Source organism: Rana temporaria, chromosome 8 (assembly GCF_905171775.1).
Source record: "Rana temporaria chromosome 8, aRanTem1.1, whole genome shotgun sequence".
Lineage (NCBI taxonomy): Eukaryota > Metazoa > Chordata > Amphibia > Anura > Ranidae > Rana > Rana temporaria.
This window is the reverse complement of record NC_053496.1, coordinates 14,815,303-15,103,660: the sequence shown is the minus strand read 5'-3', so window position 1 is coordinate 15,103,660 and position 288,358 is coordinate 14,815,303. Positions and strand designations below refer to the sequence as shown.

The following is a 288,358-nucleotide window of genomic DNA, read 5'->3' as shown; positions in this document are numbered from 1 at the left end:
GTAGGCCAGCTAATAACATACTTTAGTTTATGCTAAGACTGCTGGAAAGTAGAAGTTTCTGTATAGAAAACAGGCATAAGGTAACTTTTATAACCACTTTAGGACCTTGCCTGTTTTTCAGACTCGGTATTTACAGGATTAAAACAGTTTTTTTCCTAGAAAATTACTTAGAACCCCCAAACATTATATATATTTTTTTGCTAACACCCTAGAGCAGGGGTCCTCAAACTACGGCCCGCGGGCCACATGCGGCCCGCGGAGGACTTGTAATCGGCCCACCCAACCCTGACAGGCAATGCCGGTTACACTGCAGGTTGTAAAACAGTGATCCCGCTGTGTCACGGAGATGACAGTGTTAACAGTTTGGGCGTGCTGTGATAAATGTCCCGTGCTCCTCCTCCTAGACTAGCTCGTGTGATAGAGCCAGTGTTCTGTCTATCACATGAGCTGGTCTAGGAGGAGGAGGGCGGGACATTTATCGCAGTGCGCCAGAACTGTTACCAACACTGTGAGCACAGCGTGACACAGCGGGACCGTCACAGCAGTTGAGTGAGCAGTGGCACAGTAAGGAGAAAGTGCTGTGAGGGGCTTACGATGGTGAGGGAGGGAGGGGGGGCTTGCGTAGGTGAGGGGGGCTGATATTGATGTTATGATGATGGGGGGGGCTAATGATGATGTAATAATGATGATGATGATGATGATGATGGTGGGGGGGGCTGATGATGATGAAATGATGATGATGATGATGGTGGGGGGGGGGCTGGTGATGATAAAATTATTATGTAATGATGATGGTGGGGGGGGGGGCTTGCAATGAGGGGCTGATGATGTAATGATGAAGGTGGGGGGGCTTGCAATGAGGGGCTTGCAAAGGTGAGGGGGGGTTGCAATGAGGGGCTGATGATGATGATGTAATGATGATTGGGGGGCCTTTGCAATGATCTTGATCAGCTTGCAATTAATGATTTTTAGGGGGGGGCTTGTAATGAGGGGCTTACAATGATGACGGCGAGGGGGGGCTTGCAATGAGAAGATGATGATGTAATGATGGTGAGGTGGGGGGGGGCTTGCAATGATCATGATCGGTTTGCAATTAATGATTGTGAGGGGGGGCTTGCAATGAGGGGCTTATAATGATGAAGGGGGAGGGTTGCAATGATCGTAAGGGGCTTGCAATGGTTTAAAAAATCTATCATCTTTTGAGTTACAGAGGAGATCTAGGGCTATAATTATTGCTCTCACTCTAACGATCGCAGAGATACCTCACTTGTGCGGTTTGAACATCGTTTTCATATGCAGGCGCTACTCATGTGCTCATCATGACGAGTCGCTTTAACAAAAAAATGTTTTGTTTTCTTATTCATTTTTATTTATTTTATTAATTTTTACATTGTTTTAAAAAAAAAAGGGTCACTTTTATTCCTATTACAAGGAATGTAAACATCCCTTGTAATAGAAAAAAGCATGACAGGTCCTCTTTAATATGAGATCTGGGTTCAAAAAGACCTCACATCTCATATTTAGACTAAAATGCAATAAAAAAAAAAAAAAAATGTCATTTGAAAAAATTACAACAGGAAGATGTGCCTTTGAGAAGCATGGGTGGGAGTGATGTTTTGACGTCGCTTCCGCCCTGCTATGCTATGGAGATGGGTGGGGGCCATCTTGCCCTCACTCGTATCCCAGCCGTGCAGGGGACAGAACCCGATCACCTCCGCCCCTGCCGACGGCTCCGGTAAGCAGCGGAGGGTGCGAGAGACCACGCGGAGACCACCGTTATCGTTTACAGGACTGCTCCACTACAGGTTCCACTGTATCTCCCAATGATGCCAACAATGGGGAACTATTCCTCCCAATAATACCAAATGTGGTGATGTTTACTCCTACTGAAGTCAGGAAAATTCCCACTTCTGTTGGCCCCAGTGAAGCCCCCCTAAAGTCTAAGGCTGGGTTCACACCTAATACCGATGTGGCTCCCAGCAGGGGTCCTGTGCGTCTCCGTTCGCCGTTTCAGCCCAAATTTTTGGCTGAATTTGAACTTGAGACGGACCAAAAGACGCACAGGGCTCTTATGCAAATTCTCACCGGAGCCGCCCTTTGTTTAGAAAGTTTGGAGATTCCTACCATAGAGTATTACTAGACTAGATGCTATTTTAATTTGTAATATTCACCTTGACCAAGCGTTGGGGTTTTGAGATGAAAAATCTTGAAAATTACGTTTTAGTACAGATTTATCCAATTTGACCATATCAACTTTATGGTATGATTGATTACCTGCCAACATTGCAAATGTTCACAATGTTGGATATTTTAAACTCATATTGGAAAAAAAATAGGACTTTATTTTAGTTATCGCACTACAAATAATGCACACTATAAAAATGACTTGGGCTCATTCAATTTATGAAGCCAGTGTTCCCATCTTCCACCATGCCAAGGTTTAGAAACAACCATTTACAAATAAAGTCTCACCGCTCTCCAGGAACTTAATGGCTTTGCTTTTAATCGCATCGGTCAGCTGATGAGTCTTTTCCAGATACTGCAGAATAAAGATGTTGGGGGCAAAAAGGACCATGTTCTGCTCTCCACACCCGTATGGCATGGCCAGGAGACGGTCCAGGTTCTGCAATGCCGTGCCCATTATATCTCCTGTAAGGGTAAAGTATAGGCAAGAAGTACAATAAAAGTTAGTATAAAAACATAAATTCCTGCACCATTTTGATGTCTAGGCTTAAAGTGGATGTAAACCCACTCTCATCCTTTCTAAACTACTGCCATAGGCCCAGATTCACAGAGAGCAAGGCGCACATTACGCCGCTGTAGAGCAAACACTGTACACTACGCCAATGTAGCGTGGAGAGGCAAGCATTGCATTCAGCAAGCCAGTGCTCCCAACGCTGCGTCAGCGTGGCGTGGGTTTCGAAGACGCACGCCGGCGTAGGTGGAAGTAGGCGTGAACCCATGCAAATGAGGCGTGACCCCATGCAAAGGATGGGCCGAGCGCCAGACAGGTACGTAACACGAACTGCGCATGCCCCGTGACGTGGACGCATGCACAGCACCCCCCTTGCGCCTGCTCACAACTACGCTGGCACAACTGCCTAAGCTACGCCGGATCACTGCGTACGCCGTGAACATAACGTACGCTCAGCCAGACACACGTCCAACGCACAATACGCCGGTTTGTGTTCCCTGGTGCAGACCTGCGCATGTCTGTTGCCGGGTTGCACCTAATTTACGGGGAATAACTTTACACCGGACATACAAAATTACGCGCATCTCGCGTAGCATGCGCCGGGGACACGCACGTTCGTGAATCAGCGCTCAGCCCTCATTTGCATGTTTGAATGGCTTATCAATGGGAGCAGCACCATGCGCCCAGCCTATATGTGCGCCCACCCTACGCCGGCGTGTGCAAGCTACGTCGGTGGGGTGTAGCCTGTTTTTAGGCGCATGTTGGTTTGTGGGCCTGCCGCACACATACGCCGGCGCACATTTGCACTTACGTTGGCGTAATGTGTTATACGTCGGCGTAAGTGCTTTGTGAATCTGGGCCATAGTGCTGATCTATAAGGATATAGATGTCTCCTGCATGTATCCTTACCTGTCAAATGTCTCCCCTCTGTCTTTTATAAGAACTGAAAAACTGCAGATTCTGTGGGTGGGTCTGTTGTCTGGAGCTCGGTGGGTGGAGTCATGATGCCAGTAGACTCCCCGCCCGCCTCACCCCCCTTTGTCAACATGCATTTTCTCCTGTGTATTCCTTACACTGAATTCTGCTATGATCACTAACATCCAGTCATAATCCCAAAAAGTAACCACATGACTTCAGAAAAGGAGTGGGGGTGGGAATTAAAAAATGAATGCCTGTCTCAGGCTAGTGCATGAGATATGTAAATAACCCGTCATTCACAGCAAGGGGGAGGATTTGACAAAGTTTTTCTCTGTTTGTCAAGATCTCACTGAACAATAAAAGAGGATTGCTCAGAGCTGGATTAACTCTGTGTGGCAAGACTGGGCACAGATGATAGGAAATCGTATTCTCTACATTGTGACATAAAAAAATGGGTTTACATCCACTTTAATGTAAAAAAAAAAGATGATATATGGCAGTGATGGCAAACCTTGGCACCCCAGATGTTTTGGAACTGCATTTCCCATGATGCTCTACTACACTGCAGTGTGCATGAGCATCATGGGAAATGTAGTTCCAAAACATCTGGGGTGCCAAAGTTCACCATCACTGATATATGGAATGTAAATGTTTTCTAAATGATAAATTCTAGACAAGACCAGGGATTTACATATTAAGCTTTGATCAGGATCACTAACATCTGTGACTATCAGTTAAAAAAGTACACTACTGAGATAGATTTAGCCTGTCAGGCCGCGTACACACGGTCAGTCCAAACCGATGAAAACGGCCTGAAGTTCAGTTTCATCGGTCCAAACCGACCGTGTGTACGGCCCATCTGTCTGTTGTCCTTTCGGACAAAAATTTGAGAACTTGCTTTAAAATCGAACCGATGGACAGCTGTTAGTACACAAAAGCATCGGTTCAAAACCTGCGCATGCTCAGAATCAAGTCGACGCATGCTTGGAAGCATTGAACTTTTTTTCAGCACATCGTGTGTTTTACGTCACCGCGTTCTGACACGATCGGTTTTTGAACTGATGGTGTGTATGCACATCAGACCATAAGGCCACTTCAGAGGTGAACCGATGAAAACGGTCCATCGGACCATTCTCATCGGTTTGGATCGACCGTGTGTACGAGGCCTAAGTAGACTGCACTCTTGCCTCTAGGTTTAACCCAGCCTAAAACCCTATCTGCATGGAGTTTGTGTGTTCTACCCATGTCTGAAAAAGGGGATTTTTAATACAGCTTACCTGTAAAATCCTTTTCTTGGAGTACATCACGGGACACAGAGCGGCATATTCATTACTATGTGGGTTATATGGAGTACCTTCAGGTGATGGACACTGGCAATCTCAAACAGGAAGTCCCCTCCCTATATAACCCCCTCCCATAGGAGGAGTCCCTCAGTTTTGTAGCAAGCAGTATGCCACCCAAAATGTTCCCCATAAGAGGGGTGGGAGCTCTGTGTCCCGTGATGTACTCCAAGAAAAGGATTTTACAGGTAAGCTGTATTAAAAATCCCCTTTTCTTTTCCGTACATCACGGGACACAGAGCGGCATATTCATTACTATGTGGGATGTCCGAAAGCAATGCTTCCAATGAGGGGAGGGAGACATCTCAGCCAGGAGATTTAATTCAGAAAGTATTCTTTAAATCATAATAAATCCAAATTAAATCCAACAAAAAATAATTATTCTGATTAATTTAATTAATTCATTAATCAATCAAGGGTGCCCCGAGTCTAGAGGATCTCAAATCGCAGCCTGCAGCACTGCCTGTCCAAAGGCTGCATCGGCCCTTCGTCTCACGTCCAATTGGTAAAATTTTGTGAACGTGTGGACCGACGACCAGGTTGCCGCCTTGCAAACCTGAGCCATAGAGATCTGGTGGTGTGCTGCCCAGGAGGCGCTCATGGCCCTAGTAGAATGGGCCTTAACTGATAAAGGAGGGGGCAACCCCTTCAAGCCATAGGCCTGACCGATTACTTGCTTAATCCATCTAGAGATGGTAGCTTTAGCTGCTGCCTGACCTCTCTTAGGCCCTTCCGGCAGAATGAACAATGTATCTGTTTCTCGAACCTCTTCTGTAGCTTTGAGATAGGCCTTCATGGCTCTGACAACATCCAAGGTGTGCAGTAACCCTTCCTTTCTAGAAGAGGGTTTTGGAAAAAAGGATGGTAGGACCAAATCCTGGTTCAAGTGAAAACTGGACACCACCTTGGGTAGAAAAGACGGATGTGGACGGAGAACCACCCTATCTTTATGTAGAATGAGGTAAGGTTCTCTACAAGACAAGGCTGCCAGCTCTGAAACTCTTCTAGCGGAAGCCATAGCGACCAAAAATACCAACTTCCGAGTCAGTAAAACTAACGGAACCTCTGCCAGAGGCTCAAATGGCTGTTTTTGCAGTGCTGACAACACAAGGTTCAAATCCCACGGACAAACCGGAGACTTGATGGGGGGATTAATGCGTAAGACCCCCTGTAAAAAGGTTTTAACCAAAGAGTGCGTGGCTAACGGCCTCTGAAACCATACAGATAAGGCAGAAATCTGTCCTTTAATAGTACTTAAGGCCAAACCTTTATCTACTCCTATCTGGAGGAAACACAATACCCTGTCAATGGTGTATTTGCGTGGAAGCCATCTCTGTGACTCACACCAGCTTACGTAGGCCCTCCAGACCCTGTAATAAATTACTCTGGAGACTGGTTTTCTAGCCTTAATCAGAGTAGAAATAACTTGGCTAGATAGGCCCCTACCCCTGAGGATCAGGGATTCAGCCGCCAGGACGTCAAATTTAGATGCCGTAAGGCAGGGTGGAGTATCGGGCCTTGAGAGAGTAGGTCTGGCCGAAGTGGAAGGGTCCATGGTTCGCCCACTGACATTCTCACGATCAGTGAGTACCACGACCTCCGGGGCCATGCGGGGGCTATCAGAATGACTGGTTTGTACTCCACCCTGATCCTGCGCAGCAGGCGGGGCAGCATCTGTAACGGGGGGAAGGCATACAGCAGATTGAACGGATGCCAAGGGCAAACCAACGCATCGGTTCCACAGGCCAGAGGGTCCCTTGATCGGGACATGAACTTGCTCAGTTTCCTGTTGAACCTTGATGCCATGATGTCCACATCCGGAGATCCCCACTTCTGGCAGATCTCCTGAAAGACTTGGGGATGGAGGGACCACTCCCCTGAAACTAGCTGCTGGCGACTTAAGAAGTCCGCCTGTAAATTGTCCACCCCTGGGATAAAGATTGCCGAGATGCATGGTACACGCGACTCTGCCCACAGGAAAATTAAGCTCACTTCCCTTTGGGCGGCTCGACTCTTCGTGCCCCTTGGTGATTTATATATGCCACTGCTGTGGCATTGTCGGACTGCACTCTCACTGGAAACCCTAGAAGTTTGGACGTCCAGGCCTTTAAGGCTAAACGGGCCGCCCTGATCTCCAGGACATTGATTGGCAGCCCTCTTTCCGACTCTGTCCAAACTCCCTGCTGGACTTGCCCATCCAGGACTGCTCCCCAGCCCTTCAGGCTGGCATCTGTGGTTACCAGTTTCCAGATGATGGGACTGAATGACTTCCCCTTTAGGAGGTTCTGAGGCTTTAGCCACCAGTAGAGGCTTTGCCGGACCCTTAATGGAAGGATCAATGGAAGATCCAGGCGTTGCGGATCTTTGTTCCATGCAGACAGGATGGTTGCCTGCAGGATTCGAGTGTGTGCCTGAGCGTATGGTACTGCCTCGAAGGTGGCCACCATTTTTCCCAGTAATTTCATGCACAATCGTATAGTTAGCTGCCTTTTGCTTAACACCAACTGGATCAATTCTTTGATCCCTTTGAACTTCTCTAAAGGAAGAAACACTCTTTGCTGCTCCGTGTCTAGCAGCATGCCGAGGTATTCCAATCGTTTTGTGGGTTGTAAAGCCGACTTTTCTTGGTTTAAAACCCAACCGAATACCTCGAGGTACTGAACTGAAAGGCCTACCGCTCGACACAGGCCCGGAGCAGAGTGATCTATGATCAGGAGGTCGTCCAAATAGGCCAGGATCAAGATTCCCTGGGTCCTTAGATTGGCCAAGATGGGGGCCAGGACCTTCGTAAACACACGGGGGGCAGTAGCCAACCCGAAAGGAAGAGCCACAAATTGATAGTGGCGCCCTGCGATAGCAAAGTGTAGGAATTTTTGATGACCCTGAAAAATTGGAACATGAAGATACGCGTATCTTATGTCTATTGAGGCCAAGAAATCGTTTCGCTGCAAGGCTGCGGCGGCAGACCGTATGGATTCCATCCGAAAGGACCGAATCCTCAGGTAAGAGTTTAGAATCTTTAGATCCAGGATGGGCCTTACATCGCCGCTGGGCTTTGGCACGATGAACAGATTGGAGTAAAAGCCTAGCTTGTGCTCCTGAACTGGTACCTCTACGATTACCCCTTGGTTTAGAAGACGATCCAAGGCTGTTAGCAAGGCAGCCCTCTTTTCCGGATCGCTTGGAATTCTTGATTCCTGAAAATGCGGAGGGGGAAACTCCCGAAATTCTATTTTGTAACCAGTCGCCACCAGGGAAAGAACCCATTTGTCGGGGATCTTGGCTTCCCAAACTTTTGCAAAGAATCGAAGCCTGCCCCCCACCCGATTGAGTGGGGGCGCCCCTTCATAACGCTGACTTTGGAGCAGGTTTAACTGGCTTGCGGACCCATGGTCGCTTGCCACCCGCGGCCTGCCCTTGCGACTTATTACCAAAGTTTGACCGTGCGGGAGGCCGTCGATACTGCCTGGGGGCCGAGGGCCCTGGGGCTGGGGATTGCTGCCGCTTAAATGCTGGACCCCTAAATCTCCTTTTGACTGGTAAAAGAGTACTCTTGCCACTAGATATCGTCTGTATGTACTTATCCAGATCTTCCCCAAAGAGCCTCCCTCCGTGGAAGGGAAAACCCGCCAACAGCTTTTTACACGGAGTCTCTGCCGACCAATTCTTTAGCCACAGGAGCCTTCGCATATGTACCAAGAATAGCGACAGACGGGAAGCTTGTTGGATGGAGTCCTTTATGGCATCCACCGCGAAACATAGAGCCCTGGGAAGGTCGGCCAGATCCTGTGCCTGCTGAGCCGGGAGCTCTTTTAGCATCTGCTTAGTCTGGTCTTTTAACGGCTGACAAACGCCAATTGCAGCCACGGCCGGTTGCACCACTGCCCCTGCAGTAGAAAAGGATGCCTTCAAAAGGGTTTCCAACCGCTTATCAACCGGATCCTTGAACATCTGTATGTTTTCTACTGGGCAAGTTAAAGATTTGTTTACGCAGGAAACCGCTGCATCCACAGCGGGAAGCACCCATTTCTTTGAAAATTTTTCCTCCATAGGGTACAAAACAGAAAACCTTTTAGGAGGAACAAAAAATTTTATCGGGCCGGGCCCAATCTTGAAAGATCAGGTCTTCCAACAATGGGTGAACCGGAAATACTGCGTTGCTTAATGGTGCCTTTAAGGAGCCCAAAGAAGACACGGCAGGAATCTGAGGCCCTGGCGAGGGCAGCTTAAAAGCCGAGCGGACCATGTCTGTTAAAGACTGTACCCACAGATTCTCAGCTTGAGAGACCGAAAAGGGTTCCTCAATAGTGGACTCCTCAATGTCTGAACCTTCTAGGCCCTGCTCCGTTTGGTCCTCCTGCAATTCTAAATCCTCTGGGGAGAGAATCTCAGCATCAGAGGACACCAACTTAGGGGACGGAGATCTAGTCCGCTTTTTGGCTGCCAGAGAATTAGTAAGAAAAGTAGTCAGCCTCTGTTCTAACCCCTGCAGGGAGACAGATAACATATCCTGCGTGACAAACACTGGGTCGGGCAGAATGGGGCCAGCCACAGCACCCCCCACACCTAATGGCTCCTCAAAGGCGGCATCTTCTAGCTTTTTAGGAGAGGACAGAACTTGATTAAGATCCTCCGAGCTAGAGGGGGAACCCTTCTGTTTCTTTGCATTTTTAGCACCTTTAGTCCCCGAACCTTTAGGGCCCATGATACAATACCGAGGGACTCCGCTACTAACAACTGACTGTTGTAGCAAGGAGAACAAAACAAATATAGGTAGCTTAAGGTAGGAAACCTTATAAGCCAATGGGAAGGTAGTGCAGACCTTTCCCTGAAAGAAAAACTTTTTTTTTTTTTTTCGTTTTGTCTTTGTTTTTGTTTTTTTGTTTTTTTGTGTGTTTTCTTTCTTTTTTTTTTTTTTTGCACTTTAAAGGGACTGTGTGAATGCCAGACTGCTGTTAAAAAAACTTTGGCTTAATAGAGAAAATCAGGGGAACATCTCCTATCTTCTCCCTTTAGTCAGTGAGGAGCTTAGCTCCAGACCTAAACAGGTCTCTTTTACCGCCACTAGGTGTCACCCTGCTCCGCTCTGTGTCCCGCTCTGAGTTCCTCCAGTCAGCAGACGAATCCTACACTGACCGGAGGACAGAGCTGCTCAAGATAACAGCGAGGGGGGAACGCCCCTCTCTCCCTGCCGACGTCACGACGCTCCCCGCCCCCTCCGCGCGCATCTACATCATGCACGCGCACGCGCGCGTCCCAGAGGGAAGCATGAAGGAGAGGAGCAGCACGCCGGCGGCGTCCGGGGACCAGAGCTGTAGGGGAAAACGCACCTAAATACAGGTAAGTCCCTGGCCTTAAGCCGAGAGATAACGGGGGGTGGGCTTGCCCTACTTGTCCTAGAACCAGGCAAAAGCCTCTACCCCCCAACAACCATGCGGGACAGCCACCAGCAACACAGTCCGTGGGGGTGGGGGAGTATGCTAGTAATGGGAGGTGACCATCCTGTCTAGCAGACATAGTGGTAAAGTTTGCCAATGCAGAGCATCCCAGGCTAACCCAACTAGACTTCCCCCTGAGAGACCTGCCGACGAACCAAGTTCCGCAGGCCCCCCTCTTACCTGCTCCACGCTGCAGGGTATTGCAAAAAGCAAGAGGCCCAATCTTCCCCCATCTCCGTGGGTTCTGTACTAGACCTTCAGGGACCCGGGTCCTGCTGGAACACCACTGCCCTGGACCTATACAGCATCCTGGCAACAGTACCTTTTGGACTTTAGAAAGCTCAAAGTTCTGGGCCCAGGATCCAGCCCCTTAAAAAGAGGCATTATAGGCGAAACCCCACGACTTGGGGCCCGGGTACTGTCCACTTTGGCTCTGAGGCACTTTGGACAGATCCGGTATAGTCTGCCTAGTCTCAAGGACCTGGAGGCAAACTTCTTGTGACCAACACCTAAGACACTGGCGAAAAAACTGAGGGACTCCTCCTATGGGAGGGGGTTATATAGGGAGGGGACTTCCTGTTTGAGATTGCCAGTGTCCATCACCTGAAGGTACTCCATATAACCCACATAGTAATGAATATGCCGCTCTGTGTCCCGTGATGTACGGAAAAGAAATATGTTGGTAGTTGATATGTTGATATTTTGATGGCCATCGGTCTGCTTTAGCGGTGAACCGATGAAAACGGTCCGTTGGACCATTCTCATTGGATGGATCGACCGTGTGTACGTGGCCTCAGAGGTCTCAGCCTAATGCCGCGTACACACGCCCGTTTTACACGATGAGAAAATTAAAAAATTAAAAACAGTCGTGTGTGGGCTCCAGAGCATTTTTCTCGACGAGAAAAATGGGCATTAAAAATTTAGAACATGCTCTATTTTTTCTTGTCGTTTTTCACGTCGTTGTTTTTCTCGTCGTGAAAAACGGTTGTGTGTACGCTTTAACGACAGGGAAAAAAACACGCATGCTCAGAAACAAGTTATGAGATGGGAAATCTGCATAATCAGCCCAAAGCGTGGCGCCATTCGAATGGAACTTCCCCTTTATAGTGCCATCATACATGTTGTACGTCACCGTGCTTTGCTCGAGCATTTTTTATCTCGATCGTGTGTATGCAAGGCAGGCTTGAGAGGAATCACGTCGAGAAAAACTTTTTTTCCATGACATGAAAAATGGTTGTGTGTACGCGGCATAAAGCCTAGTACACACAATTATCAGACAAATGATCATCCTTTTTTTTTTTTGCATGCTAGCCTCTATATCAAAAACAAAGAGGTTACTGAATTATGAAAATTGGCACACAAAAAAAAAAAAAAATTGGAAGTGATGTAATGTATTTGTATTGTATTTTTGGACGAAAACTGTGCCAATTTAATTAAAATTGTACGATCTGAAAATGTGTAGATTTGTAAATTCAAAAATCCCCAAATTCTATTTCTAAAGAACACAAATCCGAAAATTCTAAAACCCAAAAATCAGAAATAATAACTACAGTAGGTGACCGCGATATTGTGTCAATCTTGCTCCCTTTCTCGGCTAGATTGACCACCTACGAGCCCCATCGCAGGAGCCAGTGCCGAGCCGGCTCGCTGCGATGGGGAAATAGCTGTCATAGAAGCGACGGGGATCCGACTTGGATTCCCGCCAATTCTAGCCACGGCGTTTGGTATGAATCATGGGTGGGAACTCCACACCAAATTTTAAATAAAAAAACGGCATGGGTCCCCCCCCCCAGGGGCATACCAGGCCCTTAGGTCTGGTATGGGTTGTAAGGAGAACCCCCCTACGCCGAAAAGCCGGTGTGGGGGTCCCCCTACAATTCATACCAGACCCGTATCCAAAGCACGCTGCCCGGCCGGTCATGCAAGGAGTGGGGACGAGTGAGCGCCCCTCCCCCTCCTGAGCCGTACCAGGCCGCATGCCCTCAACATGGGGGGTTTTGTCCCTTCGGAAAATTTCAGAAGAAGGCTGTGTACTAATGATCAGATTATCATACGATCCCTTCGGAAAGTGATATTTTTTGTACAATATTCTGATTGTGTGTACTAGGCTTAAGGTGCAATACTTCTAAAATGCTCTGTTTGTTGCCGATAAGTAAAGCTCCGTATCTCACCCAGGACAGTCACATAAGCTCTTTCAGAGTCCTTCAGAATGTTCTTAGGAATCTTCAGAGAGACTTCCTCTGTCTTAGTTCCCTCTGCAATATTGACATAAGAGATAAGGACCAAAAAAAAATCACATGCACAATATACATAATGAAAATGTAAAAATTAACACATCAGACCATGTACATGATTACAACAAATTCCTGCCAGTACATTCCAGTACTGTCCATTAACCACTTAAGCCCCGGACCAATATGCAGGTTAAGGACCTTGCCTCTTTTTGCGATTCGGCACTGCGTCGCTTTAACTGGCAATTGCGCGGTCCTGCGACGTGGCTTCCAAACAAAATTGGCGTCCTTTTTCCCCCACAAATAGATATTTGATCACCTCTGCGTTTTTTATTTTTTGCGCTATAAACGAAAATAGAGCGTGAATTTTGAAAAAAAAAGCAATATTTTTTACTTTTTGCCATAATAAATATCCCCCCCAAAAATATATAAATTATTTTTTTCTTCAGTTTAGGCCGATACGTATTCTTCTACTTATTTTTGGTTAAAAAAATCGCAATAAGCGTTTATCGATTGGTTTGCGCAAAATTTATAGCATTTACAAAATAGGGGATAGTTTTATGGCATTTTTATTAATATTTTTTTTTTACTACTAATGGCGGCGATCAGCGTTTTTTTTCGTGACTGCGACATTATGGCAGACACATCGGACACTTTTGACACAATTTTGGGACCATTGTCATTTTCACAGCGAAAAGTGCTATAAAAATGCACTGATTACTGTGAAAATGACAATGGCAGTGAAGGGGTTAACCACTAGGGGGCGCTGTAGGGGTTAAGTGTGACCGATGTATATTCTCGTGCGGCGGTCCTTAAGTGCTGCCACCCTCCTATCCATGTGTTTGCCCCCCTTGTAGGACGCCGGGCGCATGAATTGCAGAGTTTTTTTTTAAACACCTGAATAGAGCCGGAGCCTCTAACAGGCTTCAAATAGAGTGGGCTCCAGGCACAGACCATTGCGTCCAGAGCCTACCCAGGTGTGTTGCAATAGCGAATGAATATTCACTGTTGTAATACTGATCCTTCTCTCAGTCAATCAGGAAGCAGGTCCTATTGGACGCCTAGGAGGAGGGGAGGAGACGCACAGCGGAAGCGAGGAGGAGAAGGAGAAGACACAGGAGCCTGATGCCCGCGGCTTCCTGTTTCCCTGCTGCTTCCTGATGTCCGCCAATGCCTGATGCCTGTTGATGCCTGCCGCTAACCGATGCCCGCCACCTAGATGGGGTAAGTGCCCAAGCACTAGCTGCCACTGCCCAACAGGCTATGTTTTGGAAGTTTCCCTTAGATAAAATAGCTCTTATCAATACCATGTCATTGATATTGTTTTAAAGCAGCTGTGCAAAGTAAAGGAAAACTCAGTCGGGGGTACTTGAGCACTGATTTGGAGAACCACTGTTGTAAGCAACTTACAACAGTGCCCCTGGAAGATGTCATCTCATTGACGAAACGGCGTAGGGAGGAACGGCGTGCTGACGTCATCACTGTTTGCCCGCGACTATCCGGAAGGAACGAGCGGACTATTCAAGCCGGCCGGCTTTACATATAAAACACACGCCTTTGTACTACTTTGGACATGTGAGTGCAATATTTTTTGTTCTACCAATAAATCGTTTTGTTAGCAGTACTACTCTATGTTTGCCCTTCTTGTTCTTACTCCTGGGTTCAACGCATGAGTGCGTTCTGGCTAAGGACTATCCATCAATTCCATCTGGTGTGGAGGAACCTAGCTGGAGAACGGAGGTTATCTATCAGTACTACATGTGATTTATTATTTGGTGTTCGGTAAGCAGATTATTTACTTGAGGTGGAGGTTCTTCAATCAGCTATCTTACACTTGCTGTGAATTTTTTCCAACACAACTCGGGTGTTTACATGAAGATTACACGTTCAATCATTTTTAGCTGATCTCAGCTATAAGGACTATATATTTCAGTGCACTATTTTTTCTTTTGATATTTTTTGCACATTTAAGCACTTTGTGTATTGTGGTGTGTTTAATTTTACCTTATTATGTTGGTATTGAATCACTTATACACACCATACTAGCAGCGCAGCATTCATTCCCTTTACAATTGATATTATTTGTTTATCTAACATTTTTTTTGCTGCAGCAGCCACACTCATTAATTTATTTTGATTTTACGTCATTATAAATCACATTCACAGACCTGCGCTGTATTTCCTATATATTTTGTAAGCAACTTAAGCCTTGCCCCTTTCCACAAAGACTCTCCTTCTACCAGGCATCTCGCAACAGGTGAGAAAGTCTGATTAGCCCTGATATACAGTGAAACCTCAGATTGCGAGTAACGTGGTTAACAAACGTTTCGCAATATGAGCGTTTTTTTTTAAAATCCTGACTCGGTTTGCGAGCGTTGTCTTGCAAAACTAGCAGGATTCAAGCCACAGCAGTGTGAAGTACTGCATTTGGCCAGAGGTGCAGGGGCTCCGGAGCCGATCGGAAGCCGTTCGAGTTCAGCCGAGCTATCCCCGAAGATTTCCGAGGCTATCCGGCGCCCCCCACCTCTGGCTAAATGCGGTATTGCATGCCGTAGAAGTCAATGCGGAACAAATAATTTTCGTTTCCATTGACTTCTATTGAGAAACTCGCTTTGATATGCAAGTGCTTTGGAGTACAAGCATTCTCCAGGAATGGATTATGCTCGTAATCTGAGGTTCCACTGTACAGTATAAGAGGATCAAGTGTGTCAAATACATACTGTATGTATGCTTCATTGTAAAAAACTATCAAGGATATTCTTTGGTAAGAATTTACAGTTGACCTTTATTCTCCATAATGGTTTCCTCACCTTCTTCCTCCTGGATGCAGAGCAGAGAGCTGTGTGCTTTCTCCACCAGGACTCCTCCGGGCTGTCAGAAGAATTAAGTCAGACAAATATGTCACCATGTTAGAACACACGCCTAATAGAAGACATTCCGCTGCTGAACCGATACAGACTACGGCCCGGATTCACGTAGCACTTACGACAACGTATCTCGAGATACGCCACGTAAGTGTCAATGTGCGCCATCGTATCTATGTGCCGTGCCCATAGAACTAGATACGCCTGAAAATAGGCTTCCTCCGACCGACTTAACTTTCCAACGCCAGCGTATCTTGGGCGCATATTTACGCTGGCCGCCTCATTGCAAATATGCAAATGAGGGAGATACGGCGACTCACGAACGTAGTTGCGCCTGGCGCATCATATACGTGGTTTGCGTAACGCGTTAAGTTAAGCCTCATAAAGCAAGTGTAAGTCATGTTAAGGTATGGACCAGGGAGCAGCCGTCGTATTTTACGTCGTTTACGTAGTAGTAGTGAATAGCAAGGCTCAAGTCCTGCGGAAACGAGTGGGAACGGAGTTCCTGCACTATTTTTACAGCAGGAACGCAGTTCCCTTTGCAGGACTAGAGCAGCCGAGAGCAGCCAAGCCACCAGAGCCAATCCTTCACTAAGCGGCGATGCCCAGCTCGAGTCACTGTCAGGGGCAGGCGAACCTTAGTAATACTTTATGTTACTGGCCGCTTCCTGTATATGGATTCATCAGGTAGTGTGCTGGTATTCCGTCACTTCCTCGATGCCGCAATGTCTCCTGGGAGCTTTTGTCATTGTTCCCAGAAGACATTGCGGAGGTCTGACGGGAGTTATCACGGGATTTAGAAAGAAGCAACATTGCGGTCAGTAAAATAAAGGATTACTAAGGTACAGTGGATCGAAAAAAAAAAAAACATGCGGTTTAGTAATTATGCATATGAGCGTATCATATTTTTTTTTTTGGTGGGGGAGTGGATCTTGGGTGGGAGTTCCCACACTTTTTTCCCCAGGACTTGACCCCTGGTGAATAGGGCTGGGCGTAGGTTACGTTCACATCATAGGCAGTGATTCGACGTATCTTAAGGAGTATTTCCGACGTGATTCTGAGCATGCTCACTGGGATGCTTCCACGGGACGGCGCATGCGCCGTTCGTTCGGCTCATCATTTGCATGGGGTCACGGTTCATTTAAATGGATCACGCCCACCTACTTTGAATTAGGCCGGCTTACGCCGAAGAATTTACGTTACGCTGGTGCAACGTGGGGAGCAAGCGCTTTGTGAATACTCTGCTCGCCTCTCTGCGTTACGTCGGCGTAGCGCATATGAGATGCGCTACGCCGGCAGAAATATACGCCGATGTCTGTGAATCCGGGCCTACAGGTCCAAACTCGTAAATTTGAAAATTCGTAGATTTGTCAATTCGAAAATAAAAAAAATTGAAAATCCGAAAATAAGAACAAAAATCAGAAAATTCAAAAGAACAAAAATCCAAAAATTCTAAAACCCAAAAATCCGAAATAATAACTAACTAATAATAACTTAACTATTACTAACTATTAAATTATAGTTATTGGAATTTCCTTTCAAATTTGGCTGTTAGTGACGAAATTAATACAAAGTTATGAATTATCCAAAATAAAGAATGCCGCATCTAAATGAATGGAATGTAATGAATTAATAAAAATAAAAACTCCTTAATATTTTTTTTTATTACTAATTCATTACATTACATTAATTTAGATGCAGCATTTGTTATTTCCGATATATTCAGATAAAATTCGTTACGTTCATAAACGGACAAATTTGAAAGGAAATTCCAATACCTATAATTTAATAGTTAGTTATTATTAGTTAGTTATCATTTTGGATTTTTTAACTTTCAGATTTTCACATTTCCGAATTTCTGAATTTTTGCATTTACGAATTTACAAATTTATGGCCCAGATTCACAAAGACTTACGACGGCGTATCTCCAGATACGCCGTCGTAAGTCCGAATGGCCGCCGTCGTATCTATGCGCCTGATTCATAGAATCAGTTACGCATAGATTTGGCCAAGATACGAGCGGCGTAAGTCTCCTACGCCGTCGTATCTTGGGGTGAATATTTACACTGGCCGCTGGGTGGCGCTTCCGATGATTTCCGCATCGAATATGTAAATGAGCAAGATACGCCGATTCACGAACGTACGTACGCCCGTCGCAATTAGTTACGCCGTTTACGTAAGACATACGCCGGCGTAAAGATAAAGCTGGTCTCTAGGTGGCGCAGCCCATGCAAGGTATGGACGTCGGAACAGGCGTATCTTTTTACGTCGTTTACGTAAGTCGTACGCGAATAGGGCTGTGCGTAAGTTACGTTCACGTCGTAGGCAGTGTTCGACGTATCTTAGGCATTCTATCCGACACATGCGCACTGGGATACGTCCACGGACGGCGCATGCGCCGTTCGTTCAAAACGTCAATCACGTCGGGTCACGATTCATTAGCATAAAACACGCCCACCTCTTCACAATTTGAATTAGGCGCGCTTACGCCGGCCCATTTACGCTACACCGCCGTAACTTAGGACGCAAGTGCTTTGTGAAAACAGCACTTGCCTCTCTAACTTACGGCGGCGTATCGTATATGAGATACGCTACGCCTGCCTAACGTTAGGCAGGTCTACCTGAATCCAGCTATATGTATTTAGGAATTTTCAAATTTACGAATACTGCATCTGAATGAATCAAACATAACACATTCAAATTTTTCCAAAGTTACACATTTATTCTAAATGACCCCATAAAAAAAAAACAACAAAAAAAAAAAAAACGTCATCCATCTCTGTCTAGTCTCCTCTCTATGAATAATCAATTATTTTAGATAAGCCTAAACTAAACCACGCTATGTATTTCTAGCTAGCTCCATTTCTAGTCACTTACCTGTACAAGTAAGGGTTTCACAATGGTATCGATCGCTCCTTGTTTGGGAACAATCGGTATCTCATTCTGACACAACTCTTCAGAATTCACAGCCTCAGTTCTCACTGTAATGTTTACTTCTCCTGGGAGAAGAGGAAATCATTGTCACATATAAGGATATAGCTAGCAAAGGTTCACTTTAACCACTTGCCTACAGGGCACTTTCACCCCCTTCCTGCCCAGGCTGTTTTTCAGCTTTCAGCGCTGTCACACTTTGAATGACAATTACGCGGGCATGCAACACTGTGCCCAAATGAAATTTTTATAATTTTCCCCCCACAAATAGAGCTTTCTTTTGGTGGTATTAAATCACCTCTGCAGTTTTTATTTCTTGCACTATAAACAAAAGAAGAGGGACAAGTTTGAAAAAAAAAACACAATATTTTTTACTTTTTGCTATAATAAATATTTTTATTTTTAAACATTTTCTTTTTCTCAGTTTAGGCCGATACGTATTCTTCTACATATTTTTGGTAAAAAAAAAAAAAAAAAAAATCGCAATAAGCGTATATTGATCGGTTTGCGCAAAAGTTATAGGGGCAGATCCACATAGATCTGCACACGCGCAGCGTATATGAGATACGCTACGCCGCCGAAACTTACTTGACTTTGTTGCAAATCCACAACGAATTCACGCCGTAAGTTACGGCGGCGTAGCGTATCTCTCGCGGCGTAAGGCTGCGGAATTCAAATGCGGTGGGTAGGGGGCGTGTTTCGTTTAAATGAAGCGCGTCCCCGCGCCGAATGAACTGCACATGCGCCGTCCCTAAAAAATTTCCCGACGTGCATTGCGCTAAATGACATCGCAAGGACGTCATTGGTTTTAACGTGAAAGTAAATGGCGTCCAGCCCCCTTCACGGACGACTTACGCAAACAACGTAAAATTTTCAAAATTATACGCGGGAAAGACGGCCATACTTAACATTGAGTACGCCACCAGATAGCAGCTTTAACTATACGCCAGAAAAAGCCGTATGGAAACGACGTAAAAGAATGCGACGGCCTCTCGTACGTTCGTGGATCGTCGGAAATAGCTAATTTGCATACTCGACGCGGATTACGACGTGAACGCCACCCAGCGGCCGCCGAAGTATTGCATCTTAGATCCGAAGGCGTACGTAGACGTACGCATGTCGGAACTAACCCAGATGCCGTCGTATCTTGGTTTGAGGATTCAAAACAAAGATACGACGCAGGAAATTTGAAAGTACGCCGGCGTACTCTCTTTGTGGATCTGCCCCATAGGGTCTAAAAAATAGGGGATAGATTTATAGCATTTTTATTATTATATATTTTTACTAGTAATGGCGGCGATTTTTATCGTGACTGTGATATTGCGGCGGACACTTTTGACACATTTTTGGGATCATTCACATTTATACAGCGATCCCTGCTATAAAAATGCATTGATTACTGTATAAATGTGACTGCCAGGGAAGGGGTTAACACTAGGGGGCGATCAAGGGGTTAATGTATTCCCTAGGGAGTGATTCTTACTATGGGGGAGGACTGACTGGGGGAGGTGACCGATGGTTGTCCCTATGTACAAGGAACACACCATCGGTCTCCTCTCCCTGAGAGAGATCCACGGTCCAGTTACTGGGCAATCACGGGTGCCCGGCGGCCATCACACGTCATGTCACTTTGTTTAGGTGATCAAATGCCACCAAGAGAAAGCTCTATTTGTGGGAAACAAAGGATTGTCAGTTAAAGCAACGCAGTGCCGAATTTAAAAAAAGTGCTCTGGTCATTTGGCAGCCAAATCCTCTGGGACTGAAGTGGTTAACAATTTTTTCAGAATATTCCTAAATTCGAATATTCAAAAATTCGTAAATGCGTAAATTAGAAAAATCGGAAATTCATAAACTGGAAAATTCGTAAATTCGTGAATTCGTAAACTTGAAAATTCAGAATTCACAAGTCCGAAAACACGAAAATTTGAAAACTGAAATAACCAACTATTTAATTATAGGTATAGGAATTTCCTTTCAAATTTGGATGTTAGTAAACATAACGAATACAAATTCATCTGAAGTATTGAATTATCCAAAATAATGAATGCCGTTTCTGAAAGAATGGAGCGTAACAAATTGATAATAATAAATAACAGTAATGAAAATGTTTTATTATTATTATTATCTATTATTAATTTGTTCCGTTCCATTAGTTTAGATGCGACATTTGTTATTTCTGATAATTAGTAACTTTGGATAAATTTGGATTCGATACGTTCACCAACAGACAAATTTGAAAGGAAATTCCAATACCTATAATTAAATAGTTAGTTATTGTTAGTTAGTTATTCTTTTGAATTTTCGGATTTTCTTTCTTATTTCCAGATTGTCGAATTTACGAATTTACCGCATCTATACAAATGGAGCGTACTGAATTCAAATTTTTCAACGAATACTGGATCTATATTAACCACTTAAGGACCGCCTCCTGCACATATACGTTGGCAGAATGGCACGGGCGCGCGACCCGGTCCGAAGCTCCGTGACCGCGGCCGTGGGACCCGCGGACCCCAATATAGGGAAACACAATCAATGATGTCACACCTACAGCCACACCCCCGTACAGTGAGAAACACAGATGAGGTCACACTTAACCACAAGGGGGCGCTGAAGGGGTTAACCTCCCAAACTGCAATTGTCATTTTCACAGTTAACAATGCATTTTTTGCTGTGAAAATGACAATGGTCCCAGAAATGTGTCAAAATTGTCCGATGTGTCCGCCATAATGTCGCAGTCATGAAAAAAACACTGATCGCCGCCATTAGTAGTAAAAAAAAAAAAATTAATACAAATGCAATAAAACTATCCCCTATTTTGTAAACGCTATACATTTTGCGAAAAACAAACTATAAACGCTTATTGCGATTTTTTTTTACCAAAAATAGGTAGAAGAATACATATCGGCCTAAACTGAGGAAAAACATATTTTTTATATGTTTTTGGGGGATATTTATTATAGCAAAAAGTAAAAAATATTGAATTTTTTCAAAATTGTCGCTCTATTTTTGTTTATAGCGCAAAAAATAAAAACCGCAGAGGTGATCAAATACCACCAAAAGAAAGCTCTATTTGTGGGGAAAAAAGGACACCAATTTTGTTTGGGAGCCACGTCGCACGACCGCGCAATTGTCAGTTAAAGCGACGCAGTGCCGAATCGCAAAAAGTGCTCTGGTCTTTGACCAGCAATATGGTCCGGGGGTTAAGTGGTTAGGGGAACCACCGAATTTATAAATTACTGAAATAACAAATACTGCATCTATAGGAATGGAATGTACCAAATTCAAACTTTTCAGAATTTTACAAATTTATTTGAAAATAACGAATTTTGGTCATAACAAATGACCCAAAAAATCAATAAAAAAAAAAAAATTACATTTTCAGCAGTGCACATGTCTAATTAGTATTGAACACACTTTTATTAAATTGCAGGAACCCACTAAAACCAACATTTTTACAAAGTCCTATTCTAAAAAAAATGTACTGCCTCCCCATGAATATGTCCCACAATTTCCTGTTTATGGGTAGAATGAATGCCTCAGTAGATTAATGTGACTGAAAAATAGTAACAATGGGGGTTATCCACAAAGCCGCGGCGCAACGTAACTTTTCGGATTTAAGTTACTCCGCCGCAAAATTCCCAAGTTAGGTGCCGATCCACAAAGCACTTACCTGGAATTTTGCGGCGCTGTAACTTAAATCCGTCCGGCGCAAGGCGTTCCTATTCAAATGGGCGAGTCCCATTTAAATTAGGCGCGCTCCCGCGCCGGACGTACTGCGCATGCTCCGTCGGGTAAATTACCCGACGTGCATTGCGCTAACTGACGTCGCTCCGACGTCATTTGCTTAGACGTTAACGTAAATGGCGTCCAGCGCCATTCACGGACGTCTTACGCAAACGACGTAGAATTTAAAATTCGACGCGGGAACGACGGCCATACTTAACATGGCTTAAGACAACTAGGGCTTAGCCCTAGTTTTACGCGGCGGAACTCAACGTAAACGACGTAGATTTAGAGCGACGGGCCCGTCGGAGCGTTCGTGGATCGCCGTAACTGGTCATTTGCATATTCTACGCCGGCCGCAATGGCCTCGCCACCTAGCGGCCGGCCTAGAATTGCATCCTTAAGATCCGACAGTGTAATTCAATTACACATGTCGGATCTTCGTCCTAACTATGGGAAACTGAGTCTGTGGATCAGTTCCATAGTTAGGACCAGGGATACGACGGAGTAACAGCAGTTACTCCGCCGTATCTCTTTTGAGGATCTGGCCCTTTATGTTTACTCATGGATCACTAGAGAATTTGTTGTCCATTCCTTATCAACAATACTGGTAAAACAAACAATATCTAATCTTGGATCGGAAAATCCCTTCTCACCCAGTTTGGTGGCTTTCAGGTTCCAGTAGAAGGTTTTGCTCTCGTCGGCACACAGGCAGCTGCTGTAGGTACAGTCTGTACAAGGTGTCGGCTCTAACTCCTTTGTGGGTCCCAGCGTGACTTTAATCTGTCAACAAAAAAAAATATGTTAAAAATACGATCATAAAATAAAGTCTACACTAAATAAAGCAAAATACAAAAAAGTAGACCAGGCCATTTTTTGTGATTCGGCACTGCGTCGCTTTAACTGACAATTACGCGGTCGTGCAAAATCTACATCCTTTTTTTCACACAGATAGAGCTTTCTTTTGGTGGTAGTTGATCACCCCCCTGCATTTTATTTGCACTATAAACAAAAAAATACTGACAATTTTGAAAATAACATATATATTTTTTACTTTTTGCTATAATAAATATCCCCCCCAAAAAAATGTCTTCATCAGTTTAGGCCAATATGTATTCTTCTACATATTTTTGGTTACATTTTTTTTTAAATAAGCGTATATTGATTTTTTTGTGCAAAAGTTTTCGTGTCAAAATAGGGGCTATATTTAAGGCATTTTTAATATTATTTTCTTTTTTTTAGTAATGGCGGTCATCAGCGATTTTTAGCAGGACTGCAACATTACGGCGGAAAGATTGGACACTTTTGACACTTTTATTGGGACCAGTGACATTTATACTGCGATCAGTGCTAAAAATAGCCACCGATTAAAGATTAACCACTTAAGACCCGGACCAAAATGCAGGTAAAAGACCAGGCCCCTTTTTGCGATTCTGCACTGCGTCGCTTTAACTGACAATTGCGCGGTCGTGCGACGTGGCTCCCAAACAAAATTGGCGTCCTTTTTTTTCCCACAAATAGAGCTTTCTTTTGGTGGTATTTGATCACCTCTGCAGTTTTTATTTTTTGCGCTATAAACAAAAATAGAGCGACAACTTTGAAAAAATATTTTTTACTTTTTGCTATAATAAATATCCCCCAAAAATATATAAAAAAATGTTTTCCTCAGTTTAGGCCGATACGTATTCTTCTACATATTTTTGGTAAAAAAAAATCGCAATAAACGTTTATCGATTGGTTTGCGCAAAATTTATAGCGTTTACAAAATAGGGGATAGTTTTATTGCATTTTTATAAATTTTTTTTTTTTACTACTAATGGCGGTGATCAGCGATTTTTTTTCATGACTGCGACATTATGGCGGACACTTCGGACAATTTTGACTCATTTTTGGGACCATTGTAATTTTCACAGCAAAAAAATGCATTTGAAATGCATTGTTTATTGTGAAAATGACAGTTGCAGTTTGGGAGTTAACCACAGGGGGCGCTGATGGGGTTATGTGTGACCTGAAGTGTGTTTACAACTGTAGGGGGGTGTGGCTGTAGGTGTGACGCCATTGATTGTGTCCCCCTATCTTAAGGGAACACATGATCGATGCTGCTGCCACAGTGAAGAACGGGGAAGCTGTGTTTACACGCGGCTCTCCCCATTCTTCAGCTCCGGGGACCGATTGCGGGAATCCAGGGGCGATCGGGTCCGCGAGTCCCATGGTCCCGGACCTTCGGACCGGGTCGCGGGAGCGCGCCCGCGACCCACAGCTGGGTACTAGTACAGGACGTACCTGTACATGCATGTGCCCAGCCGTGCCATTCTGCCGACGTATATGTGCAGGAGACGGTCCTTAAGTGGTTAAGTAAACCCACAAAAAGAATACAAAATAACACCCTGCAAGACAAAGGTATAATGAGCTAGTATGCAGAGCAAACTAGTTCATTATGAATTACTTACCTGAGATCGAAGCCCCCACAGCGGTCCTTGTTCCTCTCCTCCATCGCCGCCATCTTTCCCGGAGTGACTTCCTTCTACCGCGGCTCCGGAGCTGTGACTGGCTGGAGCCGCGATGACGTCACTCCCACGCATGCATGTGGGAGCCATCAGGGACCGTACGATCCCATTCAGAAACGGCACGCTCAGTGCGCCTGCGCCATTGTCTACGGCACAAATGCGCCGTAGACATCGGTGACGTCTTTCTTGCAAATATCTCCTTAACTGTGTAGCTTAAGGAGATATTTCTTGCACCTACAGGTAAGCCTTAATCTAGGCTTACCTGTAGGTCTAAGGCCGCGTACACACGGACGGACAATCCGATGAAAACGGTCCGCCGGACCATTTTCATCGGACATGTCCGCTGCCGGATTTTGGTCTGATGTGTGTACAACCATGAGACAGAAATCTCCGGGCGGACATGTCCGCTGAAAACGGTCCGGCGGACCGTTTTCAGTGAACAGTCTGTCCGTGTGTACGAGGCCTAAGGGTTTACAACCACTTTAATCTATAAATGACACTGGCAAGGAAGGGGTTAACACTAAGGGGGTGATCAAGGGGTTAAGTGTTCCCTAGGGGCGTGTTTCTGACTGTGAGGGGATGGGACTGACTGGAGGTGGAGAGAGATCGCTTTTCCTGATCACTAGGAACAGACGATCTCTCTCTACTCTACTGCCAGAATAGGGATCAGTTTGTTTACATTGGCAGATCCCCATTCTGGCTCTCTGTTGAGCAATTGCAGCTGGCCGGCAAACATCGCGGCCGCCAGCCATGCCCATAGGCTCCGGCGTCTTGACGAGAGCACTCACGCACGACTGCTATTGCTCTTAAAATGGCCGACATACACCTACGCAGATTTGCGCAGCAGAGCCAACCTGCCTCAGTATAATGACAGCGGCTGGTTGGCAAGCGGTTAAATAGATTAAATAACATTCACATAGTTTTGATTTGACTAACCTTGATGCACTGTTTGAGATAATTAAATACAGAGGCTTTAAGAGTAAACGTTTCTCCTCTCACTACGGAGTACGGGAGGGTGAGATCCACAAAGAACGGCTGGAAGACCCGAAGAGAGACAGAAGGAGACAGGCCAAATCCACTCCGACCCAAACATACGGCCCCGGCATTCCAGTCTGTGATGGTGTCTGGAGCCTTACGATGGAAGTCAGCACTGCCAGAGTCTCTGGACAACACAGAAAACAAACAAAAATATAAAGTTACACTACTAAAGTAGTCAAAAGAATAAATAAATAGTTACTTATAGTAGCCAGATTCCTTCTTCCAATGACTTGGATTTTTTAATTTTTTTGCTACAGGCCCCTTAGCTGCATCTTAAATAAAATGATATACTGCATGTATAGGAACTTTCTCCACATCCTATTAAAGTGGAGGTTCACCCGGAAATGTACATTTTTAACATTAGATTGAGGCTCATTTTGTCTAGGGGAATCGGTTAGTTTTTTTTAAAACAAAGCTGTACTTACCGTTTTAGAGAGCGATCTTCTCCGCCGCTTCCGGGTATGGGCTGCGGGACTGGGCGTTCCTATTTGATTGACAGGCTTCCGACAGGCTTCCGACGGTCACATCTATCGCGTCACGATTTTCCGAAAGTAGCCGAACGTCGGTGCGCAGGCGCCGTATAGAGCCGCACCGCCATTCGGCTTCTTTCGGCTACTCGTGACGCGATGTATGCGACAGTCGGAAGCCTTTCAGAAGACTGTCAAACAAATAGGAACGCCCAGTCCCGAAGACCATACCCAGAAGCGGCGGAGAAGATCGCTCTCTAAAACGGTAAGTACAGCTTCGTTTTTAAAAAAAATAGCCGATTCCCCTAGACAAAATGAGCCTCAATCTAATGTTAAAAAAAAAAAAATCGGGTGAACTCCCGCTTTAACCACTTCAGCCCCCGGCCATTTTGCGGGCCATAGACCAGGCCACTTTTTGCGATTCTGCATTGCATCGCTTTAACTGAAAATTGCGCGGTCGTGCGACGTGGCTCCCGAACAAAATTGGCGTCCTTTTTTCCCCACAAATAGAGCTTTCTTTTGGTGGTATTTGATCACCTCTGCAGGTTTTTATTTTTTGCGCCATAAACAAAAATAGAGCGACATAAATGCAATATTTTTTAGTTTTTGCTATAATAAATATCCCCCCAAAAAAATATGAAAAAAAAATATATTTTTTTTCCTCAGTTTAGGCCGATATTTATTCTTCTACATATTTTTGGTGAAAAAAAATCGCAATAAGCGTTTATTGATTGGTTTGCGCAAAAGTTATATGCCGCGTACACACGACCATTTTTCGGGTCCTAAAAAATGAAGTTTTTTAATGGTCTAGAAAAAACAATTTTTTTTTCAACCCGATCGTTAAAACGGCCTTACCTACACACGGCCTTTCAACCTGATCGTGAAAAAAAAATGCTCTAGCAAAGCGCGGTGATGTACAACACATACGGCGGCACTATAAAGGGGAAGTTCCATGCGGATGGGGCCACCCTTGGGGCTGCTTTAGCTGATTTTGTGTTAGTCAAAGACTTGCACTTTTCTGTCTGTTACAGCGTGATGAATGTGCTTACTCCATTACGAACGGTAGTTTTACCAGAACGAGCGCTCCCGTCTCATAACTTGCTTCTGAGCATGCGTGTTTTTTTCACGTCATTAAAGCCCACACACGACTGTTTTTTACAACCTTAAAAACTGTCAACGTTAAAAACATTGTGAAAAAATAGAGCATGTTCTAAATATTTAATGGTCATTTTTTAGATCGTGAAAAATGCTCTGGAGCCCACACACGATCGTTTTTAATGACATAAAAAAAACGTAATTTTTTAGAACCCGAAAAACTGTCGAGTGTACGCGGCATTAGCGCCTACAAAATAGGGGGTAGTTTTATGGCATTTTTATTAATATTTTTTTTTCTAGTAATGGCGGCGATCAGTGATTTTTTATTGTGACTGCGACATTATGGCGGACACATCAGACACTTTTGACACATTTTTGGGATCATTTTTACAGCGATCAGTGCTATAAAAATGAACCGATTACTGTAAAAATGACACTGTCAGCGAAGTGGTTAACCACTAGGTGGCGCTAAAGGGGTTAAGTGTGTCCTAGGGAGTGATTCTTACTGTTAGGGGGAGTGGCTACCAGTGACACATCACTGATCCTCATTCACGATCACGAAAACGGTGAGATCAGTGACATGTCACTAGGCAGAACAGGGGAATGCGTTGTTTACAAAGGCACCCCCCTGTTCTGCCTTTGCCAACCGCAATCACGGGCCGCCCGGGAACATCAAGTTCCCGGGACCCACGAGCACACTCGCGAGGCACGTGGCAAATTTAAAGGGATGTACAGGTGCACCCATTTGCCTGCCCGTGCCATGTTCTACAGCAGGGTACAGGCTTTCATACTCGGGCTGTGGCTAGAAAAATTGTAAGGGCTCTTTCACACCATCTGAAGAGGCCTGCGGTTTTCTGTAGCAAAAAGTGCTATAAAAATGCACTGATTACTTCGAAAATGACAATGGCAGTGATGGGGTAACCACTAGGGGGCACTGAAGGGGTTAAGTGTGTCCTATTCTGTGTTTCTTACTGTAGGGGGGCGTGGCTGGACGTGTGACGTCACTGATTGTCGTTCCCTATGACAGGAAACAGACAATCAGTGACAAGCCACAGAGAAGAAGGGGGAAGGTTTGTTTACACTCACCTCTCCCTGTTCTTCAGCTTCTGTGACCCAATCGCGGGACACGGTCATGGAGCTCAGGATTAGGTTTACGAGCGTGCCGGCGGCTGGGCGTGCGCGGCCCATGGTTGGGCTCTTAAAGGCTACATACCTGTGCCCAGCCGTGCCCTTCTGTCGACGTATATCGTCGTGAAGGGATCCTCAAGTGGTTAAAGTCCATTATTGGATGTTCTAGTTATTTTTTTGTCAATATCGGACGTGGCACATGGTTAAAGGGGTTGTAAAGGTTCATGTTTTTTCACCTTAATGCATTCTATGCATTAAGGTGAAAAAACATCCGAGGAATAGCCCCCCCCGAGCGCTTCCGTAGATTTCCGCGTCTAATATGCTAATGAGCTAGATACGCCGATTCACGAACGTACATGCGCCCGGCGTAGCAAGATACGTTGTTTACGTAAGACATACGCCGGCGTAAAGTTACGCCTCATAAATCAGGGGTAAGTCATGTTAGGTATGGACGTCGGAAAAGTATGAACAGCGTCGTGTTTTACGTCGTTTGCGTAAGTCGTCCGTGAATGGGGCTGGACGTAATTTCCGTTCTTGTCGATAGCATTGACTATTTGCGGCGTACTTTTGAGCATGCGCACTGGGATACGTTTACGGACGGCGCATGCGCCGTTCGTTAAAAACGTCAATCACGTCGGGTCACGATACATTAACATAAAACACGCCCACACTAGCCTACTTTGAATTACGCTGGCTTACGAAAGGCACAGTTACACTACGTCGCTGTAACTTTGGCCGCAAGTTCTTTGAGAATACGGGACCTGCCTCACTAAGTTACGGCGGCATAGTGTATCTGAGATACGCTACGCCCGCCTATAGATAGGCGCTTTTTTGAGAATCTGGCCCTGAGTATTTACAAATGGCTCCTATCGGCTATGCTTGGCTCTGGCGCCCCCAAACCTCAGGCCAAATGCGGTACTACAAACTCCATTAGCTTGAATTCTGCTAGTTTTGCTCGTTTTGCTCGATACAACAGTCATAAACAGAGTCACAAACAGTCACAAAATGCTCGTTAACCGCGTTACTCTTAAACCAAGGTTCCACTGTACTTGTGTAATGGGTAACTTTATGTAGCACTACCCCCGGAGAAACTACTAATTTGTTTTGGGTGGCACGTTTACTTCGTGGCTCTTCCGAATTCCTAGGGGTGAATGGTGCATATAGCAATAGTAAAGGAATGTCCGCAACAAGTGTCTTTTCTGTGCTCTTTATTACCCAGCCAGGTAAAAACAAATAAACTTGTGATGAGGAAAGTAGAGTAAAGAAAGAAAGGAGAATAGCAAATTCAGGCGTAATGATAGGGAAACAGTCCTACTCCCAAGTGTAACACTTCTCTGCGCCACTCCTGCCTGAGTGGGTTTAGTGTACCCGGACAGGCCTCTCTCACTGACCTGGCAGCCGGAGTATCACTCGAACCTTTGAGGAAAAGTCTCTGCCACAGACCCTCCTTGAAATGAACATCAGGGAGACACCTCTGCCACAGGCCCTCTCGGATCCTCCTTAGGTGAATTACGTCTGGATCTCCTTCTTAACGTCGCCCAGGTACCGACTGACAGGTGATCAATCCTTCAGTGTCCGGCTACCTTGATCCCTGGTGGTTTGTCGAAATCCTTTTGGACCAACAGCCTCTCATTGGCGCTCCTCAGACGGACTCCCCACCGAACAGCAATACCGCTTGGGATCCTCAGAGGTGGGGACACAGTCGATCACTGGGTCCCCGTCGCTGCTCAAATGTTCCGGACCAACATGGTCCCGAAACCAGGAACACCGTGTGGCAAGCACGCCCCAGCCAGGTAGGCCATAACGCTGGGGCGCCCACAAGGTGGCTGCCACACTGGACCAAGAAGACCCAGAACCAATGGCATCTGCCCCATAAATACCCTCCCCCAGCATGCACAGCGAAGCTCAACCCTCACAACACAGGCAAGCTGAGACAGAGACCCAATTTAAACATCATAGTTTAATCACTTAAGACCCGGATCTTTAGGCAGCTAAAGGACCCGGACAGTTTTTGCGATTCGGCACTGCGTCGCTTTAACTGACAATTGCGTGGTCCTGCGACGTGGCTCACAAACAAAATTGGCGTCCTTTTTTTCCCACAAATAGAGATTTCTTTTGGTGGTATTTGATCACCTCTGCGGTTTTTATTTTTTGCGCTATAAACAAAAATAGTGCGACAATTTTGAAAAAAATGCAATATTTTTTACTTTTTGCTATTATAAATATCCCCCAAAAATATATATATATAAAAAAAAAATTCCCTCAGTTTAGTCCGATACGTATTCTTTTGCCTATTTTTGGTAAAAAAAAATCGCAATAAGCGTTTATTGATTGGTTTGTGCAAAATTTATAGCGTTTACAAAATAGGGGATAGTTTTATTGCATTTTTATAATTTTTTTTTTACTACTAATGGCGACTATCAGCGATTTTTTTTTCGTGACTGCGACATTATGGCGGACACTTCGGACAATTTTTACAGATTTTTGGGACCATTGTCATTTTCACAGCAAAAAAATGCATTTAAAATGCATTGTTTACTGTGAAAATGACAATTGCAGTTTGGGAGTTAACCACTAGGGGGAGCTGAAGGGGTTATGTATGACCTCATCTGTGTTTCTAACTGTAGGGCGGTGTGGCTGTAGGTGTGACGTCATCGATTGTGATTCCCTATATAAGGGAACACGCGATCGATGACGGCGCCACAGTGAAGAACGGGGAAGCTGTGTTTACACACAGCTCTCCCCGTTCTTTAGCTCCGGGGACCGATCGCGGGACTCCAGCGGCGATCGGGTCCGCGCGTCCCACGGTCACGGAGCTTTGGACCGGGCGTGCGCCCGCGACCCACGGCTGGGCACTTAAAGAGGACGTACCTGTACATGCTTGTGCCCAGCTGTGCCATTCTTGTGACGTATATGTGCAGGAGGTGGTCGGGTCCGCGCGTCCCACGGTCACGGAGCTTTGGACCGGGTCGTGGGAGCGCGCCGCGGGCGTGTGCCCTCGACCCACGGCTGGGCACTTAAAGAGGACGTACCTGTGACGTGCTTGTGCCCAGCCGTGCCATTCTGCCGACGTATATGTGCAGGAGGCGGCCCTTAAGTGGTTAACTACACTCTGATTCCCCTCTAAATTTAAATAGCACCGGTACATTAAAGTAACCAGGCGCTACATTTATTTTTAGAACCGTTCACCAAAGTAAGGAGAGAAGCTGATCTTTACTTTAAATGACCAGATGGCAGTGGGCTAGATTCAGATAGATCAGCGGATCTTTAGATCCGCGTAATCTATCTTATTTACGATCCGCCAGCGCAATTTTTGGAGGCAAGTGCTGTATTCAGAAAGCACTTACCTCGAAACTTGCGCCGGCGGATCGTAACTCCCCCGGCGGAATTCAAATTCCACGGCTAGGGGGAGTGTATTATTTAAATCAGGCGCGTCCCCGCGCCGATCGTACTGTGCCTGCGCCGGCCGCGATTTTTCCCAGTGCGCTTGCTCCAAATGATGTCGCTAGGACGTCATTGGTTTCAGCGTGAATGTAAATTACGTCCATCTGTATTCGCGACCGACTTACATAAACTACGTAAAAATTCAAAACTTGGCGCGGGAACGACGGCCATACTTAACATTGGATACGCCGCATATAGCAGGGGTAAGTATACACCGGAAAAAGCCGAACGCAGACGTAAAAAAAAAGCGATGGGCGGGCGTTCGTTTCTGAATCGGCGGAAATCGGAATTTGCATATTCGTTGCGTAAAAAACCGAAGCGTCACCTAGCGGCCGGCGGGAGATTGCAGCCTAAGATCCGACGGTGTAAGTCACTTACACCTGTCGGATCTTAGGGAGATCTATTCGTAACTGATTCTATGAATCAGCCGCATAGATCCGACCGTCGGATCTCAGAGATACGCCGTCGTATCTCTATCTGAATCTCCCCCAGTGTGTGCACACTACAGAAGACGTGTCTGATTCTTCTAGGCTGGAAACAATGCCCAGAACTCTGCAGGGTGGAGAAGTACAAAGACTTATGCCCCGTACACACCATCACTTTATGTGATGAAAAAAAATGACGTTTTTAAAAACGTCACTTTAATTGACCGTGTGTGGGGGAAAACGTCGTTTTATGTCTTCTAAAAAACGACCAAAAAAAATTGAAGCATGCTTCAATTTTATGTGTCGTTTTTCAAAACGTCAACTTTTACTTCACAGAAATTGACCGTGTGTAGCAAAAACGTCGTTTAAAACGACGTTTTTTCACCCGCGCATGCCCAGAAGCTACTTATGAAGCAAGCTTCAATGGAAAAACGTGGTGAACGTAACCTCGCTTTGCTAGAACATTGTGAGAAAAACGATGGTGTGTAGGCAACTTCGTCTTTGAAAATTGAAGTTTCAAAAACGTCATTTTTTACTTCACAGAAAATGTCGTTTTTTTTCATCACATAAAGTGATGGTGTGTATGCGGCATTAGATCCACAGCTGAGCAAATTCATACTCACCCTACTGCCACAAGTTCCCATATCCAGGTTTCAGGGAAATACGTTCGAATGGACTCTTTTTCTTTCCCGTGTTCTTCCTGCTGTATGTCTTCTTTGATCTTGGTTACTGCAGGTATCAGTAGTCCAGACATATCATCATCTACAGATAAAACTGATGAAGTAAAACAGTTTTAGAAGTACTTCAGTGTTGCAGGTGTACAAATATTTTGAGGGTTCTGAGTATAGGGTGTGACCAGACATTTCAGGAATTTTCCCTCCCACAGCCTATTGTTCTATGTGATGATCTATGTTTTGGGCCTTTGCTGCAGCAGCTACTGTAAGCAGAAAAGAGGGTCAACAATTCCTATTTGCACGCCTCGCTGTGCCCATTTGCAATCTCACTGTGCCCATTGCAACTTCACTGTGCCCATTGCAGTCTCACTGTGCCATACCTCACAGTGCCATACCTCACAGTGCCATACCTCACTCATACTTGCCAACTGTCCAGTTTTTGCCGGGACATTCACGGGATTAAGACCTTTGTCCCGGTCTTATCGATTCCCGTGGAATGTCCCGGGAAATCGTTTTTGTCCTGATTTTTATTCTTACAGATTTGTATTATTTTTTTCTCCCGCCGCTAGAGGTCCGCGGCACTGGTCAATTCTGTCTCCGTCGCCATTTTACAGAAGACCAGCTAATAGGGGAAGAAACAAGAGGCGGAGCCCGGGTGGCTCGATTGTAATAGAAATGGAGCTCCATTTCTATTGGCCGCTTTCTTGCCACCCGGGCTCCGCCTCTTGTTTCTGTAAACACAGTGACCATGCTGAGCGGTGCTGAGGCCCGATGGAGAGTCCTGGGTCCCAGCGCTGCGCTATCCCTGTCTGAGAGTGAGACTCTGCTGTCTCACTCTCACTGGCTGCCTCTTATCATATTGTGCCTCCCGGAGAGTAAGTGACAGTCTGAGCAAGCAACTCTCCGGGTGGCTGCACGCCCACATGCATGTATGGGGGGGGGGGTCTGTACTCCTGGGGGGTGAATTGTCCTGGGGGGGTCTGTACAGTTGGAGGGGGGATGAATTTTCCTGGGGGGGGTCTGTACAGATGGACGGGGGTGAATTGTCCTGGGGGGGTCTGTACAGATGGGGGGTTATCTTGGGGGGGGGGTCTGTACTCCTGGGGCTGGTTTGTGCAGGGGGGTCTGTACTGATGGAGGAGGGGTTGGTTTATCCTGACGAGGGTCTATACTGATGGAGGGGGGTCTGTAATGAGGGAGGACTATGGGGGGAGGGGGGTAACGCCATGTTTGTCCGGCACCGGGTGATACCAACCCTAGTGACACCACTGGTAACTGGGGACAGCTGATGTAAGGAGGGACTCTACTGGGGACACCTGATGTAAGGAGGGACTCCGCTGGGAATGTCTGATGTAAGCATGGACTCCGCTGGGGGCACCTGATGTAAGGATGCATTCTGCTGGGGGCACCTGATGTAAGGACAGACACTGCTGGGGGCACCTGATGTAAGGACGGACACTGCTGGGGGCACCTGATGTAAGGACGGACACTGCTGGGGGCACCTGATGTAAGGACAGACTCCGCTGGGGGCACCTGATGTAAGGACGGACACTGCTGGGGGCACCTGATGTAAGGACAGACTCCGCTGGGGGCACCTGATGTAAGGACGGACACTGCTGGGGGCACCTGATGTATTTATTTATTTATTTATTTATTAAAATTCTTAAAAGTACAAAAAAGTACAAAACGCAGTCAGTTACCCATAGGCCTCGATGCGCCGAGAACAACAATACAGCAACAACAAAAAAAGCACACACAGGCAGCGGAACAGATCAAATTTAAAATAGTAGCAGATCAAAGAACTATAAAAACCTATGTAATTCCATAGGCTAGACTGAAAAGCTCAGTTTTTAAAAGCTTCCTGAACTTAAAAAGATCATTCTCAAGCCTTAATTTTAGAGGCAGGGAGTTCCAAAACTGTGCTCCCTGGACCGCACTCGTCCTCCCTCCGCATTTTTTCTTACGAAATTTAGGAATCACCAAAGTTTCCAAATTAGCCGACCTTAAGGTACGGTTGGGCACATACTTGGTGAATTTTTCCTGCAGGTACACTGGCCCCTTGCCATGGGTAGCCCTGTGCACCATGCATCCAGTCTTAAACAGAACCCGTTCCTTCACGGGTAGCCAATGCAGGGCTCTCAGCGATGGCGTGATGTGGTCACGACGACCAACACCCGTGAGTAGCCTCGCAGCGGCATTCTGAATAAGCTGTAATTTGTGCATGATGTTATTAGGTAAACCCAGGTACAAAGCATTACAATAATCTAATCGACTTCCAATAATGGCATTGACCATGGAGATCTTATGCGATTCTTCAATGAAGCGAAAAGTCGACCTCAGGAGTTTCAAGTGGAAGTGACAAGAACTCACCACCTGGTTTACCTGTGGTCGTAGCGTCAATCTCTCGTCCAAGATGATTCCCAAATCCCTGACCTGGGTGACTGGCACTGGGACCGATGAAAACGAGTCCGGCCAGGTAGGGAAACCGCCCGACCATGGCTGATTGCATAAAACCATGCACTCAGTCTTGGAGCCATTGAGCATAAGATAATTGGCCCCCATCCAGGCTTGAATTTCCTCCAGGCAGGTGGCCAGAGTTATCTGTGCCCCCCCATCCCTGGGCAGAGGAATGTAGAACTGGGTGTCGTCAGCGTAGACATGAAAAGATAGGTTGTGGCGGCGGATGATATATAGCAGAGGCCTCAGATAGATGTTGAACAGGAGCGGCGATAACGCCGACCCTTGAGGGACTCCACAGAACAGGGGACTATCAGAAGAGCAGTGCAGTCCCAGCCTTACTCTCTGAACCCTGTCCAGCAGAAATGAGGTCATCCATGCCAATGCTATACCATCAATGCCTGCCACAGTCCCTAATCTATCAAGCAGTCTAGAATGATCGATGGTATTGAATGCTGCCGACAGATCCAGCAATACCAAGGCCGAAGCCTCATTTCTGTCCAGGGCCCAGAGTAGATCATCCTGGACTTTGGTCAAGGCGGTTTCAGGACCTCTTCCTGGTCGGAATCCAGATTGAAAATCATCGAGAATGGAATTGGACTCGAGATGGGGCTGAATTTGCCACACTGCGGCTCGTTCCATGATTTTTGCCAGAAATGGTAGAGTTGAAATGGGACGATTATTGCTCAACACGGAGCGTGCCAGGTTAGCTTTCTTCAGCAGGGGAATAATCACCGCCCGCTTCAGAATACCCGGCACTGTTCCAGTGGAGAAGGAAGTATTTACAATGTCGGCAATAAAGGGGGCCAATGTCTCTGCGGCGTCCTTCACTAGTTGCGCAATGCAAGGATCAAATGATGAGGACGAGGCTCTAAGAGACTTGAGGATATTCAGAATATCTAAAGTAGAGACGTCCACAAAACTAGAGAATCTTGTACCTTCATAGATGGGACAATATTCCTCAATATCTACTACTTTGATATTGTTCCTAATAATTTCTATCTTTTCATTAAAATAATTTGATAAAATATTACAAAACTCTGGTGAAGCTTCTTCTTCCGGCTGTCTACATGCTGGATTAGCAAGATTTTTCGCAACTCTAAAGAGTTCAGCTGCTGCATTTTTAGCATTAGCAATTTTTTCAGAGAAAAACTGCTTTTTGGCAGTTTGTATCCCTAGTTTATAGTTCCTCAGGGCTGCGGTATATACCTCCTTGGAGGCGGGCACCGGATTTTTTCTCCACGCTTTCTCCGCTGCTCTGCACTTCCATTTTAAACTTCTGGTCACCTGGGTAAACCAGAGGGGATTATTATTTGCTTGCCTAATGCAATGATTTCTCTTTAGGGGGGCTAAGTAGTCGAGCGCTTTTGTAATAGCCGTATTGAAAAAATTAATTTTCTCAGCTGCGACTTTAGTGGACTCAAACGATGCCTTATCAATATTCAACAGGAAGTGGTTACTAAAAGCCTTAACAGATATTTTAGTGAGATTTCTCGAAAATTTTGGAATACTGTTCCTATTAGGAACATGAGGTAACTTTTTGCGAAATTTATGGCTGTGATCAAATAATATTAATTTGTGATCACTCCATATAATCTCTTTCGGGGGATGTACTTTCTCTATACATCCTGACTGGAAAAGCCAGTCCAGGGTGTGGCCCGCTTTATGAGTAGCCCCTATGACATCTTGGCTATAGCCAATGGAGTTTGCAAATGCAATCAACTGCTGGGCTTCCGAATTATTTACATCGTCAGCCCAGCAATTGAAATCTCCCAAGACTATAGATTGGGCATATCGCAGGGATTGGGTCGTTAGGAGTTCGCACATCTCCTCGCCAAACCTAGCTTTAGCGTTAGGAGGATGATAAATCACTGCCATTCCTATGGTTACTTCAGGGCTCAAGTTGCACTGCAGGAAAAGTGTCTCCATAGACGCATAAGAATCCTGAGTGCAAGTTTTTATGATTTTCAACTTAGCCTTGTATATGCAGGCAGTTCCTCCACCTCTCCCCGAGCTACGGTCACAAGATAGTAGCTTATACCCAGGCGGGACCAATTCGTCCAGTCTGGGCGGGGAAGCAGGAGAGAACCAGGTTTCCGTGGACGGACTCTGCTGGGGGCACCTGATGTAAGGACGGACACTGCTGGGGGCACCTGATGTAAGGAGGGACTCTGCTGGGGGCACCTGATGTAAGGACGGACACTGCTGGGGGCACCTGATGTAAGGACGGACTCTGCTGGGGGCACCTGATGTAAGGACGCATTCTGCTGGGGGCACCTGATGTAAGGACGGTCTCTTCTGGGGGCACCTGATGGCATCTGGTGGCAGGTGACATGGCAGATGACACGCTCAGGGCTTCCAATGATTCAGCATTATGGTGAGTTGAATAATTTCATTCTTTATTACAAAGTAAAAATAGAAATAATGCGCTTCAATCACTCTGACACCATAACAACCATGGTGCCGGGATGATTGAAGCGCTAACACCAGGTATTTGGATTATCTATATCTGCTAATTTGTTAAACTTTCTGGAATGCACATATTTATATTGTGGTGTAGGATCTGGGCCTGCTGTTCTTTCTTTTATTTTCTTTTCTTTTCTTTTCTTTTCTTTTCTTTTCTTTCTCCCTCCATCATCTCAGACTCTAACCACACCCCCTTCCAAGCCATGCCCATTCAAGCCACGCCCACTATCCCATGTAAACCATGCTTATTTTTCGCTTTGCGCACCACATTTTTCTATTACGCGATGCCACGCCCACAAATGAATGCCCCGCCCCTAATTATAACAAGGCTCCACCTACATGCAAAAAAGTGTCCCGGGTTTTTTTTTTGCAATGTTGGCAACTATGCTCACTGTGCCATACCTTACTGTGCCATAACTCACTGTGCCATACCTCACTGCGCCCATTGCAGTCTCACTGTGCCATACCTCACTGTGCCATAACTCACTGTGCCATACCTCACTGCACCCATTGCAGTCTCAATGATCCATACCTCACTGTGCCATAACTCACTGTGCCCATTGCAGTCTCAATGATCCATACCTCACTGTGCCATAACTCACTGTGCCCATTGCAGTCTCAATGATCCATACCTCACTGTGCCATAACTCACTGTGCCCATTGCAGTCTCAATGATCCATACCTCACTGTGCCATAACTCACTGTGCCCATTGCAGTCTCAACATGCCTGAATTCTTGACAGACGTCAATTTTTTAAAAGTTGCAGCTTCCTCCTGGCGTTCCGTTCCATGATAGGCATTTGAAACTGTGTTCCGCCTATCACGGAGGTCTTCTCATCCTCGGACTCAGTTTCCCAGCAGACACTGTGTTCAGTGTTCTGCCAATCACGGACATTCTTTCATCCTCGGACAAGAGGACGTCCGTGATTGGCAGAACATTGAACACAGAGTCTGCTGTGAAACTGAGTCTGAGAGGACCTCCGTGATAGGCAGAACGCAGTGTCAAATGCCTATCACGGAACGGAACGCCAGGAGGAAGCCGCGACTTTAAAAAAATGGAGGTCTGTCAAGAATTCAGGTACTCTGGCATATTGAGACTGTACTTTACAGTATGGCACATACTCGGCTTATACTCGAGTATATATGGTATTTTTATTTTCTACTAGCTGAATACCCGGCGTTGCCCGGTCTTCCTATCTTAACCTTTTGGGGAGGAAAATCATAGTAATATAAATATACCCATCTTTTATATAAGGGTGTAGGTAAGGGTTAATTTAACTGTCATATATTTTTATTTGGCATATAAGTAATATGTGTACCAGGTATTATTGAAATATCTCCAGGCGTACAGAAGTTATGTGGGAACATACATTTCCCATTGATTTGCATGGGACTTTAAACAAAAACCCCGACCCTCACAAATGGGGGTAGTTAAGGGATAAATTAACTATCCTATAGTTTAAGTGGACATATAAGTAACATGTGACCAAGTGTTATCGAAATATGTACAGCCGTTTGGAAGTTATGCAGTAACATGTATTTCCCATAGAGTTGAATGGGACTTTAAAGAAAAACCCCGACCATGGCAAATGGGGGTGGGTAAGGGTTAAACCACCTATCCTATGTTTGTTGCTGACATATAAGTAACATGTGTGCCAAGTTTCATGTTAATATCTTTAGCCGTTTGGACGTGATGCTGGAACATACATACATACATACATACATACACACACACACGTTGAGTTTTATATATATAGACTAGATAGGGATTACGATTGGCCATGACCTCATATAAAGTCCTAAATTGTTGTTCTGCTTTTTCATTCATGGCTGTGTGTTGAATTATTTTGAGGGGACAGCAAATTTACACTGTTATACAAGCTGGACACTCACTACTTTATTTTGTAGCAAAGTGTCATTTCTTCAGTGTTATCACATGAAAAGATACAAGAAAATATTTACAAAAATGTGAAGGGTGTGCTTACTTTTGTGAGATACTGTATGTATATATATATATATATTTGCTTTCAGAGTGGGAGATACTGTATATATAAGACCATATGTTGTAAAGGCTTTAACGAAAATAAATAACACTGAATAGACTTAAAGCGGATCTCCACTCTAAAGTGGAGTGCCGCTGATCGGCACCCTCCCCCCCTCCGGTGTCACATTTGACACCTTTCAGGGGGGAGGGGGGTGCAGATACCTGTCTACAGACAGGTATCTGCACCCACTTCCGGCCCTACGATACGGGCAAAAGACGGGTTTTTTCCTCGTTTCCCGTCCGTCCCCCGTTGTATGCTGGGAACACTCGGCTCCCAGCACACAGCGGGAGCCAATCGGCGGGCGCAGCGCGACTCGCGCATGCGCCGTAGGGAACCGGGCAGTGAAGCCGGAGCGCTTCACTTCCTGGTTCCCTCACCGTGGATGGAGGGGGGAGCAGCAGGGTGACGAGCGATCGGCTCGTCATCTGCTGCGATCACCGCTGGACTCCAGGACAGGTAAGTGTCCTTATATTAAAAGTCAGCAGCTGCAGTATTTGTAGCTGCTGGCTTTTAATATGTTTTTTTAGTGGCACATCCGCTTTAAGGTAAAAAAAAAAAAATCCCCTAAATAGCTTCCTTTACCTTAGTGCAGTCCTCCTTCACTTACCTCATCCTTCCATTTTGCTTTTAAATGTCCTTATTTCTTCTGAGAAATCCTCACTTCCTGTTCTTCTGTCTGCAACTCCACACAGTAATGCAAGGCTTTCTCCCATGTGTGGAGTGTCGTACTCGCCTCCTCCCTTGAAGGGGGAGGGGGCAAGCAGGAGAGTCAGGATGCCCACTAACACACATCTCCTTTCTCTATCTGCAACGTAGAGAGCGTCCTGACTCTCCTGCTCCCCCTCAAGGGGGGAGGGGGAGCACGACACTCCACACCAGGGAGAAAGCTTTGCATTACTGGAGTTACAGACAGAAGAACAGGAAGTGAGGATTTCTCAGAAGAAATAAGGACATTTAAAAGCAAAATGGAAGGATGAGGTAAGTGAAGGAGGACTGCACTAAGGTAAAGGAAGCCATTTAGGGGATTTTTTTTTTTACTTTACAACCCCTTTAATCTGGCCGGGACCTAAACAGAACCTGTGAGGGTAAAAACTTTGCTGAATTGTGCTTAAAGCAGAGTTCCACCCAAAAGTGCTTTAAGTATTTCTTACCCCCTAACATATGCCAAATGGCATGTCATGTCATTTTTTGGGGGGGGGGGTGGGTACTGAGTTTTGACAGTTACCCACCTCCAACTTCCGCTCCGGATGCCTAGGCAACTGCTGCTCTCCCCCTAGGGCGGCCCCTCCCTCCCTGCAATCTTCTGGGACACATCACAGGTCCCAGAAGATTGCACGGCCATTCAGGACATGCATGAGCAGTGCGCACCCGGCTGTGAAGCAGGAAGCTGTCACACTAGGGTGCCCACAGTAGTAATGCGCTGTGGACAGGCTGGGGAGAGAAGCGAAGGCTTCGGGGGCCCCGTATCGCTTGACCGTGGGACAGGTGACTGTGTGTTTATTAAAAGGCAGCAGCTGAAATTTTGGGGCTGCTGACTTTTAACCACTTCAGCCCCGGAAAGATTTACCCCCTTCCTGACCAGAGCCCTTTTTTTGCGATTCGGCACCACGTTGCATTAACTGACAATTGCGCGGTCGTGCGATTTCGGAAATTCTGAATTTTGAAAATTCGGAAATTTCGGCAATTCAGAAATTTGAAAATTGGAAATTTCGGCAATTCAAAATTTCAGCAATTCGAAAATTTCGAAAAATTGGAAATTTTTAAAATTCGGAAATTTGAAAATTTGAAAATCGGAAATTTGAAAATTTGAAAATAGGAAATTTGAAAATCGGAAATTTGAAAATCGGAAATTCGAAAATTCGAAAATTTCCGAAATTCAAAAATCTGGCGAGGGGAGATAAAAGTCCTGTACTGGGATCTTCTTAACTTATGTCACCAAAGCATCAGCATAGGCAGCTATAGCCCTAGTAATACACCCGGCTTGGGTGTGAAGAAAATATTTGTCTGACAAACAGCTTCATTCTAAAATCTCACCCGACCTTTGTTAACTCTGTTTCTAAGTAGTATCTTCCTTTGATAACTTGGAAAGCAATCCCCGTGCTTCTTAATTCCTGCACTTGTTATTATTTTTAGGTTTATTCCCTGTAGTTTTAAAATAAAAAAGCAATGAGATTTCATTAGGAAAACATATTATGTGCCAAGCATATTCAATTATGAACAATACCCAAAAACTATTTAATGGAAATCTTTCTCTGCGATATGTGATATTAAATGATATGGTATGGGGGGGGGGGGGTATTTTTCTTTTTTTTTCTCTCTCTTTTGGAGAAAGAATCAACGTCATTGAATGAAAGGGGAGATCTATCACATACACTTACTATTATACCCTAACCCTACCCCTAACACTACCCCCCAACCCCAACCCTAACCCCTAATCATAACCCTAACCCCAACCCCAACTACACACCCCCTCTTATCCACCTGGCTCCATCCCTTCACCTGACTACATCTCCTCCTATCCACCTGGCTCCATCCCTCCACTTGGCTACACCCCCCTCCTATCTGCCTGGCTCCATCCATCCACCTGGCTACACCCCCTCCTATCCACCTGGCTACACCCCCTCTTATTCACCTGGCTCCATCCCTCCACCTGGCTACACCCCCTCCTATCCACCTGGCTACACCCTCTCCTATGCACCTGGCTCCACCTCTCCACTTGGCTACATCCCCTTTTATCCACCTGGCTCCATCCCTCCACCTGGCTACACCCCCCTCCTATCCACCTGGCTCTATCCATTCACCTGGCTACAACCCCCCCTCCTGTCCACCTGGCTCCATCCTCCCCTCACCTGGCTGCACCCCACTCCTGTCCACCTGGGTCCATCCCTCCACCTGGCTACACCCCCCTCCTGTCCACCTGGCTCCATCCCTCCACCTGGATCCATCCTCCCTCCACCTGGTTGCCCCTTCTCCTGTCCACCTGGCTATAGCCTCCCTCCACCTGGCTGCACCTCCTCTCCTGTCCACCTGGCTCCATCCCTCCACCTGGCTGCACCACCCCTCTCTTGTCCACCTGGCTCCATTCCTCCACCTGTCTGCATCCCCTCTCCTGTCCACCTGGCTGCACCCCCTTCTGTCTACCTGACTGCACCCTCCTCCTGTCCACCTGACTGCACCCCCCTCCTGTCCACCTGGCTCCATCCTCCCCCCCCACCTGGCTGCATCCCCTCCTGTCCACCTGGCTGCACCCCCCTCTCCCGTCCACCTGGCTCTATCCCCTTACTTGACTAACCCACCTCTCCTGTCCGCCTGGCTCCATCCCTCCATCCCTCCACCAGAAGTTCTGGTGCTAAAATTATTGAATTAATTTTGATTATTCTTTTTTAAGAGCGGGGGCGCAAGTAGCTGGTCTCGCCTAGGGTGCAAAATAGTCTTGCACCAGCCTTATCTGGCACATAGGTCTACTGGAAATTCTTCAGAACTCTTTGATAAATCTCCCATTTTTTTTTTCAGTTTTGGAGCTGGATGAAAACTCTCATCAAAGTCTTCATTATTTGCAAAGTGCAAATATTTAATTATGAGATAGAATTTGTATTCCGACATGACTGTGCCAAAAAAAAGGAGTGGCCAGTAATTTGTTGGTTCTAACACACAGCTCCTTTCTCTATCTGCAACGTAGAGAGTGTCCTGACTCTCCTGTAGTTCAAGGGAGGCGGTGAGTACGACACTCCACACCAGGGAGAAAGCCTTGCATTACTGTGTGGAGTTACAGACAGAAGAAAAGGAAGTGAGGATTTCTCAGAAGAAATAAGGACATTTAAAAGCAGAATGGAAGGATGAGGTAAGTGAAGGAGGACTGCACTAAGGTAAAGGAAGCTATTTAGGATTTTATTTTTTACCTTAACAACCCCTTTAAGCTGGAGAAATCTCATATGTGTTAAACAAAAATAGTGCGCTACCACATAAATGAGGTGAAAATGTGTTAATGAGTGAAAAACCTTAAATGAGAGAATATCTAGAAAAATAGATACAATGTCCTAAACAAGCAATTAGGGATCCATAAAAATTATCGGAGTAGCTTCAGTTCCGGTTATCCACAATTACAACAGAATGACAACTTGTCTGCAGGTAAGATTTTCTGTTCATCAAAGAAAATAAGGCAATCACTGCTGCTTACCAAATCTGTTGGATCTCCTTTCCCTGAAGAATCCTTATGTGGGGAAATGCATTGGGTGGAGTCACTATCCTAGATGCTATCGTACTTGAGCCAGTCAGGCTATGTGCTGTGGTTGTGCTTTTTTGATTTTTTTTTGTGTGGAACTTTGTTTTTAGCTTGATGTTATGTTCTGAGTTGGAGTAATAAATCTTTTAAACGAACTGCACCATGAAGCCTTTCTCTTTCTGCCCCTATTAACAATACCGGTATGGTGAGCAAGTTTGGATATCCATTTGATGTGTAAAATCCATTGAAAAAGGAGTTTTGCATAGCTCAAATGGGATATCTGCACCTTCATTGGAAACTTCAGATGCTGATCCCTATCTGGCTGATGGTGTTCTGACATGCCTATTTGATCTCTATTACCTGAGATCCAACAGATTTGGTAAGCGGCAGTGATTGCCTTATTTTATTTGATGAACAGAAAATCTTACCTGCAGACAAGTTGTCATTCTGTTGTAATTGTGGATACCAGGAATTGTGAAGCTACTCCGATCATTTTTTGGATCCCTAATTGCTTGTTTGGGACATTGTATCTATTTTTCTAGATATTCTCTCATTTAAGGTTTTTCACATTTTCACCTCATTTATGTGGTAGCGCACTATTTTTATTTTACACTTTTATGGACTGAATATTTAAGTTTTTTTTAGTTGCTGCACCACTTCACTTATGTTTTTTTTTTATACCATCTTGATCATCATTAATTTGCAACACATTTGTTCACTTGTTCATTTATTTATTTTGTTTTATAGGGTTTAGCACAGATTTTTTTCCTTTTACCAGTAGTGTGCATAGCCTTTCTCCCTCAACCCTCTGAATTAAAGTAACTCCCCCTCCCTAGATTTATACATTCTACATCCCAAATCCACCATCCGGCCCAATCTTCACATTCCATGGCCAACATCTTTGATCTGGACGTGCCACTCTCCATAAAAAGCCATAAGCATGGACTATGCAGGTGCTGCAAGTGGGAAAGAGATGTCAACCAAGGCATGTGAACATTGGGACAGATGGCAGCCATGGGATGCAAGTGAGTATACAACGGGGGGGGGGGGGGGTGGTGCTTTAGGTTGTGAGAGAAGGGCGTAGAAAGGTTAATGTACTGTTCAACTTTACTTATCCTTTAACGGTATATACTGTATTTTAGATATTATTTTACTTACCTCAAATAAGCTGTGCACATCCACATCCACGTCACCATAAAAAAGATAAAAAGGATCAGGTGCATAGACCAGTATTCTCCCTTTCTCATCCTTAAAAGGCTTGCACTGATTATCAGGGTCCTCCTGGATATGAAAGTTATACCTTCTACTTTTCCGGTATGGAAAGAGATCAAAAACCTTAAAAGGAACAGCAATGCATAAAAATCTAGCAACAAAAAATAAAAAATATTTTTTAAAAATGTAATTTGAAAATAAGGATCCACCCTGTGTTACATTTGAATTCCCTTTATCACTTTCTAGAAAAGAGAGGAGTGGACTTATATAACAATCTGAAGGTTAAAAGGAACGAATAATAATATTGTTCTTATTGTTATTGCATAATAACAAAAATAATTAATATTATTATTTTATTTTTGTATTGTTTTATTTTTATTATTATAATTTTTTTTAAACAATGCACTATAGCTATCTTATCTCAACACCTAAGCCCCCCATTCACACCTGGGAATTTTTTAGCTTGAAGCACAAAGCTCTGTTCACAGTTGAGCAGTCAGGCCCATGTAGCTCAAGGCCTGTAGCTCCAAAAGGTACATGATCTACTTTTTAAGCATAAGGGCACTTTCACACTGTCAGCGCTCCGGGCGTCGGCGGTAAAGCGTTGCTATTTTTAGCATCGCTTTACCATCATTTTTGCGACGCTTTTCGCCTGCTAAGGGCTGGAAAGGGAGTAAAATCACCCGCTTCAGCAGCGCTGCCCATTGATTTCAATGGGCAGGGGCACTGTAGGAGTGGTTTATATACCGCTCCTACAGCACCTCCTCTAAGATGCTACTTGCAGGACTTTTTGAGCTCCCTGCAGCACACTGTCACAGTGTAAAAGTACTAGGGGCTTTCACATTAGAGTGAAAGGAGAGGCGCTTTGCAGGCGCTATTTTAAGCGATATAGCGCCTTTAAAGTGCCTGACTGTGAAAGGGCATTTTTGGCCCCATTGACTTGGGGTAATGCACAAAAAAAGCACAGTTTTTCAGATGCACCTATATTAAATGTCTACAGGGCTTAAAACTCCTCTATGTCACTTCACTCCTAAAAACACAAAAAGAAAAACTACATGAAAATGCCTCAATAGAGATGAGCAGAACACCCCGGGTTCGGTTTGCAGCAGAACACGCAAACAGGCAAAAATGTGTTCGAACACACAAACGCTGTTAAAGTCTATAGGACACGAACATGAAAAATCAAAAGTGCTAATTTTAAAGGTTAATATGCAAGTTATTGTCATAAAAAGTGTTTGGGAACCCGGGTCCTGCCTCAGGGTACATGTATAAATGCAAAAAAAGTTCTAAAAACTGCAAAACTGTTTTTTCGGGAGCAGTGATTTTAATAATGCTTAAAGTGAAACAATAAAAGTCAAATTTCGTACCTGGGGGGTGTCTATAGTATGCCTGTAATGTAGCGCATTTTTTCCGTGTTTAGAACAGTCCCTGCACAAAATGACATTTCTAAAGGAAAAAAGTCATTTAAAACTACTCGCGGCTATAATGAATTGTCGGGTCCCGGCAACACAGATAAAAGTAATTGAAAAAAATGGCATGGGTCCCCTCCCAGTCCATTACCAGGCCCTTTGGGTCTGGTATGAATATTAAGGGGAACCCCAAACCAAAATAAAAAAAATGTGTGGGGGGTCCCCCCAAATTCCATACCAGGCCCTTCAGGTCTGGTATGGATATTAAGGGGAACCCTGTGCCAAAATTTAAAAACAAATGGCATAGGGGTCCCCCAAAATCCATACCAGACCCTTATTGGAGCACACAACCTGGCAGGCCACAGGAAAAGAAGGGGGGATGAGATAGCAGCCCCCCCCTGAACCGTACCAGGCCACATGCCCTCAACATTGGAAGGATGTTTTGGGGTCCCTCTAAAACATCTTGCCCCATGTTGATGGGGACAAGGGCCTCATCCCCACAACCCTTGCTCTGTGGTTGTGGAGATCTGCGAGTGGGGGCTTATTGGAATCTGGAAGCCCCCTTTAACAAAGGGGACCCCCAGATCCCAATAAGCCCCCCCATGTGAATTGGTAACGAGGTACATTGTACCCCTATCATTTCACAAAAAAATTGTCAAAAATTTTAAAAACCACAGTAGACTGCTTGGGACAAGTCCTTTAAAAAAAATTCAAAATTCCAGCGATGTAATCCATTCTCAAGATATACGAAGGAAAAAAAACGCAGACTCGATCTTGCCTCCATGGAAGGCACCCGCGGAATGACGCTCTCAAGCCGTGGCAGCTCTTATATAGCTGAGGGCTGGGCCACCCATCACGTGCGCGGGTGACCCTGCCCCCCTCTGATGCAACGGGGAAATGCAGGGGTTACCCAGTGATATGTACAGGTGACCCTGCCCCCTCTGACGCAACGCGGGTTTCCGCGGCTTTCGAACTTGCAGTGAACTCCCCCAAATTGTTTGCTAATTGGTGAACACCCGATGTTTCGACTCGAACATCAGGCTCATCCCTATGCCTCAATAATGCTTAAGTATGAATGGGGGCTCAATTGATGATCCTTGTGTGCTGGCAAATATCTACATACTACATTGGTTCCAGTATCCAGCTGTCTGTCGCTACTGCATCCGATACCTTCAGAGCTTATTCCAGGAACGTGTGCGATGAGAACATGGACAGCAAACAAACCTGCCCCCCTCACACGCACATAACACTACCACCAAACCCCCCCACCCCTTGCACAGGCCAACACAGGCCAGCCTCGGTGGTGGGAGAGCTGCTTCTCCTGACGGAGAGCTGCGGCCAATACATGCTCCTGGCCTGGGCTTCAGCTATGGGCTCTGCTAGGATGACGTGACTGGCTCTATGGAGCCAGGAAGGTGGCGATCAGTGCAGAGGGGCCGTTGCTTCTCCTCACACCCGAAAAGAAAGTGTGTCCTGAGACCCAATTGGGGTCCTAAGACTCCCTGGACAATTGGGTCTCTGGACCCACTTCCTAATTAGCCAGGAGGAGAAGCAGGAAGACATGAGTGAATATTCATTCCCTAATGTGACTCAACTGGGTGGGCTCAGGGCACAGTGCTCTGCGCCCCGTCCTCAGGCTCTAATCACGTGCTTTAAAAATCTCAATGAAATCCATGAATCTGGTTTCCTGCATGTAGAGCCGGGTGCATGGATTAGGAGGGCGGCACCCTTGCATTCCTAATGGAGCGGCCACCACTGCCTAATGCTAGTTAAAACAAATAAGTAATCAGTGTATACAGTATACAGAGATTCACAGTACAATAATAAACTTCTGCTGAATGATTGTTAAACTCACCTTGTCAGCGGTCAGCTCCTTTCCTGGTTCCATTAACACAACACTCTGATCCACCACCCTGAGTCCACAGAGGGAGCCAGGAGAAGCCTGAACCTGGAGAGACACATCCGATCCCGGGAGGACCTCATCTGGTGAGAAGCCAACTGATACCTGGTAAGGTGATAAATGACAAAAATTATAATCTAAAATAAGAGTGTTGATTTCAAGTTTTTGGCCCTACTGGAGAAATTCACTCACATTTGTCAAGTAGGTTTATATTTAAGTTGGCCATACACTGATCAAAATGGGTCTAGCAGGAACTGCCCAAATTTTGATCAGTGTGTGGGCTCCCATGCTTGAAAGAAGTTGAATGTTTCATTGACTTATGTAAAAAAGACAGCAGTAGGGTGTTATACCATGTTAGCCATCAACAAAAGTGAAAGTTTGGCTATAGGGTGATACTAACTATTGGCCAACTTAATTGATTGTAGTGCAAGCTTTCAAGGCACGCTGGCCTCTTCTTCAAACAATATGAACTGATAGTAAAAACACGCAACTTATACCTGATACAACAAAAAGATAAATATAAGGATTAATAGATATGAGTCAGTGTCTCTGTGAGACAGAAATGCCTCTGTTTCACTGGGATAGTGATCCATATACAGTGGAACCCCGGATTGCGAATAACGTGGTTAACAAGCGTTTTCGCAATATGAAAAAATCCTGTTGTCTCGCAAAACTAGCAGGATTCAGGCCAAAGCGGTGTGCAGTACCGCGTTTGGCCTGAGGTGGGGGGCGCCTGACCTGAGCAGAGCCAAATGGCGCAGATCACAGCTGATCAGCGCTGTTCGAAAATGCTCGGAGGTCAGCTGAGGTGTCCTCAGGCCTTTCCGGCCGTTTCCGAGGCTCTCCGGCGCCCCCACCTCTGGCCGCATGTGGTAATGCATGCCATTGAAGTCAATGCGGAACAAATTATTTCAGTTTCCATTGACTTCAATGGGGAAACTCGCTTTGATATGCGAGTAATTTGGATTACAAGCATTCTCCTGGAACGGTTTATGCTCGTAATCCGAGATTCCACTGTATATCTTAGGAGACATATTAGTTGAACTGGATGGACTTTTGTCTTTTTTAAACTATTATTATCGTTTATAATCGATTATGTTGATTCTTTGTTTCAGCCCTACTAATGACTCTTCTTATCAAGTTGCCCCATGCCCATAGAGCAGGTATTTTAAGTTAACTGCTTATATGTGTGTAGCGCCCCTTTTGTGGCAGGCTGTTAATCCAGTTCCAGCCTTATAGCCTAACTAAACATTCTTAGTGATGAAAGGTCCAAGACCCTGTAATAAAACCACCCCTTCTGCTCACTACTCCACAGACCTTAGGTCATGTTGGGAAAAATCTGCACATATGCAAATGAGGGGTCTCACTGCTTCTGGTGGTTCCAGGCATGGTCTACAGGAGAGTCTTCCTAAACACCTGGGCTCTAATGATGTAGGAGTCCCAGATTACTAGTGAGTATTCCACATAGGGTTACCCTTCGTCCCACCACCAGCTTGACTCCTAAACTAGGTCACCGCCCATTTCTTGACAGGAACACATCTCTAAGTTTTTGCTTCTCAGGTATATTTTCAGCCAAGCATCCAAAGGAATGAAAGAAGACTCTGATTCCTGCTTGTAACATTCTTTATCTTTACTTTAACCAAACATTTTAGAGTTAACTGTTTTTTAGCTTAAGTTGGTACATGAAGGTACCCTTGGGTCACATTATAAAGTAAGGTGATCCCACAGGTTCACTTTAAGGTCTGAAATTAAAACAAAGTATAGGTCATGGTCAGGCCACTCACCTTATTCTTGAAGCATCTTTGAACTTTATAGTTTGCAGAGTCAGCTAAAATGTCTCCTTCTGGTAACATAATGTACACAATTGTCAATAGAGTAGAAGATTTTCCTGCACTCAATGGGAGCTTCAATGTAGCCTTGCCATGGTGATCTGCAAAAGATGAAAAACAAATACTGGAGGTTAGCATGTTCCATTGAAGAAAAAGCTAACAAATACAAGTTTTTTTGGGCTTTGTGTGTTTGGGTTTACCGTATTTTGCGGCGTATAAGACGACCTTTTGTATGTAAAAAAATGCCTCAAAACTCGGTGGTTGTCGGTACCTGTCTGTCAGACTGCGGGCATCCATTATTCAAAAGCCGCGCCTCCTCCTCAGGCTGTTTTGTGATAGGCGGAACACTCATTTTACCAGCAGAGCCTCTGTTCAGTGTTCCGCCTATCACAGATGCCTTCTCATCCTCGGCCTCGGACGAGAGGACATCCGTGATAGGCGGAACACTGAACAGAGGCTCTGCTGGGAAAATTTGTGTTCCTGCCTATCACAGAACAGCCTGAGGAGGAGGCGCGGCTTTTGAATAATAGACGCCCGCAGCCTGACAAACTCTGCAAACAGGAGAAGGTAGGGAGATCGTCGAGGCAGGGAATGGCACAGTGAGGTCGGCAATGGCACAGTGAGGTCGGCAATGGCACAGTGAGGCAGGCAATGACACAGCGGGGCAGGCAATGGCACAGTGAGGCAGGCAATGTCACAGTGAGGCAGGCAATGTCACAGTGAGGCATGTACAGGGCTCAAGTCCTGCGGGAACGCATGGGAACTGAGTTCCTGCACTTTTTTCACAGCAGGAACTCAGTTCCCTTTGCAGGACTAGAGCAGCTGAGAGCAGTCGAGCCGCCTGAGCCAATCCTTCACGAAGCGGCAATGCCCAGCTCGAGTCACTGTCAGAACTTGCTTCTTTCTAAATCCCGCGATAACTCGCAGCAGACCTCCGCAATGTCTCCTGGGAACAATGACAAAAGCTCCCAGGAGACATTGCGACATCGAGGAAGTGACGGAATACCCGCACACACAAATAGCGGTGTTTTACCGCAAATTTACCACGATTTTAACGCTCCACTATAGGCATATCCAGTGTGAAAGGGGTCTAATGAAGAAACATCAGTGGCTGTCCTAGCTTCATTCAGCAAGAGCCCACAGCGTAGCACTCGCCGCATGTCACTGGAGAGCACATTGAACACATTTTATAAGTGGTCGGAAACTTGTAAATAACTCATGAAAGAATAAAGTTACGTTAAAACCAAGCACACCATTGTTTTTCTTGTGAAATTCCCCATAAGTTTGACGTGTCACATGACCCTCTTCCTATTGAAAAAACAAAAGTTGGATTAAAAATTGCCAACTTTAAAATGGCCGCCATGGTCACCACCCATCTTGAAAAGTTTCCCCCCTCACATATACTAATGTGCCACAAACAGGAAGTTAATATCACCAACCACTCCCATTTTATTAAGGTGTATCCATATAAATGGCCCACCCTGTATATTACTTACTGTATATTTCTATTACTTATGAACTTAAAACACACTTCCGTATTACAGAAATATTACATCCATCAGTGTTGCAGTTGTATACTCTGCTTGCTCCCTCATAGCCCATACTTGGATGGACAATACAGGACTTCTATGAACACACATCATCTCCCATGCCATGTCCGCCCTCCGATTGTTCCCTGGTTGGGGTTGTGGTTGGTTCCATCCCCTCAGCTCCCCTGCCTTGTATGTCCCGCTACCGCCTTTGGTAACTTCAGCTCCAGGAATTCTGGCCTTTCCGATTGGTGGGTATGGGGGCTTCTTCTTTAAGGCCCCTCCCACCATTTGTTTCAACTTTTTACATGTGTTCCATTACTTTTAATGGTTTAATGGAGCTATGTCTCGCGAAACGCGTTTGATATTCTAGATGTCATGCCTATCCATGTTATTGTGACTCAGCAATTGTTTATGCTATGCATGGTCAAAGGAAGAGCTGCGCTATCGTAATGCTGAAATGTGACACTAGTGACAGTGAAGTGCTAGCTTTTTTTATGCAGTGCATCCTGAATTGCTACGTTATTTGAGACATCTTCAATGCAATATTGAACCACACTGAGGGATTTATTCTATCAATAGAGACACCAGGCTGGGATATCAACCATATGCGCATATTGATCTCCTATAATTAGAGATCACATCCATCTGGTAAGCGGCAGTGTTATTGTTTGGTGGAGGCACTATCCTTGCAGCACTCTTTCCTGGACTATTGGATTCGTTAAACAATGGGGATATTTAAGTTTATATGGACACTCTGCATTAGTATTTTTTTTATTATATTCACTTTTTTTTCTTTTTGACGCTTTGTTAATGGTATTCCTAAGGATTTTTTGGTTTGTTCACACGGACTGGTATTTATTCACTTGATAATTTTCAGGTTTCTACCTAATTTAGGAATTAACCCCTTATTGTTATCTTATTGAGGTCTCACAGACCTATTTACAGATACAAAATTTCACTCAGTCGGTGATTCAGAATTGTAATTGTTATTTATCTAGCACTTCACTGCCACTAGTGTCACATTTCAGCTTACGATAGCGCAGCTCTTCCTTTGACCATTCTTATTAGTGTTGTATAACATTTTTAGTTGCCGCTTTACCATTTATCGAATCAGAGCAGTACACCCCTCTTTTTCATATTGCTATGCATGTAGGTATGTATTACCATTTCATAATAAATGTCCTCATTGCTTTTATCCTTGTCAGTCTCATTGGCCAGCTGTGCACACTTCATATAAAGTCCCAAGCGCTATATCTTTTTTAATTGTTCTATAATTAGGGATGGAGAAGTGTCACTGGTGACCCCAGTCCTTTCTTTTAACTGCTTGCTCCCTCTCCATCTTATACCCAAAAAATATTCTTACCTTTATTTCTACCTATAAGGCTAATTTCTAACGACCCAAAGTTTTGTATAGATCCTTCAGAAGTCACCTAAAAGGAAAAAAAAATGTTTTGATATAATTGAAGATTTTTATTATATTATTCTGGTTCTTTATTAGCTGTAACAGAGAATTTGGGCAAATACACACGTATGGAAGTACAGAGTTTACACCTATTTGTTTTTCCACTTCAAGGAAATCAGGTAAAGGTGTGAATTGGTTATTTTTTTCGAAAAAATAAACAGTTATTAACTTAAAGTGGTTGTAAAGGTTCAGTTCTTCATACTTACCTCCACTGCGCAGTTTGTTTTGCACAGAGTGGCCCCGATCCTCCTCTTCTGGGGTCCCGCGCAGCTCTCGCGGCTCCTCCCCGCAATGGCTATCCCCTCTGGGAATCTCTCTCCCGAGGATGTTACCTTACGGGCGCGCTCCCGTGTCATACACTCGGCGTCCATAGCCGCCGAGTGTGTGACTCGAGCCCACCCCCCAGCGGCCGCATCATTTGATTTGATTGACAGCAGCGGGAGTCAATGGCTGCGCTGCTATCACTCTATCCAATCAACGCCAAGACTCCGTGGAGAAGAGGACGCCGGGGACGCGCAGAGCAGGTGAACGGGCTCAGGTAAGTAAAACGGGGGGGCCACGTGTATTTTCACCTTAATGCATAGGGTGAAAAAACACGAACCTTTATAACCCCTTTAAGAAACAAAAATGATAAGGGGTATAAGAACCTCAGTTATAAGAAAAACAAAACTAAAAGGAGGAATTGAGTTGATTTAATAACTTTAAATAGACTGCTTACCTTGGAAGAGAAGTTGCTTTGCAAGGGAATTATCCCCAAAGCTTAGTGAATGAGGTGAAGGTCTGCTGACTTCTATTATCCAGTCATGTGCAAGCAAAATAATAAATAAAAAATGTCCTTGCACATGATTGGGTGTTCTTTACAAAGTAAAATTCCACCACATTTACTAAGTTTTGTGAAAAATTCCTTTGCAAAATAAACAGCCAATTTCGCCTGTTGTAAATGAACCTCAATGTGTTCAGCCTTAAAAAAAAAAAGGCAATAGCTGAATGTATGCCTTTATATACAGTAAATGATCTTTATGAAAAATGAAAAGGAAATCTGTTTCCTTTAAGGTCACCACAGAAGATATATAATCACCATTTTAAATATATGTAATACCAGTGGCGGTGCATCCATAAAGGGAGCAGAAGCGACGCCCCCTCTCTCCTGCACCGCTATACCGTCATAGATAGATTCATGCAATGCATGAACCTATCTATGGTCGCTGCTGACACCCCCTATTCAGGTGTCCGGCTCCTTTTCTGGCACCTGAATTACAGACCTAGCAACCTGATTGGCTAAGAGGCAGTTTAGTGTTAGCAAAGTGATATAGGCTCTAATAGGTGCCCAAAAAGGTGAATAGTGGGTGCCATGCTGTGCATTTGCTGTTCACTCAGCTGTGTGTTAGCAAAGTGAATTCCTTTTCTTTGCTAACACTGAACCGCCTCTCAGCCAATCAGGTTGCCGGGTCTGTTACCGGTCACCTGATTGGCTTAAACGGCAGGCGCTGTGATTGGACGCCTGAGAGAGGACGGAAGAAGACATGGAGGACATGCAGGAGACCGCCGCTGACCCGATGCGAGACAGTGGCGGTGCGTCCATAAAGGGAGCAGGTGCGCCGCCCCCACTCTCCTGCACCGCTCCACCATCATAGATATGTTCACGCATTGCATGAAATTATCTATGGTCGCCGCTGACACCCCCTATTCACCCCCTATTTTCGGGCATAGAGCACCTGAATTACAGTGAAGGGGAGTTTTTTGGAAGCACCTGATTAGAGCCTTATGCTCTAATAGGCACCCCAAAAAAGGTGAATAGCGGGTGCCATGCTGGGCATTCACTGTTCACTCAGCTGTGTGTTAGCAAAGCAAACAAATTCACTTTGCTAACACTAAACTGCGTCTCAGCCAATCAGGTTGCCACGTCCCGCTGCGAGACAGGTAAGTGACGGGCAGCATCTGATGGGGCACAGTAGCAGCAATTGATGGGCACACTGGCAGCATCTGATGGGCCACAGTAGTGGCAATTGATGGGCACACTGGCAACATTTGATGGGGCACAGTAGCGGCAATTGATGGGAACACTGGCAGCATCTGTTGGGTCACAGTAGTTGCAATTGATGGGCACACTGGGAGCATTTGATGGGGCACAGTAGCGGCAATTGATGGGCATAGTGGCAGCAATTGATAAATACAGTGGCTGCGTTTGATGGCACAGTGGTGGAAATTTATGGGTACAGTGGCTGCGTTTGGCAAAGTAGCTGTGTTTGATGGGCACAGTGGCTGCAATTGACGTTTTTTTTTTTTCAGTTTGTTTGTGCCCCCCAAAAAGTTTGAGCACCGGCCTCCACTGTGTAGTACTAATCCCTGAAGAAGCCACTGGAAATATAGCAGGCCTCCCTTGACTGCTCAGAGGCTCCAGAAGCACATCCACAAAATTCAGGCTCAGTTTAGGGGTGTCCTTTTGAAGATTTATTGTATTATTTGAACACAGGTGGGTAGAGGGATGAGAGTGCAGAATACTCCAAAACAAATGTAGGCACTAAAGGACAGATTCTCAACCAAAGTCCTTCAGTAGCGGCCCAAAGTATTGCTTGCAGTAGAGTGGACAACCAGCTAGTCTGAGACTCTGTGAGAACAGTCATAGGTGTAGTAATCTCTGGCATCTGGCCCTCAAATCAGAGGCACACATGAAGCTCTAGGCAAAAGGTCTTACTCACTTGACCACCGGGCCTATTTTGGCACTTCTCTCCTTCATGTAAAAATCAAAATTTTTTTGCTAGAAAATTAATCATTAGCAGACATCCTAGGGAATAAAATGGCGTTCATTGCAACGTTTCATGAATTAAAAAAATAACAAAACAATAAAGTTAGCCCATTTTTTTTGTATAATGAAAAAGATGATGTTATGCCGAGTAAAAAGATACCTAACATGTCACGCTTTAAAATTGCACACACTCATGGAATGGCGCCAAACTTCGGTACTTCAAAATCTCCATAGGCGACACTTTTTTTACAGGTTACTATTTTCGAGTTACAGAGAAAGTCTAGTGCTAGCACACGCACGTGACGATACCTCATATGTGGGGTTTGAACGACGTTTACATATGTGGGCGGGACTTGCAGGCGTGTTCGTTTCTGCGCGCGAGCTACCGGGGATAGGGGCTTTTAAAAAAAAAAATCATTTTATTTTTATTTTACTTAATTTTTTTTTTTTACACTTTTATTTTATTTTTTTTATCACTTTTATTCCTATTACAAGGAATGTAAACATCCCTTGTAATATGAATCAGTTAGACAGGTCCTCTTTATGGAGAGATGGTCAATAAGACCCCACATCTCTCCTCCAGGCTTACAAGCATGAAATCAGTGAAAAAACATTCACCGATCTCACACCGACAGCCGCGATTGCGGCTTGGTTTACTTCCGGGTACCGGGCGTGACATCATAACGTCGCGCCCGGGCCTCCGATGGTCATAGAGATGACTGTGACCGTCTGGTCACAGTCATCTCTATGGCTCTGCAGTGAGTGCCGGCCGATTCGCTCTCCGGGCCCCCGATGGCACGGGAGAGCCCGGAGAAGCACCGGATGGCGGCAGGAGGGGGGGGGGACGTCCCCTCCCGCTGCCTATAAGAACGATCAAGCGGCGGAACTGCCGCTTTGATCGTTCTTATTGTGCACAGAGTCGCCGGCTGAAGACGGTGATATCTGAATGATGCCTGTAGCTGCACCCATTATTCAGATATCACCGTACAAAGCCTAGGACGTATATTCTCGTACTGCGGTGGGCAAGTGGTTACATACGATGTACAGAGACAGCTCTCCAGCCAGCTTTCCGCGACACTCTCCGTTGAATGGGATCCTTCTACAGCCCAGCTTCCTAAAATAGTATTCTCCAGCAGATTTTTATTTTTTAATTCCAGATTTCTCCAGGCTCTCATTTATGCCAATGCTGAGACCTCTCAGCAACAAGCTCCTCAGTAACACAGGCTACCTCCCAAGGGCAGGAGAAAAAGATCAGGATAGGCCCTCTCAAACATTTACCTTCTCCCAGGCACACCTTCTGGGCCTACCTCCCAGGGATTGGCTGAGGTGAGATAAATATTTATAATCTAGCAAACTGTCCTCCTACACTATTTCTGGAAGCTTCTGGAGGCAGGAATAATCAACCCCCAGGTTTATGGTTAGACCTGACCAGACCTGAAAAATAAATTGATGCTCAGCTGGGTACAGCCAGGGCCGCCATCAGGGGGGTACAGGCATTACACCTGTAAGGGGCCTGGAGGTCCCCAGGGCCCAAGATGGCAACCCCCCTTTTTTTTTTTTTTTTTTTAATAAAAAAATATATTTTTTTCAATATATTTTTATTTTATTTTTAATTAAAGGGCCAATTTATTTTTTATTTATTTTTTAGAGGTCCCCAGGGGCCCGGTGGCCCCCATGGCCATATTTTTTAATATATTTTTATTTTATTTTTTATTAAAGGGCCAATTTTTTTTTTTTTTAGGGGTTCGGAGGTCCCCAGGGGCCCGGATGACAACCCCCCTTTTTTTATAAACAAATTGAATTTTTGTTATATTATTTTATTTATTTATTTTTTATTAAAGGGCTGGCTCAGAGGTCCTAATGGCCCCATGTGGCAAACCCCCTTTTTTTTATTTTTTTTATAAATGTTTTTTTTTTTATTTATTTTTTTGTTTATATATTTTTTTTTTTATTAAAGGGCCCAGAGGTTTATTTTTTTTATTTTTATTAAAGGGCCCAGAGGTCCCGGATGGCAACCCCCTTTTTTTGTAATTTATTTTTATATATATACCTACATTTATATATTTTTTTTATTTTATTAAAGGGCCCAGAGGTCCCCAGGGCCACGGATGGCTACCCCCCTTTTTCCTTTTTTTTATATATATTTTACTTTATTTCTTCTTTTTTTTTAAAAGCCCCCCCTTCTCAATTCGTGGCAGCCCCTCCCCCCCCCCGCTTCTCAATTTCACTGCCCCCCTCTGCTCTCCAGGGGGCCCATGCCTGAAGCTGTGTAAGGGGCCCCATAATTCCTGATGGCTGCCCTGGGTACAGCAGAGCCATAAACTAAATGTATCCAGTCTGGATTGTCACCTTCCAAATGTTATGCATATAAGGAGGAGTCGGCAGATCACAAGACTGTACGCATTCACAAATCTTTTAGTACATTAAACAGGTCTTACCCATTTACTTCAGCTATGCATTTAGAGGCTTGGTTGGAAATATCCTTCCTTTCATTTACAATAATATAACAATATGCTTACCATATAATGGAGATCTAAGTGATCAGTTTCATTCTTCAGCTCTGTGTGTTTAATAATATATTCCACCTGCACCTCCTGCTGCCCTTCACACGGGAGGACTTTGTCAACGGAGTGGAGCTTCAGGAAGCTCTTAGAACGGGAGTAGAAGGGTTTAAGATTCAGATTTGCATCGCCATATGTAAGGGATCTGACGTTTGAAAAACTGGTCGAACTCTGCAGGTTTGTTCTTGCCTTTAAAAATAGGAAAACAGATACATTTATGAAGGGTTTTTAATACTGGTTAGATTAAAGCTGAACTCCAGGCAGATATAAAAGACACCTGGTAATGCAGCTCTGTTTTAACTATTACATCAATTGCATGTATTTTTTTTAAATAAATATGAATTATCTCTGGAAATTTCAGTTGCCATTTTCGGATGCAGAAGTGCTATATATATATATAGGGCAACATGCATGACGGTGAAAGCCCTGGATTGGGGGAAGTGTAAGTAGGGACGTGAACCCATGTGTTAGGGATAGTTAGGCTTTACACAAGGTTTCATGCCTTTAGTCTGGAGTTGGAGACTTGGGCCTGTATTTACATACATCGGCGCATATATATGCCGCCGTAGCGTATCTCTTTTACGCTACGCCGACGCAACGCAGAGAGGCAAATGCTCCCAACGTTGCGCCGGCGTAACGTAAATTCGTAGGCGTAAGCCAGCCTAATTCAAAGTAGGTGGAAGTGGGAGTGATCCATTTAAATGAAGCGTGACCCCATGCAAATGATGGGTGGAACGAACGGCGCATGCACCGTCCCGTGGACGCATCTCAGTGCGCATGCTCAGAATCACGTCGAAAATACTCCCTAAGATACGTTGAATCACTGCCTACGACGTGAACGTAACCTACGCCCAGCCCTATTCACGTACTACGTAAACAACGTAAATAACTACGGCTGTGTTCCCTGGTGCAGCCATTTGCATTGATGCTGCTGACTTACACCTGCTTTATGAGTCGTAACTTTACGCTGGACGTACGACTTACGTAAACCGCGTATATTAATGCGTAGGAAACTTACGTAGGTCGGATGAAGCCTATTTACAGTCGTATCTTGCTTTCAAAGTCAGGCGCATAGATACGACGGCGCATATGTGCACTTACGCGGCGTATCTCGAGATACGTCGGCGTAAGTGCTACGTGAATCCGGGCCTTGGTGTCTCAGGAGAGCATAGGTGCTGATAAGGTGGCACTGATGAGGGGGCACTGATAGATGGCACTGAAGGGTACTAATAGTTGGCACTGAAAAAAGGTGGAACTGGTGGGCATTGATAGGCACTGGTAAGTGACACTGATAGGCAGCACTGATTGGCACTGATAGGTGGCAGTGGTGGGCATTGATAGGTGGCACTGGTGGGCATTGATAGGTGGCACTTGTGGGCACTGACAGGTGGCACTGGTGGGCACAGATGAGGCAGCGGTGGCTCTTTATTTGAGACCGATGTCCCTCTGACGGAAGCCGGTGATCTTTTTTTATTTATTTCTCCTCAGGCTACCAAAAAATTGCCGAATGGCCAATGATGCGCATTAGAAATAACCCCTTCCCGTCTACGCTATAGCCGAAAGACAGCTGGTCTTCATTGCCAGGAAGGCGTCCATTTAAGTCCTCCCATGCATGAGCTACCTGCATGCCCCCACACGAGCCGACCGGCTCTCGTGGTGCAGAGCACTGAGCCCACCCAGTTGTGTGGATAGCGAATATATATTCACTATTGTAACACTGATTCTCCTCCCCACCAATCAGAAAGTGGGTTGTAAGACCCGTCACTCGATTGGCCAAAAAGAGACCCAATCGGATTGTCCGCCAGGAGGAGGATGAGGGAGGAGACGTAGGGGAAGCGAGGAAGCAGCCAGTAGGCATGTACACTGCTAAAAAATGTGCTAGTAAATTCGACACTTTATCAATTCGTAAATTCGAAAATTCAAAAATAAGAAAAAGAAAATGAAAATAAAGAATAGCTAAATAACTAACTAATAACTAACTAACTATTAAATTATAGGTATTGGAATTTTCTTTCAAACTTGGCTGTTAGTGAACGTAACTAATACAAATGATCCAAAATAAAGAATGCTGCATCTAAACAAATGGAATGAACAAATAAATCATAATAATTATTATCAGTTATGTTCCATTCATTATTTTGGATAATTAGTAACTTTGGATGAATTAGTATTCGTAACGTTCACTAACAGCCAAATTTAAAAGGAATTTCCAATACCTATAATTTAATAGTTAGTAATAGTTATGTTATTATTAGTTAGTTATTATTTCAGATTTTCGAATTTTGGGGTTTTCGGATTTTTGAATTTCTGAGCTTACTAGTTTCCGAATGTTCCCGAATTTCTGAGCTTTACGAGTTTCCAAGTTTACGAATATACGAACTTTAACATTTTCAAATTTACGAATTTACAAATATCAGGAAAAATTTGTTAAACGGGTTTCGGTTAATTCGAATATTTCCGAATTAATGAATTTGTTGCAAAAAAACCTCATCTGAAACTAAACGAATTACACATGTCTAGCAGCTGGAGAGAACGAGCCAGGAGAGAAGCCAACATCGCCCAGAGTGCTGCTCACGAAATCGTTTGCCGCCCCCTCAAAGAAAGGGTGGGCGTATGATCAAATAGACCTTTTTGCCCCCTGGGTATAGTAGCCCAGCTAAAGGGATGCCAGGACTGAGTGCAGTAATATTGTGCAAATAAATACAGTAATTGTTATAAAAACAAAGGCCCGGATTCACAAAGCACTTACGCCGACGTATCTCAAGATACGCCGTGTAAGTGTAAATATGCGCCATCGTATCTGTGCGCCGTGCCCACAAAACTAGATACGCCTAAAAAATAGGCTTCCTACGACCGACGTAATTTGCCTACGTCGTCGTATCGTGGGCGCATATTTACGCCGGGTGCATTTGCCGCTCCCATAGATTTTCTATGCACATATGCAAATGAGGGACATACACCGATTCACAAACGTAGTTGCGCCCGTCGCATCATATACGCGGTTTGCGTAAGTCGTACGTCCGGCGTAAAGTTATTCCCCATATAGGAGGCGCAACTCATGCAAAGGTATGAACCAGGGAACACAAGCCGTCATAACTTTTGTCGTTTACGTTGTATGTGAATATGACTAGGTGTAGGTTACGTTCACGTTGTAGGCAGTGATTCGACGTATCTTAGGCAGTTGTCTCGACGTGATTCTGAGCATGTGCACTGGGATGCGGCCACGGGACGGCGCATGCGCCGTTCATTTTTAGTACTTCTATGGCGCTTGGCCCATCATTTGCATGGGGTCACGCCTCATTAGCATGGCTCACGCCCACTTCCACCTACACTGGCTTACGCCGAGGAAACCCAGCGTATCTTTAACCGGCGTAGCGTAAAAGAGATACGATACAGCGGCATAAATATGCGCCGATGTCTGTAAAATCTGGGCCAAAACCTTTATTAACTACCCCCCATTGCATATAAGCTAAAGGACACACACATAATATATCTGGACAAACATTCTAGTACCTTTAGGGATTTTTGTCCCTCCCAGCCATTTGTATCCAGCGTGAAAGAAACTCGTCCATTGTCATCTGTCACCAAGGTGTTATTGATTGAAGGATTATCACATGTTAGGTAAACATTAATACCTGGTATAGGGTTATCACTGGCGTCCATCACTTCAATCTGGAAAAATATATATTTTTTTAATTTAATTTAAAGTCTTTTTTTGTTTATATAATAAAAAGATATAAAAAAAAACACACAGTGGTGATCAAATACCACCAAAGGAAAGCTATATTTGCGTGAAAAAATTAAATAAAAACATTTTGTTTGGGCACAGCGTTGCATGACCGTGCAATTACCAGTAAAAATAGCACAGTGCTAAATAGCAAACACTGGCCTGGTTTACGAAGGGTGTAACACCCCGTACACATGGTCGGAATTTCCGACAAGAAAGAAAGGTTCGATGTGAGCTTTCGTTCAGAAATTCTGACCATGTGTAGTCTCCAACTGACTTTTTCTGTCGGAATTTCCGACAGCAAAAATTTGAGAGCTGGTTCTCAAATTTTCCGATGGGAAAAGTTCTTGTCGGAAACTCAGATCGTCTGTATGCAATTCCGACGTGCAAAAAGCCACGCATGCTCGGAATCAAGTCGACGTATGCTCGGAATCATCTGACTTAATTTTTCTCTTCTCGTTGTAGTGTTGTACGTCACAGCGTCCTTTAAGGTCGGAATGTTGTGTGACCGTGTGTATGCAACACAAGTTTGAGGCAAAATTCTGTCGGAAAAAAATCTACCATTTTCTTGTCGGAGTTTCCGGAGCTGAGGTAATTAAGCTACACTCGGTACCCCATAACGACAAACTGAAAACTGAATTTTAGAACTGTCTGTGAATTCATTAAAAAGAAAAAAACTGAAATATCCCATGAGTATTTAAGTATTCAGACCCCTTTTGAGACAAACTTTGGACACCTGGATTGGGGAATTTTCTGCCATTCTTTGAAATTAAAAATATTCTCAAACTCAGTCAGGTTAAATGGGGGCCGTCTGAGGACAGACATTTTCAGGTCTCTCCAGAGATGTTTAACCACTTGCTTACTGGGCACATAAACCCCCTTCGTTCCCAGGTGAAATCTCAGCGTCCGGCACTGCGTCGCTTTAACTGACAATTGCGCGGTCGTGCGACGTGGCTCCCAAACAAAATTGGCGTCCTTTTTTCCCCACAAATAGAGCTTTCTTTTGGTGGTATTTGATCACCTCTGCGGTTTTTATTTTTTGCGCTATAAACAAAAAAAGAGCAACAATTAAAAAAAAATATATTTTTTTTTTACTTGTTGCTATAATAAATATCCCAATTTTTTTTTTAAAAAACTATTTTTTTTCTCAGTTAAGGCCGATACGTATTTTTCGACGTATTTTTGTAAAAAAAAAAAAAAAAAATCGCAATAAGCGACTGGTTTGCGCAAAAGTTATAGCGCCTACAAAATGGGGAACAGAATTATGATTTTTTTTATTATTTTTTTTTTTACTAGTAATGGCGGCGATCTGCGATTTTTATTGGGACTGGGATATTGCGGCGGACGTATCGGACACTTTTGACACAAATTTGGCGCCATTCACATTTATACAGCGATCAGTGCTATAAAAATGCACGAATTACTGTATAAATGTGACTGGCAGTGAAGGGGTTAACACTAGGGGGTGAGGAAGGGGTTAACTGTGTAGCCTGGGTGTGTTATAACTGTGTGGGGGGAGGGGGGTGACTGGGGGAGGGGACCGATGCTGTGTCTCTATGTACAAGAGACACAGATCGGTCTCCTCTCTCCCTGACAGGACGTGGAGCTCTGTGTTTATACCTCATCATTACACACAGAGCTCCACGTCCCTGCTGTCACCGCCGTGTCACCGAAGATCGCGTGTACCCGGCGGACATCGCGGCCGCCCGGTACACGCATCGGGTCTTCGGCGATGCGTCGGCACATAAAAGGCCGTGTTTAAACGGCCACTTGGCACTTGAGAGCCGCGCTGCGGACGTATTTCGTCTATAGCGCGGATCTCAAGTGGTTAATATGGCTCTGGCTGGGCCACTCACAGAGTTGTCCCTAAGCCACTCCAGTATGGTTTTGGCTGTGTGCTTAGCATCGTTGTCATGTTGGACGGTGAACAGATGTTCATTAACCACTTAAGACCCGGACCAAAATGCAGCTAAAGGACCCGGCCAGGTTTTGCGATTCGGCACTGCGTCGCTTTAACAAACAATTGTGCGACGTGGCTCCCAGACAAAATTGGCGTCCTTTTTTCCCCAGAAATAGAGCTTTCTTTTGGTGGTATTTGATCACCTCTGCGGTTCTTATTTTTTGCGATATAAACAAAAATAGAGCGACAATTTTGAAAAAAATGCAATATTTTTTACTTTTTGCTATAATAAATATCCCCCAAAAATATATAAATAAAATAATTTTTTTCCTCAGTTTAGGCCGTTACGTATTCTTCTACCTATTTTTGGTAAAAAAATATCGCAATAAGCGTTTACCGATTGGTTTGCGCAAAATTTATAGCGTTTATAAAATAGGGGATAGTTTTATTGCATTTTTATCATTTTTATTTTTTTTACTACTTATGGCGGTGATCAGCGATTTTTTTCATGACTGCGACATTTCGTAACTCCCGCCGCCCTTTGCGCGAAGTGACGTCATTTTATCGAACGGCGACGCGCGTAGCGTAATTCCGTATTCCCGGACGGCTTACACAAACGACGTGAATTTATTAATTTCGACGCGGGAACGACGGCCATACTTTATACAGCAATACGATTGCTGTGTAAAGTTAAGGCACCAAAAACTACAACTAACTTTGCGACGGGAAACTAGACTAGCGGCGACGTAGCGAACGCGAAAATCCGTTGTGGATCGCTGTAACTCCTAATTTGCATACCCGACGCTGGTTTACGACGCAAACTCCCCCCAGCGGCGGCCGCGGTACTGCACCCTAAGATCCGACAGTGTAAAACAATTACACCTGTCGGATCTTAGGGATATCTATGCGTAACTGATTCTATGAAACAGTCGCATAGATACTCTGAGAGATACGACGGAGTATCAGGAGAAACGCCGTCGTATCTCCGCTGTGAATCTGGCCCTTGGTGAATTAAGGCTGTTTGTAACTCACCACTCCATTGTAGGGGATCCCAGCTTTGTAGTTACCATCAGCATCAACAAACGACACCTTATTGATTACATCAGATATACTAGATTGGCTGGTTGTAGATAACACAATTCCTGCCGAAGGTAACATTGAAAACAAACAAGAGATCACATATTTCTTCATCAAATCAGGGGATAAGAAATAGTGTGAGATATATGATCATTTCTAAAAATGTGGTCTTTTCTTACTTAGACGGTACCAATGCTTTTTAGAATTTGGGTTTTCAAAGCTGACAATGGCTAAATTTTATTTTATATTGCTAATTTATGTGTGGCATTATATAATATTCATGTGTTGATTTTAGGTCTGCTTTTTATGTGTTGCAGGGCCCTCCCTACGCGTTTTAACCACTTAAGGACTGAGACCATTTTTGACACTTGTTGTTTACAAATTAAAATCAGTGGGTCAGATCCACAGACAGAGTACGCCGGCGTATCTACTGATACGCCGGCGTACTTTCAAATTACCCGCGTCGTATCTTTGGTTTGAATCCTCAAACCAAGATACGACGGCATCTGGGTTAGATCCGACAGGTATACGTCTTCGTACGCCTTTCGGATCTAAGATGCAATACTTCGGCGTCCGCTGGGTGGCGTTCACGTCGTTTTCCGCGTCGGGTATGCAAATTAGCTATTTCCGACGATCCGCGAACGTACGAGCGGCCGGCGCATTGCTTTACGTCGTCTCTAGTCTGCTTTTTCCGGCGTATAGTTAAAGCTGGTATTTTGCAGCGTATAGTTAGACTTGCCAAGTATGGCCGTCGTTCCCGCGTCGAAATTTTAATTTTTTTTGCGTAAGTCGTCCGTGAATCGGAATGTACGTAAGTCCCGTCTAAGTTAAAAAAATGACGTCCTAGCGACGTCATTTAGCGCAATGCACAGCGGGAAATTTCGGGACAGCGATTGCGCAGTTCATTCGGCGCGGGGACGCGCTTCATTTAAATGAATCACGCCCCCTACCCGCCCAATTTGAAATCCGCCGCCAGAAATACACTACGCCGCCGTAACTTACGGCGCAAAATCTTTGAGGATTCAAAAGAATGCCGGGTAAGGTACGGCGGCGTAGCGTATCTCTGATACGCTGCGCGGGTGCAGATCTATGTGGATCTGCCCCAGTATTTTTTGCTGGGAAATTACTTAGAACCCCCAAACATATTATTTATATATATATATATATATATATATATATATATATATATATATATATATATATATATATATATACACAGTGTATATATATATATATATATATATATATATATATATATATATATATATATATATATATATATATATCATTTTTTATTTATTTTTAGCAAAGGCTCTGGAAAATAAAATGGTGGTCATTGCAATATTTCATGTCACACAGTATTTGTGCAGCGGTCTTTTAAACGCAATTGTTTGGGGAATACACTTTTTTGAATAAAAATAAAATAAAAATAAGAACTTAGCAACATTTTTTGTATATTGTGAAATAGTTATGTTGAGTAAATAGATACCTAAAATGTTAACGGTTACCAGGTTAGAGTTACAGAGGAGGTCTTGTGCTAGAAATATTGCTCATACTCTGATGATCGTGGCGATAACTCACATGTGTTATTTAAACACTGTTTACATTTGCGGGTGCGATCACGCGGGGACGGGGGTGCTCTAAAAATTATTACTTTTTTTTTTTCTAATTTATTTTATTTTATTTTTTTTAACACTGTCCCTTTTATTGCTGTCACAAGGAATGTAAACCTCCATTGTGACAGTAATAAGTGGTGACAAGTACTCTTTATGGAGGGATCAGGGCCTTAAAAGACCCCAAATCCCTCATTTGCACTTTAAAGTATTCAGGTCACCAAAATCGGCGATTCTGAAAAGGAGCCATCTGTAGCTGAGTAAACCGGAAGTGACGTGACATCACTTCTGGAAATTTACTATCAAAGCCGAATCCGTCTTTGTTCGGGTCACAGCCTAGCCGGACCGTGGAGGCCCAGGGAGAGTGGCGGACGGCGGCAGGAGGGGGGAGGGGGCATGCCCCCCCGCTGACTAGGATAATGGCCGAGCCGCTGCAGGCTATACCCCGATAAATCCACTTCCTCCTACTGACGTACCGGCGATTTGCGTGAAGTAGTTAAAATAAATGTGTGGTGGTTTTGTATATATTTATTTTTTATGGTGAGGACTAATAGTTTTGTTAATTTAAAAAAATGTTTTGGTCAGATGAATATCACAGATTGTGCGGTGTTCTCTCTTTGGGTAGAACATAGTGCTCTGGAAATCCTGTACCACTGGATATTTCAAGCATTTCTTTCTTTTAATTTTGATGATTATGGCTTACAGCTAGTGAAAACCCCAAATTCAGTATCTCCAAAAATGTGATTATTACATAAGATAAATAAAAAATTGAATACAGAAATTTTGGCTTACTGAAAAGTCTGTCCATGTACAGTATAGTATGCACTCAATACTTGGACGGGCCCCTTTTGCATGATTTACTGCATCAATGCGGCGTGGCATAGAGGCAATCAGCCTGTGGCACTGCTGAGGTGTTATGGAAGCCCAGGTTGCTTTAGTCAAAGTGGCCAGTTTGTTTTTAATCTACAGACTCCCCCTTATCTGCACAGGCAGTTTTTTTTGGTAAAACTAAACTATGACTTTAAGTCACATTACTAGCTTATTTAAAAATAGCTTATTTTGTATTTAAAAAGCTTATTTTTAAAAGAGGTTATTTTTTCCTCTGAAATGTAAAATGTAATATTAGCTCTGTTTGAGCATCCTATGCAGGGACGCCATCAGGGGGGTACAGACAGTACACCTGTAAGGGGCCCGGAGGTCCCCAGGGGCCCAGATGGCAACCCCCCTTTTTTTTTTTTCTTTTTTATAATTTTTATTTATTTTTTTTAATATTTTTTTTGTTTGTTTTGATTAAAAGGCCCAGAGGTTCCCAGAGGCCCGGAAATCCTCAGGTCCCCAGATGGCAACCCCCCCTTTTATATATATATATATATATATATATATATTTTTTTTATTAAAGGGCCCAGAGGTCCCCAGGGCCCCCGGATGGCAACCCCCCCCCCTTTTAATTTTTTAAACCTCTTTTTTTTTATATATATATATATATATATATATATATATATATATATATATATATACCGTATTTATCGCGGTATAACGCGCTCTGGCGTATACCGCGCACCCCCAAAGTGGCCCCCAATCCTGTGGGAAAAAAAGATTTTTTGTTTTTTTGTACTTACAGTTTGATGTCTTGCGCGGCGTCCATCTGCGGCCTCGTCGGGTCCGGCGTCCTTCTGCGGCTTCGGGTGTCCTCTTCGGCGGGTCCGGCGTCCGTCTTCGGCGGGTCGGGCGTCCATCTTCGGCGGGTCGGGCGTCCATCTTCGGCGGGTCCGGTGTCCATCTTCGGCGGGTCCGGTGTCCATCTTCGGCGGGTCCGGTGTCCATCTTCGGCGGGTCCGGCGTCCTTCGGCGTCGTCCTCTCGCTCGTTTCCCGCCATGACTTTGAATACTGCGCCCGCATATAGCGATCGCAGTACACTCGTGAATCTTCGGGCAGGCTCGGGCGCCTCTCGCACTGACGTCCTGTACGCTCAGGACGTCAGGACGTCAGTACGAGAGACTGGCCGAAGATTCACGAGTATACTGCGCTCGCTATATGCGGGCGCAGTATTCAAACTCGGGTATCGGCGTATATCGCGCACCCACGATTTTGCCCTGAAATAGTGCGCGGTATACGCCGATAAATACGGTATATATATATATATATATATATATATATATATATATATTTTTTTTTTTTAACTAAAGGGCCCAGAGGTCCCAAGCGCAACCCCCCACAATTCGTGCCCCCCGGTTCTCAATTCACCCCCCCCCCCCCCCCCCGCTTCTCAATTTTCTCAGGGGGCCCATGCCTGAAGCTGTGTAAGGGGCCCCATAATTCCTGATCCTATGTCCATTATATATTCCATTTCTAAGTGTGACAATAGAAGTTACCTGTCCCAGTCTCAGTGATGGAGGCTTCTCCTCTCAGTACATCTTCCATGTCATTGCTTCTCAGGTTAAGGACCTCAGAATTAACTTCTATGATATTACATCCTGATCTATCCAGCTAAGAGAGAGAGAAAGAGCCACACACATAGAATTAGTAATCAGGCAGTGTACTTTACGGCTGGAAATACATTTAAATTTAGGGGTCAAACCTTTTAAATGTTTTAATGTCTACTTATTTTATTTCTTGGAGACCCTAGAGATGACCTTGTCCTCAAGTCTATATCATAGATCTTTGCCGGCAAAGGCACCGTCCTAAACCTGCACAGATGTCCCTGTAATCGCGGCCAAAATGGGGACTGACAGGCGGGAGTGAAATTGCGCGAGTTCAGCTGAACTCGCACGGCTTCACTCCAGCAGCCCAATGTGAACCTATTCTAAAGCCCTGTACACACGGCCCAGGTTCTCGTCAGGAAGAAAACGTAAAAAGTGTCAGAAGTGTCCGCCATAATGTCGCAGTATCAAAAAAAATCGCTGATCGCCGCCATTTTGCACAAACCAATGAATAAACGTTTATTGCGATTTTTTTTTACGAAAAATATGTAGAAGAATACGTATCGGCCTAAACTGAGGAAAAATTTTTTTTTTTTATCTATTTTTGGGGGATATTTATTATACAAAAAGTAAAAAATATTTTTTTTTTTCAAAATTGTCGCTCTATTTTTGTTTATAGCGCAAAAACTAAAAACCGCAGAGGTGATCAAATACCACCAAAAGAAAGCTCTATTTGTGGGAAAAAAAGGACGCCAATTTTGTTTGGGAGCCACGTCGCACGTCCGCGCAATTGTCAGTTAAAGCGACGCAGTGCCGAATCGCAAACAGTGCTCTGGTCTTTGACCAGCAATATGGTCCGGGGATTAAGTGGTTAAGAAATTAAAAAAAACATGTTGATCATGTGGCAAAGGCGGGAACCATAGAAAGCGGATTAAACTGTGGCTTTAATATCAGTAGAAGCATCCCAAGTTGGACTCATGTGAGCACTGAAAGGATGTTTTGACAGCCAACCAAAAGTTTTTATTGAGACCAGCTGTGAAATGTTGTACTGCACCAAACAACAATGTACACATGCCCAATTTCACCAGCTCCAGTGTAGCTCCATGCTGTACCAGTCTAATTATTGCATGCAACTTTTGGGCAGAGAAATGTTAAGTTCGCTGCCCTGGAACAATTATATGACTTCGGCATCAGAGAATGACAGCTTCCATCTGCGGCTTCTTAACCACTTAAAGCGGGAGTTCACCCATTTGTAAAAAATTTCTCCCCTTAGCTTCCTGCTCGTTCGGTCTAGGGGAATCGGCTATTTGTATTAAAATATGAGCCGTACTTACCCGTTTTCGAGCTGCATCTTCTTCCGTCGCTTCCGGGTATGGGTCTTCGGGAGCGGGCGTTCCTTCTTGATTGACAGCCTTCCGAGAGGCTTCCGACGGTCGCATCCATCGCGTCACTCGTAGCCGAAAGAAGCCGAACGTCGGTGCGGCTCTATACTGCGCCTGCGCACCGACGTTCGGCTTCTTTCGGAAAATCATGACGCGATGGATGCGACCGTCGGAAGCCTTTCGGAAGCCTGTCAATCAAGAAGGAACGCCCATTCCCGAAGCCCATACCCGGAAGCGACGGAGAGGATGCATCTCGTAAATGGGTAAGTACTGCACATATTTTAAAATAAATAGCCGATTCCCCTAGTAAAAACGAGCAGGAATCTAAGGGGGAAAAGTGCCCTCTAAGGGTGAACCCCCGCTTTAAGACCCGGAACCTTTAGCAGCTAAGGACCCGGCCAGGTTTTGCGATTCGGCACTGCGTCGCTTTAACAGACAATTACGTGGTCGTGCGACGTGGCTCCCAAATAGAATTGGCGTCCTTTTTTTCCCACAAATAGAGATTTCTTTTGGTGGTATTTGATCACCTCTGCGGTTTTTATTTATTGCGCTATAAACAAAAATATAGCGACAATTTTGAAAAAAATTCAGTATTTTTTTACTTTTTGCTATAATAAATATCCCCCAAAAATATATCAAAAATTTTTTTTTGCTCAGTTTAGGCCGATACGTATTCTTTTACCTATTTTTGGTAAAAAAAAACGCAATAAGCGTTTATCGGTTGGTTTGCGCAAAATTTATAGCATTTACAAAATAGGGAATAGTTTTATTGCATTTTTATTAATATTATTTTTTTACTACTAATGGCGGCGATCAGCGATTTTTTTTTTTCGTGGCTGCGACATTATGGCGGACGCTTCGGACAATTTTGACACATTTTTGGGACCATTGTCATTTTCGCAGCAAAAAAAAGCATTTAAAATGCATTGTTTACTGTGAAAATGACAATAGCAGTTTTGGGAGTTAACCACAAGGGGGCGCTGAAAGGGTTATGTATGACCTAATATGTGTTTCTAACTTTAGGGGGGTGTGGCTGTAGGTGTGACGTCATCGATTGTGTATCCCTATAAAAGGGATCACACGATCGATGACGCCGCCACAGTGAAGAACGGGAAGCTGTGTTTACACACAGCTCTCCCCGTTCTTCAGCTCCGGGGACCGATCGTAGGACTCCAGCGGCGATCGGGTCCAGCGGTCCCGGAGCTTCGGACCGGGTCGCGGGCGTGCGCCGCGGGCGCGTGCCCAGCTGGGCACTAGCAGAGGGCGTACCTGTACGTGCATGTGCCCAGCCGTGCCATTCTGCCGACGTAAATGTGCAGGAGGCGGTCCTTAAGTGGTTAAACAGATATTCTGACTTACTGGCTCCCTTTAAAATTATGGGGGTGCATATATTTGACTGGTTGGCTTCTCATGTTGGTATTCATTATCTTCTCATTATTTAATTGTCATTTCGTTGCATTTACCGTTCCAATGAAATGAGCACAGATATCGTCTTGACTATTAACGTATCTTCTCCACCAAAATCTAGAATGCTTGTGACACACAGTGGCTGTATAGTTTCCTTGAACTGGCTTCCCATAGGTGTATCTAAAAGACATAACACATTTCTAACATATGTAACATATAGAACGTGTTATTATTCATTAATGATTATTTGGAATGTGTGCAACACGTGACTTTTCCTTTCTTCCAGTCACTATACAGGATTGTATAGATTGATATTCAGACTCACCTTCCACATACGTGAAGTGGGAATTGGTTACTGTTGACCAAAACAACCTTGGGGAACTGAAGGGAAACTTCAAACTTTGGAAGAACTGTAGAGATATATGAATAGAAATCAAGGATGGTGTAGGACAGAGTCTTAAACTTTTTAATACAAGGAACACATTGTATATTTTACAAATATTCACAAGCTCTGGGGGTTCCCTTGTTAAAGGGGGCTTCCAGATTCCAATAAGCACCCAGCCTGCAGACCCCCGCAACCACCGGGCAAGGGTTGTGGGGACGAGGCCCTTGTCCCCATCAACACGGGGACAAGATGTTTTGGGGGGACCCCAAACGTCCTCCCCATGTTGAGGGCATGTGGCCTGGTATGGTTCAGGAGGGGGGATGCTCTCTCGTCCCCCCCCTTTTCCTGCGGCCTGCCAGGTTGTGTACTTGGATAATGATCTGGTATGGATTTTCAGGGGGGCCTTTCGCCATTTTTTTTAAATTGTGGCGCAGGGTTCCCCTTAAAATCCATACCAGACCTAAAGGGCCTGGTATGGATTTTGAGGGGACCCCCGCGCATTTTTTTTTGTGCAGAGTTCTCCTTAATATTCATACCAGATCCAAAGGGCCTGGTAATGGACTCATGTTCTTTCAATGAATTTTTTCTATATTGCCGGCATCCGACAATACATTACAGCCACAATCAGTTTAAAATTACTTTTTTTTCATTTTAGCTGTGGTATTGTTCTAAACACAGGGAAAATGCGCTACTTTACATGCATACTAAGGGGGTCCCCCAGGCACGATATTTAAAGGAATATTTTTTTTTTTTTTTTTTTTTTACCATAAAGATTTTTATTGAAAATATTTGCATATAACATAAAATGGAACGGCTCCATGAGCCCAAACAAAAAGTCGTATAGGCAGATTTCGGCAAAACATAGATACAATGGGCTAGATTCAGAGAGAAATGCCTATCTTTAGGCGGGCATAGCATATCTCATATACGCTACGCCTCCGTAACTTTGACAGGCAAGTCCCGTATTCTGAAAGAATTTGCGCCCGAAGTTACGGCGGCGTATCTAGCTCATTTGCATATTCTACGCGGAAATCAACGGAAGCGCCACCTAGCGGCCAGCGTAAATATGCACCCTAAGATACGACAGCGTAGGAGACTTACGCCGCTCGTATCTAGGCAACAGTGAGGCGTATCTGATTCTATGAATCAGGCGCCGAGATGCGACGGCCCTCATTCGGAGTTACGACGGCGTATCTGGAGATATGCCGACGTAACTCCTTTCTGAATCTGGCCCAATATGTCTGAAAAAGTCAACACAATAAATAAAAGAAAACCCTAATTTTGTGTGCATCAAACGTAAGGTAATAATACGGATGCACCGGTATTAGGTGTGCCACCACCCCGATAATGTAGAATTGAACTAAGGACTAGTGAATTGGGCTTTGAAGGCACATGATACAAAAATTGTAGAAAACTAGAAAAAAATGTATTATAGGTACAGAAATATCATAGAAACCGTTATAAATAAAAGATCACAAAGTGAAATTCAATTAACAACTGGTTTACCACACAAGGTTCACATTCATTGTATAGTTCTAACATAAAAAGCTTAAGATAAAAAGCATAATTATAAAAACGTTATATCACAAGTGACCAGATGGTTGTCCAGAGGACTAGGAGGATTTGCTTGACATGTTGCGCGCTCATGGAATTAGCGCTTCCTCAGGAGCATAGATATTTCATTAAGGGGTATCCCGCGTTGATGGTAATCAACGAGCGGTCTCTTATTGGCCTATCACTGGTTGTAATTCACAGAGAAATTTATTTCAACCAGATAGGGGAGTGTAATCATAAAAATGCAAGACTAAATTGCATGCGATGGTATGGCAGTACTGGCGCTACTCTGATACCAGGGACACACTCAGCCATACACTCTATTGCAGTATTAAGGACTCTAACGCCTTCACCCATTATCCTTTCCATATCCATGGACTAAGGTCAGTTAGGTGGGCGATTTTCTAGACAGATTTTTCCCATCTGTTCCTTCATGTCCGGTTCAATACACTGTATGTATTAGCTGAGTGTGTTAATATATCCCTGGATTAGGTTCATTGTTCATTGCTTACCAGCAATCAACTGCCATACCATCGCATGCAATTTAGTCTTGCATTTTTATGATTACACTCCCCTATCTGGTTGAAATAAATTAAAAAATTTTAGATATTTTTTTCGCCGCTAGGTGTCGCCTCCGTAGTTTTCCCCGTCGAGTATGCAAATTAGCAAAATACGTGAATTCCCGAACGTACGCGCGGTCGACGCAGTGAAGTTACGACGTTTACGTTAGATTTGCGACACGTAAAGTTGCCCCTGCTATATGAGGGGCAACCAATGTTAAGTATGGCCGTCGTTCCCGCGTCGAAATTTATAAAATTTACGTTGTTTGCGTAAGGCCCCATACACACGATAGAATCCATCCGCTGAAAAATCCCAGCGAATGGGTTTCAGCGGATAGATCCTATGGTGTGTACACTCCAGCGGATCTGTTTCCGCGGATATTTATCCCCTGGGATGGATTCCAGCGGATAAATATTTGCTGACATGCTAAACAAATCTATCCGCTGGAATCCATCCCAACGGATGGATCCGCTGGTCTGTATAGACTCACCTGATCCATCCGTCCGAAGGGATCCCCCGCATGCGTCGTAATGATTCGACGCATGCGTGGAATTCCTTATATGACAGCGTCGCGCACGTCGCCGCGTCATAATCGCGGCGACGGCGCGACACGTCATCGCCAGAGGATTTCGGCGCGGATTTCAATGCGATGGTGAGTACACTCCATCGCATTGGAAATCCGCACAAATCCTCGAGAGGATTTATCCGCGGAAACGGTCCGCTGGACCGTATTCGCGGATAAATCCTCTCGTGTGAATGGGGCCTAAGTCGTCCGTGAATGGGGCTGGACGCCATTTACGTTCACGTTGAAACCAATGACGTCCTTGCGACGTCATTTAGCGCAATGCACTTTGGGAAATTTAAATTTAATTTAAATGCTCCAGGCCCCCTACCCGGCTCATTTGAATTAGGCGGGCTTGCGCCGGGGGATTTACGCTACGCCGCCGCAACTTTACAGGCAAGTTCTTTGTGAATAAAGCACTTGCCTGTAAAACTTGCGGCGGGGTAACGTAAATGACATACGTTACGCCGCCGCAGTATTACGCCCATCTACGAGAATCTGGGCCCTTGAGTATTAAATATTTTTTAAGGGCAATTTCTTACCATATTCTTCCACTGTAAAGGTGTGGACTGTGTCCTTCACCCGAATGGAGTATTCTCCCAGTGGAGGCTCAGAGGAGAGGGGAAGGGAAAGTTCAGCCAATCCCTGACTGAGGCTCACATTTAGCCACTGACCAATCCGGTTCTTTCCTGGATCCTTAAAAGAAGACATAGGCTAGATTAACAGGACTTTCTAACTATGGATAAAAATAATACTAAATATGAATTAGGTTGATTATATAACATGGCTGGTTATTTTAGGTTGGTTACATAACATTGACAATACTAAATGAAATCTGTAGACAGGTGCTGGATTCATACGTATTTTTAGCACACATGCGTTTACATTGAAATGAGCAGAAAGAGATGTCAATATGTGTTAATATAAGCCAACGCTTGTAAATGAACATCAAAAAGAGCAAACGTGTGTTAACGTGTTTTCATGTGTTTACATGCAATGGCCACCAACATGTCAACTACCAACATATTTTCAGACATGGGGAGAACACAGAAACTCCATGCAGATAGAGTTTTAGGCTGGGTTAAACCTAGAGGCAAGAGTGTAATCTACTTAGCCTCCATGCTGCCTATAGTGAAAAATAATAAAATGTATACCGTATTTATCGGCGTATATCGCGCACTATTTTCCCCTTAAAATAAGGGGAAAATCGTGGGTGCGCGATATACGCCGATAGCCGCTTCCCGCGCTCAGTTTGAAATCCTGCGCCGACATATACCGAGTGCAGTACACTCGGGTACATTCGGCTAGTCTCGGCTTCGCTCGTGCTCACGCATAAACGTCACAGAGCGTGAGCGCGAGCGAAGCCGAGCCTTGCCGAATGTACCCGAGTGTACTGCACTCGGTATATGTCGGCGGAGGCGTTCGAACTGAGTGTGGGAAGCGGGGACTCGACTTGAGGCGCGCGCTGGAGAAGCCGGGAGGACACCAATCGGGGCCGCAGACGGACGCCGGCCCGGACGATGGACGCTGGGAAGACACCAAAACTGTAAGTAATAAAATCATATAACATTTTTTTTTACAGGAATTTCGGGGGAAACTTTAGGGGTGCGCGGTATATGCGGGAGCGCGTTATACCGCGATAAATACAGTATATACTATTATATTTTAACATACATACAACATATATGTTTAATAATTAAAGGGTTACTAAAGGAAAAAAAAAACATGTGATACTTACCTCCACTGTGCAGTTTGTTTTGCACAGAGTGGCCCCGATCCATGTCTTCTGGGGTCCCTCGGCGGCTGTCTCTGGTCCTCCCCGCAATTACTCACCACAGTCATGCGAGAGCTCGCATGGTGGTCAGTAATTGTGGGTGCGCTCCCATGATACAGCGAGCGGCCATAGCTGCTCGCTGTATCAGGCCTAGTACACACGAGAGGATTTATCCGCGGATACGGTCCAACGGACCGTTTCCGCGGATAAATCCTCTTGAGGATTTCCGCGGATTTGGATCCGATGGAGTGTACTCACCATAGGATCGAAATCCGCGCCAAAATCCCATCGCGATGACGTGTCGCGCCGTCGCCGCGATGATGACGCGGCGACGTGCGCGACGCTGTCATATAATGAATTCCACGCATGCGTCGAATCATTACGACGCATGCGGGGGATCCATTCGGACGGATTGATCCGGTGAGTCTGTACAGACCAGCGGATCAATCCGTTGAGATGGATTCAAGCGGATAGATTTTAAAGCATGTCTTCAAATTTTTATCCGCTTGAAATCCATCCCAGGGGATAAAAATCCGCGGAAACAGATCCACTGGATTGTACACACCAGGGGATCTATCCGCTGGAGCCGGTCCGCGGATCAATTCCAGCGGATGGATCCTCTCGTGTGTACGGGGCCTCACTCGGCCCCGCCCCTCGGCGCGCCGCGTCACTGGATGTGATTGACAGCAGCGCCAGCCAATGGCTGCGCTGCTCTCAATCAATCTGCTCTAGCCAGGCAGCCAGGCTGAGCGGCGAAGAGGATCCCGGGACCGCACGCGGGACTTTCGAGGTGTCAGGTAAGTATAACGGGGGGCTCAGGGGGGGGCAGCATCAGATGTTTTTTCAACCTTAATGCATAGATTGCATTAAGGTGAAAAAACATTTTCCTTTACATTTTTATTATTATTACATTTATATGATTATATCAACTTATGTTGAATTTTTACACCACGAATGCTTTATTATTATATGGTCTAATCATGTTTTCTAATTGTACTATCATGTACTGTTCCTAGGGATCTTTGGCAATCAGTTGCCTTTCATGTGACATATCCACATCATTACACACACCCACAGGTCTCATTTAACCACTTAAAGACCTCAGGTGTTTTTCAGATTTGGTGTTTGCAAGACTAAAACATTTTTTTCTGCTAGAAAATTACTTAAAACCCCCAAACATTATATATTTTTTTTTTCTAACACCCTAGAGAATAAAATGGCGGTCATTGCAATACTTTTTGTCACACCGTATTTGCGCAGCAGTCTTACAAGCGCACTTTTTTTGGAAAAAATTCACTTTTTTGAATTAAAAAATAAGACAACAATAAATTTGGCCCAATTTTTGTATATATTGTGAAAGATAATGTTACGCCGAGTAAAATGATACCCAACATGTCACGCTTTAAAATTGCTCGTGGCATGGCGTCAAACTTTTACCCTTAAAAATCTAGATAGGCGACGTTTAAAAAATTCTATAAGTTGCATTTTTTGAGCTACAGAGTAGCTCTAGGGCTATAATTATTGCTCTCGCTCTAACGATCGCGGCGATACCTCACTTGTGTGATTTGAACACCGTTTTCATATGCGGGCGCTACTCGCGTATGCGTTCGCTTCTGCGCGCGAGCTCGTCAGGACGGGGCGCTTTAAAAAAATTTTTTTTTTGTTTTCTTATTTAATTTTATTGATTTTATTATTTTTTACACTAAAATATAAAAAAAAAAAAAAATGATCACTTTTATTCCTATTACAAGGAATGTAAACATCCCTTGTAATAGAAAAAAGCATGACAGGTCCTCTTAAATATGAGATCTGGGGTCAAAAAGACCTCAGATCTCATATTTAGGCTTAAATGAAAATTTGTCATTTAAAAAAATGACAGAAAAAAAATTGTCTCTTTAAGAGGCTGGGCGGGACTGACGTTTTGACGTCACTTCCGCCCAGCAGAGCTATGAGGACGGGTGGGGGCCATCTTGCCCTCACTCAAGTCCTCACTCTCCAGGCGGCAGCATCGGATCTCCTCCGCCGCTACCGACGGCTCCGGTAAGCGGCGGAGGGCGCGGAAAAGCGGCGGGAGGGGGGGGCCCCTCTCCCGCCACCGATAACGGCGATCTCGCGGCGAATCCGCCGCGGAGACCGCCGTTATCGTTTACACGGCCGCCAGCTGAAAACATGGATATCTCAGTTGTGGCAGCAGCTGCTGCCGTTACTGAGATATCCATGTTTAAAAAGAGGACGTTTATATACAGTGGGGGGTCCGTAAGTGTCCCAATCCTTCCCCTTCTGGTCTTTACACATATATATGTTTAATAGTTTATTTGCATACGGGTTAAATATTTTACCTGTAGTTGTACAACTGGAAACTGAAAGAGAAAGAAAACAGACAGGTTACTAAAACACACCTTTAGTTATATTTATTTACACCTATTTGATAGAAAGTCTGGCTACCCAAGCCATTGTTTATAAAAGAATGAAAGCCTGAATGAAAAATGTAATTTTCTTGGCTTTATATATGTTATTATTGCTGCAGCAGGCTCTATACATGGTACAGATGTGTCACATTACAGACAGACTAAGGGTACCCCCCTAGGCACTACAGTATAGTTAAAGGAATTTTTCATTTTTCTTGTTATTTCAAATTTTTATGGTTTAAAACCATTATGCAGGTAAAGGACCTGGCTCCTTTTTGCGATTCGGCACTGTGTCGCTTTAACCACTTCCCGACCGCCGCATGTAGATATACGTCGGCAGAATGGCACGTACAGGCACATTGGCGTACCTGTACGTCCCTGCCTAGATGTGGGTCGGGGGTCCGATCGGGACCCCCCCCCCCGCTACATGCATCGGTCGGATTCCCTCGGGGAGCGATCCGGGACGACGGTGTGGCTATTCGTTTATAGCCGCTCCGTCGCGATCGCTCCCCGGAGCTGAAGAACGGGAAGAGCCGTATGTAAACACGGCTTCCCCGTGCTTCACTATGGCGCTGCATCGATCGAGTGATCCCTTTTATAGGGAGACTCGATCGATGATGTCAGTCCTACAGCCACACCCCCCTACAGTTGTAAACACACACTAGGTGAACCCTAACTCCTACAGCGCCCCCTGTGGTTAACTCCCAAACTGCAATTGTCATTTTCACAGTAAACAATGCATTTTTATAGCACTTTTTGCTGTGAAAATGACAATGGTCCCAAAAATGTGTCAAAATTGTCCGAAGTGTCCGCCATAATGTCGCAGTCTTGAAAAAAATCGCTGATCGCCGCCATTAGTAGTAAAAAAAAAAAAGAATAATAAAAATGCAATAAAACTATCCCCTATTTTGTAAACGCTATAAATTTTGCGCAAACCAATCGATAAACGCTTATTGCGATTTTTTTTTAACAAAAATATGTAGAAGAATACGTATCAGCCTAAACTGAGGAAAAAAAAAGTTTTTTTTTAAAAAAAATTGGGGGATATTTATTGGAGCAAAAAGTAAAAAATATTGCATTTTTTTTTCAAAATTGTCGCTCTATTTTTGTTTATAGCGCAAAAAATAAAAACCGCAGAGGTGATCAAATACCACCAAAAGAAAGCTCTATTTGTGGGAAAAAAAGGACGCCAATTTTGTTTGGGAGCCACGTCGCACGACCGCGCAATTGTCAGTTAAAGCGACGCAGTGCCGAATCGCAAAAAAGGGCCTGGTCCTTTACCTGCATATTGGTCCGGGTCTTAAGTGGTTAAACACCAGGATCAGACAGAGATCTGTAATCCACACCGGCTACACCGCACTGCAGACAGGGCAGGTGCTTCCGCTAGGCTTGTTTAAGATTTCCTGAAATGTCATTTGTCCCATGTTATGATGTTATTTTAGATAAAAATAACGGTTAGTGAAGTCCCTTATCAATAAAGATGCTAATATATCACCCCCCCCCCCCCCACCCATATTTCTCCCAGGAGACATTTACTTACCACAGTATTTTTGGGTTGAAGATCTTCATCAATGAATAGAATTCTGAAGTTTACTGTAAAAGTCAAATATAAAATGTTATAATTTGATTGGATCTATCCTAATTATTTAAAAAGTATTTCCAGGGTTTTAGTTCAGGGTTTTCATCAGCGGGCTTGCGTCCATAAAGGGCGCAGGGGCACCGCCCCCTCCCCCTCTCCTGCACCGCTCTAATCCCCATAGATAGATTCATGCATTGCTTTGATAAGTTGGCTTTGATAAAACGCAGGCGCATGAAACATGTAAGCTAGGGTCGCCACTATAACAGCTAGCGACCCGCCCAGCACTTGTGCACTCCTCGTCCCGGCGTTGATTCCTGATTTTGGTTGTCGCCGTATACTAGACATGTGCATTTTGTTTCGTTTCGAATTCGGACGATTTTTTTCATTATTCGGAAATTCGTATGCATCCGAATTTCTGAATTACAAAATTAACCACTTAAGCCCTGGACCAATATGCTGCCAAATGCCCAAAGGTGTTTTTACAATTCGGCACTGCGTCGCTTTAACACTGCGTGACTGTAGGACTGACGTCATCGATCGAGTCTCCCTATAAAAGGGATCACACGATCGATGCAGCCGCCACAGTGAAGCACGGGGAAGCCGTGTTTACACACAGCTCTCCCCGTTCTTCAGCTCCGGGGAGAGATCGCGACAGAGTGGCTATAAACGAATAGCCGCGCCGTCGTCCCGGATCGCTCCCCGCGGGAATCCGACCGCCGCATGTAGCGGGGGGGTCTTGATCGGACCCCCGACCTGCGGAAAGGCGGGGACGTACATGTACGCCCATTTGCCTGTACGTGCCATTCTGTGGACGTACATATACATGCGGCGGTCGGGAAGTGGTTAACGAATTTAAACAAATTTGAAAAAACGAAATTCGAATTGGAATCGAATTTGAAAAAATAGAAATCGATTTTCTAAAAACTACAATAAAATAGAATATAAAACAATAAAGCAATAGAATCAAAATGAATAGAATAGAAGTTAATAGATTGTAATAAAATAGAACATGACAGTCTTCCGAAATTCGAATAGTATAACTTTGAATTCTAGAATAGATTGGAAAATAATTTAAATTTATGGAAACTAAAATATAAAAGAATAGAAAAACAAATAGAACAGAATAGAATCAATTATAATATATGTTATTCTATTCTCTTGTTTTTCTTTTCTATTCCATTCTAATCTTTTCTATTCGAATTTGAATTCATTTTATACGAAATTAGAATTTCTTATTGAATAAAATTGAATTTGAATAGAAAAGATTATAAAAGATCAGTTTCATATTAGAATTTGAATTTTTTTTGACCGAATTCCTAAAAAGTCTACTGCATTCGAAAAATTTTATTTGATTAGAAAAAATCTACTGCATTTGAAAAAAATCTACCGAATTGGAAAAAACTACCACATTCGATTTTTTCTTTTTACATATAACCATTTTCCAAAATTCGAATTTCATATAGAATGAAATCGAATTGGAATAGAAAAGATTAGAATATAATAGAAAATAATAGAAAAGTTAGTAAACTAGAAAAACAATAGAACAGAATAGAATCAATTAATATATATTATATTTTATTCTATTCTCTTGTTCTTCTTTTCGATTCTGTTTTAATCTTTTCTATTCAAATTCTATTTCATTCTATACGAATTTCAAATTTCAGGAAATGGTTATATATAGTTTTGTTTAAATGTGGTAGAATTATTTCGAATTTGATATTTTTTTTCGAATTCAGTAGATTTGTTTTCGAATGCGTTAGAATTATTTCGAATTCGGTAGAGTTTTTTCGAATGCGGTAGAATTTTTTTCAAATATGAAATGAATCCCGAAAACGAATGTAATGAATGCAACGAACTTAACTAAACAAATGTAATTAAATAACGAATCGAAATGAAACAAATTTTTTCATCCTGCACATGTCTAGCGGATACAGTGCCCGTCATTCAGAGCGCCTCCCGTGAAATACAGCGTTCGGCTTGCCTGATCAGCCTGTTTGATCGTGGATACCCGTCAGGTGCGGCCTACAATACACTCCCTGGAGCTGAGCGAGCCTGATACCCACAACCCAGCTATTAGTTGTACTACAGAGGAGCGGTGTCTTCCCATTTCCAATCCTGGCTGCATACCATACCATTGGATCAGCCTTCTAAGACCAGGAGTCGGAGCACACTTGCTGACATTAACCCTTTGGTTCTTGGAGTTATGGAAAAGGGAGTAGCCGCTCCAGGTGGGAACCCAGATAAATATCCTCCGCTGCAGACAACTCAGGTGCAGGCAATGCACTTAGCAAAGCAGGAACAAAAATTGTCTCTGGACAGCCGCACTCTGAACAATTTGTAGCCTTTATTAACCACTTAAGCCCCGGACCATATTGCTGCCTAAAGACCCAAGGGGTTTTTACAGTTCGGGACTGCGTCGCTTTAACAGACAATTGCGCGGTCGTGCGACGTGGCTCCCAAACAAAATTGGCGTCCTTTTTTCCCCACAAATAGAGCTTTCTTTTGGTGGTATTTGATCACCTCTGCGGTTTTTATTTTTTGCGCTATAAACAAAAATAGAGCGACAATTTTGAAAAAAATGCAATATTTTTTACTTTTTGCTGTAATAAATACCCCCCAAAAACATATATAAATTTTTTTTTTCCTCACTTTAGGCCGATACGTATTCTTCTACCTATTGTTGGTAAAAAAAATCGCAATAATCGTTTATCGGTTGGTTTGCCCAAAATTTATAGCGTTTACAAAATAGGGGATAGTTTTTTTGCATTTTTATTTTTTTTATTTTTTTTACTACTAATGGCGGCGATCAGCGATTTTTTTCGTGACTGCGACATTATGGCGGACACTTCGGACAATTTTGACACATTTTTGGGACAATTGTCATTTTCACAGCAAAAAATGCATTTAAATTGCATTCTTTATTGTGAAAATGACAGTTGCAGTTTGGGAGTTAACCACAGGGGGCGCTGTAGGAGTTAGGGTTTACTTTGTGTGTGTTTACTAGTGTAGGGGGGTGTGGCTGTAGGAATGACGTCATCGATCGTGTCTTCCCTATAAAGGGAATGACGCGATCGATGCGCCGACACAGTGAAGCACGGGGAAGCCGTGTTTACACACGGCTCTCCCCGTTCTTCAGCTCCGGGGAGCGATCGCGACGGAGCGGCTATAAACAAATAGCCGCGCCGTCGTCCCGGATCGCTCCCCGAGCGGACCCGACCTCCGCATGTACCGGGGGGGTCCCGATCGGACCCCCCACCCACGTCTAGGCAGGTACGTGATTGTGCCTGTCCGTGCCATTCTGCCGACGTAAATGTACATGAGGAGGTCGGGAAGTGGTTAAAAGAAGGACAGCACTACAAGTCACAGCAAAATAAAATAAAACCCGACTATTGACGCGTTTCGTGCTGAAACTAGTGCTTAGTCATAGCTATGACTAAGCACTATTTTCAGTGCGAAACGGTATCGTATACACAAAGGGCCAGATCCACATAGAAATGGACAGGCGCAGCGTATCAGAGATACGCTACGCCGCCGTATCTTACCTGGCTTTAAGTCGAATCCAGGAAGAATTTGCGCCAGAAGTTACGGCGGCGTAGTGTATTTCTTGCGGCGAAAATTCAAATCGGCGGGTAGGGGGCGTGATTTATTTAAATGAAGCGCGTCCCCGCGCCGATTGAACTGCGCATGCTCCGTTTCGAAATTTCCCGCCGTGCTTTGCGCGAAATGACGTCGCAACAACGTCATTTTTTGAACTTAGACGTGACTTACGTCCATCCCTATTCACGGACGACTTACGCAAAAAAAAAATCTAATTTCGACGCGGGAACGACATACTTTAACATGGCAAGTCTATCTATACGCCGCAAAATAACAGCTTTAACTATACGCCGGAAAAAGCCGACTAGAGACGACGTAAGAGAATGCGACGGCCGCGCGTACGTTCGTGGATTGTCAAAAAAAGCTCATTTGTATACCCGACGCGGAAAACGACGTGAACTCCACCCAGCGGACGCCAAAGTATTGCATCTGCGATCCTAAGGCGTACGAAGCCGTACGCCTGTCGGATCGAACCCAGATGCCGTCGTATCTTGGTTTCAGGATTCAAACTAAAGATACGACGCAGGAAAATTTGAAGGAAAACCGGCGTATCAGTAGATATGCCGGCGTACTCTCTCTCTGGATCTGGCCCAAAGTTTTGAACTACTTCAACTATGATTATGAGTTTTCTTCCTTTTTTTAAATGATTCATTTTATTATCTCATTCTCATTGACAGTTGTGATTTTATATCAATTTTAGCGCGCATCCAATAAATGAACTTGAATGAATACAGCAATTGCAATAGTTCTCCTTTCACTGGTCCCATTGAGCGCTGTGTTTTTGTTTATTTTTGTCGTCCACCTTCTCCAAAAGTTGCCAGCTGCACTGGGGTCCAGTTTTTTTTTATATGACACAATTGTTTTCAATGATTGCCAGTTTTTAGTGCCTAAAGACTTTTTTGTTCTCTTCGTGCATTGCATGAATCTATCTATGGTCGCTGCTGACACACCCTATTCAGGTGTCCGTCCCCTTTTTGGGCATCGGGCACCTGAATAACAGCGGTGGGGGTGTTTTTTGGAAGCACCTGATTAAAGCCATTGGCTCTAATAGGCGTCCAAAAATGTGAGAGAAGGGGCGCAACGCTGTGCGTTCGCTTGTCACTCAGCTGTATGTTAGCATAACAAAGGAATTCTCTTTACTAACCCTTTCAGCCAATCAGGTGTGCCGGGTCTGTGTTACCTGTCACCTGATTGGCTAAAAATGACAGGCGCTGTGATTGGATGCCTATCAGGCATCCAATCATAGCAGAGGACGAGAGGAGGAACAGGCGGGAGAAGACAATTGCTGGTGTTCTCATATTAATACCACAGGCAGTGATCAGCAAGTATTGTCAGTATTTGTGCAACTACATATCCCTGCAGGCCATTAGTATGTCTGGAAGGACAACAAGGAGAGGCAGGGAGTCACGAGCCGATAAAAGAGGGAAAACAAGCTCTGTGTCTAAAAGCAACAGTGCTGGTCGTGGACACGGTGCATCCTCGTCAGCACGTGGCCGTGGGACATGCTCGTCCTTTTCTTTTCGGCAGCTGGCCGTGTTCAGCCGCAACATGCCGAAGACTTGGTAGAGTGGATGACCAAGCCGTCCTCATCCTCCTCATTCTCTCTCACCCAGGCTCAGGGTACTTTGTCTGGCAAAGCAGCTGCCAACACGGCCTCTTCCCTCTGCTCAATTGCATCAGTCACTCCTTCCCTAGCCCCACCATGTCCTCCTGAGGAGTCCCCGGAACTGTTTGACCACAGTGTTGGGTACATGCTGCAGGAGGATACACAGCGTTTTGAAGGCTCCAATGATGGTACCCAGCTAGAGGAAGGCAGTAACGTGAGCCCAGAGAGAGGGGGTGCCCAAGAAGGACAGCAATCTGGCAGTCATGTTCCCCCCAGCTGCAGCATACTGCCAGGTTTCCTACAGTGATGAGGAGGGAGGGGATGATGAGGTCACTGACTCCACCCATGCTATTTTTCTCAATGATTTTCATCCATATTGCAGGGACCAGACATTACATTAAAGCTGTAAGCAGTTTTAAATGACTTTTTTTCCTATAGAAAGGGAATTTTGTGCAGGGACAGTTCTAAACACGGGAAACACGTGCCACTTCACAGGCATAATAAAGACACCCCCCCAGGTACGATATTTAAAGGAACATTTCAATTTTTTTTCACTTTAAGCATCATTAAAATCACTGCTCCCAAATAAAAGGCTGTTTTAAAACTTTTTTTTGCATTGATACATGTTCCCTGGGGCAAGACACGAGTCCCCAAATCAGTTTTAGGACAATAACTTGCATATTAGCCTTTAAAATTAGCACTTTTGATTTCAAAGTTCGAGTCCCATAGACTTTAATGAAGTTCTAAAGTTTGCGCAAACGTTCGGTCCGTTCGAAGGTTCTGATGCGAACCAAACTGAGGGGTGTCGGCTCATCCCTAGTCATCCCTAGTCAACAGCATAAACAGCCCCAGCAGGAGGCTCACGCTTCTGGTGCCACTTAAAACCATACAACATATAGGCAGTGGTCAAAAAACTCAGGGATACCGACAGTCTGCCACGAGGAGCAAAGTGCAGCCTGGCCGAACTGACCCAAATGGGAAGCTTCCTGAAGAGGTAAACGTGGCCCTTCTCTCTCCCACTCTACCGGAGCTGCTGCAGACGAGCACCACCTACAGTGCCAAATTTAGACTGCACCTGCCTACAAGCTAAGCATGGTTCTGTACTACCTTATGATTTATGTCCACAGCAGCAAAAAATAATAAATATTGTCTTGTTTTTAATACTCTTTGGTTAAAAAAAATATAGGGATTGTTATGCCATTTTCATGGCCTTGCTCTGTGTATTACATGTGCCCTGGACTTTCGGGTCTAGCAATGCCCCTGGTGTAGACTTTCTTGCGTATGGCACATGCATCTAACTGTTTTGCTTATTTCCTGGAATAGAACATGCCTACAAATATTTATAGAACAGTTACCAGTTTGTCCTGGTTTGTACACAGCTTTGTCTGTCTGAACTAGAAGGCTGGATCTTGTCTTCTTCACCAGAACTTTACTGCTCTTCACTATAGTTTCCCCTGCATTCTCTATGGAGATGTTCAATGTGGCGACCACCTCCGGCTCTACAGACTTGAAGACCTTGGCAAGAAAACAAAAAATAGGTTAGAGTTGTTTTGTAGGACATGTTACTTAAAAGTAAAAACCTGATTAGCCTCAATCATCCTCATTAGTCTTCCCCTCAATTGAGGGGGGTTTGGTGCAGCCGCAGCCAGGGCTGAACTGGGACAAAAATTTGGCCCTGGACTTCATCCAGACTGGCCCACTTTGACAGGTCTCTCCTATGGCGGCCGGACAACTCCTGCCCCCCCCCCCGGCCACCCAAGCCCCCTCTCCCCCTTCACCAGCCATTCTACTTTATTAGAGTAGAACGGCTGGTACTGGTATTCTTATAGGCAGTACCAGTGGGGAAGCTAGACATTATTTCACCCGGGGCAAAGAATCAGTTCGGTGCCCCCCCATGGGACAAGATTAGGCAGAAGTGAGAAACTTCCACGCCATAGCTGTTGAGTTAGCTGTCTGTCCCCTCCCCCATGCTCCTTATGGCCCCCCCCCCCCATGCTCCTCTGGTCCTTCCCATGCTTCTCTGCCCCCCCCAGGTGAGCACTGTGGGGAGGGAGAGGAGGTCAACGCTGCAGGGAGGGAGAGACAGAGGAGCGGAGGCGGGCGGCAGTCCGCTGTCACTGAAGCCAGCCCACTAAGCCATCGGCCCACCGGGAAACTTCCGGAAGTCCCAATGGCCACTGGCCAGTCCATCCCTGGCCGCAGCGCTGTTTGAGTATGGGCAACCATTGACACTTTCTGTAGCACCATTTATTCGTGAGTTCACATGTACTATTATACAGTATATTGATGTTTATATCTATGTATTATGTACACGCTGTGTGTTTTTTATATTGTATGTTTTATACTATATTCTAATTGAAGTTTATTCTTCTAAAAATTAGAAGCTCCTGAACAAGCGATATCTTTTAAATTGCAAAACATGTAGAGCTGTTTTAAACTCTCCAAGGATCCATTTGGCTACACCCAGGAGTCAATACTCCACTTAGCGCGGGCTTTGTTCTTCGTTACAGCCCCGCATCAATTATGTTGTGCAGACGGGGTATATTCTCAGGGAAACCATTTGGCGTAATTGCTATATATTTTGTTATTTGATTTTAGATGCATCAATGTATCTGTGTGACTATTACAATTTTGATAACTTTTATGTGCCTACAAAGTCAATTTTTCTTAAAAAAAAAAAAAGAAAATTCTCTAATCCCATCATCATTAGTGAACAAAATAATTGCCACAGCCCGCTGTATATCACATTTATATCAAAATACTTATTTATTTTAGAAAAAAGTAAGGGAAATTGACACACTAAAATCATCATACAATCTTGCATATTAATAAAACATCATGACCACCTCTCGGGTCATGCAGCTCAAACCACATAATTCAAAGATTGTAGGTAAAGAACAATTTTCCCTCTTAAAGCGGTTGTAAACCTTTATTTTTGACTTTTACCTACAGGTAAGCCTATAACAAGGCTTACCTGTAGGTATAAAGAATATCTCCTAAACCTGTACGGTTTAGGAGATATTCCCCTCGCAATGAGGGCGGCGCATGCGCAGGGGGGAATCCACGGCAAAAGATCCGGCAGCCGCCGGACCTTGCCGATTTTAAATCTCCCGCGCGCACGCGCGGGAGTGACGTCATCGCCGCTCCAGCCAATCACAGCGCTGGAGCGGCGATACCCGGAAGACACGCCGGAGCAAGATGACATCTCGCTCGGCGTGAACCAGGTAAGTGTTGTTCACCTCGTTTTGAGGTAAGTATTTCATAATCAGCTATTATTCGGTGCATACTAGCTGATTATGCATTTTGCCTTCCAGGTAAAAAAAAAAAAAATTATATATGCGGTTTACAACCGCTTTAAAGGGGTTGTAAAGGTTCTTTTTATTTTTTATTTAAATAACAAACATGTTATACTTACCTCCACTGTGCAGCTTGTTTTGCACAGAGTGGCCCCCGACCCTCGTCTTCTGGGGTCCCTCGGCAACTGTCTTGGCTCCTCCCCGCAAGAGCTAACCCCTGTTCTGGGAAGCGCTCTTCCAAGGGGGTTAGCTTGTGGGAGCACTCCCGTGTGATACAGTGGCGGCCATAGCCACCAAGTGTATCACTCAGCCCCACCGTGCCGTGTCATTGATTTGATCGACAGCAGCGGGAGCCAATGCATTAAGGTGATAAAACGCAAAGCTTTACAACCCCTTTAATGACCAGACCATGTTTTGCGATAAGCTGACCATTTTGGCACTGCGTTGCTTTAACTGACAATTGTGCGGTCGTGCAAAGTTGCACCCAAACAAAATTGATGGCCTTTTTTTACCACAAATAGAGCTTTCTTTCGGTGGTATTTGATCACCTCTGCGATTAGAGCTAAAAATAGCCACTGATCACTGTATAAATGTCACTGGAAGTGAAGGGGTTAACACCAGGGCTGATCATATGGTTAAATGTGTTCCCTGTGAGGTGTTTCTAACTGTATGGGAGGCTCAGCTGACTGGAGGAAGAGAGAGGCCGCTGTTCCTAATCACTAGGAGCCGACGATCACTCTCAGCTCCCCTGTCAGAATGGGGATCTGCCAGTGTCACATCCACTTTGTCACTGCCACTGACAGATCCCATTCTGCCTCTGTGTTGAGCGATCGCGGGTTTGCCGGCGGACGTCGCGCCCGGCCGAGCACGCAAGTACGCTCCGGGGCCATGCCGTGGGCGTGCGCGCCTGCTATATCCATTACATGAGGCAACGTACAATAACGGTGATTCACGTATTAGAGCAAGCGGCTGAAAAGGGATTAAAACCACCCCCAAAGCGATGTTGCAGCAGCGCTTTGCCTACGGTATAGCCGCGTGCCCGTTCATTTCAATGGGCAGGAGCGGTGGAGGAGCAGTATACACACACCGCTCCTTCACCGCTCTAAAGATGCTGCTATCAGGACTTTATTTAGCGTTCTGCTAGCGCACCCCGAGGGCTTTCACACTGGAGAGACTGGAGGGACAGCAGCGGCTCTTTCAGGGCACTTTGCAGGCGCTATTTTTAGCGTTATAGCGCCTGGAAAGCGCCTCGGTGGGAAAGGGGTCTTGGAACGAAGCCGTCAATCTTCACCCAGTCTTCCTTCCAGGTTCCTGGCCTTTGGCTGTTTGAATGGCCGAGCCGCAATGACATCACTGCGCATGCGCTTGGGAATCATGGCTCTGCACCGGTGACGTCACCGGCTGCTACTATAGCAAATATCTCCTAAATGGTGCACATTTAAGAGATATTTACTGTACCTACAGGTTAGCCTTATTATAGGCTTACCTGTGGGTACAAGTGAACCAGGGGGCTTTACTACCACCTTAAGCCAAGCTGTGTCAATTTTCTTACCATCTCCTCTATTTTCAGTATTCACTCAAACCTTACCTGAAGGGGTGGGCAGGTGGGAAAACAACCATCACCACTTGCACTTTCTTGGGATGAAGTCCCAGCATTCTCCACAGGATCCTGTGACTCTCAAACCCCAGTCAGGTTGGACCTCACTCCTTACCACAGCCCCCACATCTTAATCATCCCCTTAGCCATGTAGACCCCCTGTCCACTTTTCTCCTCCAGGCCAAACTTTATGCCTATTTTAAATGCAGACTTTTGTTACCCTGACTGGAACACAGGTGAATATGGAGTCTTGCTTGAAGCTCTTCTCCACAAGGGTTGTGTTCTTTTCTTTCAGATGTAAGGATATCTGTACTCTGCTCTCCCCCTGAGCCCCCTCCAGGTGTATACATAGGGTTTCAGAATGCTGGGAGCGAATCTCGGAAGGGAAGATGACCGCATAGTCCCTGAGAAGATGAGAGTGTATTTTAGAAACCATAAAAACAACAGATATAAAAGAATTGTGCAACATTTGTTTGTCTTTAAAAGTCAGTCAGAATATTTGTTCATGTAATGTATTCAAACCATTCACTGACTTTTTAAAAATATTCACAGAACAATAAAGCCCCGTACACACGATCGGATATCTGATGGAATCTAATCCGATGGATTTTTTCGTCGGATATCCGATGAAACTGACTTTCATCAGTCTTGCCTACACACCATCGGTCAAAAATCCGACCGTGTCCAAGCGCGGTGACGTAAAACACAACAAAGTGCTGAGAAAAATGAAGTTCAATGCTTCCGAGCATGCGTCGACTTGATTCTGAGCATGCATGGATTTTTCTCCGATGGAGTTCCACACAGACGATTGTTTTTCTCTAACGTTTTTTTATCCATAGGAAAAGTTCAAAACGTGTTCTTTTTTTTTTCACCGTTGGGAAACAAACCGATGGGGCCCACACATGATCGGTTTGTCTGATGAAAACGGTCCATCTGTCCGTTTTCATCAGACAAACCGATCGTGTGTACAGGGCTTTAGTCATCCTATTTTTTTATTTATTTGGAATTTATCTGATTGGTGGAAGTACGATAGATCTGGATAAAATTTCTATTTGATAAGTTGAGCTTATTCTTTTATTAGTACCACTAAATGTTTCTCGGTTTATATTCCTTTAATTTCTTTTTATATTTCCATATTTCTTTTTATATATGCATATGTATGTATGAGAATGATCAATACTGCTTATTTTCCTTGATAAGTTTTATCAGATATTGTTTTAAAGTAATGAACTCAGCATTGAAAATACAAGGGAAAGCTGTTTTGTTCAGAGGCCTCTACATTTTCTCCTTCTGTTTCTCATCTTTGGAATGTGTGCTCCGGCCCATCCCCCCTTCCTGTCTTCAGCCCACCAAAGGGATTTGGTGTCTTGTGAAAAGCAGAACTGTTTTCCAAATAAGGACTTCCATCTCCTCGCTACTATAGGTCATATTACCGTCTGAAATAAAGATGGCTCTTGGACTTTAGCAATATGTGCCATGTGCTACAGAGGGGATGGGTGAATGGGTGGGTCCGAGGGTGGTACTGAGGATGGAGTGGGTGTGAATTGTTTGGGTTGACCAATGAGAATGCATTTTTGTGATGTTGTATTTTTAATAAAACTAAAGTGAGGAGGGCTTGCTCTTCCTGTTGGGACTGAAGCTGAGAGAGGTGAGATGTGGAATTTATTTTGTCTGTAGATTTGCACATATTTCACCTTATTAATTTGAATCAGACGGTAGAATGGGTTAGCCCTGAGATTGTCAGGAAATTAATTAATGAGTCTACATCAGAAGGAGTTCCACATTTTGGGAGGCAGTAACCTTGGCACTGGTATCGTGTCCATTAGCATGCGCATCATACATCACACTCTAATGTTAGAATAGTTAATTAACCACCTCAGCCCCAGAAGATTTTACCCTCTTCCTGACCAGAGCACTTTTCGCGATTCGGCACTGCGTCGCTTTAACTGACAATTGCGCGGACGTGCGACGTGGCTCCCAAACAAAATTTACGTCCTTTTTTCCCCATAAATAGAGCTACCTTTTGGTGGTATTTGATCACCCCTGCGGTTTTTATTGTTTGCTAATATTCGCTATTGCAACATTGACTCTCCTCCCGGTCAATCAGGAAGCGGGTGCTGGGACCATCACCCGATTGACCAAAAGGAGAACCAATCAGATTGCCTGCCAGGAGGAGGGAGGAGACACAGGGGAAGCAAGGAAGCAGTCACCCGCAGCCCGGAGAAAAGCTGCAAGCTGCACAGAGCACTGCTTGCAAGATGGGGTAAGTGTGTGGCCCGACTACTGACTGAATGACCCTTAGGGGGGGTGCTGTCCATGACCCCAGTGACCCGACCGACTGGGAAGGGGGTTGAGTTGATTGTTTACCTCCACAAAAAAAGAAAAAACACCAGCCGCGACTGCTGTGCACTTTGCAAGTTCAGTTCTCATCAGAGCTCAGTGATTGTGGTGAAGCTCTGCTGATTTCCATCATCTAATCGTATGCAAGTAAAAATGTAGTTTTTATTTCATTTTTATTTTTTACCTAATAGGGTGTTTTTTTATGAAGTGAATTACCACATTCACTAAGCTCCAGAGAAAATGATTGCAACTGCATTTGCAAGGTGCACAGTCGATTTGCTCTTAGTAAATCAACCCCATAATGTACATGGGGATGTTGAGAGGAGTAAGAAGATTCTATAATATTCAAGAAACATAAAACCATCTCACTGGATTTTGGTTTGTATAGATAATGTGGAATATAAAGTAGTCAGAATGCCTCCTCTAAGCAAACATATGTAAACATATGAGATCATCTCTCATTGCCGTTTTACACAGAGACAGCAGTGCTGTCTCTGGAGAGGAGACCGATCTGTGTCCCTTGTACATAGGGACATAGATCGGTCACCTCCCCCAGTCACCCCCCTCCATCTACAGTTAGAACACAATATAGGACAAACATTTAACCCCTTCCCCACCCCCTAGTGTTAACCCCTTCAATGCCAGTCACATTTATACTGTAATTAGTGCATATTTATAGCACTGATCGCAGTATAAATGTGTCCGATGTGTCCGCCATAACGTCGCAGTCCCAATAAAAATCGCATATCGCCGCCATTTCTAGTAAAAAAAATAAATAATAAAAAATAATAATTCTGTATTTTGTAGGCGCTATAACTTTTGCGCAAACCAGTCGCTTATTGCGATTTTTTTTTTTTTACCAAAAATATGTAGAAGAATACGTATCGGCCTAAACTGAGAAAAAAAATGTGTTTTATTTTTTTTTTAAATTGGGATATTTATTATAGCAACAAGTAAAAAATATTGTATTTTTTTCAAAATTGTCGCTCTTTTTTGTTTATAGCGCAAAAAATTAAAACCGCACAGGCGATCAAATACCACCAAAAGAAAGCTCTACTTGTGGGGAAAAAAGGACGTCAATTTTGTTTGGGAGCCACGTCACACGACCGCGCAATTGTTAGTTAAAGCGACGCAGTGCAGAAAGCTGAAATTTCACCTGGGCAGGAGGGGGGTATATGTGCCCAGTAAGCAAGTGGTTAATCCAAAAATCCGAATTAAGGTCGAATCTGTCAATTGAAGGCTAATAGTGTCCGTCGAATGTTCTAAGAAGATTTGACGAAGCAGCTAAACTGTACAACGCCGCGATCGTACATTTCCAGTCGAATGCTCCGCCCACAAGCTATAGAAGAATTCTAATGTTGTATGACACTCGTAATAATTATATTTATTATTATTATTGGTCAATCAACATTAGAATTCTTCTATAGCCTATGGGCGGAGCATTTGACCATAAATGTCCACTCGTGGCAATCGTATGTTTTTAGCTGCTTCGTCAATTATTCATGTCTCTATTAGGGATGAGCTTCGTATTCAAATCAAACTCATGTTCGACTTGAGCATCGTATGTTCGATCGTTCGTCGAAATACGAACAAAACGGGTCGTTCGCGCCAAATTCGAGTTACGTTTCAAAGACCATAATTCACTGCGGCATCGCTGGCTGATGATTGGCCAAACATGCACTATGACCCGCATGCTTGGCCAATCACAGCTTGCAAAAAACGGAGAGCCATAATTGGCCAAAGCCAGGGTGGCTTTGGCCAATTATGGCTCAGGGGGGTTTAGTACACGCCCCACACTATAAAAGGCCGCCTGCAGGTCGGCCTTGTGTAGTGTGTTGCGGTGGTTAAGAGGACAGAGAGAGTGTAATTTTTTGCAGGTAGATAGAGCAGGCAGGCAGGCTAGTCAGTTAATGTTACAGTGTGTAGAGGATATATATACATCCCAGGTGTTGTACATATATTTATACACTGTATAGTTTAGCTAGATCAGTTCTTCCTAATTTACTGGCAAGCAGGTGATTGTGCTAGCTTCAGTATTCTTACGTGGTTTATTGCCTGTGTCCTCTGTAGTTTGCACCTAAAGCTACTTGGTGTGTACTGGCCCTGTGCTCTGTAGTATGCACCTAAAGATTCAGGAGCAGTGATTTTAATGATGCTTAAATAAAAAAGAAAAATTCCTTTAAATATTGTACCTGCTGGGTGTCTACAGTATGCCTGTGAAAACGTCTTTGCCCGAGGGAACATGTATCAATGGAAAAAAAGTTTTAAAAACGGTCGTTATTTCAGGAGTCATGAAAAAAACTACCGTTTTTAAAACTTTTTTTCCATTGATACATGTTCCCTGGGGCAAGACCCGGGTTCTCAAAGACGTTTTACGACAATAACTTGCATATTAGGCTTTAAAATGAGCACTTTTAAATTCGAACTTTCAAGTCCCATAGACGTCAATGGGGTTCTAAATGTTTGCGTGAACGTTCAGTCCGTTTGAAGGTTCTGGTGTGAACCGAACGGGGGGGGGGGGGGGTTGTTCGGCTCATCCCTAGTCTCTATAGTGTCCAATCTTTCCCTCTATGTCAAATAATCTTGAACTAATATAGTTGGGTTAGGCACATTTGACCGCAGATTTGATAGACACAGATCGCTATTGTTGAATCTTCTATCTATATCGAACTGTTGTCGCAATGAAATGAAAATAATCTTTCGGATTCTGCGCGTTCATTATCGTTTGTTAAAACAAAAGCAAAAATCCCAGAAATTCGGACGAAAACGAATGCACGTGTCTAAATGAAGATCAGTAGAACCCTTTGAGGATCTAGTATAGCCATTCTCAACTAGGGTTCCTTGAGCTTTGGTTGGTTGACCTGCCATTTAATGGTGCCTGCCAGTGGCGGTGCGTCCATAGAGGGCGCAGGAGCGCCGCCCCCTCTCGCTCCTGCACCACGACTGAATACAATACATGGATTTATGCATTGCATAAATCCATGTATTGTCACTGCCGCCCACTATTCAGATGGCCGGCCCCCTGTTGAGCGCCGGCCATCTGAATAACGGCACCTGGTTGGCTTAGGAAGTGCCTATCAGAGCCAGCGGCTCTGAAAATTATAGCCTGAACATTTCAGAGGTCCCTCTGCAAAAAAAAAAAAGGTTAAGAAAGGCTGATCATTAATGGGACATTGTCCAGTTCACTAAATTGCAGTATTTTCTTATGTAAAACAGCTGAGTAGAGGAAAGTGAAGTAATAACCCATTCCCGGAATATACTGTATACAGAATAATGACCTATCTGTGTTTGCGTGTTTTACTCGATGTTGATTAGACCTCTAACCTTTCAGTAAACAGTCGTTCTTCCTACAAACTGAGGTCTAACTAGGTCAAATAATGAAACTACAGTGTAAATAATCAACTAATCATAACCACTAACATCATAGTCCACAGCTAGAGCTCCATGCATCCCTTAGTTTACAATGCTTACATTGTTGGCCCTGAATTCCTGTATCTGGGTGAAATAAAAAGAAATATATTCAGTACATCACTGCTGCAATGTGTACACATTTCTCTTAACCACCTACAAACCGGAAGATTTCCCCCCTTAATGACCGGGCCATTTTTTGCAATACGGCACTGCGTCGCTTTAACCACATAAAGGCCGCACGACTATATACGTCAACAGAATGGCACGGCTGGGCACATGGACGTATACATACGTCCTCTTTAAGAGCCCAGCCGTGGGTCGCGAGCGCGCCGTCAAAGCTCCGTGACCGCGCCCGTGGGACCCCCGGACCCGATCACCAGGGGTGTCGCGCGATCGGGTCACAGGAGCTGAAGAACGGGGGAGAGGTGAGTGTAAACAAACCTTCCCCGTTCTTCTCTGTGGCAGTGGCAGTGATCGTCTGTTCCCTGATATAGGGAACGACGATCACTGATTTCACACATCCAGCCCTGCCTCTTTACAGTAAGAAACACACATGAGGTCACACTTAACCCCGACAGCGCCCCCTAGTGGTTAACCCCTTCACTGCCATTGCCATTTTCACAGTAATCGGTGCATTTTTATAGCCCTTTTCGCTGTGAAAATGACAATGGTCCCAAAAATGTGTCAAAAGTGTCCGAAGTGTCCGCCATAATGTCACAGTCACGAAAAAAATCGCTGATCGCCGCCATTAGTAGTAAAACAAAATTATTACTAAAAATGCCATAAAACTATCCCCTACTGTATATTGTAAACGCTATAAATTTTGCGCAAACCAATCGATGAACACTTATTGTAATTTTTTTTACCAAAAATATGTAGAAGACTATGTATCAGCCTAAACTGAAGGAAAAAAAAGTTTTTTATATATTTTTTAGGGATATTTAATATAGCAAAAAGTAAAAAATATTGAATTTTTTTTTTAAATTGTTGCTTTATTTTTGTTTATAGCGCAAAAGATAAAAAACACAGAGGTTATCAAATACCACCAAAAGAAATCTCTATTTGTGGGAAAAAAGGATGCCAATTTTGTTTGGGAGCCACGTCGTACGACCGCGCAATTGTCAGTTAAAGTGACGCAGTGCCGTATCGCAAAAAGGGGCTAGGTCCTTAACCTGCATATTGGTCCGGGTCTTAACCGGTTAACTGACAATTGCGTGGTCGTGCGATGCTGTACCCAAACAAAATTGATGTCCTTGTTTTCCCACAGAGCTTTCTTTTGGTGGTATTTGATCACCTCTGCGGTTTTTATATTTTGCGCTATAAACAAAAAGAGACGCATAATTTTGAAAAAAAAAAAAGACAATATTATTATATATATTAGTATTTTTTTTTTTACTGGTAATGGCGGTGATCTGCAATTTTTAGCGGGATTGCGACATTGCGGCAGAGAGATCAGACACTTTTGACACTTTTTTGGGATCATTGACATTTATACAGCGATCAGTGCTATAAAAATGCACTGATTACTGTGTAAATGTTACTGACAGGAAAGGGGTTAACACTAGGGAGGCAATCAAGGGGTTAAATATTTTCCAAGGGAGGTGTTTCTAACTGTGAGGGGAGGGGACTGACTGGAGGAGGCGAGAGATCGCTGTTCCTAATCTCTAGGAACAGCAGATCTCTCGCTACTCCCCTGTTAGAACGGGGATCTGTCCGTTTACGTTGACAGATCCCCCTTCTGGCTCTCTTTCCTATGATCGTGGGTGGTCGGTAGACATCGCGGCCGCCGGCCACGCGCATTGAGTCCCCCACCATGCAGGGCGTGCGCGCCTGCTATAGTTTTTAAAGGAGCCGACGCGCACATATGGCAATTTGCTGGAACAAGCCGACCTGCCGCAGTATAATGACAGTAGCTGGTCGGCAAGTGGTTAAAGGTAAAGGCTTCATTTCCATGGACGTTTTTGGACGTTTTTGCAGCTTAAAAACGGCTCTCCATGTTAGTCTATGGCCCATGACGTTTTTGAGCTGTAGATGGCTGAGCCGTTTTTAAGCTGCAAAAAAAACATGGGACCAGTGCGTTCTGAAGCTCCAGCCTTAGAGCTGTAAAAACGCCAGACGTTAAAAAACGCTCAAAAACTAAAAAAAACGCGCAAAAACGCTAAAAACCGCAACCGCTGCGTTTTGGAGCTCCAGCTCAAAAAATAAATAAAATAAAATAAACATGGACAGGCGTTTTTAAGCTGTAAAAAAGGCTAAAAAAGTGGCTGTAAAAACGTCCATGGAAATGAAGCCAAAAAGTTAAAAATAGCTGTTGATCTGGCAGAAATTCAGTGTGCTCTTATTTTCTTGCTTGAGTTGGCAAATTCTCATATCCACAATATAAGGAAGGGGAGGGGGGGTCTGTCTGGGGAAGAAAATTCTCAAAAGACTGCTAACACTGCTTGGGATTTCAGTACAGCAGGTATGTCAACTAAAGCAGGAAGTTGATGCTCATCGTATTTCTGGCAGGATCAATAGGTGTTTTTTTTGTACTTGCTGCATTTTAAGGAGACAAAACATGGGCAGGTGTGCATGTACTGCAGAGATGTACTCACCAAATAATGTTTTTGGGTTTCTTTTGCCAAGACACACTTTAAATAGAGTTATTTCCTTTATCTCCCTTTATCTTATGTTGGGAGGTAATTCATTTACATGGCCTGCACTTGCCTACATGTCGCAGTCCAGGATGGTATACAAGATATTATTTACCGTATTTATCGGCGTATATCGCGCACTTTTTTGCCCTGAAAATCAGGGCAAAATCGTGGGTGCGCGATATACGCCGATACCCGCTTTCCCGCGCCGAGTTTTGAATACTGCGCCGACATATACCGAGCGCAGTACACTCAGGTATATTCGGCCAGTCTCGGCTTCTTCCGCGGTCACGTCCAGGACGTGAGCGCGACAGTTGCCGAGCCTGCCCGAGTGTACTGCGCTCGGTATATGCTGGCGCAGTATTCAAAACTCGGCGCGGGAAACGAGCGGGGAGGACGCGAGGACGCCGCAGAAGGACGCCGGACCCGCCGAAGAGGACACCGGACCCGCCGAAGAGGACACCGGACCCGCCGCAGAAGGACACCCGAACCAGCAGAAGGACAGCCGGACCCGCGGAAGAGGACACCGGACCCGCCGAAGAGGACACCGGACCCGCCGAAGAGGACACCGGACCCGCGGAAGAGGACACCGGACCCGCCGAAGAGGACACTGGACCCGCCGCAGAAGGACACCCGAACCAGCAGAAGGATGCCGGACCCGCCGAAGAGGACACCGGACCCGCCGAAGAGGACACCGGACCCGCCGAAGAGGACACCGGACCCGCCGCAGAAGGACACCCAAACCAGCAGAAGGACGCCGGACCCGCCGAAGAGGACACCGGACCCGCCGAAGAGGACACCGGACCCGCCGCAGAAGGACACCCAAACCAGCAGAAGGACGCCGGACCCGCCGAAGAGGACACCGGACCCGCCGAAGAGGACACCGGACCCGCCGAAGAGGACACCAGACCCGCCGCAGAAGGACACTCGAACCAGCAGAAGGATGCCGGACCCGCCGAAGAGGACACCGGACCCGCCGAAGAGGACACCGGACCCGCCGAAGAGGACACCAGACCCGCCGCAGAAGGACACCGAAGCCGCAGAAGGACACCCGAAGCCGCAGAAGGACACCCGAAGCCGCAGAAGGACGCCGGACCCGACGAGGCCGCCGATGGACGCCGCGCAAGACACCAAAACTGTAAGTACAAAAATAACTTTTTTTCCACAGGATTGGGGGTCACTTTAGGGGTGCGCGGTATAGGCGGGAGCGTGTTGTACCGCGATAAATACGGTATTATAAAATTGCAAAATACAATCAGCTACCTAGAAAAATATATCCAACATTTTAAAGCTGAATTATTGGGCAACTACAGTAAGAAGATTTTGGCTCAGGCAGTCTGCCTGAAACATACCGGGGGTTTTGACAGTTAAATTTTATAGAAATGAATATATCCAAAGCATTACTTAAAGTGGTTGTAAACCCTTTACAACCACTTTAACCTACAGGTAAGCCTAGATTAAGGCTTACCTGTAGGTGCAAGAAATATCTCCTTAAACCTCCACAGATATTTGCTAAAATCATGGGCGACGCTGTCTACGGCGCATGCGCATGAGCCGTAGACAGCGGCGCAGGCGCACTGTAGTGTGACGTTCTTCATTGAGGCCGCGCCGTCACTGCCGGCTCCCGTGCACATTCGCGGGAGTGACGTCATTGCGGCTCCAGACAATCAGAGCGCCGGAGCCGCGATACGCGGAAGTAACCACCGGGCAAGATGTCGGCTGCCCGAGCGTTGGAAGAGGACGGCTGCCGGGACTTTGATCGGAGGTGAGTATTATGACAATCAGCAACGTGTGGCAGGTGACGTGGCAAGTGACAATTTGCAACTCGTGGCAAGTGACAATTCACAATGTTTGGCAGGTGACGTGGCAAGTGACAATACGCAACGTGTGGCAAGTGACAATTCACAACATGTGGCAAGTGACAATCTGCAATGTGTGGCAGGTGACATGGCAAGTGAAAATCAGCAACATGTGACAGGTGATGTGGCAAGTGAAAATCAGCAACATGTGGCAGGTGATGTGGCAAGTGAAAATCAGCAACATGTGGCAGGTGATGTGGCAAGTGAAAATCAGCAACATTTGGCAGGTGATGTGGCAAGTGACAATCTGCAACATGTGGCAAGTGACAATTTGCAATTCGTGGCAGGTGACATGGCAAGTGACAATCAGCATCTGGTGGCAGGCAAGTGACAATCCGGAACTTGTGGCAGGGACGTGGCAAGTGACAATCCGCATCTGAAGGCAGGTCGACGTGGAAAGTGACACACTCGAGGCTCCCACTGATTCTGCATTATGGTGAGTTGAACTATTTCATTTTATATTACAATGTAATAATAGAAATAATGCACTTCAATCATCCTGACACCATAACAACAATGGTGCCATGATGATGAAAGCACTAACACCAGCCAAAGCCCAGATAAATTACCCTAAAAAAAATATTCTGGCAGTGCCCCTCCCGAGACTAGACTCTGGGTCCGCCCCTGCGGTGCACAGAATTATTTGGTAGCGCTGCTTTGCCCTAAGGCAGGGATCTTCAAACTATGGCCCTCCGGCTGTTGCAGAACTACACATCCCATGAGGCATTGTAAAACTCTGACATTCACAGACATGACTAGGCATGATGGGAATTGTAGTTCCTACACAACTGGAGGGCCATAGTTTGAGGACCCATGCCCTAAGGACTTTCTTTTGGAATGAACTTTATGGTTTATTGATTATATTGTATAATATTAATATAGTGGCTGCTAATTCCATCAACTTTCATCAAGAATATTTAACCCTCACCTAGATTGTAGCGCTGGATAAGTGACCTTGTTTACTTTATTTTGTTGGAGGTCTCAGAGATGCTGCCTGTGAGTCATACCAGCCTCCCTGAGTCACTCAACCCTGACCCAGAAAAACAGCACAGTCTTGGCTGCCAACCAAGCCTGAACAATTTACCTACCTTACTGAGGTCAAATGGTTTAAAAAAATATTTTTTTAGCTTTGGTACATGTCCTGCCCTGACCTGGGGGGCAGCGCTCAGTCCCCAGTGCCATTTTTGTTACAATCCCTTGCCTATTAGCCTAGAAAATGACCAGAACAGATTTTTAACATTCAGGTTTCAGTGACATTAATGGGGTTTGGATTCAGCATCCGAAATTTGCTCACATTCGCCTAACCTTGCTTGAACTGAACCCCCCGGGTGTTTTTGGCTAATCACTAATAGTCATTCAGTGTTCTACAGTGTAACTGTGTTGCCAGCCACTTTAACCGTCTGCAGACTGCCTAGCAACGATAAACACTGGCAGAATGGCACGGCTGCGCAAAGCAACGTATCTGTACGTACCTGTACGTTGCTTTGAAATTCCTGCCGTGCGAGCCCTGTGACCGTGCCCGCGGGACCCACAGACTCGATGTCCGCCGGTGTCCCGTGATCGTGTCATGGAGCTGCAGAACAGGGAGATGCCTATGTAAACAAGGCATCTCCCTGTTCTGCCTAGTGACAGGACACTGATCTACTGCTCCCTGTCATCGGGAGCAGTGATCGCTGTCATGTCACTTGTAGCCCAGCCCCCCCCACAGTTAGAATCACTCCCTAGGACACACTTAACCCCTTGATAGCCCCCTAGTGTTTAACGTCTTCCCTGCCAGTGTCATTTACACAGTAATCAGTGCATTTTTATAGCACTGATCGCTGTATAAATGACAATAGTCCCAAAATAGTGTCAAAAGTGTCCGATGTTGCAGTCACGATAAAAATCGCTGATCGCTTCCATTACTAATAAAAAAAAATTATAATAAAAATGTCATAACTTCCCCCTATTTTGTAGAAGCTATAACTTTTGCACAAACCAATTACTATACGCTTATTGCAAATTTTTTTTTTTTACCAAAAGTATGTAGAAGAATACGTATCGGTCTAAAATTTCGTTTTTTGCATAGATTTTTTAGGGATCTTTATTATAGCAAAAAGTAATAAATATTGCATTTTTTTTTCAAAATTGTCGCTCTATTTTTGTTTATAGGGCAAAAAAATAAAAAACGCAGAGGTGATCAAATACCACCAAAAGAAAGCTCTATTTGTGGGGGGGGGGGGGGAGAAGGTCAATTTTGTTTGGGTGCAACGTCGCACAACCGCACAATTGTCAGTTAAAGCGACGCACTGACGAATCGCAAAAAGTGCTCTGGTCAGGAAGGGGGTAAATTCTTCCGGGACTGAACTGGTTAATAGCAAATGGGGTGGCATCCATACTTAATGACTCTGTGCCACAATTTGTGCATTGTGGTAAAATGCCCTTTTTAATGGCTGTCACCCCACTGAGGAGATGTGAACAGGCTCTTAGACCCCTTTCACACTGGGGCGGTTTGCAGGCGCTATAACACTAAAAATAGCGCCTGCAAAGCGACCTGAAACAGCCGCTGCTGTGTCCCCGGGGGCTTTCACACTGGAGTGGTGTGCTAGCCAGGGCTGTGGAGTCGGTAGATAAATGTTCCGACTCCGACTCCTCAGTTTTATGTACTTCCGACTCCGACTCCGACTCCTCTGTATTAATATGCGAATGTATTTTATACATTCCTTGAGGGAAAGAAACGCAACCTACCACAGGACTACTGGCTGGGAAGCCAACAGTCTACTGTATTGCACAGTTTAAGCAAAAGACAAACACAATGAAAACAATCAAGTGGCTGGATAGTAGCAGCAGGCATAAACATCAGGAACAGGATCTTTACCAGTTCAAAAATACAAACCACATTATTTGGTTGTTTTAGAACAAAAATAAAGCTTATCTATAATGAACCAAAAACAAAATCAGTAAAATCTAGAAATGGTTTATATTAATCTTGAAATGTAGTTCTAGGCTTAGCAAATGCAAATCAATTCAATGTAGAGTTCTAAGGAAGAGAATTGCCACTGCCAGATCCTCTTTCATAGAGGCTCTTAAGTCAGACTTTATTATTTTTAGGGCTGAAAATAATCTTTCGACACTGACTTGGGTGGGTGGCATTGCAGTAACTATTCTGGCCACATCACTAACGATCTCTGGATAAACAAGGATGGCTTCTTCAACAGTAAGTTTTGATGAGCGATCATACTTTTCAACTTCTTTTAGTGCTTTATAAAACTCCTGTTGGAATTTTTTTATTTGGACACTTACTGGTTCTCTAACATGCGTTCCCTGTAACAGCAGAACACAACACTATGGAAAGTATAAGTATTGCAGCTCCTAATTGTGCGTTGCGTGCCATATAGTGAAGCACATGAAAAGCGCGCTTCTTCACGGTCACTTAACGTGTTCGTTTTGCGGTTACGTGAGGCACTGCATGCATTGGTCTTTATTCTTACAGTAGAGAAGTCATTAATTATAACTTTTTGTGAATTGGGACATTTAAACTTGCTTTTTTTTTTTTTTTAATTCCAATCTAAATTTAGTAGGAGTCGGAGTCGGAGTCGGTGCATTGTTTGCCGACTCCGACTCCGACTCCAGGTACCCAAAATTTCCCCCGACTCCGACTCCTCGACTCCGACTCCGACTCCACAGCCCTGGTGCTAGCAAGACAGTAAAAGTCCTGCTAGCAGCATCTTTGTGTATACCGCTCCTCCACCGCTCCTGCCCATTGAAATCAATGGGGCACCGCGGCTATACAGCCAGCAAAGTGCCTCTGCAGAGGCGTTTTGCAGTGGTTTTAGCCCTTCCTCAGCTGCTAGTGGGGGGTAAAGGCACCCCGCTAGCGGCCGAATAGCCCCGTGAAATTGAAGGTAAAGTGCCACAAAAAATAGTGCCGCTTTACCGCCCCCAACGCCCCCGCACCAGTGTGAAAGGGGCCTTATGCCGCGTACACACGATCATTTTTCGGCATGAAAAAAACGTTGTTTTTCAAAAACGTCATTTATAATGATCGTGTGTGGGCTACACATCATTTTTCAGTATTATGAAATACTTACCTTCGATCGAAGTATGTCTCCCGGAGTTATTTCCGGGTTTGCGGGAGCTGTGATTGACCAGAGCCCTTGTGAGAGCCGCCAGTCACGGCCCAGCTACTGAAGAAACTGCACGAACGAGCCTTTCTTCAGTGTGCATGTGCCGATGACGTTGCTGTGCAAGTTTAGGAGATATTCACGGTACCTATAGGTAAGCCTCATTATAGGCTTACCTGTAGGTAAAGGTGGTGTAACAGAGTTTAGAACCACTTTAATGCCGCGTACACATGATCTGGCTTTTGCCCGGGTAAAATAGAACATGTTCTATATTTAAACTCCGATGGAATTCATTGGAATTTCCGATGGGGCATACACACGGTCAAAATTTCCTATGGAAAAAGTCCGTCTGACTTTTTCCATCGGAAATTCCGATTGTGTGTAAGGGGCTTTAGACGTCAACAGCAGGTACCTACCCAACATCACCTAGAAATGTTTAAGATCCCTTTCACACTGAGGAGTTTTTCAGGCGGTACAGCGCTAAAAATAGCGCTGCTATACCGCCTGAAAACTCCTTCACTGCCTACTCAATGTAAAAGCCCGAGGGCTTTCACACTGAGGCGATGCGCTGGCGGGAGAGAAAAAAATCTCCTGTCAGCAGCATCTTTGGAGCGGTGAGAGGAGCGGCGTGTATACCGCTCCTTCACCGCTCCTTCCCATTTAAAGCAATGGGGAACCGCGGCAATACCGCCCGCAATGCGCCTCTGCAGAGGCGCATTGCGGGCGGTATTAACCCTTTATCGGCTGCTAGCGGGGGTTAATACCACACCACTAGTGGCCGATTCCCGCGGCAATCCCGGCGGTATAGCGCCGCTATTTTTAGCGGCGCTATACAGCCACCGCGGCTCCCGCTCCAATGTGAAAAGGGCCTAACTCTGCAATAACACATTTACTAAAGCAAAATGAAGTTACTTACAGTTTGGCTTCCACAGAGCAGGAGATGTGAAGAAGGACTAGACCCGCACACAACACCCAGGACACCATTGTGCAGGGCTGCAGGAATTAGTTAAACTGCCTGAAAAGTATGCATCTGCCTTTGTATTTTTTTCTTTCTCCACCCCCACCCCCCCTCCTACGCTGCAGGACATGGGCTTCACAGCAAGGCCACTCACCTCAAAACAACAAACATGCTTTAGGCAATAACTGGTCAGCAGATGAGTTGCAGGGTTAGGAGGATTTGCAAATAATTACTTCAGATATTGCGTTTTTATGACTCGTGCATCTACCCACAGTTCCGAAGAACTTTGTATACTTACTGAGATGGTCAAGCTTTTAAGATTTTGGTATAAAGTACACTGTTCTTCACCCATGACAAATCTTTAATGTATACCTATTTATTTTAATTTTTTCAAACTCAAACAGCAAATCTTTTGTGTGCTGAGCACAGAAACCTTTGTGTCTAAAGCCAGATTTTTTTTCTTTGTTTAACCACTTCCTGACAGCCGTACGACTTTATACGGCCGCAGTGTGGATCTTAATTTCCGGGAGGCCGTCTATATACGGCCTCCGGCCACTGGGGGGCGCGCACGTGCCCGCCGCATCACTGAGATGCCGATGCACGTGCCTGGTGGCCGTGATGTCCGCCAGGCACCCGCGATCGGCGGTTACAGAGACAAGGACGTGGATCTGTGTGTGTAAACACACAGATCCACGTCCTGTCCGGGAGAGAGGAGACCGATCTGTGTCCCTTGTACATAGGGACACAGCATCGGTCACCTCCCCCAGTCAGTCCCCTTCCCCCACAGTTAGAAACACTATGCAGGGTACACATTTAACCCCTTCCTCACCCCCTAGTGTTAACCCCTTCAATGCCAGTCACATTTATACAGTAATTAGTGGATATTTATAGCACTGATCGCAGTATAAATGTGAAGGGTGCCAAAAATGTGCCAAAAATGTGTCAAAAGTGTCCGATGTGTCCGCCATAATGTCGCAGTCCCAATAAAAATCGCCCCTGTACAAATCATTAGTAAGACCTCATCTGGAATATGCAGTTCAGTTTTGGGCACCAGTTCTCAAAAAGGATATCGGAGAACTGGAGAAAGTGCAGAGAAGGGCAACCAAACTGATAAGAGGCATGGAGGAGCTCAGCTATGAGGAAAGTTCAGAGGAACTGAATTTATTCTCTCTTGAGAAGAGGAGAATAAGGGGGATATGATCAACATGTACAAATATATAAGGGGTCCATATAGTGAACTTGGTGTTGAGTTATTCACTTTACGGTCATCACAGAGGACAAGGGGGCACTCTTTACGTCTAGAGGAAAAGAGATTTCATCTCCAAATACTGAAAGGTTTCTTCACAGTAAGAGCTGTGAAAATGTGGAACAGACTCCCTCCAGAGGTGGTTCTGGCCAGCTCAGTAGATTGCTTTAAGAAAGGCCTGGATTCTTTCCTAAATGTACAGAATATAACTGAGTACTAAGATTTGTAGGTAAAGTTGACCCGGGGAAAATCCGATTGCCTCTCGGGGGATCAGGAAGGAATTTTTTCCCCTGCTGTAGCAAATTGGATCATGCTCTGCTGGTTTTTTTTGCCTTCCTCTGGATCAACTGTGGGTATGGAGTTGGGTGTATGGGATTGTACTGTGTTTTTTATTTTGTTTGTTTATTTTTTTGTGGTTGAACTGGATGGACTTGTGTCTTTTTTCAACTTGACTAACTATGTAACTATGTAAGATCGCCGCCATTACTAGTAAAAATAATAATTCTGTCCCCTATTTTATAACTTGTGCGCAAACTAGTCGCTTATTGCGTTTTTTTTTGTTTTGTTTTTTACCAAAAATATGTAGAAGAATACGTATCGGCCTAAACTGAGATATTTTTTTTAAAATTTAGCTATTTATTATAGCAACAAGTAAAAAATATTGGTTTTTTTTTTTCAAAATTGTCGCTCTTTTTTTGTTTATAGCGCAAAAAAATAAAAACCGCAGAGGTGATCAAATACCACCAAAAGAAAGCTCTACTTGTGGGGAAAAAAGGACGTCAATTTTGTTTGGGAGCCACGTTGCACGACTGCTCAATTGTCAGTTAAAGCGACACAGTGCCGGAAGCTGAAATTTCACCTGGGCAGGAGGGGGGTATATGTGCACAGTAAGCAAGTGGTTAAGATTAATAGATTTATAGAATGGTCAAATATATATTTAACCACTTCAGCCTCAGAAAATTTCCCCCCTTAAAGATCAGACCATTGTTTTGTGATACTGCGCTGCATTGTTTTAACTGACAATTGCGCGGTCGTGCGGCGCTGTACATTTTAATGTCCATTTTTTTTACCACAAATAAAGCATTCTTTTTTGTGATATTCGATCACCTCTGTGGTTTTTATTTTTTCGCTATAAACAAATACTGCTCAGTATCATACCATCTACACTCCTCTCCTGTACATACTGCTCACTGTCATACCCTCCACACTCCTCTCCTGTACATACTGCCTATTGCCATACCCTCCACACTCTTCTCCTGTACATACTGCCCACTGTCATACCCTCCACACTCATTTAATGTACATACTGCTCAGTATCATACCATCTACACTCCTCTCCAGTACATACTAATCACTGTCATACCCTCCACACGGCCTCTACTGTACATAGTGCCGGCTGTCATACCCTCCACACTAGTCTCCTGTGCATACTGCCCACTATCATACCCTCCACACTCCTCTCCTGTGCATACTGCCCACTATCATACCATCCACACTCCTCTCCTGTGCATACTGCCCACTATCATACCCTCTACACTCATCTCCTGTAGATACTGCCCCCATCATACCCTCCAGTATCATACCATCTACACTCCTCTCCTGTACATACTGCCCACTATCATATCATCCACACTCCTCTCCTGTACATACCGCCCACTGTGATACCCTCCACACTCCTCTCCTGTACATACTGTAACCCAACCTTACCCCCCACACTCCTCTCCTGTACATACTGTAACCCAACCTCACCCTTCACACTCTACATACTGCCAACTATTTTTATCTCCACATTCCTTTCCTGTACATACAAAGCGACAAATATGTCACTAGAAGAAATGGTGGAGATGGTGGACATACTGCGGAGGAAAGATTATGATGGGGATTATGGCCCATACAACACCCCTAATCGGAGGAAGGCAAAAATAATGGATAAAGTGGCAAGGAGACTTTATGCCATATTTGGGGTCACAAGGTCCAAGGAGCAGCTGAGAAAGAGATGGTCGGACTTGAAACTGCGTGAGCCAGAGCAGTATAGGAGGATCAAGCGAATTATTGAAAAAAGTCGGTAATTTGAATGTGTTTTTTGCAATTGACTTTCTAATTTGTGAACATGTTTTTCTCCATGTGCTTCTTTGGCCTGGTTGTACTTTTGAACATGGCAAAGTTATTTGTTGGTTTTTGCAAAGTATATTATTTTCCCGTTCGTAGTAAACATCGTTCCTCCACATCGTTCCTCACAAATCCGATGTTTTCCGTTGTTCCAGGAAAAGCACACCTGTGGACATGCCTATTTGGCGTAAAACATCGTTTAGAAACAATGTTGACAAGATGATGTGTTTGTTCAACCGTACTAGAATGTGAAGGGCAAACGTGAATCATTCATTCACACAGTGATAATAAACAGCTGTTTTCACATCTGGACTCAAGAGCACCTGTGTGTCCCCCATAACTAACTTTTTTAATAGGGTCACCCACAAATATTGTTTTTGGGGTGCATCCATGTGTGTCACTTTGCCAAAAAGGGTCAGGATCCCAGCTTGGGAGAAGTCAGACAAACAAAGTTTATGTTTGTAGGAATGCTCCTAAACAGGAAATTAGAGCCCACTTCTAAACAATGTTTTCTCTTTCTGCCCTCAAAACTCGGTGTGCTGAGTATACCTTTTTTTTCTTGTTATTAGGGGAAAGAACAGGACACCATTCGGAGGAGGCAAGGAGGGCCAGACCCAAGAAACCCCACCAACCACAGCATGTGGAGGAGGAGGATGTTGAAGAAGGAGTGGAGGAAGAAGGAGTGGTGGAAGAAATCGAGGAGGAAGAAGGAGAAGGAGTGGTGGAAGAAGGAGTTGTGGAAGATGGAGAGGTGGAGATTATCAGCACAACAGGTCAGTGTGCCCCCAACTTCACAGGGAAAAAGAAATGTAGGTAGGCCTGCACATTACTAAAAAAACTTTTTTTTTATTTTTAGGGGATGAAGATGGTGGTATCCCTGCATCTGGTAGTATACATTTTTCCAGGGCTAGTGCCCAAATTGTTATCCAACAAATTATGGAATGCAGTACTGAAATGGACATTATGAGGAATAGGATGAATGTCATGGAGCAAAATTTTAAAAACATCATTGACATGATGGGCCGTATACAAGATTAACCCCCCCCCCCCAAAAAACCTATTTCAAGGTTATGTTTTGCACACCAATTTGTATTGGATAATCCAGACGCCAAAATTTGAAGATGCACACAGTGGGCCAGATTCATGAACAATGGTGCAGATTTGCACCGGCGTGGTGCATAATTTTTAGACTACACCGGTCCAGCGCGGAGAGGCAGTTAGGTGATTCAAGAAACTTTTTTTGTCTACGATGCCCCAGCGGGGTGGATTTTAGACGGCGTAAGGCGGGGTAAGGCCAACTGGGAGTCACCCTATGCTAATGAAGTGCCGACCAAGGCGCAGGGGTCACACCGGGGCGCATCTTAGACCGCACATGCTCAGTGACATCCAGGGGTAAATGCCCCAATCTGCACATGCTCAGAACTGCGCCCTGGCATGATCCCTGAGCTACGCCGGTCCACTACCAACGCCCAGTCCATAAATCAGCCCAGACTTCCGCCCTGCAGGTGCAAATGTATTTAAGCTTTTTTTTTCCAAGCTAGGTCGTTTGCATTGTGGTGGGGCAGTTATGGCTGGTGAGGTCATCCTGCAGGATGCTGGTTAATTCCAGGATGACTTCACGGCTGAACCTGTAGGTGCGATACACCTCCACTTCCCCCATGTCAAAGACGTTAATGCGCGGGCGGAAGATCCTCTCCCGTGCCCTCCTACGTGCCCTTCGACGCAATAGTGCAAGGACCACGGCTGCCCCTGGCATGTTGGCACACAGATGTGTTGTCCAGCAAGTGTTGTTGCTCAGTTCGTTTGTAACGCTGCTGCTTTAGCTGCTCTCCAGCTGACCTCTGCAAGTTTGGTGCAAAGTTACCCCTGCTTTTATGAGGTGTAACTTGGCGCCGGAAATTTCAGCTCCGCTCACCGGGAGTAGCCTGCGCCGGTCAAGCTTAAGTTGATGAATCGGCCCAACAACCTCATTTGCATATTTAAAACACAAAAACCATGGCCGCGCCAGATCCGACCAGCGTAAATCTGCGCCAACGCCGCGCCGGCGTGGAAAGGTTACACCGAGGCAATGAAGTCTATTTGGAGGCGTAATCTGGTTCTCTGGGTACGGTGCAGGGATCCGCCGGTGCAAATCTGCACTTACGCCGCGCATCTACCAAAAAAACGGTGTAAGTGCTTCATGAATCTGGCCCAGAGTGTCAACATGTGCTATCTGCCATCACAGGATATCGATTGGCTTTGCTTTGTGGGTTCAAGCCTTTCCTCGCTACTCAAGTAGGTGAGAGGAAGGGGTTGCCCCCCAAAACACATCCATTGATTACCCATGATGGCAGATAGCACATGTTGACATTTGGCATGGTATCAGGAGAGAATTCCACATTTGGCCAGTCAAAATATGTGCATCTTCAAATTTTGGCTTGTTCTGGGGTGACACCACCCCATCACATGTGTTTGGAATAAGGTTGAACTTTGTAAGTTCCATTGTTTGGAGATATTGTTTTTTTTTGTAAAAACAAATGGTTTTTGTTCAACCTGAATTTTTTATTTTTTTTTAAAAAACCCAAAAAATAATAATAATTTAAAAACAATAAAAAGCACAAGTTGTGCAGAAACAAAAACTTTTATATTTTGTTACCAGAAAAAATAAAACAGAGGTTGAGCACAGAATAAAAACCCCTGAAAAATAATAAAATGGAGTGGCTTCTTCTTTCTATGCTCAATACCAGTATGTAGATGAGTGACTACTGTGCAATTGTGTTTATTCACTAAAACTGATAACTACATTTGGCACTAGAAGTGCACTAGAAGGAGAACCAGGGAGACAGAGAAAATGAAACCAAAGCAAGAATGACAAACAACTGTATAAAGTCCAATGGTCAAATTATTTATTATGTAATTAATATTTCTTTCTTTTGGGGGCCGAATTAGAAAGAAATATTTTCTGGCATAGCAATGGCCCCCCGACACATGAAGTACTCAACATATTTGTCGCGTGCCTCACTAGCAGATTGGGAGGCCAAGCCAGCGCGACCAGTGTCCATGCCAGGAAAGGTATCTGAGGGTAGTCCTGCCTCAGCACCAATGTTGGATAGGAACGACTAGGAGTGCCTGCGTAAAAAATTGTGCAAAATGCAACAGGCAAAAACAACAGTGTTCAATTTATATTCCGCCAGATGTATTGCTGTCTGGAACAGGCGGAACCGGTTGGCGAGTATCCCAAAGGCATTCTCGACTACCCTCCGAGCTCGGGCCAGCCGAAAATTGAAAACCCTCCTCTCCGGGGTGAGGGTCCTCTGGGGAAAAGGCCGCATGAGGTGAGGTCCAAGCCCAAAACCTTCATCCGCGAGAAAAACAAACGGAAGTCCCTCCAAATTGTCTTCATCCTGTGGCAGACCACCAGATTGTAGACGCTTGGCAAACTCCGTCTGCGCAAACACTCCCCCATCAGACAGCTGGCCGTTCTTCATCACGTCCACATACAAAAATGCGTACTGTGCCGACACCACCGCTATCAACACGATACTATGAAAACCTTTGTAGTTAAAATAGTACGACCCCGAACGGGGTGGCGGCACTATGCGGACGTGTTTCCCATCTATTGCCCCTCCGCAGTTCGGAAAATCACACCGCTGGGCAAATTGGGAAGCCACAGTCTGCCATTCCTGTGGCGTGGAGGGAAACTGTGGGGACAAACAAAAAATTACAATTAGAAATTTGCCAAATAAACATTGCAAACACATTTCCAAAAACATCCTTGTGCCACATCATTATAACATTTATTAGCATTGGAGTGAGTATTACATGGCCAAAAATATAGGCCCACTTAATCAGACTCCTCACCCCTCTGATGGGGCATTAAACATTTTTAGGGGGGGGGGGGTTCTAGCTAAGTGTATGCCCTAAAATTCTAAACAGGTAGCACTATGCCTAAAAATATAATAAATTATAAAAAATAATATAAAAAATAAGAGGGGGGGGGGGAGAACTACAATGGAGCAGACAAAAATAAGGTTGAAAAATGACTAGGCTAGGTGTGTTTGGCCCTAGGATAGCATGCTGGACAGGTTTAGTGAAGGGAAAGATGCATGTAGGACAAGAAAAGAGCAGGGAAAGCTTCAAACAGGCATACAGCTGTAGGGACAAAAGGGAACATTCACAGCATATTACAATCATGGGAAGTAGGGAAATCTGCAAAAAAATAGAAGACATTAGCATGCATTAAAAAAACATAGATTGTGATGTTTAAAGGAGGAAGCTTACCTTAATATACTCCTCCTGCATGACTTGAACGATAGCAGAACACATCTCCGGTATGATGATCCCAAGCGCCTGGGGAGAGATGCCTGTCGAGAACTTGAGGTCCTGCAGGCTCCTCCTAGTCGCCAGGTACCGCAACGTGGCAATAAGCCTCTGCTCGGCCGTGATGGCTTGGCGCATCACAGTATCCTGCCTTGTGATATAGGGTGACAGAAGATCCAATAGACGGTGGAAAACGGGGTCCGTCATACGGAGAAAGTTCCTGAAGTCATCAGGATTATTCTCCTGGATTTCCCTAAGCAGAGGCATATGAGAGAATTGGTCATGCTGGCGCAACCAATTCTTGGCTCAGGAACTCCTCCTCCCCCTGTTCCTGGCCAAAGTCCTTGAGTTATTATGAACTGCAGAAGACAGCCCATACGCAGCACGAAGTCTAGCATGGCTTCAAACCGGTCGGCTGCTCAGAACGCACTTCAAACAGAAAGCACCCCCAAATCCAGCAATACCTGTAAAGAACGCACACAGATACGTGCGGACAGGACAGCACTGCAAAGCAGAAACGACCCGAAAGCCAGCACTGAATGACAAATACGAACCCACAAGCACACACTGAACCCGAGAATACGATCTGAAAAAGCACGGAGACAAGCGCGAATCGGCTCTCACCAATCTTTCGCTAACACGCGGTTACACGGAATTAGCAAAAGCGGACTCAAGGGCGGTGACGAAGGCTTTGGCCTACCCCTTCATAGTGACGTCGTACGTGGTTTACATGTCCGCGTTCTGACCCGATCGGATTTTGAACTGACGGTGTGTACGCATATCAGGCCGTCAGGCCACTTCAGCGGTGAACCGATGAAAACGGTCCGTCGGACCATTCTCATCGGATGGACCGACCGTGTGTACAGGGCCTGAGCCCTCCAGTGCTGTGCTGTGATCAGTCTAGCGGGTCCCGGGCGCTTCCATCTTCACCCGGTCTTCCTTCTGGGCTCTGTGCCTTCGGTCACTTGACTTGACTGGGCTGCATTGATGTCATTCCCATGCATGCTAATGCGCATCCTCTCTCTCATCCCCCCTTTCTCTCTCATCCTCCCTCCCTTACCCCTCACCCCTCTCTAATCCTCCCTCTCTCTCTTTAATTTAATTTGTTATAACAAAAAATTGTTTGTATATTTATTTATTTATCATTTATAAAAGGCCCACCAAAATCCTCAGCACCATGATGTTCTTAATCTGACCCTGGATGTCTGGATAGATTTGTTCAGGAGTGCCATTCATTGTTAGAGTTGCGGGCAGCCCTGAGGATCTCCTCCTTAATAAGGAAGTCCTTTAGGCAGAGAACAATGTCCCGATGGGGTTTATCAGGGCCCCCCATCAGGATTTTGGGCGAAGAGCCCGGTGTATACGATCACAAGTAAAAGTTTCAATCCCATGGTCTGGTAATATGGACTGGAATAACTTGTGCATAGCAGGGATAAGGTCGGTGTTACACTCAGAGACCCCTCTGACACAGAGATTGTTCCTGTGATTTCGGTTGTCGAGGTCCTCGACTTGTGACTGTAATTGAGAGACAGTCGCAGTAAGGGATTCAAATTCTCTAGAAAGGTCATTGTGGGCAATACTGAGTTCATCATGTTTAGTCTCTAAACGATCAGTGCGGGCTCCCAGAGCAGAAAACTCCTGTGTCAGGGTATTTGTGCTTTTGTGTAGTTCAGTTTGGAACTTGGTAGCTATTTTGCTGTAGATGGACTCCAGGCTCCTGTCTAAATCTTCCTTTGTGAGGGGAGGGGAGTACTCACTGTCCTGTGGAGGAGCGGAGCTGTCCTGTGAAGCCTGCAAGATAGGAGAAGCAGGGCTGTCGGCGCCATCTTAAGACATGCTGTATTTCTCCTGAGTCCGCAGCAGGTAAGTGATCTCTGCACGGACTTCTGTCCTTTTTTATTCTTTGGCGGCATGCACAGCGCGATTCGGGGGGTGTTGGAAGCAGTTAAGGAGAGAATCGTGCTCTTTTTGCCCCAGGAAACAGGCTAAACGGCTCTGGTAGAACGGAGCTACCTAAACATGCTGCCGATCCTGAGGAAGTCGTGCATGCGCCCCACAAATCTTTTTTTCCAAACTCAAACAGCAAATATTTTGTGTGCTGAGCACAGAAACCTTTGTATCTAAAGCCACATGTTTTTATTATTTAAAGTGGATGTAAAGCCACTCTCATCCTTTCTAAACTACTGCCATAGTGCTGATCTATAAAGATATAGATGCCTCCTGCAGGTATCCTTACCTGTCAAATGTCTCCCCTCTGTCTGTTATAAGAACTGAAAAACTGCAGATTCTGTGGGTGGATCTGTTGTCTGGAGCTCTGTGGGTGGAGTCGTGATATCAGTAGACTCCCCGCCCTCCTCTACACTCCCCTTTCTCCTGTGTATTCCTTACATGAAATTCTGCTATGATCACTAACATCCAGTCAAAATCCAGAAAAGTAACCACATGACTTCAGAAAAGGAGTGGGGGTGGGAATTAAAAAATAATGCCTGTCTCCAGGCTAGTGCATGAGATATGTAAATAACATGTCACTCACAGCAAGGGGGGGCGGAACGGACCAAGGTTTTTCTCTGTAAGTCCGTTTTTCTCACCGAACAATAAAAGAGGATTGCTCAGAGCTGGATTAACTCTGTGTGGCAAGACTGGGCATAGATGATAGGAAATCTTATACTCTACATTGTGACATCAAAAATAATAATAAATAATTTGGGTTTATATCCACTTTAAGATTAAATATAGAATGGTCAAATATATATTTAACCACACCAGCCTCGGAAGATTTTCCCCCTTAAAGAGCAGACCATTTTTTTTGCGATACAGCACTGCATTGTTTTAAGTGACAATTGCGCGGTCGTGCGACGCTGTACCCAAACAAAATTGATGTCCTTTTTTTCCCACAAATAGAGCTTTCTTTTTGTGGCATTTGATCACCTCTGCGATTTATATTTTTTGCGCTATAAACCAAAACAGAGCGACAATTTTGAAGAAAAATAGTATATATTTTTTTACTTTTTGCTATAATAAATATCCCCCCACCCAAAAAAAAATGTCTTCATCATCAGTTTAGACCAATATGTATTCTTCTACATATTTTTGGTAAAAAAAAAAAAAATGCAATAAGTGTATATTGATTCGTTTGCACAAAAGTTAAGGGCTGCGATTCAGATACATTGTCGTATCTTTGATCGGGCGACGTAACATTGAGAGGCAAGTACTGTATTCAGAAAGCACTTGCTCCCAAAGTTACGTTGGCGTAGCGTAAATGGGCCGGCGTAAGCCCGCGTAATTCAAAGTAGCAAGGCAGTGGGCGTGTTGTATTGTAATGAAGCGTGACCCCATGTAAATGCATGGCCGATCGAACGGCGCATGCGCGCGTATGCTCAGAATCACGTCGCAAATACTCCCTAAGATACGTCGGCTCAATGCTTTCGGCGTGAACGTAACTTACGCCCAGCCCCATTCACGTACGACTTACGCAAACGACGTAAAATAAGATGCTGTTCCGACGTTTCTGACGTCCATACCTTAACATGACTTACCCCAGCTTTATGAGGGGTAAAATTACGCCGGACGTAAGCCTTACGTAAACGGCGTAGCTAAATCTGACGGGCGCAAGTACGTTTGTGAATCGGCGTATCTAGGTCATTTGCATATTTGACGCGTAAATCTACGGAAGCGCCCCTTGCGGCCAGCGTAAATATGCACCCAAGATACGACGGCGTAGGAGACTTACGTCAGACGTATCTTGCAAAATTCAGGCGTATCTCAGTTCCTGAATAAGCGCATAGATACGACGGCGCGTTTTTGGACTTACGACGGCGTATCTGGAGATACGCCGTCGTAAGTCCTTTCTGAATCCCAGCCATAGCGTCTACAAAATAGGGGATAGATTTATAGCATTTTTCTATTATTATTACTTTTTACTAGTAATGGCGGCGATCTGCAATTTTTTTTGTGGGACTGCGACATTGCGGCAGACAGATCAGACACTTTTGACACATTACTGGGACCATTGACATTTAAACAGCTAAAAATGTACAAATTACTGTTTAAATGTCACTGGCAGGGAAGGGTTAACATTAAGGGGCGATCAAATGGTTAAATGTGTTCCCTCATGTGTGTTTCTAACTGTGGGGGGATGGGAATGATTAGATCGGAGGAGACAGATCGCTGTTTCTAATTACTTGGAAAAAACAATCTGTCTCTCCTCTCATGCCAAAACAGGGATTTGTGTGTTGTGTGCGATTGCAGGTGGATGGCAGACATCGAGGCTGCTGGTGTCCAGGACACCTCCATGTGTCTTGAGAGGGTCCTGTCTGCACATGAGCCCAGGCCCAAGGTCACCCCCAAACCAGACTGGGGGAGCTCCCTCAAAGGCCATGACAGCCTAGCACTCCATTTCCATCTTCCACCCAAACTCGTCCTCCCAAGCTGGGCTGACCCTGAGTATTTGAGGAGGCCTTCCCCCTGCCAATCCAAGTTGGGGATTGGTCAGGGCCCTCAGAATACCTCCAGGCATCTCCACCTTACCTCCCCTCCTCCTTTCCAGAAGGTTTTAGTGCCTTCTAGAAAGAGGGGGGAGGTCTCAGTGATGCTGCCTGTGAGTCATTCAGCTCTCCCTGGTTTTCTGCCCAACCCAATAAACACAAACAGACAGGCTTGGCTATTAGCAAGCCTACATACATTTACATGTGCTAAAAAATAAATAAATCTATTTCTACTTATAGCACTAGAGGTGCTACAGATAGAATACGCGTTCAATAGGAAGTGATGTCTATTTTCCAATGTGAGGGAAATCCCCAAATAGAGATGTCACCTCTATTCCTGTTTTGGTGGCAACTTGAAATTTTTAATTTTAAATGGTGGTCGGAACAGTTTGGAGAGAGTAAAACCCTAACAGGGACAGAAATCAAAACATGTCAGTCCTTTGTAACCCCTCATCACCAGGGCTGGATCTAGCCTGCCTGATTTGGGGGGTGCAGTTAAAAAACGCCAGGGGGCAGAGGATACGGGGTCAGCAGGGCATTGTATAGGAGTCATTACGACAGTGTTCTCTAATTTTCCGGACTTCACTGCATCGGGTTGCCCTCTCCTTGTCCCAGCCCTAAATGCAGGAATGGGGAGAAGGAGCTCAGTGGCAATGCACAACATTCATGGGAGGGACGGTCTGGGGGGCACAACTGAAATCTGGGGGGTGCAGCCCACCCCAGCACCCTCTAGATGTGGCCATGCTCACCACACCATTCAAATCTAAAAAAAAATAGCTTTTGGTTATATTTAACCACTTCCATACCAGGCACTTACGCACCTTCCCGCCCAAGCCAATTTTCAGCTTTCAGCACTGTCGCACTTTGAATGGCAATTGCGCGGTCATGCTACGCTGTACCCAAACAAAATTGGCGTCCTTTTTTCCCCACAAATAGAGCTTTCTTTTGGTGGTATTTGATCACCTCTACGATTTTTTTTTTGCGCAACAACTAAAAAAAGACTGAAAATGTTGAAAAAAAATTACGTTTTTATTTTTTTCTGTTATTTTTTTTGTAAATAAGTACGTTTTCTCTTTCAATTACGGGCACTGATATGGCGGCACTGATGAGATGGCACTGATGGACATCGATGAGGTAGTACTGACGGGCACATATAAGGTGGCACTGATTGGCGGTGCTGGTATGCGGCACTGATGGGCACACATAGGCGGCACTGATGGGCACACATAGGCGGCACTGATGGGCACACATAGGCGGCACTGATGGGTACTCATGGGCGGCACTGATGGGCGTCACTGATGGGCACTCATGGGTGGCACTGGGCACTCATAGGCGGCACAGATGGGCACTCATGGGTGGCACTTATGGGTGGCACTGATGGATACTTATGGGTGGCACAGATGGGCACTGATAGGTGGGCACTGGGCATGGATGGGCACTGTGGGGTGGCACTGATGGACACTGTGGGGTGGCACTGATGGACACTGTGGGGTGGCACTGATGGACACTGTGGGGCGGCACTGATTTACCTATGTTGCCAGTCAGTGCCCATTTGTGGGCACTGATTGGCATCTTTTTTATTTTGTAATGCTTTTTTTTTTCAGACTTTTTTTTGTTTTGTTTGCCCTTCCCTGATGGTCCAGGGTGGGCTTCCCTGGTGGTCCAGTGTGGCGATCCGAGGGGGGGCTGCGCTGATAAACAATCAGCGCGAACCCCCCCTGTCAGGAGAGCCGCCGATCGGCTCTCCTCTACTCGCGTCTGTCAGACGCGAGTGAGGAAGAGCCATCAACGGCTCTTCCTGTTTACATCGTGATCAGCCGTGATTGGACACGGCTGATCACGTGGTAAAGAGCCTCCGTGAGAGACTCTTTACCGAGATCGGTGTTGCGGGGTGTCAGACTGACACCCTGCAACAACGATCGCCGAGATGCGCGCCCCTGGGGGCGCGCAGCGGCTCAGAATCCTGAGGACGTCATATGACGTCCAGTCAGGATTCTACAACCACTTTGCTGCCGTCGATATGTCATTTGTTTATAGCCGCTCCGTCGCGATCGCTCCCCGGAGCTGAAGAACGGGGAGAGCCGTATGTAAACACGGCTTCCCCGTGCTTCACTGTGGCGGCGCATCGATCGAGTGATCCCTTTTATAGGGAGACTCGATCGATGACGTCATTCCTACAGCCACACCCCCCCTACAGTTGTAAACACACACTAAGCGAACACTAAATCCTACAGCGCCCCCTGTGGTTAACTCCCAAACTGCAACTGTCATTTTCACAATAAACAATGCAATTTAAATGCATTTTTTGCTGTGAAAATGACAATGGTCCCAAAAATGTGTCAAAATTGTCCGAAGTGTCCGCCATAATGTCGCAGTCACGAAAAAAATCGCTGATCGCCGCCATTAGTAGTAAAAAAATAATAATTAATAAAAATGCAATAAAACTATCCCCTATTTTGTAAACGCTATAAATTTTGCGCAAACCAATCGATAAACGCTTATTGCGATTTTTTTTACCAAAACTAGGTAGAATATGTATCGGCCTAAACTGAGGAAAAAAAAATGTTTTATATATGTTTTTGGGGGATATTTATTATAGCAAAAAGTAAAAAATATTGCATTTTTTTCTAAATTGTCGCTCTATTTTTGTTTATAGCGCAAAAAAAAAAAACCGCAGAGGTGATCAAATACCACCAAAAGAAAGCTCTATTTGTGGGGAAAAAAGGACGCCAATTTTGTTTGGGAGCCACGTCGCACGACCGCGCAATTGTCTGTTAAAGTGACGCAGTCCCGAACTGTAAAAAGACCTTGGGTCTTTAGGCAGCATATTGGTCCGGTCCTTAAGTGGTTAATCAACCAGGATAACTACTCCTGCCAAGTAAATTTGTGAGTAGTGAGTAAGTAGTAAGTCTACTGAAAGTGTTAATGGATGGACAGTCCTTTTGGTCACAATGTAAATTCTCCCAGCCTAACCCTGATCAAAATAAAAATTTAAAGTAATTTTCTATCAAAAAAAGGATGATTTTTACATGTAGGAGAGGAGTGCCAGAATGAACCCGGTATGAAAGTGGTTAAAGTCCTTTAAAATCCCATTCTTTTTGAGGTTCTTTCCATTTAAATCAGGGATGATGGCATTTACATGCCAATTAATTTGAGTCTATTTAATTTCTAAAGTAACAGGATCTTTTTTTTTTAGGTTAACAAATTCTTTAAGGAATTTTTTAAAATATTATTAAATCATTTTTTTTCTTTCCATTCTATTTGGTCAGGAGCAATAATTTCTTTCTTTTTGTAACCACTTCAGTACCGCACATAGTCATATGATGTCCACAGAGGTGATCGTCTATCCTGGGTGGACATCATATGACGTCCTGGGCTTTGTGAGGGGATATCTGAAGGATGCCTGCAGCTAGAGGCATCATTCAGATATCATTGTTTGCCGGCGGCGATCCTGCGCACCATAAGAATGATCATAGCGGCGGTTCCGCCGCTTGATCATTCTTATAGGTGGCGGGAGGGGACACCCCCTCCCGCCGCCATCCGGTGCTTCTCCAGGCTCTCCCGTGGCATCGGGGGCCCGGAGAAAGAATCACTGAGCACCGGATAGGAAGCCATAGAGATGACTGGTGACCAGATGGTCACCAGTCATCTCTATGACCGTCGGAGGCCCGGGCGCGATGTGATGACGTCACACCCGGGTACCCAGAAGTAAACAAAGCCGCAATTGCGGCTGCTAAGCAACAGTAATCATGAGATCGTTGAATTTTTTTTCACTGATTTCATGCTTTCCAGCCTGGAGGAGAGATGTTGGGTCTTATTGACCCCGCATCTCTCCATAAAGAGTACCTGTCACACACATTCCTATTACAAGGGATGTTTACATTCCTTGTAATAGGAATAAAAGTGATAATCAAAAAAAAAAAAAAAAAAGTGTAAATAAATAAATAAATAAATATGTAAAAAAAAAAAAGAAATCATTTTTTTTTATTTTAACGCTCCTGTCCCCAGTAGATCTCGCGCAGAAGCGAACGCACACGCAAGTCCCACCGACATATGTAAACGCTGTTTAAACCACATATGTGAGGTATCGCCGCGTGCGTTAGAGTGCCAGCAACAATTCTAGCACTAGATCTCCTCTGTAAATCTAAACTGGTAACCTGTAAAAAATTTCAAAGCGTTGTCTATGGAGACTTTTAAGTACTGAAGTTTGCCGCCATTCCATGAGTGTGCACAATTTTAAAGCGTGACATGTTAGGTATCTATTTACTCGGTGTAACATCATCTTTCATATTTTACAAAAAAATTGGGCTAACTTTACTGTTTTGTTATTTTTTTAATTCATGAAACAATTTTTTTCCCCAAAAAAGGCATTTGAAAAATTATTGCGCAAATACCGTGCAAGATAAAACTTTTCAATGACCGTCGTTTTATTCCCTAGGGTGTCTGCTAAAAAAACATATATAATGTTTGGGGGTTCTGCGTAATTTTCTAGAAAAAAAATTATGATTTGTACATGTAGGAGAGAAGTGCCAGAATAGGCCCGGTATGGAGGTGTGTATAAAAGCCCTGTATGGAAGCGGTTAAATTCTACTTGGTCAGGAGCAGTAATTCCTCTATTTTTTGTTTTTTTAAATACTGACATTTAAAAATTAAATCTTTCTGACTTTTAAGGGTCTGCTTTGTATTTTGGGGACCTTTAAAGGGGAGTGCGCCCTTTCTTTATTTGATTTTTAAAGAAACCGGCAATGGAATGTCGTTTGCCGGCAATTCAAACCTTCTCTGGCAAGGTAAGCCCCCATATGTTGAGGGGGTGTAACATGTAATGCCGCATACACACCATCACTTTATAAAAAAATGACGTTTTTGAAACTTCAATTTTCAAAGACGAAGTTGCCTACACACCATCGTTTTCTCACAATGATCTTGCAAAGTGAGGTTACGTTCCACCACGTTTTACCATTGAAGCTCGCTTCATAAGTAGCTTCTGGGCATGCGTGGATGAAAAAACGTCTTAGAAAACGACGTTTTTTGCTACACACGGTCAATTTCTGTGAAGTAAAAGTGCACTTTTGAAAAACGACACATAAAATTGAAGCATGCTTGAATTTTTTTTGGTCGTTTTTTACAAGACATAAAACGACGTTTTCCCCCACACACGGTCAATTAAAGTGACGTTTTTAAAAACGTCATTTTTTTTCATCACATAAAGTGATGGTGTGTACGCGGCATAACTTTCTCCAGTCACAGAAAAAAACACTGGCAGGTAAAATATGCTTTAATTCATCAAAATGTTAATGGTGTACAACATAATTTCAGTTTAAAAGCATCACAGTGAAAGGCAGCATCATTGTTCCCAAGTACTAAATGCAGTGCTTGCCACTGATTGGTTGTTTTATGTCACATGGTTTATGGATGCCATAAGGCTCATTTAATGGAACAGTGATATATTTTATTAATTATTGTTCATTTAGTGACATCAGTAACTTTGTCTTCATCTTGAATTGCCAGAGTCGCCTACAAAACAGAACAAAAGTACAGAAAAATTACAGTTTTGTCTATAAGTGTGTTAAAATATTATAATACAAGAAATGGCAAAAATGTGTTAGACAGTCATACGGAAGTTAAAACTTTGGCGATACCTTTTGTGCGGCTAACGGAATATTTTTTGAGATTCAAGCTTAACCACTTCCCTACCGAGTCATTGTGAAACTACGTTGACGGGAACCCTCCCTCCCTCCGGGTGGACATCATATGACGTTCTGGGCTTCCCGGGCGGCTAGGGGGCGCACGTGTGCCCCCCTGGATCGCTTGGGACCCGGTGCGCATTCCCGTCGCCAGCAATGTCTCCGCCGGGCACCCGAGATTGCCCACAATAGTGTAATAATGGGGTGTAAACACACAGATCCATGTCCTGTCAGAGGTGAGGAGACAGATGTGTGTTCCCAGTACAGAGGAACACAGATCGGTCTCCTCCCCTTGTGAGTCCCCTCCCCCAACAGTTAGAATCCCTCTTAGGGAACATATTAACCCCTTGATCACCCCCTAGTGTTAACCCCTTCCCTGTCAGTCACATTTACACAGTAATCAGTGCAGTTTTATAGCACTAATTGCTGTATAAATGTGAAAGGTCCCAAAAACGTGTCAAAAGTGTCCGATATGTCCGTCGCAAAGTCACGGTCACAATAAAAATCGCAGATTGCCGCCATTACTAGTAAAAAAAATGACATAAATCTATCCCTTATTTTGTAGATGCTATAACATTTGCGCAAATTTAATAAACGCTTATTGCGATTTTTCTTTTACCAAAAATAGCTAGAAGAATACATATAGGTCTAAACTGAGGGAAAAAATATTAGCCGGATTCAGGCGCTTCTTTAGGTCGGCGTAGCACATCCCATTTGCACTACGCCGACGTAACATAGTGAGGCAAGTACAGTATTCACAAAGCACTTGCCTCCTAAGTTACGTCGGCGTAGCGCACATGGCCCGGCGTAAGCCCGCCTAATTCAAAATAGGCAGGTAGGGGGCGTGTTGTATGGTAATGAATCGTGACCCCATGTAAATGAAGGCCGTTCTTACGGCACATGCGCGCGCATGCTCAGAATCACGTTGCAAATACTCCCTACGTCACAACGTCGGCTCAATGCTTTCGACGTGAACGTAACCTACGCCCAGCCCCATTCACGTACGCTTACGCAAACGACGTTAAATACGACGGCTGTTCCGTCGTCCATACATTGCATGGGCTGCGCCAACTTTTTGGTGGTTTATCTTTACGCCGGCGTATGTCTTACGTAAACGTTGTATCTTACTGCGACGGGCGTACGTACGTACGTTCGTGAATCGGCGTATCTTGCTCATTTACATATTCTAGGCGTAAATCAACGTACACGCCCCTAGCGGCCAGCGTAAATATGCAGCTAAGATACGACGGCGTAGGAGACTTACGCCGGTCGTATCTTAGCAACAGAGAAGCGTATCTCAGTTTGAGAAACAATCTACTGATACGCCGTCGTAAGTCTTTCTGAATCTGGCTAAATGTTTTTTTTTTTTTTTTTTAAATTGTGATATTTATTAAATCAAGAAAAAAGGATTTTTAAAGGTAAATGTTTGTCGCCATTCCATGAGCGGGCGCAACTTTGAAGCGTGACATGTTGGGCATCAATTTACTCGGCGTAACATTATCTTTCACAATATAAAAAAAAATGAGTCTTTAAATTGTTTTACCCATCTAAATACACAAATCTTACATCATTACCTGTGTTGCAGGGATGGTTGTATTCTGTCACTGCTTGTTCATCTGGAAGGTAAAAGAAGAACATTTAAAATGCCATCAAAGACATAAACAAGATACATAAGACAGACACTCCAATCAGTAATGAGTGTGTGATATAGAAGGGGTGATTTCATACCATACCATTATTTCATCATCCTCCACCAAAAACAAACTCTTATGCCGCGTACACACGATTGAAAATTCTGACAAGAAAACCGTGGATTTTTTCTGACAGATGTTGGCTCAAACTTGTCTTGCATACAAACGTCACACAAATCTTGTCGGAAATTCCAACTGTCAAGAACGCAGTGACGTACAAGATGTACAACGATCCGAGATCAATGAAGTTCAATAGCCATTTTGGCTCTTCTGCTTGATTCTGAGCATGCATTTTTTATTGCGCATCGGAATTGCATAAAGACGAGCGGATTTTCTGATAGGAACAGTAATGCAAGGCTTTCTTCCTGGTGTGGAGAAAGCCTCTTGAGGGGGAGGGGGGAGCAGGAGTGTCAGGACACCCACTAACACACAGCTCCTTTCTCTATTTGCAAAGTAGAATGTCATGACCCTCCTGCTCGCCCCCTCAAGAGGCTCCACACCAGGAAGAAAGCCTTGCATTACTGTGTGAAGTTACAGACAGAAGAACAGGAAGTGAGGATTTCTGAGGCCCCGTACACACGAGAGGATCTATCCGCTGGTATTTATCCGCGGATCAATTCCAGCGGATAGATCCTGTGGTGTGTACGGCCCAGCGGATATTTATCCATGGATATTTTTCGGGCCGATGGATTTAGCATGCTAAGAAATCTATCCGCTGGAATCCTGTCCAGCGGATTGATCCGGTGGTCTGTACAGACTCACCGGATCAATCCGTCCGATCCCCTCCCTCGCATGCGTCGTAATGATTCGACGCATGCGTGGGAAGTCATTACCTTCCAGCGTCGCGCACGTCGCCGCGTCATCATCGTGGCGACGGCGCGACACGTCACCGCGGATGGATTCCAAGGGGGTTTCGATCTGATGGTTAGTACAACCATCAGATCAAAATCCGCTAGAGGATTTATCCGCGGGAACGGTCCGGAGGACCGTTTCCAGCCGATAATCCTCTCGTGTGTACGGGGCCTCAGAAGAAATAAGGACATTTGAAAGCAAAATGGAAGGATGAGGTAAGTGAAGGAAGATTGCACTAATGTAAAGGAAGCTATTTAGGGGAAAACAAAATTACCTTTACAATCCCTTTAATGGGTCATTATTTAAAAAAAAAAGCGGTCACGAGAATGATAATGGTGACCAAACATGAGAACGCCATTACCTGTCTCATAATAGTCGTATATTTTTACTGTGGCTGGTTTCAGATCCTTGACCTCAATGTCCTGTTCCACCAAAAAGGAAAGATTTATAGGATCATGTCCCACCTATAAGAAAAATAATTTTACAGCGCTTGATAACATCGAAGAACAAGACAAAATCGCAGATACAAAGGAAAGGTTGGTAACAGTTTGGTTTCTACCAGTTGCAGAATAATATCAGGTGTGATAGATGATACAAATGTGTGACAGATGTACTTCAAGATGAAGACTTATTAATGAACAAGTTAATGAATACAATAACGAGTGATTTTATGCTGTATTTAAAGTGTATATCTCTTGCCATTTTTTCCTTTTGAGTAGGGTTTTGGAAATGTTGTCAGTTTTAATTGTTGAATTGAAAAATTATAGCAATATTAACCATTTGAGGACCAAAAATGACCCGGTCAGGGATACAGATATATAGATACTGAGAGAGAACCGGGGCTCAGGGAGGGGATTTCCTCCCCTATGTGCATTACTTCCCTTATATAAAATATATGTACACAATCTCTCTCTCGCTCTGAATGTATCTCAGTATCTGTATATCTCTATTTCTCTCTCGCTCTGAATGTGTCTCTCTCTCTCTCCCCCCGCTCCGTCTATGGTAATACGTCACTTCCGTGACAAATTGTGATGGGTTCACTGAAGGGTAGTGTCGTAAATCCTGTGGAACGCATCACATTTGCCGTTGGAGCGCATTGCGAATGCGCAGTTGCCCGCCACGTGACTTCCGCAGCATTCTGCGATAGGGAGCAGAATATGACAACACACTGGCCATGCAAGTTTCTGCTGACTGCACAATGAGATTCAAATTAGATGCATTTGTATGTAGGTCCAGTGCAGCACACACAGTCCTAGTGCGACGAAAGAACTTTTTTGTTGAAATAATGCAAAGACAGTTCACAAATAATCCAGTTGGAAGGCAACCCAACTGGGAACACTCACGGTTCTAACAGCGAGTAGAAAGCAGGATTCAACTAAACTGTAAGAGCCTATTTGAGAGGGGCAGAATGTGGCCTGGCTGTCTTGTACCCAAGCAGGTAGATGCCAGAGAAGTTGTGAGCCCTACATTTTCCCTCCTCGTCAGGAACCTTTTCCTGCCACTAGTTCTGTCCCTACCAGACGAAGTACCTGTCCCTACTCTACCAACTCGCAAAATGTGTACCAAACTTGGGAGCCAGGGCCTTAAAAAGGCTCTGCCTGACCTAAGATGGCTGCTAGAGTCACATGGAGTGGCAGCATCCAATGGGATAGCTTCCCCAGGAAACCATAGAGGAACCATGTTTCTCTTGACTTCCTCTTGAAGAGCGCCACCTGCAGTGGAGAAAGTAAACTGCACCTGGCTACAAGTATGTCACAATCATGCTGCAGAGAGGATGCATCATATAGCTACCATCTCAATTCAATAGGTAGATGAAAAAAGGCATTCAAACCTCATTCAGATATAAGGTGACCATGTCCGTCTGTATTTCACTTCTCTGTATCAGTTTGTCCTGCATCTGTGGAAAAAAAAAACAATACCATATCTTGATATTCAAATAATAATAATAAAAAAAAAGTGTTAAAGTCTCCTGTTACCATTTGGTGGTGGTGTTGGGTTAGTATTTGTCCTGGTAGTTGGATCATAACTGTGAAATAAATTCTAAACTTACATTTCAGCTTAATGAATTTAGCCAAGTTAAAGTGGACCTTTCCACCTTAACAAAAATTGTCATCAGTATGCAGCACATCACAACCTTTGCATCTCTTATTGGCCATGCGTCGTATGACCTTACAATCATCTGCTTGAAGAAAAAAATTCTCCCCAAGATATCACGGAAAAGTCATTTTTTTTTTCAGGCAAGATGAGGCGCATGATGACATTGGCGTCCAGCCCATTCCTTCTCCACTGAGCCATCAATGACATCATATGCCTCATCTTGCATATGCTTTGTACCAGAATTTTTTTATTTATTTTAACAGAAAAATTGTGAGGGGAAAGCGGGTAAGTACTACTAACTTTATTAGTTTTAGTTAGTAGAATGTATTATGTTATATTATAAAATGTCACTGCCCTTACCTATGACTGGTCTATACAGTAAGGAGCACTGGAAAAGGCACATATGCATACAAAAACAACATAGAATATTCAAGCTCAAACTTACCGACCAATCAGCAACCAACCAAATTCCCCTGTCTAACTGTATGCGTTAAAAACAGAGGTTTAGTTGCACGCATTTGTAAATGCATGTGTAAGCTGCCTGCCCTGTCAAGGCTCTCTGTGTACTGCAACTAAACCTCTGTTTTTAACGCATACTGTTAGACAGGTGAATTTGGTTGGTTGCTGATCGGTCGGTAAGTTTGAGTTTGGATATTCTATGTTGTTTTTGTATGCATACACGCCTTTTCCAGTGCTCCTTACTGTATAGACCAGTCATAGGTAAGGGCAGTGACATTTTATAATATAACATAATACATTCTACTAACTAAAACTAATAAAGTTAGTAGTACTTACCCGCTTTCCCCTCACAATTTTTCTGTTAAAATAAATAAAAAAATTCTGGTACAAAGCATATGCAAGATGAGGCATATGATGTCATTGATGGCTCAGTGGAGAAGGAATGGGCTGGACGCCAATGTCATCATGCGCCTCATCTTGCCTGAAAAAAAAAATGACTTTTCCGTGATATCTTGGGGAGAATTTTTTTCTTCAAGCAGATGATTGTAAGGTCATACGACGCATGGCCAATCATAGGTAGGGGCAGTGACATTTGTTTTTTGTATTTATGTCATTGTGGTCAGGCAACGCACTAGCACCTTTGCTTCTATGTGCTGGGTGTTTAGTGTGCTCCTGCCCCTTTAAGGAGGGCTGGGCTACCTCCAGTCACCTGCCCTTTATCTATCCATCAGCATGCATGTGCTTCCACTGAGGAGACTTTAAATTTTAGAGTTAGGACTGCAGTACACAGAGAGCCTTGACGAGGTCTGCATAGGATGCATTAAGGTGAAAAAACACGAGGGTTTACAAACCCTTTAAACACTAAACTTTTTTATCTTAAAGTGGTTAAAAACCTGAGTCATGGAATCTTTGCAAAACACATATATCTGTAGTGTTTACTTATCTCTCTCCAAAGCTCTGAGTGTTGTTTCTCTCTAATGCTTTGTTCCTCTGTTATCGGCATGAGTCACTTCTGAAAAGTTTTTCCGACACATGAGATACATTTGTGTCGGGAGGGGGGAGTGCTCAGAATGGAGATGGTGTATTTACAACACAGTTCTTCTGCTGTGTGGAGGGGGGGGTGTATGCCTTTCCTCCAATCAGCTCTCTCTACCCTCTCCTCTATGCTGCTGACAGATAAAGAAAGATTTTTAACAAGGTCTGCACTTTTGAAATTGTGTAGAGAGGGGAAGACCGCAGATAAACAAGTAACACATATGTAGGAGGATTTGTTTGATCTCTGTGTATCACCTGAGGCTGTTCACTTCACTGGGTATATGTGAGGGTTTACAACCACTTTAATGCATGCTAATAGAATATTTTTGTCAGTAGCCATCCTTACCTTTCTCACTGTACTCTTGACCGGAATGTATCCAGACAGCATCTTCACCTCTATAACAACCATATTAGTTCTTTCCCTGGTTCCAGTGTAACTGTGAAAGTAAAACATAAATAAATAAATAAATAAAATACAGGTCTAGAGTGAAATACCCTGTCATGCCCCTTAATACTTTAGAATAATTTTTAGGCATATAGGGCCAGATTCACATATAATTACGTTGCTCCTGGGCAGCATAACGTATGTAATTTACGTTACACCGCCGCAGGTTTACAGCGTAAGTGCCTGATTCTCAGAACACTTACCTGTAAACTTGCGGCGGTGTATCGTAAATGCGCTCGGCGCAAGCCCGCCCAATTCAAATGGGGCGGGCACCATTTAAATTAGGCGCATTCCCGCGCCGAGCGAACTGCGCATGCTCCGTCTGGTAAATTACCCGACGTGCATTGCGCTAAATGACGTCGCACCGACGTCATTTGCTTAGACGTTAACGTAAATGGCGTCCAGCGCCATTCACGGACGTCTTACGCAAACGACGTTGATTTTTAAATTTCGTCGTGGGAACGACGGCCATACTTAACATGGCTTAGGACAACTAGGGCTAAGCCCTAATTTTACGTGACGCAATTAGACGGAAACGACGTACAGTTAGATTGACGGGCCGTTCGGACGTTCGGGGATCGCCGTAAGTATTCATTTGCATATTCTACGCCGGCCGCAATGGCCTCGCCACCTAGCGGCCGGCCTAGAATTGCATTCTTAAGATCCGACAGTGTAATTCAATTACACCTGTCGGATCTTAGGGCTAGCTATGCGTAACCTGATTCTATGAATCAGTCGCATAGTTAGGACGGCCCTAACACAGAGATACGATGGCGTATCAGGAGATACGCCGTCGCATCTCTTTGGTGAATCTGGCCCTTAGATTCCAACAGCAGCAACACCTATTAAGCAAGCAGGTGCCACACAATGGGTTAGCTATCAGCTATCATTTCTGTGTGTGATGTGATCTGGTAACCTGGAGAGGAACCATTTATGGAAAAATACCAGGTTGATCTGTGCACAGTGGCTTCCTTTTAATAGCGCCCCCCAACCCCCCCCCCCTCCATTATGGGGGGACTGGGTGCTTAGGTTCAGGGATATCTCACCAAAAAGTCTGAGATCCCGTCTGTACAAGAAGTGAGACAAAATCTTTCCACCAGTAACGCAAACACAAATACATCTTCGGTTGAGTGAGTTTAAGCCCTGTACTCACGGGGCAGAATCTCGTCACGGAAAAAAAAAGATTGTTTTTCCTGACGAGATTCTTGGCAAGAATCTCTTGCCGCCCGAGTGTACAGACACTCCATTCAAAAGAACCGCCGTTCTTTTGAATGGCAGGAACGCGGTGACGTCACCGCGTACGACGAGCATGCACTCCTCACATTCAATGCCATGGCCAACCTCTTGCTACACCCTACCTATGCCTAGGAAGCTACCGCGCATGCGTCAAAGTCATTTCGAGCATGTGCGGGTTTCCACGGCAACAGGTAAGTATACAGATGCTCGGGTTTCTCGGCAGGAAAACACTGCCGAGAATCACAACGAGAAATTAGAGAGCAGGTTCTCTATTTTTCTCGTCGAGATTCTGGGCAGTTTTCTTGACGAGAAACCTCAAAGCCTCGTACACACGCTCAGTTTACTCGGCAAGAAAGCTCTGCCAGCAGTTTTCTTGCTGGTTCTTGCCTCGTACACACGATCAGATTTTACGACGGGAATTGTGTGATGACAGGCTGTTGACGGAAAATCCGACCGTTTGCATGCTCCATCGGACAATTGTTGTCGGATTTTCCACTGACAAATGTGGGGTAACATGCTTTAAAAATTTCCGCCAACAAATGTGTGATGTTGGATTATCCGATCGTGTGGACACAAGTCCATCGGGAAAAAATCTCCAAAGTACAAACACGGTCCGTCCGTGTGAATGAGGCCTAACTGCGTCCCCTCCGATTAATAATGGAAAACAATAATACAACTCACGTAGCACTGATGTGAATCTCAAAATTTGTCACTGGATCCCCCAGACACTCTCTGTTTGAAAGTGTTGTCACCTTTAATGAAAAGCTGGTGTCCCTTTTGGGTGGAGGGACGTTGTATCTCATAACTGCCTGTGAGGTGAGAAGAGAAAATTCGAGTTTGAGGATGACTATACACAAGAAAAGGGAAGGCCGAGGGTTGATTTCCTCTTACCTGTGCGAAAACACAGCCGTTTCCTGTGGCAGACAACGTGTAATCTCCGGTAACAGCCGGTAGCGATGCTTTTTGAAGGAGGAGGCGGTTGTGCTTGTCTACATGGAACTTCTCCAGAAATCCTGAGCTGGCACTGACAGTCACAGTCACATCGCCCTTATCACTAAACGTGAGCTCTGAATACTTGGCCAGAGCTTGGAGAGCTACGACTGTGTCCTACATGGAATAAGAAAATAATGTTTGTGAAGGCCTTCATCTCATAATCAAAACCTTCCTCTAATGAGGTAGCAGATTTTGGATTGTGCTCAGTTCCGGCAACTAACATATTGGCCCAGATTCAAGAAGCACTTGCGCCCGCGCAACCATAGGTTACGCAGCGCAAGTGCTTACTTGCTCCGGTGTAACGAGTGCTCCTGATTCAGGAACCTCGTTACACCGACTGCAGGCTAAAATCTGCTCGGCATAAGGCTCTTATGCCTCGCAGATTTTAGGCTGCATTCTTGTGCATACTACCACTGATTCACAAGCTTGCGCAGGCCCGCGCAAGCCAGGTATGGAGTTTCCGTACGGCTACTTTTAGCACAAGGCTGCCCCTTCTAATAGTAGGGGCAGCCAATGCTAAAGTATAGCCGGCCTTCCCGCGCCGTGAAATTTGAATTTCACGGCGTTTGCGTAAGTGAAACGTGAATGGCGCTGGACGCCATTCACGTTCACTTAGAAGCAAATGACGTCCTTGCGACGTCATTTGCCGCAATGCACGTCGGGAAAGTTTCCCGACGGAGCATGCGCTGTAAGCGCGGCGCGGGAGTGCGCCAAATTTAAATGATTCTCGCCCCCGGCGGGATCATTTAACTTGCACGCGCTTACGCCGGGCAAATTTGCCGGCGCGCCCTCGCAATTCACGGAGCTACTGCTCCATGAATCGAGGGCAGCGCAAAATATTTGCGGGGGCGCAGGGCAAAATCGTTGCCCTGCTCCCCCGCAAATATCGCGCAATTCTACTTGAATCTGGGCCAGTGTTTCTAATTAAAGGCCATCTTTTTCAAACATTTAGTCTTTAAAAAAAAATTATCACTTTGGCCATTTAGGGCATAGTAAAGGGTTCTCTTGAAAGCCTACCGGCCCTCTGATACTCATCTTCGCAGTGATCCCCTACCATTTTGTTTATCTGACGGAGCCCATGGAAATAGGGTTAACATTTAGGTATGAGACTATCATTGCTTCAACCACTACGGGGAAAGGGACATATGAGGTTAATTGAGAAGTTGCTTTGTTCTCCTCTTAGTTTAAACCAAAGTACATCAAAAATGAATACATTTTTTATTAAAGGGGTTGTAAAGGTAAAAAAAAAAATCCTAAATTGCTTCCTTTACCTTAGTGCAGTCCTCCTTCACTTACCTCATCCTTCCATTTTGCTTTTAAATGTCCTTATTTCTTCTGAGAAATCCTCACTTCCTGTTCTTCTGCCTGTAACTCCACACAATAATGCAAGGCTTTCTCCCTGATGTGGAGTGTCGTTCTCGCCCCCTCCCTTGAGGGGGGAGCGGGCGAGTAGGAGAGTCAGGACGCTCTCTACGTTGCAGATAGAGAAAGGAGCTGTGTGTAAGTTGGCGTCCTGACTATCCTGCTCGCCCCCTCAAGGGAGGAGGCAAGCATGACACTCCACAAAAGGGAGAAAGCCTTGCATTACTGTGTGGAGTTACAGACAGAAGAACAGGAAGTGAGGAATTCTCAGAATAAATAAGGACATTTAAAAGCCAAATGGAAGGATGAGGTAAGTGAAGGAGGACTGCACTAAGGTAAAGGAAGCTATTTAGGATTTTTTTTTTTTTTTTTTTTTACCTTTACAACCCCATTAAGTGAAAATTAGATATGTAATGCATTATAAAGTTATCAGTCACCTGTGTAGATGAGAAGCCTCCATAGGGGTTCTGCTGTTTGCTCAGCCAGTTCACAATCTCTGTAGATTTGCCCAGGTCAGGTTTAGGATCATAGAGTATAGCCAGGAGGACATAGGCGTTCATTTCCACTTCAGCAGATGGGGCTCTGTGCCAGTATGAATCTTGAATGGGAGGAGTGGTATCCCGTGCCCAGTGGAGCTGTCCATCTGTAAATATGATGACACCACATAATTACATCTTGTCTTTCTCTAAAAACTGAACATAGCACCTTATTATAGGTTGTGCAGGATCTCTGTAGACTTTTATTTGGCATCAGCCAGGACTAAAGGAGATAATGCAACTGGCATTTATAGAAAATTCTGACACATCAAAGCTAGAGTTGGTTTTGACAACTATACCTAATTAATGAGTCAATTCTCCATCTCCTTCTCCCCCTCCCCCCTCCGTCACCACCTTGTATGGCTCAGTCCAAGGTTTTAGAGAGAAGGTCTGAAAATAGACATCAGTTCTCTCAAACCACAATTCTCTGCTAATCCTTTGTCAAATACTATATGGCCAAAATGTTGGTGGCTAGGGATGAGCCGAACACCCCCCCGTTCGGTTCGCACCAGAACTTGCGAACAGACCAAAAGTTTGTGTGAACTTTAGAACCCCATTAAAGTCTATGGGACTCGAACGTTTGAAATCTAAAGTGCTAATTTTAAAGGCTAATATGCAAGTTATTGTCCTAAAAAGTGTTTGGGGACCTGGGTCCTGCCCAAGGGGACATGTATCAATGCAAAAAAAAGTTTTAAAAACTGCAGTTTTTTCGGGAGCACTTGTTATCCTTCAGAAATGACACTTTTTGCTTTGATACATGTCCCCTGGGGCAGGACCCAGGTCCCCAAACACTTGCATATTAGCCTTTAAAATTAGCACTTTAGATTTCTCCCATAGACTTTTCCAGGGTGTTCTGCGGCTTTTCGAATTTGCCACGAACACCCCAAATTGTTCGCTGTTCAGCGAACAGGCAATGTTCGAGTCGAACATGAGTTTGACTCGAACTCGAAGCTCATCCCTATTGGTAACACTTGACGATGAGTTTATTGTACATCCCATAATAAAACCATGAGTATTAATAAGGGGTGGGCAGCTTTTTTGTGGCTATAACAGCCTTCACTCTTTTGCGAATGCCTACCATTATATTTTGAAATGTAGACTAAAATGTACGATAAGGGAAATCCATTGAGAATAGTGGGAAGAACACAGGTTATGGAGAGCGCCTGTAGGAATTTGTTCCTATTCAGCCAAAAGAGTATTGCTTAAGTCAAATACTCAAGCTGGAAAGCACCTGGTTTTGTATACTGGTGTTAGAACAGAAAAGAGCCTTCAACAGTTTAAAGCGGAGGTCCACACAAAAATGGAACCTCCGCTGTCCGGAATCCTCCTTCCCTCCAGTGTCACATTTTGCACCTTTCAGGGGGAGGGGGAGCAGATACCTCTCTGCTGGGGTCTATGTCATGTCCGGCGCCGCCCGCTGTCTTCTGGGTCACACACACGGTCACACACACGGTCCCAGAAGACAGCAGCGATAAGTCCCACACGTGCTGTAGGGAACCAGGAAGTGAAGCAGCAAGGCTTCACTTCCTGATTCCCTTGCCGAAGATGGCGGCGGCAGCACCCATGAGCCGAAACAGAGATCGGCTTTGGGTGCCGACATCGCGGGTACGCTGGACAGGTAAGTGTCCTTATTTTAAAAGTCAGCAGCTGCAGTATTTGTAGCTGCTGACTTAAGAAAAAAAATTTGGTGGACCTCCACTTTAACAAGAAATTAGTACAATTTTTTTTGTATAAAACGTTTGTACGGGGTCAACAGTTGCAGATCAACAGTAGTAAAGTGGATACAGAAGGTACAGTACTCAATTGTGTTACGATTATTAAGTACAATTTCAGAAAACATATTTAAGCGTCAGCTGATAGTGAGCTGAAAAGTAGAGGTTTTACGTTAGTTTGGTTCATATGAACTAATGTTGACTTCCACCGCCTTAGGATTTAGAGACCTGGCTGCTAGAAGTATGTGCATTACTACCTGTCTGTAGTTCTTTGGGTAGTTATCAATACTTATATTAAGAAGGGCTAGTTCAGGGCAGGGAGACAGTTGTCGAAAATATATTTATACTGTATGGTTCAGCTTTGACAGTAATCATTACTGGAATTGCCTAAACTCCAATAATTTGCAGGGATGTCCACATACTTTTGACTATATAATGTAACTCCAGATAAAATCCTCCATGTAAAAAATCAATGGTTTCCAGAAACGAGTCCACATTTAGACAGGCTCGACTTGCGTGGTAACATCACAGACATGGACTCCGCCCTGCGTGTTTCGTCAGAATTGACATCCTCGGGGGCATGCCGAACCATTGATTTTTTACATGCTGGATTTTATCTGGAGTTCTTAGCATCATTTTCTTTTAATGAAATATCATACAGTTTTACACTATGTGGACTGTTTTTTTCCCCCCCTATGGTTTGTGAGTTGGGATGATTTTCATTGCCAGCCATGACACTATCCTATTCAGCCTAAACTGTGGGAACTGAACAGATCTTCTGTGTATCACTCGACTCATATAATTTAGAGTCTAGATCTTTGGTAAGCAAGCATTTCACATGATTCAAGGTGGAGGTGAACCTGGGTGAAAATTCACAAAATATTTATTCAAAATATTTATTCACTCCCATTGGATATTCACTTAAAGAGACTGTGTTCACTTACATTGTTTTTTTGGGGGTTTGGAGACTAATATGAGATGTTTATATATAGACACTGTTTTCACTATCTTTATTATTTTTATTGTTTAGCTCAGCAACTTATGTTTAGACATGTGCACAGCAAAAATTTTTGTTTATTTCTGTTTCGTTTCTGTTCGTTTATCGTGATTCGTAACGAGTCGTAATTTCGTAAGACGTTAGTTATCGTATTCGTACTCTTTAGTATTTTCGTAACACTTTTTTTACCGTTTCTGTTTTTTTTCTGTTAGTTTATTTTTCGTTGAATCGAGATTCGTATTTTCGTTATATGTTGTATTCTGCCGCGTTGGTATTTTTAAAATGATTTTATTTGTTCCTTCGTTTTTACGTTGGTTTAATTTTCGTTGTTTTGCTATTCGTATTTACATTATATTTTCCATCATGCCGCGTTCGTATTTTCGTAAAAAATATATATTCGTTGATTTATGATCATTCGTATTTTCGTGTCCAATTTCCTTTGATTGTAAAAACGTACTTTTGTAGATTTTATTGCATTCGTAATTCTGAATACATTTTACGTTTATTCAACACACTACTCGTCGTCATTTTGTAATTCGTACTTTACGGTGATTGACTTGACTGTCTTAGTTAGCACACACACCCTGTCTAGAATGAAGTCTGACGTAGAAGAAAACTAAAATATGTCAGATATTACAAATACAAATCTAGAAATTAGATGCACTGCAGTCTAACACAGAAAAAGACACAAGGAGCCAGGAGGTAATGAGAAAGAAGCTCATTGGGGGAAGGAACAAACCTCTTCAGAGGAAAGGGACAGCGCTCAGTGGCTATTGGTCAATGTCCAGAAATATTTCAGTACTAACGAAAGCTAATTTACATTATTTCGTATTTTCGTTGTTTTCATTTCCGTTTTCCGAAGATTCGTAATTTATTTTTTGTTAGTTTTGATTTTCGTTTTTTATTCTTTGTTCGGCATTTCGGTTGTTTTCTTTTCGGTCTTCGAATATTAGTAAATTTGCATTTTCGTTCATTTTGTTTTTCGTAATAATTTTTTTTTTTGGGTTCGGTATTTTCGTTGTTTCTATGTTTTCGTTTCTTTCTTCTTTCGTATCTTCGTTGTTTTCCATATTCGTTATTTTGAAAATATTGTTATTCGTTATTAATTGCGCTAAACCGTTCGTTCATTCGTATGTTAACGAATCAACTAAAATTACGAAAATTACGTATTCGTAACTAAAAAAATTGCACATGTCTACTTATGTTATACTTGATAAAATATAACTTTTAAAAAGTATAAACATAAACAATATATAATTGGCCTAAATCCCACTTTTAATAGTAAAAAAGAGAAAAAACAATATCTAACGAGTGGACATTGATGGTCAGACTTTCAGGCCAAGGAAGTAGGTTAAAAAAGTTTAATTTAATAGCATATAGATACAAAACAATAATACAAAATAATATTACAAAAGATTATTATTATTAGCCACTGTATATTCCTCAGAAGTCGCCAACGCACGTTTCGCCGTGGGGCTTCTTCAGGACGAAGACGAGGAATGCATGTTTAGCAGAAAAACAGATTTGTATATGACAGATGGTCCTCAACGGAAGTATCCATAAGGCATATATGATGCACAGTAAACGACAGCATACGTCGAAAGTGGAGTTTTGGCAGGAATTTTCACACACAGCACCAGGGATCTTAGGTGACCGATAAAGGTCAAACGAATGGTCCGTGGATTGCAGGGTTAGAAAATCCCAGGCAAACTGCACAGCTCAAAAAGACTAATTAAGATGGTCTCAGGCTTACTGGGACAGCAGATAGTGGCCACCATATACAACATGTGAATCCAATTATGGAAATGTTTAAGCCGGTAACGCCGCCAATAGACAAGCACTGCAGTCAAAGCAGAAGGCCACGGAGCAGCGTGTGTGACAGATGTCTGTGTCCCAGGGTGTACACAAGGCAACCTTTTAATAGGTTTTCCACTTACAGGGTAATTATCTTTGTATCTGATTATTTCTCCCTTTTAATAATCAGTGCACTTAGTTTCAGCCCCAACAGAAGAAGGATTGTATTTGAATAAACTTGATTTTTAAAAACAAACTTAAAAAAAAATCAGTTATTGTATACAATGATTCTGCCTAGAATCATTTTAGTAAATCTATTCCTCACCTTCTCTTATAGCTTTTTCCTCCAGTTTGTCCAATACAGCCGCCCTGAGTTCTGTCTCTCGGCACAGTGTAAAGGTGTAGGCCAGCAGAGCCAAAGTGTATACATTGGTCACATTCGCAGAAGCCTCCCGCAGACAGGACACTGCGTCTTTGACCAGAGGATCCTAGAAATAAATTAAACTAATATGAAATCTCAGTATTTCTTGATTTAAAATTTGGAAGAGTAATCAAGAGGATAAAGATGCATAATGAATCTGATGTTAAAATCAAATTTAACCAAAAAGTGGAGATCATGCCCAATTTTCATTCGGTAAAAATATTAACATTCACCTTTTTTGTCAATATGTATAGTCCTTTCTACTACTACCCCACTAAAGGTCATATCTGATTTTCGGCTTAGGCATAGATTTATTACATAGCACAACATGGAAGGGAGCTGCTTCAAGCCCAGTTGTTCACCCATGTTCAGGGGTGATGTGTTACAGTCTAACAAGTACTGGAATTAATATGAAACACCAGTGGCAAACTGTACACACATTATAGCAATACCTACTATTAGACATGTTCCGTTTCGTATCGTTCCGTGGGTTCGTTTCCGTTCGTTTTTTGTAAGACGCCCGTTTTCCTGTTCGTTCCCGTTCGTTTTTCGTACGGCGAGATTTTTTCGTATTCCGATCGTTTCGTATTTTCGTTACCGTTTTATTTTCGTACATGCGGGATGGTTCATTATTCTGTTTAATTCATGTTCGTTACTTGTTAGACAATCATTTTCGTGAATTTTCGTCAATGATTTGCATTCTGTATTTTGAATTCCTTTTTCTGTTCGTATTTTCAGTCGTATGTTCATATGACATCTATAACAATTTGTTGTGGATGTCATATGAACATGCGACTGAAAATACGAACAGAAAAAGGATTTTCGTCATTTTGTACTTTCGTAAATATATCGCGGGATTCGCTGCACTTTCAACACGCGGCTCATCCATATTAACTATTGTTAAGCCCCATACACTTGGTCAGACTTTAACAACAAACATAAAAACGATCGTTTTCCGTTCGTTCTCAGAAAATTCGTTTGTTTTTAAACTCCATCAGAAAACCATTTTTGGGTTCAAAAGTCTGGCCAACTGATCTCCCTTCAGATGAAAATCCACAGAAAAGTTTATTTGGCTTTACTGTACTACTCAGCACAAAAGAGAAGCTGCTTCACTAACTACACTCACTGCCCATTCAAAAAAACGAAAATGACATCTATAACAAAAGATTTGCATTCTGTATTTTGAATCCTTTTTCTTTTGGTATTTGCAGTCGTATTGTTATATGACATCTATAACAAAAGATTTGCATTCTGTATTTTGAATCTAAAATACGAACAGAAAAAAGGAATTCAAAATACAGAATGCAAATCTTTTGTTATAGATGTCATTTTCGTTCTTTTGCCGTTTTCGTTTTGTCGTATTTTCGTCGGATAATTCTTAATCCCGTTGTTTTCGTATTTTGGTGCTTATTCCGCGGGTACGAAAATGAACATTTTCGTACAAAATAACATTCGTACGAACGGGAATGCACATATCTACCTACTATTAAGCGATTGTTTGAAAAAAAAGGTGTTGTGCTCGGAAGTAACTTTGCAAGATCACTTTTTCTCTTGGTTAGGAACAACATATACAGGAATGTAACAATATTTTTAAATGTTGATGATCACTTACTTTCAGAGATACACCGGCCTCTATTAGAGCCATGGTCACATACGCAGAAAGGGAGACATCATCTTTCGCTCCTCCCTGTAATGAAGTCCAATTTTTTATGTCTTATTAGACTGAAACTTTGCTGAAGAGGTTTAAGTAAAAGAAAAGAAGAAAACATGAACCCACTCCCTAAAAGTCTTTATTTCAATCACCGCACTAAGGCCCGGATTCACGTAGAAGTGTGTATCTTTGTGCGGGCGTAACGTATCCTATTTACGTTACGCCTACGCAACTTTGACAAGCAAGTGCCATATTGTCAAACCAAAGTTGCGGCGGGGTAGCGTAAATAGGCCGGCGTAAGCCCGCCTAATTCAAATGTGACCCCACGTAAATGACGATTTAGAAGCCAATGCTTTCGACGTGAACGTAAATGACGCCCAGCCCTATTCCCGAACGACTTCCGCAAACAACGTAAAATTTTCAAAATTTGACGCGGGAACGACGTCCATACTTAACATTGGTACGCCGCATCTGCGCCTCATATAGCAGGGGTAACTTTAAGCCTAACGTAAATGGCGTATCTGTACTGCGTCGGCCGGGCGTACGTTCGTGAATTCGCGTATCTAGCTGATTTACATATTTCTAGGCGTAAATCAGTGTACACGCCCCTAGCGGCCATCGTAAATATGCAGTTAAGATACGACGGCGTAAGAGACTTACGCCGGTTGGATCTAATACAAATCTATGCGTAACTGATTCTAAGAATCAGGTGCATAGATACGACGGCTCGGACTCAGAGTTACGACGGCGTATCTGGAGATACGCCGGCGTAACTCATACGAGAATCCGGGCCTAAGTTTTTATCCTTGTAAATCAATTGTTTAGTTGATTGGATTAATCATGTTTGAGGACATCTAGTAGACATGAATTTTTGTAAGAATTGAATACGAACAAAGGTTTTGTATCTCTTCTACCAAGACGCTAGGACCCATATTGGTTACATATGTTTTTGTTTCAAATAAGCTTCCTTAGCAAGATAAAGAGTGAAGATATGTTAAAGATTGTCATAATTTTCATACTTTTCAGAGCTTTTTCCTTAACCACTTGCTGATCCAGCCAACAGTAATTTTACTGCTGGCCAGAGGCTTGAGCAGGCACCAAGATGTACCAGTGCATTGCGATGCTCATGCACACTGGCGCACAGATTGTGGTGCTTGGTATCTGGCCGCTGTGACAGGTATAGATACCAGAAATAATGGTATCTAAATACAAATATTATTTAAAAAATTTCCCAAAAATTGTGACAAAAAAATAATTACATTTCAATAAAACTTGCGATGACTCTTACTAAATACCTTGAACTGTCTACATAAAAAAAGGCATCAATTGGGGGGGGGGGGGTGTATTTGTACCGTCCTGGCATTTTAGGGCATTTATAAATACATATATCATAGTTTGTAGACTCAAAATTTCACACACGCTAAATGATATACACGGATTTGGGTTATTGCTACCAAAGAAATGTAGCAGACTATATTTTGGCAATATGCCGTATCTGTCAGTGTATACCACGCACCTTTTCCCCCTTAAAATCAGGGGGAAATCGCAGGTGCGTGTTTTACGAACGGCTGCCTCGGAGGGAACGAACACCGCCGAAATAGACAGAGCTGAGTGTACTGTGTACTCGGCTCCACTCGCAGTCACGCCCAGTCCCGCCTCCCGCCATTGAACCCCTGTTATTTCCATCATAGGAGCCGGGTCAAGGGACGGGACTGCAAGACGAGCCAAGAGGAGCAGAGTACACAGGATATCTGGCTGTGTGTATCTCAGCGGCGCTCGTTCCCTCAGGGATTTGATCTACCTGCCAAAGACACTGTATGTATGTCCTGCAATCTTGTGATTTGCAAACATTTTACACAGCCTTGTTTGGGCAAGGCAGCAGATGGATGGGCAAGGCTGCAGATGGACACTGATAAGGCTGCATTGATGGGCATTTAAAGCGGAGGTTCACTCAAAAAACAAGTTATATAACATTACATTCAGTATACCTCAAACGTGTACAGTATGCCGTTTTTTTTTTTGGGGGGGGGGGTGTACATACAGTATTATCGGTATTTTCCTCCCGGCTTGCAGTGCCGCAATGTCATCTGGGACTTCGCCCATATGATTGACGTACCTGAGAAAAACTCCCACCAGTGGATAAGGCGCGTCACGACTTTCCGAAAATAGCCGAACTGCGAGTTGGCTCTATACGGCGCCTGCGCACCGACTAGGAGCCGCGTAGAGCTGACTGCGCAGGCACCGTATAGCAGTTCGGCTATTTTCGGAAAGTCATGAGGCGCCTTATCCGTTGGTGGGAGTTTTTCTCAGGCACGTCAATCATATGGGCAAAGTCCCAGATGACATTGCGGCACTGCACAGGAACCCCAGTCCCGTGGGAGTGAGTACCCGGAAGCCGGGAGGAAAATACTGATAATACCGTATGTACCCCCCCCCCCCCCTAAAAAAAAACGACATACTGTACATGTTTGAGGTATACTGAATGTAATGTTATATACTTGTTTTTTGGGTGAACCTCCGCTTTAAAATTTAAGTTTTTGCCTTAAGCATCCCTCCTAAACTTGGAGTGTGTGTTATACGCCGATAAATACGGTATATGAAGGAGGATATTTGTATGCAACATTTTAAAACAGAAACACGTGTTTTTATGTTTATATTTTTTATATTTTCTTTGCACATGGAATATTATATATATATATTCGATCATCACATTTTTTGTATTGAACACTGAATTAATTAGGTGTTATTGTTACGCTACTGTGAATTTTGCCATATATGCACTTTGGTATATACAGTATATTTCATTTTCACTGGTTTTGAAATGTAAATGTATTGCAGCATGCATTTTTTTTTTTTTAGAATGCATTTTTTTTACATTTTTCCCAGACATATAAGTAAACTGTTAAACTTATACAAAACGGAAAATTGTATACTCACCTTTCCGTAATTTTCCTTTCCTGACGCATCTTCATGGCAGCACACACTGGGTTGTGACTCCGCCCCCACAACCTGACAGGATTGGTTAGCTATAAATTTGAAGAGGAGACGCCCCGCACCATTCTCTGTATATATCATCATAAAACAGCAGGGCGGGCATCTGTGTGCTGCCATGAAGATGCGTCAGGAAAGGAAAATTACGGAAAGGTGAGTACACAATTTTCCGTTTTCCTGACGCATTCATGGCAGCACACACTGGGAAATAACTCGCCAGTCGGGAGGGTGCAAGAAAACAGTAATATTTATTCTCTATAGCGCTGAGGAATTGGCTCTAAGAACAGATCTGCCAAAGTCGACGGTAGCCAGGAGAGCAGAATCCACTCTGTAGTGAGAAATGAAGATGTGTTGGGAAGACCAAGTTGCTGCTCTGCCTATGGTTTCCGGTGAAATCCCGCAATATGCTGCCCAAGAAGTGGCCACTGCCCCTGTCGAATGAGCCCTAATGCTCTTTAGGAGTCGTAAGTTGCTGGATGGAAAAGGTCTCCGCGATAGCCCTAACAACCAAGAGGTAATGGTACGGGAGGTAGCTGGCTGACCTTGTCTGCTCCCGTGTGGGATAATTAAGACAGAATCAGTCTTCCTGAGATGTAGCTGTGAAGTAACTGGAGATGGTAGGTTTGACATCCTAGGCATGGGATTTGCCCCTCTCATTAGTAAAAGACGGAAGAACGATGTCCTGGTTATAATGAAGGGAGGAAGTTACCCTTGGATAAAATGGTCTGAGGGCTTCAGAACCACTCTGTCAGGGGAGAACACTAAATAGGGGTTCCGTAGCCATAAGTGCTTGTATCTCCGACGTCCTCTTAGCTGAGGTGATAGCAATATGGGAAGCCATCTTCAGAGCTAGGTTCCACGGTGAGACTAAGTTGAATGGAGAAAAGGGTGGATTGGACAGGGCCTCGAGTACTACACAGAGATCCCCTGTTGGAAAGGCTGGCCTCCTAGGTGGTCTGATCTTACGCAGGCCCTGAGGAACAGAGTGACCGGATGATGAAGAGCCCATCTAGTACCCGTCATGGCTGAAAGGGCGGATACTTGCACCTTCAAGGTACCCGGGCCCGGGCCCTTGTTAAGCCCTGACTGAAGAAATTCAAGAATTTGAGATGGGATTCCAATCTCTTTGCTGCGACGACACGAACCTCTCCCAGATCCTAGTATAGGTGACATCAGTGGAGCTCCTTAGAGCTTGTGATAAGGTTGATATTACCTCCTGAGAGTATCCTAGTTCCCCTAACCTAGCCCTCTCAACTTCCAAGCTGGCAAATGCAGCTTCTCTGGGCTGGATGGAAGAATTGCCTCTGATGTATGAGATCCCAGGTTACTGGAATATGTATTGGAGGCCGCGTACCTAGTTGTAGCAGGGTCGTAAACCATGGCCTCCTCGGTCGGAACGGTATTAGTACAATAACCGTGGCTGAGGACCTCCGAAGTCGGGACAGGAATCTTGTAATCCGAGAAGTTGGAAGAAAAAATGTACCCCAGCTCGAAGCTCCATGGAAGAACTAGGCAGTTTGTCCCTTCGGCTGATGGAAAGTGGGCTCTGGACAGGAACCTCTGACACTTGGAGTTCTTTGGCGTGGCCGCTAGGTCGACTTCTGGTATTCCACAAGTTTTCGTAAGAATGGAGAATACCTGTTGGTTCAGGGACCATTCGTTGTTTGAAAGTGTCTCTCGGCTTAGGTAGTTGGCCAACGAATTCTGTGTTGCCGGGACGTATACTGCCCATAGATCTAACAGGTGCACTTGTGCCCTTTCCAATATGGGCAAACTTCCTCTTGAAGCGTGCGACTCCTGATGCCCCCCTGTATCTGGATACATGACACCGCTACTTGTTGTCCATCCTGATCAGGACACTCTTCCCCTCTAGAAGAGGCGCAACGGCCAGGAGAGCCTGAAAGGCTGCTCTGAGCTCTAAAATATTTGACACTATGCCCTGAGCCTGAAAGTGCCACTGTCCTTGGGCTACTTGGTCTAGATAGTGTGGACCCCATCCCCCCTGGCTGGCATCCAATGTTACTACTTCTGGACTTGGGGGAACTATTGGAATGGACTCCCTGAGGTTGGACGGGTGTGTCCACCACCATACTAATTGCTTTACCCAGTTCGGGATGTGAATGGTTTGGAGTATTGACGTTCCATTCCACTGCCTGAGAAAGGAGTTCTGTAAGACTTGCATGTGTCACAGGGGCCACTGTATCAAAGGTATGGATGCTGACATGGACCCCCGGGTACTGAGGCAGGCTCTGACAGTAGACGTCTGGATGATAGCAGATTCTGTACCTTCTGGAGTAAGGGCTTCAGCCTCTCTTGAGGGAGTTGCACCCGATACAACCTGGTATATTATTCTGCCCCTAGGAACACCCTGACTTGCTGAATGCTCTGGGTGCTGAGGCGATGCCGAATGAGGGGCACCAAAATTGGAAATGAGATTGATAGATTGAGAACCGAAGGGACCTCTGGAAGGCGGGATGATCGGGACGTGAAGGTAAACGTCCGAAAAATCTAGGAGATAGCATCCAGTCTCCCACGTCCACTGTCAACAAAATGGACTGAAGGCTTTTCCAATCTAAGGGCCTCTATTTTGATCGTCTGTTGAACCTCTTTAGGTCCAGGACTGGACGTAGATCCCCTGTTTTTTTTTTTGTACCAGAAATAAAGGGGAATAAAACCCCCTCCCTTTCTGGTGCGGAGGTACTTGGTAGGCTGGAATGTGTTCCCTGGCAATGTGCCCATGAATTTCCAATTGTGACCAGTCTTGATAGAGGATAGTGTCCATGAATCTGTTATACGAGTTGCCCATATCCGAGCGAATCTCTTGAGTCTGGTGCCCACCTGAGCTGGGTGGGCAGACGGACCCTCAAAAAGGACTTCTGCTGTTCCCCGGCTGTGATAGCCTTGGCTTACTGTAAATACATGAAGGAGGGTCGAGTCTTCCAGTCCCTCCTAAATTCCCTGCCGGGACGGTAGGATCTAGCATCCCTGTACTTGACAGGAAGATCGCATCTGTAAGCGGGGCCCTTCTGGGGCTCTGGTCTCCTATCGGAGGGAATCAGCCCGGATTTCCCCCCGGTAACCTTGGAGATGGCCAAGTCCATCTTTGTGCCAAATACACTTGAGCCGCCATATGGAGTTTTGCACCAGTTGATTTTGATGCTGCCTCCGCTATCCAGGGTCTCAGCCATAAGGCTCTTCCCAGTCATGAAGTCGCCCCCTCAGGAGCCGTAAGCCAACTTAATTTCCCTGCAGGGAGGAGAATATCTTCCCCTGGTCGGCTCCTTCTAGAATGGAATTCTCAACGTTAGCCGCCCATGCAGCGATAGTTTTAGCTACTGCCGCCGTGGTGATAGCCGGCCTACTAGCGTCTCCTGTCGTGGAGCAGGCTTTCTTCAGTTCTATATTGATTTCACGATCAAGAACGTCCCGGATGGTAACTGCATCTTCAATCGGTAGAGAAACGTCTCTAGCGAGTCGCATTAAAGATGAATCGACCGTAGTTGCATTGATCAAAGAATTGATCCTAGACTCCCACAAGGGGTACAATCTGCAAACTTGTTGCTCATACTGGGCCGCTTATGCAATCTCCCCCACTCATCCTTTATGAGGTTTTTCAGCTCCAGGATGAAGGGAAATGATTCAGGACCCCCTTTTCAGCACCAGGAAATATTTCTGAACCTTCAGAGGTTCTGCCATAACCCCTTCCCAGCCAATCGCTTCCTCGACTGAATGGGCAAATGGTTCAACTAAAAGAAGAGACAGTCCGACGCCTGCTCACACTCCTCATTCTTAGAGAGGGTTTTTGCAGCCTGGCGTAACGGCCGGGTGCTGGGCGATGTGCTTGGGGAAGGATAGCCCACAATTGATCCCTGTGCGATTCTCCTAGGAGCTCAGTATATACTCTGGCCTCCGAATCCTTGGTTACTTCAATGAAGCACGAGCGGCAGGCCAATTCCCCTGGCAAGGCTGGCGCCCCGCATATTTGGCAAACATTTGCTGTGGTGCGGGTAAGATAGCTCCATCTGGGTTGAAGGTAATCGTCTGCGGTGGGACCGACTATGACAGGAGTGGCTGTGACGCGAGCGGCTATGCCTTGATTGAAGAAAGCAAGAGGGTAACCTTGAGTGACTTCTTGCGCCTTCTGCCGGAAGCATGGCTAGAATCTCCCTCTGTGCCGCAAACTTGCGTCTTTTGACCCAATAGGGCTACCAAAACTGTAGCGTCAGTGGCCAAGCTCTCTTTTTTGTCTCTTCTCTACTTACCACCTTCTGGACGGCCTCTATACCTGGTCAACTGATGGTGGTCTGCGAGGGCAGTGGCCCCCATGAGGATAGCAGGGAGACAGCCCGGAAAGGTGGGAAAAAAGAGAGAAGGGAAAACATTACAATATGTCCCCCCCAACATTTCTATTTATTAAATATAATAATTTTATATACATATATCTATCCTTATTTTATTTTTTATTTTTTGAATTATATTAATTGTTTAATTATGGATATACTTTCTCCTATAATATGTTATAAATTGATATATAAATGTATTATATCTTCTAACCTATTTGTTCCTATGTCTTTTTTTTTTTTTTTTTTGTGTAATCAATTGGCCCAGGCTGAACTGGGATGAGCCTGCACACACCTGGTGCAATCTTCACTCTGAGTAGAGCAGAGCAGCAGGACTGCAGCCAGAACTACAGAGCGATAGGACTGTTTCCTTTTTTTTTAAACGGCGCCGCCATTTGGAAGAGGGCAGAGGAGACCGGCGGCATCATCACTGAGCTGCGTGCATGCGCAGAGCGCTGAGGGGTACGCGGCGGTGACCCCGAGAGTATGGGGTGTCAGAGGAACCACAGGGCTCATCAGAGCTGAGAAAAAAACAACAGGCAGGCAAAGGTACAAAACGGACTAACCTTAGGTGGCAAATGTAATGATACAAATACCTTTGTGGAAGCACACACTGCACTGGAAGGAAAGACAGAGCGAAAGTGGGGGCCACTGCGAGATTTGAAGCTTCTTTAAAGCTTACTACAGATGCCAGTATAATTCCAGAGCCCCTGAGACCACCAGAACGGGGTTCCCACCATAAAGCTCATTTAGAGACTGTACAGGAGGGACTTCCAAACAGGAGAGGCTGAACCTGCTGGGGCGATCTGCGGTAAGAGGCATGCTTCTAGCTTGTTCGTCCAATCTGTCAGGTGAGGATAAAAAAAGAGAATGGTGCGGGGCGTCTCCTCTTCAAATTTATAGCTAACCAATCCTGTCAGGTTGTGGGGGCGGAGTCACAACCCAGTGTGTGCTGCCATGAATGCGTCAGGAAAGAAGTTTTCTTACACAAGAACTGCTGATAAGGATAGAATATATGGAAACATAGGGCCAGATTCAGGTACCTGCGCCGCTGCGTAACGTATCCCGTTTACGTTACACCGCCGCAAGTTTTCAGCGTAAGTGCTTGATTCACAAAGCACTTGCCTGTAAACTTACGGCGGTGTAACGAAAAGGCATCCGGTGCAAGCCCGCCTAATTCAAATGGGGCGTGTACCATTTAAATTAGGCGCGCTCCCTGACGTACTGCACATGCTCCGTTTTGAAATTCCCGCCGTGCTTTGCGCAAAGTGACGTCATTTTTTTGAACGGCGACGTGCGTAACGTACTTTCATATTCCCGGACGTCTTACGCAAAAAAAAAAAAATTCAATTCGACGCGGGAACGACGGCCATACTTTAACATGGCTCGTCTAAAGTTATGCCATGTAAAAACAGGCTTAACTTTGCGACGGGAAAAAATTACTAGCGACGACGTAACGAACGCGAAAACCTTTGTGGATCACCGTAAAAGCTCATTTGCATACCCGACGCAGGAAAACGACGCAAACTCCACCCAGCGGCAGCCGAAGTATTGCAGCCTAAGATCCGAAGGCGTACGAAGCCGTAAGCCTGTTGGATCTTAGCCAAAAGCCGTCGTATCTTGTTTGTGAATCACAAATTAAGATACGACGCGGCAAATTTGAAAATAAGCCGGAGTATCAGTAGATACTCCCGCGTATCTCGTCTGTGAATCTGGCCCATAGTTAGTCAGGTTGAAAAAAGACACAAGTCCATCTAGTTCAACCATAAAAAAATAAACAAAATAAAAAATATCGTACAATCCCATATATCCATATCTATACCCACAGTTGATCCAGAGGAAGGAGAAAAAACCCCAGCAGAGCATGAGATCCAATTTGCTACAGCGGGGGAAAAAAATCCTTCCTGATCGTCGAGAGGCAATCAGATTTTCCTTGGATCAACTCTACCTATAAATGTCAGTACCCAGTTATTTTATGTACATTTAGGAAAGAATCCTGACCTTTCTTAAAGCAATCTACTGAGCTGGCCAGAACCACCTCTGGAGGGAGTCTGTTCCACATTTTCACAGCTCTAATGCCACGTACACACTTTTTTTGGATTTTTGACCGATGGATTTCCCCACACATGATCGTTTTTTTCCATCTGTTTTTTAACCATACGAAAAATTTAAAACAGGTTCTATTTATTTTCACCGATGGGACAAAACCGATGGGGCCCACACACGATCGGTTTGTCTGATGAAAACGGTCTGTTTTCATCAGACAAACCGACCGTGTGTACGGGGCATTACTGTGAAGAAACCTTTCCGTATTTCCGAAACTGATGACAAGGAATGTAATTGCAGAAAAAAAAAAACGTATGATTCAAGCTAACAAAACATCAAAATCTAGACATTCAAGTATCTGGACATAGAGGGTACTAGGGGCCAGATTCACAAAAGAGATACAACGGCGTATCGCTGTCATCCGCCCGTCGTATCTATGCGGCTGATTCATAGAATCAGGTTACGCATAGATAGCCCTAAGATCCGACAGGTGTAAGTGTGTTACACCGTCGGATCTTAGGCTGCAATTCTAGGCCGGCCGCTAGGTGGCGATTCCATTGCGGTCGGCGTAAAATATGCAAATGACTAGTTACGGCGATTCACGAACGTCCGCTTTGCCCGTCGATCTAAATTTACATAGTTTCCGTAGAGATGCGTCGCGTAAAACTAAGCATGCCCTCTAGGTGGTGTAACCCATGTTAAGTATGGCCGTCGTTTCCGCGTTGAAATTTTAAATTTCACGTCGTTTGCGTAAGTCGTCCGTGAATGGCGCTGGACGCCATTTACGTTAACGTCAAAACTAATGACCTCCTTGCGACGTCATTTAGCGCAATGCACGTCGGGTAATTTTACGGACGGAGCATGCGCAGTACGCTTGGCGCGGGAACACGCCTAATTTAAATGGTGCCCGCCCCATTTGAATTAGGCGGGCTTGCGCCGAGCGGATTTACGCTACGCCGCCGCAAGTTTACAGGTAAGTGCTTTGTGAATCAGGCACTTACGCTGTAAACCTGCGGCGGTGTAACGTAAATGGGATACGTTACGCCGCCGCTGCGCAACGTATTTGTCTGTGAATTTGGCCCTATGTCTTTATAATATAACCAACGTAACGATAAACATTGTATCACAATTTGCATTAGTCATTTTGTAAGAATGATAATAAAATCACCTGCATAGCAGTATTCAGTAGTCTTCCTACATTGCGGAAGCAGCCAGTATCTTTACGAATTTTCTGAAGCCAGGTAAACGATTGGTTTAGATGACTGTCATCTATAAATATGTAGGGCCGCCCTTTGCTAAAGGACTTCACTACAAATGCAGATAGCCTGTAGGATAGAGAAACAAATGTATTTAGTAGACCTTTTATTAAAAACCTGAGCCAATTATCACAATATACTTCCTAAAATACACTTGGGTAAAACTGAGAAACAACTGGTGACTGAGGTTCATAGGATGCCTCGGCATCGGCAGTAGAACCAGAGCCAATGATCATCCATGGCCAAGTGTAGACTACATGTGGGCAGGGTTGGACTGGGACAGAAATTTGGCCCTGGACTTCATCCAGACTGGCCCACTTTGACAGGTCTGTCCCATGGTGGCCGGACAACTCCCGCACCCCCCCGGCCACCCAAGCCCCCTCTCCCTCTTCACTAGCCACTAGCCGTTCTACTTTATTAAAGTAGAACGGCTGGTACTGGTACTCTTATAGGCAGTACCAGTGGGGAAGCTAGACATTATTTCACCCGGGGCAAAGAATCAGTTCGGTGCCCCCCTTACGGGACAAGATTAGGCAGAAGTGAGATCTCCCAGGCCATAGCTGTTGAGTCAGCTGTCTGTCCCCTCCCCCCATGCTCCTCTGTCGTCTCCCCTGCTTCTCTGGTCCTCCCCCTTCTTCTTTGTTCCCCCCAGGTGAGCGCTGCGGGGAGGGAGAGACAGAGGAGCGGAGGGGGGGCGGCAGTCCGCTGTCACTGAAGCCGGCCCACTGAGCCATCGGCCCACCGGGAAACTCCCTGTAGTCCCAATGGCCAGTCCACCCCTGCATGTGGGGAAGTATTGCAGCAACCATCAGCAGAAGCTCTGCTGTAAAAGATTTATTACTGTCATCTCTCTACTTAGCATAGTTATTTTTCTGTTACAAGCATTGAACTGACTGAGGAGATTAGACAGCCACTGTGGTTATTGGCTTTACATCCTGATATTGAGATGATACCTCTGGAATTGCCTTTAGGGTTCTTTATTATTACTTTGTTTATTATACAGGGGTTATATAGCGCTAAACAGTTTGTGCAGCGCTTTACAACATGGGGGCAAACAGTACAGTTAGGGATCAGAGGGCCCTGCTCGTTAGAGCTTACAGTCTAGAAGGAAGGGTCAAGTAAAACAAAAGGGTAATAACTGTGGGGGATGATCTAATGGAGAAAATGTAAAATACAGTTGTTAGGTGTGGGTAGGATAGGCATCTCTGAAGGGTTTTCAGGGATCGTCTAAAAGCTAATAGAGTAGGAGATAATCGGACAGATGGGGGTAAGGAGTTCCATAGGCTTGGAAAGGCTCTGGAAAAATCCTGGAGGCGAGGAGGTGATAAGGGAGCTAGAGAGCAGGAGGTCTTGGGAGGATTAAGGAGAATGATTCGGTTAGTATTTTGAGACTAGGCCAGTGATATAGCTGGGGGCAGAGTTGTGGATGGCTCTGTGAAGTAGTTGTTAGTATTTTGAATTTATTTTGTTGGGTGAGCGGACATGCAGTCTTTACACATGCAGTCGAAGAGCAGTAAAATCACACGGTTGAGCTGCTTCCCACACTCCACTTGAGTGCTTCCGTCAGTATACTGCTTTCTCCAGTCTGAACATAGATATCAGATATTATAGCCGCCTATTGCAACCAAGAACTAGGCAGGACTCATTTGGCTGCAAAACTGAAACTGTTTTTGAAACTCAAACACATACGTTTATATCCCACAGGAGGACATCCTCTCCTGATCATAATACCCAAATGATACAAACTGTAACCAAAAACATTATTAACATGAGATAATTAACTAATCATTTAACCAGCCTAGGTGACTCATTGCCCACCCAGACAACGTTGTGATTAACTAGACAATTGGTGACCCAACAATTAACAATGGGACAGACATACTTGTGACAGACTCACCCGGGACATCCACGGACCCTCTTATGTCTAAAATCATCATATGTCCACTAGGGGCATAGGATGACTGAGAAATGATATCTTAGACTACCTGAGATGGGATTATTATGTAATTATTATGCACAATATATTCCAGGATATCTGTAAATAACTATTTACTGCTTGTTGATTCTGAACTCAAGGGGTTAATTGTAAAAGTGACTCATGTATAATGTTGGGACACATACTGTTAGATGCTAATGTCCTCACCTCCAGCCATCTGTTTGTTCTCTGTGCTAATTGACCCTGTTATTGTGTGAAAATGTCCTGTGTTTACACTTATGATAATGTGTATTGTATAGCAGGTGAGCGAAGAGACAAGATGTCTACCTTGAAATGTCATATCTCGGAGTCACCTAGTCTGGGTAAATGATTAGTTAATTAGCTCATGTTAATTTATGTTCTGGTTACCTCCTCTAACTGTATATAAGGTTGTATTCTTGGTTCTAATAAACACTCCATGTTCAGCACACAAACAAGTCTCGTCTCGTTGTGTGCTTGTGAGCAGCTGGAATATCTGATATCTATATCCAGACTGATAGGAAGCGGTACATGACAGAAGCACTCAAGCGGAGTGTGGGACGTTCCGTTACAATACTTAACAGAAAACACATAACACCTTAATAAACAGACAATAGCAGGAGACCCCTGTTTGTGTAAACACACCCACTCAATAGTTTGCTAGCAGACAAAAGGTCAACTAATTAGCACAAATAACAATTTGTGGAAGACAGGTGATTGAGCTGATGAAATTAACATCTGCTATGAGTCTGGCTGTGTGGAGCAGTCCTTATTGGTAATGGGCAACTAGGACCTACACAGGGACCCTGGGCCTAGAGTCCCAAAGTCTACGTGTCTTGGGGAGACATGGACTTGAATCCAAAGTAACATTACTCCAAGGGTCTCCCCAGCATACACCCAACAAAGAGTAGTGTTCCTTTAAAAGAGAGGGCCCATAGTCAGTAGGCAAGAGGCTAGACTGCAGGAATTAAACTGCAGTGCTTGGTGGCAACTACTACCCACCAAACGAGACCCATTTTTTTGATATTCCAAAGTAATGATTGTGTTCCTCTTTTTACCTAAAAGTGAACCCAACAATGGAAAGGAAAAAGGATACACAATATTGAGTATCTTGGCCCGGATTCACGTAGCACTACGCCGACATATCTCTAAATATGCCGCGTAAGTGCACAGATGCGTCGTCGTATCTATGCGCCGGATACTTAATGCAAGATACGCCTAAAATTTGTCTTCCTCCGACCGATGTAAGTGTCCTACGCCGTCGCATCCTGGGCGCATATTTACGCTGGCCGCAAGGGGCGCTCCCATTGATTTACGCGTAGAATATGCAAATGACTGACATACGCCGATTCACGAACGTACTTGCGCCCTTCGCAGTAATATACGCCGTTTACGTAAGGCGTACGTCCGGCGTAAAGTTTTTTTTTTTTTTTTTTAATCAAAACGACTTTTATTGAGCATAAAATAAAAGTAGGTAAACAATCGGGTCAGAAGTGCAACATGCACTACAGGTGCAGATATTATCCATTCGACATTCATAAGGACATGCATAGTTGATACACATTGAGATAGGGGGATATGGGAAATAGATGGTTTCAAACAGGAGGAGAAGACACAACACGGCCAGAGCGCGGTAGCGCCAGGCGCACAGACAAAGGGAAGTCATTGCATTTTGAAGGGGATCAAGAGGGCTGGGGGGTTAGGGAGGAGAGGGGGGGAGAGGACAGATAGTGAGTAGGGGTAGCGTCTAGTTCCCAGAGGACCAAGTGGAGGGTTCTTCCAGCCACTTGTCCCAAATTTTGTTATACTTCTTTGGGCATCCCCTACGGGAGTACATTACTTTTTTGTAGGGGAGGGTAGTGTTGACAGCCCTAATCCACTGTTGCAGGGTGGGTGGTGCCCCTCTCATCCATCTCCTAGCGATCTGCATCCTGGCGAGGAATAATGTTTCCTGCAAAAATGTATTAAGGTATTTTCGACTTTCGGGGAGCGAGAGGAGCCCCAGCACACATTGACGTGGGCAGAGCGATACGGGGGAGCCCATGCGGTCGTGGAGGAACCGGACCACCTGGGTCCAGTATCCCTGTACGGGCGGACAGGTCCAGAGTAGATGGAAGAAGGACGCGTCAGGGTGGCCGCAGCTGGGGCATTTAGGGTCATGGTCTCGTCGGAACTTGGAAAGGCGGTGTGGGGTCAGGTATGATCTGTGGAGAATGAATAGGTGAGTGAGGCGGTCAGAGAGCTTGGGAGAGACTGTCCTGCAGTTAGTAAGGGCCTCACCCCAGTTCTCGTCGGTCAGCGTGCCTAGGTCGGGTTCCCAGCATGCCTTCAGGCGGTGGGCCGTAGCAGCCGCAGCCGGCTGAAGGAGATATGCATATAGTTGGGAGATTAATTTTTGGCCGTCCGACCCCGATACTATATCCACAGGGAGGGGAATCCCAAGGGCCGGTATGGGGCCTTCAAACTGTGTATTGAGTGCGTGTCGAAGTTGAAGGAATCGAAAAAACATATGATTGGGCAGTGTAAATTTAGTCTTAAGGGATTGAAACGACTTGACTGAACCCCGAGCCACCACCTGTGACAGGTAAATGACTCCCCTGCTGATCCACAGGCCGCGGTCAGGGATAGAGGCAAGCTCAGGTAGGAGGGGATTGTCCCAAAGAGGTGTGTGGGAGTGAGGGGAGGGCGTCCGGCGTAAAGTTATTCCACCTATAGGAGGCGTATCCCATGCAAAGGTATGGACAACGGAACAGCCATCGTATTTTACGTAGTTTAAGTAGTACTACGTGAATAGGGCTGGGCGTAGGTTACATTCACGTCGTAGGCAGCGATTCGACATATCTTATGGAGTATTTCCGACGTGATTCTGAGCATGCGCATTGGGAAGCGTCCATCATTTGCATGGGGTCACGGTTCATTTAAATGGATCACGCCCACTTCCACCTACTTAGAATTAGGCCGGCTTACGCCTAGGAATTTACGTTATGCCGGCGCAACGTTGGGAGCAAGTGCTTTGTGAATACTGTGCTCGCCCTTCTGCGCTACGTCGGCGTAGTGTATATTCGATACGCTACGCCGGCATAACAATGCGCCGAGGTATGTGAATCCAGGCCCTTATGTTTTACTGTACATGTTTCTACAAGTGGAAACTCAAGAGTTACACTTCAAATTTGATAGTAAATGAGTTGAGCTTCCAACTAACCCCTTTAACAGTTGACTGGGGCAGAGGTTAGCTAACTTACATATTGCACATCTTGAAACATCAGCTCCCAGCTGGTGGACCCTAATGTCGCGTACACGCGATCGGACATTCCGACAACAAAACCGTGGATTTTTTTCCGATGGAATGTTGCCTCAAACTAGTCTTGCATAGACAAGGTCACACAAATGTTGTTTGGAATTCCGAGCGTCAAGAACGCGGTGACGTACAACATGTACGACGGTTCTTCTGCTTGATTCCGAGCATGTGTGGATTTTTGTGAGCCGGAATTGGCTACACACGATCGGAATTTCCGACAAGAACTTTTGTTGTCGGAAAAATTGAGAACCAGCTCTCGAATATTTGTTGTCGGAAATTCCGACAGCAAATGTCCAATGGAGCCTACACAACAAGCTCACATCGAACATCTGTTGTCGGAAATTCCAACCGCGTGTACACGGCATTAGACTGGTATCAAAATGTGGGCTAGCCTCTATGCCTTATGCTAAGTCATGATGGTAACTCTGGTTAGGAGGGGGCATACTGTAGATGTCTGCTTTGCATTTGAAAAGGCAGATATGAACCCTGAGAACGGGACCATGGGAGCAGATTGAGAAAACTATTTGTAGATTTTAAGAAATATGCTATTTTTTAACGAAGAGCCCAAAACGACGACAGTTAAAAAAATGTCAATTGTTTTTCATACATAGGGCCAGATTCACAGAGAATTGCGTTACGCTGCGGCGCTGCAACGTATCCCATTTATGTTACACCGCCGCAAGTTTACAGCGTAAGTGCTTGATTCACAAAGCACTTACCTGTAAACTTGCGGCGGCGTAGCGTAAATCCGCCCGGCGCAAGCTCGCCTAATTTAAATGGGGCGGGGACCATTTAAATTAGGCGCGTTCCCGCGCCGAACGTACTGCGCATGCGCTGTCCCTAAAATTTCCCGACATGCATTGCGCTAAATGACGTCGCAAGGACGTCATTGGTTTCGACGTTAACGTAAATGGCGTCCAGCGCCATTCACGGACGACTTACGCAAACGACGTGAAATTTAAAAATTTGACGCGGGAACGACGGCCATACTTAACATTGGTTAGACCACCTAGAGGGCATGCTTAGTTTTACGCGACGCATCTCTACGGAAACTATGTAAATTTAGATCGACGGGCAAAGCGGACGTTCGTGAATCGCCGTAACTAGTCATTTGCATATTTTACGCCGACCGCAATGGAATCGCCACCTAGCGGCCGGCCTAGAATTGCAGCCTAAGATCCGACGGTGTAACACAGTTACACCTGTCGGATCTTAGGGCTATCTATGCGTAACCTGATTCTATGAATCAGGCGCATAGATACGACAATTGTATCTCAGAGATACGACGGTGTATCAGGAGATACGCCGTTGTATCTCTTTTGTGAATCTGGCCTATAGTTCTTATGCAAATTAAACATTGCTCAGTTAGGGTTATTGGATCGATTTTATGAGCTTATTGTCTGTCCAATCATTGTAAATCATGGCACTCACCATGTGTTACCCTCTGGGTCACTCTTTCCAAAGGCACTGTAGGAGCCGTCATCACGCTTGTATGTCAACTGTCGCTGATATCCTAAACAAAACACATACAAATTGTAAATGTTTAAAACATTTTACAAGAAACTTCTGCAATATGTAATCTTCATAACCAGCAATAAGCAAGTAATAAGTGCTCAGATATCAAGGGTCTGTAGATTTGATGTATTTATAGATTCCAAATTTGTTATAAGTCCGGGCTCAAAATGTCAAGTCCTGAGCTACTAACCAGGCCTTAAATTGGATGTAAACCCAACATTTTTTCTTTTCTTTTTTTCTTGCTATCACAATGTAGAGTAAAAGATTTCCTATCATCTGTACCCAGTCTTGCCACAAAGAGTTAATCCAGCTCTGAGCAATCCTCTTTTCTTTTTTTCAGTGAAATAAAACGGACAAACAGGAGAAAACCCTTTTCTGTTCCTCCCCCTTGCTGTGAGTGACAGGTTATTTACATATCTCATGCACTAGCCTGGAGACAGGCATTTTTTTTAATTCCCACCCCACACTCCTTTTCTGAAGTCATGTGGTTACTTTTCTGGATTTTGACTGGATGTTAGTGATCATAGCAGAATTTAGTGTAAGGAATACACAGGAGAAAATGCATGTTGACAAGGGGAGTCTAAAGGTGGGCGGGGAGTCTACTGACATCATGACTCCACCCACAGAGCTCCAGACAACAGACCCACCCACAGAATCTGCAGTTTTTCAGTTCTTATAACAGACAGAGGGGAGACATTTGACAGGTAAGGATACATGCAGGAGACATGTATATCCTTACAGATCAGCACTATGGTAGTAGTTTAGAAAGGATGAGAGTGGGTTTACATCCACTTTAAGGGTTACTTGCTACCCTGCCGCACCCCTAATTCTGCCCCTAAACACACCCTCATAAATTATCTCATGAAATTACACTGTTAAATGTTTTATGCAGAATTACGTTACAAAAATAAATATTAACAACATAATCAATTCAGCCTCAACAGTGCAGCCTGATCAGTGCCCATCAACGCAGCCTCTCCAGTGCCCATCAATGCAGCCGGATCAGTGCCCATCAATGTAGCCTCACCAGTGCCCATCAATGTAGCCTCACCAGTGCCTATTAATGCAGCCTCATCAATGCCCAGCAAACTGTTGGTGCTACATAAATCCTGTATAATAATAATAATATTAAAGATGACTCAATCACATCCAACAATGAACATTTTATGATAGGTGGAAAATCACCTTGTGTTTCTTTCAATACCAAACAATTAACATATTCCAGTATACCAATCCTTGCACAAAAATAAAGCAGTGATTTCACAATGTCTCACCACTTTCAAGAAATTTGGTGGCTTTGCTCTTTATCTCATCGGTCAGCTGATGAGTCTTTTCCAGATACTGCAGAATGAAGATGTTGGGAGCAAAGAGGACCATGTTCTGCTCTCCACACCCGTATGGCATGGCCAGGAGACGGTCCAGGTTCTGCAATGCTGTGCCCATTATATCTCCTGTAAGGGTAAAACAAAAGCAAAAAGTAGAATTAAATACTGTATAAATATGAATATCATGTTCTTTTTAAAATTTTCACTCTTATGCCTCGTACACACGACCGAACATGTCTGCTGAAACTGGTCCGCAGACCAGTTTCAGCGGACATGTTCGGTCGTCTGTACGTCCGACCGGACAATTTTCCGGCGGATCGGACAGTTTCCAGCGGACAAATGTTTCTTACCATGCTAAGAAACATGTCCGCTGGAAGCGTGTCCGTCGGACATGTTCGGTCGTCTGTACGACTTACCGGACATGTCCGCTCGGCCGAAAGCCCTCGCATGCGTCGAAGTGATTCGACGCATGCGTGGAAGCATTGACCTTCCAGGGTCACGCACGTCGCCGCGTCATCGTCACGGCGACAGCGCGGCCACGTCACCGCGTATCCTGTGCGCAGGGATTTTGGTTTGATGGTGTGTACAACCATCAGACCAAAATCCGGCAGCGGACATGTCCGATGAAAACGGTCCGGCGGACCGTTTTCATCGGACAGTCCGTCCGTGTGTACGAGGCCTTACGTTTACCATGAAGCATAGCGCACCGAGTAAGAAATTGCATTTCAGTTTAAATGACTTTTAAATTAAGAATTCTTGGCACGAAAATGTATTTTCTGCAGGTACATTCAATTTTTTGTTTGGTAATATTTGTTTCGATCAACTGAAAAATGTACAATACTGCAACAGATTTAAAGTTCAATTCACAAAGTTTTAACACACGTGGATAATGATCTTTATTTTAGCCATGTGATGGAATTTTCCAACTCAGTGGACTTAGTTGAAAGTAATTGTCACTTTATTGAAAATAAGGGGCCAAATCCTCAAAAGGGATACGCAGGCGGAACTGCTGTTCTTTGGAACTGATCCTCAGAAGCAGTTTTCCAAAGATAGGCAGAAGATCTGACATCTGTAAGACACTTACACTGTCAGATCTTAGGATGCAGTACCGCATCCGCCGCTGGGGGCATTTCGCGTTGAAATGCCGCTTTGCGTATGCAAATGAGGACTTACGGAGATCCAGAAAGCTTTTCAGCTTTGTTTTTTCTGCGTAAGTTTACGTTTGCATACGTAAAATTAGGGCTGCTTTTACAAGGTGTAAACTGTTTACACCTTGTAAAAACAGACCTTTTTTTCGATCTCCGCGATTTTTTTTTAAATTTGATTTTTTTTTTTCGCCGTATCTTTTTTTTAACCCGTCGCAATTTTTTAACCCGGCGCGATCCTCAAAACTCGGCGTATCGTAAAAAACACGCGATGCACGTCGGGAAAAATGACGTCACGGGCATGCGCAGTACGTCCGGCGCGGGAGCGCGCCTCATTTAAATTGTAATCGCCCCCTGGAGAAGAGGACCGCCTTGCGCCGGGAGAATTTAAGTTACACGGCCTGAAATTTCTAGGTAAGTGCTTTGTGGATCGGGCACTTAGGTAGAAATTTTGCGGCAGCGTAACTTAAATCAGAATATTTAAGTTACGGCGGCTCTTTGTGGATCTGGCCCTATATTCTCTGAGTGACAAGGCTCATTTCCAAGATTATATTCTCTATCCACTGAATAGCTGAGCAATTTGATTGGCCGTCTTTGATCTACATCCTGTCTTTCAGAGTGGCAGGTAATTGTCACTCCCAGCCGGAGTCACCAATTAGTATTAGGGAGCTAACTAGTATACATCCTTGCATACCAATAAGCTCCCTCTAATAAGTAATTAGATTACATATGGCCTGATAAATGGTTTGATGTGTAAAAACAGATTCATCCTGTCTCTTTGCCTATTAACAATCGACAAGCATCTTTAACATGTAATTACAGGTTTGATGTGTAAAATAGATTCACCCTGTCTCTTTGCCTATTGACAATGGACAAGTGTCTTTTGATGTGTAACATGAAATTACAGGTTTGAAATCTGGCCTGGTCAATTTTGGACTTATAACACAATAATACGACATTATATATATATATATATATATAAACATTCCACATAAATCCACATATATTACAACACTGACCTACTGCACATAGCAATCGAGAACTGCAATATGAATGGCATGACCCCTTCGTACCTTGTATAACAAACCTCTTGTACTAGATGAGGACACGCCAACACCTTATAAATGTGCCCCCACCCATTCACAGTTTGAGCCCATTAGGGGTATATGGGTGGTCTGGAGGCACGATTCACTGTGTTCACCAAACGATTAGGGGCTCTCACTCCAGTTCTTTCAATCACTTTGTTACACAGATTGCTACTGGACCATATTCTTGTTGTTTACTCATAGATATGTAAGCGAATGTATGATTCTGTAGGCATTGTATGTACCCCATGTATACATCTATACACTTCTCTGTTTTTCTTATGTAAACCTCAATTAAAAATATTGAACAAGAAAATAAGGATCCTAATGCTGGTGTATGACTTTGGTGTAAGCCATTCACAGCTCGGCCCCAAGCTACATCACTAACCTAGTCTCAAAATATCAACCAAATCATTCTCTTCGTTCCTCCCAAGACCTCCTGATCTCTAGCTCCCTTGTCCCCTCCTTCCATGCTCGCTGCCAGGACTTTTTCAGAGCCTCTCCCATCCTCTTGAACTCCCTACCCCAATCTGTCCGACTATCTCCAATTCGTCTGTCAGAGAAACCTTCAGCTGCAGACTGGCCATCACATGACACACACCACATGACTTCCACATGACTTCCTGGCTGTCTATAAAAGCTGAGCAAGTGCTCAGAGGAAATGCTGGTTTGTCTTCAGCTTCCTGTACCTGAGTTACTTTTTCCTGTTGATTGATCACCTGCTGTGACCCGGATTGACCCTGACCTACTCTGATCTTCTCCTGGACTCGACCTCAGCTTGTTTTGCGGACTTTGTTCCTGTTACCCCGGATTCACGTTCAGTCTCCTGTGCCTTGACCTTCTGCTTGTGACCCAGTCTTGACTCCTGTCTACAGTGCCTTGACCACCAGCCTGTGACCTGGATTGTCTGCTTACCTGTGTTTGACCCTCAGCCTGCACGGACTTTCTACCTGGCTTCTCCAGCTGGATCCTGATATCCATCGGTCCCTGCTCCAGTTCTACAGGACCTCCACGCAAGCTCTACCCTGCCTGCTGGTAGCTTGTGCCTCTTTGTGCCATCCACCCACTGTATCACCTCCAGGGGGCGAACCGCTCTCGGTATCTCTGCCACGGTGAGTACCCTTATTTTGACATCGTCTCTTCAGAGAGGCCATTCCATCCCCCACTTAACTGTAAATTGATGTTCTCCATCAGGCCATACCCCACAGTTATTACCTTTTTTTATCTCTTGACCCTCCCTCTTAGATTGTAAGCTCTAATGAGCAGGGCCCTTTGATTCCCAGGATCTCGGCCTCGGTGAGTACCCTTTTTCTGACATTGTCTCTTCAGAGGGGCCATTTCATCCCCCACCTAACTGTAAATTGATGTTCTCCATCAGGCCAATGGCCATCACCCGCAGTTTTTACCTTTTTTTATCTCTTGACCATCCCTCTTAGATTGTAAGCTCTAATGAGCAGGGCCCTCTGATTCCTCTTGTATTGAATTGTATTGTAATTCTACTGTCTGCTCTTATGTTGAAAAGTGCTGTGTAAACTGTCAGCACTATATAAGTCCGGTATTATAATAATAATAATAATAATAATAATAGCTCAAGTTAAGAGTCTCCAGGTTGAGGTATAACACTTCAAAAAATCTTCAGTCTGGTGATGAATAAAGCCGTGTAGCAGAATCTTACCCAACACAGTCACATAAGCTCTTTCAGAATCTTCCAGGATGTTCTTGGGAAACTGTATGGAGACCTCTTCTGTCTTAAGATTATCTAGAATAGCAATATGACATATAATAAAATTGTGCTATCTTAAAGCGACTGTCACTATGTTAATAAAAAATAAAAACACCCTGTAAAATTGGAAAGTTTATACTTACCTGTGTTTTTTTTTTCTGCTGGCCTATGTCATTACAGAACACATTAGTGACATGATGACTGGTGGGAAGAACCAGAGCTCTTCAAGAAAGCAGAAATGTAACTCATGACCAACTGAAAAAATTAAAACTAGCCATAAAAGTTTTGAATTTCTGCTGCTTCCTGCTGAATCTTCCAAAATTTGAACCATGAGTGGCTCTGTCGGCATCACCCAGCTTGACAAAATTAGATCCATTTCTATGTGGATCTGGCCCTATAACTTTTGCGCAAACCAATCAATAAATGCTTTTTGCGATTTTTAATACCAAAAATATGTAGAAGAATACATATCGGCCTAAACGGAGGGAAAAAAATGGCCTATTTATTACAGCAAAAGGTACAAAATATTATGTTTTTTTTTCAAATTTGACGCTCTTTTTTTGTTTATAGCGCAAAAAATAAAAACCGCAAAGGTGATCAAATACCACCAAATGAAAGCTCTATTTGTGAAAAAAAAGGATGTCGATTTTGTTTGTGCCACGTCCCACAACCACATAATTCTCAGCTAAAGCGACGCAGTGCCGTATCGCAAAAAATGACCCGCTCATTGGGCAGCCAATTCTTCCGGGGCTGAAGTGGTTAAACTCGGTATTATTTTAATTCTAATTTTAATTCAGAACAAAACGAACCGCACATTTCTAATTCACAGCTAGATTAGTTTAGGAGGTTAAAATACAGTAACCCAGAATACGATTGGTCTCTGTTTTGCATAATTGTCTCCTCACCTTCTCCCTCCTTGATGCAGAGCAAAGAGCTGTGTGATTTCTCCACCAGGATTCCTCCGGGCTGTCAATAGAAATAAGACAGAGAGATCACAATGTAAGAACACATGGTGATAGCATTACCAGGGCACATGCTGCTGCTGAACAGAAAGTGTTCACCTTAAATTTCAATGTTAAATTTTCTATTGTTGTTGGGTTTATTTAACCACTTGCCGTCTGCCTCACGTTCATATACGTCGGCAGAATGGCATGGGATGGCAAAGCAATGTACAGGTACGTGGCTTCGAATCTGCCACCTAGAGGGTGCGCACGTGCCTGCCGCAAGCTCCGTGACCGTGCCCGCGGGACCCGCGGACTCAATGTCTGCTGGTGTCCCGCGATCATGTCAGCTAGTCAGTTGTCAGCTAGTCAGTGGTGGAGTAGGACGCTCCGGACCTTCCTCATCGAGTCTGCTCTCACCCAGGGACCAGACAGCTAGCTAGTCAGCTAACTAGCCAGGCAGGCAGGCTCCTTCAAACCTTGCTGCACAAGCCAACTTGCAGCTCCAGGACCAGCTCCTTCCTCCCCCTTGGACCCCTCTCCGCCGCAGGTAAGACCCTGTCTCTCAGGGCCATCTATCCTCCCTGGAACCACGGATGGCCGTCCTTTTCAGGACAGCCATCTCACCGGGTTAAATACTGCGGATCCCCTCTCTTCTTTACCCCCCATCGTCCCCCACACTGCCACCTACAATTGGGGCACCCCCCCGCCACCCCATCGCCACCTCCGAGGCAATTTTCGATGCTCTTTCGCATCCGCGCCAGCCTAGCACAGATTCGCGGCCGCCGCGCTTAGGAAAGACCGCGGCTTCAGCCACGGCCTAGCGGCGCGCCGCAGATGCCCTGACACAGGCCAACAAATACTCAAAATTCACCCAAAACTGCCCTGAAACACCCCCCCTATCCTTGGAGGACCCCATCCTCCCCCGGATTCAACAAATCCAACTTAATTACCCAGCTTTAGCCCCCTACCTTGAGGCCTGTGTCCTGATCAGCGGCCATCTTGGTACACCCCAGCAATAGTGACACTTCTCACCCCCCCCCCTCAAAAACCAACAGCACTTGATCCAGGGTTTATCCGATCGCCTTTCAGGGATCAGGAAGGAATTTTTTTCCCCGCCGCAGCATATTGGCTCAGCTCGGCCAGGGTTTTTTTGCCTTCCTCTGGACCAAGCCGAGGGAGAGGATTCAGTGAATCTTCCCTCCATCACCACTCCACACCTGCGCCCCCCCCCGGTGACTGGCGACTATGGCTAATCGCCGCTACGCTGCAGAAACCATTCGGGGTCTGAGACGATTTGCCACAGCATTACCAGCCGTCACCATAACGGCCTTAAAAATAGAGCATCTTTTAAGAATCGATCGACGATCGATCATCAAAAATTTCAACCATTTACCCCAGGTTAAGCACATATCATGTGCTTTGATCAACACAAGATCGGCAGTAAAACACCGATCAGAAATCCACGATTTCATACTACAACACGATCTAGACTGCCTCTTTATTACAGAAAGCTGGCTCTCAGACGACTGCAACACCATTCTCGGAGAACTGGTGCCAGAAAACTATCGAATTATAACGGAAAACAGAATAGGGCAAAGAGGAGGAGGTCTGGCGGTGATCCACAAGATTCACCTTGCATTCACTAAACCAGTCCTTCAAAATCCTCTTCCATTCATGGAAACCCTTACTCTTCAACTTCAAACAAACCCCCAGGAGACTGTCCACATTCTTCTCTGCTATAGGCCACCCGGGCCAAAATCGCAGCTTCTGCCATCATTAACAGAGTTTTTTTCCACTTACACCCTTAACAGCAAACACCTCTTGCTGCTCGGAGATTTCAATCTCTGGGCCAACTCCTCACAAGACCCCATTGCTGACGCCTGTATTGACCACCTGGAAGGGTTAGGGCTACAGCAACTTATATGTGGGCCTACTCATGCTTCAGGACACACGCTCGACTTAATTTTCAGACAAAATCTGAAGATAAGCATTTCGGAAAATGAACCATTGCCATGGTCAGATCACCATGCAATTAAATTCATAATTCCCAAAATTCCCCCACAGATAAAAGCACCCAAGCCGGTGACTACACACTGGACTAGATCGCAGAAGAAGCTCCATTCGGAACTCTTCAAATCTACCTTGGGAATTAAAATCAAAACAATCCATCCACTTCAAACAGCCTCAGATACACTGGATGCCTTAAATGCAGCCCTACTACAGTCAGCCGACTTAGTAGCACCGAAACGCAAAGCCCGCACCCAGGAAAAAAAGTCCGGCTGGTTCAACAACCAGCTGTCACTACTGAGGCAAGAGCGCAGAAGGGCGGAAGCCGCCTGGAAAAGAAGCGCTTCAGAGGAAAACCTCATCACCTACAAGGCAATAACAAGAAAATATCATAAAGAAATCTTCAAAGCCAAGAAACAACATTTTTCTATGGCGATCAACAGCGCCCTAAACTGCCCCCGTGAACTTTTCAAGATGGTCACCCAGACCATGAATCCAGGATGCCTTGAAGCCCCCAATTCAGACACCCAAGAGTTTTGTAATGAATTATCGGATTTCTTCATCAATAAAATTGAGGGAATCTGGGAAAGCATTCTGCAAAACAATACCCCCCTCAGCCCACCACACAACACCCAGAGAAAATTTCTACAGGCAACAAAGTTCACTCTGAAACCCATCTCCATCGATGCTACAAAAAATATCATCGGTACACTGCGAAACAGCACAGCGCCCAATGATATTATCCCCACTAAACTGCTGAAGGAATGTGCTGACATCCTGGCACCACCTATCACGCAGCTTATAAACCACTCATTTAAGGAAGGCATAGTGCCCTCCCTGCTGAAAGAGGGCACAATCCAGCCCATCTTGAAAAAACCGACCCTCGACCCCAAGGACCCAACTCACCGTCGCCCCATAACAGGCCTAAATGTCTTCTCCAAGGTAATGGAAAAAACAGTGGTACAACAGCTGCAACAGCATCTAGATACCCATAATCTACTGGATCCATTACAATCAGGCTTCCGTCCCGGACACGGGACAGAAACAGCTTTACTCAAAATATGGGACGACGCCCTTGAGGCCGCAGACGAAGGAGAATCTTGTCTCCTGGTTCTGCTGGACCTAAGCGCAGCATTTGACACGGTAGACCACAAACTGTTACTGAGGCGTCTGGCTGAGGTAGCCAGAGTCGCAGAAGGTGACATACCATGGTTTTCCTCCTTCCTGGAAAACCGATCACAAACAGTTAAACTGGGATCTTTCATATCTGAGAGGCGCACGGTGTCATGCGGAGTCCCCCAAGGATCCCCCCTGTCACCGGTGCTTTTCAACATCTATCTCCGCCCTCTCTTTGATATTATCAGTAGCCAAAAACTACTCTATCACTCATATGCAGACGATACGCAACTGTATTTTCGCATCTGCAACAAAAAGGATCATCATTCCAGTTTAGAGAAATGTCTCTCTTTGATAGAAAACTGGATGTCTGAGGCCCCGTACACACGATCGAATCTATCCGCAGATAAATCCCATCGAATGGGTTTCTGCGGATAGATTCTATGGTGTGTACACTCCGGCGGATATTTATCCGCGGATATTTCCGAATTCCAGCAGATAAATATTTGTCGACATGCACAGCATATCTATCTGCTGGAATCGGATCCCACGGATGGATCCGCTCGTCTGTACAGACTCACCGGATCCATCCGTCCAAAGGGATTCCCCGCACGCGTCGTAATGATTTGACGCATGCGTGGAATTCCTTATATGACAGCGTCGCGCCCGTCGCCGCGTCATAATCGCGGCGACGGCGCGACACGTCATCGCCAGAGGATTTCGGCGCGGATTTCAATGCGATGGTGTGTACACGCCATCGCATAGAAATCTGCTGAAATCCTCGAGAGGATTTATCCGCGGATACGGTCCGCTGTACCGTATCCGCGGATAAATCCTCTCGTGTGTATGGGGCCTAAGAGTTATCTTAAACTCAACAATTCCAAAACAGAACTTCTCCTGTTTCAGGCCAGTCGCAAGAGTCAACTGGCAACAACCTGGACACCCCCGCCCATTCTGGGCCAAATCATCACCCCTAGCTCCAAAGTCAAAAGTCTTGGGGTCATTTTTGACACCTACATGACAATGGACGCACAAATAGGGTCAGTAGTCAGCAGTTCTCACCATCTGCTGCGCCTACTACGCAGACTTATCCCATTTATCCCTAAGGAAGACGTAGCAGTCGTGGTGGGAACAATTGTGAACTCCAGATTGGATTACGCAAATGCTCTTTACCTCGGACTCCCAAAGTACCAAATCTCTCGTCTGCAAGTCGTTCAGAATACGGCCGCCAGACTTGTGACTGGGAAAAAAACATGGGAATCAATCTCACCTTCGTTGAGAACCCTTCACTGGTTGCCAGTAAAGGACAGAATTGCTTTTAAAGCACTCTGCCTGACACATAAGTGCATCCATGGGAAGGCTCCGCAATATCTTTGCGACAAGATAGAACCCCACAATTCCAATCGCCTTCTGCGATCTACGGGCCAAAACCTGGTCAAGGTACCCAAAGCCAGATACAAGTCCAAAGGAGAAAGAAGGTTTGCATTCCAGGGTCCAAGACTATGGAACGCTTTACCAACCAGCATTCGGTTGGAGGAAAACCACCTGACCTTCAGAAGACAGATTAAAACTCTGCTCTTTTGATGTCAAGAGACAGGAACCATCAAGCGCCCAGAAGCGATTCAGTTCGCATGTGCCGCGCTATATAAGTTTTTCATTCATTCATTCATTCATTCATTCATGTCACGGAGAGGCAGAATGGGGAGATGCCTATGTAAACAATGTATTTCCCTGTTCTGCCTAGTGACAGGACAGTGATCTACTTCGCCATGTCATCGGGAGCAGCGATCAGTGTCGTGTGACTGCTAGCCCAGCCCTCACACAGTTATAATCACTCCCTAGGACACACTTAACCCCTTCATCACCCAGTAGTGTATTTAGGTTTTGTGCTGCCCTAGGCCTGACAAAACTCGTGCACCCCCTGATTTAAATATGACCCACCCCTTCCTGTCAAGGCTGCACCCCTTGCTGTTAAAGACCCGCCCTGGAAATTTTGAGTGGGGACACTAGATCTGGGGGCCTGGGGGGGCAATGGAGTCCCTTAATTTGCATAGATTTCCTCTCACTTCCTGTTTGGCTATGGGGCAGGAAGTGAAGGGAAATCTCTGATGGGCTATAACCCTCCCTTACTTTTTCCAAAATGAAAAAAAGTGTTGATTATAGTTCTACTTTAAGCACAAATTTCTGATAATTTTATGGAGAGGAATAAAAAGATATAACCATGCCAATGGTGCAGCAGAAAACATATGGCACAGTGAGGAAGGTTTGTGGTCCAGGATGAAAGGACAGTCAAAATTAGACTGCACCCCCCCCCCCCCACAGTTGCGGAATGCCAGCCGCCCACATACCGGAGGCAGTGAGGCCGCTTTATGGGGGCGCTAGACTAATTTGCCTCTCTGCCCAGACCCCCCCCATAAGACTGGCGCTACACTGACATTGTAGCGCAAGCCGACGGGGACTCTTTCCATGCTGCCCCCCTGCAAAGGGCTGCCCTTGGCCTAGGCCAGCATACAGCATTGTCCTCACCCCCTACTGGTTAACCTCTTCACTGCCAGTGTCATTTACACAGACATTAGTGCATATTTATAGAGTCATTTCTACACTGATCGCTGTATAAATGACGATGGGCCCAAAATAGTGTCAAAAGTGTCCACCGCAATATCACAGTCACGATAAAAATCGCTGATCGCCGCCATTACTAGTAAAAAAATATATATTTAATAAAAATGCCTATATTGTAGACGCTATAACTTTTGCAAAAAACAATTAATATACACTTATTGTGATTTTTTTATTTTATTACCAAAAATATGTAGAAGAATACACATCAGTCTAAACTGAGGAAAACAAATTATATATTTTTTTGAGGATATTTATTATAGACAAAAATTAAAAAATATTGTTTTTTTTTTTCAAAATTGACACTCTTTTTTTGTTAAATAGCGCAAAAAATAAAAACCGCAGAGGTGATCAAATACCCCCAAGAGAAAGCTCTATTTGTGGGAAAAAAGGATGTCAATTTTGTTTGGGTGCCACGTCGCACGACTGCGCAATTGTCAGTTAAAGCGACGCAGAGCCGAATCACAAAATATGGCCTGGTCATTGGGCAGCCAAATCATCCAGGACTAAAGTGGTTAAAAATGTTTTGAAGTTAGGTACAACATATGCCAATCATTCAATCAAAAAATCTAAAACGAAACCCAACCTTACTTCTATGGTTCTTTTGTCCATCAAAGTCATTTGTAATGGATTCTGATTTCCTTGCATATCCAGGTTTACTGTAGAGTAGACCTGGATACACAAGGAAGGCTCTAATTTTATTAATGGAAACAGTTAGACAGAACTAGATCAGGGCATGTGGCCTTAGGAAAAGTAATAGCCACCCACCCCACAATTCCTTTAACTGACATTAATAAGTGTAGTGCTTACCCCCAAAGGGGCCACTGAGAATGAACCCAGGTCACCCATAGAGTACAAAGGCTCACAGTCACATGCACAGAACCACGAACAATGACAATTCAGGCTCATTTTAGGGGATGTGTTTTTAGTATTTATTGCTGAGGAACTTTAACAGGAGAAGGGGGTCTCAGGATACTCCAAAATGATCAATAGCAATAATGGAAAGACAAACTTCTCATTAATCTTCTAATAGTAGCCCAAATCATCCCCTCCGCTCCTTCCAGGTCCTCCTGCTCTCTAGCTCCCTTGTTACCTCCTCCCACGCTTGCCTATAGGACTTTAATAGAGCCTCTCCCATCATCTGGAACTCCCTGCCCCGGTATGTCCGATCAGCCCCTACCCTGTCCACCTTTAGGAGATCCCTGAAAACTCATCTATTCAGGGAAGCTTATCCCACACCCACAATATAGTGAAAGACTAGAGGCATGATACAAGAAATGGTCAGAGACTGTGAACATAATATAGGAGGTGATCAGAGATTGCAGACACGTTACAAGAGATGGTCAGAGATTACAGACATGATATACAGGATGATCAACGAATGTGGGCATGCTGCAGAAGACTGTCAAAGATTGTGGACATAATATAGGAGTCATTGGAGACTAGGCGCTTGCTTCATAGACTGGAGACATTACACAAGGCTGGAAATCACTACTATAAAAAGAGGTATAGGGAAACACAGATTAGTGTTTGCACACTCAGGACTGCACACAAAGTACCAAACACCTTGTACACACGCTCGGTTTTCTCGTCAAGAACCAGCAAGAAAACTGCTGGCAGAGCCGAGTAAACCGAGCGTGTGTACGAGGCTTTGAGGTTCCTCGTCTGGAAATCTGCCCAGAATCTCGATGATAAAAATAGAGATCCTGCTCTCTATTTTGTCTTTGAGATTCTTGTCGGCCTGTTTCCCGGCGAGAAACCCGAGCGTCTGTATACTTTCCTGTCGCTGTGGGAACCCGCGGGTGCTCAAAATGACTTTGACGCATGCGTGGTAGCTTCCTAGGCATAGGTAGGGTGCAGCAAGATGGCGGCGACGGCATTGAATGTGATGAGCTCATTGCTGTCATACGCGATGATGTCACAGCGTTCTTGCCTTCCAAAAGAACCAAGGTTCTTTTAAAAGGAGCATTTGTACACTCGGGCGGCAAGAGATTCTTGCCAAGAATCTCATCAGGAAAAAATAAGTTTTTTTCCTTGACGAGATTCTGGCCCGTGTGTACGAGGCTAAAGAGCCACAGGTTGAGCACCAGGGCTCTAGATAGATTGCATGTCCAGAAAGTGGAGACTGTGGGCCACCCCACATGCAGTAAACAGCAAAAAGATCATAAACAGTTATATCAAATATACTCTTAAGATTGGACGATTGGAATTTCCGATGGAAAAAGATCCGATGGAATTTTCCGTCGGAATAACGATGAAGCTGACTTCCATCAGTCTTGCATACAAACGTGGTGACGTAAAACACTACGACGAGCCGAGAAAAATACATTTCAATGCTTCCGCGCATGCGTCGACTTGATTCTAAACATGCACGTGTTTTTTCTCCGTCTGAGTTGCACACAGACGATAGGAATTTCCTATCGTTATTTTTCCGTTGGAAAAAAATAAAACATGTTCTATTTCTAAACACAGATGGAAAAAAGTCTGATGAGGCCCACACAAGATCGGAATTTCCTAATCTACAGACGCATGGATTTCCATTTTTTTTGAGCACATGATTAGAGCCTGAGGCTAATTGGCTTAAAAAAGACTGGGTTTTGGGCTCAGAGCACTGCGCCCTGGGCCCACCCACTTGTGTGACAATAGAGAATTAATATTCTCCTCCCGGCCAATCAGGAAGCAGTTCCTGGGACTCATTTAACCAGGAAGTCTTTGGAATCCCGGCCAATCACGTCTCAGTCCGGACCCATTTCCTGTTTGGCCTAGAGGAGAAGCAATGGCCCCGGAGCGAGGAGCTGCAGCCCGGATCCATGTCTGCCTGATCATCCTCCTTTCTAAGGTAAGATGGACCTCTGATCGCTGCCACACTCCCGTCTGCCTCCCACGTAAGGGGGGGTACAATCACTGCATTCCCATCCGTCTCCCGCGGGGGGGGGGGGGTTTTGGCGTTGGGCAGAGCATCTGTAATCAGAGCACACACGGAAAATGCAGAATACTCACACACTAGTCCCATAATAATCCATAAAGCTTTACCTTCAAATAGCTACATATTATCTTTCAAATTTAAATGTTTGCTTCTGAACGTGAGTATGATTCCTTTCAATAATCTAAACTAGGCTAAGCTGCACATGTTCCTATAATCTACATCTGTTTTTCCGCACTGACCTGTACAATTAAGGGTTTCACAACGGTATCAGTGGCTCCTTGTTTGGGAACAAATGGGATCTCATTTTGGCACAGCTCTTTAGTGTTCACAGCCTTAGTCTGTACTGTGATATTTACTTCTCCTGGAAAAAAGATGAGGTCACCATTAAATAAGGCTAGAAAGTAAAGGTTTACTCTAAAATGAAAAGAAACAACTAGTTGGATCCCATTGGCTTAAAAAAAAGGGTGGGCTCGGGGCTCAGAGCACTGCGCCCTGAGCCCACCCACTTTAGGAAAAAAAAAAAAATTAAAATCCATCTGAATGTGTTTCATGCTCAGAGGTAGAATAAAAAGGTAAAATAAAAAAAGGAAAATAGTAACTTGATATAATGATTAAAGTATCATTATACTAATGATTTGCTAATGAACAGGTTGACCAGTTATCAACAACCAGCAAAACAATAATATCGGGTTCACAAATCCCTTCTCACCCAGTTTGGTGGCCTTCAGGTTCCAGTAGAAGGTTTTGCTCTCGTCGGCACACAGGCAGCTGCTGTAGGTACAGTCTGTACAAGGGGTCTGCTCTAACTCCTTTGTGGGTCCCAGCGTGACTTCAATCTGTCAAAACAAGGTTTAATAAAGTATATGTAAACCCAGGGCCGATCCTAGGGTCACAGGAGCCTGGGTTCAGAAATATTTCTGGCACCCCCACATGGGCGTGGTCATTTTACTAACTCCTCCTCTTTACAAATGTTTCTATGGCAATGACTTAACCACAGAGATGCTCCACCACAAAGTCTTCATTACCCTGGGATCCTTACATGATCTCTTAACAATAAACAAAATACAGGATTACTTTATTGGGACCTGGAGGGGGGGCTCTCTCATGGACACTGAGGGGGCTTCTGTTAGAGAGTCTGTTAGAAAGAGCCCCCAGACATACTACAGACATGATACAGGAGACAGTCAGAGACTGCAGACATAGTACAGGAGATGGTCAGAGACTGAAAACTTAGTACATGAGACAGTCAGAGACTGCAGACATAATACAGGAGATGGTCGGAGACTGCAGACACAGTACAGGAGATTATCAGAGACTGCAGACATAGTACAGGAGATAATCAGAGACTGCAGACATAATACAGGAGATGATCAGAGATTGCAGACATATTACAGGAGATGGTCAGAGACTGCAGCCATAGTACAGGAGATGGTCAGAGACACATCAGTTCTGGATGGACACACACCGATGCTCAGAACATTAGTTCTGGACGGACACAAACATGGAGAGGAGAACTCTGCCACTTCGGCGCCCCCACCTCTGCAGGCTCCTGGGTGCAAAGCACCCTGCCTAGGATTGGCCCTGTGTAAACCCTCACCTTGCAAAAGCAACCAATTCAGTTTAAAACCGAAATGAAAGACAAATTGTTTATGGATATATATAAAAAAACAAATACCCTATAAACACTCCCCCCCTTTTTTTTTATATATTTTAACACACTTCCCTTTGTTCTCAGCTGCATAAGAGCTGGGGGAGGAAAAACAGTAGCACACTGAGCTTCCCAGTGAAAGGATGTGGGGGGGGGAGGTGCCAGGACAAGTCTGATCATTGGAGGAGAGCAGGCTGAGCTCCCAATACAGCTAGAGAACTGACCAGGATTTGACCACCCTGATGTGTGACAATAACAAACTAATATTCGCTATCGTCTTCCTGATTCTCCTCACAGGGAATTACAGCTCAGGAAGTGGGTCCTGAGACCCGATTGGTCCGCGAGGAGAAGTGATCCTATAGCGAGGCCTGTAATGGAGAGGCAATAAATACAAAGTAATGGAGGGCCGGGCATGACAAGGTGGAGAGGAGAGGCAACACAGGGCAACAGAGAGGTGGAGGCTTGAGGTAAAGAATGAGCTGAGGGTTGGAGTGGTATAAAAGGAAGGGGCGAGAACTCCAGAGGGCACTTGGGGGAGGTTTTAGCTAGAGAGAGGAAGCTTTCCCACCCACCCTCCCTGTTTTTGGTTATGTCTTCTGCGTTGTTTTTCTTCTTCTTTTGCAGGATGGATGACTTTGGGTCGTCATAGCAGCTGGAGCAGACGGTGTCTTTGGTCTTTGACGGTGGCCAAAATCAGATGTCATGAAAATGGTGGGGGGCTCATCAGTGGTATGTGCCCCTCTGATGTATTCCAGTTGAACGGTGTCTGCTGGAATACGGTTATGGTTGCACTGCGGGAGGGGGTTGTCTGTCTCTGAGCTGGTGATACGGCTTGAGGCCTGGTATGGTAAAATTATGGTCCCGCAGTGTAGTGATGGAAAGTAAAAAGGTTTGGGGTGCCGTCAGAGACCAACAGACTGGGAGTTAAGAAACTGTAATTTAAAATGTGGAAGTTATGTTAATGAAAAGTTATTGGATTAAAGTTATTGTAACGGAATGACCCGTGACACCCAGAGACTTTTGAAGGATGGGGGGTACTCCTGTGCCAGCGCCACTAATGACTCTTGGGTCTAGGGTCACCCTGTGCCCCTTTTGGGCATAGGGTGACTGAAAAATGATAATTCATGTTTTGCAGGATATCTTGGAATATTACAAGTTGTTTAAAGTCACACTCCAAATGGAGTGTTTTCATTCAATGGGGGGACACATGCTTTTGAGGTGTTAATTGCGTCTGCTCACTGGACATTCCATGGTGAGATGCTAATTAAGTCTGAAAGGTCAGATGTCTCCTTTCAGGGGTAGAGAATTAGCATGTCAATTATGTTTAGTAAAGGAATGTTTTTTGTGTAACAGGTGAGGGGAACTTGTCGGAGACAGGACGTCTGGGGGATTATTACCTCCTCTGAATGTCATTATCCAAAATAATGTGATTGAAGCCCCATTGTGTGATGTGTGGGTGGAGTGTGTCTTTGTCCCTGTGATTAACTGTAACATGATTGTACTGTATATAAGAAAGCTAAGATACCATTAAAAGTGTTCATTCATACATTTTGAAACCAGAGAACAGAGCGTATGTCTCGTTTATTCTGGGAAATGGAATGGATTGTGTCTGATGTCTGTCGGACTGTAGGATAAGCTGTCGTGGCTGATAGAATGGGAATATCGTAAATGGTGGTGACCGTTACAGTTATTTACTATTTGGAGTTATTTATTTTATTGTTTAACCACTTAAGCCCCGGACCAAAATGCTGCCTAAAGACCCAAGGGGTTTTTACAGTTCGGGACTGTGTCGCTTTAACAGACAATTGCGCGGTCGTGCGACGTGGCTCCCAAACAAAATTGGCGTCTTTTTTTCCCCACAAATAGAGCTTTCTTTTGGTGGTATTTGATCACCTCTGCGGTTTTTATTTTTTGCGCTATAAACAAAAATAGAGCGACAATTTTGAAAAAAATTCAATATTTTTTAATTTTTGCTATAATAAATATCCCCCAAAAACATATATAACATTTTTTTTCCTCAGTTTAGGCCGATACGTATTCTTCTACCTATTTTTGGTAAAAAAAATCGCAATAATCGTTTATCGGTTGGTTTGCGCAAAATTTATAGTGTTTACAAAATAGGGGATAGTTTTTTTGCATTTTTATTTATTTTTTTATTTTTACTACTAATGGCGGCGATCAGCGATTTTTTTTTTTCGTGACTGCGACATTATGGCGGACACTTCGGACAATTTTGACACATTTTTGGGACAATTGTCATTTTCACAGCAAAAAATGCATTTGAATTGCATTCTTTATTGTGAAAATGACAGTTGCAGTTTGGGAGTTAAACACAGGGGGCGCTGTAACATTTAGGGATCACTGTGTATGTGTTTACTAGTGTAGGGGGGTGTGGCTGTAGGAATAACGTCATTGATCGTGTCTTCCCTATAAATGGGATGACACGATCGATGCGCCGACACAGTGAAGCACGGGGAAGCCGTGTTTACACACGGCTCTCCCCGTTCTTCAGCTCTGGGGAGCGATCGCGACGGAGCGGCTATAAACGAATAGCCGCGCCGTCGTCCCGGATCGCTCCTGAAGCCACGGGGACCGCCGCATGTACCGGGGGGGTCCCGATCGGACTCCCGACCCATGTCAAGCAGGGCACGTATATATACGTTGATGTGCCTGCCTGTGCCATTCTGCTGACGTATATGTACATGAGGCGGTCCTTAAGTGGTTAATAAAAAAGGCTGTTATGGCCAATTGTACTCCAACTCCGATGTGGTCTAATTATTTGGTAAAATGGGTAAGATAGTGGTAAATGTTACAAGAAAGGGTAAAAAGGAGGTAAGGGGTTATATTGGTGAGTGGAGGATATCTCGAATACACTGGTCATGGTCGCCAAGGAGGAGGAGGGAGGAGATGCAAGCGAAACCGGGCCACCAAGAAGCCGAGGAAGGAGGAGAAGCAGGGTGAAGCCGGCGCCTGGAGGAAGCCAGCGACCTAGATATGGTAAGTGTGGAGACCAATTGACCGACCTGGAGGGCGGGTGTGGGAGACCCGACCAACTCATCTCCCCCCCCCCAAAAAAAAAAATATATACCACCAGCCGCCACTGGTAGGCACATTCTGACATGTTTGGCTCCCGCCTGCCTAGGCCGTGTTGTTGGAATGCACCCATAGACCTTACATACATGGATGGATTAGGCTGCAGTCAAGAAAGGTCTATATCCAGTTAGTTTGTGCTTGACTGGATAAAGAATATTCCTTGTTCAAATGTTTTATTAAATAATGAGTAAAAAAATAAAACAGCAAAGAGTACAAAAGTTCAGAAGTAACCAAAAAATCTAAGAGGAATAAGGAAAGCACATTATATTTCATGGATAACATGGCAACATTGTGCAAATGGGCAGATAAAGGATATTCACATGATTTGTTCAATACCTTGATGCACTGTTTGAGATAGTTAAATACAGAGGCTTTAAGGATGAAAGTTTCTCCTCTCACTACGGAGTACGGGAGGGTGAGATCCACAAAGAATGGCTGGAAGACCCGAAAAGAGACAGGAGGAGACAGGCCAAATCCACTCTGACCCAAACATACGGCCCCGGCATTCCAGTCGGTGATGGTGTCTGGAGCCTTTTGATGGAGGTCAGCAATGCCAGAGTCTCTAGAAAAGCCAAGACAGAGAACAAACAATACAAATAAAACAAACCAAGTTGTATAAAAAAAAGTGAAGCAGTTGATTACAGCAGCCAATCAGTTTTGATCCTTCATTCATGGGGAGAATGAAGCAAAGCAAGTCAATGGTTGACAAGGACACCTTTTTATCCAGTTTTCTTACCCTATTTCTTATCTCCATAACCTCCCAAATAGAATTTATGCATGGTAATTGTAAACATGAAGAAATGTGGAGCTACTACACATAGCAACCAAAATCCACATTTTCAGTCTTCCATTTATCATAAGCAAGTTTAACAAATGGTATACAGTGCCTTGAAAAGGTATTCATACCCCTTGACATTTTCCACATTTTGTCATGCTGCAACCAAAAACGTAAATGTATTAGCACATAATCAGCACATACTTGTGAAGTGGAAGGGAAATAAATGGTTTTCAATATGTTTTACAAATAAATATGTGAAAAGTGTGGTGTGCATTTGTATTCAGCCCCCTTTACTCTGATACCCCTAACTAAAATCTAGTGGAACCAATTGCCTTCAGAAGCCACCTAATTAATAAATAGAGTCCACCTGTGTGTAATTTAATCTCAGTATGAATACAGCTGTTCTGTGAAGCCCTCAGAGGTTCATTAGAGAACTTTAGTGAACAAGCAGCATCATGAAGGCCAAGGAACACACCAGACAGGTCAGGGATAAAGTTATGGAGAAGTATAAAGCAGGGTTAGGTTATAAAAAAAATATCTCAAGCTTTGAACATCTCACGGAGCTTCTGTTCAATCCATCATCCGAAAATAGAAAGAGTATGGCACAACTGCAAACCTACCAAGACAGGGCCGTCCACCTAAACTGACCAGCCAGGCAAGGAGAGCATTCATCAGAGAAGCAGCCAAGAGGTCACTGGTAACTCTGGAGGAGCTGAAGAGATCCACAGCTCAGGTGGGAGAATCTGTCCACAGGACAACTATTAGTGCTCTCCACAAATCTGCCCTTTATGGAAGAGTGAAAAGATGAAAGCCATTGGAGAAACAAAGACATAAGAAGTCCTGTTTGCAGTTTGTGAGAAGCCATGTGGGGGACACAGCAAACATATGGAAGAAGGTGCTCTGGTCAAATGAGACGAAAATTGTACTTTTTGGCCTAAAAGAAAAACGATATGTGTGGCGGAAAACTAACACCGCACATCACTCTGAACACACCATCCCCACCGTGAAACATGGTGGTGCCAGCATCATGTGGTGGGGATGCGTTTCTTCAACAGGGAAGCTGGTCAGAGTTGATGGGAAGATGAATGGAGTCAAATACAGGGCAATCTTAGAAGAAAACCTGTTAGAGTCTGCAAAAGACTTGAGACTGTGGCGGAGGTTCACCTTCCAGCAGGGCAATGACCCTAAACATACAGCCAGAGCTACAATGGAATGGTTTAGATAAAAGCATATTCATGTGTTAGAATGGCCCAGTCACAGACCTAAATCCCATTGAGAATCTGTGGCAAGACTTGAAAATAGCTGTTCACAGATGCTCTCCATCCAATTTGACAGAGCTTGAGCTATTTTGTAAGGAAGAATGGGCAAAAATTTCACTCTCTAGATGTGCAAAGCTGGTAGAGACATTCCAAAAATACTTGCAGCTGTAATTGCAGAGAAAGGTGGTTCTACAAAGTATTGACTCCGGGGGGCGCCATACAAATGTACACCACACTTTTCACATATTTATTTGTAAAAAAATTGGAAAACCATTTATCATTTTCCTTCCAATTAACAATTATGTGCCACTTTGTGTTGGTCTATCACATAAAATCCCAATAAAGTACATTTACCCTTTTGTTTGTAACATCGCAAAATCTGTAAAATGTTATATTCTTCTATTCACTGAAAATATACAGGGTGTTTTGTCAAAATAGCCAACCCTTTAGAAACTCCAACTACTTAACTTCTGGTGTCTTCCACTTCCCACCCGCTGGCCGTCATATGATGTTCTTGACTTTGAGCAGGGATATCTGAATGATGGGTGCAGCCAAGGCTGTATTCTGGCCTAGGCCGATAAGGCCCAGGCCTAGGGCGGCACTTTGTGGGGGGCGGCCGGCCAGAGGGATCACTGTTGCAATTTCGCTGGGTCTGGTAAGACTGAGCCATTAGGAAGTGCCTAGCCTGCTATTCTCTAGGCCTTATTGACCGCCACAACATCCCTCTCTGTCTTCTTCCCACGGCATCCTTTTCCCATGGCATCCTTTTCCCACGGCGTCCCTCTGTCCTGTTCCCACGGCGTCCCTCTGTCCGTCACCCACGGCAACCCTCTGTCCTTCTCCCAGGGCGTCCCTCTGTCCTTCACCCACTGCATCCCTCTGTCCTCTTCCCATGAAGATGACAGGGTGGGTCTTAAAGAAGAAGGGATGTGGTTTTGACAGGAAGGGGTGGGTCATATTTATATTAGGGGGTGCAGGGGTGCGCAAGTTTAGTCAGGCCTAGGGCAGCACAAAACCTAAATACACCTCTGGGTGCAGCTACAGGCATCGTTCAGATATCTGCTTTTTCAGCCGGCGATTTCCTACACCGTAAAAATGCCGATATCGGCTGTTCTGGCGCCTAATCATTCTTTCAGGCGGCGACAGGGAATGCCCCCCACCCCCCTCTGCCATCTGGTGCTTCTACCGACTCACTGCTACAATCAGTGAGACGGAGACAGGACCCACCGGCCCCAAATGTTTACCATAAGGATTTTCAGCGGACTAGATGGTCGCCGGAGTCTTTATGATTGTCGGAGGCCAGGCTTGACGTTATGACGTCACGTTCGGCCTCTGCAATCAAACAAGATTGCTTTTTTTATTATTATTTCAGGCTTCCCAGCCTAGAGGTGAGATGTGGGGTCTTATTGTAAAGAGGACCGATCATGTCATAATCCTATTACAAGGGATGTTTACATTCCTTTTAATAGGAATCAAAGTGATAAAAAAAAATAAAGTCAAATTAACAATATTTTTTTATAAAGTGCCCCTTGCAGAAGCGAATGCATACATTAGCCCCTCCTACATATAAGAACAGTGTTGAAACCACACATATGAGGTATCGCAGTGAACGTTAGAGCAAGAGCAATCATTTTCGGCCCTAGAGCTCCTCTGTAACTCAAAACATGTAACCATTAAAAAAAAATTAAAGCGTCGCCTATGGGGATTTTTAAGTACCAACGTTTGGCGCCATTCCACGAGCGTGTGCAATTTTGACGTATGACATGTATCTATTTACTCGGCATAACATCATCTGTAACATTATACAAAAATATTGGGCTAACTTTACTGTTTTTTTTTTTTTTAAAGTAAAGCATTTTTTTTTTTCAAAAAAACGCATTAGAAAAACCTTACTGTGCCAATTGCCACCTTACTGTGCCCATTGCTACCTCACTGTGTCCATTGCAGCCTCCCTGTGACCGAGTCATTGTACCTGAAATTCTTCTTAGACTGCGAGCGTCCATTGTTTAAATATTTCGGCTTCCTCCTGGTCCTGTGTCCCGTGATAGGCATTTCCAACAAACACTATATTCAGTGTTCCAGCAATCATGGACGCCTTTTCATCCTCGGACAAGAGAACGTCCATGATAGGCGGAACACTGAACACAGTGCCTGCTGGGAAACAGAGTCCGAGAATGAGAGGGCCTCTGTGATAGGCAGTACACTCACTCACTGTTTGCTGGAAACGCCTATCACGGAACAGGACCAGGAGGAAGCCGCGATATTTAAACAATGGATGCCGCCCGCAGTCTAAGAAGATTTTTAGGTACACTGACTCGAGTATAAGCCGAGCCTAAAAAAAGGGCTGAAAAACTCGATATACGATATACTCGAGTATATACGGTATGTTACAGATTCCTACCTTTTGTTATTTTGAAGTAATCCCTGTTTGTTCCTCTGTGCCTCTGTAATGAGTGAGTCTAATGGGGAGTGGTTTCATAATGATCAATCAGGTGTGCAACTGCAGGGCACTAATTAGGAAATCTGCTGGGCCTGCATCCCTTTAGACCCCTTTCACACTAGGGCGTTTTTTGGGCTAAAATAAGTGCCTGTAAAGTGCCTGAAAACGGCTCCCCTGAGGGCTTTCACACTGAGGTGAGGCGATGCGCTGACAGGACGTTAAAAAAACTCCAGCAAGCAGCATCTTTGGAGCTCCTCCACCACTCCTGCCCATTGAAATGAATGGGCAGCGCGGCACTTTGTGGTTGGTTTTAACCCTTTTTTGGACGCTAGCGAGGGTTAAAAGCACCCCGCTAGCGGGCGAATACCTCCGCAAAAACGACAGTAAAGCGCCGCTAAAAATAGAGGCGCTTTACCGCCGACGCTGCCCGCATCCCAGTGTGAAAGCAGCCTTAGACATGTTACTACTGGGAACCCAATTGGAAATAGGAGCCCAATAGGCCAATAGCCCAAAATTGGAGTATCTCACCAAAAATTACATTGCAGGGGATGCCTGAAATCTGAAAATTTGTGAGCCAATCACACAAGCAGGAAATTATGTTTCTGGGGGGTGGTCAGTACACACTTTGTGTACAGAACAGCTAAAGGTAGCCATATTGCATTCTCAGAAAAATTACAGTGGCTGCAGACTGAAAAGGAAAGGAACATTTTAACAGCATTCAATTACAATATGACTTGTGTCGCAATTGTGCACGCTATATTATTTTTTCTTTATTTGCTATTTTTTCCCCTCAAAAGTGGAGTTACCCTTTAACCGCTTTCGGCCACCCTGCGTGAGCCGTCGTAGCTGTATGTCGGCTCTTTAAGCCGCCGAGGCGTGTCCCCGGAGCCGAAGCGGCACCCGCGATTACTCATTACAGAGCGAGAACAGGGATGTGTGTTGTGTGTATGTATAAACACAGATCCATCTCTTCCCCTAGTCAGTCCTCTCCCCCCTACAGTTAGAACACACATTAGGGAACACATTTAACCCCTTGATCGCCCCCTAGTGTTATCCCCTTTCCTGCCAGTGTCATTTGTACAGTAATCAGTGCATTTTTATAGCACTGATCGCTGTATAAATGACAATGGTCCCAAAAATGTGTCAAAAATGTCCGATGTGTCCGCCATAAAGTTGCAGTCCCGATAAAAATGGCAGATCGCCATTGCTAGTAAGAAAATATTATAAATAAAAATGCCATAAAACTAGCCCTATTTTGTAGGCGCTATAACTTTTGCGCAAACCAATCAATAAACGCTTATTGCGATTTTTTTTACCAAGAATATGTAGAAGAATACATATCGTCCTAAACTGAGGAAACATTTTTTTTTTAAAAAATTGGGATATTACCGTATTTATCGGCCTATACCGCGCGCCGGCGTATAACACGCACCCCAAGCTTAGAAGGGAAATTTAAGGAAAAATAAAATTTTGGATGCTTTACCCGGCGTCTATCGGCGGCCTTGTCCGGCGTCCATCTGCGGCCTTGCGCGGGGTCCGTCCAGCCTTGTCGGGGTCCGTCTGCTGTCTTGCCCGGCGTCCATCGGCAGCCTTGTCCGGCGTCCGTCTGGCGGGGGGTTGCAGCGTTGTGTGTTTGAGTTTGGTGCATCGGTCGAGCTGTGCAGAGCCTGATTTCTGGTGTGTTCGGCTCTTCTCGCGTGGCTGCGGGCGGAGCCGAGCGTGGCCGAGCCTAGTGCCCAGTACACTCGGCTTGGCTCGGTCTTTGTTGGTCTTTGTTGACGGCACTCTGAGACAGCGAGGATAGGCGTATAACACGCACCCAGGATAAATATGGTAATTATAGCAAAAAGTACTAAATATTGTGTGTTTTTTTTTTAAATTGTCGCTCTTCTTTTGCTTATAGCGCAAAAAATAAAAACCGCAGAGATGATCAAATACCACCAAAAGAAAGCTCTATCTGTGAGGAAAAAAGGACGTCCATTTTGTTTGGGTACAGGGTTGCACGACCGCGCAATTGTCAGTTAAAGCGACACAGTGCCGAATCACAAAAAATGGCCTGGTCATTGGACAGACAATTCTTCCGGGGCTGAAACGATTAAGCTTGCCACCCATCTAGTGATTATAACACCCATTGTAAATATAATGGCTTGAGTGAATGTTTTACCGATCTTATATGATTTTCTGGTCTCCAAACAGGCAACGGTGCCCCAAAATATGGATGCGTCTGAGATTGAGACAAAATCTAGTGAAAACCGTAACATTTCACCATTACAAAAAATGAGCGTGAATCCTCCAAATAAAGACACAGAAAACATCTGACAGATGATCTAACCCTTATTTCTCCACTAGACAAAACATGTGTTGGCTGCATTTCCACTTTAAATTAACTTCTCTTTTTATAATGAATGTACAAGCTGGGACTCACCCTACTCCTATAAGTTCCCATAGCCAGGTCTCAGGAAAATATGTCCGAACCGTCTCCTTTTCTTTCTCTTCAAATGTCTCCATCATTGGTATGATTCCTTCACTACTACCTCGGTCAGGTATTGAACCTGAAAAAATAAATAAAAACAGGTTCATGAGTATATTGAATGCACCTATATGTATATTTTTGGGAAACTACATATGAGGCCTCGTACACACGACCGAACATGTCCGCTGAAATAGGTTCGCAGACCAGTTTCTGCGGACATGTCCGACCGTGTGTACGGCCTAGCGGACAGGTTTCCTGGCCTAGCGGACAGGTTTCCAGCGGACAAAAGTTTCTTAGCATGCTAAGAAACTTGTCCGCTGGAAACCTGTCCGTCGGACATGTCCGATGGTTAGTACGACTCATCGGACATGTCCGCTGGTTATGACGTATAACCAGCGGCCCGAAATCCCGCGCATGCGTCGAATTGATTCGACGCATGCGTGGAAGCATTGAACTTCCGTGTTAGAGAACGTCGGTGTCTTCTACGTCCCCGCGTTCAATGTCCGCAGGGATTTTGGTCTGATGGTGTGTACACACATCAGACCAAAAGCTCCCAGCAGACATGTCCGATGAAAACGGTCCGCGGACCGTTTTCATCGGACATGTTCGGTCGTGTGTACAAGGCCTGAGAGGTGTGACTACACTACATATCATCTGAACTGATTTGGTTGCGCATAGTAACCTTTTTTCCTTTAGAGATTTTTTTTCCCGGCTAGTGTGGTCAACTGAGACACTTGGAAAACATTTTGTATTAATTTAACACTGCCTTCTGGTCTTAGATTTCCATCAGACATTACTATTTCAGTTGAAGTGGATGTAAACTCTCACATATTCTTAGTGAAGTGAACAGCCTCACCTGATACACAGGGATGAAACAAATCTCCCTACACACGTTTTATGTATATCTGCTGTCTTCATCTTTATATATTCTTTAGAAAGTTCAAATCGTGTTATGGGATTTTCTCTTTCTGTTTAGCACTGATGTGAAGCCTGAGCATACAGCCAAGACAGCTGATTGGAGGAAATGCACACACCCAGGACTGCCATCAGGGGGGTACAGGCATTACACCTGTGTAGCGCTACCCCCGCAGGAGCCGCTGATTGTTTTGGGATCGGCATTTTAAGTTACCTTTCAGTGTTGTCTAGGGGTGTAGTTGATGAGTAGAGTAGTGAGCGAATTTCCAATCAATGAATAAAGGTTTTCAAATGCTTTATTTCCATGGCCAACATCAACAGGAGGTGGAGCAAAAAGGTTGATGAAGCGAGAGAGAACTTTGCAGTATCAGGCCTGGATATGAGAAAGAGCAATCCTGCTCTCAGTAGTACAATAGTAGTAGATACAGTTCGTCGCCACTCTAGCCAGAGTGGGTGAAGCGCCTCCGGACAGACTTCTGCCACAAGCCTGGCAGCCGAAGTGTCACTGGGGCCCCTATCAAGAACATGGAGCTCCGCGTAGTATCTGACCCCGGCCTGGAAGGCCATCGCCGGGGTCCGTTGGATGCGCACACCCTGAAGGTGGGTACCGCACCTGGAACCCGGAAACCCACGAAGAACCACACAAAATGGCGTCCGCCACAGATATACCCTCCCCCAGCATGCCCCGCGAGGGAAAACTCCTCTAATTGGCTTCTGGCGAAAAGCGGCTCTGTCAGAACCCCTCTAGCGCCAACTGTCGCCCAGGGATGGGATGGCATCCCTGGAGCGCAGACTGACCCACAGGACAGTTCCAGAATGACAGCAGCCTAAATTTAGAAAATTGTGAATGGGAGCAAAATAACTCTCCCATTCCCCACTAACTTTAACGTAGTGCCCATACTGAAAGTAAGGGGGCGCTGCACCTGTAAGGGGCCCCATGGTGCCCAGGGGCCCAGTCGCTTCTCCCATTTTTTTTTGTCTGACCCCCCCACCTTTAGCAACTCGCGGCAGGGGGACCGCCCCCCATTTTTTTTTCAATTAGTTACTCAATTAGATTTGATTAATATTTTATTATTATTTATATTATTTTATATATTATTAGATTTAAAAAAATTGTTCCGCATTGACTTCTATGGCATGCAATACTGCATGCGGCCAAAGATGGGGGGTGCCGGAGAGCCTTGGAAATACTTGTAAAGGCTCGGGGACAGCTCGGCTGAACCCGGAAAACCTTGGAAAGGCTCGGGAATGGGATTTTTTTTTCAAAGTAAAAAAAAAAAAAGGGGGGGTTTCCCTGCCGCGAGTTGCTAAAGGTGGGGGTGTCAGACTGCCGCGAGTTACTGTTTTAGTCTGACTTTAGCAACTCGCGGCAGGAGAGAGAAGAGAAGAGACTTGACTTTTGTACGTTAGCACCAACCCCCTCTGTCCCGCTTATCATCCCGTGGCAGGAGAGAGAAAAGAATAGATGACACTTTCCAGGGCCGATCCTAGGGTCACAGACGCCTGGGTGCCGAAATATTTCTGGCGCCCCCACATGGGCATGGTCATCTTACTAACTCCTCCCTTTACACATGTTTCAAGTCGTTCAGAACACAGCCGCCAGATTTGTGACTGGAAAAAAAACATGGGAATCAATCTCACCTTCGTTGAGAACCCTTCACTGGTTGTCAGTCAAGGACAGAATTGCTTTTAAAGCACTATGTCTGACGCATAAGTGCATCCATGGGAAGGCTCCGCAATATCTATGCGAAAAGATAAAAGCTCACAACTCCAATTGCGTTTTGCGATCCACCGACCAAAATCTGGTCCAGATACCCAAAGCCAGATACAAGTCCAAGGGAGAAAGAAGGTTTGCGGTACAAGGTCCTAGACTATGGAACGCTTTACCAACCAGCATTCGGTTGGAGGAAAACCACCTAGCCTTCAGAAGACGGATCAAAACTCTGCTCTTTTGATGTCTAGAAAAGATAGGACCAACTAGCGCCCAGAGGTGATTTAGTTTGCATGCGCCGCGCTAAATACGTTTTTCATTCATTCATGGCTATGACTCAAGCACAGAGATGCTCCCCTAAGAAGTCTTCATTAGTGTCCCCCATCAGAGTATCCCCCAGCAGAGTCCCCCCCAGCAGGTGTCCCCCATCAGAGTCCCCCCCAGCAGGTGTCCCCCATCAGAGTCCCCCCCAGCATGTTTCCCCTATCAGAGCCTCCCACAGCAGGTGTCCCCCATCAGAGCCTTCCAGCAGGTGTCCCCCATCAGTGCCCTCCCAGCAGTTGCCCCCCATCAGAGCCCCCCACAGCAGGTGTCCCCCATCAGAGCCCCCCCCACAGCAGGTGTCCCCCTTTAGAGCCCCTCCCACACAGCAGGTGTCTCCATAGATCAGTACCTGTCCAATAGATCCCTGTAGCTCGGGCGCACTGGGAGTAGAAGCACATTACAGGGGGCGGGGCATACGTGGCATCTTTGGTTACTAGGAGGGTGGCACTTGGAGAGCATTTCTGGGAGTGCATGGGATTATTGGGAGCAGCTCCGGCCAACCCAGAAGCCTCTTATCACACCGCCTATGGGAGAAGAGCTGACACACGCAAAGGGGGCGGGGCAGACAGGAGACTGCTCCATGCACACCGGACAGAATTAATTAGTGGAGCCTAGTACCGGAATGTGTTCCGGTACTAGGCTACGCTTCGGTACCCAACCTGGATTCCGGGGACAGCGGTATGCGCTCTTGTCAGTTGCCAGCGGAGAGAGCAAGCGGTATGGGGAACCACAGCACCCGCTACATGCGCTCTGCCTCTGGACACAGACAAGGAGGAGGGAAGGGAGCACTTTGGAGCTTCGGCGCCCCCACCTCTGTGGCGCCCGTGCACCCTGCCTAGGATTGGCCCTAACACTTTCGTTACCACAAACCCCCCCGCGCTTATCATCTCGTGACAGGAGAGAGGAGGGCCCCCCCCATGGTTCTCTGCTCCAGGGGGGGGGGCCTGCCTAAAGCTGTGTAAGGGGCTCCAAAATTTGTGATGGCTGCCCTGCACACACCCCCTCTCCTCATAGGTAAATACTTTCAGAGCTGTTCGTTGAATGGTTCAGCACTCTGCTAATCTATTTATAGGATCCTCCTCAACACAAAACTAGCCCTTTTTTGCATTTGTAGCCTGGTCCTTTTATACCTCCTGTGGTTGTGCATGGCCTCCCATGGCGTTTTTTGGTTGGGTTGGCAGGGCTTTCCCATCCTGCGCTCTGTGACTAGGATTGGTGGAGGTAGGTAGGTAGGTATATATCTTTGAAGTCATGACAGATGTTTTGTATACATGTGTGTTTCTTATATCTATGTATTTTTTTTTTTGCCTTCTCTTTTATATTTCATAATTGACGAAAACCTTTTTATATCTTATTAGTGCTAAAGCTGTGCTAGTACTGGTGGTCCTAAATAATCCCCTGAGGAAGCCAATGCTGGCGAAACATGTTGGGATATAACATCTACCTTTGACTTTCTTTGCCCTTGTGGACAGCAGCCAACCTGTAAAAAGCAAATTGCATATGCTCTGTCAATTATTTTTATTGAACCTTTTCTCTACTTTATGTAATACAGAGTTATAAAATGTTACTCTATATGTACATTTCCTTTTTTGAGCACTTTTATAATCCCATCCCCCCATTTCTTTTCATTCTCAATACCAGGGGTTAGGTGCGTGATACTTTAGAGTCACTAAATCTACCCTTCCATCTAAAAATGTGCATAAAATGCACTAGATAATCCCCTTAGTAAGGGGCAGCTACAGCCAGGCGGGTTGGCAGTGCCTGAAGAGGTGGTAATGGAATCAGTGACTACAGAGAGGAAGTGCTGGAAAAAAATGGAAGCTGTGTCACCCAATCTGCTCTCGTGACTCGATTTGCGAGCATTGTCATGCAAGACGAGCAGGATTCAAGCCTCTAGGATGTGCAGTACCGCGTATGGCCAGAGGTGCGGGGGCACCAGTGACGCTCAGAGACCACTCGGAGATGCTCAGAAACACTCAGAGACACTCTGAGACACTCCGTTCTGGAGTGTCTATGAGTCTCTGAGTGTCTTTGGCGCCCCCGCATCTCTGGCCACATGTGGTACTGCATATACAAGCAGTAGCACTGGAACGTATTATCTGACTTTCCATTGATTCCTATGGGGAAACTCGCTTTGATATACGAGTGCTTTGGATTACAAGCATGCTTCTGGAACTAATTATGCTCGTAATCCAGGGTACTACTGTACAGGGTCAAAAGTAGACGGAAAATAATCTCTTCTGTGCTTGTGCGAAGTACTTTCATGGTGGTATTGATCATGCACACCCCGCTGTCTCGGCCGACTGGGGGAAGTCTGAAATGCTAAGCAGAAAAAAAGAAATGGAAGGCGCGTGGCCTGATGCATATATCCTTTAAAAAGCTTATTTAAAACAAGATGGTAGAAGTAAAAAGACTACGTATTTACAAATGATCCTAGAAAAGAATCACATCACTTGGTTGAACAGTAATGCAAAACATAATATGTGGTACCCATATTGTGGGATAAAAATCTGGGCGGTCGACTAATGCATTTCGAGGATTCTCCTCTTCCTCATAGCCTTATAAAAGAATCCTCGAAACGCGTTAGCCGATCACCCATTTTCTTATCCCACGTTATGGGCACCACATATTATGCTTTGGATTACCGTTCAACCAAGTGATGTGATTCTATTCTAGCAACACGTGAATACATAGTATTTTTACTTTTAGCATCTTGTTTTAAATAAACTTTTTAACGGATATATGCATCAGGCCACGTGCCTTCCATTTCTTTATTTCTGCTTAACTACTGTACAGGGTGATATAGCTGGGTTCTGCAAGCAAGAGTGTGCAGGAGGAAGAAGAGGAGCTGTATATAAGACTGTAAAAAGGAATAGTTGTCCCCGAAATTTGCTTAAAGTCAGTTGGGCATCCCATGACCTCCCAATCCTATCCAAGTTTATTACCCCTAACAAAACAAAAAAGTGCCTGTGGAAATTTGGTGTGCCTGGCTGTGCAGAGTGGGGGATCCCATTCTACTTCCAGCTCCTGAGGAGGTGCGCTCTAAATCTTTTTTTTTATAGTTCTTCTTTAAGGGGGTGTGGCAGGGTGTGTGTCCTATGCCTACATACTTTTGCCAATAGGTGTCCCTTGAGGGGCGTGTCCAAGATGGCGACCTGAACGGCCTCATATCATGGAGCTCTTCTAGTCACCTTCGGCTGTTATCCGTCTCCTGTCGTTATATTGGAACGTTTCCAGCCACTTGAAGAGCTCCAGCTCCTGTCTCCTGAGGCCTGTGTGGAACCTCATGGCATGAGGAGAAGCAATATGGCACCTCAAACAGACCTGCCGTATGAAGCTTCCGCCACAGCCAAGCTATGTTTCGGACATTATGTCGGCGATCGCTACATGTCAGTCTACGCTGATGACGAAAATTGAGGCGGGGCTGCTCGATTTGGGCCTAATGAGGCAGGACATTGACAAGCTCCACTCCCGAGTCTTGAAGGCGGAGCATCGGGTAAGCACTGCCGAAGATTCGGTATCGGACCATTCCTCCGCTCTCCGCACCATCTAGACTAAAATGAAAGCACTGGAATATAAAGTGGATGACGCTGAAAACTGCAAACAGACAGAACAATCTTCGGATTTTGGGATTAACATAGGGTGTGGAGTGCCAAAATCCCACAGTATTTGTGGAAGATCTGCACACCCTGCTGCCCAATGCTAACTTCTTCCCTTACTATACGGCGGAGAGAGCGCATCGTGTGCCGCCGAAGCCAGGCACTGTGGGATCACCTCCCCGCACTTTTATCCTTCGCCTCCTCAATTTCTGGGACAGAGACGAGGTGCTGAGGGCTGCCAGGGCACAGGGAGAACTACACTACCAGAACACTAAATTGCTCATCTTTCTGGACTATTCCATTGAGAATAAGGATGAGCCGAACACCCCCCTGTTCGGTTCGCATCAGAACTTGCGAACACACCAAATGTTCGTGTGAACTTTAGAACCCCGTTAAAGTCTATGGGACTCGAACATTTGAAATCTAAAGTGTTAATTTTAAAGGCTAATATGCAAGTTATTGTCCTAAAAAGTGTTTGGGGACCTGGGTCCTGTCCCAGGAAACATGTATCAATGCAATTTTTTTTTTTAAAACTGACGTTTTTTCAGGAGCAGTGAATTTAATAATGCTAAAAGTGAAACAATAAAAGTGTAATATTACTTTAAATTTCGTACCTGGGGGGGTGTAAAGTCAGCATGTGAAAAAGTGCATGTTTCACGTACATAGAACTGTCCCTGCACAAAGTGTCATTTCTGAAAGAAAAAAAGCCATTTCAAACCGGCTTTGCGGCTCTAATGAATTGTCGGCTCTTTCAATTACAGAGATGATTCATTCATAAAGAAAGAAAATGTGTGGGGGTTCCCCCAAATTAAATTACCAGGCCCTTCAGGTCTGGAATGGAAATTAAGGGGAACCCCGCCGTAAAAAAAAAAAAAAAAATGACATAGGGTTCCCCGCAAATATCCATACCAGGCCCTTCAGGTCTGGTGTGGATTTTAAGGGGAACTCCACCCCAAATTAAAAAAAAATGGCGTGGAGTCCCACTAAAAATCCACACCAGACCCTTATCCGAGCATGTTAACCTGGCCGGCCGCAGAAAAGAGGGGGGACAGAGTGCGGCCCCCCCTCTCTCCTGAACCGCACCAGGCCACATGCCCTCAACATGGGGAGGATGTCCCCATGTTGATGGGGACAAGGGCCTCATCCCCACAACCCTTGCCCGGTGGTTGTGGGGGTCTGCGGGCGGGGGGCTTATCAGAATCTGGAAGACCCCTTTAACAAAGGGGACCCCCAGATCCTGGCCCCCCCCCTATGTGATTTGGTATTGGGGTACACTGTACCTCTACCATTTCAAGAAGGAAGTGTAAATAGTTAAAAAAAAAAAACAGACACCGTAGGAAAAAAATCCTTTATTAATAAAAAAAAAAAAATCCAGCGATGTGAATCCACTGTCTCCTATCCAGCGATGGATGATCTCTCCAGCGATGGATGATCAGTGGTCCGGTCCAGCGATGCAGAAGATCCATCCGTCCAGAGTGCAGCAGGGGAGCTCCACTCTCCGCTGGACACAGCCCAGTGGAATGACGCGCTGGAGCTGTGACATTACTTATATAGGGGAAGCGCCGGCCACCCGTCACATGACCCCGCCCCCTTTGACGCACCCTCGTACGTCACTGGGAAAGCCCTGTCTTTCAGGGTCTTTCCCAGTGACGTACAAGGGTGCGTCAGAGGGGGCAGGGTCACGTGACGGGTGGCCGGTGCTTCCCCTATACCCCATTACCAATTCACATAGGGGGGGGGCAGGATCTGGGAGTCCCCTTTGTTAAAGGGATCTTCCAGATTCTGATAAGCCCCCCCGCCCGCAGACCCCCACAACCACCGGGCAAGGGTTGTGGGGATGAAGCCCTTGTCCCCATCAACATGGGGACATCCTCCCCATGTTGAGGGCATGTGGCCTGGTGCGGTTCAGGAGAGGGGGGGGCCGCACTCTGTCCCCCCCTCTTTTCTGCTGCCGGCCAGGTTAACGTGCTCGGATAAGGGTCTGGTGTGGATTTTTAGGGGGACTCCACGCCATTTTTTTTTATTTGGGGTGGAGTTCCCCTTAAAATCCACACCAGACCTGAAGGGCCTGGTACGGATATTTGCGGGGTACCCTACGTAATTTTTTTTTTTCTTTATGAATGAATCATCTCTGTAATTGAAAGAGCCGACAATTCATTAGAGCCGCAAATCCGGTTTTAAATGGCTTTTTTTCTTTCAGAAATGACACTTTGTGCAGGGACAGTTCTATGTACGGGAAACATGCGCTTTTTCACATGCTGACTTTACACCCCCCCCCCCCCCAGGTACGAAATTTAAAGTAATATTACACTTTTATTGTTTCACTTTTAGCATTATTAAATTCACTGCTCCTGAAAAAAATGCTGTTTTTAAAAAAAAAATTTGCATTGATACATGTTTCCTGGGACAGGACCCAGGTCCCCAAACACTTTTTAGGACAATAAATTGCATATTAGCCTTTAAAATCAACACTTTAGATTTCTCCCATAGACTTTAACAGGGTGTTCCGCGGCTTTTCGAATTTGCCGCGAACACCCCTAATTGTTCGTTGTTCGTCGAACTCATCCCTAATTGAGACCCAGGTGTCCCTTGTCCCTTGTTCCCATCTCAAAAAGTTGGGAGGTATGCCCAAAGTGTGTTACTTGGACACCAGTGCCTGAAACAACTAATTGCATTTACTTCTGTTAATTATATTACAGTATCCAAGAAACTATACAATTTTCTAGGCTGTGTGTAGGATTTCTCCCAGATGGTGTACCCCAGCCCTAGGCCCTGACCACCAAAATAAGCCTTAAATGAGGGCTCTGGGAGGCCTTACACTGTTCTCCCTTACCTCCAAGCCCCATGGAATCAGCATGCACTGCTACAACAGCAGCTACATATCTGGACTAAGATATATTGCCTTATTCTACAAACTTACCGTATACCATTGGTCCTCCGGGGCCATGTAATCTATAACGTGCATTTGTAAATTGGGAACAATCCTTGGGTTTCTTAATTGCTGCACTTGTTAGTATTTTTAAATGTAATCCCTGTAGTTTATAAGGAAAAAAAATACAAAAATTATAAGGACATATGTTTTGTGTACAGCATTCTGAGATATGGACATTGGGGTGGATTCAGAAAGCAATTGCGTCTGCGTATCCATAGATACGCAGCGTAATTGCTTAGTTGCGCCGGCGTATCGACTTCTCCTGATTCAGAAAGCTCGATACGCCGACTGCAGCCTAAGATATGACTGGCATAAGGCTCTTATGCCGTCGTATCGTAGGCTGCATTCTTACGCTGGCCGCTAGGTGGCGTTCCCGTAGTGGTCAGCGTAGAGTATGCAAATTGCATACTCACGCCGATTCAAAACCGTACGCGCGCCCGGCGTTCACATTTTACGTCGTTTGCGTTCATCGGTTTCTGCGTAAGGCTGCTCATGCTATTAGCAGGGGCAGCCAATGCTAAGTATACCCGATTTTTGAAAATTACATCGTTTGCGTAAGTGAATCGTGAATGGCACTGGACGCCATTTACGTTCACTCTGAAGCAAATGACGTCCTTGCGACGTCATTTACCGCCATGCACGTCGGGAAAGTTTCCCGACGGAGCATGCGCACTACGTTCGGCGCGGGAACGCGCCTAATTTAAATGATCCACGCCCCCTACGGATCATTTAAATTATGCGCGCTTACGCCGGCCAGTTTTACGGAGCGCACGCGCAAATTACGGAGCTACTGCTTCGTGAATGAAGCGTAGCGCGCGTAATTTACGGAGGCGTAGCGTAAAAACGGTACGCTGCGCCTCCGTAGTAGTGCGCGCCCCTACCTGAATCTACCCCTTTGTCTTAAAACAATTACATTTTGGAAAGCACCTAGGCCTTTTTTTATAAAAAGCTTGGTCTGTAAGAATGGACTGAGAGGACTTAAAGCGGGTCTATTTAACAGCTTCAAAAAACAGTTACATTTCTGGCATGTCCTGGGAATGACACACTCCCATTGGTTGTGCTCTCAACCAACTGTCAAACCATCCAATGCCTGGTGTCATAACTGATCACATGTGTAGCATCATGGCAGTTGACGATAAAATAGAGGCCAAGATGGCAGCTTCCTTGGCTGAAAACAATAGAGAGGGTTTACTTCCACTTTAAGTATTTGAGCCCAAACAGCATGAGCATGTGGCCGCCCCCCTCCAGCTTTTTTGTTTACCACTTAAAGGGGTTGTAAAGGTAAAAAAAAATCCTAAATATCCTTTACCTTAGTGCAGTCCTCCTTCACTTACCTCATCCTTCCATTTTGCTTTTGAATGTCCTTATTTCTTCTGAGAAATCCTCACTTCCTGTTCTTCTGTCTGTAACTCCACACAGTAATGCAAGGCTTTCTCCCTGGTGTGGAGTGTTGTGCTCGCCCCCTCCCTTGGACTACAGGAGAGTCAGGACACCCACTAACACACAGCTCCTTTCTCTATCTGCAACGTAGAGAGCGTCCTGACTCTCCGGTAGTCCAAGGGAGGGGGTGAGCACGACACTCCACACCAGGGAGAAAGCCTTGCATTACTGTGTGGAGTTACAGACAGAAGAACAGGAAGTGATAATTTCTCAGAAGAAATAAGGACATTCAAAAGCAAAATGGAAGGATGAGGTAAGTGAAGGAGGACGGCATTAAGGAAAAGGAAGCTATTTAGGAAAAACATGTTTTACCTTTACAACCCCTTTAAGGACCGAGCCTCTTTCTGAGATTTGTTGTTTACATGTTACATTTTTATATATTTTAAATATATATTTTTTTTATATTTTGCTATAAAATTGACTGATTGAGTCAATAAAGCGGAGTTCCACCCAAAAGTGGAACTTCCGCTTTTCGGAACCCTCCCCCCCTCCGCAGTCACATTTGACACCTTTCAAGGGGGAGGGGGTTCAGATACCTGTAGAAAACAGGTATTTGCACCACTTCAGGGTATTCACTTCCCAGTGTCGGCGCGCCGCGCACTCGTGCATGAGCAGCAGGGAACCAGGCAGTGAAGCCGCAAGGCGGTGGCGGCGAGGACCGACCGATTGCTCATCCTCTTTAAAAAAATAAATAAATTCAGGGGGTCCTCCGCTTTAATGATAAAAGTGATCAAGCGTTGATTTCTGTTTTATGTATGCATGGAAGAAAACTGGGCTCAGGTCCTGAGAAGTGGTTGTAAACCTCAGACATGAAATATGAACAAAGCACATCCTTCTATACTGAGTGTGACTTCAATTCAATTTAAATTATAGGTACAGTTGAACCTCGGATTACGAGCAACGCAGTTAACAAGCTTTTTACAATACGAGCAATGGGCCAGATTCACGTATCTGGGCGTATCTTTGTGCAGGCGTAGCGTATCCTATTTACGCTACACCGCCGCAACTTATACAGGCAAGTGCAGTATTCACAAAGCATTTGCTCCGTAAGTTGAGGCGGCGTAGCTTAAATTGGCCGGCGTAAGCCCGCGTAATTCAAATTTGGAAGAGGTGGGCGTGTTGTATTAAAATGATCCGTGACCCCATGCAAATGGACGTATCCCAGTGCGCATGCGTCGGATAGAATGCCTAATATACGCCGAACACTGCCTATGACGTGAACGCAAGTTACGCACAGCCCTATTCACGTACGACTTACGTAAACGACGTAAAATTCGACAGCTGTTCCGACGTCCATACTTTGCATTGGCTGCGCCTCATATAGCAGGGGTAACTTTACGCCGGACGTAAGCCTAACGTAGACGGCGGAGCGGGCACAAGTACATTCGTGAATCGGCGTATCAACCTCATTTGCATATTCTACGCGTAAATCTACGGAAGCGCCCCTTTACGGCCAGCGTAAATATGCACCCAAGATACGACGGCGTAAGAGACTTACGTCAGTCGTATCTTGGCAACAGTGAGGCCTCGTACACACGACAGAGATTCTCGGCAGAATTCGCCGAGAAACTCGGTCAAAACCCGGATTCTGCCGAGAATCTCTGTCGTCTGTACAGTTTTGGCTCGATGGAGCCGCCGAGGAGCTCGACGAGAAAATAGAGAACATGTTCTCTATTTTCTCGTTGGCCGCGTTGTTCTATAGGAGAAGGCGGCCCGCCGAGCTCCTCGGCGGCTTCATCCCAAAACGAGACGAGGAACTCGAGTTCCTCTGTCGTGTGTACGGGGCCTGAGGCGTATCTGATTCTATGAATCAGGCGCATAGATGCGACGCCTCACATTCGGACTTACGACGGCGTATCAGGAGAAACGCCGTCGTAAGTCATTTGTGAATCTGGGCCATAGTATTTTTTTTGTGTTGTCTCGCAAAACGAGCAGGATCCAAGCCACAGCAGTGTGCAGTACCACGTTTGGCCTGAGGTGGGGGGGGCTCCGGAGCTTCAGAGCCGTTCGGAAATGCTCAGAAAAGCTTGGAAATGCTTTGTTCCAGAGCCTTTCCTAGGTTTTCCAAGGTCAGCCGAGCTGTCCTCGGGCCTTTTCGTGTGTTTTCGAGGCTCTCCAGTGCCCCCCCACCTCTGGCCACATGCGGTATTGCATGCTATTGAAGTCAATGCAGAACTAATTATTTTCGTTTCCATTGACTTCAATGGGGAAACACGCTTTGATATGCGAGTACCTTGGATTACGAGCATTCTCCTGGAACGGATTATGCTCATAATCCGAGGTTCCACTGTATTTGGCTGTTAGTGAACGTAACGAATATGAATTTATACACATTTTTTTAATTATCGAAATAACAAACACCGCATCTATACGAATGGAATGTAACAAATTTGAATTTTTTTTTGTTTGAAATAACGAATATCGATTATAACGAATGATTTGAAAAAAAACGAAAAAGAACTAACAAATAAATGTCAAATAAATGTGTAATAAACAATTTATAATTTTGTTTTTCAGTTTGTGTGTATATATACCTCAAATAAGCTGTACACATCCACATCATGATCACCCCGAAAATGTGCACCCCAGCGGGGCGAAATTGGTTGGTCGAATGGTCTCATTTGTGAAGGAAAATTAAAGGGATAATACGGACAAGAGTCTTCATTTTCTTTGATGCGATAGTCATATCTTCCATCATCGTGGAATGGAAATAGATTATAAACCTTAAAAAAGTATTAAATGGAAAAATAAAAAAAATAAAAAATAAATAATCGCAGTAAAGTCTAGCAAAAAGAAGATAACAGTTATTGAATTTGAAGATCCAACACTCACTTTGTCTGCAGTCAGCTCCTTGTCTGGTTTCATTAGCACCACACTCTGATCCACCACCCTGAGACCACAGAGGGAGCCAGGAGCAGCCTGAACCTGGAGAGACACATCCCGACCTGGGAGGACCTCATCTGGGGAGAACCCAACTGATACCTGGCAAGGGGAAACAACAGTAGCACAGATTATTAAAATGTTTTTAAAGGTGGAAGGTTTTTTACCTTCATGCATTCTATATGTAGCCCACGGCAGGTTTACAAAGTACCGACACAACCACTGTTTACCACGGCGCACCATGAGCACCACAGGCCATCATTTCCCTGTGCATTACTTTGCCCAGGGGCCCATGATGCTATTAAAGCAGAGTTCCGGACGAAATATGACATTTAACCTCTTCCATACAGGGCAGTTATACACCCATCCATACCAGGCCTATTCTGGCACTTCTCTCCTACATGTACAAATCATAATTTTTTTGCTAGAAAATTACGCAGAACCCCCAAACATTATATATGTTTTTTTAGCAGACACCCTAGGGAATAAAACGACGGTCATTGAAACCTTTTATCTTGCACGGTATTTGCGCAATAATTTTTCAAACGCCTTTTTTTTGGAAAAAAATTGTTTCATGAATTAAAAAAATTAAAAAACAGTAAAGTTAGCCCAATTTTTTTGTAAAATAGGAAAGATGATGTTACACCGAGTAAATAGATACCTAACATGTCACGCTTTAAAATTGCGCACACTCATGGAATGGCGCCAAACTTCGGTACTTAAAAATCTCCATAGGCAACGATTTGAAATTTTTTACAGGTTACCAGTTTAGATTTACAGAGGAGATCTAGTGCTAGAATTGTTGCTGGCACTCTAACGCACGCGGCGATACCTCACATGTGTGGTTTAAACGGCGTTTACATATGACGGCGGGACTTGCGTGTGCGTTCGCTTCTGCGCGCAAGCTACCGGGGACAGGGGCGTTAAAAAAATAAATTTTATTTCTTTTTTTTTTTTATATATTTATTTCTTTTTTTACACTTTTTTTTTTAATTTTTTTTTTTTTTTGATCACTTTAATTCCTATTAGAAGGAATGTAAACATCCCTTGTAATAGGAATGTGTGTGACAGGTACTCTTTATGGAGAGATGCGGGGTCAATAAGACCCAACATCTCTCCTCCAGGCTGGAAAGCATGAAATCGGTGAAAAAAATTCACCGATCTCATGCTTGCTGTTGCTTAGCAGCCGCAATCGCGGCTTTGTTTACTTACGGGGACCCGGGCGTGACGTCATCACATCGCGCCCGGGTCCTCCGACGGTCATAGAGATGACTGGTGACCATCTGGTCACCAGTCATCTCTATGCTTCCTGCGCGCGCCGGACGATTCGTTCTCCGGGCCCCCGATGGCACGGGAGAGCCCGGAGAAGCACCGGATGGCGGCGGGAGGGGGGGGATGTCCCCTCCCGCCGCCTGTAAGAACGATCTAGCGGCGGAACCGCCGCTATGATCGTTCTTACGTTGTGCAGAATCGCCGGCAGTTTAGAAGGATATCTGAATGATGCCTCTAGCTGCAGGCATCATTCAGATATCCCCCCCACAAAGCCCAGGACGTCATATGACGTCCACTCTGAACGGCAGAGGTTCTTTGTGGACGTCATTTTACTATGGGCCGGTAGGGAAGTGGTTAACAAAGGTATACTGTAAACTATGCCCAGTTTTCTATTTGTGCAGCATCGTTTTCTTACTTTATGAAGTTCCTGCACAGAGTGGCCATCTCCAGTGTGGGCATCTGAAGCCACAGTGTCCTTCTTCCTGGATTCCGTGAATTCTGGCAACCCAGCATGCACCTTCCGGACTTGCGCATGTGCAGTGCGGTGCAATCTTGGTCTGGTTGCCATGCCAAGCTGACCAAGATTTTCCATAGACACCAATGTTAAATGTTACTGGAGCCGTGCCATGCCAAGATGACGAAGAATTTCTATAGACACCAATGTTAAATGTTACTGGAACCATGCCATGCCAAGCTAACCAAGATCTCCCAGGAGCCAATGTAAAATGTTACTGGAGCCATGCCATGCCAAGCTGACCAAGAACTTCCATAGACACCAATGTTAACCACTTAACGACGGCCGCATGTATATATACGTCCACAGAATGGCACGTACAGGTAGATGGGCGTACCCGTACGTCCCTGCCTTTCCGTGGGTTGGGGGTCCGATCGAGACCCCCCCTCCATTACATGCGGCGGTCGGTAGCTCTGGAAGCGATCCGGGATGAGGGGGCAGCTATTCGTTTCTAGCCGCCCCCTCGCGATCGCTCCCCGGAGCTGAAGGACGGGGAGTGCCGTATGTAAACACGGCTTCCCCGTGCTTCACTGTGGCGGCTGCTTCGAATGTGTCATCCCTCGGGCGCGCGCACATCCCCTAGACAGCCGGGAAACCCAAGACATCATATGACGTCCACCCAGGATGGAAGATCCCATCTGTGGACGTCATATGACTATGGGCGGGTAGGGAAGTGGTTAAAGTCCGTTGCAAGGCCACAATGTCCACCGGGCACCCGCGATCATGGCAGGACCATGGATCTGTGTGTGTGAACAGTACAGAGGAACACACATCGGTCTCCTCCCCTTGTGAGTCCCCTCCCCCTACAGTTAGAATCACTCACTAGGGAACATATTTAACCCCTTTAGTGCCCCCTAGTGTTAACCCCTTCCCTGTCTACAGGAGAGTCAGGACGCTCTACGTTGCAGATAGAGAAAGGAGCTGTGTGTTAGTGGGCGTCCTGACTCTCCCGTAGTCCAAGGGAGGGGGCGACCATGACACTCCACACCAGGGAGAAAGCCTTGCATTACTGTGTGGAGTTACAGACAGAAGAACAGGAAGTGAGGATTTCTCAGAAGAAATAAGGACATTTAAAAGCAAAATGGAAGGATGAGGTAAGTGAAGGAGGACTGCACTAAGGTAAGGGAAGCTATTTAGGAAAAGTCTTGCTATACATACAGAGTAAGCTAAATGCTTAGACCACTCACTTTATTGTGAAAGCATTGCTGTATTCTATATTTTGCTGAATCAGCCAAAATATCTCCATCTGGTAATATAGTATACACAAGTGCCCGAAAAGTTGAAGATGTCCCTGCACTTAAAGGAAGCTTCAGTGTGGCCTTGCCATGAAGATCTGCAGGAGAAGAAGAGCACACAGAGAGGTATACTGATCAAACAAGGTTTATCATTTGCACAGTCATTTGTAATGCATATATTTTTTTTTCATTAAGGGGAAAATTATTAGGGAGTCTCATGCCTTGTACACACGATCGTAGTTTCTGTCGGAATAAACTCTGACAGGTTTTACCAATGGAATTCCATTCAAGCTGTCTTGCATACACACGGACACACCAAATTCCAACCGTCAAAAACGCGGTGACGTACAACACTACGACGAGCCTAGAAAAATTAAGTTCAATGCTTCTGAGCATGCGTTGAATTGTTTCCGAGCATGCGTGTTTTTTTTTTCTCCGTCCGAGTTCCATACAGACGAACGGAATTTCCAATAAAAAAGATTTCCGTCGTAAAAAAAAAAAGAGAACATGTTCTCCTTCTTAGGCTCCATACACACGACCAGATCTATCTGCTGGGATTTATCCGCGGATCAGTTCTAGCGGATAGATCCGGTCGTGTGTAGGCCCGAGCGGACATTTTCCAGCGGATAAAAATCCAGCCGACGGATTTCCAGCGGATAAAAATTTCATAGCATGCTACAAAAATCTATCCGCTGGAATCCTGTCCGTCGGACTTATCCAGTCGTCTGTACAGACTCACCGAATAAGTCCGTCCGATCCCCATCCCTCGCATGCGTTGGAATGATTCGACGCATGCGTGGAAGTATTTACCTTCCAGCGTCGCGCACGTCATCGTTGCGGCACGGCGCGGATACGTCACCGCGGATTTTGATCCTATGGTGTGTACAGCCATCGGATCTAAATCCGGAGGAGAAAAGTCCGATGGAAACGGTTCGGCGGACCGTTTCCATCGGATATCCCCTCGTCTGTACGAGGCCTAACTCCGTCGGAATTTCTGACAGAAAAAGTCCGATGGGGCACACACACGGTCCGAATATCCGATAAAATAATTCCGACTTCCCATCAGAAATTCCGATCGCGTGTACAAGGCATTATACTCGCTTGAGATCCAGCTAGATATTGGTTTTATAGATTTCTGTGACTAGGAAGATTTTGACAAGAGGCTGTATGGCCACAATGGAGACAATGGGGCAGATCCACAAAACAATTACGCCGGCGTATCTATTTTAAATTTCCCGCGTCGTAACTGTGTTTTGTATCCACAAAACAAGATACAACGGCATCTCGGGTCGATCCGACAGGCGTACGTCTTAGTACGCCGTCCGATCTAAGCTGCAATTTTTCGGCGGCCGCTAGGTGGCGTTTCTGTCGAAATCCGTGTCGAGTATGCAAATTAGCTAGTTACGGCGATCCACGAACGTACGTCCGCCTGGCGCATTTTTTTACGTCGTTTGCGTTTGGCTTTTTCCAGTGTATAGTTAAAGCTGCTGCTATGAGGCGTACTCAATGTTAAGTATGGCTGTCCTTCCCGCGTAGAAATTTGAAATGTTTACGTCGTTTGCATAAGTCGTTCACGAATAGGGATTTGCGTAGAATGACGTCACCGTCGGAAGCATTGGCTTGTTCCGGGTTAATTTCAAGCATGCGCACTGGGATACCCCCACGGACGGCGCATGCGCAGTTAAAAAAAACGTTGTTTACGTCGGGTCATGACGTATTTACATAAAACACGCCCCCATCACAGCCATTTGAATTCCGCGCCATTACGCCACCAAAGATACACTACGCCGCCGTAACTTACGGCGCGGATTCTTTGTGGATTAAAAAAAAAAAAGTTACGGCGGCGTAGTGTATCTTAGATACGCTACGCCCGGCGCATAAATGCGCCGCTGTACGAGGATCTGCCCCAATATCTCACCGGATCAGGCACAAAAGAGTATAAAACTCGGAGGGGGGCAAACTATATAATACAGTGCCTTGAAAAAGTATTCATACCTCTTGAAATTTTCCAAATTTTGTCATGTTACAACCAAAAATAGAAATGTTTTTTATTGGGATTTTATGTAATAGACCAACACAAATTGGCACATCATTGTGAAGTGGAAGGAAAATGATAAATGGTTTTAAAAATGTTTTACAAATAAATATGTGAAAAGTGTACATTTGTATGGCGCCCCCCGGAGTCAATACTTTGTAGAACCGCTTTTTTTTCAATTACAGCTGCAAGTCTTTTTGGGGATGTCTCTACCAGCTTTGCCCATCTAGAGAGGGACAGTTTTGCCCATTCTTCTTTGTAAAATATCTCAAGTCTTGCCACAGATTCTCAATTGGATTTAGGTCTGGACTCTGACTGGGCCATTCTAACACATGAATATGCTTTGATCTAAACCATTCCATTGTAGCTCTGGCTGTATGTTTAGGGTCAGTGTCCTGCTGGAAGGAGAACCTCCGCCCAGTCTCAAGTCTTTTCCCAACTATAAAGCCGCGTACACACGATCAGTCCATCCGATGAGAATGGTCTGATGGACCGTTTTCATCGGTCCAAATCGATCGTGTGTGGGCGCCATAGGTTAGTTAACCCTCCTGGCGGTGTTCCCGAGTCTGACTCGGGGTTAGATTTCTGTGCTGCGATCGGTAACCCCGAGTCAGACTCGGGCTTGCCTCGCAGCATCCACAGACAGTGTTTACTTACCTTGTCCCTGGATTCCACAGAAATTCGGGGCAACTTTAGGGGTGCGCGCTATACGCGGGAGCGCGCTATACCCCGATAAATACGGTATGTGCCACTTTGTATTGGTCTATCACATAAAATCACAATAAAATACATTTAAGTTTTTGGCTGTAACATGAGAAAATGTGCAAAATTTCAAGGGTATGAATACTTTTTCAAGGCACTGTAAGTGTATAGGCACTAAAGATCGTTGAATCAGAATGTAAGGTCAAAGTAGTAGTCAAAGGGAGGGAGCGAGCAGGACACTCCACACCAGGTAGAAAGCTTTGCATTACTGTGTGGAGTTACAGACAGAAGAACAGGAAGTGATAATTTCTCAGAAGAAAAAAGGACATTTAAAAGCAAAATGGAAGGATGAGGTAAGTGAAGGAGGACTGCACTAAGGTAAAGGAAGCTATTTATGGGGAAAAAAAATTGTACCTTTACAACCCCTTTAATATACAATACAAGCATGAACTTATCTTACCTTCATTTTTATTTTCAGTGCTTATTTCTAAAGATCCATAATCTTGAACAGAGCCTTTAAAAGTCACCTTTTAAAATAATGGGGGGAAAAAATGAATAGGTTGTTGTGTAAATAAAGCAGTATTAAACCCAAAACCAAAAATAATAATAGATAGCAGCTTACCAATCATTAAATGTGATGCCCCTTGCAACTAGAAGAAAATAAGGCTTAAGCCTCATACACACAATCGGAATTTCCTGACGGGAATCGTGTGATGATAGGCTGTTGTCGGAAATTCCGACCGTTTGTATGCTACATTGGACAATTGTTGTCGGATTTTCCGCAGACAAATGTTGGATAGCATGCTTTAAAATTTTCCACGCCCCATTTGAATTAGGCAGGCTTGCGCCTGACGTTTTTACGATACACCGCCGTAAGTTTACACGCAAGTGCTTGGTGAATCAGGCACTTGCGCTGAAAACTTGCGGCGGTGTAACGTAACGATGATACGTTACGCCGCCGGAGTTTTCTGGGAATCTGGCCCAAAGAGCCTACAGAACTGCAAGGGTGGTCATTCTCTATCTACTATACATCCATAGAAAGAACGGGTGGGCTAATAAAAAAAAAATGTGAGATCGTTTAGAATGTAAAATGCTTCCTACATATACAATTCATTTACGTTTAGCTGTTTACAGTAACCGGAACCATTTTTATTATTGCCAAAGTGCAAAAAAGATTCTCACCAAATAATGGAGGTCAAAGTGGTCAATGTCATTCTTCAGCTCTGTTTGTTGGATAATATATTCCACCTGCACCTCCTGCTGCCCTTCACACGGGAGGACTTTTTCCAGGGAATGTAGTTTCAGGAAGCTCTTATTACGGGAGTAGAAGGGTTTAAGAGCCAAATATGCTTGACCATAACCAGGGGATATTTCACCATAAACATATGGTTGATCCTGCAGGTTTGTTTTTGCCTTTGATATGAAGAGAAATATGACAAATAAAGACATTTTGTTTAAAAATAGCTTCTCACATTTTAGATAAAATTACATTAGACTGGATTATGTAATTATGATGACATTTAAATATAAAAATAATAAAGGATAGTATTAAATGTACATGTTATTTTATCACTGTATAGATAAAGACAGAAAAGGCCGATTACTGTGGACAAAGGACCTGAGACAACAGGCTATCATACCGCCCAACTCTTTGACATTGGAATGAGGGACACCTATTAGAAAAAGTACTGTATATACTCAAGTATAAGCCGAGGTACCTAATTTTACCACAAAAAAACTGGGAAAATTTATTGACTCGAGTATAAGCCGAAGGTGAGAATGCAGCAGCCACTGTAAGAGGAAAAGAGGGTCAACAGCCCATTTGCAAGCCTCACTATGCCCATTGCAACCTCACTGTGCCCATTGCAACCTCACTGTGCCAATTGTCACTGTGCCTGTTGTCACTGTGCCCATCGTCACTGTGCCCATTGTCACTGTGCCCGTCATCACTGTACCTGAAATTGAGAGGCTGCGGGCATCCATTCAATGTTTAAAACTTGTGGTCTCCTCCTGGTCCCTTCCGTGATAGGCAGTTGACACAGTTCCGCCTATCACGGACGTTCTCTCATCCTCAGACTCAGTTTCCCAGCAGACACTGTGTTCAGTGTTCCGCCAATCACGGACGTCCAAGGATGAACAGGCGTCTGTGATTGGCGGAACACTGAACACAGCGTCTGCTGGGATGGGTGAGGATGAGAGAACGTTTGTGATAGGCGTTTCTCAGCAGACACAGTTCCGCCTATCACGGAAGATACAAGAGGAGACCGCGAGTTTTAAACAATGGATGCCCGCAGCCTCTCAATATTTCCAGGTACACTGGCTTGAGTATAAGCCGAGGGGGGCATTTTCAGCCCCCAAAAAAAAGCTTATACTCGAGTATATACAGTATGTAAGCAAAGGACACACCCCCTGTTTCTCCCCCCAAAAGGAGAATAATGCCTTGTACACACAATCGGTATTTCCAATGGAAAAAGTCAGACGAAATTTTTTCATCGGATATTCCGACCATGTGTGGGCCCCATCTGACTTTTTTCCGTCAGAGTTTAGAAATAGAACAAGTTTTATTTATTTTTTCCGATGGAAATTACAATCGTCTGTGTGGAACTCTGACGGAGAAAAAAAACACGCATGCTCAGAATCAAGTCGACTCATGCTTGGGAGCATTGAACTTAATTTTTCTCATCTTGTCGAAAGTGTTTTACGTCACCGCATTTTGGACGGTCGGAATTTGGTCTGACAGTGTGTATGCAAGACAGCTTGAACGGAATTCCAACAAAAAATTTGATTGGATTTTAACCCATCGGAAATTCCTATCGTGTGTACAGGGGTCGAATTTAGAAAGAATTTTCTTTTGAAAATCTTATCTACGAATTTTTGTTCATATTTCGCACCATTAGTGGGCTGCAGCAACACTCGATTTTCATGCGGCCATTGAATTTTAATTTTATTTCGTACATGTTGGAAATTTTTTGAAAAACAAACGATTTTCTAATCAATGATGGTAGAATCGTGTGAGAAATGTAATCGAAAAAGAAATGCACATGTGCAAGAAAAGAAAATTCCTGGAAAGAAAAGAATATTCCCAGACACGAAAATTATTTTCTTAAAAGAAAAAGTAGAGAGAGACACAACTCTCCCAGAGTATGGGATTTTGTTGATGGATGCAAGGCCCTGATGAAGCACAACTGTGCAAAACATGTTGGCCATCTGCATATATGAAGTATCTTGTTTCTGAATTCTTCATGGTCTATGTAAAACCTATTATCATATTTTAATGCTATTAATACATTTCATACTTTTTCAATCAATTTTGTCTAGTGTGCTCACCTTATAACAGAATAGGTATCTCCCAACAAAATCCCATACTGGGAGAGTTGTTTCTCTCTCTACATTTTCTTTTTATTTACATTTTTTTGGGGATTGTGAGATACCATCATCTGTTTCCGGAAACTCTCCAACCTTTCTACACATGAAAATTATTTTCTGTAGGAACATGAGGTGAAATTGAAGGTTTGGTCGGTCGAATTTTGAAATCAACAGTGGCACCATCAGATCAAAAAACGCACACATTTTCGGATTTTCAAAAGAAAATTCTTTCAAAATTCGACCCATGTCGATACCTTATACAAAAAATATATATTTTTTTTACTACTACTATTTCTTTATATTGGCTTTTGAAATTTACAAATGCAGCACTTTAGACATTGGGTCAAAGGTTTAGCACTGGGAAACACTTTTTGAAAGAAAAAAAGTGCATTTTATATACAACTATATAGATCAGACCAAAATGAGGGACAAATGAGGAAGAAAGAGGGACAGAGGGAAGCTATGGGACATTCCCTCAAAATCAGGGACAGTTGGGAGCTATGGGCTACTGTTTGCATCCCTTTCTATACAAGTCAATGGACATTCAAAATGAACCTAAAGCAGATTGATGCAACCTAAAGGGAGGCCAAATGCAAAGGCACCTGTCAATGTGTTCTAAATAATCTCAGACAAATGTCAAACTGATGTCAAATCCAATGGAATGCACTGGAAAGCAAGCTGTATTCACCTATTGGCACACCCCAAAGCTACAGGCTCTTAGACCATTTTTATAGTAACCAATTGTATGTTGCATCATTCCATATAACAGTGGCCAAGTAATGAAAACCCATTGAGATATACTCATCAGAAATTGAGGAACATAACAAGACCTTTTATTTTTTATTTTTAATCTATTTAAAAAAAAAATAACAAACGCATTCTATAAGATTTAATATCAGAAATTTAAACATTCTGTGCTTTCCACTCCTTTTCTCTTTTAATGTTTCAGAAAAAAGAGACAGAAATATAAAAGTAATCTATAATGCCCCATACACACGATCGGACCTTTGTCCGACCAAAATCACATCGGAATTTCCGACGGAATTCCATCGGAGAAAAAGAGGACATGTTCTCTATCTAAACTCCGATGGAATTACGCCGATGGGGCATACAAACGGTTGGAATTTCCGATGGAAAAGTCAGTCAGATGTTTTCCAACGGAAATTCGGATCGTATGTAAGGGGCATAAGGCTACAATCACATTTCAGCATTTTGAGCAGATTTGCAGCGATTCAGCCCGCGATTTGAAAGCGCCAATGTGTGAATGACAAATCGCGGGACTACTGAAACAAATGGAACGTAACAAATTAATAATAATAAATAATAATGTTTTGTTATTGTTATTAACTAATTACATTCCGTTCATTTAGATGCAGAATTCTTTATTTTGAATAATTCGTAAATTTAGATAAATTCGCATTCGTTACGTTCATAAACAAACAAATTTGAGACGAAATTCCAATATTATTTTGGATTTTCTCATTTTCAGATTTTCAAATGTTCAAATTTTCACATTTTCACATTTTCACATTTTCAAATGTTCAAATGTTCAAATTTTCAAATGTTCAAATGTTCAAATGTTCAAATGTTCACATTTTCACATTTACAAATGTTCAAATGTTCAAATGTTCACATTTTCACATTTTCACATTTTCAAATGTTCAAATGTTCACATTTTCAAATTTTCAAATTTTCAAATGTTCAAATGTTCACATTTTCAAATGTTCAAATGTTCACATTTTCACATTTACAAATGTTCAAATGTTCAAATGTTCAAATTTTCAAATGTTCAAATGTTCAAATGTTCAAATGTTCAAATGTTCAAATTTTCAAATGTTCAAATGTTCAAATGTTCACATTTTCACATTTACAAATGTTCAAATGTTCAAATTTTCACATTTTCACATTTTCAAATGTTCAAATGTTCAAATGTTCAAATGTTCACATTTTCAAATGTTCACATTTTCAAATGTTCAAATGTTCAAATGTTCACATTTTCAAATGTTCAAATGTTCACATTTTCAAATGTTCAAATGTTCACATTTTCAAATGTTCAAATGTTCAAATTTTCAAATTTTCAAATGTTCAAATGTTCAAATGTTCACATTTTCACATTTTCACATTTTCACATTTTCAAATGTTCAAATGTTCAAATGTTCAAATTTTCAAATGTTCAAATGTTCACATTTTCAAATGTTCAAATGTTCACATTTTCACATTTACAAATGTTCAAATGTTCAAATTTTCACATTTTCACATTTTCAAATGTTCAAATGTTCAAATGTTCAAATGTTCACATTTTCAAATGTTCAAATGTTCACATTTTCAAATGTTCAAATGTTCAAATGTTCACATTTTCAAATGTTCAAATGTTCACATTTTCAAATGTTCAAATGTTCACATTTTCAAATGTTCAAATGTTCACATTTTCAAATTTTCAAATGTTCAAATGTTCAAATGTTCACATTTTCACATTTTCACATTTTCACATTTTCAAATGTTCAAATGTTCAAATGTTCAAATGTTCAAATGTTCACATTTTCAAATGTTCAAATGTTCACATTTTCAAATGTTCAAATGTTCACATTTTCAAATGTTCAAATGTTCACATTTTCAAATGTTCAAATGTTCACATTTTCAAATGTTCAAATGTTCACATTTTCAAATGTTCACATTTTCAAATGTTCAAATGTTCACATTTTCACATTTTCACATTTTCAAATGTTCAAATGTTCACATTTTCAAATTTTCGCATTTTCAAATGTTCAAATGTTCAAATGTTCAAATTTTCAAATGTTCAGATGTTCAAATGTTCAGATGTTCAGCTGTTCACATTTTCAAATGTTCAAATGTTCACATTTTCAAATGTTAAAATGTTCACATTTTCAAATTTTCAAATTTTCACATTTTCAAATGTTCAAATGTTCACATTTTCAAATTTTCACATTTTCAAATGTTCAAATGTTCAAATATTCAAATTTTCACATTTTCACATTTTCAAATGTTCAAATTTTCACATTTTCAAATTTTCATATTTTCAAATGTTCAAATGTTCACATTTTCACATTTTCAAGTGTTCAAATGTTCAAATTTTCACATTTTTAAATGTTCAAATTTTAGAATTTTAGAATTCACAGAATTTACAAATTTGAGAATTTATGTATTTTCTAATTTACAAATATTGCACCTAAACAAATGGAACATAACAAATATATATATTTTTTACGAAGTTACAAATGTATTCAAAACTACGATCTTTGATCATAACGACTGACCCGAAAAAAAAAAAACGAAAACTACATTTTTTTCCGTCAGTGCATATGTCTAGGTGTTACATCAATTGTAATGCACCTAAAACACACATTGCATCTACAAAGCAACATATTTACAACACAAAAAAAAATGCAAAAATGTGAAAGGAGCCTACAGCATGATTTTTATTAAATAAAAGATTTAATGCAGTTTTTCCTTTCTTGTTGTTTTTTTTTTTTTTTGCCAATCTACCTACATTTTTATACTTCAATGTGGTATTGCCAATTTTACTTTCAAAGGTTTTTAAATATTTTAGTGTGAGTATAATGATATAGGGAAATTACGCAAATTGCGTCAAACTAAACTCTTTTGACAACCTATTTAACTAGCCTCCTTAACATAGAATTTTAGAAATACACATATAGCAATGTATCAAAACAAAACTGTTAGTACCGAGAGAGATATTCGCCCCATCCATTGACTTGTATTAACACTGAAAGAAGCTTGTCCATTGTCATCCGTCACCAAGGTTTCATTGATTGAATTGACGAAACTTGTTAGGTGAACCTTAATGCCTGGTATCGGGTTATCACCAGCATCCACCACTTTAACCTGAAAGAAGACATAATGAGATATCACAAACAGAGTATGACTATTTAAACAGTGTTTGTTAGTATTATGCCAGGAAATATGTACATCAGTCCTCATGGAAACATGAAAAAAATGCATTTAATTGGCTTGTTCACGATGCACACTTGCTCAAAAGAATTTTGGCGATGTGCCTAAAACAAAGACAAGCACAGAATGAATGGATTGCATGTAGTCTGATCCTACAGTGTCTCATCATTACCCTTTGTAGGACTCATCTACATAGATTGCTATGTCTTTTTTGCCTTTTTTATTATTATTTTCAGCATTAAAAAAAACAATCCAAACATTATCTTCAAACATATACAAAGGAGAGGAAGAGAAAAAAAAGAAGAAAGGAAGAGGGAGGTTTAGGGGGGACATACGACTAATGTAAATATAGAACTGTCGGGAAGGTGCAGAAACTATAAGATTAATCAATATTAATTAATAAGTCATACTCTGATTTACCATCAGGGTCTGATAACATTTCATAATATAGTTGTGTTTTCATAAATTTAAACCATTTTGCCCATGTCTTAATATATTTCCTGGTCAGCCCTTTATTTCTACAGGTTATTTCTTCCAAATTGCTATGTCTTAAAGGGGTTGTAAAGGTAAAAGTTTTTTCACCTTAATGTATTCTATGCATTAAGGTGAAAAAACTTCTGACTATACTGCCCCCCCCCCCCCCCGGCCTGCCTTTATACTTACCTGACCCCTCGAAAGTCCCGCGCTCGGCCCCGACATCCTCTTCGCCGCTCAGCCTGGCCGTTGATTGGCTAGAGCGGATGGATTGAAAGCAGCGCAGCCATTGGCTGGCACTGCTGTCAAACACATTCAATGACATGGCGTGCCAAGGGGCGGAGTCGAGTGATACAGTGAGTGGCTATGGCCACTCGCTGTATCATGGGAGCATGCTCGAAAGGACTCCACACAATGCGAGAGAGCTTGCATGAATGTTTGAAGTTCTTGCGGGGAGGACCAGAGACAGCCACCGAGGGACCCCAGAAGAAGTGGATCGGGGCCACTCTGTGCAAAACGAGCTGCACAGTGGAGGTAAGTATGACCCCTTTAAATCAGCCACCACATACACTTTCCCAAGATTGTTTAACCGCTTGCGATCAGTCATTTCCCCTAGTGAGTCCACCCCCCCTACAGTTAGAACACACCCAGGGAACATACTTAACCCCTTCCCTGCCCCCTAGTGTTAACCTCTTCCCTGCCAGTGGCATTTTTATAGTAATCAATGCATTTTATAGCACTAATCGCTATAAAAATGCCAATGGTCCCAAAATGTGTCAAAAGTGTCCGACGTGTTCGCCATAATGTCACAGTACCGATTAAAATCGCCACTACTATTAAATTTTTTTTTATAAAAATGCCATAAAACTATCCCCTATTTTGTAAACGCTATAACTTTTGCGCAAACCGATCAATAAACTCTTATTGCAATTTTTTTTACGAAAAATATGTAGAAGAATACGTATAAGCCTAAACTGAGGAAAACATTTTTTTTTATATATTTTTGGGGGATATTTATTACAGCAAAAAGTAAAAAATATTATTTTTTTTCAAAATTGTCGCACTATTTTTGTTTATAGCACAAAAACTAAAAACCGCAGAGGTGATCAAATACCACCAAAAAAAGCTCTATTTTTGGGAAAAAAAGGACGCCAATTTTGTTTGGGAGCCACGTTGCACGATCGCGCAATTGTCAGTTAAAGCAACGCAGTGCCGAATCGCAAAAAGTTGCCTGGTCTTTGACCAGCAATATGGTCCGGGGCTGAAGTGGTTATAGAAATATCACTGTCTTTGAATAATCAGATGTGAGGTTAATAAATGAGAAGATGTGGAAAAACTTAAAAAAAAGATTTAAACCAGGGACTAAATGAGTGAAACATACACCTCTGACCACAATGTTAATCCCTTTCAATTTTCTGAGTGTAAACTTATGTTTGTCTCCATTTAACATTTTTCAACCAATCAGAATTCAAATTGTTCCAAAAATTTGTGTTTGTTAGAAAACTAATGAACTAAAAAAATAAAATGAAACAAATTCTGAAATGAATCAACTTAACAAAATTAGTAGCATAACGGATCTATCCAAAACTAAACACATCTTTCTATTCTGCACATGTCTAAAAGATACTTGAACAGTATTTTCATCGGAAATAGCTAATTTGCATACTCAACGCAGATTACGACAGGAACGCCACCCAGCGGACGCCGAAGAATTGTATCTTAGATCCGAAGGCGTACGAAGATGTACGCCTGTCGGATCTAACCCAGATGCTGTTGTATCTTGTTTTGAGGATTCAAAACAAAGATACGACGCAGGAAATTTGAAAGTACGCCGGCGTATCAGTAGATACGGCTCCCAAACAAAATTGGCGTCCTTTATTTCCCACAAATAGTGCTTTCTTTTGGTAGGATTTGATCACCTCTGCGGTTTTTAATTTTTGCGCTATAAACAAAAATAGAGCGACAATTTAAAAAAAATATATATTTTTTACCTTTTTGCTATAATAAATATCCCCCAAAAATATATAAAAAAACATTTTTTTTCCTCAGTTTAGGTCGTTACGTATTCTTCTACATATTTTTCGTAAAAAAAATCGCAATAAGCGTTTATTGATTGGTTTGTGCAAAATTTATAGCATTTACAAAATGGGGGATAGTATTATGGAATTTTTATTCATATTCATTTTATTACTAGTAATGGCAGCGATCAGCGATTTTTATCGGTACTGCGACATTATGGCAGACACTTCGGACACTTTGACACATTTTTGGGACCATTGGCATTTCTATAGCGATCAGTGCTATAAAAACGCATTGATTACTATAAAAATGCCACTGGCAGGGAAGGGGTTAACACTAGGGGGCGAGGAAGGGGTGATGTATGTTCCCTGGGTGTGTTCTAACTGAAGGGGGGGTGGACTAACTTGGGGAAATGACTGATCGCTGTTCATACATTGTATGAACAGACAATCAGGCATTTCTCCCCCTGACAGGACCAGGAGCTGTGTGTTTACACACACAGCTCCCGGTTCTCGGTCTGTACTGATCGATCGAGGGTGCCCGGCGGTGATCGCGCCCGACGGGCACGCGCGTCGGTGTCAGGGGAAAGGGGGGGGTGCGCGTGCGCCCCAATTGGCTGCTCGGCAAGATGACATATAGCTACGTGATCTCGCCCAGCAGATAACTGCGGCGGCTGGTCGGCAAGCAGTTAATGCAGATATGCCAACTGTAGACTGGGAGAGGCAATTATGACCACATGCTATCTTCAAAATTGACTACTACAAAAATCAACTGAGAAAACTCCATATGAACTGTGGAATGGAAAAGTTCCCAGATTTGAACCATCTAAAAATGTTGTAAATAAAAGCCCATGTGCACATCCAAAAAGAAACACATACAAAATGGTATGCTTGCGCAAAGGAAGGTGTACTGGTGGGTTACAGTGGATCTCAAAAGGGTACAGAATTCTACACCAAGACACAAACAAGGTAACCATCAGTAGAAGTATATTTGTCCATGAAACTTCATTGTGTTAAAACTGAGGGGAAATTCCACAGCAGTGTCACATGAAGATAAGCAAGAAAGTGACAGAAATATAAATAAATGCAGACAATCCAAATGCTGTAAAAGAAGAAACCAGGCCACAAGAGTCTTCATTCAGCCAATTAACCAGAATCAATAAAGGCATCCTAGCCAAACATTTGTCCTATGCTGTCGTGTAGGATTAAAACCAGAGCCAGATTCATGGGATGAGATGCAAAGAGTTTCAACTCATGAGAAACAAAAGTGGATCACAGCATTTCACAAAAACACTTACAAGAATCAGATTTTTAAAACTGAGATCTGAAATAAGACTTAAATAAGGGGCAGTTGTTGAGTGGGAGTGTTGGAATACAGAATAGTATTTTCTACAAAAACTACTGTACATCAGTATTTAGTACAGACTTAGGGGCAGATCCACAAAAGGATTACGCCGGCGTATCTATTGATCCGCCGGCGTAATTTTAAATTTCCCGTGTCGTATCTTTGTTTTGTATCCACAAAACAAGATACGACGGCATCTGGGATCGATCCGACAGGCGTACGTCTTAGTACGCCGTCGGATCTTAGATGCAATTTTTCGGCGGCCGCTAGGTGGCGTTTCCGTCGAAATCCGCGTCGAGTATGCAAATTAGCTATTTACGGCGATCCACAAACGTACGTTCGGCCGGCGCTTTTTTTTACGTCGTTTTTTACGTTGTCCATAGTCATCCGTCATCCAGGGTTCATTGATTGAATTGACGAAACTTGTTAGGTAAACCTTAATGCCTGGTATCGGGTTATCACCAGCATCCACTACTTTAACCTGAAAGAAGACATAATGAGATATCACAAACAGAGTATGACTATTTAAACAGTGTTTGTTAGTATTATGCCAGGAAATATGTACATCAGTCCTCATGGAAACAGGAAAAAAATGCATTTAATTGGCTTGTTCACGATGCACACTTGCTCAAAAGAATTTTGGCGATGTGCCTAAAACAAAGACAAGCACAGAATGAATGGATTGCATGTAGTCTGATCCTACAGTGTCTCATCATTACCCTTTGTAGGGCTCATCTACATAGATTGCTATGTCTTTTTTGCCTTTTTTATTATTATTTTCAGCATTAAAAAAAACAATCCAAACATTATCTTGAAACATATACAAAGGAGAGGAAGAGAAAAAAAAGAAGAAAGGAAGAGGGAGGTTTAGGGGGGACATACGACTAATGTAAATATAGAACTGTCGGGAAGGTGCAGAAACTATAAGATTAATCAATATTAATTAATAAGTCATACTCTGATTTACCATCAGGGTCTGATAACATTTCATAATATAGTTTTGTTTTCTTAAATTTAAACCATTTTGCCCATGTCTTAATATATTTCCTGGTCAGCCCTTTATTTCTACAGGTTATTTCTTCCAAATTGCTATGTCTTAAAGGGGTTGTAAAGGTAAAAGTTGTTTCACCTTAATGTATTCTATGCATTAACCACTTAACCACCAGCCGCCGTCATATAACGCCGGCAAGGTGGTTGCTTAACTGGGGGTTGCCGTTATTTAACGGCGCCCTGCAGAAGCAGCAATGCGCGCCGCCTCGGGCGCGCACACAGAAGATTCTGTGCGCGCCGGGTCTATGAGACCCGGCGCTACACAGATCAAGGAAATTGACCAGTAACAGTGGTCTTTTTCCATGTGATCGCGCCGTCCAATGACAGCGCGATCACAATGTAAACACAGAAGGTCAGGGAAAGTTTATCTCCTCTCCTCACACAGTATCAGCGAGAGAGAAGAGGAGATAAACTGTGAGTTTTACAAACCATACAAGTGCCCCATAGTGCCAAATCTGTGCCCATATTGCCCCATAGTGCCAAATCTGTGCCCATATTGCCACATCAGTGCCAAATCTGTGCCCATAGTGCCACATCAGTGCCACATCTGTGCCTAAAGTGCCACATCAGTGCCACATCTGTGTCCATAGTGCCACATCTGTGCCCAGTAGTGCCACATCTGTGCCACCTGTGCCACACCAGTGTCACCAGAGCCGCACCAGTGTCACCGGAGCCGCACCAGTGTCACCAGAGCCGCACCAGTGCCACCATAGCCACAGCAGTCCTATACCAGTGCCAAAACAGTGCCGTACCAGTGCCGCCTGTGCCCACCAGTGCCGCCTGTGCCCACCAGTGCCGCCTGCGCCCACCAGTGCCGCCTGTGCCCACCAGTGCTGCCTGTGCCCACCAGTGCTGCCTGTGCCCACCAGAGCCACCTGTGCCCACCAGAGCCACACCCGTGCCACTACAGTGCACATAAGTGCCGCCTTCTGCTAATCAATGCACACCAGAGCCCCACCAGAGCCACCAGAGCCACCTGTGCCCACCAGAGCCACCTGTGCCCACCAGAGCCACATGTGCCCACCAGAGCCACCTGTGCCCACCAGAGCCACCTGTGCCCACCAGAGCCACACCCGTGCCACTACAGTGCACATAAGTGCCGCCTGTGCCCACCTGTGTCCATCAGTGCCACCACAGTGCTCTGCAGTACAGCCTCACCAGCCACCAGTATGGCAAAAAAAATCTTTACCGGTGAGCAGGCCGTACAGCGTCTACTAGCCATGAGCGATGAGAGCAGCGAGGAGTCTCTGTCCGATTCGGATTCGGCCTATGAACCCGTTATAGACAGTGGGTCGGATTCAGAATCTGAAGAGGAACGTGGGCCCAGGAAAAGAAGGGGTGCTGGCGTGGAGAAGCGGCCTACTCCCAGACGCGCAGGGCCGTCCACCTCAAGCGCTGTGCCGTCCACCTCAAGCAATGTGCCGTCCACCTCAAGCGATGTGCCGTCCGCCTCAAGCGCTGTGCCATCCGCCTCAAGCGCTGTGCCGTCTGCCTCAAGCGCTGTGCCGTCCGCCTCAAGCGCTGTGCCGTCCGCCTCAAGCGCTGTGCCACTGCAACAAAGCCCAGGCACCAATAGGGTGTCATCTCAGCCCCAAAGGGATAGGGGCCACGCCAGCCTTCCCTATGGCCTTCAAAACCCCCTGTGGCTTCCCCCTAATTCCGGAGCAGCAAATATCCCCCCTTTCACTGCCCAGCCAGGTGTCCAGGTGAACACCGAAAACTTTTCAATGCTTAATTTTTTTAATTTACTTTTCACTGAAGATTTGCTATCCTTCATTGTGGCCCAGTGCAATCTCTACGCACAACAGTACATAAGAAGTAACCCTGGTTCCAGATATGCCCGCCCCTTTGAGTGGAGAGAACTAACCGTGGACGAATTTAAAATTTTCTTAGGCCTAACCTTTACTATGGCACTTTAAAAAAAAAAACAATTGTACTCCTACTGGTCCACCAAACCCATTCACCACATGCCACTCTTCTCCTCCCTTATGCCAAGATCCCGATATTTAATAATTATGTGGTTCCTCCACTTTAACGATAACGGCCAGTGCCCTCCCCGAAATGACCCTGCTTTTGACAAGCTATATAAAATTAGGCCACTTCTAAATTTTTTCGCTCAACGATTTCCCCAATTATATAATATACCCCTGAACAGAACATATCTGTGGACGAGTCCCTTGTCAAATTCTCAGGCAGGCTGAGCATCAAGCAGTTCATCCCCAGCAAAAGGGCCCGATATGGGGTCAAAATGTACAAACTTTGCGACAGAGCCACAGGGTACCTATACTCATTCTTGGTGTATGAAGGGAAGGACTCCCAACTGCATCCCCCTGAATGCCCAGAGTATATGGGAGTCAGCGGAAAAGTGGTCTGGGATCTGATGTATCCACTCTTTGGAAAGGGATACCACCTTTATGTGGATAATTTCTACACCAGCTTGCCCCTGTTTCGCTGTCTTTACCTTCGGAATACCCCAGCATGTGGCACAATAAGACCCAACAGGAAAGGCTTCCCGCAAAAACTGGTGGATCAAAAGCTCAGACGAGGGGAGTCTGCAGCATTGAGGAACCAGGAGATATTGGCTGTCAGGTGGAGGGACAAACGGAACGTCCACATGCTTACATCAATCCACGACGACACCTGCGTGGAAGTCCCCAAAAGAACCGGCCCAATCCAAAAACCAAAATGCATCTATGACTATAATTTGTTCATGGGGGGAGTGGACTTCAATGACCAGATGATAGAACCCTACCTGCCCACAAGAAAATCCCGCCACTGGTACAAGAAAGTGTCCATTTATTTTTTTAGTTTGGCCTTTTATAACTCCTATGTAATCTACAAAAAATCATCAGAGAACCCCGTATCATATCTGGACTATCAAGAAGAAGTCATCACTGCCCTTTTGTACCCTGAAAACCCACCGGAAAATATTCGCTCTGATTCTGTGAGCAGACTCCACGAGCGTCACTTTCCTGAGAAAACCCCCTCCCCTGAAACAGGCCACAGAAATCAGAAGAGGTGCCGGGTGTGCTCCAGAAGAGGAATTCGAAAAGACACTGTGTATTACTGTCCCGATTGTCCTTCCCAACCAGGCCTCTGTATTGGAACATGTTTCCGCCGTTACCATACATTTCTTCATTATTAGGGACGTATAGTAAACGCAATTCTAATTTCCTGTAATTTCCCCCCACACCCCTTATGCCACTGCACTCATACCTCTGCCTTCTCCGGAACCGACCATGGCCTGTTATACGACCACTCTTTTGCCTAACCCTAAACATACTTCTGCCTTCTCCGGAATCGACCATGGCCTGTTATACGACCACTCTTTTGCCTAACCCTAAACATACCTCTGCCTTCTCTGGAACTGACCCTGGCTTGTTATACGACCACTCTTTTGCCTAACCCTAAACTGTACCTACCTCTGCCTGCTCTGGAACTGACCCTGGACTGTTTGACCACGTTTTTTGCCTGCCCCTTGGATTGATCTTTTACCCTGCTATACTAGTGGGAACACAGGGGTCTCACATATGTGAGGGGCTCCAGAATTGTTTTTCTGGATGAAAAAACTAATTTTTTAGTTTTCTCATTCCCGGATTAGGGTCTGGTTGCCCGGAGGCTTCAAAGAGATTTGGGTGGGAGAAGCCTCTACCCCTGTCCCCATTCTTTCCTGGCCCGCTACTTGGACCATGTTCCTACCAGGACGAATATTTTGCCTGACTATGGACAATATTCCTGCCTGCTGCCTGCTGCCTGGACAATTCCATTCACTGTCGCTGACCAGTGACCACGTCCCTGCCTGCTGCCTGGATCGGGGCTCTCCTTCTGTGGACAATTGCACTACTAAAACCACAGGTAATCTTCTTTTTTTTTTACCCATTACTCAGCAGAATGTATTTTAGGGTGTAATTCTTGGTATGTACATGCTGTGTTAGAAATATGAAGGCCCTTCAAAAATGTGATAGATTGTAAGGAAATTGGATGTGTAATTTATGTCCCTAGAACACCTGATGGTGCTTCTTGGATGTTGGGCCTCTGTATGTGGCCACGCTGTGTAAAAGTCTCACACATGTGGTATCGCCATACTCAGGAGGAGCAGCAGAATATATTTTGGGGTGTAATTTTTTCTATGTACATGCTATGTGTTGGAAATATCCTATAAATGGACAACTTTCTGTAAAAAAAAATGCGTTTTTATTTTTTTCCACATTTTCCAAAAACATCTGGAAAAAAATGAACTGTTCAAAAGACTCATTATGCCTCATAGATTATACGTTGGGGTGTTAGCTTTCCAAAATGGGGTCACTTTGTGGGCGTTTCCATTGTCCTGGTGCTCCAGGGCCTTCAAAAGTGTAATAGGTGGTTGTGTAATTTATCCTAGAATGCTTGAAGTTGCTACTTCGGTGTTGGGCCTCTGTATGTGGCCACGCTGTGTAAAAGTCTCACACATGTGGTATCGCCATACTCAGGAGGAGCAGCAGAATATATTTTGGGGTGTCATTTGTGGAATATACATGCCATGTGAGAGAAATAACCTGTTATAATGACAATATTGGTATGATAAAAAAAAAAAAAAATCTTAATTTTGCAAAGAATTGTGGGAACAAATGACAACTTCAAAAAACTAACTATGACTCTTACTAACTACCTTGGAATGTCTACTTTCCAAAAAGGGGTCATTTGGGGGGTATTTGTACTTTATTGGCTTGTTAGGGTCTCAAGAAATGAGAGAAGCTGTCAGTACTTCAGGTGTGATCAAATTGTTCAATTTTCAGAAATTGGTACCATAGCTTGTAGACCCTATGTAATATTACCAAAAATATGTAGCAGTATGCATTTTAGGCCAAATGTATGAGAAAAAATTACTTTTTTACAAAATGATATGATAGAAATGAAGAAAAATTAATTTTTTTACAAAATTTTCGTTCTTTTTTCATTAATAGCGAAAAAAAAAAAAAACGCAGAGGTGATCAAATACCACCAAAAGAAAGCTCTATTTGTGGGAAAAAAAGGACAAAAATTTCATTTGGTTACAATGTTGTATGACTGAGTTATTGTCATTCAAAACGTGAGAGCACCAAAAGCTGAAAATTGGTCTGGTTATTAAGGGTGTTTAAGTGCCCAGTTGTCAAGTGGTTAAGGTGAAAAAACTTCTGACTATACTGCTCCCCCCCCCCCGCCTTTATACTTACCTGACCCCTTGAAAGTCCCGCGCTCGGCCCCGACATCCTCTTCGCCGCTCAGCCTGGCCGTTGATTGGCTAGAGCGGATGGATTGAAAGCAGCGCAGCCATTGGCTGGCACTGCTGTCAAACACATTCAATGACATGGCGTGCCAAGGGGCGGGGTCGAGTGATACAGTGAGTGGCTATGGCCGCTCGCTGTATCACGGGAGCGTGCTCGCAAGGACTCCACACAATGCGAGAGAGCATGAATGTTTGGAGTTCTTGCGGGGAGGAAAAGAGACAGCCACCGAGGGACCCCAGAAGAAGTGCATCGGGGCCACTCTGTGCAATACGAGCTGCACAGTGGAGGTAAGTTTGTTATTTAAAAAAAAAAAATCTTTACAACCCCTTTAAAATCAGCCACCACATACACTTTCCCAAGATTGTTTAACAGCTTGCCGACCAGCCGCCACAGTTTTACGGTGGCAGGTCGGCTCTGCTGGGCGAGATCACGTAATATTACGTCATCTCGCCGAGCAGCCAATAGGGGCGCACGTGCCGCCGGAGGCGCGCATGCGTGCTCCCCGCTCGCCCCTGGCGCCGACGCGTGTGCCCGGTGGGCGCGATCACCGCCGGGCACCCGCGATCGCTCGTTACAGAGCGTAAACAGCTCCCGGTCCTGTCAGGGGGAGAAATGCCTGACAGTCTGTTCATACAATGTATGAACAGAAGAACAGTCATTTCCCCTAGTCAGTCCACCCCCCCTTCAGTTAGAACACACCCAGGGAACATACTTAACCCCTTCCCTGCCCCCTAGTGTTAACCCCTTCCCTGCCAGTGGCATTTTTATAGTAATCAATGCATTTTTATAGCACTGATCGCTATAAAAATGCCAATGGTCCCAAAAATCTGTCAAAAGTGTCCGAAGTGTCCGCCATAATGTCACAGTACCGATAAAAATTGCTGATCGCCGCCATTACTAGTAAAAAAAAAATATTAATAAAAATGCCATAAAACTATCCCCTATTTTGTAAACGCTATAACTTTTGCGCAGACCAATCAATAAACGCTTATTTCGATTTTTTTTTACGAAAAATATGTAGAAGAATACGTATCGGCCTAAACTGAGGAAAAAAAACGTTTTTTTATATATTTTTGGGGGATATTTATTACAGCAAAAAGTAAAAAATATAATTTTTTCTCAAAATTGTCGCTCTATTTTTGTTTATAGCGCAAAAACTAAAAACCGCAGAGGTGATCAAATACCACCAAAAGAAAGCTCTATTTGTGAGGAAAAAAACTACGCCAATTTTGTTTGGGAGCCACGTCACACGATTGCGCAATTGTCAGTTAAAACGACGCAGTGCCGAATCGCAAAAAGTGGCCTGGTCTTTGACCAGCAATATGGTCCGGGGCTGAAGTGGTTAACCAGTTCCCGACCCCCGCATGTACATATACGTCCACAATATGGCACGTACAGGCACATGGGCGTACAGGTACGTCCTCGCCTATTAGCGGGTGGGGGGTCCGATCGGGACCCCCCCCGCTACATGCGGAGGTCGGGTCCGCTCGGGGAGCGATCCGGGACCACGGCGCGGCTATTTGTTTATAGCCGCTCCGTCGCGATCGCTCCCCGGAGCTGAAGAACGAGGAGAGCCGTGTGTAAACACGGCTTCCCCGTGCTTCACTGTGTCGGCGCATCGATCGCGTCATTCCCTTTATAGGGAAGACACGATCGATGACGTCATTCCTACAGCCACACCCCCCAACAGTTGTAAACACATACTAGGTGCACCCTAACTCCTACAGCGCCCCCTGTGGTTAACTCCCAAACTGCAACTGTCATTTTCACAATAAAGAATGCAATTTAAATGCATTTTTTGCTGTGAAAATGACAATGGTCCCAAAAATGTGTCAAAATTGTCCGAAGTGTCCGCCATAATGTCGCAGTCACGAAAAAAATCGCTGATCGCCGCCATTAGTAGTAAAAAAAAAAAAATTTATAAAAATGCAATAAAACTATCCCCTATTTTGTAAACGCTATAAATTTTGCGCAAACCAATCGATAAACGCTTATTGCGATTTTTTTTACTAAAAATAGGTAGAAGAATACGTATCGGCCTAAACTGAGGAAAAAAAATGTTTTTATATATGTTTTTGGGGGATATTTATTACAGCAAAAAGTAAAAAATATTGCATTTTTTTCAAAATTGTCGCTCTATTTTTGTTTATAGCGCAAAAAATAAAAACCGCAGAGGTGATCAAATACCACCAAAAGAAAGCTCTATTTGTGGGGAAAAAAGGACGCCAATTTTGTTTGGGAGCCACGTCGCACGACCGCGCAATTGTCTGTTAAAGCGACACAGTCCCGAACTGTAAAAACCCCTTGGGTCTTTAGGCAGCAATATGGTCCGGGGCTTAAGTGGTTAAAGAAATATTATTGTCTTTGAATAATCAGATGTGAGGTTAATAAATGAGAAGATGTGGAAAAACATAAAAAAAAGATTTAAACCAGGGACTAAATGAGTGAAACTCTGACCACAATGTTAAGCCCTTTCAATTTTCTGAGTGTAAACTTATGTTTGTCTCCATTTAACACATGCAAAACAATATATAACTCAAATTGGTCGATCATTTTTCAACCAATCAGAAGTCAAATTGTTCCAAAAATTTGTATTTGTTAGAAAACGAATAAACTAAACAAAATTGAATGAAACTAATTCTGAAATGAATCAACTTAACAAAATTAGTAGCATAACAGATCTATCCGAAACTAAACAAATATTTATGTTCTGCGCATGTCTAAAAGATACTTGATCAGTATTTGGCCCAAGTAAGCAACACATTTGGCAAAATGCTGAGTGTATTGTCTACAGACAATGGAACTGAATATACAGGAGATAACACACAGGCGATTCTCAGAAAGTGTGGCATAATATTTGAAACTGTACCATACAACCCAGAACAAAATGGAGTTGCATAAAAATAATAAACTGTATTCTATGTGAGAGTGGAAGAACCATTTTGTTTAACCACTTAAAGTGGAGATCCACCCATAAATATAACATTACATTAGTAGTTTTAAAAAAATGTCATTAGTCCTTTAAGAAAAACATTTTTTTTTTCAGATGCCTTCAAAGTGTTGTTGCTAGGCAGAATAGTTATCTTCCCTCTTCCTGCACCTAGGTGCTTAAGCTTCCTAACCTACACCGCACAGACTCCTGGGAATGTAGTGGGTGTAACTTTCCAGGAGTCTGTGCACTCCCCAGTCTCGAAGAGTCATGTGACTTGGACAGTACAGGTGCTGAAACCTGATCTGAAACCTATTACACTGTTTGTGCAGCACTGAGCATGTGCGAGATCTGCAAGGCTGAAATCCAGGAAGTCATACAGTCTGGCTTCATGATGCCCACACTTAAGATGGCCCCAGTCAATTTCTATTTTATAAAGTGTCTAAATGCTGTAACAACCTAACAAAACGGACCTTAGTTTACAGACTAACTTTACTAGAATACATTAAGCTTGTGTATTACAGGGGTATTTATATTTAAAAAGTGAAATTGTGGCCGGAACTCCGCTTTAAGCCCTGGACCATATTGCTGGTCAAAGACCAGGCCACTTTTTGCAATTCGGCACTGCGTTGTTTTAACTGACAATTGCGCGGTCATGCAACGTGGCTCCCAAACAAAATTGGCGTCCATTTTTTCCCACAAATAGAGCTTTCTTTTGGTGGTATTTGATCACGGTTTTTAGTTTTTGCGCTATAAACAAAAATTGAGCGACAATTTTGAAAAAAATGAATATTTTTTACTTTTTGCTATAATAAATATCCCCCAAAAATATATATAAAAAACTATTTTTTTCCTCAGTTCAGGCCGATACATATTCTTCTACATATTTTTCGTAAAAAAAAATTGCATTAAGCATTTATTGATTGGTTTGCGCAAAAGTTATAGCGTTTACAAAATAGGGGATAGTTTTATGGCATTTTTATTAATATTTATTTTTTACTAGTCATTGAATGAACAGACAATCAGGCATTTCTCCCCCTGACAGGACCGGGAGCTGTGTTTTTACACACACAGCTCCCGGTTCTCGCTCTGTAACGAGTGATCGCGGATGCCCGGCGATGATCGCGCCCGCCGGGCACGCACGTCTGCGTATTGGCTGCTTGACGAGATGACGTATAGCTACGTGATCTCGCCCAGCAGAGCCGACCTGCCGCCGTATAACTGCGGCGGCTGGTCGGCAAGCAGTTAATGCAGATATGCCAACCGTGGACTGGGAGAGGCAATTATGACCACATGCAATCTTCAAAATTGACTACTACAAAAATCAACTGAGAAAACTCCATATGAACTGTGGAATGGAAAGGTCCCATATTTGAACCATCTAAAAATGTTGTAAAGAAAAGCCCATGTGCACATCCAAAAAAAAAAACCATACAAAATTGGATGCTTGCGCAAAGGAAGGTGTATTTGTGGGGTACAGTGGATCTCAAAAGGGTACAGAATTCTACACCAAGACACAGACAAGGTAACCATCAGTAGAAGTATATTTGTCCATGAAACTTCATTGTGTTAAAACTGAGGGAAATTCCACAGCAGTGTCACATGAAGATAAGCAAGAAAGTGACATAGAAATATAAATAAATGCAGACAATCCAAATGCTGTAAAAGAAGAAACCAGGCCACAAGAGTCTTCAATCAGCAAATCAACCAGAAGCAATAAAGGCATCCTAGCCAAACGTTTGTCCGGATTAAAAACCAGAGCCAGATTCATGGGATGAGATGCAAAGAGTTCCAACTCATGAGAAACAAAAGTGGATCACAGCATTTGACAAAAACACTTACAAGAATCCGATTTTTAAAACTGAGATCTGAAATAAGACTTAAATAAGGGGCAGTTGTTGAGTGGGAGTGTTGGAATACAGAATAGTATTTTATACAAAAACTACTGTACATCAGTATTTAGTACAGACTAATTCTTCAACCAGTAGATGGCAGTGATTGTATGTTTGTAGCTGAATTCATGGTATGCTCTGTCTTTTCCCTGAGTAAAGGTTCCTGTTTCCTGTCTACAGATAAGCAGCAAAGTCCATGTGGACTGTGCACTGTCTGTTCTTTAGGGCCATATACAGAATTTCTAACAAAAGGGAATTAAAGTAGTGTTCCACCCGCAAATGTTTTCTTTAAAAGTTAGCAGCTACAAACACTGTAGCTGCTGACTTTTAATAAGGACACTTACCTGTCCAGGGAGTTCGCAATGTCGGCCCCCGAGGCCGATCCGTCCATCGGATCAGGTGCAGGCACTGCCATTCTAACTAAGGGATGAGATCATCATTTTCCAGGAGCACCAGCGAGGGAGTAAGTGAACTAGGAGCTCCGCGGTATAGGAAGTGTCAGATTAGGATGACTGCCTAGCAACAGGGCATTTCTGGTACTGTAAGTAAAATCATTTTTTTCCTCCAAGTGGTTTTTAATAGGTTTCAAGGAGACTGCTAATGTAAAAAAAAATTAGAGTGGACCTCTGCTTTAACTATTAATAGCTGGCAACGATAATCATACAAAATAAAAAAAAAAGCAAATGCTGGTTATACTCAAGTTGATCGATAGGTTGATTTCAGTGCAAGCAGCCTGGCCACGGATGGATAAAAATGTGGCGGATTCCTGCTGAACCGGCCAATTTTCGATCTGCCTGTGGCCGGTTTTACTGTTGTTTTCAGACATGTTATTGTTATTTTCAGCTTTCATTGGTTATAATAATTACAAAAACTAAATTTATGGCAAAATAAGATTTACAGAAATATTTTTCAACTCACCACTCCATTGAATGGGATCCCAGATTTATAGTTACTGTCAGCATCAACAAAGGACACCTTAGTCATTACATTGGATATAGCAGCCTGACTGACTGTAGATAACTCAATACCTGTCAGAAAAATTGTTGAAAAGAAATAAGAGATCAAGCTATGGGAAATCATAGGATTCACAGATTCAACGTAACATCTATGTCAGGGGTGCCCAATCTTTTAAAGAGCTAGGGCCACTTAAGCGACTTGGTAACCTGTCACGGGCCACAAGGAGCGGAGCGGGCAAATGACAGGTCTGTGTCCACAATGGGCCAGATTCATGAAGACTTACAATGGGCGTATCAGTAGATAGGCCGTTGTAAGTCCGAATCCCCGCCGTCGTATATTTAAGCGTATTCTCAAACTGAGATACGCTTAAATGTTGCTAAGATACGACCGGCGTAAGTCTCCTACGCTGTCGTATCTTAGCTGCATATTTACGCTGGCCGCTAGGGGCGTGTACGCTGATTTACGCCTAGAATATTTAAATCAGCTAGATATGCCTATTCACGAACGTACGCCCCGGCTGTCGCAGTAAAGATACGCCGTTTACGTAAGGCGTTTTCAGGCATAAAGATAAACCACCAAAAAGATGGCGCAGCCAATGTTAAGTATGGACGTCGGAACCGCGTCATATTTTTCATGCTTTACGTCGTTTGCATAAGTCGTCCGTGAATGGGGCTGGGCGTAAGTTACGTTCACGTCGAAACCAATGAGTCGTTGCGGCGTAATTTGGAGCATGCGCACTGGGATACGTCCATGGACGGCGCATGCGCCGTTCGTTAGAAACGTCAAATACATGGGGTCACGAGTGTTTAGCATAGAACACGCCCCCAACCAGCCTATTTTGAATTAGGCGGGCTTACGCCGGCCCAGTTACACTACGCCGCCGTAAGTTAGAGCGCAACTACTTTGTGAATACAGGACCTGCCGCTCTAACTTACGGCGGCGTAGTGTATCTTTTTTTTTTTTTTAGCAGATTGCATTGGAGGTAGGTGAATGTAAGCAGACACATCTGTTGCTCCATAGAGGTGAATGGGGAGTCCGGCTTTCCTGTGGGTTAGCTGCATTTTGCCATAGACGTCTATTATGTCCAGCAGGTGTGGTGCACTTTCAGAAAGCGCACCAACCCACAGATAATAACAGAAATGCACTTGTGAGTCAGGTTAAAAGCAGCAGAATCGACCTTTAATAAAAGTCTTCCATTTAGGTGTTGACGGCTGTTGCTGTCCCATACGGATTGCATTTGGTGTGACTCTGCCTGTAACAGGAAGACAGCGCTATACAGGAAGCATGGGCTCCACAGCCACCTGGTTCCTCTACGCCAGCTCCATTCACAACACTGATGCTCTGGGATGGTGGGTCGGCATCCTGCGATCTGGGCTTGCTTACTCACCATCCCAGAGCAAGAGGTTGAAGGTCACATCAGAGGACTCTGCGGGCCACCAGTTCGGCACCCCCAATCTATGTACATTAGGTCTTCCATTTATGAGCAAGACAGAAGGAAGAAGAAAACAGAAGTTTACCAGTCCCATCCTCGGTGATAGAGGCTTCTCCTTTCAGTACACGCTCCATGTTGGAGTTTCTCATTTTAAAGACTGTAGAATTAACCTCTATGGTATCACATCCCGATCTATCCAACTGTAAGTGAGAGAAATGGGAGGTACACAGTGCTGAAATATTAGTGATCAATTGAAGGACTTTAGGGTTGAAAACATATCTATATAAAGGAACAGTCCACAGAACCAACATTTCAATTTAAAGCCAGGAACAAAAATGTAATTTTTTGCAGTTTACAAATCCTTAGATGTTGTAGCTTAATAGCTTTATTTTGTAAGGGGGGGCTGCTCTCCTTTATTTTAACTTATTGATCTTGCCAGGAAAATACTTCCTGTCTTAAGCCTCGTACACACGATCAGACTTCCATCAGACTTTTCTGTGGATTTTGGACCGAAGGGCGTTGGCCGTGAACTTGTTCTGCATACACAGGGCAGAACTTTTTCAGCCAACATTCACTGTCATGTTACATGATATTATTTTTTATTATGTACTGTCTCTTTAATGTCTATCTAGTTTGTCTCTTGTGGCATTCCGTAGTTACCATGCTGCTGAGTTTTCTCCTCCCCCTATTTTCTGTATCAGTCATTTTAATGCTGTAATTCATGTGACCTGTGTGTATCTTCTATACCTGCATGGAAGAATCGTAACTTTACATTCTACGGATCATAAGACGAATAAACATCGCCAGATCTTCTTTCATGTGAGTTGTGACTGAGTAAGCTATCTGGAAAGGTGATTTGGTATGGATAATCTCTTCGGGGCATTGAGCGCCATGTACTACTGAAAAACCACATTCATAGCCTTTGCAGCCGATTCAGAATATTCACCAAACCATGTGGTTTTACAGCTCCTTACCGCCACCCTTTGGGCAACTTCTGCTATTGTTGTCTGATGTTTAGCATTGGTTCTGAGCATGCGTGTTTGTACTTTGGATTTTAGTCAGACGGATTTGTGTACACACGATAATCAGACAGAACACATTTGTTGTCGGACAATTTCAGAGCATGACCACCCAACATTTGTTGTCGGAAATTCCAACAACAATTGTCCGATGGAGCGTACAAACGGTCGGATTGTCCGAAAAAACACGTCCGTCGGACAATTGTTGTCGGAATATCCGATCGTGTGTACGGGCCTTAAGAAAACTGTGGATTTTACACTTATGAAGATAAATAAATGCGCTTTGGGGTTGATTTAGTAAAGGCAAAGAAGATGTTAACTTTACAAAGGAAGGTTCTTTGAGCTTAGTGAATGAGGTGAACCTCTGCTGACTTACATTTATCCAATCGCGACAAAAACTTCCTTAATGGTGACACCTCACACCTGTACACATTACGTACTTCTTCACCTGCTGAAGAATCTCATCAGAGAGCGTAACGCGTACAGTTGTGAGGTGTCACCATTCGGGACGCTTTTGGCGTTTACATCATGATTGATGATATGCATGTTTTTCACATTTATATGTGAGTATTTTATCCCTTATGCCGCTTACACATGATCGGATTTTCCGTCGGAAAAACCTTGGATGGTTTTTCCAACGTAATTCCGCTTAAGCTTGGCTTGCATACACACGGTTACACAAAAGTTCTCTGAACTTTCGACCGTCAAGAACGCGGTGACGTACAACACTACGATGAGGTGAGAAAAGGAAGTTCATTGCTTCCGAGCACGCGTTAAATTATTTCCGAGCATGTGTCAAATTGTTTCCGAGCATGCATCGGAATTTTGCACGTCGGAATTGCTACAGACGATCGGAATTTTTGAGAGCCTGCTCTCAAACTTTTGCTGGCGGAAATTCCGACAGAAAAAGTCAAATGGAGCATACACACGGTCGTAATTTCCATTCAAAAGCTCACATCAGACTTCCAGTTGTGTGTACGCGGAATAAGTTACAGTTTTAATAAATGTTAATAGCAGAGAGCACTATGGTTTGCCTTTGTTTTATATGGCCACACATGACTGAATGAGATCTCGGGAGGAGGTCTGAGCTGTCTGGGTACACTGTGATGAGAATTTGTGTTCCCGAAAAATCCTGAGAGATATTAAACTAATCTTGTGTGACTCTGTAGTGGGGTCTACATAGTGAGAACCCAGGAGGAGGTCTGTCTTGTCCAGGAACATCAGGAGGAGGAGTTGTTTTCCCAAGTTATCCTCATAGATATAATCAAATCATAGGCGTGTGCGACTCTGTAGTGGAGTCAACTTTTGGAGGTGAGCAGGCACTTTAGTTAGAGGTGTGGGAGATGGTGCCTCTGTAACCTGTTACACCCTGAATGTATATAACATGTTACAAAAGGTGAACTTATCCTTTAAACTGGCTAAAATTGTTTAATTTAAGAGCCTTCTTGAAACTTTCTAATCATTTGTGGAGTCAATTTCAATTGCACTGAGGAGAACCGGTACCCAGCTCCCACTTTCTCTCCTGGCACTGCGGCGCCGAGCAGAAGTTCACCTTTTTGCCCGGCCATTCACAATGCACAGCCCGGCTCACGCATAAGCAGTGCGCGCTCGGCTGTGGCTTCACGGACGGGTGCCCACACTTGCAATGCTGACGCCGCAGAGAAGAGGGGAAGAGAAGCAAGCCTTTTGGCGGCCGCATCGATGAACTGTGGGACAGGTGAGTGTCTGTTTATTAAAAGTCAGCAGCTATACTTTTTGTAGCTGCTGACTTTTAAATGGGTGGAACTCCCCTTTAAAGATGAAGTTCATAAAATTGTCGAGAGAATATACTACATACTGATAGCTAGATTCAGAGACAGTTACGCCGGCGTATCAGTAGATACGCCGTCGTAACTCTGAATCTACGCCGTCGTAAATATAAGCGTATTCTGGAAACCAGATACGCTTAAATTAGGCTAAGATACGAGCGGCGTAAGTCTCCTATGCCGTCGTATCTTAGGGTGCATATTTACGCTGGCCGCTAGGTGGCGCTTCCGTTGATTTCGGTGTAGAATATGCAAATGAGCTAGATACGCCGATTCATAAACGTACGTGCGCCCGGCGCATTTTTTTACGTTGTTTATGTAAGGCTTTTTCCGCCGTAAAATTAGTCGAACAAATAGCTGGCCTAGCCAATGTTAAGTATGGACGTCGTTCCCGCGTCGAATTTTGAAATTTTTACGTTGTTTGCGTAAGTCGTCCGTGAATAGGGCTGGACGCAATTAATGTTCACGTCGAAACCAATACGTCCTTGCGGCGTACTTTGGAGCAATGCACACTGGGATATGTCCACGAACGGCGCATGCGCCGTTCGTTAAAAACGTCAATCACGTCGGGTCACTAGTCATTAACATAAAACACGCCCCCTGTTCATCATTTGAATTAGGCGCGCTTAGGCCGGCCCATTTATGCTATGCCGCCGTAACTTAGGAGGCAAGTGCTTTGTGAATACAGCATTTGCCTCTCTGACTTACGGCGGCGTAGTGTATATGTGATACGCTACGCTGCCTCAAAATTAAGCCAGTCTATCTGAATCTGGCTATGAGTGTTTTTGTACAAATTTATTTTCAAAAATGAACTAGTTTATAGCCTGCTGTAGTAGCTAAAAAGAACATTACACATGAGAAAGAGAGGAGAAAACAAAGATTTTTTTGTTCAGATAAATTGTTTCCTGCCAAGCTACGTTAGATAGAGAAGCCGTATGTCTATGACTATCCTTATGCCGCGTACACACGATCGGAATTTCCAACAACAAATGTTTGATGTGAGCTATTTGTCAGAAAGTCCAGCCGTGTGTAGGCTCCATCGGACATTTGCTGTCGAAATTTCCGACAAGAAAAATTTGAGAGCTGGTTCTCAAATTTTCCGACAAGAAAAGTACTTGTCGGAAATTCCAATCGTCTGTATGGAATTTCCGACGCACAAAAAAACACACATGCTCAGAATCAAGCAGAAGAGCCGAACTGCCTATTGAACTTCATTGATCTCGGCTCGTCATACATGTTGTATGTCACCGCGTTCCTGACATTCGGAATTTCCGACAACATCCGTCGAAAAAAAAAACACGGTTTTGTTGTCGGAATTTGTGTGCGCGGCATTAGAAAAGTTTATCATAATAAATTCTAAGATCAAACTTTTTCCTAGAGCACATTGACACTTTCAAATGATTTATAGTTTATTTGGACTGGAAGTCTGTGTGCTCTTAGGCCCCGTACACACGACCGAGTTTCTCGGCAGAATTCAGCCAGAAACTCGATAAGAGCCATATTCTGCCGAGGAAACCGGTTGTGTGTACACTTTTGGCCGAGGAAACCGACGAGGAACTCGTCGAGCCAAATAGAGAACATGTTCTCTATTTCCTCGTTAGTCAATGGGGAAACTTGGCTCGCTGAGACCCTCGGCGGCTTCACAAGGAACTCGACTAGCAAAACGATGTGTTTTGCTCGTCGAGTTTCTCGGATGTGTGTACGGGGCCTTACAAAGATCATGTGCTTTACAGATTCTCTTTAAAATTGGAAGGGGGCTCCCCAGTTTGTTATTCATTGTCCAGTTCAGATCTAGCGGCCATTCTGTAGCACCTACCTTTCCAGTGAATGTAGCACAGATATTGGTATCAATTTTCTTCCCTTGTCTCCACCAATGTGAAAAATGGTGTTGGCACACAGTGGCTGTATAGTTTCCTTGAACTGGCTTCCCATAAGTGTATCTAAAAGACATAACAAATTTCTACAATATGCTAGTTTTTACAAAGCATTATTTAGAACATCTTATGTCATGTGATTTCTTTCTTCCAGTCACTAAGCAGTATCTGCATAAACCAGAATTTGGTGTCTTCTATGTATCTATTCATCCTTATTGGAGTTCAGACTTACCTTCCACATACGTGAAGTGGGAACTGCTCACTGTTAAACATAACAACCTTGGGGAACTGAAGGGTAACTTCAAACTTTGGAAGAACTGTAAAGGAAAATTTGAGTTGGTAATGATTACTGATAAGTAAACCAATCTGTGCAAACTACAATACGAGTCGAACTGGAACAACAAGCTTCACACTGACATTTGTGGATAATAAGTAATTCAATGTATCACAGTTTAGTGTATTTTGGATATGTGTTGTGATGTTGGCAGACATCTTTTCTAATCCTGTAAACAACTTGACCATCTCCTCCACCAACCAATAATCAGGGGAGAAAAGTATAGGCACCCCTATCCTATCCCCATCCCAGTGCAAAGGCTTAACATAGATGTACAAAAACATGTGAAAAAACATTTTGTTCACTAAAGAACTGTCTGTAAACCACACACTACTACAGTATGTTTTCCCATAAAATAGTTTTACCTTTTTTGCGTTTAGTGAAAAATCATCCTTTTGGCACACAGATGTAATTTTCATAGACACAGTAAAATGCTGAGGATCACATACCTAGGCCCGGATTCAGAAAGGACTTACGACGGCGTATCTCCAGATACGCCGTCGTAAGTCCAAATGAGCGCCGTCGTATCTAAGCGCTGATTCATATAGGCAGTTACGCCTGAATTTAGCCAAGATACGACCGACGTAAGTCTCTTACGCCGTCGTAAAAAAAGGGAAGTCGCGCTAATTAAAATTAATAAAAATATAGTGTAACACCAGTGACTAATAAAATAGAAACAATTAAATGTATGGTGATAAACACCATCAATAAAGCAGGTGCAAATTGTGAATATCTACTGAATGGCATAAATGTCTCTGCAGTTAATATGGACAAATTGACAATCCAGACAAGCCAAGAGGTTATAAAGCAGTCCACAGGTGTAGTGATGAAAGGAATCTTTAGGTAACAGTGATGACGACCACGCTGTGTTCAAAACAAACAGGAGACCTCCACCACAGATAATACTGACTCTTACCAGAATTCAGTAAATGATAAGCATAAAATCAAATCCAGCAGCAGCCCACAAGATTATCTTCAACCAGCGGTATCCAAACATTAGTAATCACCATTAAAATCCAGGCTCCTTGACATAATGAATGAGACGCTGAACTTCATTTACTTTATAGGTTTCCACTCCAAATTCTTTGGCAATTCGTAGGATTCTGTTCTGAGTTGGACCAACATAAGCACCACCAAGATCCACATACTTCGTTTTGCTATTCTGAAATGCCAGCTCCTATGACAACCACGTCGTATTTGTTGCTCATGGTGGAACTATGGGCCTGATTCTCAAAAGAGATACGCAGACTTAACTGCTGTTCAGCCTGCGTATCCCTGTGCCTAACTTTGGAAACGATTCTCAAAAGGCTTTTTCCAAAGTTAGGCAGAAAATCTGACATGTGTAAGACACTTACACGGTCAGATTTTAGGATGCAGTACCGCATCCGCCACTGGGGGCATTTCTCATTGAAATGCAGCTTTGCGTATGCAAATGAGGACTTAAGCAGATTTTCAAAGCATTTCAGCACTGTGATTTCTGCGTAAGTTCCGAATTTGCCTGCGCAAAACTAGGGCTGGTTTTATAATGTGGAAAGTTAGTCACACATTGTAAAGGCCCGTTCCAGCGACGGCATTTGGTATGCATTCCTGAGGGAGAACTCCACGGCAATTTTTAAATTCAAAACCGGCATGGGTTCCCCCCCAGGAGCATACCAGGCCCTTAGGTCTGGTATGGGTTGTAAGGAGACCCCCCCACGCCGAAAAATTGACGTAGGGGGCAGGGGCGTAACTAGAAATCACAGGGCCCCATAGCAAAATGTTGTATGGGGCCCCCCAGAGCCGCCCTAGTGTCAATGCAGCGTGACCTGTGCCCCATACAGCGTGACCTGTGCCCCATACAGCGTGACCTGTGCCCCATACAGCGTGACCTGTGCCCCATGCAGCGTGACCTGTGCCCCATGCAGCGCGACCTGTGCCCCATGCAGCGCGACCTGTGCCCAATGCAGCGTGACCTGTGCCCAATGCAGCGTGACCTGTGCCCCATACAGCGTGACCCGTGCCCCATACAGCGTGACCCGTGCCCCATACAGCGTGACCCGTGCCCCATACAGCGTGACCCGTGCCCCATACAGCGTGGCCCGTGCCCCATACAGCGTGGCCCGTGCCCCATACAGCGTGGCCCGTGCCCCATACAGCCTGGCCTGCCTGTGCCCCATACAGCCTGGCCTGTGCCCAATACAGCATTGCCTGTGCCCAATGCGGCATTACCTGTGCCCAATACTGCTTTGCCTGTGCCCAATACAGCCTGGCCTGCCTGTGCCCAGTACAGTCTGAACTGCCTGTGCACAATACAGCATTGCCTGTGCCCAATACAGCCTGGCCTGCCTGTGCCCAATACAGCCTCACTTGTGCAGAGGAAGAGGCAAGCCGGCCGGATCAGCAGAGAGCGGGATTGCCCGCTGTAATAGCTTTCATTTGAATTTCCCGTCTTCCCGGGGCTCATCGTCACATAGCCCCTCCTCTTAGCCCAACGCATTTGATGACGTCACATGTCCGACACTGGACCGGCGTTCTGTCGATCAAAGGTGCCGGACCAAGAGGTGGAGCTATGTGACATGAGCCCCGGGAACACTGGAAGTTCTAATGAAAGCTATTACAGCGGGCAATTCCGCTCTCTGCTGATACAGACAGCTCGCCTCTTCCTCTCCTCTCTCTTCCCCTGGCTGGGAGACCATGCCGGCGATGCTCTTATCCTCACCGGGCCCAGTGTTGCCAACCCCCCCAAGTGAAATTTACTGGCAAGTTCCCGCGCCGAACGTTCTGCGCATGCTCCGTGTTAAAATTTCCCGACGTGCTTTGCGCGAAATTACGGCGCCCCAATGTTTTTTTTGAACGGCGACGTGCGTTGCGGCGTTTCGTATTCCCGGACGTCTTACGCAAAAAAAAAAACGAAATTCGACGCGGGAACGACGGCCATACTTTAACATGGCTGATCTAAAGATAAGCCATGTTAAAGCAGGTGTAACTTTGCGACGGGAAAAAAACGACTAGCGTCGACGTACGAGATTGCGACGAACGCGCGGATCTTCGTGGATCGCCGTAACTAGTCATTTGCATATTCTACGCCGACCGCTATGGAATCGCCACCTAGCGGCCGGCCTAGAATTGCATCCTAAGATCCGACGGTGTAAGTCAATTACACCTGTCGGATCTTTTGGCTATCTATGCATAACCTGATTCTATGAATCAGCCGCATAGTTAGGACGGGCGGATCACAGAGATACGACGGCGTATCTCTTCTGTGAATCTGGCCCATAGTATTTAGTCACTAAATTAAGACACTAAACTACAACGGCAAGCATGGCTGGTGCAAAACTATTTTGCACCCAAGGCGAGACCAGCTACTTGCGCGCCCCCCCCCTTTAAAAAAATTAATTATCAACATTAATTCAATAATTTTAGCACCAGAACTCCTGGTGGAAGGATGGAAACAGGTGGACAGGAGTGCAGCAAGTTGGAGGGAGGATGGAGCCAGGTGGACAAGAGAGGGGGGGTCAGCTAGGTAAGGGGATGGAGCCAGGTGGACAGGAGAGGGATGTGTAGCCAGATGGAGGGATGGAGCCAGGTGGATAGGAGGGGGGTGTAGCCAGGTGGAGGGATGGAGACAGGTGGATAGGAGGGGGGTGTAGCCAAGCAAAAGGGATGGAGCCAGGTGGATAGAAGGGGGTGTAGCCAGGTGGATAGGAGGGGGTGTAGCCAGGTGGAGGGATGGAGCCAGGTGGATAGGAGGGGGGTGTAGCCAGGTGGAGGGATGGAGACAGGTGGATAGGAGGGGGGTGTAGCCAAGCAAAAGGGATGGAGCCAGGTGGATAGGAGGGGGTGTAGCCAGGTGGATAGGAGGGGGTGTAGCCAGGTGGAGGGATGGAGACAGGTGGATAGGAGGGGGTGTAGCCAGGTGGATAGGAGGGGGGTGTAGCCAGGTGGAGGGATGGAGACAGGTGGATAGGAGGGGGGTGTAGCCAAGCAAAAGGGATGGAGCCAGGTGGATAGGAGGGGGTGTAGCCAGGTGGATAGGAGGGGGTGTAGCCAGGTGGAGGGATGGAGCCAGGTGGATAGGAGGGGGTGTAGCCAGGTGGAGGGATGGAGCCAGGTGGATAGGAGGGGGGTGTAGCCAGGTGGAGGGATGGAGACAGGTGGATAGGAGGGGGGTGTAGCCAAGCAAAAGGGATGGAGCCAGGTGGATAGGAGGGGGTGTAGCCAGGTGGATAGGAGGGGGTGTAGCCAGGTGGAGGGATGGAGACAGGTGGATAGGAGGGGGTGTAGCCAGGTGGATAGGAGGGGGGTGTAGCCAGGTGGAGGGATGGAGACAGGTGGATAGGAGGGGGGTGTAGCCAAGCAAAAGGGATGGAGCCAGGTGGATAGGAGGGGGTGTAGCCAGGTGGATAGGAGGGGGGGTAGCAAGGTGGAGGGATGGAGCCAGGTGGATAGGAGGGGGTGTAGCCAGGTGGAGGGATGGAGCCAGGTGGATAGGAGGGGGGTGTAGCCAGGTGGAAAGGAGGGGGTGTAGCCAGGTGGAGGGATGGAGCGAGGTGTACAGGAGAGGGATGTGTAGTCAGATGGAGGGAGGGAGCCAGGTGGATAGGAGGGGGTGTAGCCAGGTGGAGAGATGGAGCCAGGTGGATAGGAGGGGGTGTAGCCAGGTGGAGGGATGGGGCCAGGTGGATAGGAGGGGGGTGTAGCCAGGCGAAAGGGATGGAGCAAGGTGGATAGGAGGGGGGTGTAGCCAGGCGAAAGGGATGGAGCCAGGTGGATAGGAGGGGGGTGTAGCCAGGCGAAAGGGATGGAGCCAGGTGGATAGGAGGGGGGTGTAGCCAGGCGAAAGGGATGGAGCCAGGTGGATAAGAGGGGGGTGCAGCCAGGTGGAGGGATGGAGCCAGGTGTATAAGAGGGGGGTGTAGCCAGGTGGATAGGAGGGGGTGGAGCCAGACGAAAGGAATGGAGAGCCAGGTGGATAGGAGGGGCTGCAGCCAGGTGTATAACAGGGGGGGTGTAGCCAGGTGGATAGGAAGGGCTGCAGCCAGGTGTATGAGGGGGGGTGTAGCCAGGTGGATAGGAGGGGCTGCAGCCAGGTGTATAAGAGGGGGGGTGTAGCCAGGTGGATAGGAGGGGCTGCAGCCAGGTGTATAAGAGGGGGGGTGTAGCCAGGTGGATAGGAGGGGCTGCAGCCAGGTGTATAAGAGGGGGGTGTAGCCAGGTGGATAGGAGGGGGTGGAGCCAGGTGGAGGGAGTCACACATCAGTGATAAGGTCTGACTAGAACTTGGAATCCTTCACCCCCAGCGCTTCCCCGACCACCTCTTACCTTGTACACTTCTCTTCAGATCAGCTCCCTCCACATGGCAGCGGGCAGCAGTCGGTGTCACAAGTCCCAGGATTAGCAGATGAGATCTCTTACAGGCTGTGAGTCACAGCTCATGCAGGGAGACCTCCTCCAGCTTGTCCCCCGTCCGATCAGCTGATCTGTTGGTTCCACCCCCGGGCTTCGGCAGACGACCGCGGAGAGGCTGGGAAAGCAGGGCAGGCTGCAGGACCCAGCGTGTGTCCTATGGCTAGTCCATCCGGGTGTCTCTGTGCACAATGTCCCTCATCCTGCTCCTCCAATGGCTGCATGCCTGCACATCACCCAGGGAGGGAGGCGGGGCGGGCAGAGAGCTAACACCCACAGCTGCTGGACATTGACATGGTCACTCTCTGGGGGAGGGGGGTCTGCCTGCTCCTTCTCCCAGCCAGCCAGATGGAGCTGCGGGAGCCGTTTCCCACTACACTACTTTTCGCACCGCACCAGCCACCACCTGCCAGGTCCGGCCCGGGCCCCCCTGATCCTCACTCAGCTGCGGGCCCCATAGCGCCCGCGTGGGTCGCTATGGCGGTAGTTCCGCCACTGGTAGGGGGTCCCCCTACAATCCATACCAGACCCGTATCCAAAGCACGCTACCCGGCCGGTCAGGAATGGGAGTGGGGACAAGCGAGCGTCCCCCCCCTCCTGAGCCGTGCCAGGCCGCATGCCCTCAACATGGGGGGGTTGGGTGCTCTGGGGCAGGGGGGCGCACTGCGGGCCCCCCCACCCCAGAGCACCCTGTCCCCATGTCGATAAGGACAGGACCTCTTCCCGACAACCCTTGCCATTGGTTGTCGGGGTCTGCGGGCGGGGGCTTATCGGAATCTGGGAGTCCCCTTTAATAAGGGGGCCCCCAGATACCGGCCCCCCACCCTAAGTGAATGGATATGGGGTACATCTTACCCCTATCCATTCACCTGGAGGCAAAAATTAAAAGTTAGTAAACACACAACACAAGGCTTTTTAAAATAATTTATTATTCTGCTCCGGATGCCCCCCCCCTGTCTTCGTTATTAGCTCAATTACCAGGGGGGGGTTCTTCTTCCACTCTCCGGGGGTCTTCTCCGCTCTCCGGGGGGGGGGGTTTCTTCTTCCGCTCTCCGGGGGGGGCTTCTCCGGACTCCGGGGGGCTTCTTCCATCTTCTCCCCTCTTCCGCTGTTGACTCGGTGAACCCCGGTTCTTCTGCAGCTCTCCGGTGCCTTCTTCTTCAGCGCTGGCTGCCTGCTATGTTTGTGTGTTAGCTCAATTAGTAACAGGCAGCCGGCGCGGTCTTCTGTGACGTCAGGGTCTTCTGTTCTTCTCTCTTCCGATGTTGACTCGTCGCCTGTTGTCGCTGTAATGATGGAAGCGCGCCTTGCATCCCATTTATATAGGCATCACCGTCCCATCATGCTCCGGTAGGTACCCACGTGGTGGGTGCACGTGGGTAGGCACCCACCAATTGAGCTAACACACAAACATAGCAGGCAGCCAGCGCTGAAGAAGAAGGCACCGGAGAGCTGCAGAAGAACCGGGGTTCGCCGAGTCAACAGCGGAAGAGGGGAGAAGATGGAAGAAGCCCCCCGGAGTCCGGAGAAGCCCCCCCCGGAGAGCGGAAGAAGAAACCCCCCCCCGGAGAGCGGAGAAGACCCCCGGAGAGTGGAAGAAGAAGCCCCCCCTGGTAATTGAGCTAATAACGAAGACAGGGGGGGCATCCGGAGCAGAATAATAAATTATTTTAAAAAGCCTTGTGTTGTGTGTTTACTAACTTTTAATTTTTGCCTCCAGGTGAATGGATAGGGGTACGATGTACCCCATATCCATTCACTTAGGGTGGGGGGCCGGTATCTGGGGGCCCCCTTATTAAAGGGGACTCCCAGATTCCGATAAGCCCCCGCCCGCAGACCCCGACAACCAATGGCAAGGGTTGTCGGGAAGAGGTCCTGTCCTCATCGACATGGGGACAGGGTGCTCTGGGGTGGGGGGGCCCGCAGTGCGCCCCCCTGCCCCAGAGCACCCAACCCCCCCATGTTGAGGGCATGCGGCCTGGCACGGCTCAGGAGGGGGGTGACGCTCGCTCGTCCCCACTCCCATTCCTGACCGGCCGGGTAGCGTGCTTTGGATACGGGTCTGGTATGGATTGTAGGGGGACCCCCTACGTCAATTTTTCGGCGTGGGGGGGTCTCCTTACAACCCATACCAGACCTAAGGGCCTGGTATGCTCCTGGGGGGGGAACCCATGCCGTTTTTTTCTTTGAAAATTGGCATGGAGTTCTCCCTCTCAGGAATGCATGCTGAGCGACGCTGTAATTTTTTTTTATAATTATTTGTTTTCCCGGCGCGTCTTTTTTTTTCACCCGTCGCAACTTTAGTGTCCCGTCGAAATTCTCAAAGCCGCCCGGCGTTAATTACGTTCGCGCGCTGCACGTCGGGAAAATTACGTCACACGCATGCGCAGTACGGCCGGCGCGGGAGCGCGCCTCATTTAAATTTAAAACGCCCCCAGGAGAGGAGGACCGCCTTACGACGGCGGCACTTAAGTTACACGGCCTGAAATTTCTACCTAAGTGCTTTGACGATCGGGCACTTAGGTAGAAATTTTAAGTCAGTGTAACTTAACTGCTGAAATTTAAGTTACGCAGACTTTTTGAGAATTTGGCCCTATTTTCTTTTTCTTTTTTTTTTTGTCTGTCTGGATTTGCTCCTTTATTCCTTTGCAGCTAACCTGGTACTGGAGAGCTGAGTGAAGCTTCCAAGGATCTCGCCGTCGTACCTTGGTGCATATTTACGCTGACCGCTAGGGGCGCTTCCGTAGATTTACGCGTCGAATATGTAAATGACCTAGATACGCCGATTCAGAAACGTACTTGCGCCCGTCGGATTTAGCTACGCCGTTTACGGTCCGGCGTAACTTTACCCCTCATAAAGCAGGGGTAAGTCATTTTAAGGTATGGACGTCGGAAACGTCGGAGCAGCGTCGTATTTTATGTCGTTTGCGTAAGTCGTACGTGAATTGGGCTGGGCGTATGTTACGTTCACGTCGACAAAGCATTGAGCCGACGTATCTTAGGGAGTATTTGCGACGTGACTCTGAGCATGCGCGCATGCGCTGTTCGATCGCCCATGCATTTACATGGGGTCACGCTTCATTACAATACAACACGCCCACTTCCTTGCTACTTTGAATTACGCGGGCTTACGCCGGCCCATTTACGATACGCCAACGTAACTTTGGGAGCAAGTGCTTTCTGAATACAGTACTTGCCTCTCAATGTTACGTCGGCGTAGCGCATTGGAGATGCGTTACGCCCGCTCAAAGATACGACAATGTATCTAAATCGCGGCCCTACTCTTTTATACAATATAAATATATTTAGTTTGTTTTGGAAGGCCCCTGTCAGGGACGTACTACCCGCTTCAGAAGGCATGCGGTACTTACGGACTTTGCGCACGAATATGCTCATGCGCGCGCGTTATAGGCCCAACGGCCTATAAAAGACGCTCCAGGGGTGTTGCTCCTTGCGGTTTGATCTGCTTCTTTTCCCTGTGTTCCTGATTCTGTGCCTGTATCCTGTTCCTGTGTTTGACCCGGCTTCCTGACCTTGCTTCTGTCTCCAGTCCTGACCTCGGCTTGTTTGACCCTGCTCAGTTACCTGTCTGATTGCCTGTTGCCAAGACCCAGCCTGGACTCTGACTACTCTCTGCCTGCCATTTATGCTGTTTGCCCTGATGTGTATGACGCGGCTTGTCTGACCTGCATCCACTAGTCTGCAAACCAGCACCTGCTGACCTGCATCCGCTGCTCCCTGCACCAGCTGTTTCAGCTTCCACTCGGCTCCACTACTCCAGGCTGAGAGAACGGAACAGGCACCCTTACCTCACTGCGCTCTTACCACCACTGTCCCCACTCCAGTGATCTCCGACCCGGGGTTGTACGGGAGGTCTCCCTCTGCACGTCAGGCTGACCCCTAAGGTACGTTACAGCCCCTATTTCTTCATATGATATATTTTATTTGTTTTGGAAGTCCCTTGTTTATTTATACCATGACATACATGTTTCATGGCTTACGCTGGACATTCCTCAATTCTTTATTAATTAAATATTTTATGTTTGTGTTGGAGGTCCCTCATTTCTTTATGAAATAAATATTTTTGGCTTGTATTGGAGGTCCCCTATTTGATTATGGCATAAACATTTCTTGCTTTGGAAGGGAACGAGGGAAGAAACATTTATGTCCTGGAGAAACAAGGGCCTTTCAAACACAAAACGTTCATTATGACAGGAATATTTCTTTCTTGAGTTGGAAGTACCTAATTTCTTTAGGACAGGGGTCTCCAAACGTTTCAAACAAAGGGCCAGTTTACTGTCCTTCAGACTTTAGGGGGGCTGGATACTGGCCATTGGGGGTAGAAAATGCCCTGGGCCGAGCATCAGTGAGAATAAACATGGTCTCAGTGTTGGTGGTCAGTAGGAGGGGGAGTAGTGCCCCACCACTGGTATTACTGCAAGAAATAGTGCCCCATTTTTGGTGTCAGTGGGAGGAATAGTCCCCCATGTCATTGGGAGCAATAGTGCCCCAAGGGCCAGATAAAGGCTAGAAAAAGGGCCGCATCCGACACCCTGGTCGCAGTTTGGAGACCCTCTGCTTTAGGACATAAATATTCCTTGCTTCCATTGGAAGCCCCACATTTCTTTATGGCATAAATATATCACATTGGCACATGGCTGGGGGACATATGCTGGGGTTATTTCAATAAAGGGGCTTCAATTAAGTGACACACCCTCTTTACACTTCAGCGATTGCACAAAAGGAAAATCTTCAGCAAACTACTTTGCAAAACACCAAACAGACTGCAGGTGGACTTGTCTCCCCATTTAGATTTCCTTCATCCCTATAACACATGCTCTCCACTTCTCCTTCTCAGGCCGCGTACACACGGTCGAACACCAGTTTCCGCGGACATGTCCGACCGTGTGTACGGCCTAGCGGACAGGTTTCCAGCGGACAAAAGTTTCTTAGCAAGCTAAGAAACTTGTCTGTTGGAAACATGTCCGTCGGACATGTCCGATGGTTAGTACACCTAATCGGACATGTCCGCTGGTTATGATTCGACGCATGCGTGGAAGCATTGCACTTCCGTGTTTGAGAACGTCGGTGTCTTCTACGTCACCGCGTTTTCTGTCCGCGGGGATTTTGGTCTGGTGGTGTGTACACACATCAGACCAAACGCTCCCAGGAGACATGTCCGATGAAAACGGTCCGCGGACCGTTTTCATCGGACATGTCTCCTCGTGTGTACGGGGCCTCACAGTTGTGTCCTCTCTCCTTAAACTCTGTTTCCTTCTCCTCTCTTCTCTACCCTACAGCCTGTATAGATCACCCTCACTTCTGACCTCTCCTTACTGCACTCATCACCTCTTTCTAATTCTAAACCCACATGCTAATAAGACCTCCAGGATACTGAGGCATGTCCGTTCATATAAATCCCACTCCCATATTGCCTCCCTCACCCTTTTGCTTTTCCTAACTTTTGGAGATATATCACCAAACCCTGGGCCTTCATCATTTAACTGTACCCAACATACCCATCAACCTGCACCCTCTGGCAGCAGCAGCAATCCACACAACTTCACCTCCATTCCATGTCTTCCCAAAACCAGCCTCCACTTTCACCTTTTGGAATGCCCGCTCTGTATGCAACAAACTTACCTCTGTCCATGACCTCTTTATCGCTAGCTCCTTTAATCTACTGCTGGTACCAAAATCTGGCTTCAGGAATCTGACACTGCTACTCCTGCTTTCCTCGTCCATGGTGGTCTTCTCTGGACTCATCGGGGGGGGGGGGGGGGGGGGGGGTGCTAAGTGTAATCCTGGACTCTGAACTATCCTTTCAGTCCCACATCCAATCACTGTCCAAAGCCTGCCACCTCAATCTCTACAACGTCTCCAAAATATGCCCCTCCCTAACCAATGACACCACAAAGCTTCTAGATCATTCTCTTGTTATCTCTCGCCTCCACTACTGCAACTCCCTCCTCATTCAATTACCTTTACATAGGCTTTCACCCCTTCAGTCCATCATGAATGCTGCTGCCAGACTCATTCAACCGTTCAGTGTCTGCTACCCCCTAATCCTTCCATTGGCTTCCACTCACCCAACAAACACAATTTTAATTACTTCTAACAATAACTTACAAAGCCATCCACAACTCTGCCCAGCTACATCACTAACCCACCCTCAAAATATTAACAAAAACCATTCGCTTCATTCCTCTCATGATCTAATGCTCTCTAGCTCCTTTGTTATTTCCTCCAATGCTTGCCTTCAGGACGCCTCCTGAGCCTCTTCCATCCTATGGAACTTCCTACCCAAATCTGCAGGACTATCTCCTACGCTGTCCACTTTTAGACAATCCCTGAAAATCCTTCTCTTCAGAGAAGCCTATCCCACTTCCAACTAACAACTGCATTTTCACTTTCTCCATTACCTCATCACCTACAGCTAATACGTTTTGTATCCTGTGACCATCCCATTTAGATTGTAAGCTCTAATGAGCAGGGCCCTCTGATTCCTGTATTGAATTGTATTGTAAACTGTACTGTCTGCTCTCATGTTGTAAAGTGCCGCACAAACTGTTGACGCTATATAAATCCTAAATAATGAAAATAATAATTACCGTATATACTCGAGTATAAGCCGAGATTTTCAGCCCTTTTTTTGGACTGAAAATGCCCCTCTCGGCTTATACTCGAGTCAGTGTACCTGGAAATATTGAGAGGCTGTGTGCGTCCATTGTTTTAAACTCGCGGTCTCCTCTTGTCCCTTCCATGATAGGCGGAACTCTGTCTGCTGAGAAACGCCTATCACGAACGTTTTCTCATCCTCACCCATCCCAGCAAACACTGTGTTCAGTGTTCCGCCAATCACGGACACCTTTTCATCCTTGGACGTCTGTGATTGGTGGAACAGTGTCTGCTGGGAAACTGAGTCCGAGGATGAGAGAACGTCCGTGATAGGTGGAACTGTGTCAGCTGCCTATCACCCTATTACGGAAGGGACCAGGAGGAGACCGCAAGTTTTAAACATTGAATGGACGCCTGCAGCCTCTCAATTTCAGGTACAATGATGACGGGCACAGTGACAATGGGCACAGTGACGACGGGCACAGTGACAATGGGCACAGTGACAATGGGCACAGTGACAACGGGCACAGTGAGGATTTCACAGTGAGGATGGGCACAGTGACACCAGTACAGTGAGGATTGGCACAGTGAGGATGGGCACAGAGACGATGGGCACACTGAGGATTGGCACAGTGAGGATGGGCACAGTGACAACTGGCACAGTGAGGTTGCAATGGACACCTGATGAAGCAACGTGATGGGGCGTAACTGGTAAGGGCCTGATGCACCAGGAAACACTAGAAGAACTGAACGCTGAATCGTTGTTTTACATTGCTTAACAATCCTTTATGTAAGTTTCTATGTTTTTATTTAATAAAATTCAATGACATACTTCACTATGGGATGTCTCTCTGCTTTACACTTGGGCTAACATCGAGGAGAGATCCTGTGAAACCATCTACACCCACGGTGACAGACAAGAGCTGGAGACCATCGGAGAGGAACCATCCCTGGATTATTTATATCCGCACAAGCTGTTATACACTTGCCATAAGGTAAGCGCTCTGTGAGCACAACTTATAGAAGAGCTACATAAGAAGACTGTGAAGACATATTTGTTTGGATATCTGTTTACACAAGGACACTTTATCATCCACTTTGGGACTTTCTTGTTTACTATTCATCTTTTGCATATATTGCACAGTATTGCTGCACTTTGCACAATATTTTTTGGTATTTTACCACTTTGCACAATATTTTTGGCATTTTACCACTAAGTGAATTTTCACATTGGAATATTTATTTATGTATTATTGATTTACTTAATTTATGCGCTGATCACTTTTTATCACAAACAGATGAAGGTTTTAATAATTCACTGGCTTCTAGAGATAATGACATAAACCCAACAGTAATATACCGGTATACAGAGTTGTAGGAAAATTCCTCACCATATTCCTCCACAGAGATGGTATGAACTGTGTCCTTCATCCGGATGGAGTATTCTCCCAGTGTGGGCTCAGAGGAGAGTGGAAGGGAGAGCTCGGCCATTCCATGACTGAGACTCACATTCAGCCACTGAGCAATACGATTCTTTCCTGGGTCCTTAAAAGAAGACATGGGTTACTTTTAATTTCTTCTATTTAAAACTCCTAGTTCTAAGACCGCGCTGTCCCGACTTGATGGTTAACAGCACTGAATCATGGGAGATGAAGTTTGGGGAATAAACTTTATCATGGCAGTTAATTGACTGTTGGATAACATTTTCACAGACTGAATACGGCAGGATTTCCTCTTTGTTGTGAGAAGATTGATGTGTGCAGATCACTGCTCCTCTGTGCACATCAACCTGCTACAAGCCTGCAACCGTGTGCTGAGGACCAGAGTCACTCCAGGCAGATCCAGAAGGGAGCTGACATCTGAACAGCGGGATGTCTGTTGCTGTATCACTGGGACTGGTGAGAGGAAACGGGTGCCATTACCTGTTGCTGCTAGCAGAGACAGAGCACATAGGGACTGGCCATAAAACTGGCAGCATTACTTACTGCATGCAGACTTTACTGGGACTGTACTCATGTGCACCACCATAAAGAATGGGCCCCAACACTAGCCAGCTGAAGAACTAGGGCTAACGACTGTTCACTCAGATAGCTGCTTCACAATAATTGTGCCTATTGTCCATAGTAAGAGATACCTCTTTAGGGAGTCTTAAATCTCAGCACTGGCATTCACATGTGCCCCCTAAAATGGATACAGCCTACTATTTACAGAGGAGATATCTTGGTTTTGTAATGCCATTACTTATTGCTGATATTGTGGATTTCCAGATTTACTGTAATTTAGCTTTACAAAACTTAATTTTCTATGCTGCTATAGACTAGGGAACATATTGTCAAGGGAACTGTGATTGACCTAGTCCTTTACTAGCTATTTACAGCAAGACATAACAATATATTGGGTTCATTCGCCACTAACCAGCCTGATGTTTGTTTTTTATACTGAACCTTAGCTGTGTGCAGGCTATCTGTATTTGTGCTCCAAGTAGCAGTCCAGAATCCATTTGCTAAACCTGGTGTGTCAGTGGGACTGGGGTTGCTGAGGCAGAACAGAGAACCAAGCGGCTCCTGCAGGGGTAGCGCTACACTGATTTGTGGGATTCCCCGTACAAAGTGCATATTGTTGGGATTTCATATATGCATTATATATGGGGTCAGATATTTATTTTATTTATGTGTTACACATTTTCTTTAACCTTATGCAAAGGCGGCTCTAGGCTTTGTGAGGCCTTAGGCAAAACTTGACATGGGGCCCCACTCACGCCCATGATGGGAAAAATAATTCAAGGACAAGACCCTCTTCCCCACAACCCTGGCTGGTGGTTGTGGGGGTCTGTGGGCAGGGGGCTTATCAGAATCTGGAAGCCCCTTTTAACAAGGCGGCCCCCAGATCCTGCTCTTTAAAAACTAAAGGGCGGGGGTCACCCGGTGATGTCACTTGGTGAACCCGCCCCCTTGTGACATCAATGACTGAGGGCATGCTGGGTCACTGACGTCACAAGGGTTGGTGTCACCGATATTCACTGATTGTTAGGGATGCTGGCCGCCCAGCTTCTGAGTCAGGGCTCTTAATGCTGCCTGAGCACAGCAGCATTAGGTTCCCCTATCCCTCAAAACTGGGGTAATGCATTGGGCAAGTTAGTCGGCCGTGAGGCTCCTGTGAGTGCGAGGCCTTAGGCGACCGCCTAATTTGCCTAATTAAAGAGCTGCCTCTGACCTTATGTGACAGTAGGCTTTATGCCAGTTTGTACCTCTAGGGCATGGGTCTTCAAACTACGGCCCTCCAGTTGTTCAGGAACTACAATTCCCATCATGCCAAGTCTTGTCTGTGAATGTCAATGTATTACAATGCCTCATGGGATGTGTAGTTCTACAACAGCTGGAGGGCCGTAGTTTGAGGATCCCTGCTCTAGGGGGAGTGCTGGGAGTCCTGCTGGGAGGACTTGATGAGCCCAGCTGTATCAGGTGGGCTCATTAGGTCCTCTACAAAAACTCCCAGCATGCTAAGAGATATGCTCCAACCTGGAACCAGACCTGTGTGAATAGTCTGGGGAGTGATCTTTGTGCGGTGAGACAAAGCCTGTGTGGCTACTATTACCAAAACTCTAACCAGCAGGGAGTTAGGGACTGGGGCAGCACTAGGCTGTACCCAGGCGTTAGTTAGGGACACCGATGTGTTTAGTAAGTGACCAGGATTTATTTTTGTATATCTTTTGTTTCACATTTGTTTTGTATATAGTTCAAGTAAAATCTGCACCTTTTTGTTTTCCTCCTACCATCGTCTGCTGTGCCTAATTGTTTTTGTGTGCTGAACCCGTCCAGGGGGTCACACATACCCGCTGACGGGCTAACCCCCTCACACTTATTTTAGTCTAAAGTGGCTGACATATAATTTAAATCTAGTGGCCCTTTTATTATGGTAAAGTTCCAAAGATCAAAATGCACTTGTACTAAAGCACAAGCAAAACACACATACACACACACACACACACACACACACACACACACAACCTCTCACTGACATTTCAATTAAAATAACTTAATTAACTGCCTAAAGCTGATTTAAGACTTGTTGTTGTGGGTCACAGGAGTGTACTATGTTGTAACAGCCATGTTGGTTAGTCCACCTTTTTTTTAAAACAACTTGGTTTATGCAGTTCTAACACAAACATGGAGAAATGTACAGTACAGACCAAAAGTTTGGACACACCTTCTCATTCAAAGAGTTTTCTTTATTTTCATGACTATGAAAATTGTAGATTCACACTGAAGGCATCAAAACTATGAAGTAACACATGTAGAATTCCACATAACAAAAAAGTGTGAAACAACAGAAAATATATTTCATATTCTAGGTTCTTCCACCTTTTGCAGCAGACACATCTCTAGAACTGGTAAGAGGAGACTGTGTGAATCAGGCCTTCATGGTAGAATATCTGCTAGGAAACCACTGCTAAAGAAAGGCAACAAGCAGAAGAGACTTGTTTGGGATAAAGAACACAAGGGATGGACATTAGAGCAGTGGAAATCTGTGCTTTGGTCTGATGAGTCCAAACTTGAGATCTTTGGTTCCAACCCCTGTGTCTTTGTGCGACGCAGAAAAGGTGAACGGATGGACTCTACATGCCTGGTTCCCACCGTGAAGCATGGAGGAGGAGGTGTGGGGGTGCTTTGCTGGTGACACTGTTGGGGATTTAATCAAAATTGAAGGCATACTGAACCAGCATGGCTACCACAGCATCTTGCAGCGGCATGCTATTCCATCCGGTTTGCGTTTAGTTGGACCATCATTTATTTTTCAACAGGACAATGACCCCAAACACACCTCCAGGCTGTGTAAGGGATATTTGACCAAGAAGGAGAGTGATGGGGTGCTGCACCAGGTGACTACCTCTTGAAGCTCATCAAGAGAATGCCAAGAGTGTGCCAAGCAGTAATCAAAGCAAAAGGTGGCTACTTTGAAGAACCTAGAATATGAAATATATTTTCAGTTGTTTCACACTTTTTTGTTATGTATAATTCCACATGTGTTCATTCATAGTTTTCATGCCTTCAGTGTGAATCTACAATTTTCATAGTCATGAAAATAAAGAAAACTCTTTGAATAAGAAGGTGTGTCCAAACTTTTGGTCTGTACTGTAAACTATAACTTTAACTGACTACCAGGGCCGGGAAGAGGGGTGGGCAGAAGGGGTGGCTGCCCTGGGAACTGTGGTATCATGTGGGGTGAGGGGGGGCACCACAAAGAGGTTGGGGGAGGGGATTTGTGTTGAGAGGGGGAACAGGAATTGTTCTAGGAGTGGAAATTTGGGGAGGTGTGATATGATTTTGAGGTTTGTAATCTGGTAGGGGGAGGGGATTTGTGCTAGGATGGGATTTTTTTTGGGGGGGGGGCAGGGGTGGTATTTGTGCTAGGAGGGGAAACTTGGGGGGGGGGAATTGTGATAGGTTGGGTGATTGGGGAGAAGTTGTGCCAAGAGGGGGATTTGGATTTGGGGTGCAGATTTGTGTTCAGAGATAAAATTTGAAAAGCAGAGGAATTGTACTATCGAGGGGGGGGGGGGGGGTATATTTGGTGGGTGGATTTGTGCTGGGGGCATATGGAGAATGAGAGGATTTGAGCTGGGTGGGTTGGGTGGGGCAAAGATTCCTGCTGGGAAGGGGATTTTAGAAGGAAACAGATTTGTACTGGGAGTCAGGGGCGCATAACTTTGAAAAGCAAGACTCCAGTGGGTGTATAAAGATGTCCTCTTGCCGACTTCTAACCCTAGGCTTACTGTGAACAAGTGCGGGTGTACCAAGGTGGCCGCAATGCAAAATCACTCTGGTTGCATATTCTGATGGGTAGTGGCTTTCTGACATCATGCCCTGCCTGCCCTCACTCTGGGACACAGCCACTGGCAATTGACAATCCACATCTTGTGGCAGGCGACATTGGAAAATGCCAATCTGCATCTGGTGGTAGGCAACGGTGGCAAGTGACACGCTCAGGGCTCCCACTGTTTTTGCATTTTGGTGAGTTGAACTATTTAATCTTGTATTACAATGTAATAATAGTAATAATGCGCTTCAATCATCCTGACACCATAACAACCATGGCGCCATGATGATTGAAGAGCCAACACCAGCCATTGCCCCGACAAATTGCCCGCAAAATTTTCTGCTAGTGCCCCTCCCGAGACTAGACTCTGGATCCGCCCCTGCTGGGAAGAGGGGGGTTTTATGCTTAGGGGGTAAGTATGCAGATTAGTGCTCAATTTTTATTTTTTGGGGGGGATTTTTGCTGACGCATAATGCCCATACATCTTTGGGGGGACGGGGACGCACTTTGGCATGTTTGCCATGGGCTCTGGATGACCCTGTCCCGTAATTGCTGACTACATCTTGGAACACAAGCAAACAAAAATTAGGAGATAACATCAACTTAAAAAAATAAAATACTACGTATAAAATATAATAATGCTATTTGTTTTGACTTAAGTATGAGTTAAATATTTTACCTGTAGTTCTACGACTGGAATCTGAAAGAAGAACAAAAGAAAGATATTTAATATTATAAATACAAATTTTAACTTCTATTTGCATTAGCCTTATTTATAGGTAACTGACTTCATTACGGTTGTAATACTATTTAACCACTTAAGACCCGGACCAATATGCAGGTAAAGGACCAGGCCACTTTTTGCGATTCGCCACTGCGTCGCTTTAACTGACAATTGCGCGGTCGTGCGACGTGGCTCCCAAACAAAATTGGAGGCCTTTTTTTCCCACAAATAGAGCTTTCTTTTGGTGGTATTTGATCACCTCTGCGGTTTTTAGTTTTTGTGCTACAAACAAAAATAGAGCGACAATTTTGAAAAAAATGCAATATTTTTTACTTTTTGCTATAATAAATATCCCCCAAAAATATATAAAAAAACTATTTTTTTCCTCAGTTTAGGCCAATACGTATTCTTCTACATATTTTTGGTAAAAAAAAATCGCAATGAGCGTTTATCGTTTGTTTTGCGCAAAATTTATAGCGCTTACAAAATAGGGGATATTTTTAATGCATTTTTATTAATAATTTTTTTTTTTACTACTAATGGCGGCGATCAGCGATTTTTTTTTCATGACTGCGACATTATGGCGGGCACTTCAGACAATTTTGACACATTTTTGGGACCATTGTCAAAATTATCTCCCTCTCTCGGCAATCCATGCCTCAATACAAGAAAGGACTTTGCTCGCTTTGGAAACCGCAGCTTGGCATTGCATTGCATGCTATATTAAAGTGGATGTAAGCCCTCCATACTCCCAGTGAAGTGAACAGCCTCAGATGATACACAGAGATGAACCAAATCTCCCTACACAAGTTTTACATGTATATCTGCTGTTATAAAATGTATATACTGTTTAGAAAGTTCAGATTGTGTTAGGAAATTTTCTCTTCCTGGTTAACACAGAGTGTGATGTCTGGGCATACAGCCAAGATAGCTAAAATTGCTGATTGGAGGAAAGGCACACACCCCCTCTCCTCATAGGTAGAGACTCTCAGAGGTGTTTTGTAATAGGAGCTGCTCTCTGCTAATCTATTTTTTCAACCTCCCCAGACAGAAATTTCAGGCTGCTTTTGTCTAATAAGTCTGAGAATTTGACAGGAGTTATCAGGCTGATAACAGAGGAACATTCAGGAGAGAGCTATGGGACTTGGCTCTTTGAAGAGAGATAACAAAACACTGCAGATATATGTGCCCAGCTCACATTTCATGAATTGGGTTTACATCCACTTTAACCTCTTCCCATCCGCCCGTCTTTTTACAGCCAAAAGGTGGCTCTAAAATGCGGGGGGGCCATCAATATATGGCCTCTGGCCTCCCGCCGCTGGGGGGTGCGCGCCCGCCTTGTCACTCAGGTGCCGATGCACGTGCCTGGTGGCCGCGATGTCCGCCAGGCACCCGCGATCGGCAGTCACAGAGACAGGGACGTGGATCTCTGTGCGTAAACACAGAGATCCACGTCCTGTCAGGGAGAGGAGACCGATGGTGTGTCCCTTGTATAAAGGGACAACCATCGGTCACCTCCCCAGTCAGTCCCCCCACAGTAAGAATCACTCCCAGGGTACACAATTAACCCCTTCCTCGCCCCTAGTGTTAACGCCTTCCCTTCCAGTCACATTTATACAGTAAACAGTGCATATTTATAGCACTGATCACTGTATTAATGTGAATGGTCCCAAAAATGTGTCAAAAGTGTCCGATGTGTCCGCTATAATGTCGCAGTCCTGACAAAAATCACAGATCGCCGCCATTACTAGTAAAAAAAAAAATGTCATACTTCAATCCCCTATTTTGTAGGTGCTATAACGTTTGCGCAAACCAATCACTATACGCTTATTGTGATTTTTTTACCAAAAATATGTGGAAGAATACGTAACGGCCTAAACTGAGAAATTTTTTTTTTTTTTTAATTGGATATTATTATGGCAAAAAGTAAAAAATAGTGTTTTTTTTTTCAAAATTGACGCTCCATTTTTGTTTATAGCGCAAAAAATAAAAACCACGTCGCACGACACCGCTATTATCATTCGAAGCGTGACAGTGCTGAAAGCTAAAATTTTGCCTGGGCAGGAAGGGGGTGATGCGCCCAGTAAGCAAGTGGTTAAGCTAATCATCAAACGCTATCCAAGTTTTGTTGACTGTAGAGACTGTTAAATGTGCATTAGCTGCACCCTAATGCCACGTACACACGATCAGTACATCCGATTAGAACAGACCGATGGACCGTTTTCATCGGTTAACCGATGAAGCTGACTGATGGTCCGTCGCGCCTACACACCATCGGTTAAAAACCTGATCGGGTCAGAACGCGGTGACGTAAAACACAACGACGTGCTGAAAAAAACGAAGTTCAATGCTTCCAAGCATGCGTCGACTTGATTCTGAGCATGTGTGGATTTTTAACCGATGGTCGTGCCTACTAACGATTGTTTTTTTCCCATCGGTTAGGAATCCATCGGTTAAATTTAAAGCAAGTTGGCTTTTTTTTAACCGATGGTTAACCTCTTGACCACTGGGCATTTAAACCCCCTTCCTCACCAGACCAATTTTCAGCTTTCGGTGCTCTCACAATTTGAATGACAATAACTCAGTCATACAACATTGTGCCCATCTGAAATTTTTGTCCTTTTTTTCCCACAAATAGAGCTTTCTTTTGGTGGTATTTGATCACCTCTGCGGTTTTTATTTTTTGCGCTATAAAAGAAAAAACACTGACAATTCTGTAAAAATAAAAAATAAAATTCTCGTTTCTGTCATATTAGCAGGTATTGCGGAGTATTGGGGTATTGCAGAGTATGGGGGGGTATTGCAGAGTATGGGGGGGTATTGCAGAGTATGGGGGGGTATTGCAGAGTATGGGGGGTATTGCAGAGTGTGGGGGGTATTGCAGAGTGTGGGGGGTATTGCAGAGTGTGGGGGGTATTGCAGTGTGGGGGGTATTGCAGAGTATGGGGGGGTATTGCAGAGTATGGGGGGGTATTGCAGAGTATGGGGGGGTATTGCAGAGTATGGGGGGTATTGCAGAGTGTGGGGGGTATTGCAGAGTGTGGGGGGTATAGCAGAGTGTGGGGGGTATTGCAGAGTGTGGGGGGTATTGCAGAGTATGGGTGTTATTCATTGCAGAGTATTGCACAGGGAGGGAGGGATGGATCTGTGACTGCATGTGTCACAGATCCATCCCACAGCAGCTGCTGCTGCTGCCGCTCTCCCCCCTCTCCTCTCACACTGTACCGATCGGTACAGAGAGGAGAGGGAGGAACCGGCGTCATTACATGACGCCGGTTTGTTTACAAGTGATCGCTCCGTCATTTGACGGAGCGATCACGTGGTAAACCGCCGCTATCAGCGGCGATTTACCGCGATCTGTGATGCGCCGGGTCTTCTAGACCCGGTGCTCACAGATGCTTCTGGAAGCGCGCCGCAGGGGGCGCGCGAGTGAAGCATTCTGGGAGGACGTCCCAGGGACGTCGTCCCGGAATAACTCCACCGCTCTGTAGACGTCTTTTGTCTATGGAGCGGTGGGGAAGTGGTTAAATAACCTATGGGACCCACACACGATCGGTTTTGACTGATGAAAACGGTCCATCAGACCGTTGTCCTCTGTTTAACCGATCTTGTGTACGAGGCCTTAGAGCCTCAAGATGTCCTATAGACATGTGCAATTAGTTTCGTTTCAAATATATTTTTTTTGCAAATTTAGACAAATTCGTTAATTCGGATATATCCAAATTTCCGAATTTTTCTGAATATTTGGAAATATGAAAATTCAAAATTTCAGAAATTCGAAAATCCCAAAATAAGAATGAAAATTCAAAAGAACAAAAATCCAAAAATAAGAACAAAAAAAACTTGAAAACCTGAAATAACAACTAACTTAGGCCTCATTTCCACTGGCGTTTTTACAGCCACGTTTCTGAGCATTTTTTACAGCTTAAAAACGCCTGTCCATGTTATTCTATGGCTTCATTCCCACATAGGCGTTTTTGAGCTGCAAGTGGCATAGACGTTTTTGAGCTGTAAAAAAAACGCGGGACCAGGGCGTTCTGAAGCTCCAGAGTAGAGCTGTAAAAACGCCAGACGTTAAAAAACGCTCAAAAACGCGCATTAACGCTCAAAAACGCGACCGCGGCATTTTTAAAGCTGCAGCTCACAAAAAAAAAACATTTTTTTTTTTTTTTTTTTTTTTTTTTCAAAATAAACATGGACAGGCGTTTTTAAGCTGTAAAAAAGCCTAACAACAGTGGCTGTAAAAACGCCAGTGGAAATGAAGCCTAATAATAACTTAACTATTACTAAAATTATAGGTATTGGAATTTCCATTCAAATTTGTCTGTTAGTGAACGTTACAAATACAAATTTTTTTTGAAGTTACAAATTATCCATATTAACAAATGCAATATCTAAATGAATGGAACATAACCAATTAATAATAATAAATAACAATAATAATAATAAAAACATATTATTCTTATGTATTATTATTCAGTTTTGTTCCATTTGTTTAGATGCAGCATTCTTTATTTTGGATAATTCATAACTTCAGATAAATTTGTATTTGTTACGTTCACTAACAGACAAATTTGAATGGAAATTCCAATACCTATAATTTTAGTAATAGTTAAGTTATTATTAGTTAGTTGTTGTTTCAGGTTTTCAAGTTGTTTTTTTTTATCTTATTTTTGGATTTTTGTTCTTTTGAATTTTCATTCTTATACCTATAATTTAATAGTTATTAGTTAGTCATTATTTCCAATTTTTGGATTTTCGTTCTAATTGTTGGATCTTCCTTTCTTATTACGAATTTCAAAAATATGGAAACTCTAAAATTCTGAAACTCTAAAATTCTGAAATTTAAAATTACAGAAATTCTAAAATTCAGACGTTTTAAAATTCGGACATTTTGAATTTTAGAATTTACGAATTAAAAAAACAAACAAACAAAAATGAATGAAACAAAAACAAACAGATTTTTTTTTATATCTAATGTCCTATATAAATACTGACTTTGCAAAAAAATGAAGTATAAGCACGCCTTGCAATATGACATGCCTCCTATTTGGTCTTAAGACACAGAAAAGTATTGGAGAAAGCAATGTCTGGAAACAAACAGAAGTTTGGCAACACTATTACTATTACTATTACTTGTAACAGTAATGCCGCGTAAACACGATTGGGGTATCCGATGGTCTAAAATCCGATGGATTTTTTCATCGGAATTCCGTTCAAGCTGTCTTGCATACACACTGTCAGACTAAATTCAGACCGTCCAAAACGCGGTGACGTAAAACACTACGACGAGCCGAGAAAAAGTTCAATGCTTCCGAGCATGCGTCGACTTGATTCTGAGCACGCATGGATTTTTCTCCGACGGAATTCCACACGGACGATCGGAATTTCCCATCAGATTTTTTTCCATCGGAAGAATTTAAAACATGTTCTATTTCAGATGGGGCCCAGACACGATCGGAAATTTCCGATGAAACAAGTCCATATGACCTTTTTCATCGGAAAATCCGATCGTGTGTACCCGGCATTAGTGTTAAGGTTACAGGAAGCGTTGCCTTAGGATATCACTTATTGTTGAGAGTTTGATGAAATCTTTCCCAGCATAATGTGTCTCAGTCCTGCAGGAAATTGGGTCTATGTTTATGAAAATAGCGACTCAGGGGTAGATCCACGTACAACGGCACATTATTGCGCCGGGCGTAGCGTATCTAAGATACACTACGCCGCAGTAACTTATCTTTTTATTTAAGAATCCTCAACGAATTTGCCCCGTAAGTTACGGCGGAGTAGTGTATCTTTGGCGGCGTAAGGGTGCGGAATTCAAAACGATGTGATGGGGGCGTGTTTTATGTAAATATGTCGTGACCTGACGTAAACAATGTTTTTTTTTAACTGCGCATGCGCCGTCCGTGGGGGTATCCCAGTGCGCATGCTCGAAATAAAACCGGAACAAGCCAATGCTTACGACGGTGACGTCATTCTACGCAAATTCCTATTCGCGAACGACTTACGCAAACGACGTAAAAAATTCAAAATGAGAGGCGAGAATGATGGCCATACTTAACATTTAGTACGCCACCATATAGCAGGGGTAACTATATGCCGGAAAAAGCCGAACGCAAACGACGTAAAAAAATGAGCCGGCCGGACGTACGTTTGTGGATCGCCGTATCTAGCTAATTTGCATACTCAACGCGGATTTTGACGTAAACGCCACCTAGCGGCCTCCGAAAAATTGCAGCTTAGATCCGACGGCGTACTAAGACGTACGCCTGTCGGATCTAGCCGAGATGCTGTCGTATCTTGTTTTGTGGATACAAAACAAAGATACGACGCGGGAAATTTAAAATTACACGCAATTTTTTTGTGGATCTGCCCCTCAAAGTCCAGAGGCACTGAGCAGGTGATGGCGGCTTCCGCTGTCAGTTACCCGGTGCTGCTGCTTTTATTTTTGCTGTTTGCTTCTACATACACAATCACTTTAAACCGTCAGCTAGTACTTTTTATTGGAAGAATTGAAAAACAAACCTTACTCACTTACCACAATGTCTTTAGGTTGAAGGTCTTCATTTATAGATAGAATTCTGAACTTTACTGCAAAAGACAAATGTAATATGTTGTTTTTATGCTTCCATTATAATCTTAGAGGTTTTTTATTATTGTACTAAAAAGTTGTATTTTCTATATTAGATCTTTAAAAAAAAACAATTCTATGTATAATTTGTAATTATACATGTGCAGCCATTTTTGCATATTATGGCCCGTATTCACATACATCGGCACATATTTATGCCGCCGTAGCGTATCTTCTTTACGCTACGCCGACGCAGCGCAGAGAGGCAAGCACCGAATTCACAAAGCACTTGCCACCAAATCTGCGCTGGGTTTCTTAGGCATAAGTCGTCTTAAGTGGAAGTGGGCGTGAGCCATGCAAATGAGGCGTGACCCCATGCAAATGATGGGCCGAGCGCCATAAAGATACGAATAACGAACGGCGCATGCGCCGTCCCATGGACGCATCCAGTGCGCATGCTCAGAATCACGTCGGAACCACTCCCTAAGATACGACGGATCACTGCCTGCTACATGAATGTAACCTACGCCTAGTCATATTCACGTACAACGTAAACGACAAAAGATACGACGGCTTGTGTTCCCTGGTCCATACCTTTGCATGGGTTGCGCCTCCTATCTGGGGAATATTAATCTATGAGCACAGTGTGGTTGCCTAGCCCCAAGGACGAGCGCCCTTACAAGGAAGCAGTCAGTAGATGCTTAGTGGGAATACATGTCAAAGTAACGTTTGTAAAAACAACATGATGGCGCAGTGTCCCCGCTCATAGAATTATGAGAGTTTCCTCATCTGGTGACACAGCAACAGCTGTGATATTTATATTTATATTTATATTTTTTATCATATAATGTTGCAGATGATTGCCTCTCATTGATATGATATGTATAATATGGTGGTATTTGTTGCATTTCTATGTGATTGAGGTGATGTTAGTATGTGATATATACTTGTTTAAAGAATCATTTCCTTTTATATTATGTCTGTCACAATGCACATCTATTACATCACATCCTGTTTTAGGGCACCGCCCTGTTGGGGGAGGGTCTTATAACCATTCTGTTTATTTAAGCGAGCAATGTGGGGGTGCATCCTTATGCCCCTGTTGAAGGCTTACTTAGCCGAAACGCGTCGGGTATTGCTATTGAGCACCCCACATTGCCATTCTCTGTACGTGATCACTTTTTATCCTTGTCATATTTACCCATGACTTTTTACAAATAAACCTCATTGGTTTTAATTGACCTGCACTATTGGAGTTCTTTTTCCATTTTTATCTCATCCACTCCATGGTTTCCTGAGAGCTTTAGCAACATCCTGCCTTGCATCTCCTGACTGATGGTCTAAGGATTATTCAAAGCTCGTGGTATTGATCCAACACACCATTCAAGCTCTGCTGGTTCCTGCCGTCCATGTCAATTTGGAGTTCCAGTCTCGCTTATGGTCCCATTCCGGTTTGAGTGGTCCCGGTTTCCAAAGACCACTATGTCTGGCTGACTCTTTGCTGTACAGTAGTAGAGTCCAACCCATCCGGTAAGCGTATTTCATCCACAACCTACCTTGATGTGATTGTGATCCTCATAGAGTGCTACAGACAACTTGTGCACCTGTTGTATCCCAATCAACGGATAGCAGCTCATCTGTTTTCCCTGCACCCATCACTCAATTGATTTTTTCTACTTTGTAATATAGACTTTTTCTTTTGCATCAAGCACTGTTTGAGCTATTTACATTTATATGTCAGTGGTTTATGTATATGCACTTTCATACGAACCTTGTCACCTCACATGGTATCACATACTCTGGAGTTTTTGGTTTTTAGCGCTACATTTTTTGTTTACTATCTGGGGAATAACTTTACGCCGGACGTACGACTTACGCAAACCACGTATATTATGCGCCGGGCGCAAGTACGTTCATGAATCGACGTATCTCCCTCATTTCCATATTTGAATAGGAAATCAATGGGAGCGCCACATACGTCCAGCGTAAATATGCGCCCACGATACGCCGGCGTAGGCAAGTTACGTCGGTCGGATGAAGCCTATTTTTAGGCGTATCTCAGTTTGTGGGCACGGCGCATAGATACGATGGCGCATATTTGCACTTACGCGGCGTATCTCGAGTGCTTTGTGAATCTGGGCCTATATATGCAGACTTTGCTTCCTACTTTGCAGTGCTTTGTGCTTCTTTACTTATTTTTCTACGAGTTGGCCAATTCAATAAACATAATGCACTCCACAGGTAACTGATATCTTGAAGGGTTTTAAAGGTTCCTTTTAAAAAAAAAAAAAAAAAAATAACAAACATGTTATACTTACCTCCACTGTGCAGCTCGTTTTGCACACACAGAATGGCCCCCGGTCCTCGTCTTCTGGGGTCCCTCGGCGGCTGTCTCGGCTCTTCCCCACAAGAGCTAACCCCCTTCTGAAAAGCTCTCTCCCAAGGGGGTTAGCTTGCGGGCGCGCTCCCGTGATACAGTCGGCGGCTATGTGTCACTCGGCCCCGCCCCTGGCGCGCCGCATCATTGATTTGATTAACAGCAGCGGGAGCCAATGGCTCCGAGATAGAGCAGATAGATCTCAAAAACGGCCACCAGATGGCAGTGGAGGAGTGCCAAACGAGAGACTCCTATGTTATGGTCAATCTTGATACCGCAAGAGAGAGGGGGAAAGAAAAAATTCCTTGGAACCAACCATGCTGGACCGTATAGCCAGCTAGTACACTCCCATCTGGTGGCCGTTTTTGAGATCTATCTGTATTAATAGGATATATTACTCTCTATTCTTGAGACCTTGTGTTATTTTGGGGAATCTTTGGGACTGCAGTGAAGGACGTTCATGCAGTTTGTTTCTTGTGAAAAGAATGATCAGGTATACCCCCAACTTGCTCTCCATTGTTGTACGACCCATGATGGTTGATGGTCTGGTACTTATTGGTTTTCAATTCTTCTTCCCCTGCCAATACAACTTTGGGGGGCAGGTATTGTTGACCTGCAACTGTCCCACAGTTTGAGGCATCTACTGTTCCCTAACACAAAAAGCACAGTTTTTTGAAGCTTCTGAAGAAGCGATACATACAAAATCGCGAAACATGTCGAGCTGCTTTTTAATACTTTAAGGACCCAATTAGTTTCATCCAGGATCCACTACTCCACCCATCGTGAGACCTGTACTGTGTTACAGCAAGCCTTGAGGCTATTGAGTATTTTTCTTGGAAAAATTATTTGTGTAGACGTATTTATGTATCTATTTATGCATTATTAAAATTACAATTTTGTATCTGTATGTGCCTACTAAGTCCATCTTTTTTGAAAAGAACATTTCTAGGTTATGTTTTTTTCTTTAACCCATATGTTTTAGGATGTGGCACACATGTATTTAAGGGCGTGTGATTACCACCCTAGGGCAATTGTAATCACGCAAAGCGATATATATACACAAACATACATAGATTTTTGGACAGGCCAGTGAGAAGTCCATTTTACACATCAAAAGGACTCCTAAAGATGTTCATTCAGATGCCTTACTCTGGTATTTGGGGAATAACCTTTTTATCTAATTAGACATTTCAAAAGAGATTATCTACAAGGGGTTGTAAAATTCAGATTGCCTACTTAGATATGTAAGAGGGTAAAGAATGTGATTTTGCCTTAAGCAATACAAAGGAAAAAAGCATCTAATGATAGTAATTAGACTTGAGGGGTCTTCGTGGGAAATGGCCTTCAAAGGGTAACTTGTTTACCTGGTAAACACTATGGTGACTTTAATTGCTATTTCCAGTAATTACAAGTGAAGTCTTTTCATGTTAAGATCAAAATTGTTTTGTCAGCCAATCGGGATTCCTCTAGCTTTGCTTACTGATAGTAAACTGTGTATTAGGGAAGGTTCTTATGGCTAAGTTATCACATGGAAAAACTGGGTTCTCTGATTGTTGCATGAATATTCTAAGTAGGGTTGTCCCGATACCACTTTTTTAGGACCGAGTACAAGTACCGATACTTTTTTTCATGTAGTCGCCGATACCGAATACTTTTTTTAAATGTCATGTGACAGTTTTCAAACCACAATACAGACTAAGGATATTTTCTTTAGAATTATGAAGAACTCTAACTCAAGACATTATAAAAGAATAAAAATCAGTAAAAATGAATAAAAATGTTTTATTTGCTTGTCACGCAGTAGTAAAAAACTCAAAGAATTTTCATAGAACATATTGATAAATACAAAAAAAGTATTCTATTTAGGTATCGGGAGCATTTGCGCGAGTACGAGTACTCCCGCAAATACTCGGTATCGGTCCCGATACCGATACTAGTATCGGTATCTGGACAACCCTAATTCTAAGTATACTCTGTCCATCTACCCTGTGTCTGTACCTCTGTCACCTGCTCTGAGGTCCAATACATGTCTCTCTCTGGATAAACCATGCATTAGAGGAGCTGTGCATTCCATATCGGCTAGCGAACTCGTGGCCCCAACAACAAATATAACAATAATTATCACTCCTCATCCATATATCACAACACATACTATTAGTATAATGTGTACAGTAGTTTGTGATTAGGTCACTCCCAGAATTTCCATCGTGGCACTTTTGGTTGATTTTACTTTTTGCCTAGACACTTAAGCCCCAGACCATTTGGCTGGCCAAAGACCAGAGCACTTTTTGCGATTCGGCACTGCGTCGCTTTAAAGCGGGGGTTCACCCTAAAATTAACTTTTTGCCTAACCTATCTCTAGCCTTAATAAAGGCTTGTAGCGTTGTCATTTTTTTTTTATGTGTACACTTACCTGTCTTCAGCCGCACTTCCGGGTCTTCTTCCTTGCGGGGAGTGGGCGTGTCGCTCCTTTTCCCCCGACGGGGAGCTCTGCATAGATGATTGACGTGCGCGTCATCTCCTTCCGAAAATATCCGACGGGGACTCGGCTCCGCATAGAGCTGACTGCGCAGGCTCCGTAAAGAGCCGAGTCCCCGTCGGATATTTTCGGATGGCGATGACACGCACGTCAATCAACTATGCAGAGCCGGAAGCCGGAAGCTGAGTGAAAACGACGGAAAAAGGTAAGTACAGACCGAAAAAAAAAAATCCAGCATACTGTTGATGTCAGCAGTATGCTGGATATAACAGTCTATATATTTTTTTAGGGTGAACCCCCGCTTTAACTGACAATTGCGCGGTCGTGCGACGTGGCTCCCAAACAAAATTGGTGTCCTTTTTTTCCCACAAATAGAGCTTTCTTTCAGTGGTATTTGATCACCTCTGCGGTTTTTATTTTTTGCGCTATAAACAAAAATAGAGCAATATTTTTTACTGTTTGCTATAATAAATATCCTAGGGAGTGCTTCTAATTGTAGGGGGGATGGGCTGTGTGTGACACAGGAAGCTGTGATCAGGGTCCTGTCACTAGGAAGAATGAGGAAACCCTTGTTTACATCAGCATATGACCATTCTTCCTCTCTGTGAGATGATCACAGCTATCACTGCAGACATTGAGTCTGCGGGACCAGTGGTCGGACTCACGGAGCTTGCGGCGCCACGCACGCCCACAATGCTGCACCTTAAAGGAGACGTAGATATATGTCGATCCGCCCACAGGAGGCATTGTGTCGACGTATATATTCGTGAACCGATCATTAAGCGTCTAGAATTGCATTTCAAATAAGAATTTATAACTTGCCAGCAGAGCCCCTCATTGATTAAACAGTTACCAGTTTGTCCCGGCTTGTACACCGCTTTGTCTGACTGAATCAGAAGGCTGGATCTCGTCTTCTTCACCAGAACTTTACTGCTCTTCACTATTGTTTGCCCGGCGTTTTCAATGGAGATGCTCAACGTGCCAACCACATCCTTCTGTTCAGACGTGGGAACCTAAGCAAGAAAGCATAAAACATTCTACAGTGTAAAAGACAGCACAGACATTCAAGTGTCTATGGGGGAGGGGTAGGCAACCTTAAAGAGGTGGAGAGCTACCTGAACAACGTGAGAAAAGTCAAACATCACCGGGCACAGTGTCGCCTCTTCACACCTGATTTCAACCTCTAATTGCCGTACTAATGTGTCGCAATCGTGTACATTTCACAGCAATCATGTGTTTTAATCAGGTGGTGAGGAGGCAACCTACTGCGACATGTGTAGACCCCAACTGCAGCTAAAGGGGTGCGGTTGGGACAGGGGTGGTTAAAACATATCTCAACTATGGGGATTTACCACCCCCCCCCCCGAAATACAAATGTAAATAACCCTTACTGTTCTGAGCACCCTATAAGGCCCCGTACACACGACCGGATCTATCCGCTGGGATTTATCCGCGGTTCAGTTCCAGCGGATAGATCCGGTCGTGTGTAGGCCCGAGCGGACATTTTTCGGCGGATAAAAATCCAGCCGACGGATTCCCAGCGGATAAAAATTTTGTAGCTTGCTACAAAATCTATCCGCTGGAATCCAGTCCAGCGGACTGATCCGGTCGTCTGTACAGACTCACCGGATCAGTCCGTCCGCTCCCATCCCTCGCATGCGTCGTAATGATTCGACGCATGCGTGGAAGTATTTACCGTGACGCGACACGTGACCACGGATGTTTTCCGCGCGGATTTTGATCCGATGGTGTGTACAAGCCATCGGATCAAAATCCGGAGGAGGAATGTCCGCTGGAAACGTCTGTACGAGGCCTAAGGCTGCTTTCACACTGATGTACTACTATTTACCTGCGCCACGGGTGCAGCGCAGTGCATCTGCAAACTTTTCTGGGTTAGCTGCGCTTTGCCATAGACTTCTATTATGTCCTGCTGGTGTGGTGCACTTTCTGAAAGCACATCAAAACGCCTGCATTTAGAAAGTGCACCAAACCCGCAGGATGTAATAGAAGTCAATGGCCAAGTGGAGGAATGCCGCAGGTACACTGCACTGCACCGGTGATGTGGGTAGACCGCAGCACATTAGTGCAAAAGCAGCCTTTTATTATTATGCCCATTGTATAACTTCACAATGACCTGAAGATCTCTTCTTTCCTGCTGCTGGCACCACTCTGTAGACCGCTAGCCGGGATCAGAGATGGCGTGCAGTTGGTATCACTCTGCGTGGGACAGGAGCCAACACTACAGAGGAGGCATCAGCTTATTCAGCTCTTGCTCCCTACTACATCAACAACTTTACAAGTAGTTCCTCTGCATTGCACTCTGATGCTCTGGAATGGCATTGGCGGGTCATAAATTGAGTTGCAGTTCAGTTAGTAAAATAAATATTTGATCCCCAAGCAAAATAATGACTTAATGCTTGGTGGAGAAACCATTGTTGGCATGCACAGAGGTAAGACGTTTCTTGTAGTTGGTGACCAGGTTTACACACATCTCAGGGAGGGATGTTGGTCCCCTCTTATTTACAGATCTTTTTTAAATCCTTAAAGTTTCTTGGCTGTCGCTTGGCAACTCAAAGTTTCAGCTCCCTCCATAAATTTTCTATAGGATTAAGGTCTCAAGACTGACTAGACCACTCCATGAACTTAAAGGCCCCATACACACGAGAGGATTTATCCGCAGATACGGTCCAGCGGACCGTATCCGCGGATAAATCCTCTCGAGGATTTCAGAAGATTTCTATGCGATGGCGTGTACACACCATCGCATTGAAATCCGCGCTGAAATCCTCTGGCGATGACGTGTCGCGCCGTCGCCGCTATTATGACGCGGCGACGGCGCGACGCTGTCATATAAGGAATTCCACGCATGCATCAAATCATTACGACGCGTGCGGGGAATCCCTTTGGACGGATGGATCCGGTGAGTCTGTACAGACGAGCGGATCCATCCGTTGGAATGGATTCCAGCAGATGGATTTGTTGTGCATGTCAGCAAATATCCATCTGCTGGAAATCCATCCCAGAGGAGATTTCTCTGCGGAAACAGATCCGCTGGAGTGTACACACCATAGGATCTATCCGCAGAAACCCATTTGCTGGGATTTATCTGCGGATGGATTCTATCGTGTGTATGGGGCCAAAGAGTTTGTAAAGAATTTTTTTTTTATCTTAATAGCTTCCTTTACCTTAATGCAGTGCTGTTTTCATGTCCTCATTGTTCATTTTTGCTCTCAAGTTGCTGTAATTCTTCTCTGATCTGCACACTTTCTGGTTGTCTGTTTCCTGATAACCACAGTACTGGGAGCTTTCTCTCTGTGGTCACTAATCAAGGAGGTGTGATTACTGTGTGTCTAAAACCCCTCAACACCAATCCGTTTCGTTTTCCAAACCATCACTGCCCTGTATTGGCTCTGTGGCTCTGTACATCACAGAAGCAGGAAACAACATGCAAAAATGAAACTAGAAACTGCAGGTACATTATATGATTGATTCTTATCTATTTTTAATCGTTTTTAAAAGGAATCAGTTAACTATTATGTCTCTATACCCTGTAAACAGTCATTTCAGCAAAACATTTTTATTTTATTTACAACTCCTTTAATGTAAAGTATGGTAGCTGCGCTGTGGGGAAGGGAATGGAAAAGGGGAAGTGAGAGGTTGGAGGGATCGTGAGAGAACTCAGCAGTGAAAAAAAAAAGTATCTGATGATACTAAAATAAACAATACAGATGAAGGTGAACAAACACCTATAATCCTGTAACGCTTTAGCAGTGAAAATACATACAGTAGTAAAATTGCTACTACATATACAAACAAAATGATGAAGTCACGTGATGTGACTATACGTAGGGATTGGAGCACCGGGTACAGACACACACTGTAGAATAAAGTCCTTTATTAATAAAAAAAAAAAGAAAAAAACTCCAGCAGTCACGTGACCCCGCACCCTCTGACGCACCCTCTGCTACATCACTGGGTAAGTCCCGTCTTCCCTCTTCCTGAGCTTCCCCAGTGACGTAGCAGAGGTACGTCAGAGGGGGCAGGGTCACGTGACGGGTGGCCCTGCCTCCCCTATATAAGAAATGTCACAGCTTCAGCGCGTCATTCGCTGGGCTGTGTCCAGCGGTGAGAGGAGGTCGGCGATGCTGCGCTCTGGATGGATGGATCTTCTCATCGCTGGAGATCACCCGTCGCTGGATCAGGACAACGTTGAAGCAGGAAGCCGGGAATGAGTGGATTATCACCGCTGGAGTTTTTTTTTTTTTTTTTATTATTAATAAAGGACTTTATTCTACGGTGTGTGTTTTTTTTTTTTACAAGACTTTACACTTCCTTCGTGAAATGGTAGGGGTACAGTGTACCCCATTACCATTTCACACAGGGGGGGGTCAGGATCTGGGGGTCCCCTTTGTTAAAGGGGTCTTCCAGATTCTGATAAGCCTCCCGCTCGCAGACCCCCCACAACCACCGGGCAAGGGTTGTGGGGATGAGACCCTTGTCCCCATCAACATGGGGACATCCTCCCCATGTTGAGGGCATGTGGCCTGGTGCGGTTCAGGAGAGGGGGGGCCGCACTCTGTCCCCCCCTCTTTTCTGCGGCCGGCCAGGTCAACGTGCTCGGATAACGGGTCTGGTTATGGATATTTAGGGGGAACCGCACGTCATTTTTTTTTAAATTGACGGCGGGGTTCCCCTTAATATCCATATCAGACCTAAAGGGTCTGGTTATTGAATTTGCGGGGACCTCCGCGCATTTTTTTTATTCTAAAAGTCCATGTCCCATTGACTACAATGGAGTTCGGGTTCCCGAACCCGAACTTTTTTTTTAAAGCTTCGGGTTCGGACCCGAACCCGAACATCCAGGTGTCCGCTCAACTCTAATCTTTATTTTTGCACATTTTTGCACCTTTTTTATATATATTTTTTCACTTATTTTATGCCAGTTTTTGTGTTTGTATATGTAGTAGCAATTTTACTATGTATTTTCACTGCTAAACCGTCACAGGATCATAGGTGTTTGTTCACCTTCATCTGTGTTGTTTATTTTAGTATCATCAGATACTTTTTTTTTTCACTGCTGAGTTCACCCACAATCCCTCCCACCTTTCACTTCCCCTTTTCCATTCCCTTCCCCACAGCGCAGCTACCAAACTTTACATTATTATCACCCTTTCTGTTAGGATCAGATTTGCAGGTGCTGCTGCAGTTCTCCCCCCTAGTCCATCAGACAGCGCCAGAGTTGTCTATTTCTATAGTACTCCATGACCTTAATATGCTTCTTCTTGAGCCACTCATTGTCATGCTGCCATGACCCATCTTTAGTGTTTTGGCTGAGGGAAGAAGGTTCTCACCCAAGATTTTACAATACATGGACCCATCTGTACCTTTAGCAGAGAAACAGCCCCAAAGCATAGTGTTTCCACCTCCGTGCTTGACTGTAGGTATTTTGTTCTTAGGGTCATAGTCAGCATTTTTCTTCCCCCAAACATGACGAGCCCCCCTCCTCAAGAAGGCACATGTACAGTCATGCCAATGAACATCTAAATGATTCAGAGAAGGATTGGTAGAAAGTGTTGTGGTCAGATGAGACCAAAATTGAGCTCTTTGTCATTAAAGGGGTGGTTCACCCTAAAAACTACTTTTTTTTATTACACTGGCCCCCCACATTACAATACGATTAAGGCTATTATTATTTTTTTGATGCTGTACATACCTTTGTACAGCATATTTACCCGTGGCTTCCGGCTTGCGAGTCCCGCGGGAGTGGGCGTTCCTAACATGTCTGTGATTGACGTTTTGACCAAAAACGAGCTCCCCCCGTCGCGTAATCCGCGTCACGATTGGCGAAAGGAGCCGAACGGCGATGCGCATGCGCAGTATAGCGCCGACTCACCGTTCGGCTCCTTTCGCCAACCGTGACGCGGCTTACGCGACGGGGGGAGCTCGTTTTTGGTCAAAACGTCAATCACAGACATGTTAGGAACACCCACTCCCGCGGGACTCGCAACCCCGAAGCCACGGGTGAATATGCTGTACAAAGGTATGTACAGCAGCAAAAAAAAAGAATAGCCTTAATCGTATTGTAATGTGGGGGGCCAGTGTAATAAAAAAAGTACTTTTTAGGGTGAACCACCCCTTTAACTTGACTCGCTATCTTTAGAGGAAGAAAAATGCTGACTATGACCCTAAGAACACCATTCCTACAGTCAAGCACGGAGGTGGAAACATTATGCTTTGGGGCTGTTTCTCTGCTAAAGGTACAGACCGACTTTGCCGCATTGAGGGACCAATGGACTGGGCCATGTATTGTGAAATCTTGTATGAGAACCTTCTTTCCTCAGCCAAAATACTGAAGATGAGTTATGGATGGGACTTCCAGCATGAAAATACCGCCAAGGCAACAAAGGAGTGGCTCAAGAAGAACCACATTAAGGTCATGGAGTGGCCTACTAGTCTCTAGACCTTAATCCTATAGAAAATGTATAGAGGGAGCTGAAACTTCAAGTTGCCAAGCGACAGCCAAGAAACTTCAAGGATTTAGAGAAGATCTGTAAAGAAGAGCGGACCAACATCCCTCCTGAGATGTGTGCAAACCTGATCACCAACTACAAGAAACGTCTGACCTCTGTGCTTTCCAACAAGGGTTTTTCCACCAACTACTAAGTCATGTCTTGCTTGGGGATCAAATATTTATTTTACTCATTGAACTGCAAGTTTATAGCATTTGTTTTATGTGTTTTTTTTTTTTTCTGGATTTTTGGTTGATCTTCTGTCTCTATCATTTAAAGTACACCGACGATAAAAATAGACCTTTCATTTCTTTTTAAGTGGGCAAATTTACAAAATCGGCAGGTGATCAAAAATTTTTTTTCCCCACTGTATGTTTTTGTAAAGATGAACACTGGCCCAGATTCAGAAAGATTAGCGTATCTTTCTGCGGGCGTAGCGCATCTGATATGCGCTACGCCACCGTAACTCAGTCAGGCGAGTAGTGTATTCTGAAAGATCTTACGCCCGAAGTTACGGCGGCGTAGTGTAAATGTGTCGGCGTAAACGCCCGCCTAATTCAAATGTGGATGATGTGGGCGTGTTTTATTTAAATTACTTGTGACAACACGTAATTGAGGTTTCTTACGAACGGCGCATGCGCCGTCCGTGAACGTTTCCAAGTGCGCATGCTCCAAATTACGCCACAAACTGTCAATGCTTTTGATGTGAACGTAACTTACGTACAGCCCTATTCGCGAACGACTTACGCAAACAACGTAAAATACGACACTGTTCGTACGTTTCCGAAAGCCATACCTAACATGACTTACCCCTGCTTTATTAGGGGTAACTTTACACCGGAAAAAGTCTTACGTAAACAAATGCGCCGGCGTACGTACGTTTGTGAATCGGCGTATCTACCTAATTTGCATATTCCTCGCGTAAATCTACGGAAGCGCCACCTAGCGGTCAGCGTAAATATGCAACTAAGATACGACGGCGTAAGAGGCTTACGCCAGTCGGATCTTAGCAAAATTCCGGCGTATCTTGTTTTCTGAATACAGGAAAAGGATACGCCGGCGCATCCTAGAAGTTACGCGGTGTATCAATACATACGCCAGCGTAACTTCTTTCTGAATCTGGGCCAATGTGTATAAGCATATTATGTGGACTTTTGTTACCTGGATTGCAACACAGTTGAAGACGGAGTCCTGCTTAAAGGTCTTCTCTACAAGGGTTGTGTTCTTTCCATCCAGAGCTAAGGAGATCTGTGCTCTGCTTTCTCCCTCTGCCCCCTCCAGGTGTATACATAGGGTTTCAGCATGCTGAGAGCGAATTTCAGAGGGGAAGATGACCGCATAGTGCCTAAGGAGAGAAGAGGGAATATTAGAAACCATAAGGAGAGATTTACAAATAATTCTGTAGCAGGTTTTTTCTTTATAGAATTCCCTATTTGCAAATGTGTTTGTGTGGCTTCCCAAAATCATGCAGATACTTGCTTGAATTATTCAAGAAACAACTATTCAGATGGGATAGAAATACCCTTAGGAATGGTATATTTTGGTATAGTCATCATGTGAGTGATCATCTGGTTATATTTCATAGGTGTGCACAGCCTATTGCATTAGGGTGTGTACCTTAATGCTCAATCACTTATGTGTATTTATACTGATGGTGTCAGTAGGGCAGTGGATGGTGTCAGTAGCTTTTATTTTTATTATTGTTTTAAATTTTATTTTTTGTATTTGTTTTTACAGTTTTTTTAGGAGCCCCGTCAGGGGGCTTTGGTGAAAAATCAGGAGTTTAAACAGGGGGAATCTGCACCATGCAGGGGGACTAGGGTGTGTCCAGGCACACCTGGCACGCCCTGTGCACGCGCCTATGGTTATATGGGCAATTTCCTTATTTTGAATTAAAATCTGATTATGATTCATCTATTATTTTATAGACAGGCCAACTCAGACATTTTCTTTGTGACAAAGCATTGGAAAACATGTGTTTTGCCCGTATATTAGTGTAATGTGTGGCATTTCTTGACCAAGAATGCAATGTCTTGAAAGTTCAATTTCAATGCACAATCACGGTTATGGGCATCACCGATGTGGACGCAGACAGACAATGTGGCTATGTGGGCGAAGCCACGCACACTCATGCTGAATTCAAAAGATAACAGAACAATGCGGGAAGAAGCATCCTGAAATTCAGTTCAGGTTCGTGTCACACTCTAAATAGGGGTTTAGCATGAAACATAGTCAAAAATGGTGGACTTGGTCTTTAACCACTTAAGGACCGGACCAATATGCTGCTAAATGACCCAAGGGGTTTTTACAATTCGGCACTGCGTCGCTTTAACAGACAATTGCGCGGTCGTGCGACGTGGCTCCCAAACAAAATTGACGTCCTTTTTTTCCCACAAATAGAGCTTTCTTTTGGTGGTGTTTGATCACCTCTGCGGTTTTTGAAAAAAATTCAATATTTTTTACTTTTTGCTATAATAAATATCCCCCAAAAACATATATAACATTTTTTTTTTCCGCAGTTTAGGCCGATACGTATTCTTCTACCTATTTTTGGTAAAAAAAAAATCGCAATAAGCGTTTATCGATTGGTTTGCGCAAAATTTGGTTTTGTCTAGGGTGTCCAAAATCCTTGCACCAGCCCTTGCTGTCTGCCCTTGTGGGACCCGCCTTTGAAGGCTGGTCATCTGGCTGTCATACCCTCTCTCCAGCTTTAAGGGCCCATTTACATCAGCGCCATCTTCTGTGGTGCATGAATGCACATTACCATGCCTCATGTTCGGGCAGCACCTTAATTTGAATGGCTGCCTAACACATTTTGCACCAAAAATTGTGCATGGAGAATTTCCAACCGCACATAGCAATGCAGGTCAGTGCATTGCTGCAAGCTGTGAAGGTGCATTGGGGTGCCATTCAGAATGCATTACACCCCTATTTTAACGTATGATGTATTGTGTGATTTACCACAGCATAAAGATTTGAAAAGGCCACAATGCAATCTGAGTCTTATGCCGCGTACACACGATCGGAATTTCTGATATCAAATGTTCGATGTGAGCCTTTGGTCGGATATTCCGACCCTGTAGGCTCCATCAGACATTTTCTGTCGGAATTTCCGACAACAAATTATTGAGAGCAGGTTCTCAATTTTTCCGACGGCAAAAGTTCTTGTCGGAATTTCCGATCGTGTGTAGCCATTTCCGACGCTGTGCATGCTCGGAACCAATTTGACGCATGCTCTGAATCATTGTACTTCATTTTTCTCGTCCCGTCGTAGTATTGTACGTCTCCGCGTTCTTGACCATCGGAATTTCCGAGCAACATTTGTGCGACCGTGTGTATCCAAGACAAGTTTGAGCCCATCAGAAAAAAAACACGGTTTTGTTGTTGAAAATTCCGATCGTCTGTACGCGGACTAAGACCTGAAAAAGTGTGCAGGTAGAGAGTCTGACTTTTCGAAGACTTTCCTGACCATCATACTTGTTCCCAATCAGTAATTAGGAAAGTCTTGAAATCAAAGGACGGCGCAGCAGTAAATGTGACAAAAAGACTGGTGTAGCAGTGCATGTGAGTCCAGGCCATACACCTCGCCTCTTCCCTGATCTGATAATGTACAACTCACCTATACCAAAACTAGAGAATGTCTGACATCACCTGAACCTAAGATATGGCAGCAGGGGTGGATAGAAGTGAGCAGAGTGGGCATGGTGGTCAGAGTGATGTAACCCAAAGCAGTCCATGTTCCAAGTGCTGAAACCCATGTTTGTTGGCCAACAATTGTGTACCGTTAGTATGCAAGACAAGATCTAGGCCAGTGATGGCAAACCTTGGCACTCCAGATGTTTTGGAACTACATTTCCCATGATGCTCATGCACTCTGCAGTGTAGTTGAGCATCATGGGAAATGTAGTTCCAAAACATCTGGGGTGCCAAGGTTTGCCATCACTGATCTAGGCACACACCCTGAAGACAAAAATCTGACGCTCGGTTGGCCAACAATTGGATCATGTTTACTAGGCTTTAGACGGACGAATAAAAACAAATTCAACCACCACATCTGAGGCCTCGTACACACGACGGGACATGTCCGATGCCGAATTATGGTCTGATGGCTGTACACACCATCAGACCAAATTTCCCGCGGACAGCGAACGCGGTGATGTGGCCGCGCCGTTGCCACGACAATGACACGTCGATGTGCGCGACCCTGGAAGGTCAATGCTTCCACGCATGCGTCGAATCACTTCGACGCATGCGAGGGCTTTCGGCCGAGCGGACATGTCCGGTGAGTCGTACAGATGACCGAACATGTCCGACGGACAGGCTTCCAGCGGACATGTTTCTTAGCATGCTAAGAAACATTTGTCTGCTGGAAACCTGTCCGATCCGCCGGAAAATTGTCCGGTCGGCCGTACACACGACCGAACATGTCCGCGGAAACTGGTCCGCGGACCAGTTTCAGCAGACATGTTCGGTCGTGTGTACGAGGCCTAAGGACTGTTAAGCTGCAATATATTAAATTGTGGTTCTTGTGTAATTCTTCGAGGCACAATAAGGTAAAAACTGTCAGGAACGTTCTGGTGTGGCATCACACTACAACAAATATTGACACTGCTGAGTAATAAGTAACAGATTATAATCATTAACTTGATAATTCAGGGTCAAAAGCTTTATTATCGCCCAATTTACAGTGGTTACAGTGGTTACTCAATTTTTACCCCAAAAATAGGGGGGGGGGGGGCATTTGGATAATGGAGTACCTTTCTGGGTTGTATACCTTGAACTGTCAAGCCCTGTACACACGATCGGTCCATCTGATGAGAACGGTCTGATGGACCGTTTTCATCGGTTAACCGATGAAGCTGACTGATGGTCAGTCGTGCCTACACAACATCGGTTAAAAAAACGATCGTGTCAGAACGCGGTGACATAAAACACAACGACGTGCTGAAAAAAACGAAGTTCAATGCTTCCAAGCATGCGTCGACTTGATTCTGAGCATGCGTGGATTTTTAACCGATGGTTGTGCCTACTAACGATCGTTTTTTAACTATCGGTTAGGAATCCATCGATTAAATGGCGCCCACACACGATCGTTTTGGACCGATGAAAACGGTTCATCAGACCGTTTTCATCAGACAAACCGATCGTGTGTACACGGCATCACACTAGTAGAAACGTAGACTAATGCTGCGTACACATGATCGGTTTGTCTGATGAAAACGGTCTGATGGACCGTTTTCATCAGACTAAACCGTGGGCCCCATAGTTTTTTTATCCATCGGTTAAAAAATTAGGAACTTGTTTTAAAATTATCTGATGGATAACAAACTTATAGAAAAAAATGATCGTCTGTGGGCACGTCCATCGGTTAAAAATCCACACATGCTCAGAATCATGTCGACGCATGCTTGGAAGCATTGAACTTCATTTTTTTCAGCACGTCATTGTGTTTTACGCCACCGCGTTCTGACACGATCGTTTTTTTAACTGATGGTGTGTAGGCACGACTGATCATCAGTCAGCTTCATCGGTTAACCGATGGAAAAATCCATCAGACGGTTCTCATCGGATGGACCGATCGTGTGTACAGGGAATAAGTGAAGCCAAAAACACCTGGGTTCTGTTCAAGCAGAGTTTTGCAAACATGAGTAAATGTCAGATGCCAAATCCAAACTCTGGGCCAGATTCTCAGAAGAGTTACGACGGTGTATCTCAGGAAACACCGTCGTATCTCTGTTTCTGAGCCCGGGTATCTATGCGAGTGATTCCTAGAATCATTTTCGCATAGATACGGCCAAGATCCGACAGGTGTAAGTCACTTACACCGTCGGATCTTAGATGTAATGCAACGCCGGCCGCTAGGTGGCGTTTACGTTCAGGTCTCATTTGACTATGCAAATGAGCCTGATACGCCGATTCCCGAACGAATTTGCATCGCATACTCGTCGCTTTTGTCGTTTCCGTAAGGTTACCCCTGCTATATGAGGGGTAACCTTACGCCAGTCTGCCGTATGCCATGTTAAGTATGGCGTCGGGTCCGCGTCGTCTTTTTCCGTCGGTTACGTCGTTTTAATAAGTCGTTCTTGAATACGACTTTACGTCAATGACGCACACGTCGGCGTCATTGACGTTTTCCGTCGTGAGCTGGAGCATGCGCACTGGTCTATTTTTCAGCCCGGCGCATGCGCAGTTCAATCGGCGCGGGGGCGCGCTTAATTTGAATGCAAGCCGCCCCCTTCGAATTACGCGGCCATACGCTGGGCCATTTACACTACGCCGCTGCAAATTACGGAGCAAGTTTTTGGGGAATACGGCACTTGCTCCTGTAAGTTGCGGTAGCGTAGTGTAAATGTCTTACACTACGCTCTCTGTGTGCATGTAAAGGCGGGTGTCCCAATACTTTTGGTAATATAGTGAAACAGCTTTAAGAGCTCAACAACCAGAGCTTTTTTTCTCAGAAAATAGGTGCAGGAACTCAACCACGACCCCGTTCAGATTTCAAAAACAGTAGAAGGGTCTTAAAGGGGCATTAAATACCAGGATTGCATTACATACAGAGTGCAGAGTTCAGGGGGGGTTACACACAGAGTGCAGAGTTGTCACTTGTAAACATAGAAACCAGACATCTGTGTTTACAAGTGATTGTGGTGAGCAGGCACCAAAGGGTCTGAGCCAGAGGTGGTGGAACTGAGTTCCCCCAAGTTCCCCCTGAAAAAAAGCCCTGTCAACAACTGATAACCTATCAAACATCACCAAGGAATGTTCAACTCGTCAATCACACGATAACTAAAGCAAAATGAAGTTACTTACAGTGTGGCTTCCACAGAGCAGGAGATGTGAAGGAGGACTAGACCCGCACACAACACCCAGGACACCATTGTGCAGGGCTGCAGGACTTCGTTAGACTGCCTGAAAAATATGCAGCTGCCTTTGTATTTTTTTTTGCTGCCTCCACAAACCCCCCTCCTACGCTGCAGGACATGGGCTTCACAGCAAGGCCACTGACCTCAAAACAACAAACATGCTTTAGGCAATAACTGGTCAGCAGATGAGTTGCAGGGTTAGGAGGATTTGCAAATAATTACTTTAGATATTGTAACAGGCAAACATCCACCCACAGTTCTGAAGACCTCTGTAAGCTTACAGGATGGTCAAGCATTTCAGATTTTAGTATAAAATACAGCCGACCCCGCAAAGTCACGGTTCAGAGTTCACGGCCTCAGTGGTTCACGGATTTTTCCTTAGAATCAAACTAGTAATGGTTGGTGGAAACCCCCGCAATTTCGCAGAAACCGCAAATTTCTTTTGCATTTTTTTATGGCTTTTCTCATGGCAATATATATTTTTTTATGAGTTTTAATGCTAAATTATTAAGAACAATATAATTTTCTAATTTTGGGGGGCATATTTAGGGTTTAAACTATAGAAATAGGCATTTATAAGCATTTTTTTGACCACATCCAAAATTTGCGTTTTTTTGAGAATTTACGGGTGCACTAGGAACGTAACCCCCCGTGAATTTCAGAGGTCGACTGTACACTGTTTTTGCCCATGACAAATTGTTGCATAATTGTTTTTTTGCAAACTGAAACAACATTTTTTTTTTGTGCTGTGCACAGAAACATTTACATCAAAACAAACAATTTTTCTATTTCTTTTTTTTCTTTTTTTCTTTTTTCTTATTTTTTTTCTAAAGCCAACATTTTATTTTTGTTTTGGATTAAATATTGAATTGTCAAATGTATATTTACATGCTGTGCACAGAAACATTTCCAGAGAGAGAGTACGCCGGCGTATCTACTGATACGCCGGCGTACTTTCAAATTACCCGCGTCGTATCTTTAGTTTGAATCCTCAAACCAAGATACGATGGCATCTGGGTTCGATCCGACAGGCGTACGGCTTTGTACGCCTTCGGATCGTAGATGCAATACTTCGGCGTCCGCTGAGTGGAGTTTGCGTCGTTTTCCACGTCGGGTATGCAAATGAGCTTTTTCCGACGATCCACGAACGTACGAGCGGCCGTCACATTCTCTTATGTCGTCTATAGTCGGCTTTTTCCGGCGTATAATTAAAGCTGCTATTTTGCGGCGTAAAGATAGACTTGCCATGTTAAGTATGGCCGTCGTTTCCCGTCGAAATTAGAATTTTTTTTTGCGTAAGTCGTCCGTGAATAGGGATGGACGTAAGTCACGTCTAAGTTCAAAAAATTACGTTGTTGCGACGTAATTTTGCGCAAAGCACGGCGGGAAATTTCGAAACGGAGCATGCACAGTTCAATCGGCACGGGGATGCGCTTCATTTAAATGAATCACGCCCCCTACCCGCCGATTTGAATTACGCGCCGAGAGATACACTACGCCGCCATAACTTACGACGCAAAATCTTCCTGGATTCGACTTAGTGCCAGGTAAGATACGGCGGCTTAGCGTATCTCTGATACGCTGCGCCGATCCATTTCTATGTGGATCTGGCCCTTTGTATCCAAATCCAAACAATTTATTTATTTATTTTTTTCTTTTCTAAAGCCAAACTTTTATTTTTGTTTTGCATTAAATATAGAATTGTCAAATACATATTTACATGCTGTGCTCAGAAACATTTGTATCTAAACCCAAACATATATACATTTATTTCTTTATTTTTAAAAACAAATCTTTATTTTCTTTCTTCTTTTTTTTTCTTTTTGTCTAAAGAACATTTGTATCTACAGCCAAACATTTTTTTTCTTTTTTTTAAAGCCATTTTTTTTTGTTTTGGATTAAAATATAGAATTGTCAAATGTATATTTGCATGCTGTGCACATAAACATTTGTATCTTATGCCAAACAATTTTTTATTTCTTTTTTTTCTAAAGCCAACATTTTATTTTTGTTTTGGATTAAATATAGAATTGTCAAATGTATATTTACATGCTTTGCACATAAATATTTTGTATCTAAAGCCAAACTATTGTTTTCTTTTTTTTTTCTTTCTTTTTTTTTTTTCTTTTTTTTAAAGCCAACATTTTATTTTTGTTTTGCATTAAATATACTGGGCCAGATTCACATAGAGATACGACGGTGTATCTCCTGATACACCATCGTATCTCTGACTTAGGCCCATCGTATCTATGTGACTGATTCATAGAATCAGTTACGTATAGATATGCCTAAGATCCGACAGGTGTAACTGTGTTACACCGTCGGATCTTAACTGCAATTTAAAAATGGCCGCGGGGGGCGTTCTCGCTGATTTACGCTGAGAAATATGTAAATCAGCGAGATACGCCAATTCACGAACATATGCGGGCCCGACGCAGTGTTGTTACGACGTTTACGTAGCGGTTTTCCCGGCGTATACTTACCCCTGCTTCTATGAGGCGCAGCCAATGTTACGTATTTACGTCGTTTGCGTACGCCGATTCTCAAACGCGCTGGACGCGAGTTACGCTCATGCCGAATCCAATGACGTCCTAGCGGCGTCATTGGGCGCAATGCACGCCGGGAAAACTCGCAGACGGCGCATGCGCATTTAAATCGGCGCGGGGACACGCCTGATTTAAATGCTACACTCCCCCTAGCCGCAGAATTTGAATTCCGCCGGGGGATTTACGATCCGCCGCCGCAAGTTTGGAGTTAAGTGTTTTGTGAATTACCCACTTGCCTCTCAAACTTGCAGCGGCGGATCTTAAATCACATAGGTCACGCGGATCTAAAGATCCGCTGATCTATGTGAATCTAGCCCAGAATTGTTAAATGCATATTTACATGCTGTGCTCAGAAACATTTGTATCTAAAGCCAAACAAATTTAAATTTTTTTCTTTTTTTTTTTTCTTTTTTTCAAATTTTTAATTTATGAATATTCTAATTTACGAATTACGAATGGTGGCAGCAGCCAGGGAAAAAGCACCCTGAAGTAGACTTTCAGGGTGAACGATATAATTAATTACTTTTTAAATGCATGTATTACAATGGAAGTAACAATGAATTGAAAATGATGAAATGCGATACTGTCTATGTATATAAATGCAGAGATATAAAATATTAAATACAATGTATACAAAAAAAAAAATATATAGCTAGGGGAGCAAGGGAGGAGAGAGCCATGCAGAGCAGGGCAGGAGAGAGCCAGGCAGAGCAGGGGAGGTAAGAGTCAGGAGGAGCAGGGGAGATAAGAGCCAGGCAGAGCAAAGGGGGAGAGAGCTGGGAAGAGCAGGGGAGGAGAGAGCCAGGAAGAGAAGGGGAGGTAAGAGTCTGGAAGAGCAGGGGAGGTAAAAGTCGGGAAGAGTAGGGGAGGTAATAGCCAGGCTTAGCAGGGGAGGAGAGAGCCAGGCAGAGCAGGGGAGGAGAGAGCCAGGAAGAGCAGGGGAGGAGTCAGTAGGAACATGGAAAGTAAGAGCCAGGTGGAGCAGGGGAAGAGAGAGCCAGGCAGAGTAGGGGAGGGGAGAGCCAGGAGGAGCAGGGGAGGTAAGAGTCGAGAGGAGCAGGGGAGGAGAGAGCCAGGCATAGTAGGGAAGGAGAGAGCCATGCGGAGTAGGGGAGGAGAGAGCCAGAAGGAGCGGGGGAGGAGAGCCAGGCGGAGTAGGCGAGGATAGACTCAGGAGGAGCAGGGAAGGTAAGAGTTGGGAGGAGCAGGGGAGGAAAGAGCTGGGTGGAGCAGGGGAGGAGAGAGTCAGGCAGATCAGGGGAGGAGACAGCCAGGCAGAGCAGAGAAGGAGAGAGCTGGGCGGGCAGAGCAGGGGAGAAGACTTGCTCTTACACTAAGCTACTTCTCTCATGAAGCAGCATGAGCCTTTTCCTGACAATCCTCTCCAGGCTGCAGTCATCCCTGCTGCTTGTGCACCTTTTTCTTCCACACTTTTTCCTTCCACATAAATTTCTATTAATGTGCTTTGATACGGCACTTTGGGAACATCCAACGTCTTTTGCAATCACCCTTTTGAGGCTTTCCCTCCTTATGGAGGGTGTCAATGATGGTTTTCTGCACAACTGTCAGGTCAGCAGTCTTTCCCATGATTGTGATTCCTACTGAACCAGACTGAGAGGCCATTTAAAGGTTTAGGAACCCTTTGCAGGTGTTATGGCTTAATTAGCTGATTAGAGTGGGACACTTTGAGCCTAGAATATTCCACCTTTTCACAATATTCAAATTTTCTGAGATTTGGGGTTTTCATGAGCTGTAAGCCATAATGATCACAATTATGACAAATCACGGCTTGAACTATCCTGCTTTGCATGTAATGAGTCTATCTCATATTAGTTTCACCTTTTAAGTCGCATTAGTAAAATAAATGAACTTTTGCACGATATTCTAATTTTTCGAGTTTCACCTGTATTAAAGGTTGCCTACCCCTGCTTTAAGTAGTTTTAAATAGTTTGTATCAGATCACACCAAAGCATATCAAGTATTTTAGCTTGGCTTTTATGGATCCCTGCACAGAGATTTTTAAATAAGGTTTACAAATATCAGAGTTACTGTGTATTTTATTTAAATATACAGAAGACTGATATGCCTATAGATGCATGAGAGAACCCCGATCCCCCTGACTCCTCCCAAATAAATAGGCTCTCCCAGCAGGCCAAGGGGCCAAAGAAAACCCCTGCCAATTGGCTGAAACAACCTATCCACTGCTAGTCAGAATTCACTATGCCCGCTGTCATTCCAATGCCACCTAGTGACAGAAGAGAGAGATGCATCAAATCCAGAGTTAGGGAAAAAAACAGCGGATCCCCTATCAATCAGCCAGGCTAGTTACCCCCTAGCGAGCTAAATTTGTTAGCAACCCTGCCTACTATCAGGGTGCTTCCAAATATATTATATGGGATTCAGAATGACTGAATATAATGTGGCTAAGTCATGAAAAGGCACACACATTTTACTTTTTTTTATTTCACATATGCTTATGGTAGAGAACACAGAAAGATGACCATATACAATGAATATTTACTGGCATGTAAAAGGAGTTGGTCTGATAGAAGGTACGATAGTGAAAATCTTATTGTCTGCAGATTAGGTGACACAGTTGAAATATTTGTTCCTGTGATCGTCGGACTGCAGTTACTGCTCCTGGCAATGTTACCAGTCTTCATTCCTCTATCTTGAATTGCCAACATTTTGACCTAACAATCAAAGTAATGAGAAAATTACTGATGGAAAAGAATGTTTGACATCCTGTATATATCTGGTTTAGTTACTGCTACTTAAATGTTCCTATGCTTTAGCCAGAACCAGGTCATACGGTCTGTAGATGTTGCGATGTGTTCCAGAGTAAATTTGCAATTTCTGCAATATTTTTTCTGTTCTGTGTAAACTTTCAGCTATGACATCTATCTAAAGAGGTCCTATTACCAATGATTAACGTACTGACTTAGCAATATTAGCCGGATGTGTGGGTGACTAGGCATGTGCAATTTGTTTGGATCCAAATTAATTTAACAAATTTCAGCAAATTCAGCAATTCGTAAATTTCTGAATTAACGAAAACCCGTTTAACATTTTTTTTCCGACTATTCATAAATTAGAATATTCGAAAATTCGTAACTTTGTGAATTCGTAAATTAGAATATTCGTAAATTCAAAATTTGAAAATGTGAAAATATAAATTTCGGAAAACTCGAAAATCCAAAAAGAAGAACGAAAACTCAAAAGAACGAAAATGAGAATGAAAAGCCAAAAAAATGCGAAAATTCTAAAATCTGAAATACTAACTAACTAATTATAACTTAACTTTTACTAACTAATAAATTATAGGTATTGGAATTTCCTTTCAAATTTGTCTGTTAGAGAATGTAATGAATACAAATTTATACGAAGTTACGAATGATCCAAAATAACAAATGCCGTATTTAAACGAATCACATGCAACAAATTAAAAATAATAATAAACAATAATAATAATAATAATCCAAAAAATATTATTATTATTATTTTTACTATTATTATCAATTCATTAAGTTCCATTTGTTCAGATGCGGCATTTATCTGAAATAACGAATACAAATTTATCCGAAATAACGAATACAAATTTATCCAAAATAACGAATGCCATATCTAAACAAATGGAACGTAACTAGTTAATATTAAATAATAATAATACAAAGTTGTATTATTATTATTGTTAATTATTATGGTTAATTGATTATGTTCCATTTGTTTAGATACGCCATTTGTTATTTCCGATAATTTGTAACTTCGGATAAATCTGTATTCATTACGTTCACTAACAGCCAAATTTGAAAGGAAATTTCAATACCTATAATTTAATAGTCAGTTCGAATCTTCGGATTTTCTTTCTTATTTATGAATTTTCCAAATTTACAAATTTACGAATTTTCTAATTTACAAATGTAAGAATTTTTCAAATTTACGAATTGTGATCATAAGGAATGACCCAAAAATTGAAAAAACAAAACAAAGAAAGAAAACAGTCAATCAACTTCTAACTTCAGCTTGTTTAATAAATCTTTGACAATAAAACCTGGAAGCTGATTGGTTTCTAAACCAAATTTTGCAGGGTCTGCTTTTAGTAATTCCCTGTGTTCTGCTTTTATACTGAGAGCGGGGGAGAGTGTCATGGGTTACACAGGTGATCTCCCAGTGTAACCTAGGACTGAGCTATCAGTTTTCAGTTTATGGCCTGTACACGCGATCTGAATATCGTACGAAAAATGTCGTCCGAGGAAGAATCGTATGATAATCGAAACGCTAGTACAGAGCTTTCGAGAGCTGATTATGACAGGTTTTTTTTTCTGTCGGATGAGAATTTTCGGGACATTAATAACCTATTTAATTTTTACTTGCGACTATTAAGCAAAAAAAGTCATACGATCTGTCGTACGATATTCAGATCGTGTGTACGGGGCATTAGTCTTGCATAGTGCAGAAGATGGCTGGGCAATGGAGAGGCAGGAGAGGCTCCCACCCTAGTTGTGCCTCCTGCAGCATGGAACCCAAGGTGCTTTCTTTGCCTTGTCCTTGGTGCTAAATGGTGCACAGGATTTTGCTCCCTTGATAAAAGGGGATGGGCCTTGAAAGAAAACACCAAGACTTCACCATATCTACAGCAATTCTTTCAAAATGTCACTAAGAAACTCAATTAGACTGAGTGGAGCAGGGACACTTCATCCATCTTGATCACAGGTTGTCTTCTGTGCCGAAAGTAGGGTTGCCACTAGAGTTGAGCGGACACCTGGATGTTCGGGTTCGGCCGAACTTCGGAAAAAAGTCCGGGTTTGGGACCCGAACTTGACCCCGAACCCCATTGAAGTCAATGGGGACCCGAACTTTTCAGTACAAAAATGTCTTTAAAACGCTAAGGGAAAGGGCTAGAGGGCTGCAAATGGCAGCAAAATGTCAGTAAGAGCATGGCAAATACTCTGAAAATAAATGTGGATAGGGAAATAACTTAAAATAACAAATAAAAAAAATAATCTTGACCTAGGAGGACGAGGTCCATATGGAGTAGGAGGTTGAGGTGGCGGTGGATGTGGTGGTGTAGGTGGAAGCGGCGGTGGAGGAGGACGAGGTAGCCAACACAGCAGGTTTTTGTTTTTAATTGATTTATTTTTAAAATTAGGGTACACCCCAAAAGAGTGAGAAAGATCTAGGGTTGCCACCTCATCCCTTCAAACCCGAACACATAGTAATTACACAGGTTCTGGGGCTAATTTAATGTCGATAAGGCACCAAGTGAGTTTAATTAGCAGCACCTTAATCAGCCAGTGAACCTGTGTAATTAATATGTTTTCGCTTTTAAAGGGATGAGGTGGCAACCCTAGAAAAGATCAGAGAAACAAGAATGACTGGGTAAGGCCGGCCCGGTGTCTATTCTGCACAAGGTACGGACAAGTCCTATGGGATCCATGCCGGGTTCATTTTAATGAACGTGAGCTTGTCCACATCTGGACAGGCGACTGCGCTTGTTTGTGATAACGCCCCCTGCCGTGATAAATACACGTTCAGATAATACACTGGCTGCAGGGCAGGCCAGCACCTCCAAGGCGTAAAGGGCAAGCTCAGGCCATGTGCCCAATTTGCAGACCCATCATTCAGTACGTGTAGGCGTGTGCACAGATACTGCTCAACCATGTTGGTGAAATGCTGCCTCCTGCTAAAACGTTCCATATGAGCTGGTGGTGCTGGTTGTTGTGGCATGCTGACATCCAGGGGGGTCTTCACATTGGCACTGCACTTTTTTCTTTATTACCATAAAGTTATTGGTGCCAAAACATGCAATTCTGCCCCAAAGCAGCTGATTTACTTTTCTGACCCTCACATATCAGGTGACACAATGCTCAGGTGTGAACTGGCCCATTGAGAATGTTGGAATTCTTAATTTTGAATGTTGTCACACTTCAGGAATCCCACGAAAAAAAAAATCAGGTTTGAATGGGGGTTTACAGTAGGTGCCGTCGATTTTGTGTCAATCGCGCCTCTGCTAGTGGCGAGATTGACCATCCGCGATCCCTTCGCAGGAGCCAGCGCCGAGCTATGTTGTTCCTCCCGTTCACTGCCCCAAATTGATTCCTATGGATGCGTGGCATCTAGCGGGGGCAGCGAGCGCAAGAAGCACAGCCTCCAGCAGCAATATCCAGCCTGATCCCATCGCGCTGGATATACAAAATCGGTAAATTTGCGCTCTTCTGTTTGTCCTGTGGCCATTGCAGTATAAGGCCTTGTGCCTACAGGCGTTTCTCCAGCCGCGTTTAGGAGCTTTTTTTACAGCTTAAAAACACCTCTCCATGTTATTGCCCCTGTTCAAATTATTAGTAAGACCTCATCTGGAATATGCAGTTCAGTTTTGGACCCCAGTTCTCAAAAAGGATATCAGGGAACTAGAGAAAGTGCAGAGAAGGGCAACCAAACTGATAAGAGGCATGGAGGAGTTCTGAGGCTCCAGCGCTAGAGATATATAAAATGCCAGACAGTGCTAAAAGCTGTTAAAAGCGGCGTAACGCTGTATACAGAGCATTAAGCCTCATCAGGCATTTCTCTGCCTCTAATCAAAATCAATAGTTCCCTATGGGATCCCCACCTTATGTGAATGAGTATGGGGTATGAGTATGGGGTACATTGTGCCCCTACCCATTCCCCTAAAAAAAAGTGTCAATAATAAATAGAATACACAAGTATTTTATTAAGTAACTCTGGGGTCTCTTCCGATTTCTTCTCCCCTCTCCGGCTCTTCTCCCACTTCTGGCAACATCTTCTCCCCAGGGGCGTACCAGGGGCGTACCTGGAGCATTTGGCACCCGGGGCGGATTCTATATCTGGCACCCCCCCACTTTAAAATGTAAAAACACCTCACTGTGCTCCCTGCATATCTCTGCACCCCCCAATATCTCTTTTACACTACTACGTACCCCCTCGCCACCTCTGGACCCTTTTACACTACATAGCTCCCCCCCCCACAGGTCTGGAACCTTGCACATTACACAGACCCCCCCACAGCTTTGGACCTTTGCATATTACACATCCCCCTAGCTCTGGACCCCTGAATATTACACATCCGTCCCCTGCTCTGGACCCCTGCATATTACACATCCGCCTCCTGCACTGGACCCCTGCATATTACACATTGCCCCCCAGTTCGGGACTCCTGCACATTACACATCCCCCCAGCTTGGGACCCCTGCACATTACAATTCCCCCCCCCCCAGCTCAGGACCCCTGCACATTACAAATTGCCCCCCAGCTCAGGACCCCTGCCCAATACAAATTGCTCCCCCCGCCTGGACCCCTGCACATTGCCCCCCATTACCCCCCTGGACCCCTGCATATTGCACATTGCCCCCCCCCCAGCTTGGGACCCCTGCACATTTGCCCCCCAGCTTGGGACCCCTGCACATTGCACCATTGCCCCCACACCTCCAACTCTGGACCCCTGCACATTGCCTCCCACCCCCAGCTCTGAACCTCTTCACATTGCCCCCACCAAGCTCTGGACCCCTGAAAATTGCCACCCGCCCCCAGCTCTGGACCCTTGCACATTGCCCCTTCCTAATGTAGCGCTTCCTTGCTTTCAGCATGGGCACTACGCCTAAATTTTGTGGGAAAGAGAGAGTTACCTTG

The 288,358-nt window shown here is 44.5% G+C and overlaps 2 protein-coding genes across 3 annotated transcripts in view; both read right to left on the bottom strand.

Moving 5' to 3' along the window:
• Window positions 1–106,574, bottom strand: part of LOC120946694 (alpha-2-macroglobulin-like) — a 135,479-nt gene extending 28,905 nt beyond the window's left edge. Inside the window, exons 1-24 of one of the 2 annotated variants that reach the window (XM_040361322.1) lie at window positions 106,467–106,574; window positions 91,425–91,608; window positions 87,667–87,826; window positions 81,070–81,122; window positions 79,461–79,481; window positions 75,890–76,043; window positions 72,611–72,695; window positions 72,342–72,465; window positions 69,449–69,563; window positions 65,418–65,527; window positions 62,272–62,430; window positions 58,717–58,947; window positions 53,353–53,419; window positions 50,413–50,558; window positions 48,584–48,733; window positions 45,266–45,442; window positions 41,925–42,027; window positions 32,868–33,018; window positions 25,584–25,809; window positions 22,797–22,923; window positions 18,364–18,485; window positions 15,406–15,493; window positions 12,563–12,646; window positions 2,473–2,649 (exon numbers count right to left, since the gene is read on the bottom strand). In XM_040361322.1, the coding sequence (XP_040217256.1) occupies window positions 2,473–2,649; window positions 12,563–12,646; window positions 15,406–15,493; window positions 18,364–18,485; window positions 22,797–22,923; window positions 25,584–25,809; window positions 32,868–33,018; window positions 41,925–42,027; window positions 45,266–45,442; window positions 48,584–48,733; window positions 50,413–50,558; window positions 53,353–53,419; window positions 58,717–58,947; window positions 62,272–62,430; window positions 65,418–65,527; window positions 69,449–69,563; window positions 72,342–72,465; window positions 72,611–72,695; window positions 75,890–76,043; window positions 79,461–79,481; window positions 81,070–81,122; window positions 87,667–87,826; window positions 91,425–91,608; window positions 106,467–106,534 (3,082 nt within the window). In that variant the 5' untranslated portion in view covers window positions 106,535–106,574. The remainder of the gene's footprint in view (window positions 1–2,472; window positions 2,650–12,562; window positions 12,647–15,405; window positions 15,494–18,363; window positions 18,486–22,796; window positions 22,924–25,583; window positions 25,810–32,867; window positions 33,019–41,924; window positions 42,028–45,265; window positions 45,443–48,583; window positions 48,734–50,412; window positions 50,559–53,352; window positions 53,420–58,716; window positions 58,948–62,271; window positions 62,431–65,417; window positions 65,528–69,448; window positions 69,564–72,341; window positions 72,466–72,610; window positions 72,696–75,889; window positions 76,044–79,460; window positions 79,482–81,069; window positions 81,123–87,666; window positions 87,827–91,424; window positions 91,609–106,466) is intronic. The other variant, XM_040361323.1, reaches the window with a different exon arrangement.
• A 17,329-nt stretch (window positions 106,575–123,903) lies between these two features.
• LOC120946693 (alpha-2-macroglobulin-like) lies at window positions 123,904–278,248 on the bottom strand. The gene is made up of 37 exons (XM_040361321.1): window positions 278,116–278,248; window positions 272,467–272,650; window positions 265,650–265,809; window positions 259,908–259,960; window positions 253,322–253,342; window positions 248,217–248,370; window positions 234,721–234,805; window positions 234,431–234,554; window positions 229,876–229,990; window positions 228,320–228,429; window positions 216,622–216,765; window positions 212,223–212,381; window positions 206,334–206,564; window positions 205,612–205,678; window positions 202,367–202,512; window positions 199,346–199,495; window positions 199,048–199,236; window positions 195,062–195,173; window positions 185,545–185,671; window positions 178,979–179,204; window positions 174,611–174,737; window positions 174,141–174,262; window positions 165,195–165,255; window positions 164,242–164,325; window positions 160,286–160,462; window positions 158,928–159,009; window positions 152,157–152,313; window positions 141,573–141,647; window positions 139,865–140,027; window positions 134,938–135,143; window positions 133,037–133,252; window positions 132,827–132,954; window positions 130,811–130,901; window positions 128,705–128,770; window positions 127,235–127,337; window positions 125,905–125,946; window positions 123,904–124,160 (listed from the first exon to the last, which is right to left on the bottom strand). The coding sequence occupies exons 1-37, from the start codon at window positions 278,181–278,183 to the stop codon at window positions 124,138–124,140; spliced, it is 4,548 nt and encodes a 1,515-aa protein (XP_040217255.1). The 5' UTR covers window positions 278,184–278,248; the 3' UTR covers window positions 123,904–124,137.
• Between the last annotated feature and the right edge of the window lie 10,110 nt (window positions 278,249–288,358).

What these genes read in the sequence shown, in the direction of transcription:
- LOC120946693 (XM_040361321.1), bottom strand. Translation starts at nt 278,183, where the DNA reads ATGGTGTCCTGGGTGTTGTGTGCGGGTCTAGTCCTCCTTCACATCTCC. An exon ending in TGGGGCGAATATCTCTCTCG is followed by an intron (nt 206,565 to 212,222) that starts GTACTAACAGTT and finishes TTCATATCAAAG; the next exon opens with GCAAAAACAAACCTGCAGGA. An exon ending in AGGCCGGTGTATCTCTGAAA is followed by an intron (nt 140,028 to 141,572) that starts GTAAGTGATCAT and finishes ATTTATTTCTAG; the next exon opens with GATCCTCTGGTCAAAGACGC.